Below are 270,736 nucleotides of genomic sequence, written 5' to 3' on the forward strand. Positions count from 1 at the left end.
TGTCTCTAGTTTTACTTTGTCAAGGTATGCTCCATACTAGGCCAGAGAGCTCTTTCTAACATCCAGATCTCATACCACACCCCTGCTTAAAAACTTTTTCATGGCTTTTCATGGGTTTATTCATGGCCTATAAAGATTTTTGTGACAGCTCTTTAGCCTGGCTATATGACATTCCATTGTATGAATGTACCATAATTTAATTAGCTTTCTAGTGACAGATGTTTGAGTTGTTTGTAAACTTTTGCTATCATAAATAATGCTACAGTTGAAATTTTTGTATATACTTTATTTGAATGTGTGCAAGTATACTGGATCAGAAATTATATTCATTTGTAATTCTGGCAAATATTGACAATTTACAGTTCTACCAGTAACACATAAGAGGGCCTGTTTCCCCATAACCACACCAAGGGCATATTGTCAAACATTTCGATTTTTTGCCAATCTGTAGGTGAAAAATGATATCTAAATGTAGTTTCAATTTTCCTGTGAGCCCAGTGGGAATTTTCTCATATGTCTAAGAGCCATTTATGTTTCTTTTTATGTTAACCACCCTATTTTGTTATTGGATTTTTGTTTTCATATTGATTTGAAGGGCTTTTGTATGTATTAAGCAAATTAGTCCCTTTGTCTATGATGTGAACTGCAAACATTTCCCCCAGTTTGGCATTTGTCTTTGTTTATGGTGTATTTTGCTCTGCAGAAATTATAGATTTTTTGTGTTAACAGAATTGTCTTTTTTATGCTTTGGGAAATTTTGTGCTGTTCTGAAAGACACTTTCTCTGCTATGACATATAAATTTATGGTTTTACTATTTTACATTTATTTAAACACAACTGATTCGTATGGATTTATTTTAGCATAAGGACTAGAGATACCACATTACTTTTTTTTTCAGGTTGGGTATACAGTTGTCTCAATACCACTTACTGCATAATCCACCTTCTCCCTAGAGACAGACAATGCCATCTTTATCATATACTAACATTTTCAATGTCTTGGGTCTATTCCTGGACTCCCTATTTTGTTCACTTGATCAAATTGCCTATGCATGTGCTAGTGTCCTCTGGATTTTACTATTTTAGCTATTGTAGCTTTAATGGTTTAATATGTTGTAGAGATACGCCTCTTTCATTACCTTCTTTTTCAGAATGTTCATGGTTATTTTTGATGCAAAAATTTCTGTATGAACTTTATATTCAGGTTATGTAGTCTGTTGGTATTTTTATTAGATTATGTTAAATTTATAGATTAACTTATGGAGATCTGACATCTTTATGATAGTGATATTTCTACTCAAAAATAGAATATGCCTTTCCATTTATTCATGTCTCCTTTTGTGTCCTTCGATTGCGTTTTAGTTTTGAATTTTGTGTCCTTTGATTGCGTTTAAGAATACATGTAGCACATTTATTCTTAAGATTACCCTTGGTTCATTTACCTTTTCGTTGCTATTGTAAATGATACATTTTAGTCCCTTATACTTTCTAATTGATTGTTGTTCATTGGCTTTTTGTTTATTAGTTTGTACCCACTTTGCTAAAATATCTTATTTCTATTAGTTTTTTAGTTGATATCCTTGGATTTTCCAGTTAGGGTATTACATCATAATTAAATAATGGTAATTTCACCTCTTATTTTACAGTTTTTATATCTCATTCCTTTCTCTGTAGTTAAGTAGGCTAGTACTTCCAAAGCAGTATTAAATAAAAATAGTCACAAGGGCTATCTTTGTGGACTACCTAACTTTAATGGGAATAATTTAGGTTTCCTCATTAAGTGTGATCTGGCCTTTGGACTGAGGTGTATACATTTTGTCATGTTAAATACGTTGGATATTTCATGAAGTTTGTCTGTGGTTCTTTTCCCTCAGGATTGATATTTCAGAGAGATTCAGTCTCTGTATGAGACTATTCTTTTGCAGATGGTTTCTCCTCCCTTAGAGGAAAAAAAAAGTGAACAGTTATCAAGTAGAGTATATGTTGACTGAAAATGCATTGTGAATCCAAAAGCAATTTTGTACTGGTCAACTTTATTAAACTTGACTTCCTAAGAAGGTATATTTAAGCCAACAGCAGAGAGATCCTGTGTCTTCTGACTGAATGCCAAGAAGGTAACAGCTTTAGGTAAGAGTGAAACTGGTCCTACTTCAGTGGACAGGAGTGGGGAGGGGCTGTGCTATCAAAGTCTGGGTCCTAGACTGACCACCTGGGCAACAGGTAGTTATAGCAAAATATATATCAAAGTCATTATTTCTGTCCATCTTCACTGCCCCCAGGACCCAGGTAAACCACCTGGGTTTGCTTCTCAACTTGTTTTGCTACAATAGTCTCTTATCTGATTGCCTCCCTGCAATCATTCTCCACGAGCAGACAAAGGGATCACTTAAAAAACTAAATCCTACCCACAGGATGGATGCTTTTCCCTGTCATCCTTTAAGGGCTTTCTAATGCATTAAGAATAAAGGCCAAACAAGTTTCTACTATAAAGCACAGAGAACTATATTCAGTATCTTGTAGTAAACTATAATGAAAAAGAATATGAAAAGGAATATATGTATATATGACTGAAACATTATGCTGTACACCAATGATGCAACATTGTAAACTGACTATACCTCAATTTTTTAAAATGTGCATTTGAAAAAAAAAAAAGGCCAAAACCCATACCATGAACTACAAGCGTTAATATGATCTGCCCTGATGACCTCTCTGTTCTTATCTCCCTCCCTCTTTTTTTTAATTGAAGTATAGTCAGTTACAATGTGTCGATTTCTGGTGTACAGCATAATGTTCCAGTCATGTATGTATGTGTGTATGTATATATATTTATTTTCATATTTTCCTTAAAGGTTATTACAAGATACAGAATATAGTTCCCTGTGCTATACAGAAGAAATTTGTTTATCTATTTTTATATCTAGTGGTTAACATTTGCAAATCTCAAACAAATTTATCCTTTCCCACCCCTTTCCCAGGGTAACCATAAGATCGTTTACTATATCTGTAACTCTCTTTCTGTTTTGTAAATGAGTTCATTAGTGTCCTCCCTCTTTTTCTAGATCATACCGCTCCAGCCACACTAAACTTCTTTCTGTTCCTCAAACTCACCAAATGCTTTTGTGCTTTGGAGCTATGCTGTCTCCTCTGAGTAGGTCATCTTACCTCAGCTCTTTGCCTACTGGTCCCTTATCAACTGTTAAATCTCAATTCAGTTGTCACCTCCTTAGAGACGTCCCTGTTAACTCTCATCTAGTACATCTACTACACTCCATCTAGTATAGTCCATCACACCGTGTATCAAAAAACAATCTTTCCGGGGAGATAAAATAGGTTAACATTCATTAAGCAAGATCACAAATGAAGAGGGGACTGTTGAAGCAGAGGGCTATTATACGCTGTCAGGGCCAGAAGGGCTAGCCTCCCATCTGACACTTTAATTCCCTGGCAATGTCCAGGTGACATGTACTTGACACTTCCACTGAGGGGACCACCCTAGCTGCTGGACAGCTTTGGAATTGTATCTTTCTTATTCTGAGCAGCAGTGTTTCTCTAGCGCTACTACATTTTTGTGCCCCTCCAAGCATAAAACAAATAGAAATCCTCTTTTAGAGGACAGTCTTTCTGGTTTCTCAAGGCAGTTCTCACAGCCCCAAACTCCCAACTTTTCCTGTAGGCTTGTCTTCCCATCCCAAGACTCTCTCTAGGGCACTCTCCTCTCAAGGTGCTTCTTTTGGTCATCTTACCGCACGGGGCCCACAACTGCCTCCAGCAATCCAGGTAGAGTCGGGCTGACGGAACCAACTGGGTTCCACCCCTTCTCCCAGGGCCTCTACCTTCTGGGACCGTGGTCCACGACCCTTCATCCATTCCTTAGACATCAACCTCCCTGCCCCTTCTATACGCCGCATCTCTCCGGCTGGAGGGAGCTCCTCAACAGCATCTCCCCATATTGTGCCTAGCACAGCACCTGCCACAAAGCAGTTTTTCTAAAACCGCTGGTGGACTCAAACAATCCATAATTGGTCCCGGGAAACTATTCACAGTCCCAGATCTCGCAGCAAGGCTGCAAGACTAGGAAGCCGAAATCTACTCTGCTGCCCCGCCCCAACCTCGGGCTCGTCACTCATAGCGTCTCACCTCATCCGACTCGGTCCTGCCCCTCGTTCTATCTCGCTTCAACTCTCGCCTTTTCCTATAATCACTTCCTACAACCGGGGAAGCTCACTGGGGCCTATAATCCCTGATGTCTCCCTATATGTTGTCACAATTACGAAAGCCTTTAATTTAGGTTTTTATCAAAATAGGGCCATAGCCACGCCCCCTTACTCAAGTTGCCGGGGCAAACCGGAAGGGGTTGCGCCTTGCCTAGTTCGTAGACCCGGAAGTAGACGGACCTCACGGAAGCCGGCTTTGGCCCTGCGGCTGCTACAGTCGCCGCGGAGAAATTGTTGGAGCTGGCAGCCTAGGAATGGTGAGACCTCGCGGTTCGCCTCTGAGGGTTCTGAGCAGACTTGGGGGTGAAATGGAGTTTCCCAGAGTGCCGCTGGGGGCGACCCCCAGGTTTGGGGCTCCGCCCAGGTAGCGCCCCGAAAATCTGCGCATGCGTTGGCCGGACCGGGCCAGAATCTGAGCCAAGAAGTTACGCATGCGCAAAGGTAGCATGCCGAAGGTGGGGTGATAATTGGCCTGGGAGTTGACTTCCCCCGCCACCGGCCGTTGGGGCTTAAACCGAGTCTGCGAGAGCATTGGGGTTCACTTGGTGCTTTGCTTTTGAGTTTCAGGGCTGACTTCATCACCATTCCTCTCCCGAGCCCCTGAAACAGACGTGAACCAATCCCCCACCTTGGGTGTGCACTTCGTGGGGGAGAACGAGGGGCGGAGGGCCTGCCTCAGTGTACCCGCGGAATTGGGCCCTTCACCCTATCCTCAGGTGGCAAGATTCCCAGCCGTATCCAGTGGAGCGGCGTGACAAGCGCACCTGGGGGCAGGGCCGGAACGCTCCTCGAAGAGCCGCCCTGGTTAGAAGGGTCAGGACCCACTAGCGGCACTCCCGGGAGAGTCCACAGTACCAGCGTTCTCCGGGGGTTAAGAGAGGGCCCCTAGGGCGGTTGATATTTGCTCAGTTCCCAAACCGCGTTTTTTTTCTTAGCTTCCACGAGGTAGCACCCATTAAATCTTCAGCCAGAGCTGCAAATGAAAAAAGTGAGATGAACTGGTTGGAGTTCTGTCTCCCTTACCTTTTCCCTTTTTTGGCCTGGGAGGGGAAGGTTGGTGCTGTTGAGCTGAGCGGTCAGCTGACAAAGAAAAAGTGAGCCAAGAATCCCTTGTTTCTTGCTAGTTTATAGTCAAGGTCCTTAACCTAGGGGCCATGAGTAGAATTAGAGGAGTTTCTGAACATCCTAAAATAAGTAAATTTTTCTAGGGTCCATAGCTTTTATCACTGAGAGATGTCAGTGACCTCTGAAAAGGCTACTGGTTTATCAGGGTCATATTGGCAGACTAGAGCTTTCTGTCACTTCTCCTGGTGTCTCCCCTAGCTTATGGGATCCTGGGGGACCTGTTTTAGTATAAGGAGATGAGGCTGGCCAGTTGGAACCCTGAGCCTCAGGGAGCCTCATTTCTCCTTTACAGAATCTCCTCTCAGCCTGTAAGCTCACCTGGTCAGAATCCTTGGATGAGCCTGTGGGACCCTTCCTCCTAGCCCTGTGGTTTGGAACCAGTGGCTTTTGGACTGTAAGAGGATGGATAAAGGTAGTATGAGGCTGGGCCAGCTCCCCAAATGCTCGGGTGCCAAGTATCTGCTGATTCCACCCTGTGCCTGGCACGTGTGTCTTTCGGTCCTGGCTGGGCATTGCCACCTCCCCCTGGGCCAGCACCACCCACGTACCTCTCAGCAGAAGCCACAATTGACTGACTTGCTGTTGAGCTGCCGCTCTTTGGCACGGCTGCATTTTGATGGCAGAGGGAGCACTTATGCCCAGAGCCCGGTGTGTCGGCATCACCAGTCTGACCTGAGCACCATGTGCTGCACGACATGACACGTGGCACCGGGAGAACTGCCCAGCGTGGAAGGTCTGGGCCCAGATGGGATCTGGATGGCCAAGGAACTCCCACCTTAATATCTCAAGTGTCAAGGAAGCAGGGGAGGGGCCAAGAGGGCTGGTAGGGGAAGAGGGACTTAGGAGGGGTCCCATGTGCAGAGGCTCAGGGCTCTGCTAGACACTTAGGAGGCCTGGGTTCACCACTTCTCTTTTTCTAGATTCTCAGGGGCTGCTAGATTCATCCCTGATGGCATCAGGCACTGCCAGCCGCTCAGAGGATGAGGAGTCGCTGGCAGGGCAGAAGCGGGCCTCCTCACAGGCCTTGGGCACCATCCCTAAACGGAGAAGCTCCTCCAGGTAATAAAGGTTTGGAGGGCCAGAGACTGAGCCTGCTGCATGCCTTCACCCCTGTGGGGAATGGCTCCCTGAGCCCCTCTGGGACTGTGATGTTGGCAGAGCCCTGTGCTTTTCCTGTCCCTCCTAAATCCCTCCCCATGGAACCAAGAGCAAGCGAGGGAGCTTTTAGGTCTTTGATGTGAATCTTTGTGGTGCAGTACCCTGTCATCTCAGAGGGGTGGAGCATAGTAGTTTCATGCCCATCCACTGAGCCAGAGCAGTTAGCACCCTGCCTGCTGGGAACCCGCTCTATTCTGGAGGCTGGGTGTGTGTGAGTGGGTACTGGGGATGGGGCACGGGGTGCTCACTGGGTAGGACTCTTCACAGGTTCATCAAGAGGAAGAAGTTTGATGATGAGCTGGTGGAGAGCAGCCTGGCTAAGTCCTCTACCCGGGCGAAGGGGGCCAGTGGGGTGGAACCAGGGCGCTGTTCGGGGAGTGAACCCTCCTCCAGTGAGAAGAAGAAGGTGAGGGATTGGAGGACGTGGGGACTGAGGGGGTAGGGGGCAGTGCCAGATTTCATGTTTCCCCACAACCTTTGCCAGCTGGCAAGAGCCCTGTAGGGGAGGCTTGTGAGAGGATCAGGCTGCCCCAGCCCCAACCTCAGATGCCTCCCTCCTGGGGGCCCATCTCTCACTACTCCGCCTTTCTTGCTGCACTCCCCACCACCACCTCCCTGTCAATGCATCCTGTATCACATTCTGTGTGGGAGGCATGGAGCATGCATCTATTCTGGGAGCAGACAGCCTGTTCCCAGCATTGCTGGGTGTAAAAATAACCCCCAGGTGGCATTGCTGTGGCCCCAGACACTGTACCAGCAAGAGTGTTTTCCTGGTATCTTCCCCATCCACCCTCCATTCTGGGGTTGGGGGCACCACCAGCAAAAAAAAGACCCCATAAGGTCAAGGACTACTTTGATGGGGGTGGGAAAGGAGAGGGGTGGTTATTAGTAAGCAGCTCTTTGCCTGTGTTGCTTATCATCAGCCGGGGCTGGGGCTGCCACACAGTGTGTAAAGCTCTAGGCCCAAAGTCCCAGCTGCCCTGATGTGGACTTTGAGCTCACTCTGCTCCTGCCCTCTGCCCAGGTGTCCAAGGCGCCTAGCACTCCTGTGCCGCCCAGCCCAGCCCCAGCCCCTGGACTCACCAAGCGTGTGAAGAAGAGCAAACAGCCACTCCAGGTGACCAAGGATCTGGGCCGCTGGAAGCCTGCAGACGACCTCCTGCTCATCAATGCTGTATTGCAGGTAGTGCCTCCCGCCATAGGGTTGTGTCCCCCCTCTCCCCACAGCCTCCAGTTCCCAGCCCCCAAACTGGCCCAGCAGTGTCCTGTGGGTGGAAGGGGAAGAGTTCCTCCCAGCTCTGAGGCTGGAGCAGACTTCTCTGGGGCCTTGCAGACCAATGACCTGACATCTGTCCACCTGGGCGTGAAGTTCAGCTGCCGCTTCACCCTTCGGGAAGTCCAGGAGCGCTGGTACGCCCTGCTGTACGATCCTGTCATCTCCAAGTGAGTGGGCTGGCTCCAGCAGTGGTATGGTACTGGGGACACCAGAATTTGGCCCCTGAACAGAAGAATTGTATAAGAGCCCAAGGGAGGGGCCTGGGTGGCAGGGCTCCTTGGGGCCTTGCATCCTCTGGGATGATACTGAGATCTGCCAGGCTTCAGAGGAAAGCTGCTTCTTGCTATCAACCCTGCTAATCCTGGCTGGATGCCAGAAGCAAGGATCTGGAAGCCAAGGAAGTAACATGAGAGAAAACACCAGAATGAGTGCCAGGAGTTCTGTTCTACCACCGTGTGCATTGTGGTTTGGGGCAGGTCACCTCCAAACCTTCCCACGCTGCCCTCCTACAGTTTCTTCCTCCATAAGAAGAAGTTGGAACAAAAGAACACCCCGGCCCTTCCAGCTCCAGCAGTCCGGGTTCCAGATGCAACTGTGCGCACACACTTCCTCCTCAGTCACTTCGTTTAACGTTGTCAGAGTTTGGTTTAATACTTCACACCTGTCTTCTGCTCCACAGCCCCTGGCACCACTTAAGCTGTAGCCACAGCCCTGATAGACCAGGAAGTGGGCAGGGCGCAGCTTGGAAAAGAGGAGGTGGCTAGTGGCTGGCAGCTTTGGCCAAGTGAGGAGGAAGGTCTTGGGGCGGGAGCAGCAGCTGGTCTCCCTCAGGATTGGCCTCTAGGCAGCTGTGCCTTTGAGTCTCTTCCTGGAGTTGAACACAGGATCCTCAGTTTTCTGAGTTGCCTGTTCATATTTTCGACAAACTGATGAGGCCACCAGTGCTGTCTTAAGCCTTGAGCTCTCCTTTTGAGAGTCAGGATCTTTGAGTTCTGGATCTCAGAGGCCTGCAGGCTTTGCGGAAGTAGGAACCTCAGATTGCTTGACACCCTCCCTTCAACCCTACCCTGCTCTCTGTCTCCTCAACCCAGGCTGGCCTGCCAGGCCATGAGACAGCTGCACCCAGAGGCCATTGCCGCCATCCAGAGCAAGGCCCTGTTTAGCAAGGCTGAGGAGCAGCTGCTGAGCAAAGTGGGATCGGTAAGGCTGAAGGCTGGGAAGGCTGAGGGGCGGGGTGGGGCTGGAGCCTGGGCAGGAGCTCGCCCACCTGGAAAACTGAGGGAGGCTCTACTGCCTGGAAACGCACCCTACAGATGCATGTACAACTGCAGGGCCTTTGTGGACGGGGTCCTGAAGGAGAGCCAAGCCTGGCTCCCTGGGCAGCCAAAGCTGTCGCTTCTCCCGGCTCCTACTGGGGGCTGGGGAGGGGCCACGGATGGTGGGGCAGAGGCATGAGCGAGGAAACCCAGACACCCAGAGCATGCTTCTTGCCCTCCAGACCAGCCAGCCCACCTTGGAGACCTTCCAGGACCTACTGCACAGACACCCCGATGCCTTCTACCTAGCCCGTACTGCCAAGGCTCTGCAGGCCCACTGGCAGCTCATGAAGCAGTATTACCTGCTGGAGGACCAGACAGGTAACTGGGCCCTGGAGCTGGCAGAGTTGGGGGGTGCATGTGTGAGTGTGAAGGCATCTGGGCACAGCTGCCCTCAGGTGTCCTGTAACACATCCCTCACTGGTCCCCAGTGTCTCATTCACTCTGCAGCAAAAGCCATTTCCTTCCAGAGGGAAGGAAAGTGGCTGGAACAGTCTTCAGCATCATGGTAGCCAAAATTGCCTAGAATCCTGAACAAAAAGTCTAAATGGCAGAGTTGTCTCCCAATTCTTGATTTCTTTTTTGTTTTTTTGATATGTTTTACCATTACATAAATAATACATTAATATATTCTTCATGAATAACATTCAAACGTGAGTAAAATGTGAAAGTCCTTTTCACTGCTTGCTCTTCCTTTCCCACTCTAGAGATAAGGACTACTTTCTCTAAGCCTTCCTGTCCCTTCCCTGTCTCCCTATCTCCCTGTCTCTGAGTCCCTTCTCACCAAGCAGTCTGCTGTGAGGCTGCCTTCAGGCCATTCAGAAATCCCCGCAGGGACTCTACACCCAGTCCACTTGTCTTTCTCCTTCCCCAGGGGCCAGAATGCTCTCTGCTGCCTCTCTCCCCTCACCATCAAAACTCTCACTCTCCTAATAACAGATACTAGGAAAGCAGTCTGATTAAACTGCAGGAAATTCTTCAGTTAGATTTGAGACTCAGGGTCAGACTTACATGGTACAAGCACACGTTAATCTTACTTCCTAAATACTGACTGTTGCCTACTGCATAGTTGTTTGCACTATTCTGAATTTGAAGCTTCAGTTCTGCCCTTTACCTTACTCCCTGGTCCTGCAGCTTCTGGTTAATAAACAATATTCCTACAGGAGGATTTTAGGAAATCTGGTCTGCAGAGGCCCCATCTTTCCTTCCTGAAGGTCTCTGGGTTTAGTGCCAGTGGGCAGCCCTCTTTATTCCTGCAGCTTCCAGATCTCTGCTACTTCCTCAGGCTCAGATATCACTGAACTCCTACAGAGAGAACAAACCCTGGAGAAAGGTGGTTTTTGCTGCTACAGCTAACTCCTCTGTCACTATTTTGAAAGTTATTTTGTGTAACTTTATTTGTTAACTTAAAGGTTTGATTTTTTTTCTCTGAGTGTTATCTTACGCGGGTGTTTGATTTCTCCTTGGCCGTTTCATGCTGGGAGTCCCTGGGACAGGGAGTACACACTGCTTACCTGGCAAGTCAGTTGACTGTTAGGTGATGGGATTCCAGACCCTGGTGGGGAGACTGCCGCAACCTCCGACTCCCACACGGTCGGACCTGAGCAGGCAGGGGTGGAGGTGGAGTGTTTGTGACTCTTGGGCAGCCCCCATGCTTCCCTGGCAGACAGTGATGACACCTTGGGTGGTGTCAGACTTCTCAGCCAGCAGTCCCACTCACTAATGGGAACTGCTCCTGAGAAGACACTGCAGTCCTGGGGACAGCTCACCTTAAGGCAGAAGTCCTCAGAGTTTGGGGACCCCAATCCCTTTTACATTTTGATTAGAAAATAATGGAGAAACTTTCATGAGACAATATTTATACTGAATGTATCTGATGGATTCTGATATTATTTATGTGTGTGTGTAGGAAAAAATGAATTTCATGACCCACCGTTTAAAAACACTGCCTGAGGCGGGACAGCTCCCTTCTGATGCATCCCAGGTGGGACTTGACCAGCATGTGCTCTCAGCCCCTCACCAGATATGGCAGAAAATGTCTGGGAGAGTATGATGTGGTAGAAAGAGCAGTTTGGATTTGGAATCAGGAAAGCAGGGCTTGATTCCTGGCTCTGCTCTAAACTAGAGTCACATAGCTTAACCCTCCCTCCTGTATCTGTTTCCTCATCTGTAGCACGCAGCTGATAGTAGTGCCTTCCCTACTTGGTTCAATGTTTTGTAAGTGAGAACTCTTCACACACTGAAAAGACCATGCAAAAGGTCAGCTTTAATTTCCTTCCCTTTCTAGAACCCCCTCTGCCCTGGGCTAACCTCAGGCATGCTTTTTGCCAAAGTGTTGTGCAGTCTGACCTGCAGGTACTCCGTTACCTGTGTCAGGTTAATCTTGTTGATTTCAGCACAAGACTCTTCTCACGGACTGTCTTTACAGTTTGTCCTCTTAGTTCAGTTGTCTGCTCAGCAGCTTGGGGTTGAGTGGGAACATTGGTGCTGATCCTCCCTCCATCCTTTGTTCAGTGCAGCCACTGCCCAAGGGGGACCAAGTGCTGAATTTCTCTGACGCAGAGGACTTGATTGATGACAGTAAGCTCAAGTGAGTGTCTGGGGCCACGGGTAGGGCACAGAGAGCTGAGTGTCTCCCAGGGACAGAGCTCCCCAGGCTGCCCAGCCCTACCTCTCTTGCTGCAGAGAATGGAGCCCAGCCTAGACTTGCCCTGGAGCCCCAGTTGGAGCCATTGCTGCCTGGTCTCCCTGCTCAGCGCCACCCACCCGCCCCATCATACTGTATCCCCCACCCCAACCCCAGGGAGGGAGGCTAAACTGAGGCCAGAGGAACAGCCCACAGGGCCACTGGGCTGAGGGGCTGAGGGGCTGAGGGGCCGAGGGATGCTCTAGTGAGCCAAGTGGCATCTAATGGTGATCACAGGTGACCTAGAAGTGGAGCCTGATTCATCCTTCTCTTCTTACCCCTCAGGGACATGCGAGATGAAGTCCTAGAACATGGTGAGTGTGCCCTGGTGGGGACAGTGAGGGGGTGGAAGCTCCTGCTGGAACAGAGAGGAATAGTACAAGGTGCTGGTGACCTCAAAGTGTCCCTCCTTACCACCCCACTTCACCCCAGAGCTGACAGTGGCTGACCGGCGCCAGAAACGAGAGATTCGGCAGCTGGAACAGGAACTGCACAAGTGGCAGGTGCTAGTAGATAGCATCACAGGTGAGGAGGTGAGGGGACCAGGAGGGTTGGGCTTCAACTCCCTTCACCCCACTCTGAGTCCCTGTGGTGGCTTGGCTAGGTTCACACTCATTTCCCAGACCCCTGGCTCTCTGCCTTCAATGCTGTGGCCCTCAGGAGTGGGCTCGTCCCTGACATGAACCGCTCTCCTCCAGGCATGAGCTCTCCGGACTTCGACAACCAGACCCTGGCAGTGCTGCGGGGCCGCATGGTGCGATACCTGATGCGCTCACGAGAGGTGAGGCCAGCCCAGCCTGCCCTATCCCTCCCCAACCCTCCCCATCCCTACCACCACCCCCTCCCTAGGGTCCCCTTCTCTGTTCATCTTCCCCTCACTGCCCTTTCTGTCTGGTCCCTGATTTCTCATCTTTTGCTGGCCTGTGTGGACCCCCCCCCCCATTCCTTAGCTCCCAGCCCTCACCTGCCCCATTTCCCTAGATCACCCTGGGCAGAGCAACCAAGGATAACCAGATTGATGTGGACCTGTCTCTGGAGGGGCCAGCCTGGAAGATCTCCCGGAAACAAGGTACCAGCGGGAAGCAGTGTGAGGATATCCCGCCCAGCCTCTCACTGCCCTCCAGCCCTGGGGCTCGGTCTTCATGGGAACCTCAGGTACCAGCTGGGGCTGAGGAGCTGGCATTTCAAAATCTCTAACTTGGGCTAGAAGGCACCCAGGACGCCTGTCTCCAGGAAGCAGAGGATATGTGTTTTCAGGTCCTCTTCTGGCCTTCCCCCATCCCATCATAGCCCCTTCCCTCTCCATTTCCATAGGTGTCATCAAACTGAAGAACAACGGTGATTTCTTTATTGCCAATGAGGGCCGGCGGCCCATCTACATCGACGGACGGCCCGTGCTGTGTGGCTCCAAATGGCGTCTCAGCAACAACTCCGTGGTGGAGGTGAGCTGGGAGGGAGGTAGAGAGGCCGGATGAGCCCAGGGTGGGCTGAGCCAGTGTGTGGATGGACCTCGCCCCTGGTCTCACCTCCGTCCTCAGCCACACTTCTCCCCCGCCCACAGATTGCCAGCCTGCGATTTGTCTTCCTCATCAACCAGGACCTCATTGCCCTTATTCGGGCCGAGGCTGCCAAGATCACACCACAGTGAGGAGTGGTGGCAGGACCCATGGGCTCTCTCTGGCCTGTTTTCCCTGCCATCCCAGCCCCTTGGAGCTGGGAACTCAGGTTCCTGGAAAAACCAGAGTGGGCGTTGGGGGACTCAGCTCCTGGCCCATTGTTCTGAGCCTCTGTGGGAGGGCAGGCCCGGCCCTCAGGAAGCCCCCTAGAGGCTGGGACCTTCCGGCTTCCTGAGTGCCAGAGCCCCTCCCCTTCTCACTCTGCCGACCACCCTCCCCGCTTCCCTCAGAGTCCCACCTTCACCCGGTGTCTCCAGCTGATTAGCTTCAGACTCTTTTATTTTTCTTTTGTAAATAAAAAGCACTGAGTTCCAAAGTAGTTTATTTTTTAATATAAAAAACGGGGGGACAGGTAAGGCAGGGGCACATGCAGGGGATGGCAGAACCCCCTCTTTGGCCTCAGGCCTCTGTCCCCCAGCCTGCAGAGGGAGATGAGGCAGTCAGAGGAGCAGACTGAGGTGAGGAAGGGCCCCAGGAGAAGGAACCCAAAGATTCCTAGCCTGGGGCCTGCCCCTGAAATTCCAGCCCACCCTCTGAGAGCCCAGCTTTGCTCTCGGGCTCCCTGCCCTGAGCCAGCGGGCAGCATGGAGTCCTGGAGGGTGGCTGCCACCTTTCCTCCACCCCGAGGTTGGGCAGAGCAGCAGATGGCAGCATGTCTGGCAACACTGAGTTCTGTAGCTGGAGGTCAGACTCCTGTGCCTTCTTCCTGGGTCCACTGGACTGTGCCAGAGCCGTGGCAGCCAATAAGCACCATCTCCAGGCTATGGGGTTCCCAGGGCAAGGCCAGGCCCCCTGACCCTGGCGGGGGCTCTCCAGTGCTGGCAGCCTCAGCCTGGTTCACAGGCTCTGGGGGCCCAGTCCTAGTCCCTTCCTCAGGAGGCAGCGAGCCAGGGGTGCTGGGTTCTGGGCATAGTTCTCCTGAGCCTGGGGGCTCTGAGTCAGAGGTGGAGGTCCAAAAACCTGTGGCTCGAGGCCAGGGGGAGCTCTGCGATGCTGGGGGGCCCCAGGGCCAGGGAGCCATAAGAGGAGGTGGCCCTGGACGAGGGTGGGGCCAGGTCCCACTCAAGACAGAGCCAGCTGGGGGCTGTAGGCAGTAGGACGATGTCCCAGTGTCCACACACAGAGGCTGCAGAAGCCCAGATGCACCAGCCGGGAAAGGCCCCTCTCCCGACGCCCGAGGACATGGGCCCTCCCCATGGGGCGCCAGGACCAGCTGCACTGCCTGGCGAAGGGACTGCAGCCCCTCCCGCATCTGCAGCACCTGCTCAGACAGCTCCGTCACCTGGGGGGAGGGAGAGAGCGGTCAGAGTGGAGTCAGGGCCTCACAACTGCAGGGCCCCCCACCCTGCCTCCACTTTGCCCCTCACCCACCGCCTGCCGAAGCTTGTCCAGCGTGTCTGTGTTCCTCACCTCTCTGGGCCCAAGGGGGACAGTGAGCAGGCTGTTCTCTGTAAAGTAGGATGGGGTTACCAGCTGGGGCTGGTAAATGAAGACAGCGTGGGGTCCAGGCCTCTGCCCAGTTAGCACAGACCAGAGCCACCTGGCAGAGCCTACTGCCAGGAACAGCCACTTACATCCTCACCTTGAGTTGCTGAATTCTGTACAAACCACCAGGGGGCCTCAGGCACACTGCCCCGTGCTTCCCCCTCAGGAGGCTGCTTTTGTGCCAGCCTCCTGCTCTGTCCTCCAGGCAAGTGGACACTTCTGGGAGTTCATTACCAGGTCCACTCCCAGGGCAGCCCAGCCTGCCCAGGGGCCACTTTGAATTCTGCGTCCCTAGCCCTGTATCCTCCTAGTGAGCCAGGCATTGTGCTAAGGGTCTTAGCAACATTATCTCATTTCACGCGCACAACCACCTTTTTACAACCGAGAAGCTGGGGTGAGAACCAAGGTCATGCAGCTAGAGAGCTGGAAGCGGAGAACCAAACTCCATTCCAGCTGACTTCCAACGCTAAGGTGCTAGTCTTAACCACGAAACTCCCCTGCCCAAACCATGCAGGTGGGTGAGGGCAAGAGGGCGTCCAAAGTCTGTACCCTGCTGGTTTCTCAGAGGCTCACAGGGCAAAGGGACTGCCTTGCTGACCTCCCCCCAGACCCGGGCCCCAGTACCTGGTCCAGGAGAGGGGCTGCTGCTACATTCTGGGCCAGACTGCCTCACACGGAAAGAGAACTTGGGTTGGTCGGAGCCACAGCCATCCTCAATGCCATCTACTACCCTGTGGATGCAGGCGGCAGGGCAACTAGTCAGTCGATAGATGACCACTGCAGTGTTTCACGGGACAAGATGCCCCACTGCCCACAGAAGCTGCAGGAGCCTGGAGCTGGGCCAGGGCTTAGGGCCCCAAGAGAGGTAACATGTGGTCCCTTCCGCAGGAGTTTCCAGTTTCACTAGGGATTGAAACTTGAGTGATGTGAAACAGCAAGAGCGTTCTCAGCAGGGCATGGTCATGCACTGAATGGAGTCGGGGCAGCAGGGAGGTGGAGGAGTCAAGGAAGGCTTCTTGGAAGAAGCTGGGAGGGGTTAGGATGGAAGGATGGGCATCTGGGGCAGGGGTGTGCCTGGCCAGAGCCCCAGCCCTCTCATCATATCTCTGCCAGAGTTGAGTGGCCCAGAGCTCACTCACCTGGGGCTCAGATCCGGGGGCACATTCCATGGCACATGGGGCAGCCGCAGCCCCTCTAAGCTCCGAGGGTGAGCAGAGGGGCCAGCCTCAGCCTGTGAAGCCCCTGCCCTGCCTGGCCGCCCTCTGCCACCGAGCCGGGGCCGGGGTGCGGTTCGACGCGGGGATAGCAGCTTGGCAGCTGAGGACGAGGAGGTGCAGCTGGGGGACAGTAGGGGGCTGGAGGGCTCATCAGCTGGGGCTGGTGAGGCTGTGGGGCCCTGCTCCCCATCTGTCTCCTTCTCCTCCAGTGTGGACATGAGGGTGTTGTCGCCACTCAGCGAGCTAGTGTCCACCTGGGGATAGTGGGGGACAGGCAACTGGGATGGATATCCCCTCTATGTCCTACTTACCTCCCCCCATGGTCTCATCACCCTAGAAAGGAGGAGCTGTTTTTGTTACACAGGATACCTGGTGTCTCCCACCTACAGAGGAAGAGACTCAGCAGGAGAGGGGAGTGATTTTCTGCTGCCACCATAAAGCCACAAAGCTTGGAGGCATTCGCCACCCCTCAAAATCCTAGCCAAGTGTGGACACACCAGCCCTCTTCTTGGTCCCTCAGGCTAACTGAACTATCCAAGAGGACTCAGTACTAAAACCTGGTTTGGAATAAGTGACATAAGGCAGGAAAATTCAAAAGCCTCTCAAAGCAGCCCTGTTCCACTGTGAAGCAGCAGGGGGCACTGCAGGGCTCTCTTCAGAGACAGCCTGGAGGTCTAGGGCACAGCGCTGCCTGGCCCCGACCCCTGGGAACCATCCCTCATCTGTGACCTTACAGCCTCCTTGTCTGGTACCAGTGGATTCGGCCAGTCTGTCTCAGATGGGCCGGGGAGAGCTAAGAATGGTGGCTGAGCTGAGCAGGGCTGGGCTCTGAGGGAGAGTGTGAGTGCTAAGGGGCAGGAGAGTATAGACCACCCGCCCCCCACCACATGTGGGAGTATTCACACTAGGCCATGTGCTCCCACAGCACCTCCACAAACCCCGCCTCTGCCCCCCTCACCAGGCTCCCTGGCACCCTAGCCCCCCTCCATGCACATACCCAGCACCCTCACCTCTGCGGGGCCTCCACCAGCACCCAGGTTGTAGCTGAGCTCCCCCCGGAGGCCCCTGCTGAAGCGCGGGGCAAACTCAGGGTACAGCGCGAGGCTCTCGTGCAATCCAGCCAGCTGCAGACACTGCAGGACACAGTATGTCAGCCCCTTCACATCGGCATTGGCCTTGACCACCTGCTCGCGCCGGGGCAGCTCACAGCCGATTAGATCGCCCTTCCCTGGGGAGAGGAAGCAGAGGTCAGCAAGCCCTGCCCCTCAGCCACCAGAGAGGGGTGTCGAGTGCAACCTTTCCAGCCAGGACAGAGAGGAGCAGAGGGGCCCGGGCCCTGGACCCCTGCTGCCTGCCTCACTGGCTCCTCAGATGCGCTTGGGGTGAAGAGCCCCATGACCCAGGTGCCCAGGCACATCTGGGACCAAAGCACTGCATTGAAACACATCAGAATATTAGGTCTGAGACACCCACTCTGGTGGCTCCCAGGTTGCCCATGGATCAGAAGCCCCTGGGAAAGTTAAACCAATCAGACTCCCAGGCCCCATCACCACCTAAAGAATCACAATCTCTACTGGAGACCCTACAGTTGTTTTTCAAGCCCCATGGGTGATTCAGGTGGAGCTTGTCCAGGGACCAGTATGTGGATCTAGCAGGTTAGCGCCACCTGTGGCACAGTGAAAATGGCAGGGGTCACGTTATTTCACTTCCCTGAGCCCTGGTGCCTCGTCTATACGAGAGATCCTATACTGAACTTTCTGTGGTGCTTTCTTGATCTCACTAGAAGGTGTCAATGGAGGGTTTTCCCACCACCAGGCTGAGACTGCCACCTGGCTGACAGCGATTGTAAAATGGCATCAATTAGAGTCCACATCCCAGCCTCAGAGATGTTAAATTGTGGGGAAAAAAATGTGTGACTTAGAATCAGTGAAAGAGGGTGTCTGCTCAGGGACACAGTGCGGATTAAATGAGTTAGTGTTGATAAAGTGCCTGACACACAGATGACCAATGAAAGTTCATGTCCTTGCCTCCCTGCCCAACAACTGTTCCTTACAGATCATTCCCAACAGGGATAGCACGCCTGGACTTGGGCGCAGCAATCTCAGCCCGCACAAGGCAGCTCAACCCACGGCCAGACATTTCACAAGATCAGACAGTGTTTCCTTATCCTTAAGGAAAAAGATGGCTCACTGCCACCCCCGCTGTGGGCTGCCTCACGCTGCCAGCAGAACGCACTGAGCTTAAAGGCCTCCTCTAAATGTTCATGAAAAAATAAAAAATAAAAAAATAAAAATAAATGTTCATGGACTTTTGCTCAAACTTAAGTGTAGAAAACATCGTTGTTAAATCTTGTTTTCTTGGTTTCTGGCCATCCTTCTGGTTCCTTTCGAGAGCTGTTGGGATCTCGATGTGATCATCTGATGAATGAGCTTTCTCTCCTCATGTGTGTCATCTGGAAGTAGAATAAGTATGTATTTCTTGTCTTCATCCAAGAAGAGACAAAAACAAGAAATAGGGCAGGACCAAGGACCGAGTTCCGTGCCACTGGTCTCAGGGACCAGAAACTGCCCTCCAGGCTGTATCTCAGCCAGAGCCTCCAGCCCAGCTTATCAAGCCCCAAAAGGTCCTCCCTGCACCGTTGTGCGGCTCACCTCTCTTCATCTTGCCTCCTTCCTCACCCACAATTGACTCTGCACACACTTAGCTGTTAGTTCACACACAGAGGTGGGGCCAGAACTGATTCTGCTAGATGTGCCATGAGTCTGAGCTGCCAGGAGCAGGCAGAAAGCACCTGGATGTTCAACTAAGGAGGCAGGTCGGGGTGGGGTGAAGGCAAAGCAGAAAACCAGGCCATGATGAGGGTTGGGGAACCAGGCATCCATTGGGGCATCCAGAGTGGCCAAGCCAACAGAGGAAACAGTTCATCTGGAACAGATGGGCAGGGACAGGATGGATCGAAGGTGGCGTAAGTCCCAGTGCTGGGGAATCCTGGAGGCAAAGGCCAGGGTCAGGCAGTGGCCATCCTTGAGGCTCTGTCTTAATACTGAGCATGGCTGTTCTGAGACCTGGTGCCTGGTATCAGTGAAGAGATATTCTTGCAGGACTCATGCCAGCTCCCAGCCACACTGCTTCCTAGGCTCCAAGCTGAAAACCATCTGTTTAATAATCCGCTTGACAATCTTGCTTTGGAGTGACTGGTCTGCAACTGTTGAAATCTGCCTTTTGCCCTTCTGAATCTCTCCAGTTCCCCCTAATTTCTCAAGGATTGCCAGCCATACGTGAGTGGACTTAACTCCATTTGCTCAGAGACCTGGCATCTAGGAACAGAAGCCAAACTCATGAACGATGCCTCTCTCAGCTCCCAGAGCTCCTTGGTGGTATTTCTTTTTCCTGTTCCCTGTTGGAAGACCATCCTTCTCAAAGGAGGGAGGACGGGCACACCATTGCTGCTGGGCATGTGGTCTTCCTAGTTCTCCAGGTTAGTGACAAACTTCAGCCCCTCCGGCGTCAGCTGCCCCCACAGAGAGTCTACAATACAGGCTGCCTGAGGATCCAGCTGTGGTTCGGGTGCCACCTCCCTCCCACCAGATGTGTGAGGCTCTCCATCACCCAAGCAGATCACAGACCCCACTCTGGGTTCCCTGCTGAGAGCCTCCCACAGCCCTGAGTTGCCCACTACCCTGACACCGCGCACTTTTTGCAGGATGAGTCTCCCCAGAGCCGAGTGCCTGAGAGCACAGTGTAAGAAGCCTGAGGTTTAGATTTGGCAGACTAGGTTCTAACACCTCAGTCTGCCCCTTCATTAACCTCTTGGAGCCTCAGGCTCCTTCTCTGCAAAACTGGAATAGCAGTAGTTCCTCCCTGCTGGGCTTTGTGAGGTTTGTGTGAGATGAAGCATGCGGGGCGGCCTGGACACGTGGCTGACCCCGCTGCTTCACCCCTGGGGCCACCAGCACTTTTATCTGGCTATTCCACAGCTGCAATCTCTTCTTCCTCGTCTAGAGAACTGACCCCTCATCTTCACCTCTCTTTCTTTTGCCAAGAAGCTAAGTGTATTTGGAGTCTGAGCTCTGCCGACACCCATAGTGCAGTGGCCCTGGGCTTGCTCTGTAACCTGCCCTAGGAAAGCAGCATCTCCTCCCCCCACCCCACCCCCAGGCCCGGCGGTGTGGGGGAGAGGGAACAAAGATGGCGGTCGTGCCTCCCTTTTTCCTGCCAGAACACTCTTTCCAGTCTCAGTGTTAGATTTTCCTCCTTGACAGAGTGCGGCTCTGTCCCCTCACATACCAAAGGCTGGTCCTTCACTCACTCTGGCCTCCAACACCCATGACATAGAGTCTACCTCCTTGTGTTGGCGGCTTGTGGCCACTGGGTCCGCTCTGATCTGTGCCCAGAGCTCCGTGGCTACTCCTGACTCCACCCCGGCTTTTCTCCCTGGTGGCCTTGCCTGCGTCGGCTCTCTGTGTTTTCTGCAGATGGGGCCATGGTCCCACCCACCTCCTGCAAGTCCCCGAGTCCTCTGTCCCACTCTCACAAACCTAGGATGGCGAGCACCGTGCCGCCCTTGAGCACCTCCATGGAGCCGGAGCAGACGAAGTAGAGGGCCTGGAGGGCGTCCCCTTGGTGGATGAGGTACTCGCCGGGCGTGCAGAAGGCAGGCCGCAGGGCCAGGGACAGCGCCCGCAGGCAGCCGCGGCTCGCCGCCTCGAACAGGGGCAGCTGCAGGACCTCCTTGTGTAGGTGCATGGCAATGTCTGCGCGGAGCTCGTCTGGGAGGCTCTGCAGCAGCTGCAGTGGGAGCAGGTGGGGAAGGTTAGGGTGGAGAAAGGGAGGGAACCGCGTGCTTCCCGTTCTCGCGAGAGACTCATCTGGGCGGCCCTACAGCAGCTACAGGTGGGAACAGGTGGGGAAGGTTAGGGTGGAGAAAGGGAGGCAGTCTCCCGCCAGGCTGGTACCTCGAGGCCCGGTGCACAGCATCCAGCTCCACACTTGGTCCAATCAGTGCGGGGGGCTGTCTCTGCCTCCCTCTCAATCACTTTACCACCCCCTTCCGCTGTGAGCAGCCCAGTTTTCCTCCTCTTGGAGGTCAGTGAACAGGGTCTCCAGACCTAACAAGGGTGGAGAGGGGCCTCCGAGCCGCCTTGGCTGCCCTCGGTTCCATGCTGCTGTCCCCCCAGCAGAGACGGAGGTAGGGAGGTCAGAATTCTGCATCCCTTGCCCTCCAGCCCACTCCTGGGAATGTTAGGCCGAGCACACATTCCTTGAAGGAGCAAAGGCCGGACGGGCCGGCCCTGGAGGCCTGCGCACCTCGGTGGTGTCGATACCGTTGTTCACAGCCCAGGTCGCCTGGAAGTACTCGAGCATGCGCTGCTTGAGGGGCTTGGGGATGCGGTGGATGCGGATGTAGTCGCGCAGGTCGCGGGTGCGGCTGTGGTACAGAAAGCGGCGGGCGTACATGCGCTGGATGATGGCCGTCACGTTCCCAAACACCACCGCGTGCATCAGGGCTGGGGAGGGTGGCGACAGGGGTCACCTCCAGGACCAGCCTGGCCCGGCCTGCCACAGTGAGGAACACATCTGTTCTCCCCACCCCCACCCTCCCACGCTAGGCCAGGCCCACGGCTCTGTGCGAGGTGGAGTCTGCGGCCAAGTGGGCTCTCCTGGCCCTGGCCTCGTGCTCCTTGGGCCCCCTGGCGAGGACCTCTGGACCCTGGGCGGGGGGAGGGAAGAGCCGCCCAGAGCCATCAGTCTGAGACTGCGCCCTGGACCGGGAGAGGGGCAGGCCTCACCGCCGATGAGCATGGTGCAGATGGAGAAGATCTTCTCCGTGTCCGTGTTGGCGGACACGTTGCCGAAGCCCACGCTGGTGAGGCTGCTGAGTGCGAAGTAGAGGGAGGTGATGTAGGCGCTGCGTAGTGAGGGGCCGCCCAGGAGCTCCGGCCCCGTCCTGTTGGCCTCGCTGCCGCTGCTGCTACAGTTGTCACTCTGGCCAGAGCTGTTCCCTACAGCCGGGCTGCGGGCCACCAAGTAGTAGGGGGTCTCCAGTCGGCGGGCCAGCTCCTGCAGCCAGCCTGGGGAGGGGGCAGGACAACACTGCTGCACTGCCGGGGCAGGGTGCCCGCTGGTCCCCCGGGGTGGGGGACATGTGGCTGCAAATCCACCCTCCATGGCTTCTGGCCACATCCCTCCTCTGCCAGCCCTGCCCACCCCCGTGCACCCCCTCAGTCCTCACTGAGACAAGCACATGAGGATGAGACTGTTATCTCCCCAGATGGTGCCTCTGGGTGCTGAGGATGGAATGAGGAGCACTGCACCCTCCTCCCCCGGCACTAATCCCAGGCAGGTGGCCCAGCTGGAGTGGGCAGAGGGACTGGAGGGCTCACTGTACCAGCCACAGCCTCGTCCCCAGGGCCAGCGCCTCCGCCCTGTCCACCCAGACTCGTCTTGCTCTTTCTCTGAGCTCCCCTGCTCCAGAAGGCCACCCCCCATTCAGCCTCGTCCCTCCCCACAACCACACACACCACGCAACCTCATGTCCGTGTCCTCAAGCACACTGATGTGCACACACGCATACACACCATTAAGGCTACAGACGTGCTCCACACAGTTGAGGATGAGGGCACACATGTGTGAGCACATTCTCAGGAGTACAGTTGTGGCCACTCACACAAAAAAATCCTGTGTACACTTGGGAGAGAGACAAGGGTGCACAGGTGCTTGGACGATGACACCCAGGTAGGAGAGGGATACACCTGCGTGGATGTGAGCACACAAAGGCCACAGACAGACCACCGTGCACACAGAGGCTCTTGAGCACACACGCAGACACAGGCCAGCCTGGGACACCACCAGGCAGAGGCTGAAGATCGCCCCAGTCTCCCCAGCAATCCCAGATTCTCAGGCCTGGCCTTGGAGGAGGTGGGGCTGTGTACTGGGGACTCTCAGGAGCCTATGGTTGCCTAAAGTCACTCAGCTGAGCTGGAGGGTTGTGGGGATTCTAGGGTGTTCGATGGGGGCTCCCAGGGTCCACAGAGGTACCAGGGGTCCTGGCAGAGCTGGGGGCCATGGGGAGCAAAGGAGGGAGGGCAGACCTAGAATGGAGGCCCAGAGGGTAAGGGCAGAGGGTGGGCTCAGGATCACAAGCTGCAGTGAGACCCACCTCTCCACATATGCACTGCCCCTCCCCCCTCCACAGGCCCCTACTTCACACTCACCCCAACACCACACACACGCTGCTCCCTGTGATTCCCACCCACCCATTCATTCAGCAACCTCATGCACGTGTGCCAGGAGCTGGGGCACCCCCAGAAGCTTACTGCAAGGCAGGAGTCTCAGAGGTACATAGCACCCCAGGATGGGGCTCAAACCTACATGCTATGGGCTACATCCAGATGGCTTCCTGGAAGAGGGGACGTGGGTGCTCAGTCTCAGAGGATGGGTAGATTATTGATACAAAGAAACTGAGAGGGGGCCGTTCCTGATCTCAAGAAAGGCATGGGCCACACCTAGGGCTGGAGACGAGTTCTGGTGAGGAGCTCAGCTTAGCCAGAATGTGGGGTCCACACTGGGGGATCAAACTCCAGGCTAAGGTATCAGGGGGAACACGTTAAGCCCTGAGCCAAGGTGAGGATTCACCCTCCTGTTGTTTGATGTATGCTGTGAGAATGCAAGGAAGTGCAAAAAATCTTTCATCATTTAGTTAGGCCCCTGAGGTGAAGCCAGTCGCCGAGTGGGGTGGGGCAGGGGTAGGAGGAGGACGAGGGGAAGGTGCAGAGGGGCCCCTCCTCACTCAGTCTTGGTAGTGGGGCGTCAGCAGCCCCTGGGGCTGGTGGTGGGACAGCACGTCTCATGGGGAGGGTCGGCAGCAGAGGCTGCTCTGGAGGCTGGTGGTATTCACACTGAGAAATGTGTTGGGTGACTTCCCTCAGTGTTTAGCACAATCTTTTGAAAACCTAACTCCTCTTCACTGGGCTAATGGGATTCTGGGGCAGGAATTCTATCTACACCAGGAGCAGTGAAGCAGCAGAACCAAGTCAAGGAAGCCATGGGAAGGCACCTCCCACCAGGGAGAGCTGGGCCAGCAAGGGGCACCCCTGTCCTCCACAGACATCCCTCCCAGGGCTGGACCTTGGGAGGTTGGGTGTGGCTCCAACTCAGTGGCGGGTAGTTTCCCTGGAGAAGGAAGTGGCAGACAATGATGTGAAGGACTTGGAAACTCCCCTAATGTGAACTAGTACTACCCCCAAATAGAAAACCCTTCTGGAACTTAGGGATCAAAGGTATGTGTCTGCAAATAGTCAGCCACCTTCATGCCTCACACTCTTCACAGTGGGGCTCAGAGCCCCTCTGGGAGCCAAAAGTGTTCTTCACTGCAGCTCAGCAGCCCCTGTGAAGTGGCCAGAACAGAGGGGCCACGTGGACACAAGACCCAGGGCATCTGGGTCCTGTTGGGGGTAGGGGGCTGACTTGGGGGTTTGGTGTCTCGCCCACTTTGGGGTCAGGGCTTTGCATCACCATTACCCATTGCCCAGTCCTCTGAGCGTCTTCACTGTGGGGCCGTCTGACTTCAGAGCCTCCACCACAGCCTCCCTCTGGGAAGGGCAGGTGCCAAGGGGCTGACACTACCGGGAACATCCGGGTTCCTGTGCTCGGCAACTGGAGCTTTGGGGACTATCCCCATGGGCCTCTGGGCAGCACACCGGTCTCCGCGGGCTTGGCAGGGGAGAGGATTCGCAGGCATCTGCTCGTCCCCAGGAACTGATCAGAGCACGTTTCTAAGGCCAACCTGGACTCCTGGTGACTCCACCAAGGAACAGGCAGTCACGAGGGGCCACCTGAACAGTTGGCCTGTTGCCCACTGACTGGAAACAGGGCACTAAAGCCAGTTACTGGGAAGTTGCCAGAGGGCCAGAGGGCACGGGGAGGAAGGAGGCATGTTCAGTTTGGGAGCTGCAGGATATGGACAGTTAGACACTGTTGGAAGAGAATCTTTTGGAGTCAGAGAGAGAGGACGGAGTTGAGATGTTCACACAGTGGTGCCAGTGGAACCGCCAAGGGAGAGCAAGGTGGGGGGAGAGGTCTGAGGAAAGCCGGGCTCTAGGAGGGGCTGGGGCAGAGAGGGGGTTGGCAGGGTCAGGTGCTACAGGGCCTTCAAGGGGATGAGGGTTTGACCTGCAGGGTGACATGCTGGGTGGAGAGGTGGGGGTGGAAGCCCTCCTGGCAGGATTAAGATGCGAGTGGGAGGTAAGCAGAGGGAGGAGCTGTGAAGTGGAGGTGAAATGAAGGAGAGTGAAGATACTGGTGGGACGCAGAGAAAGGCTGCATTTTAGGCTGGAGGAGAGCTGAAGCAACTGAGAAACATGCGGCCCAGAGGTGACAAGAGTGGGGAAGGGGCCTTAGGAACCAAGCTGGTGGGGGATGAGCTTCCAAAAGGATGCTGGGAAAGTGTCAGACATCAAAGGAACCCTGGAGAGGTCTCTTGAGAGGGGCGGGGTTCCCAGCTGGGCAGGGACTTGAAGAATGTGACAGAAGTTTGGCCACGAGGAGGCCATTATGGGTGACTAGACTCCTCCAGGCAGCCCATCAGGCTGTCTCCACAATGCCCAGCTGCTGGAGGGCAGGCCTGCCTTGAGGTGGTGGCGCTGTCACACTCCCACCTGCACACACACGCAACAGCCCCCACATTTTCCTCACAAACACATGCCTACTTGTACACACATCCCTGACATACACCTATGAGCATGTTCACATGCAGACTTGCACACATCTCTTTGACACCTCATATCAGCTCACAGACATACCCTGACAGACACACACTTGGACTCACATCTCCCTGACACATACACTCGAGTGGACTGATTCCTTAGGCACATATGCACACACCGTACACACATACACAGCCTGCAGTACCAATCTCAGGCAGCTCGGAGGCGCTGCTCTCAATCTCCCGCTGGCCGATGTAGAACCAGATGCAGGCCACCCAGTGGGCGAGCAGGGCGAACACGGCCATGAGCAGGGTCAGCACCACGGCACTGTACTGGGAGTAGCGGTCCAGCCGCGGGAGCAGGCGCAGCAGGCGCAGCAGGCGCACTGTCTTCAGCAGGTGCGCCCCGACATACTGAGGTGGGGGGAGGCAGGGAGGTCACCCCAGGGCCAGCCCCTCCTGTCTTACCCCAAAGCCACCCAGCCCGGCCACACTGACCACGTTGACCTTGAAGGCGTGGAGCAGGTCGAAGGGCAGTGCTGCAATGACATCCAGCAGGAACCAGGTGGTAACGTAGTGGAGGCAAATGGACTTTGGGGCAAACACCACCTGGCCTGACTTGGACACGAACGTGGTGCGGAAATTCAGCACAATGTCTGCAGGAAGTCAGGGCAGGAGTCAGCACGGGCTGGGGAGGAACCACACTTTACTGGGCACCTGCTCAGTAGGACACTGTCCTGGGCCCTTTACATGCACCATCTTAGTTTCCACAGTAACTCTAAAGGGTGGGCACTGTTGTACTTATTTGATGAAGGGAGAAACAGGCTTGGAGAGGCTACGACTGGCTTGGGGTCAAATAACCCATTTGTGGTAAAGACATTTTTGGAACTAAGGTCCCATTTCAAAGCCCACAGGTCATAAATAGGGAGGGCAAGGAGGACACTGGGGGCAGCAGAAGCCATCCAGACTACCCACAGGGGCCTTGGCCCAGGGTGGGGTGGGAGGCACAGAGCACACATACCAAGAATGAAGAGGACCTCCACGGCCAGGTCACAGACACTGGGGGGACTCCGGGCGGCGCTGGGTTCCCGGGCTGTGCTCACGCACACGCTGTAGGGCACGGTGACGGCCACATAGAGGGTGGCAAGCAGAATGAAGCCGTCCCAAGTGGCCCTCAGCGCCCCACAGTGCAGCAGGATGAAGGGTGACTTCCGGATGGCGGCTACTTTGTACTCTGGCAAATTTGGCTTTTCCCCAAACACCCCCTGAGTGAGAGGCAGGGCAGATCCAGGCAGAGGGGACAAGAAATTGGCACAGGCTGAGTGTGGATAGGGTCTGGGACAGGTATCCACCTCCTCTCTGGCCCTACATTCTCAAGACAACCTCTGACACAGGCATTAGAGTCCCCTGGTCATAGATCAGAAGACTGAGGATTGGGGAGATTAAGTGACTTAGCTGAGGTCACACAGCTGCTTAGGGGAGGAGCCAAGATTGAGCCAAGGCCCACCAGGCTCCAGGGCCCAAATTCTCCTCTATACCTTTGATAGATCAGGCACGTGACATTCTTGTCACATCCCCCAAAGTGCTGGTGGGACCTGGGTAGCCCCCTGGACAGTCTCTCTGTGGTGGGCTCAGTTCTTCTCCTCCATCTCCTCAGCCTGCCCCAACCCTGCCCCGCCCCCCAAACACACACCCTAGCACGCAATCCACCTTATTGAGCTTGTGCTTCCCCTTGGGCTGCTTCTGCAGGTGCCCAGACAGGTGGTAGAGCACAGCCCGACTCCGTCGTCGGTTGGCATTGAAGCCTTTGGCCCCTGCCCTGCCATATCGGCGCCGGCCACCACCTGCAAAAGAGCGGCCAGAGAGGGTGATTGGGGAGGCACTCACACACCCCAGCCCAGGGGCTTGGGGGTAGGACACCAGTTCCTGGCCCACAGACTGGCTGATTGACTAGCTCGTCTGTTTAGAGCTGGAACTCCAACGTTTCTCACTTCCTAGAGTCTCCTGCCAACCCCAGCAATGGGCAGTCCTGTGGATGCTTACAGACACTCCTCCCCAGTGCCTGCTTCTAGGAGAAGGAGGTTTGGACCAAGGCAAGTCAGGAGAGGATCTCCATAGGGAAGGGCCTGAGAGGGGAGAAGGGAGGTGGTTCTCAGGGGTGAGGAAGTGCAGAGGTAGTAGGAGGCCACTGGGCAGAGCTGTGAGAGCTTCGAGAAGGAGCCTAGCGCCCACGCAGGTGCAGTGGCCACTGAAGACGTACATTGTAGAGCAGCTGCCCCAGGGCTGGGGGTGGGGGATGGGGAATGGAGAGTACCCCCAGCATCCCCAAATAGCAAAGAGGCCTTGGAGCAGCTTTTGATGACAGTTTTGTGAGGTGTCCAAAGGTCTTCCCCAGCCCTAAGAGGATGTAAGAGGGGAAAGACCCCCAGGGACAAAGCCAGGGTTCTCCAGAAAGGTTTGTGTGAGGAAAAGGAATCAGGTGGGTCTGTGCTCAGCCTCACTAATTAGTGAGAAAATGGTACTTCATGGGCACTAGTGGAGTTTGCTGCCTTCGGTTTCTTAGTAAAGTTGACTTTAAAACTCCAACTTTGTCTCAATAAGCTTTCTGTACCTGGACATGTCAAGATGGGAGCGGCACAGGCTCTCGGCACTGACTCCCAGCAGAGCGGGAGTGGTGGGGGACCTCCAAGCCCATACTGGATGCCACAGCCCCACCCAGGCCCGAGGTACCCAACACCCCAGCCACAGCAAACAAATCAGCAGCTCTACGGCACCCACCTCTCTCCTTCCAGCTGTCAGGGCCCCCTCGGTTCTTGGTATCACTGATGTCCTTGTGAGAGACTAGGAAGAGGGCCACTTCCCCCTTCTCATTCTTTATGGGTATCACATCCAGGAGACACCAGAACGGGAGCCCTGGGCACAAGGACAGACTCAGCCCAGTTCCCATTCTCTGTCAGTGCCCAAGGGCCATTGACACCCCTGGTCAAGGCACAAGCCAGCTCCACTTAGGAAATTTAGGCTTGATCGAACAGGGTGAGGGAAAGCAAGGGAGAGCAGAGATGACAGACATGTGTTCATAGATCTGTCCTGCTAGGTCAGAAGGGGACATTTTTCTACTGGGGTGGAAAACCCAAGATGGGAAATTGAGTGCTGGCTGAGATTGGGGTGAGGACAGAAAAAAGGAGGGACCAGGAACAAGAAGAGACGAAGAGAAGAAGGGAAAGTGGGAAGATGGGATGAGATGGGGAGATGGAGAAGATGGGACTGGAGAGGAGGGACTGTAGATGGGGTGGGTACCAGGCTAGGTGAGACCCCAAAGGTAGGGCCAGCCGGCCAGGTGGCCCCTCACCGCTCTTCCGGTATAGGATCAGCTCAGCCTTGAACTCCTTGTGCTCATCCAGGGCCTTTCGGATCTGTTGGCGGACGAGCTCACTGGTGTCTGGCCCATAGAGGAAGGAGCAGGCACAGCCCCGCTGCATGACCTCAGCCCGGGAGAAACCCGTGAGGTCGCAGAAGCCATCAGAGCAGTAGACCACGGGGAAGAGCCCCGCCACCTGGGCGTTGCCCAGCACGAAGTTACTATCTGCAAGACAGCACCTCTCAGAGGAGGTGTGGGGTGAAAGGGCAAGGACTCTACCAACCCTCCTTTCCCAAATGCCTGCAACCAAAGGGTGGGTGTTACAAATCCCAGGAATGTTGTGTGTGAGTGCTTGGGGTGAAGTAGGGGAAGGGTTAGGACAGGAGCTGTTTATGAACAGGAATTAGCATGCCACCTGTGTGTCAGTGCCCTGTAAGGGCCCCTTCCTAGCATTGTGTGTACAGTACATTCAAAAATCAGCATGTGTGAACCCTGTGTGGGTGCTGTGCCCTCTGGAGTATGTCCTGAGCAGCTTCAGGTAAGGGGTGCGGTTGGGGAAGCCCCAAGGATGACTCTAGGCTAGCCTTAGTCCCACCCCAGCCTCTGCCAGGTTCACTCACCAGCTAGGTACCCAGGTTGGCTACCTGGCTCCTCCCACTGAGACACACCTGGACTGAGAGGCAGTCCAGGCCACCATCTCTTGTGCACTTTGTTTGAGCCCCAGTTACCTGATGTGGCTCAGGAATTAGTGAGTGTGATCCATACTGAGGGTGTAAGAATGGTAGCTGAGCACTGGCAGCCTGGAGCCAGGAATGTATTGGTTGGGGGGTGGGGGGGGGGCACGCTGAATCAGCAGGCTGCAGGAGCCAAGCGCAGGCAAAGCATATGGAGAAGCTTGAGGAGGTGGGGGCTCAGGGATGGGCTCCTGCCTTCCATCAGGAACCAGACTGGGAGGATGCTAGGCAGGCAGCTGGGAAGCCCCACTGGGGGTAAGGGAGGAGGATGAGGGAGGGGGCTTTCACGATTTTCCCAGTGCTCAGAGCCCTGGGAAACCAGGATTCATCAGCTCTGGTCGACTTCTCCAAACTTCCCCACTCTTGGTGGGAGTCCCCTAGTCTATCTTTTTAGAGTTGGACATGCTCTGTGGGTTTAGCCTGTGAGGTGAGCCTGGACTCCTGAGTCCCTCCTATTCTATCTCTGTTTGCAAACCTCTTCTCCAAATTTGTTTTTTGAGTTTCTGGTCTGTCCCTGAACACCGTTTCCCTGCCCCATGCCTTAAACCGCCAGATCGAGGGTAGTCCGTGGGACAGTTCCAGACACTGGTATGGGACGGGTTAGACTGACTAGATTGGGGTTCGCGCCCCCACGAACAGACATGCCCAGTCCCCAAACCCGAGAGTTCTAGCCATTTTTGCTCTGCCTGGGGCGGCGTGGACTCTGAATCTTTCGGGGAAACGGCGTCTGGAAGGAAATGGTGGTCCCAGCTAAAAGCGGGGAGCGGGGAAGGAAGGGAGTGAGAACAGGAGGTCGCCAGGCTGAGATGTCGGGGTGCAGGACTTGTGGGAACCCTGGCCTGGGGCAGCTGGTCCAGGAGCCAGTGGGGCGAGGGTCGGACTCACGCGTGCCGTCGAAGCGCGTGGCGATGGTGTCCAGGAAGGTGTTCTGAGGCGCCAGGAGTCCCCGCATGGCCGGCATCTTAGGCGGCCGTGACCGCCTGCCCCATCCCTCCGGGGCGCGGGGATTCAGCGCCGGGGGAGGGCGCCCAACTCGGCCGCCCCCCGCCGGGCCCCGCGCCCCCTAGTGCAGTCGTCGGGAGGCAATGCCCACCCCGGGCTCGCAGGTCCCGCCAGCGGCCCGCGCGCGAGAGGACGTCCCCGCCGTCGGGGCCCGGAGCATGGCGCGCGGCTCCTCGCGCCCTGGCCGCCCACGAATCCCGGGTTCCCGGCTCCGCTCCTGCTGTGCTCTCGGCACCTTCCGTTGGCGGCGGCGGCGGCGGCGGCGGCGGCGGCTCCCGTTTCGGCTGCAGGTCAGCTCCCGCTCGGGCTCCGCTCAGCACCGGATCCCCGCAGCTCCCTCCGTCTGTCGGGGAGAAGCCGCAGCCTCCCTCCCTTCCTCCGGCGCCCGCCGCCTGCACCGGAGTAACCATGGAGACGGGGCACACCCAGGCAGGGCCGCCTCCTTAAAGGGACAGGCCTCCTGCCGAGGGATTCCCCCTCCCCTTGGGACCTTGATGGGGCAAGGGAGGAGGCGCCCCGCTTCCCTCGCCCCGCAGGCCGCCCGAGCCGCCCCAAGCCGCCCCGCCCGCCCCTTGGAGAACTACGGGCGAGCGCCTGGTCCTGCTCGGGCTGACTCAGCCGCAGGGGCGAGGCGTCTTTCTCTGCAGCATTGGGGGTTCTCAGAGAGCCTGGCAGCCTCTCCTCCCCCGGAGGGACCTGAGGAGAGCTCAGGCGGGGGTTGAGCGGAGGGTGCGTGTTTTAGAAGAAGCTTTCCCCTAGGAAAAATGTAACGGGAAAGGGGGCTGGGCCACCAGGCGGAGGTGAAGGCCGGTGGTTTGTAGAGGTTGGGGAAGGGAAAGTCTAAAAGGAGATTTGGAAGAGGGAGTTTAAACACAGCTTCTGGGCATCCAAGTCTTTTTTAGCCTCAACTTGACCCTCCGAAAAATGGATCAAGCAATCACTAGGCGATGCCAGGGCAGGCTATAGCTGTCAGGAAATTGGAGAGGGGGTAGTCCTGGAAGTAAGGTTTAGACGCTCTCTGTGTGTGCCCAGCAGGTGGAAAAGAGGTGTGTGAATGAGGGGCACCCCAGATCCTTTGTCTTGCCCTTATATTTCTCTTTTTGTCATCCTTTGCAGCTCCCAGGCTGCGCTAGAGGTTAAGATTGCAAATACAGGGGACGGTAGACATCAGACGCTGGGGGAAACTTCCTAATTTTGTGTTTGTGGGTCCTTGCGAGCAGGTGTGAGAGGACCGAGTCTCCCCTGCCTCAGCCCCTTCAGTCATAGAGAACTAGGTTTTACGCTTAAGGGGGAGCGATGGCTGCAGGGACCTCCCCCCCCAACTCCGGCGAGGGGGTGGGGAGGAGGGGCCAGTGGGCGGTGTGGAGCCCGCCCGAGGCGGCAGTCTCTCTCTGGTCTCCCGCGCTGCGTCGGTCCCCCCCAGCCTCGCGCTGCCAGCGCCGCTCCTCCTCCCTCCCACGATTTGCCAGCGAGCGCGGCTACCGCCCGCGCCCAGAGGAACCGCCGGGGCCAAAAGAGCAATTTGTTTCCGAACGAGTGATGCGGGAGGCTCAGTACTCCCACCCCTCTAGGAGACACGTCCAGAGTCATCAGCATCGGAAAGAAAGGAGTGTCCCCCACTCCACCCACCCCTCATCTCCAACAGGGGCCAAAGCCCCAGGCACCTGTATTAAAATGAGCTAGTGCTTGGGGAGGAAAGGGAGGAAGCGTCCCCCTCTCCCTGTCCTCTGAATCTTGGAATCCTAGTCCCAGGAAGAATGACTCTAAGGATTCTGCAGATTGTGCGCCTTATCCCCCGCCCCCACCCTCTCACTAGTATCCAGGGCCGCGCAGTAACCCCTCACTCAAAGGCTCATTTTTGCCCCTCCAGGCAATGTTCAAGCATAATGCTAAGGAGAGGGTGCACGTTAGGAATGGGCTCACTTTGAGAGACAGGATGAGGCTATAGTTGAAAGCACCGAACTTAAGAACCAGGCTACCTAACTAGGTTTGAATATAGTTCTGCCACTTGCTGTTGTGATTCTCCTTCTGTGACTCAATTTTCTCCTCTGTGAAATGAAGACAATAATAACTACCTCAGAGGGTTGTTAGGAGGATTAAAAGAGTAAAGGATCTAGAACAGTGTGTAACATTTGCATCATGTAAATGTTTATTATCATCTGATTTTGAATTTTATAAGAGCCCTGTAAAATATGCAGGGTAGATGCTACTTGCACTCCATTTCACAAATGAGTACAGAGGCAGAGATAGAGAGACTTGCTCAAGGTAACCAAGTGATAAATGGCTAAGGTTCCAACCCTGACAATCTCCCAACTCTATGTCCAGAGTCCATCTCACTCCAGCATTGCTGTTTCCCACTCTGAGGACCCAGAAACAACCCCAGGTTAGCTGTGTGACACTCATGAAGACTGGTCATCTGGGTTGTATATCGGATCCAGATGGTCCTTGAGTTACCCTCGTAAGCTCAAACGGTTCAGACTTTCAGGCTTCCAGCTCATCAGCCCGGGCTAGTTTTGAACATCAAGCTAGACAAGACACCTTGGGTCAGGGTGGACAGGTGGTAGAGGAATGTGTGCAGTGCCCCAAATATTACAATGCTGACATTTATTGAGCATCAACTTTGTGCCAAAGCACTGTGTAAAGTGCTTTACTTGGATTATCCCATTATTCTTCATCATAACTCTATGAAGTAGTCATTGTTATAATCCCCAATTTACAGGTGAAAACATTGAGGCAGAGAGGTTAAATATCTTGTCTAAGATGCACTGCACCCTCCAGCAGCTTCAGAGACAGTGCCTGTGTCACTGTTTTGGTGTCCTGGTCCGCACTTCCAGAAGAAAATATGCTAACATTTATTGAATGTTATGATCCCTCTTCCTATCTCAGAATGAAACAGCAATGTTTTGGGCTTTAAACCCCTTTCCCTTTTGCTCTTCAAAGAATTTGTGTGAAAGTGTGTATGGGGTAGGAATGCAGCCACTGACCCTTTCCTTTAGTCTGGCCTGACTTAAGATGCCCTTTCCATCTAGATGAGTGTATCCAGGCATGGAATCTCAGCCCTCTCCTCCCTTTCACTTTACCTAGTCCCTCAGGTCTTCTGCCAGACCTGGCTTCTAGGTTCCCTCAGCTTGCAGCGATGAATTGATGAATTCCTTGCTTTCCACCCCGCATGCATGCAAACACACACACACACACACACACACACACACACACACACACACACACACACACAACACAGAAGGGGTCCATGTTCAGGAGACAGTACAGTGGAGGTTGGGAGGAGCTGAAAAGTGAACAGAGGGTCAGGGAGCACTGGTCTCATTACAATCTCCTCTTCTTTTCCTCTTTCCCCAGTTCTTGACTCAGTGGCCACAGTGAGAAGTCACAGGGAGGGGAAGGGTGAGGAGGAGCCCTGTTCAGAGATGATAGCTCAAAGCTATTGTCAACAAGAAGAAACTCAGGAGGCTGCATTTTGAAGCTGCCGTGGGAGGACTGTGGGAGTATTATCTACAAAAGGAACAAGGAGAGAGAAGGGAAGAGCAAAGCAACAAGAAAACTGCTTGAGACACAAAAGATGGAAAAAGCTCCCCCCTCTCCTGAGCGCAGGCGGAGTCAGTTGCTGTGTGCAGTGGGGGAGAACAGGTGGCTGTCGAGGAACAGACTCGAGGGGCCCTGCCCCTCCCCTCTTCTCACTCTCACCACCCTCATTTATGGAGGTCCCCAGGTCTATCTCTCCTTCTCAGGCCATGTTGTGTGGTGGGAAAATCTCAGGCTTTCAAGCCCAACTAGTCTGGGTTTGACTTCTAGCTCCATCGCTGATGGGCTAAATGACCTTGGGCCGGGACGGGGACAGGTGTTGCTCTTAAAGAGGATCAGTTCCTTCACTTGTGAGAATTGTTGAGAGAATAAGATGAGCTTAGTGAGTAGTTATGATTGTTACTGCAAGTCCCCCTGAGCCTTGCCCTGGCCCTGGGTGCTGGGACCACGGAAATGAGCTCAGCACAAAGCCTCACTGAAGGCTTGCCACCTCCACCAAAACAAACACTACGTTTTGGAATAATTTGAGGCCTCCAATATTTGGCCACCCCTCACTGCTGTCATTCTAGGCCATTTCTTTCTTTTTTTTTTTTTTAATTTATTTTTTATTGAGGGGGAAGGTAATTAGGTTTTTAAAAATTAATTTACTTGTTTATTTATATGGAGGTACTGGGGACTGAACCCAGACCTCCTGCATGCTAAGTACATCCTCTACCACTGAGCTATATCCTTCCCCCCCAGTTCTAGGCCATTTCTTCTAGTGGGGGATCCTAGCTAGTGTGAGAAAACCTCAATAAATTTTCAAACAAGGGAATTCTGCATAACCTGTGGTATGTCGCATGGCTAGTTAAGTGGAGGAACAGATCTGGACCAAGAGTTGACTAGATTGACAGCAGTTTGCTACCATGCCAAGCTGCTGAGGGGCCTCGTCTTGTTCCTTTGGTAAACAGCCTATTAAAAGGGGGCCATATGGTCATTTTGACGAATGCCCACTGGGAGCAGCATCATGGACTTCAGCTTGTGGGGAGATGCTGCAGTTGCACGCAGGCCCTGCCTACTGGGACGGCAGTTTACCACAGCCCTGCCTGGAGTCGGCAAGGGGGTGAGTCTGAGAGATCTTCTCAGTCTCTCAACCTGCGTGTTCTAGCAGCACCAGAAAATGGGTTCATCTGAAATATAGTTACAGAGAAAGCCAAACTGGGTTAACTTGAAGAGAGACATAAAAAGGCGACCTGACTTTTCCCTGAGGAATCAGAGTGGGTGGATTTGTTCCTGCTGTTTTGACGGTAGTGAAGGGGCGGGCGGGCTGGAGAACAGTTGTGCTGATGGTGGGTGAGGCTTCCTCACCCAGGCAAATCTTCAGATGGCATTTCCCCTTGGTAAGGAGTTGCAGAGTAGGTAACAAAACTCCCCCAGCACCTGTATGGAAATGACGTTCCCTGGCTCTCTCCTGGGAGACTTGCTCCTGCAGCTGCTGCGCTGGTGACTGTTTGCCCAGGTTGGTGCCATAAGCATCTGGCCTACGCCACCCAGAGAGTGCAGATGGGGGAGGGGGTGTGCTCTCCTGACAGCTGTCAGGACAGACAAGAGGGCACAGAGCTCACCACGCTGGGGGGAGATGCACGCAGAGAAGAAAAGCTACAGAAGGAACAGGATGGCTGAGTTATTGTTTTCTTGGTTAATTAGGTCTGTATGGCTGGAGACAGTGCAGGAGAGCCAGTAAAGCAAAGGAGTCAGGTGAGTGAACATTTAACTTGTCACAGGTTAGCTTGGACACCAGGGTATCGTTCTGCAGCACCTGGCTAGACAAACCCCGAACCCCTCCGTGAGGTAGTTATCCTTGTCTCCACTTAACCATTCAAGAAGAGGTTCAAAGGTGTTATGTTTTTTGCCCAAGGTTAGTTGGTCACGTAGCTGCCAAGTTGTGAAGCCAGAATTAAAATCCAAGTGTATGTCTCAAAAGTCCAGGGTCTTCCTGCTCTCCCACACAGCCTAGCCACAGACACCGCTTCCAGGAGTCTGAGGAAGAGCTATGAGCTTTATTTCCCTCACCCGCAAAGTGGCTGAGGAAAGAGAAGGAAGCATTTATCTTCGCCTCAGAACTCAGCACACTGCGCAGCACACAATAGGTACCTCCATGTTGGAAGGAAAGGCTGCTCAGGTGGCCAAAGCAACCAGAGGTCAAGCTTGACTGCTTGTACAGCAGGTTGTTCCGGCTACCAGCGATATGGTCTGGTACTCTGGACTAGTTAAAATAGTGACAACAGAGCTCCTTGTATCAGTAGGTGACCCGCAACCATGTATCATTTTGGTCACCTGTGTCTTCCATAAAGTGTGCTTCCATATGGATATAATCCTCTCCAGGTGGGACAAGGTGGGATGAATCATGTAGATCAGGCAAGACAGACTCTCGTTTTGTTAGGTCAAATGGCAGAATTTCCAGGGGCAACAAGTTCATTACTCTACTGACCTTCTCCAAAAGGCGAGGTTAGTTCACACACTGATAACCATGTGTCCTGGCTTTTCCAGGCCACCCCCAACCTAAAATATTTTATTCTGTTTGTCCCCACATACATTCATACTCACAAGACTGCACCCCGGTTTGGGATTCTGAAGTATGAGGTCCCTCTGTCTATGAGCCACTGAATGAATGCCTGGTCACTTCTTGGTGTAGTTCTGGTTCAAGCACAGGCCCCTGCCCTTCGGGCTGTGCTTCTCCATTTTACTCTCGGAAGACAGCATGGCTCCCTCATGCAACACTATTACCTTGTATTATGTTATTGGTGTGTGTCAGTTGCCTCCACGAGTTTGTCAGCCCCATAAAGGGCTATGTTTTAGTTATCTTTATCTCTCTTTAGCATCCATCTCAGCAACTGGACAAAGCACTCCCTAACACTGTTGGCAAGAATATAAATCCATGCACCTTTAAGAGTACTTTATCAATAACTATATGATCCAACAATTCCACTCCTAGAAATTTACCCTGAAGATAACACTCTCACAGGTGGAGTCATATATGTATTATGAGATGCTCATTTCAGCAATACTTGTGACAGCAAAAAACTGAAAATCATCAATAGGGACTGGTTAAACTAAGTACGATAAATTTATAGGGATACTATGCAGTCATAGAAAGAAGGTGTATTTATATAAACTGGCACAGAAGGAAGTCTAAGTGGTATATATTCTTCTGATATATGTGTACCAATATAGAGAATCTCCACAAGAAACTTAAGAGTGCTTGCCTCTAGGGGAGGGAATAGATAGTCCAGAGTGGGACGAAGGCTTATTTTTCATCATATATCCTGTGAACCGTTTAGGCTTTTTCTTCTTTTACCATTTACATATATTGATTTTTCTTAAAACCAAACAAAAACTAGTGATAAAAAGTGAGGACAAGTGAAAAAAGCACGCTGTTTAGGAACATGCGTAGTATGGTTCCCATTTATGTAAAAGAAAGAAAAAAATGTATTTGCATGTCTGGATTTAGAAATTTTGTGAAAAGATATACAAGAAACTTACCAGTGATTTCTTCTGGGGAGTGGGACAAGGTAGGAGAGTATTTTTTACTTTTACATCATGTATCCTTTCATACCTTCAAAAAATTAGTCTGTTACTACTTTTTTTTAAAAGTGAATTTAAAAAACTGCCATAAATAAGGGGCCTAGGAAATATTTGGGTGTTCCTAATGAAGCCGTGCTAACTTAGCTTTTCTCTCTCAAGTGGTCTATAACTGACAAAGCTCAACCTGAAGTCTCTAGGCTGGGAAAGGGCACGACGCTGATCTCTAAGAGGAAATGGAAAGAGAAGGAACATGATGATTGGGTGGGATCTCCCTCAACACACAGCGGAACTGCCCAGGGTACAGAGCCTCCCTTCTCTTGGGAAGCAGAGAGCTGTTATGGGGAGCAAGGAATGGGCCCCACAATTCAAACTTAAGATAAAGCTAACTTCTCTTCATGGAAGAAAGTCAAATTGGCAAATTTCAGAGCAGAATATCCACAACATGAGATCCTAAATGAATTATGGTTTAGATATATTGTCTAAAAAAAGAATCACAGAATGTATATAGTATGATCCCTTTTTTATAAAAAACAAAACCAAAATTAAAAGCCCATACATCTATGTGCATGTGAACATATACTCTTTGAAAAAGGTTTATAAGGATATATGCCAAATGATTAACTCATTACCCCTGAGGAACAGAATGGGAAGGTGGAAACTTTAACGTTTTCCTTTTACATTTCTGTATTATTTGATATTTTAAATACAACTTTTATAATTAAAAACAAAATGTAAAAAAAGTTTCATAATTTTCAAACTTTTTATGGTCACAGAAAAAAAATCCTCAAATATTTTTCTACAAAGAGATTTTAATTTCAACTTCAAGGCAGTTTTGACAAATATGTGGCTTCCCATCTGTTTAGATGGTTAAATACAGTCTTGCCTGGATACAGGGACAGACCTCATAATCCTTCAAGGTCACTTCAATCTCTGGATTTCCTATAAAGTACAGGTAAGCAATTAATCAGAAAAGCGGGGATTTTTCCTGATACCAGAAGGCTGATAGTGTTGTTGGATAAATTCCCCCAAATGAGGTGACCAGCCCCTTAGAAAATGGCTTCCTAGTACTCCTTGACTACTGTTCTCTTTACTGAAAGACACACACTCGCTCTCTTTCTCTCTCAGTCTGTGCAACCAACCTGAACCCTGGAAGCTCCGCTTCAGCCAAAGAGCCAGGGGAAGCCCTGAGGCAGCTAAGTTCTGCACCACTGCCACTCACAGTTGGGTTTCAGACTTGGGAGAAAAAAGCTGGGGAAGAAAATGCTCTGCTGTTATTAAATCATAGAGGCTGGGGTGAGTGTTGGGGGGGGGCTGGTACCAGTGCCACCTGCTACATGCTGGAACCCAATTACATTGTGACATCAACTACTCCTGTGAAGGGACGGGCAGTGGAGGTCAGGGGTGGGGACAGAACTTTTGGTTGCCTGGGGGAGCTGTTGGCAGCTGTAGTTTTTCTGAACTGGTAGGCTCTCTGGAAAGTCACCATTCCCTCTCCTACAGACCTGTTCCCGTGAGGAACAGCTGCATCTGCTCACCCTGGCTTTCACATTTAATTCGGTTCTGAAGCTAAGTGGGGGACAAGTGACTGAGGAATTGGACACCCTCAGTGAAGCCCCCGAACAAGCTGCAGAAGTGACTTCTACCCCATGAGGCCCAAAGAAAAACAGGTAATGAAATGAAGTCACTTCCTGCTGTGAAACAAACGTGGGAACATTTATGCAATTGTTTTTATTTATTCAACTCTAAAGATTGACTGCGGCAATTTTTTGATGGGTAACACCTTAGATTAACACTAATTATATTGCTGTAAATTTGGTTCAGGATCAGAACAGGAAATCAGGAAAGAGAGAACAATAGCAACAAAAATCTTCAAACATTGAAACAAAGAAATACTTTTTTTCCTTTAGTTAAATGCTACTTTCCCATAGACTTCCCTAGACTGGGTTGCAGTCTAAGGTAATAGGAAACAAGGCTTTGGGCATTTGGAAGAAACTGCAGGTTAAGCTATGGTGCTAAGCAAGAGACTGAACCCTGATCTGAGCGTCAATCTCAGGCACGTTCTGCGAGCAGAGGCAGATTCTCAAATGTTTCCTAGTGTTCTTTACTTTTCACTAATTAAATTTCCTCTTCTCTGGCTAATTCAGTGCAGTTCACCATCCCCTCACTGGTCACACTCTGTTCACAGGGAATCTGACAGGCCCATGTGGTTTCTGCTTAGCCTGGAAAGGCAGCAGGACCAGTTCTGATCCATCTCCCCCCAGAAGCCTGAACAGTAGGGGCTGCCGAGGAAGGCCTCTTCAGGCACCTGAAAGGCCGGGAGCACTGGGAAGAACACTGCTTACACTTGGGAAACTTGGCAACAGTCGCCTGTGACTCCTGGTGGAAATGACTAGTCAGAATCAATCCATATCACTGGAAAAGGTGAAGGGAAAACACAGTTTCCCCTCCAAAAATGGTAAAGAGGAAACGAGGAAAGAAGAAATCAAAGTATTTAGAATGGCATAAAAAGTGATATGCGTAAACTTCTTTTCGTTATTAAGTCTAACTATAAGTTTCCTAAAGTCCAGTTACCAAGTTGAACTGTGTGGGACAGAAGAGAGGTCAAGTGCAATTTCCCTCAAGAGTTCCCGGCTTCAGGCTGAGAGGTCCTGGGTTTGCGCTGGGGGAGCCCCCTTTTGAATGAGGGCTTGGGTGGGCTGGGCTCCATGCTGGCTCCAGTTCCACTGGTCCCTGCAGGATGAGCCTGGCCCTGTTCACTAGTGTTTCCTGGTGCCTGGGATGGAGCGCTCTGGTACCTGGAACCAGATGAATACCATGAGCTGTTTCTGTAACGACCCACACTGTCATGTTGCCCTTGGTTCATGGGGTCACTGGACTTTTGGCCTTGTGGCCTGTAGCTTTGTCCTCCTCGTCTGTTTCCCGGCAATACCTAAGGACAAAAGAACACAACGTTCAGAGCACTGTGGCATTATGGCCCCGCTTTGTTCTAGTTCAGTTTATAGAATTCTGAAAGCCTCATAGTAGTATCTCATGCTTGGGACTCGGTTCTCTCTCAAGACTCAGAATTTGCTCAGCCAATCCAACCTAGACACTATATCAGAACTAATAAATCTTCCACGATTTTTACCCCCACCTTTCACCCCTAGGCTCTTATCCACTGAAGAGGAGTTCACTTTTCGTTAGCTGGGCAGAAGAAGAAAGCTAACTCTGGGTTATTATAAGCCCCCAGCTGGGAAGTATCTTATCACATGTCTGACTTTTACAGATCATAAGCCATTTGTAAAAATAATGGACATTTGGAATAATACGATAAATGTCATTATGCTCTACTCTGCTATACATCATGAAGCGTAGATTGAGTCATGCTGCTGTGACATTTAACACATCTTTCACTTTACAACCCAGAAAGCTTATGACATAGGATTTTATTTTTGTCCTCTAATTCCAATGTAACACCAGTTCTGAAGAATTACTGACAGCACTGCCTTGGATTACTCTTGTGTATCTCCTTCACACCAGGGAAAAGAAACTATGGATTATGCTTCAACTTTCCTGTGTTTGCTGCCCACCCTAGCAAGTTCACGCTCTCTCGCTCTCCCTGATACGTTCTCCGTTGTGCTTCTAGGGAGCAGCTGCTGCAGATGCATTCTGGTGAGCCTGCCACTGTGGTGCTTGTCTACCTCGAGATGGGTGCACGACTCCCAATGTGACCAATTACCAGGCAATCCTACCTACAACAGCTGGGATCACTGCCAACACCAGGAAGTCAGCGGTCTTGGCAACAAGAAATCTACACTGGCTGGTGGTTTGGAACATACGTACCAAATGCTTTCTCTGGAACTAACTGAAGCAGGAGGGATTCAAAATAGGTACGGAATGGGCATAAAGAGAGGAAGGTAATGTACTGAACTGTCAGCATTTAAACTGTGACAACCTGGTAGCTTTTCTTCCTTAAGTTGCTCAGTGTGGAAGCTCGGTTACCTCTCGATGAGGCTGGTAGGTCCGGCCACTGGAGTTTGCTGTGGCTGCAGGAGCCTCTCTTGGTGCCGGGTTTTTCTTGTTAGCACTTGTAAGGCTGGGAGCAGAGGCACAAGTGGAAGAGGAAGCAGCAGAGGCATCACATGGGCTACTCAAAGACACTGATGTAACTGAGCTACATCGAGATCTGGTTGAATAGCTGTTCTTTGGATGTGACACTGAGAGAGAAATATGAGAAATATGCTGTCATATGACAGAAAAGCATGTTGGGTAACACTTTCCCTATTTCTCCATTTCACAATGAGCAACTTAAAGAACTGTCTACCTGAGTGATCATAAAGATAAGTTTATAAATGCGTAAGGAAGGAAAATCTGCCTTATGCCCTCTTCCTCCACTCCTGCCAAATCCTCACTGCTTGGTAAAGGAACTCTGAGACAGGAGAACCTTATACAATTGCAGCGGCCCATCCCCCCACCAACTGATGACTTCTGGGCGTTTCCTACCACCTAAACTCCTGGCGGTGGCTCTAGCCGCTGACTAAGCCTAGGAACAATAGTATGGGCCATATGTTTGATTTCCTATGCAAGAACACTCCAAAGTACAGACTTCGCAAAGAAAGAAAAAGTTAAAGAAAAAGCTAAATCCTTTTAAAAAGATTCGAATGATTCAAGATGAGTTAAATATGAACAGAACTAGTCTTTACAACAAACATGTATTTTCCCAAAGTTCCTACTGCAAAAATAACCCCAAATTCAAAATACCAAGTGAGCTGAAAAATATTAATATTTTCAGTTCAAATTTTGCCAGAATTCAATGGTTTAAAACTACTCCCTAGATTTTTTTTCTTGGCTTTAAGCTTGGACTCATGTTGAGTTCACAATCCCTGCCCTAAGTCCATTATTTCACTTTCACACTGAGCCAGAGAGAACAGAGGAGCTGAGCTCAGGGTTTGGATCTGACTGATGGGTCACTACAAGCTCTCACCTCAGAGGCACACCTCCTCCCACTGCCACACACACATCCTTTGTAACTATTAAGTACCTATTCTGTGTCAGGCAAAGCAAGCATTGTTATCTCCATTTTGCAGAGGAATAAACTGAGGGGCCAAGAGGTTAGGGTAGAGACAAGGATTCAAACTTGGTCTGACTCCAGGGCCACATGCTCTTTATGCTATATGCCGAACATGCCTCAACTCAGCAGAAAATGATGAAACAGTATGACTGCAAATTAAGGGAGCTGGAAAATACCCATCCTTGTGAGATCAAAGCATCTGCATCCATTGACTTGTTAAGTATCTCAGTTTTCTTTTCATAAAAACAAACCAACAAACCCAAACACAAGCAGCACTGAGAAGAATCAGTGGAGAAATCAACTGGCACTTGGGTCTCTAATGACTAGAGGGTGGTCTTCTCATCACCATCCCTGGAGCCCTGAATCCCTCATCATCTCACCTTGTCCGAACGAATCAATGTTGTTCTTGAGGGTCTCTACATCACAGGTGAACCGGGCTACTCGTCCCAGATCCTCGTCATATTTACGTTCACTAACAAAGTGCTGGAGAAAAGACAAAGAAAAGACTCCAAGTGAGACAAACAGTATCCATGGAATCTCCAGTTTGCTATAAACAGATGAAACAGTTACTTTCAACTGTCATATTTTTGTTTCTCTGAAGTTCACTAAATGGCCATGATATTACCAATGCTGTGCAACTGACAAAATTCAATCATTTTCTTTAAGAGCCCAAAGATAAGTCTATTTGGGAACTTTATTAAACGCTACATGGTGGTCGTTAGGTATAATCAGAAGCTATGGAGGATGGAGAAGGAATTCATGGTGGAGAGCCATCTTTCTTCCCCCTGTTGGCTACTCTCAACATTGTTCCATCTTACACAAAGGCAGAGGCAGCAAAAATGCTCATAAGTTACAATGATTCCATTTAAATAGATGGTTTGGTGTTCTTTAATAGGAACTTCCTTAGGAAACCCACTTCATCTCTTTATAAAGTAGGATTTGTTAGTTCTTGAAATAGGAACAATTTCTTGAGATGGAAAATCATTCATGCGAAAAGTCAACTTTGCAAATGAGAAGAGCATGCTGCAAGTAATTTAATCCTTTTAAGCAGACTGAGCTGAGAAGGATCCAACCCCTTGGGTCAAAACTAACTATTCTGTAGAAATAGTGAGACTAGAAACGTGTCAGGAATAAAGTGCTTTTGGGGGTCTATTTCAATAAACAATTTCCAAGGTCGCCTAGAATCATTTTTTTTTCAGATGAAAAGGAGAGAGAAAAAGAAAAGCTAAAGGCCTGGATATAATTTAAAAGAACTGAACTCCTCAGATCAGTCCTCTAACTAGGGGTGGCCTAATTCCACTTTGGATTTTCAAAAGGTAGAATCAAATACATCAAATCCTTGCGATGCATCTAGAGGCAGTAAATGGGAGAGGAGAAATAAAAATTACCTCTGGGCCTTGAAGCCTTAAAGCTTCAGGGTACACTGTGGCTTAGGAAAGCACATGAACGTCTGTAACAAAGCCTTCAGACATGTAAGATCAGTCTGAGATTAATTCTGAAACAAATTCTAGGGTTTGCTGAGCCAAAGACATAACAGCAATGACGGAAATAAAATGATCTGGAAATAAGACATTTAAATTGCACAGCACCCACTTCGGTACACTGAAGACGTGGAGAGAAACAGATCCTTAGTCAGCCTGCAGAAATATTTCTAGCAGCTTTTCAACCACGTGGGAAGGGGAACAGATGAGGCCTGTGAGAGCCAGAATTCTTATCTAATTCCAAAGGGGTTTCCGGCTTCTCCCTGATAGTTGAATGAGGATGACTGGCATCAATGCGAGGAAGACTTTCTATAAAGTTTAGTAATGTAGTCTTAGTTAATCAGAAAATGGTAATTTAAAATTTGCATTGTATATTTCACTAGTTCTCCTCAATAGAGTCTAAGGGCAAAGAGCAAGGGAATAATAACAAGGACATGTGGAAGGTCTTAGATGATCTTCCAACTATGTTTTTATTTTACAAAGGCTCTTATACAGCCTCCCCATTCGTCTTAAAAATGGCAATAAGTCTCACACATTCAGAAAGAGCACAGTAAGGGCTCTGGAGTAGAGAAGGCCAACTCCCGTGGTTCACAGAGCTCACGATTTAGAAACAAGGTTGACGTGTGCTGGGATTGGCAAAGGGAGATGGAAGGAACAGGACGTGTCTGTGGAAAGGAGAGCTGACGTGGCTGGAGTACAGAGAACGAGTCGGGTGGTGAGAAAAGGACGGCAGCAGGGCCAGGCCATGTGGAGACCTACAGGCCATCAAGGACTATAGTCTATCCGATGGCACTGGGACATTTGAAGCAGGTTACCGCAGCGTGAGGAACAGATCTGAAGGGGTGGCGAGAGTGGGGCAGTGGCCAGGTGAAGGGGTAGCATCAGTTAGGAGGATATTACGGAAGTCCAAACAAGAGTTCACAGTAGCTTGATAACGGTTGTGGTGAGTGAGAGAGAAAAGCTCAGACCTGAGATTTCGCAGAAGGTCAAATGGACAGGGTCTCCTGATAGATTTAATTGTGGGAAAAGGAGAAATTTCCTAAGGTTTCCAGCTTGGACACTGGATAGATGACAGTACCACCTACAGAAAAAGGGGACCTGGAAAAGGGCCAGGTTTGGGAAGAAAAGATCATGAGTTCAGTACATTAGAGATGGCCATGAATTACGGAGATTTGCTACTTTAGTCCCCAAGGGTAAGAAGAAAGGCAGAGAAGAGAAGGAAGTTTTACCTTGATATCTGCTCTGAGCTCAACCAACTGCTCCTCTGACATTCGAACAGCCACGTCAGTCATCTTCTTTAGAAGTTCGGCTTTCTTTTGACGGCTGAGCAAAATTTCCACTGCAGAGAAAAAGGGAGTATGACTCTCAGACTCTGCTAAATAGGACAAAGAACTGGAAATACAGGACTTGCAGTACGTATCTGGGCAGCCAAAGGCTTCGCTGCCCACCCATCCAGAAAATGAAAATACCAAAGGTCCAGCTTCCACTTTCCTGAGGAACTCTGAAGGCAGTTAAGTGCTAAACGCTTTTTATGAATCATAAAGACTTGTAAGTCACTTGCCATTTCTCCTTCTCCTCTTCCCAGTTAAAAAAAAAAATTTTTTTAATCAAGAAGCATTGAAATTAAAACAAAAAATGCTTATGGTGAAAAATTAATCTAAAATAAATGGGTATAAAATGAAAAGTAAAACTGTCTCTCTTACATCCGATTTTGTGGTCCCTTTCCCAGAGGAAACCACTGCTAACAATTTCTTAAGTATACTTCCAAATACATTCTCTGCATGTACAACATCTCTCTCTCTCTCTTCCCTTGTCACAAATGGGAGTACAGCACATACACGGTCCTTCCTTCACCTTAGCTATTTTCACTTAATATATCTTGAAGTTCATTCCTTACTAACACATTAGGTTCCCCTCAGTCTGTTTAATAGCCATCAAGTATTCTACTATATGGATATAACACAATTATTTACCAAGTTCCCTAATGATGGGTATTTAGACTTTTTACAGCCTTTTAGAAGCATCTTCTTTGGCATGCGCCCAGATGTGTAACTTAGATAAGTCCATGGAGGATTACAGACAATAAAGAAATCTCAGAGTAGAGAGCCAGGGGCTACAGAGGACAATGGGCAAAAGAAATTCTCATAGAAAGCAGAACTAGGGCAGATGAAGCAAGGAAATTTCTCCACCACTGAAGCAGGGACTCGACTACTGCTGTCCAGTAAGATTTGATTATTGCTTTTCCAAGTGGGAATTTTTACTGTAATTATCCTCTTCTTTCTCTACATAATACTGGAGGAAGGTATCTAACTTTTCTTTTAGTTGATGGAATCCCAGACCACAACGTGTCATATCCAGACCTGCTGGAAGATCTGAAATTACCCAGAAGTCCTGGATTTTCAGCTGAATATATGAACTAGAGACCATGGAGGTGCTGCCATTGGGGAGGTGTGTTTTCATTTCAGAAAAAAGAAGCATCTTGGGCAGCTGAAGGGTGGACTGTAGCAAAGACTGTTCATGACTGAATAGCCATTCTCCTCTATCAGAAGTCTAATGTTGTTGCGTACCAACTTGCTTAAGTAAAAATCTACATTTCCTAGCTTTGCTACAGATGAGAGTCATTTAATATAGTTTGGCAGATCTAAGCAGAACTCACAGGGTGAGGCTTATAGGAAAGCTCTCTAAAGGAGTCTTAGGTAGCGTGCAACATTTTGCCCCTCCTTGACTGGAGTCATAGGAGGTATCTTTTGACCATAAGCACACTGTAGGGATAGCTGTGGCTGGGGAGAAGGATAGAGAAGCCTGGGTCCCTCATGTCATGTTGGAGATGCCCTGCAGCCCTGGATTGCTTACCTGTGGACCTTTCATTTCCTGAGAGAAAAGCAAACTCACATTTACTTAGGCTATTCTGTAGTATGCAGTCAAACTCAATTCCTAATTGTTATACATAGAATCCTATAACATACCAAGAAATTAACCAAATTTGTTAGAAAAAACCCAGAATTTTCAAAGAGCTGTATCAGGTATTACAAAGAGCTGAATGTCTTTAGCAAGTTTACTTAATTCAATTGCCACACACATGCCACCATGGGCTGCCTACACCAGTGTCAGGTTAATCAATAAGGTCACACTTTCCCAATAAGCTAGGAACAGACACAAAGTTTCTCAACACAAAGGCCCAACAGCTACAAATGATCTGTTGTTCTGTCTCCCAGGATAAAACCTACTTGCCATTTGTATCAAATTCACTCTTCCTCAGCTCCAGCATTCTAGGACTCTAAGACAAAATTACAGATCTCAAGATGGAAAAAACATATCAAGTAAAGATTTCTATATGTATCAGATAACTGAGAGGATCTAATTTTGGACAAGTCACATTTCCCCCAAAGGAACTAGTTTGATTAATTGATTAATTAATTAATTAAAAACCCAACTCCTCCATAAGGCTGATGTTAAGATCATATATGAATGAATGTGAATAAAGTCTGAACTGTGAATATATAATTAATAAAACTACAATGTGTAAAAAAGAAAAATACCTTCTTGATATCATCGGTAAATGAGTAATTTCATTATTGTCATTGAAAACTTGGATTTTTATCATGGGAGAAAGGAGATACAGATATAAAATTGATGAATTTTATCTGAAGTTGATAATATAAGATTGGCCATGAACTGATAACTGGTTGAGGCTAGGTGACGGGGGCTAATTATATTAGCCTCTATTTGAAGTATGTTCAAAATTTTCTATAAACGATGTATTTTAAAAAACACCTTCTTCTCAACAGTAAGGACAATGCCTTCTTACCAGTTGTATTTTCTCTGAAACTTCACCTTCAAAAAGAGAACACACAGGCACAAGACTGGACTGAAACTGTCACATTTAGAAATTACAGGATATACCACTCCATTTTAATGAAATCTCACGTCTGAAAAACTGTGGATCACTTTCTACCATGTATTCAGCATTTCATGTTAAATGGATAGAAACTGATCTCAGCTCAGTGCTTCAAAGCTGCCTCCTCTGGCCCATGACCATAGACACAAATGATTTAACTGTAAGTCATCATCTCAGCCTATTTCCATTCTTACCAGTTTGAAAGCAGGCTAAAAGGAACAACCTTCCTAATTACAAATCTGGCATTCAATGCATGAAGATAAACTGCTGTTGAAAAGCCCCAAATCAATGTCATTGTACAAGGTGCAGTTGACGTTCCCTTCTTTTCATATAGCTGTCTATCTTTAACCTAACCCGTAAAAGAAATTACAAAAAAAACAGATACCTGGTTCTTTAGTATAAAACCACACAAATTATCCAAGTTAGACTCTATTCTTCCATAATCTATTTTAGTAAGTTTTCGAAGAACCCCAGTCATGGTATCCTGAACCCTCAATTAATCGACTTTTTTCCTACCCAATGATAACAGACACTGAGTGAAGTTTCTACAAACCAAGAAAACAAAGAAAGTTCTGAGCGTGGTAATGACAGGAATGTATACACTAATTATAGGCAACCTAGTAAAGTCACCTCTGATTATGCCAAAGGGTTTTTTTTTTCCCAAGTAGAAAGAAACCCAATGGAATTGTTCAATTACTGGAGGTGAAACAAAATGAAATAAAACCCAGGCATCTGGAAGATACTTTATTTTCCTAAGCTGGTGCTATGCTGGCAGATACCATGATATAGTCTCTTAAGACACTAAGCTCTACATTCAAAATATTAAAATTTGGAAATAGTAAAAAAAAAAAAAAACAGGCTCTTATAAAGTTGTTTCGCCTGAAAGGTTTCATATGACACTACAGTACAACCGCTCAAGACTGCATAACTAAATATATAAGCTCTTACTGTGGCATTTATATTGAGCTTTTGTTATGGGGGTTGAAATGCGGGTACGTATTAACTGGTAATAGCTTTAATAAAGATCAGACTTACTGGCTTCAGCTTTCACTTTGTCCATTTCAGCAAGTAATGCCACTTCTCGATCCATTAAACTACGAAGAGATGACAGGGAAAAAAGGTTTGATCAGAAACTCAAGCAGAAAAATGTCATATTGTAAATAGTGGAAAGAGGGTTATAAGTTTGTTCACTAAAAGCATCTACAAAGTAAATACTGTATGAATCACGTGAAAATTCTCTTTCACCCTTAGCAAAGACTATTCTAAGGATTCCAATTAAAAAACCTGGTTCCCTTTTATTTCTATGTATGTTACAGTAAACCAGTAGCTAGACATGTAAGAGTTGAGAACCAGTAGATGGCAGTAGTAAGCTACAAAACATTTCTTGGTAAGTTGTGCTTACCAAGAAAAAAGCAGAAGTCCCTGTGGAAATCATATATTTCTACATATGTGCTCACATATTTTTCATTTTATATTTTGGTCTATAAAATTGGACAGCTTCACTTCTAATGAATTTTTACCAGGCAATACCCCTGCCAGAGCACGAAAAATTTATCCATAATTAGGATATAGATCTTCAAAACTTAACCACAATTGCACCAAGTGCACTGGCACTTTCCCTTTAGAATGCAGAGTAATCAAAAGACATACATACATGTGCTGGTTTTGAGTAAACGTTTAACAGTAATCCATGAAATATGGAATCAAAGGTTTCTGGGAGGCTTTTTACAGAAAAAGAACATTAAACAGGCAATTAGAATTTTCTCCACTGCAAATGTAAATGGTTTCTAAGCATGAAAGCTTTTTCATGTCCTTATAAAAGAACCTACCACCTTTAATGAGTGTATAAAGAGATAGCAAGTTGCCCCAGTATTCAACCTCTGGAAGGAAATAATTTTCTTTACCATATCAGTTTGCTTAGTGGTGGCCAAAAAACCCCCCACAAAAACCAAAACATAAAGTTAAAATTTTAATACCTGCACAAACATGAAATGTTCCAACTCTCTTCAAATTTAAAAATCATCCTGATTTCTCCTTTTGAATGGGAATATAACTACAGAGTTAATAAAAGTTCTACTCTTGTTTCTGGCTGTAAAGCTAATCATATATATACATACAAATGCATGTCTGTGTATACTAATTCAACATAGCTCAGTATGTAGTTACGTTAGCACAAAGTGGTTAATATGGAGACTGTAGTGTGAGATATAAAAAATATATATAAGGCAGGGTCATTTTCTCAAGGAGCAAAATCTTTTAGAGTGAAATGCTGGAGAACACAGGTTTGATAATCATTATGCATGATGTTAATACACAGACTTGTTACCAAACAAATTTGGTTGGCTTATTAATCTCAAAGCACCAGACTAGAGAGAAGATACAACTACTGTGGGGTAGCAATACTTTGCTAAGAAAGCATTTCCCAAACCTTGGCAAATATTTTGCTCCAAGAACTCTAGCAGCATTTGGAATACCTAAAAGGCAAAACAAAAGCATATCTGAGACAGGAGCTGCCCAGCCTCGAGTTTAGCATTCTCTCTCTTCTGTTGCTGAATCACCTTAAGGTGCAGACACTGTGTCCACCAGATGACAAATCTGTCTCTGGCAAAGCTTGTAAAGTATTTATTAAAAGACCTCAGCAAACAAGTAAGCTTTTTGCAGCTTACAGTCTTTACCATGAAAAAGTAGAATGTCACATGACACTTTCAGCAAGGCCAAGAAGTTCTGCACCATCACAATCAGACTTTTCTGTGACAGTATGAGCTACCACATCATGATGGCACTTGTTTTTTTTTTTTTCCCCTGTAAGAATGACTAGCACCCATTTAAATAAACTTTGTTTCTTGAATAACTCATTGGTGATCATAAGAAATTCATAGGGCAGTGTATGGACAACCATATGACCACTCCAATAAAAAATTTTCATTGTCAAAAAACACTGAAAAGCAGTAAGCACTTCTATTTCTTTTGTGTGTTGTTTATCGTATTTCCATCTATTGGTAACACCTTTGGGAAGGGCCTGTGATGTCAGCCAAGCATTAAAGAGAGGAATCTATTGGCTAACATCTGGGATCTTTCTCAGAGAAAAGGGTGATAAATATCTGTAATTTTTCATTAATTTTTTTACAAGCCTTTAAAATAGAAAAATGAATAAATATTAAAACATATGTAGTATAAGTGCCCGACTATTAGCTTTTTTGATTATAATGTAAGTGCCTGACATACTTTTGGTTGCCGACATCCATTTCAAAGACATTCATCTCAAATAAGTAGACTGCCAGCTACAAGACTGATAAAGAGCCAGGCCACCCCACCCACAAGTTCCCCTTTTAGAAAGCCCTGGGTGACCTAGATAACTGGCCACTTGAGTGACCTTACTTTTCCCTCCCACGCTTTAATTCTTGCTCTTATTGTTTTTTTATTATGTGTTTTTTGGTTATTATTAATAATGGTGCTGGGGATTGAACCCAGGACCTTGTGCATGCTAAGCATGCGCTCTACCACTGAGCTATACTCTCTTCCCACCTATTATGTTTTAAATTCACTAATAAAGAATAAACCCACAAAATTCCAGGCATCCCACCTTTGACCCCAATAAAGGCATGATCCCAGGTCTGTGCTCTCCCTTTAAACACATTTTGCTGTGTGATTCCAGGAGTGCCATGTACCCTCTCAGACTTACAGAGTAATAAACCTTTTTTCAAAGTTTTTTTCGAAGTTGCTGAGGTGCATAATCATAAGAGCCACAAGGAACAGTCCAGCTAAAACACTGGCTTGTGGCGGGGGTGGAGGGCTTGCCACAAGCAGTACAGAGCCCAGGTGAGTGCCCCCAGGCATTCTTAGCTGATAGTGTCGCTAAAGGTAGGCTGAGACTGACACAAAGCAATATAAGAACCTTCTTTTTAAAAGTATATCACATAATGTACTACAGTTGTGTAGAAGAATGACTGTATTTTAGGTAAGTAATGCAAAAGCAGTTAGGGATGACGTCATGATGTCTGCAGCTTTCAAATGGTTCCACCAAAACACAAACACACACACAGAGTAAACAAACTGATCACTGTACTATCCCTTCAACTTTTTTGTATTTTGAAAGTTTTCACAATAAAAAGTTGCAGAAATATGTGCATCACGAAATAGAGAAGGCGAGAAGAGTTCAAAAGTGGAAAGTAGGCTAAGGATAAGGATAAATAACAGGCAAAAACAGTAATTTACTGTAACATAACTTCATGACAATGAAAAAAATAACACTAAAGTTTTTCATCTGTTCTTAAGCTGAACAGTGGTCCCAGTATAGATCTGTGGCCAAGAGATTCAAAAGTACCTGTGGTTTGACGAAATAGCTTTTAGATGCTGTCACTGCAAACAATGAGTCATCTCAGAGAGTGAGGAAAGGCTCATTCAGACTGCCTGACTTTTCTGTTACCTTGCTCACTCCAATACCTGAGGGTACTAAGCTTGCAACTGTTCCGTCAAGACTTTCCTGAATGGAAATACACCATGCTGAGCATCTGATACACTGGACTCTGAAACTGCTAATGAAATTCAGCTAAATATTGCTGGGACTCTGTTGAGAAAGACACTGGGTCTTATTAAGCGTGGGCCTTATACAGCGTAGAGAATTTCCATATCCTTTCGGTGAAAGATGGTTTTAGATGTCCTGTCACAGTTGTTAAGGAAAATGACTGGTCAGTGTCTGAATGTTCTGTATTTCCTTCCCTTCTTACCAAGACTTTTGACCATCTTCACATTTGCTCGACTTATTCTAAAGCTTTTGTGTAATTTAGTTGCTCAGACTAGTTGTTCCTGTAGCATCACCATTCATATATCTGAGACATACTGTGTCCATCATTTGAAGTAAGCCCTTTATTTAATATATTTAACATGTAGCTTACTGACTAGTTATTGCCTTCAGTAGTAATTCCTTGACACCAAAAAACTGTTAACTATCACTGTTTACTTATGGTTGTTGTGTTAGAAAATAATGTTATAAGGGAAATAAATCTGGTAATTTCTGAGCCAATGATTTCAAGGGTAATACCCTAAACTACTCAATAATGTTCTTAGAAAACATTTGTACTTTTATTTTATTAACTGAAAATCTAAAACCTATTTATTCTATTTCCATTAACCAATCAAAGCAGAAATCCAAGCCAAGCAAAGCCAGTGCAAACACATCTATTTCTCTGACGACACCTCCCCCTTCTCATATAAAACAATCAAAAAAGAGAATCATCAGTAGTTTTTGTTAGCAGAGAATTAATGATGCTTCCTGTGTTTTTTAAAAGTCTATACTCTCAGCCCTGGCCTTATGAGTACGGTCCACATATCTGGGCTCAAAATAAAAACAAAAAGCATCACTTAGGTAGCCAGGTCATCATACTGAGCTGAACAACTGGGGTAAAATGAATTCAAAGAACTAGTTTATTAAGTCAAATTTGGATCTTATGAAAATTTGGTTCCTCTTTGTTAGGAGTCCTTTACAAAACATGTAATGTGATTTTCATACTTTCAAGAGTCTCAAGTAGCTTTTAAGAAGTTAGAATATAAATATAAGCTGTTCTTGTGGGACAGGCCCTCAATGGATAATCTTTCTTTCTGTTCTCTTCCAGTGGTCAAAGGCATCTCAGTTTTAAAGTAATACTAGAGACTATGTAACTTGACGATATTTTACAATAAATTTCAGAAAAAAGATCCAGTAGCAATCCAGATTACCAAGGAATTTATTGTTCAAGTTTCTAGTTGGTAAGGAAAAATAGTTGGAGTGTTAAGCCACATAGCGAATAGCTGACTAGATCTTAATTTGAAACCGTGATTTGGTTTTTTGAATCTTTTTTCTGGAATTATGATGACAATGTCTAAAGGGAGACATGTGTGGACTAGGAAGGCAAAGACCAAAAAATAAAAGCAAAGAGAGACACCTGGTATGACCCAAAAAAGGAAATATAGTAGAAAAGTGTTACTTAATACCAAGTATGACTTCAGACAAATTATTTTTTTCTGTGCCCATCTTTTCTCATCTATAAAATGAGTATAATATTACAAATGAGATTATTACACAGATTAGAGATACTGTACATAAAAGCTTCTGACATACAACACCTCAATAAATGGCAGTAGCAATTGTTCCAATTTCTGTTCTTACTGTGATCTCTCAGTTTCAGCGGAATATCTGTTTAGTAAAAGGCCCTCATATTACTCTGGTAAATCTTATACATTCCAGATCCACTGTCTAGAAATTCTTAAACGCATACACATACTAACACAGTGTAGGCAGTTATACAGAGGTGAATCAAAGATAATTTTAAGTGAAAAGAATGCATTACAAAATTATAATCTCACGGGTGGGAGTATAGCTCAGTGGTAAAGTGCGTGCTTAGCATGTGCGAGGTCCTGGGCTCAATCTCCAGTATTTCCATTAAATAAAAAACTAAAAATTAGAAAAAATTATTATCTCAGTATGATTACAACTATTAAGATTATTCATATATACAGGTAAGGGACAAAAGGGAGCACAAAAAGATTTATGTGTTAGGGTGGTAGAGTTATATGACTTTAATTTCTATTTTTAAAAAACGATTTTTATAATTATGGGAAATATAGTAAAAGTAAGAGAGAATAATGGAAACTTAAAAAAAACGAAAAACAAAATTCAGACTCCTTCTACGCTGGTCTGTGACTTCATCCCTCACTATGTTCAACTAACTGCCCTTTAAGCTCCAGCTACACTGTGAAGTCTCCACATGTCCCTGCTATGCCTTTGCTTCTATCATCTCCCTTACTAAAGGATCCCCCCCCCCCTTTCTGCCAGGGTAAATTCCATGCTTCTTTCAAGGCTTGATAATGATTCATTTCTCCAAGAAATCTTTTCTAATTGACCCCACTCCACAGTAACCTTTCACTTAATCTTCTTGCCTTTCCCACAAAGAAGATCTGACCTGAAGAATACCTTAATCACAAGTCATTCCAAATTGTGACTTAAGAAGAGTGATCTAGGCCCTTCTGAATTACAAAATGAAAGGAATATTGAATACTCCTTCTTATAGTTTTATTCTTGGAGTTTTATTTTATTGAACTATAAGAAATACGTATAAAGGCTTTCACAGGCTCAGTCAAAATCTTGGTCCTCTTCATTCTAACCCTATTCCATAAAGACTGAATTCCCCAGCCCCTGAATTCTCCTATAGTGGGGATCTCTGTTACATAGCTTTTAAGCCGAGGAGGAAACAGTGTATGTGATATGCACCAAGAGTCTCCAGCCTTCTTCTCAAGCTTTAGTGGGGAAGTGAGCCATCAGTGATGGGTGGGATGAAGGTCATAGGTTACCGCAAGTCAGAATATAGAGATTCAAATGTTGAGCCTACAACTTATGATGTCATGTTAGGCAAATAGCTTAACCTAAGACTCAAATTTAATAATAAAGTAAAATTTAAAACTCCTAAAAAAAATTCCTACTTCACAGGACAGAAATCTGGATGAATAAATCAGATAATATGACTGAACATGTTTGGTACTGCAATCTTCATATGTTATTAGTTGTTTTCAGAGATGGTTAAAGAGTTAAAATTTTATTTTATTTTACTGAAGTATAGTTGATTTACAATGTGTTAGTTTCTGATGTACAGCAAAGTGACTCATACATATATATATTCTTTTTCATATTCTTTTCCATTATAGGTTATAATAAGATATTGAATATAGTTCCCTGTGCTACACAGTAGAACCTTGTTGTTTATCTATTTTATATATTTTTGTTTATATCTGCTAATCCCAAACTCCTAATTTATCCCTCCCCTACCCACTTTCCCCTTTGGTAATCATAAGTTTGTTTTCTGTGTCTGTGAGTCTGTTTCTGTTTTGTAAATAAGTTCACCTGTATCATATTTTAGACTCCACGTATAAGTGATATCATGGTATTTGTCTTTCTCTGTTTGACTTACTTTACTTAGTATAATAATCTCTAGATCCATCCATGTTGCTGCAAATGGCATTATTTCATTCTTTTTTTTATGGCTGAGTAGCATTTCACTGTATATATACACCACATCTTAGTTATCCATTCATCTGTCCATGGACATTTATGTTGGCTATTGTAAATAGTGCTGCTATTAACACTGGGGTGCATGTATCTTTCTGAATTAGAGTTTTCTCCAGATATATACCCAGAAGTGGGATTGCTGGATCATATGGCAACTGTATTTTTAGATTTTTAAGGAACCTCCATACTGTTTTCCATAGTGGTTGCACCAATTTACATTCCCACCAACAGTATAGGAGGATTCCCTTTTCTCTATACTCTTCCCAACATTTATTGTTTGTGGACTTTTTAATGATGGCCATTATGACTAGTGTAAAGTGACACCTCACTCTAGTTCTGATTTGCATCTCTCTGATAATTTGTGATGTTGAGCATCTTCTCATGTGCCTATTGGCCATCTGAGTGTCTTCTTTGGAGAAATGTATATTTACGTCTTCTGCCCATTTTTTGCTTGGGTTGTTTCTTTTATTGAGTTATATGAACTGTATGTATATTCTGGAAATTAAGCCCTTGTGGGTGGCATCATTCGCAAATGTTTTCTCCCAGTCTGTAGGTTGTCTTTCTGTTTTGTTTATGGTTTCCTTTGCTGTGCAAAAGTTTACAAGTTTGATTAGGTCCCATTTGTTTATTTTTGCTTTTATTTCTATTGCCTTGGGAGACTGACCTGAGAAGACATTGCTGCGATTTATGTTAGAGAATGTTTTGCCTATATTCTTGAGTTAAAATTTTAAATCAAGGAACATTGAGAATCATGGAGGTTAAGTATTGGTGGAAATAAGGTATCAGTGTACTAAATACACAAAAACTGAGGAATAATTTAAAAACAGTGTTATGTGTCTTCTTGATAACACACTGCAGTAGCCCATTCCTATTTCTATGCTTTTCAGACATTTTTGAAAGTGCTTTAGTTCATAAAATGATTTCTAAATTTTCAGCATTTCTATAGTAGATGGACTTCAAGGATCTAAAAGCCTTTGTTAAGACTACTGTGAGTTTAACAGAAGAAAAAAGAACCTCAAATTAAAGGTAGTAAATTTTCCAAGGTGAATGAGGAATCAGCCAGGAAAAATTTCAGTCTTCAGCACAGAGTTACATTAAATTTATGTGTTGCAGAATCTCAAATTTCTTACCCATTCTCTCCTTTTAATAAGTACCTTTTGATTTTCAATAAAATAGAAATTTTATTTAAAAGGTAGGCTGCGTGTGTATCCTGTTGGCATTTTTCACCAGCACATTATATGACAACCGTCCAAAGTAGACTATAGACTCTAGCTTCACGCTCCACTTCATTTCCTGCTCTTTAATAGCCTTAAGCTGAAGTTAACTAAGAGCTCCAACAATATGTCAGATAAATTTTATTAATTAACAAGAAAAGGAAACTCAGGTCTAGAGATAGTCATTACTGGATCACCAGTCAGAACAGATTTTACATATTATATCCTGGAAAGCCTCTGATTTCACCTTCCCACAGGTAAATGTCAGCTTTCATTTGACCTCAAAGTGAAAGCAGTTATCTGTATAATTCCCCTAGTGCCCCATCAGGTGTAATGTAATCTTATTGCTGCAAATTTGTTAGAACTCTTTTCTTTTTTTAATACTATAACCAACACAAAAAATGGCTTCCTAAGTGACATTAACTCCAAGCTCTGGTTCAGTGCCATATGGAGTTAGCTCACCTGCCAATTATGTCTTGAAGTAGCAACTACAAGGGGCATTGAAATAAGGCAGTTTAAAAACCCAATCAGCCAGAGAAAAGGACTTTACACCAGCAGGAAAGAGCAGGTAATCTCTTTCCTCAAGTTAAATTGACCTGGTTGCTACACCTGCTAATCAATCCTAAATACACAGTTTCAAGGCAGGAAACCATTTCACTTGCTATTTATTAAAGGAGGCTCCCCTTGGCTGGGTTCCAAGTGAACAAGAACTTACAAATTTCTCTCCCGGAACTGTGTTTCCTGGTTCAGGCTGGTTCTAAATAGAACCAGATTCTGTGGCTAAGTAATCAGCAAGCTAAACAATCATGGAGACTGGAGGCTTGTCAAGGCAAAGTTGTGATGCCCTACTCTTAGATCTTTATTCTTTTCCAAATGAGCCAACAATATCTGATATAATAATAATCCAAGGCAAAGGGCATGGCACTTCTTCCCAGAGAGTCAGAAAGAGGAGAGATCAGTTACCTAGAAAAATTACCAGGGGAAGTTAGAGTTTATTTAAGGTGAGTTTGGGAGAATTGGTTGGATTTAGAAAGGTATAAAAATATAGGAGAGCATTAGACTGGAAAAGTGTCATTAATTATTGTATGAAAGAGGAAATGTGAATATTATGTTTTGAGATGAGTAATCTGGCTGGAGCAAAAACATATATAAGAAAAACAGAAGTTAATGACATTAAATTTCTAGCTATAAAACCTGAAAGGGAAAATTCTAGATACAGAACAAAGCATCAGTAGACTTGTAGATGAACTATCTATCCTAAAAATACCTTTTGGTTATGATGACTCAATGGACCATTCTAATACTTTGCAAGTGATAAAAGTAGGGGTCAGCAACTTTTTGGAGGCTTTATTCTACATCTTCGTTAATTCATTCCCTCTTCAATTCTACGGAACAGGAGGACTGAGGCTACCCACACTCCCTCTATCTCTTGTCTGCCACGGCATGAAGTGACCAGACTAAGTTTGTGAACTGAGACAGGCCACAGACAAGTAAGAAAATGGATGGATGCTTGGGAGGCAGATTCTCTCTGTTCACGAAAACTTCCTCTCACATTTCAATCCATGTAAATCTCACAAATAAGCAGAATGGACAGTCTTAAATCCCCAAGTATCAACTTAGCTGCCCGTCTCCCTATCATTTTACTTAATATGGTCCTTAGGTCTTTTCCATTTTCAAAAAAGTCCCTTATAAAATGCAAATACCCCTAGAAAGCAGAAAGTATGGTTTAAAAATTAGTTACCACCTTAATATCTAATAGTTAAAACAGCTTCAGTGTTCTAGAAAAAAATTAGAATATATTTCTCCTCCCAAAGACTTTATAATCAAATACATTTGAGAAACAACAAAGTATGGCTCTGTCTTACAAATTCACAATGTACATTAGCATTAAAAAGGCATTAAGAAGTCTAGTAGTAAAAAAAAAAATTTTTAAGTATTTTCAAACCTATTTAACTACTAAGCTCTATTTCCAATACAGAACACATATTAATATATTTCAAGATATGAGCATTTTTAAGAACATTTTAAAAAACACAAAATTCAAATAAATGATTAATAATAGGGCACAGAAGAGACTATTAGGGTGGGGTGCATTAGGAAAGATAAAAGGAGGTAGGAAAACAAAGACATCTTTTCTACTTTATAACTTTGTTCAAAAACATGTCCTTGGTCACAGGTTCCTGGCTAAAAGACAGACACTAATGTAAGGATGCATGATCTATTCTGTAATTAGTTGTCCCTTTCCGAACAATATTAACCTTAGGCCCATTCCTAAAGCATTATGAGTTCTCTCTATCACTCATTCCCACACTGTGACCACAAAGGAGAACAAGGCAGAAAGCTAAATAGAGCATAGGATTTTTAAGCCTTTTCTCACTATGCAGCGTAGTTAAGAGTCAGGAATTAAAGAATTTTGTGAATGGCTGACCATCTTTATAAGTGATCATTTTTGTGCTCCTGATATCAAATGCAACTTACCAGCTCTGTAATTCAGCAAAAGCTTGTTTCATTTTCTTAATGGAAGCATCCATCTCTTCTTTAACTACAACTCGATACCGTGCAAGAGACACCGTGCAGCGCTGGAGGTCTTTCACAGATTTTTCAATGTTGGAACCTTGGGAAAAACCCCAGTTAAAAAAGGAGCATAGGTAACTTGAAAGTTGGATCTGCCTAAGCATGTAATGTAACAAATGTCACATGGACTAAGAATGTTTCCTAAATGGCTACGCTCCTCAACAAAAAACCAATGTTTCTATATATTAAAAAAAAAAAAGTATCCTGGCCAAGATGGAGTAAGAATTGGATTTACCTTCCTGTCTTAAAAAACTTAACACACACACACAAAATATACGAAACAATGGTATTCAGACAATGAACAACAGGCAGTATTCCCCACTACCACTCCACCCTAACCCTACTGAGAAAACAGAAACTGAAGAAGTAAGGCCTATGACTGCCCCAATTTACTGCCACAAGAGAGTTCCAGGAGGAGATGCATGAGGAAGAGAATCCTAAGCTGAGCCTGGAAGTCTCCCTAAATCAAGGGAATAGAGTTGAGAAATCAGGGAGGCCACGGTGGCTAGAATTCTCAGGGCACAATACTGGAGAGGAGAGAGCTACACAAAAAATGAAAAAGTTATACAAAGAGCTACAGAAGATTCTGAGTGTCTTGGTGTGCAGAAACTGTCTGAAAAAGGGAAACGAACCACTGGAAAGGAGAAGGTATATTTCATGCAAGGAACATTTCATGTTCACACCAGCCGGAGTGGGGCACCAGGTAGAATACTTAGAAGGGTATTGTCTCAGTAATTAGCTCTAGACTAAAGGCTACTCTATTTCCACCTAACAAAGCTTAAGAAAGCAAGTTTCAGATTGTTTCCAAATAACAGTCCCAGAGTAAATCACAAGTATATTTAAAGAAATACAAAAGTATCTACCAATCAACAAAGCAAAATTCATAAGGTCTGGCATCCAATAAAAAATTATTAGGTATATAAAGAGGCAGAAAACTATGACTGATCCATAATGAGGAGAAAAACCAATTAACAGAAACAGATGTAGAAATGACACAGACATAGAATCAAGTAGGCAAGGACATCAAAACAGCTAATATAATCAGACACCATAAATTCAAGAAGGCAGAGGAAAAGCATAAGCATGTTAAGGAGAGACATGAAAGATATTTAAAACACCCCAACTGAACCTCTAGAGATGAAAAAAAAATGTCTGAGATGAAAAATACACTGGATTGGATTAAGAGCATATTAAAAACTGTTAAAAAAAAGATGAGTAAATTTGAAGATGCAATTCTAGGAACTATCCAAAATGAAATGAAACATAGAAAAAGACAAAACAATTTTTGTAGGTACAAAATTTTCAAAACTCTCTACGCAACAGGATTTAGATGAATACAATTCACCATGTAGACATTACAAAATTGATATGGTTCTCTCTTGGTAGTACAGTTTGAAGCATTACATGTGGGTAGGCCAACTGCACAGATAAAGATGAAATACATTTACCTACCCAACACATTTTAACCAGTTCCCAAGAGTTCTTAAATTAACCTTTTTGTATTCACCAAAGTTATTACAACTGGTAGCTGGAAAACTGATCTAACAAATTTATAATGAGCCAGGATTCATATTTTCAATTTTTAATTAAATTCTTCCTCATATCAACTTGATTTATTTCAAAATTTGCCTAAAAGCTTTCAAGCCTTGTGCCTTTATTTTTGCTTGACTGAACAGTCTCAGATTTGCCTTTCTGCACCAAGTTGAGGGTTGTGTTAGAAAGATGAAAAAGGAGAGCTTCCTTTTTTTAGCTCTTATAGAATAAGTAATTCAATAAAGAGCTACAGGTTACAAGAGTCTTTTACGTTTCTCTGTTTCATTTGTTTAGCGAAGTGGATTGTCATGCTTCGTGTATGACAGTCAGAAGGGCTATTATCTCTATCTGTTTAATTACTGGCTGATTATTTAAATGACTATTATAGTTTCAAAAAAAAAAAAAAAAAGCAAAGGGCTATTACCATCAGTCAATGCTAAGTACCTAAGAGAACTTAATGACCTTGTTTAAAGCTATGTTCTGACAGGTATCAGTAAGAGCATGAAGTTGTGAAGGGAAATTAAAATATTTCTTTAAAATGTAGTGTCAGAGATGGCAAAGCTTTTTACTGTTCCAACAAAAATGAAGGAAACAGCACAAAAATATTGCAGTAAAGCAAATAATACAAACAGGTTAATGTTAGCAGAAAAGTCATCCTCGCAGTAGAGTTTGACCTTCATTCATGAAAAGGATCCCTATTATTGTAACAGGACTGCACAGCATCTAAACTACCATCAGACTCTGTGTACACAGAATTAGGCAAAGGCTGCCCAGAAAACAGAAAAATACTACCTGCTGCCCTTCTGAAACCTTATCTATGGGAACAGAGAAAATCTGTCCTCTTTAGCTAAAAACACAGATTTGTTTTTGTTTTTGTTTTCTCTCAAAGGTATGCCTCTGATTTACCTAGCTTTTTGTTGGTGGAAGAGAATGGGACATCTTCCTTGCCCAGATTTGAAAACTGAGGTCCTGTGGTAAATCTTGAGAGAGATTTGGCAGCATTCCTATTTTGTTGAGAATTCTGAGTAGAGTGCATAGTTGAAGACTTGGACTCAAAATCAGAGACACCATTCTCCAGCATGGATCCTGTCAAAGAAAGAGGCCAGTATTTCAGAACACAATAATACACAAAGAAAAAAGGTAAAAATGTTTGAGGCAAAATGATGCCTCTTAGAAGGCTGTGAACAAAATCAACTGACAAAATAGGACAAAGAGCAGAAACAGCAAGGCTATGAGTAGTGTCTGGCTTAGCCCTAACTGAGGAAGAAGAGGATCTGTGTTAATCCATCTCCAAATAGGTTAGCTCGTCCCCTGTACCTTGGTAACTTCTGCAGTTCTGGACACAAGGAAGTGAAGAGAGTCAACATCACCAGCTTCTGAAAGCTTCTGTAAGTTATGTTGAGGAAAAGAGTTTTACATTCTCCCAGGGAAAGTTTTAAAAGCTTTGGGGAATAGAAAGGGCCAAGAGTTAGGAAATGAAAGGAAAGTCAGCTTAGAAAAAAAATGGATGCCACTGACTATCTTTGGTTTGTTTGAGGTGCTATATCTTCTAAGTCTTTTTGTGGGGGGAAGAAAATCTTTCTATGTGTGTGCGCAAACTAATCAACAAAAGAACATCTGAAAAGTACAGCATAATTTTTAAATTGGCATTACATTTATAAGGCCAGTAGCAACAGAGCAAGGGGAACTGGATACACCAACAAGTAATTAAAAAGCTTATTTTTAAACAGATATTCCCAATATCTTCCCAGCACTGATCAAAATGGTTAATTAAACAAAAAAGTAAAAAAATGGACAAGATATTTGAATTTACAACTAACACTAATCTTAATTCTTGACTAGAAAACAAATGTGGGACTACACATATTCCACTTCTCATGAAAGCCATGTTACAGTGATGATTATATATTCTTTACTATGTTACATCTTAGAATAATAATATCAACATCAACTCATCATCATCATTTTCCTTAATAAGTGTGCATTAAAAAAAATTGTAAGGTCACCTTCTGTAATCTCTAAGCACTATGGAACTATTAACTTAGAAGATTTCCACAAGGCTGGTTTAGACCAAAATTAAAATATGAGACAATGGAACAAGAATTCTATTTTTCTAGGCCTTTGATAGTTACAAAATGTGAAACTTTCACAGAAGAGGAAACAAAGAATAGAAGCAAAAGACTAAACAGATTTAATTTATCGTTTTCTCAACTAGAAAGTCATCTGTATTTTTCAATAAAATCCAACTTTTCAAAGACCTGTTAATATACTCACCTGTTCTATCCAGCAGATCTGGTGTAGCAGACTCAGGATCCTCCAATTCTCTGGCATCTATTGAAAGTGTCTCCATACCTTCACTGAATGACTCCACAGACTCAGTATCATTGATGGCACCGTTATGGTAACCATTAATACCTCCTTTCTCTGAGGAAGGTGCAGACTGCTCCTCTTGAACGGAAACTGATTTATTGGAATCTGGGATACTGTTACTTGCTTCTGCTGCAGGTTTTGGTTTGTTCTTCTTCTTTTTGTTCTAATGGTTATTAAAGATTCGAAAAAAAGAAAAGAAAAAGTAGACCCCCACAACCCAGAGAGGTAACTCTAGGTAACCAAAGGCAACCAATGTTACCAATTTCTCATTTGCTCTTCCAGAAATTGAATATATTTGTGTATATATTGAACTACTGACTAAAATAACTATGTAGAATACTTCGGATAAACTCCAACACAAAATATGAAATATTAATGCATGGCAAAACCCACCGTAAGATCAAAAGATAAATTATAAAATATGAAAAAAAAGTGTAACTTATATACAAAGAGTTAAATACATAAACTGCACTATCAAAAAACAAAATAACGGCCCGAAAGAAAAAATGGCATAGGATATAAACATATAGAATGAAGTGCAATTTCAGTCTAATAAAGACATAAATCTGCACTGTAGAGAATTCTGCATCAGAAATCTGTCTCCCCACTTAGACAACAATTACACTGGCAGAATCTGTCTAACTATTTTGGAACTCTCGAGTCTTCTGATGGCATATAATTTCCAGAGGAAAGACTTAGATGGTAAATTGTGGTTAATTTCAGTCAATTTCAGTTCTGAGCACAGTAATAGCTACCCACTCCCCACCCCCAGCTAGGAAACAGGCGGCTGTGCACCTGTTCTTGGAGTAACTTGCACACAGCTTGCTGGAGCCAGGGTAGGCACAACTGTCCTCCAAATATCGGGGATCTATGCTGTGATCACGGATTGCTGCTGTTGATCACAAAACTATAGACAAAGAGGCAGGCGGCCACTGTTAACTGTACCTCCACCCACTGTTGCAAGCCCTGTTCCCTCTGGCTGAAGTTACTTTCAGAGGAAATTAAAGGGGTGGTACCACCCCTCCTCCAACTTTATTTTTCTTTACTCCCTTTTGGGAGCCGGACATCAAAGACTAGGACATTCAAAAACAATTGCATATATGGAAAAAAACTGAAAGTAACCATGCATGCCTGGGGAAAATCTTAGGAAAGACCTGAGAAGACCTTAGGTTTACACTTTAGGCTGACACTTGGTACAGAGACAGCTTACAACAATTTTAAAATGTAATAACAAAAAAACAGCAAACCCAGAGGAAGGGGGAGAATTTGATTTCCAGAGTTACTACATTATTAGATTCAAATATCTAGTTTTCAACAAAAACTCACAAGGGACACAAAGAAACAAGAAAGTACAGCCCATTCAAAGGAAAAATAAATCAACAGAAACTTTTTCTGAAAAAAAAACCTGCTGGTAGATATATTAAAGTCTTTAAAACAACTCAGTTCTCAAAGAACTAAAGGAAGATGTGGGGGAAAGTCAAGAAAACAAAGCGTGAACAAAATGGAAATATCAATAAAGGGAAAGAAAACCTAAAAAGAAATCAAAAAAGAAAATCTGGAGCTGAATAGTATGGTAACTAAAGTTTAATAAAAAACCAGTAAAGGGATTCAAAGGCACATTTGAGAAGGCAGAAGAATAAATCACTGAATTTAAGGACAGGAAAATGGAAAGTATTGAGTCTGAAGAAGAGAAAGAAAAAAAGACTGGAGAAAACTGAACAGTCTAAGGGACCTGTGGAGCCCCATCAAGCAAACCAATATATGCACCGTGGAAGTTCAAGAAGAAGAGAGAAAGGGAAGAGAGAATGTCTGAAGAAATAATGGCTGAAAACTTTCTGAATTTGGTGAAAGACATAAATATAAACATCCAAGAAGCTTAACAAATTTCAAGAGACAGTGAGATAGATTATAATTAAACCTTCAAAAGACAAAGAGAGAATTTTGAAAAAAGCAAGAGAAAAGTGACTTGTCATACATAAGGGATCGTCAATGAGAATCATGAGCAGATTTCTCATCAGAAACTTTGGAGGCTAAAAGGCAGTAGGCAGATATATTCAAAGTGCTAAAAGGAAAAAAAAGGAAAAAAGGAAAAAAGGAAAAAAAAAACCAAAACCTGCCAACCAAGAATCCTGTATCTGGCAAAACTGTCTTTCAAATTTGAGGGAGAAATTAAGGTATTCTCAGATAACAAAAGCTGATGGAGTTATGGCACCAGATCTGCTCTGCAAGAGATGTTCAACAAAGGGGGTTGTGTAATGTGAGACTGAAGAACACTAGATGGTAATTTGACAGGATGAAGCTGGAAATCAATAACCAAAGGAAAACTGGAAAATCCATGACATTATGGAAATTAAATAACTCATTTTCAAACAATGACTGGATCAAAGAAGAAATAACAAGGGCAACTAGAAAATACTCAAAAACAAATAAAAATGAAAATACAAAATCAAAACTTACAAGTGGTGCTAAGGAAGAAATTTATAAACACTTACATTAAAAAGCAAGAAAGATCTCAAATTAACAACCTAATTTTGTAACTTAAGCAGCTAGGGGAAAAAAAGAACAAACTAAACCCAAAGTTAGCAGAAGGAAGAAAATAATAAAGATTAGAGTAGAGATAAATTAAATAGAGAATAAAAAAGCAATAGAGAAAAATCAATGAAACCAAAAGCTGGTTCTTCAAAAAGATCAACAAAATTGACAAACCTTTAAGCTGGACAGGCTAAGAAAAAAAGAGAGAAGACTCAAATTATTAAAATAAGAAATAAAAATGGGGACACATTACTACCAATTCTACAGAAATAAAAAAGATTCAGAGAGTACTGTGAACAACTGTTCACCTAGATTAAATGGTCAAATTCCTAGAAACACAAAGCCTACCAAGACTAAATCATGAAGAAATAGAAAATCTGAATAGACCTAAAACTAGTAAGGAGATTAAATCAGTAATCAAAAATCTCCTGACAAAGAAAAGCCTTGGATCCAATGACTTCACTGGTGAATTCTACTGAACACTTACAGAAGAACTAGTATCAACTTTTCTCAAACTTTTCAAAAAAGCTGAAGAGCGAACACTATTTAATTCATTCTATGAGGCCAGCATTATTTCCTTGATACTTAGCCAGCCAGAGACATATATGAAAACCATAGAGCAATATCCCTTATTAACACTGATGCAAAAATCCTCAACAAAATAGTACCAAACCAAATTCAGCAGCATATTAAAAGGATTATACCTTGACCAAGTAGGATTTATTCCTTGGATGCAAGAATGGTTCAACTTAAGAAAATCAATCACTGTAATACAGCATGTTAACAGAATGAAGGGAAAAAACACAATCAGATCAATTGATGCAGAAAAAATATGACAAAATTCACCACTCTTTCATGATAAAAACACTATTAAAAACCAAAAAAAAAAAAAAAAAAAAAATTGGGAAGAGAAGGAAGCTACCTCAAGAAAATAAAAGCCATATATCAACAACCCACAGTGAACAATAGTCAAAGAATAAAGCTTTTCCTCAAAGATCAGGAACAAGGTAAGGATGCCCATTTTGGCCACTTCTATTCAACATAGTACTGAAAGTTCTAGCCAGGACAATTAGGAAAGAAAGAGAAATAAAAGGTATCCAAACTAGGAAGGAAAAAGGAAAATATCTCTGCAGATGGTAAGATCTTATATGTAGAAAACTCTAAATATTCCACAAAAAAAGTGTTAGAACTAACAAATAAATTCAGCAAACTAGCAGGATACAAAATCAACACACTGCATTTCGATACATGAACAATCTGAAAAGGAAATTATAAAACATTTTTCTTTCTCCAAATTTTAAGAAATTTATGTCTCCAACACATACTTTTTCAGCTTCATGCGTATCTTACATCATTAATAACATTATCTTGGGCCAATAAATTAATAAACTGGTGTCCTTCAGAACATACACAGCCACTCATGTTGGGTGAAAGCAATGGGAAGTTAAGCAAATATTCAGAGTTACAGGTATGGAGAACTTCAGGAGAATCTGTAGTTCTTCTTAGAAAAAAAATCGATATATGTACAAGGTTATTCATTGGAATATTGTTAATAACAGCAAAGGATTGCAAACAACTTTCTTCTTAGAAAAAATTCAAGGGTCACTGGTCAAAACTGGTTTGAACTCCTAATGAAGTGATTTATGGTCATCAAGAAAGCATTCCAGAACTCCAGTACTAAACTAATAAAGACCCCAAAGAGATTTCATAGAAATACTTGATTAAAGTCCATACTTCAAGTATTTCCTGAAGGAACTAGATTTACAGTAAAGAGCTATGGAAAGCATTTTGAGACTAGCTAGTATCCTTGGGGGAAAGTATTTTGGTTTTAAGCAGATAAGGAGAAGGAATGAGAACTAACATGTTAGACACTGCATTAGGTATTATGTTTGTTAATATTATTTTCCTATTTTAGAGATGAGCAAACTAATGCACACAAAGGTTAAACAACACTCCCAGGAAACAAAGCCAATAACTAGTGCAACAGGATATAAATACAGTTCTGATTGACTGCACAGCCCGAAGTGCCTTCTACCTCCCTGAACTGGAACATCAGTCCCCTCTGCATAGCTAACAGTAGGAAGCTCCTCTTTAGTCTTTAAAACAAAGCTCATTAATATCAGAGACTACAACACAAGTGGTCTGACCTAAAAATCCAAACTATTTAAACTGATCTATAAGATGAACAATGTTGAAAACCACTAGACTAGGTAACTTTCTCTAGAGGAGCTCTGCTTTCCTTGACATGTTCTCTTGTTTAATCCCTGCCTAGTATTAATATACCCTCAGTAAATGCACTGTGACAGTCATTCTGCTTCCTGTCTAAAATCACATGTAGGATACTCCATGGTACTCTACGTACACAGCTGTGTTTCAATGTCACAGAAGAAAACTTAAACCAGGTGAATTGAAGATGCACATGCATATCTTTCAAATATTTTTGCAGAACCTAAATTTTTATATAATACAAATACTGATTTCCTGCTTTTAAACTTAATTCATTTTTACCTTTTTCTTGCCTGTAACTGTCCATTCTTTGAGTACTTCACTGGCACTACCTGTAAAAGAAACAAATTACAGATGTTTTCTCCTACCACATGCATGCTCAAGCAGGAGTTAGTGTCCCTGAATTTCGTACTTGCTGGAGAATTTCCAAAGTTCTTAATAGGAAACGTTAAGGTTCAAGTCTCTGAGCTAATACAGTAAGATAATCATATCATGCTTATCTTTTGGAATACCTGCTCTTTTAGATCACCCTTCTCCATGTAATTTCCTCAGTAAGTTTTTCCAAGAAGAGACTAATGCAGACTAACCATTTTGAAGATTCTTTTATTCACATAGCTTTGACCAATACAAAGGTGGGCTGGTTTCAGCCCAAATATGCCATCCCCTCTTCTACAGAAGATTACACACCACCTTTGCTACGCTGTTTCAGAGAGAACTGTACACTACCCTAGGCCCAAATACTAACATTATAAAGAAAATAGATGATGATGAAGAAATACCTGACAGTATTTGGATCTTATTCTATACTGGCAAATTCAGAAAAATAGAAACAAGGAGACTTATTCTGATGCCACTATCACTGTTCAATGATGCAATAGCTTTAGGCAAAGCTTTCCCCAAACAAGTTATGTGGAAAGAAGTTTGTGAAACACTCCTCAACTCCATAAATCAGAAGGCTTGACTAACCCTACCATTCTTCTGTATATTAATTAGATAAGGAAACTAAAATCCATACATTTGAATCACTTGCTAGAGCCAAACTAAATGGTACTGAAGCCTGGAAAAGAATGCTGAGTCCCTGAATTCTCCATCTGTGGCTGAACCACTGGACTATGCTTTGTCATTGTTTCTTAAATTCTTATTCAATCCAACTCTGATCAAGCCCTTTATTCTACTGGCCACCTAATTTCTTCTTAAATATCATTAGAGAACATTTTGAATAATATCATGGAGTCTTCTCAGCTTCTCAGCTTCCAGATATCATATAGCTTATGAATGAATTACTTCTAGAGCTGAAAGAGGGAGCTTTAAGAGACAATCTTTTAAAAATGGCATGGTCTGCTCTATCACTTATGAAACACCAGGTTGTGGAAAGAATGTTACAGAAGTCTGAAGCAACTTCTATTTGAACAAATATGAACTTACTAAAAAAACTGAGTAAGGATTACCTTCCATGAATGCTTGTACTGTTTTGTCCACACAATTATCAAAGTGCTGCAAAACCAGGATAATTTCATTGTTGCTCTTATTGGGGACTATTGCACGCACTGCATTTATCTGGAAAAGAAGACAGGGTCATTTAATTCTAGTATCAGTAGGTCAGTTGGAAACTGAGGTCTACACAGAGAATAACAGAAAGAGTAACATCTCATTTTTAACAACATGTATCACTATTTAGTGTCAGTGAGAGTACACACAACCATCTCACTGGGAATGGTTAACAGATGAGTGATAATAGCACATGAAACATTAATTTCTAGAAATAGAAGAATATTTCTAGAAATAGAAGATTTGTGCTAGATTTTATTTCAAGAAAGGGTGGTTTAATTTAGGTATCAGGTATTAATTAAGCATCAACATTTCCTCATTTTTAGCAAACTGTAGAAAAAGGTGGAAAGTTTAATGAACCACCAACAATAACAACTTAGATTTTTGTATAGCACTTTTCAAAACATTTATTTCATACCATTTACTTGTATAATAATGTTATCAAAGATAATTTAAGTTATTATAAACGATTTCAGGCGTATAAAACATAATGAACACTCACTACATGACAGCCAGTTTAATAAAACAAAATAGATGCAGTTGAAATGCCCATGAAGTCTCTTATAAATTGCATTTCCCTCCTCTCCACAGAGATTTCTACCTTGAATTTTGTGTTATTTTCATACAAGTTTTTGTACTTTTATGAGGTATGTATGTATCCACAGGTAATACATACTACTGCTTTGCATTATATAAATATTATCATATTGTGCATGTCTATATTCAGTTTGCTTTTTTCATATTAACATTGTTTTCTAGATTTTTTTCATGTTGATAAATGTATCTCTTATTCATTTATTTTAACCACTACATAGCATTTCCATTGTATGAATATAGACAATTTATTTATTCTCCTGTTAATGGACATGTACATTTTTTCCAATGTTTGGCTATTATAAAAAATGCCTATGTATTAAACATTCCTGTGCTTGCTTGCTGCTGAATACTCAGTACCTGTAACAAATTGTAAAACAACAGAAACAACAAAAAAAATGGGTCTTCTGTGAACAGTGAGAGGCTGTCTCTATTGTATATAACCACCAGTAGAATTCCTGAACAGTAGGGCAGCTACAAATTCATTAGAAATGCCAAACTGCCCTTTAAAACAGATATACCAATTTTGTCAGCTATTTCTAAGGTTATTTTGTATGTTTTGAGAGTAAACATATATACTTTAAAATAATCGCATGTTGTTTTCATTTTTATAATCAATTGTGCACCTAGCAATTTTGATGACTTCATTATTCCTAATAATTTGTTGCTTCCTTGGTTATTCTATGTAGATAACTATATTGTCTATAAATAACAGGAGTTTTTGGGTTTTGTCCTTTCCAATCTTTATAATTTTGTTTCTTGTCTTACTGCACAATGTAAATTATTCTTCAAATAGACCTGATTCTTTTTGGTAGGAAGAGGTAATTAGAAATGAAGATCTAAGAGGTGTGTTTATTGTTACTGGGGAGCAATTATTTCTAGGTTCTTTCAGTGGATAGAACTAGGAAATTTTGTTTTTTACAATATAAGTTCATACTGAAAACTTTAGTTCAAATATAGTATTGAAAGGCTTTTTCTTAAATGGTTTTAAACATTGCATCTCCTTTCTCCAAACCAGAAGTTTTAATTCTTAAAAATATTAACTTACTTATTGATTTGCTTTATTCTGCAATATTCATAAAATAATATTACTAATAACAGTATAATATTACTACTAATGAAAAAATGTTGAATAAAACTTGATTTATTTTCAATTCTTAAATATATCCCTCTAAACATGTACAGTAGGAATACTATATTCAAAAGTCAGTGGGAAGATTTCTTCTAGTTTACCTTCCCATGAAGGTGAAATATTTTTAGGATCTCAACCTGACATAAGATCTCAGCTCCAATTCCTAACCCAGGACAAGCTTTGGGCTAAATTTCAGGCCTTGTGTGGTAAAACCCATTTGTTTCTGAGGCTGGCAAAAGACATCAGAGCTACCTGGCTCAGGCTTACCACTCAGGTTTTTAGTTCCTTCTATATTTTTGGCCCCTAGGGATTTCCTCTACTTCTTGTATTCAGCTATAAATTTAAAATGATGTATGTTATTTTTCACTTTGTATTTCTAGGTATTTTATATTAGGTTTGTTTTCATGGTATCCAGTCAGCCACACTGCTTGAAAGGAAGTCCTCTCTTAGATGAAGAAAAGTAAAGTATCTTTGTTCAAGTAATAAGCAATCCGTATGAGAACCTAAGTCTTATTTAGTATACTTGCTTTCATATCATTCTATGCTTTTTTTCTTTTGGGCTTAACTGAACAATGATAAGGTTTAAAACTATACAAAAGTGAGAAGGTACGCAAGCTATAATCCAAAGAGGGCTAATTTGGGGGGGAAAGTTATAGGTCAGTGGCAGAGTGCATGTACCTAGCATTCCTGGGTTCAATCCCCAGTATCTCCCTTAAATAAATAAGTAAATAAATAAAATCTAATTACCTCCCCTACCCCTGTCAAAAAAAAAGGGGGGGGCTGATTTGTAATATACACTTTTGAGGTGAGCAAAAATTTAGCACTGATCACTAGAAAATGGACTTAAGGCAAAACTTACTGATTCAGTGATAAAGGTAAGATTCTGATAACTTACAATGTGAGAGTGTTTATAATACTGAACCAACATATATCTATGACTCTGTAATCAACAATATACTTTAATAAGACAGAGAACACACATAAAGCTTTGTCTTATGTCTTTCTCAATACGGCTTATCAAGGGTTATATTACTAAAAACAACCTGGCTTTCTTCCAAAGGTATGTTATTTAGAAAATCTATTTCTCTTCTTGCTCTAAAGTCTCCCAGACTTAAAAATTCTCCTCAAGTGAATGGCAAGTTCCTACTCAGACGGCTCCTTAAAGAATGTTGCCAAATGAGATACACACTTAGGCACATAAATATTATTTGTTATAATATTAATTAACATTAAGATGTCTTCAAGAGAATTTAGAATGAATATACGTATATAGATATATGCAAAGAAAATTGTGTTTGCATTAGTAAGCTCTGATTCCTTAAAATTTTCATGATAGGTACTCTCTGATACACAGTGGCATTCATATAGTTTTATTCTCAAAATTTCACTTTCTTAATCAGTTTGTGTAGCCACTGATTGTATTTTACCATGACATTCAAGTTTCCTATCCATAGTATCTAGTCATACCTTCTCTTTCATGTTCTCAAAAGCTCCTCCCTGGGCCAGTACAGTATTAGACTGCAAATCAAAAATGAATCCTGATGAATCTGAAAGAATGAGAAGGAAAAAATATATTCAACATGGTCCAAAACTAACATGTAATCCATCCCCCAAAACGGAAGAAGGGCTTTCTTCCCATTAACAGTTAACAAGAACTTAGTTGCTATTTTGCAAGTTCTATTATGTAGAAAACTGAAAACTACATTTGTGTTAAAATTATAAATAGATTTGATAGAATTTTTAATAGAACTGTAACAGCTTGAGAAAAACACTGAATATATCAACTATATTACACCGTCTAGTAATCTTTGATACTTTGTTAACTATCCCATCTTAATTTTAAAGGCCCTCTAAAAATGCTGCAAGTAAACAGCTGCCCAAGGTAAAAGTTAATACTAACAAATATGAAAATGTGAGCGAGAATGAGAGCTTCTGAAACATTAATAACAACACATACAAGTACTTTCATCTTCTAGACTGCACCACACACTTCATGTTCTTAGATTATGACTCTATGAATACATTCGTGTTTGTGTCCCCACAGTGTTTGATGAAACACTGTAACTGCCTTTACATTAACCTGCACAATATGGGAAATCTTAGTTTGATGTAAGTGATTACAGAAAAGAGTATGGCTTCCCTGTACTTATAAAGAAAAGGTTGTTTGAAAATTTAGTCAGTTTCTTTACCTGTGACTATATGATCAACAAATTACTTCCTCTTTAACACTTGATAACTTTGTTTTAACCTAATGAGATGCAATCCTAGGACATCTCAAATTCTGATGCTTATACTTACCATGGGGAATCTCAGGTTAAAATGCAGGTTTTGATTCATTAGTCTGGCACAGGGCCTAAGATTTTTACTGAGTAATATCAACAGTGCAAATCCATACACCATACTTGGGAGTAACTCGGGGGTTAGAATTCTACCAAAGCAAGTAAAAGGGAGAATTTTGAGAAAAGGGGTTTTTGTGGTCTGAATGCTTGTGTCCTCCCTCAAATCCGTATGTTGAAATCCTAACGTGATGGCATTAGTAGGTGAGGCCTTTGGGAGAGTAAAGCCCTCAAGAATGGGATTAGTGCTCTCATAAAAGAGATTCCACAGAGCTCCCTAGCCCCTGCCACCACATGAGGACACAGTGTGAAGTCTGTGACCCAGAAGAGGGCTCTCACGGAACCACTCTGGCACCCTGATCTCAGACTTCCAGCCTCTAGAACTGTGAGAAGTAAATTTCTGTCGTTTATAAGTCACCAAGTCTGTGGCATTTTGTTATAGCAGTCTGAACAGAATAAGATGGGGGTATAAAAAATACAGTAATATTCTATTACACTTTTCAAATTCTTTTATTACTGTTATTACAGACATGTTTTAATTAAAGCCTCTTTTACAGCTCAGACCTTATCCTGTGTTTTCAAATACCTCCTAGTTGCTGTGGAAGATTGATAATTTGTAAGTTAGGATGATAACAATATTTTAGTACTAAAAGTGGAAAAGAGGATATAAATAAAGTCTATGTTATTCCAAGAGAAACTATGTTACCAATTACCAATGGGCTATAAATTAATCTAGATGTAACCTCTGTAATGCTGGCAGTTACAAGACTGTTACCCAAATGAAAGATTAGGTTGCACTTAACACAAACTCAGTATTTAAGCCTGAGTTTTCCAGATGACTACATGATATGGTTAACTCCCAATTATCTTTGACTGAAGAGACAGTACATACGATGAAAATTCTATATAGCCAAAATACTACCCAGTAACCTTTTCAGCATTGCTTTAGGATAGCTGGATAACTTGACTGTCATAAGCACAGTTGATCCATGAACAACACAGGTTTGAACCACCTGGGTCCACTTACACACGGATTTTTTTCAATAGCAAATACTACAGTACTACACAACCCATGGAATCCATGGATGCAGAATCTGTGGATACAGAGGGCCAATTATAAGGATTTTCCATTGTGCACGGGGGTCAGTGCCACTAACTCCCATGTTGTTCAAGGGGGAACTGTACTCTCTCCCAAAGACATGTTAACGAGCGGTGAGATGATACAAAGGACATCAGTAATCTTATCAAAAAATCAAACTTCCAAACTCTTTAAGGGGAAAAAAGGGGATACTTAAAGTAAAGCAGCATTTTGGCATCTATATTTAAATAAACCATTGGTATTACTAGCTTCTTACACATCATCTAACACCTTTTATTTCTTTCCTTTAAAGACACACTAGGTGGAAATGAAGTGTGAGGAAAACAAAGGGTAGCTCTGCAAACATCTTGTTATTGCCCCCTCCACATTATCATAAGAATTACTAGGGTTTATTTGGCATACCAATTGGGATAATGATTAAAAATACATAAAGCTGCTATTTCAGCCAGGATTCCAGCAGGAAACAAATGGCGCACTTAGATTGGGAAATCTGAAGAGTTCAATAAAGCAACTGTTTTTGAAGGAGCTAGTAGGGGATAGGGAAACCGCAAGATGGAGAAAGTCCTCTTGGCTAATAATAGCAACGTACTTTGCTACCAGAGATTTTAAAGAGGGGTAAGGAGGGAGTAATTACTGGAACCCAGAGAAAGAGGGCTCTTTAATTTTTGTTTTGTTTCATCTGGTGTGGAGACGGCCATAGGACAGTAGTCCTTTAGTAAAAGGCCACTGTAAGTCCACAGTGGCCCCTCAGGGAAAGATGAGGGGAATACACACTCCTACCTCGCTCTCCTCCCTGCCTCTGGTCTCCTGCCTATGCTGCCCAATGGCCAAAGCCAACCAGAAGCCCAAGGGCAAGAGAGCCACTGAGGCAGCCTGTACAGGTCAGCCACCCAGGGCACAAAAGCCCATTTTGTATTTATATTCTAAATCAAGAGCTCGCCAAAAAGGGAGAGCAATAATTTAACGTCTCAACTTGTCTATTTAGCAGCTAATGCTGCCTCTTTTTACTTAAACCATCAACTCAAGTAGATTCAAAACCTTGTTTCAATGAACTGGAGCTTAAGTGTCTCTCAACATTACAGGGAAAGTCATTTTTAATACCTACCAACAATATTCAGTGATTTAACAATTCTCTTATTGTTTTATGCAAAGAAAGTCTAAGATTTACTTCATTCCATTGGTAGGAAATAAGGTAGGATATCTCACCCTTTGATATCTACCATATAAAAGAAAAGCACATACACTCTATGAATGAATTTTTAAAGAAAAAAATGAAGTAAAGTACTCTTCTCAGGCAAGATTCATAAAGGATACCAGAAACCCTTGAGACTGAGCTTTCATATTATTATTTATTTCATTCTATCAGGAGCCATCTTACAAGTTTCTTGGAATTATTTCAAATAGCACACATTTAGGAACATTTTGGAAAAAGTATGTTATTTACAGTATCACTGACATATTTGTAAATACTGTAGGCTTTGTTATTGTTTTCCCTGGCTTCAAAAATCAGGCAAAAGTTGTTTTAGTCAATGAGGACAACATAGAAATATCTGAGACTGATTATCACATGTATCAAACCAAACTTGAATAAGTTTTTTTTAACTGAGGTGTAACTGACATACATATATATAACATTATATTACATAGTTTTAGGTGTACAACATAATGATTTGATATTTGTATATATTGTGAAACGATCACCACAATAAGTCTAGTTAGTTAACATCCATCACCACATATAGTTAGAAAATAAGAACTTTTGCGATCTATTCTCTTAGCAACTTTCAAATATGCAATACAGTATTAACTATAATCACCAAGCTATACATTATATTCACAGGGCTTATTTATTTTATAACTGGAACTTTGTACCTTTTGACCCCCTTTACTCCTTTGGCCCTCCAGCCATCCTCCACCTCTGTTAACCACCAATCTGTTCTTTGTATCTATGAGCTCGTTTTGGTTGTTTTTTTTAGATCCCACACATAAGTGAGAACATATGGTATTTGTTTTTCTCTGCCTGGCTTATTTCACTTAGCATAATGTCCTCAAGGTCCATCCACGTTGTCACAAATGGCAAGATTTCCTTCTTTTTTATGGCCGAATAATTTTCCATTGTATATATACACCACAGTTTCTTTATCCATTCATCCATCAATGAATACTTAGGTTGTTTCCATAACTTGGCTATTGTAAATCATGCTGCAATGAACACAGGGGTATATGTATCTTTTCGAGCTAGTATTTTCATTTTCTTTGGATAAATACCTAGAAGTGGAATTGCTGGATCATAGGGTAGTTCTATATTTAATATTTTGAGGAAACTCCATACTGTTTTCCATAGTGGCTATACCAATTTACATTCTTATCAACAGCTCCCCTTTCTCCACACCCTGGTCAACATTTATCATTTCTTATCTTTTTTATAATAACTATTCTAACTATAATAACTATTCTATTTTATAATAACTATTCTAACTATTATAATTTTTATAATAACTATTTATTTTATAATAAATATTCTAAAGTAATATTGTACTATGGTTTTGATTTGCATTTTCCTGATGATTAGTGATGTCAAGCACCTTTTCATGTGCCTACTGGCCATCTGTATGTCTTCTCTGTAACTGAACACATATCTCAACACACTTTGAAATACAATCTAATTCTGTTTTTAATTTATAATTTAACCTGAAGACCATATTGTACTGAATGTTTCATAAATTAGGTTAAATTTCTGATTATATTCACAACTCTCAGGATGGCCATTATTAAAAAAAAGAAAGAAAACAAGTTGGTGAGGATGTGGAGAAACTGGAACTCTCATACAATGCTGGTGGGAATGTAAAATGGTACAGTTGTTGTGGAAAGCTATATGGTGTTTCCTTAAATAATTAAACAGAATTATCATATGATACAGCAATTTCAGTTCTGGGTATACACACAAAAGAACTAAAAGCAGCAAATATAACAAATATTTGTATACCCATGTTCATACTAGCATTATTCACAATAGCTAAAATGTGTAACAAAATGCCCATCATCAGATGAATGAATAAATAAAATGTTGCATACATATATATACACACAATTGAATATTATTCAGCATTAAAAAGGATGGAAATTCTGACACATGCTACAACATGGATGAATCTTGAAGACATTATGCTAAGTTAAATAGGCCAGTCACGAAATGTCAAATGCTGTATGATTCCGCTTATTTGAGGTACCTAGAGTAGTCAAATTAGAAGAGAGAGAAAGTAGAAAGGTGGTTGGTATGGGCTGGAAAGGAAGGGAGAAAGCAAATTATTGTTTAATAGATACAGAATTTCAGTTTTGCAAGTTGAAAAACTTATGGAGATGCATAGAAGTGATAGTTGCAGAGCAATGTGAAAATAATAACTAAACTGTACAATTAAAAACGGTTAAAATGGTAAATTTTATGTTATGTAAATTTTATCACAACTTAAAAAAAATCTTTAAGTTCTAATTATAAAGAATGGTAAGAAACAGCATTTTTTCTAATATAAATTTTTAAATGTAAGGATCCCTTACTGAGATTCCAAATTAATTCCTGCAATAAATAGTTGGTAAACACCTACCATAAGTCAACCTAGGCAATAAGAATACATTTGTAAACACCTAAGGTTGCTGCCCTCAGAGTTTTACAGTCTATTGCAAGAGACTAGTAAGAATATATAAAAATAAAATAACTATTTAATCACTATTTTATAATATTTGATAAATAACTAATTTATCACTAATAGTGATAGCAACTATGTATTCGTTTATTAAATTGCACAGTACTAAACTGATATACTAGACCCCACATTAACACTACTATGAGGTGGAGATTATTAAAAGCTCTACTACTTAGATTTAGCAGAGTTAATATTATGAGGACACAGTAAGGCTCTTTAAAAGTACTGAAGTGAATTCAATCTGATTATCAATGAGAAGACACGTAGAAACAACATATGGCAAGCATAAACCAATCATACTGACAATTACTTTAAATGTGAGTGGACTAAACATATGGTGACTACAAAACATATTCCTTAGATTCCAAGACACAAATAGACTGAAAGTAAAAGGATAAAAAAAATATATTCCCTGCAAATCGTAACTGTAAGAAAGCTCAAACAAATGTATTACCATCAGAAAAACCAAAACTTAAAAGACAGGAAATATTACTAGAGATGAAGAAGAACATTTTATAATGATAGGAAAATCAATACATCAGCAGATATAGCAATTATAAACACATATACACTTAATAAGTCCTAAAATATGTGAATTAAAAACTGAAAGAATAGAAAGGAAAAATGTACAATTCAACAATTACAGCTGAAGATTTCAACAGGTTTCTCATAGTAAATGACAGAACAACTACACAGAACATTACTAAGGATACAGATGACTTGAAAATCATGATCCAGCTGAGCTCACTGACAGATAATAGAACACTCCACCTAACAACAGATCGATACACTTCCTTTTTAAGCACATATGGCATATTCTCCAGGACAAATCATCACAAAGACAAACTAAACACAAAGACTAGACAAACACATCACAAGAACAGAAAACTACAGACCACTATCTCTCAGGAATATAGGTGTAAAAATCTATAACAAAATATTAGCAAACAGAAGCCAGTAAAAGAAATATATACTATGACCAAATGAGACTTATACTACGAATGCAGAACTGGTTTAACGTATGAAAATTAATATAATGATCTATTTTAATAAAGGATAATACCACATGATCATATTAATAGATCAGAGTTTCTCAACTTCAGGAGTACTGACATTTTAAGGAAAGCAATTGTTTGTTGTGGAGGGCTGTCCTGTGCACTGTGGGGTATCTATAGCATCCTGAACCCAAACCCACTAGATGCCACCCTGGCCCCAAGCTTGTGACCACTAAAAATGTCTCCATACATTGCCAAATATCCCCTAGGGGGCAAAATCATCCCTGTTTGAGAACTGCTAAAATAGATGCAGAAAAAACACTTGACAAAATCCCAATATCAATTCATGTAAAAACTCAGCAAGGTAAGAAAAGACAGAAACTTCTTCAAACTGACAAAGGGCATCTAGGAAAAACCTACAGCTAACATCATACTTAATGGTAAAAGACTAAATGCTTCTTCCCAAGACTGAGAACAAGGCAAAGATGTCTGCTCTCATATTTCTTTGCAACAATGTTCCAGAAGTTCAAGCCCAAGCAAAAGGCAACAAAAAAGAAATTACAGACCCAGAATGGAAGACAGGAAGAAAACCAACTTTATTCATAGAGGACATGATCTTGTATACTGGAAATCTAAGTTATCTACTAAAAAAACTAATTGAGCTAATAAGTGAGTTTAACAACAACAAAAATCAGATGTCTCATCCACAACAGTATCAAAAAGAATAAATTACTTAGGAATAAACTTAACAAAGGAATTGCAAGAGCTGTGCACTTAAATCTGTAAAACACTGGTGAGAGAAAGTAAGATCTAAATAAATACAGAGATACACTACATTCATGGATTGAAAGACTTAATACTGTTTAGATGACAATTCTCTAACAAAATGTTCTATTGATTCAATGTAATCCCTATCAGATTCCAAACAGATATTTTTGTATGAATTGACAAACTGATTCTAAATTTTATAGGGAACTATAAAGGAACCAGGATAGACAAAAAAAGCTTTGGGGGGAAAAAAGTAGGAGGACTTAACCTACACCTTACTTATTATACTATACTTTAAGAAAAAATATACTGGGCTTCATCAAAATGAAAAACTTTCGCTTTTAAAAAGACACGATTAAGAAAATGAAAAGACAAGCCAGAGATTAGGAGAATATATCTGCAAATCATGTACCTGATAATGGATGTGAATTCAAAATTTAAACAATGCTTACAACTCAATAAGAAGACTGCTAACTCTTCATAATAACTGTAAATGGAGTACAACCTTTAAAAATTGTAGAATCACTATGTTGCACACCTGAAACATATATATTATCTTAAATCAACTATACCTCAATTAAATAAAACATTTTAGAGAAAAAGACCTATATCTCAATTTTTTTAAGTGAATAAAGAATTTAAATAGACATTTCATCAAAAAAGATACACAAATGGCTAATAATCACAAAGAAATAGTCAACATCATTAGCCATTAAGAAAGTACAAATCAAAACCACGAGGTACCATTACACACCTAGTAAAATAGCCATAATAAAAAGACACCATACTAAGTGTTGGCAGGGACATGAAACACCCAAAACCAACATTTGTTGCTGGTGGAATTATAAAACGGTCACTTTGGAAAACAGGTTTTGGCACCGCAGTTTCACTCCCAGGTATTTCCCCAAGAGAAATGTAAGCATATGTCTACATAAAGACTTGTAAGCAAATACTCATAATTTATAATTATTCAAAATAGCCAAAAGTGGAAATAATCCAAATGAATAATCAATTGGTAAATGGATAAACAAAACAAAATGTGATATAACCTATGATATTGTAATATAATAAGAAATACATATTTTGGTCTTCACCTCTGGCTCCTGGCTAGAGCACCTAAAACCTCTGTAATTTCCTAAGCAGTAAAGGTACTAGGAGCATCTTGTGTTCTAATCTTAGGTATCTGACTCCAGTTCCTAACTGAGACAGCAAATGCCTTGAAATTTCCTGGGTGATAGGAGCACCTTTTGTTTTAATCAAGCAACTTGAACTCCCAGATAGCTTTGGGGGCTGGTCACCAGAAAAATCAAGCCATGATTAGAGGCTTAGAGCTTTCAGCCCCACCCCCATCTGCCCATACAGAAGAGGAGAAGAGTTAAGAGATAAGTTAATACTCAATCACTCTGTGATAAAGTCTTAAAAAAAATCCCTAAAGTATGAGGTTCAGAGAGCTTCCAGCTTCCAGGTTGGTGAACCCATCCGTGTGCTGGGAGGGTAGTACATCTCACTTTATGGGGACAGAAGCTCCTGCACTGAGGACCCTTCCAGACCTCACCCTTCATCTGCCTGTTCATTTGCATTCTTTATCACATCTTCCATTATGTAATAAACCAGTAAAAGGAAATGTTTCCCTGAGTTCAGTGAGCATTATAGCATTACTTAACCTGAGGAGGAGGTCATGGAAACCACCCATATGTAGCCAAGCTGGACAGAAGGATGGATAACCTGGGGATCTACTATTTGTGATTGGCATCTGACGTGGGCGCAGTCTTGGGGGACTGAGCCCTTAACCTATGGGATCTAAAACTAACTGCAGGCAGACAGCATCAGAATTTAACTGAACTGTAGGACACTCAGCTAGTATTGGAGAATTGGTCGGTGTAAGAAAAACACCCACTCGTCTAGTCACAGAAGTGTTATGAGTAGTAGAGGGTAAAAGAAACAGGGTTTTGCCTTTTCAGAACCTTAATGCTACTCAGCAGTAAAAAGGAGCAAACTACTGATACATTCAGCAACACTGATGAATCTCAAAAACATTACACTAAGTGAAAAAAGCCAGACACAAAAACTTATTGTATTAATCTATTTATATAAAATCTCTAGAAAAGGAAAAACTAAAGAGACAAAGTAGATCAGTGTTTGCCTGGGGTTGGGAGCAGAAACTGATCATAAACAGGTAAGAGTGAAATTTCTGGGGTGAGAAGGATATTTTAAAATAGGATTGTGGTGATGGCTGTACAATTGCATACATTTACTAAAAATAATCAAATTGTGTATTTATAATGAATTAATTTTATAGTATTTATATCTCAATAAAACTGTTTTGAAAAGGGCTTGGATGTTATAGTACAATTAAATCACTACAGAAGAGTTTCTAAACACTCTTCATTTCTAAATATTTCTCTACTTCAGAGACAGGCACCAGTCCACTGATTACAGGTGGAGAAGCATTGATCTGACTTCTGCTAGGTGTTGCCTAAAAGGTTTGGAGCAATCAATATTTGTAATTGAAGTTGACCTCAATTAAATTTAAGCCATACAAGTTTAACTTCACTAAATATGTCTTTAAATAAGAAATTTACAAGTATTACTGACAAAGGAAAATATGGAAACATGGTCTATTGTGGAATAAAAACATAACATTACAAAATGACACTTAGTAAATGAGTGTCACTAGAGAACAAAAACTATCATAGTATCTACCTTTTTAATGTGTTATAACTAAGTTGATAAAGTCAGTATAATTATTTGGATTAATAAAACCCAAAACAATGAAATTTTAAATATATAAATGAATAAATGCGATAGAATTTTATAAGTATTTTATATTTTTTTTGTTCAAGTATCAGTTATATATATAGATTTACTTCAGAGAATGTCCTAATGACACATAAGCTTTCTTTTGTTTCCAACTAAGTGTAAATCCAGGCTATGTTCAATTGAAATGTATTAGCACTTAATGCCTATGATGTGATCTAAAATTTATATTCATTTTATAGTAACTGGATACCAATTACAGAAAGCAATGATACTTTTTTATAGCTCTGGCAAAACATAGGCATGAAATAAACACTCTAGTTTTTAAAAGATCAAAGCAATATGCTGAAGTTAACTTTTTTAGGAAAAATTAAATGCTAAACTTTTTAGATGAAATTACTTTACTTTAAAGTCCAGAATCCTATTTTTACTACAGCATTTCTCACTTGCAGGAGGAAAACAGATACTCAGTATTTCAAACCTAACTTGGAAAAAGCAAACTGAATTATAATGACTAAGAAGAAACAAACTTGGATTATAAAAACTTTTCAGTTGGTAAACCTCATTCTGTAGAAGAGTTCAGCTTCTTTAGTAATCTAACCATTCCTTAGAACTCAGATTTTCTTTATACAGATTTATTATACAGTGTTCAAAACCACATGCAGCTCTGGTATGGTATTTTCTTATAACGAAGTTTTTAAATTGCCAAGTCAAAATTAAATTTAAAATCATTTCCTTCATATATAGCACATGAGACCTAGATCTGTAGCTTTGTTTTGTATTAAAGAACATTAACGTTAAATTGAAAATTAAACTGTTATGAGGTGGAAAAAATCCAGGATATCTATGATCATTCTTTTAACAAACATATTCCAGTTATGTGTAATATTTCTAGTGCTTTTTGTCCCTTGAAATTTCCGCAGCTATTCTCAGAAAGTTGAAAAAGTGATTTCATTTTTCTTTGTTGTCCTTTCCTTCTTATAACTATTCTTGGTATGTCTTGACTCTTTGCAACTTATATTTTACTTTATACAAAAAGCTAGAGTCATAATCCCAGAAGGAAAGCTTAAGAAGGAATCGACAACTGGAAGCATTTACTCTTAATACATTTCCTGTCTACAAAGAAACATCAACTCACAGGATATAGAATATCCTGTAGTAAGTTATCTCCTACCACACTCCCTGTAACATATGTTCACTCTCCAAAAATGGAGACTCTTTCAAGATGCATTTGGCTTTCCTGAAAGTATATTACAATCTAGTAAGTTTATAAGAGTAGAAAAGCAATTGTTATATGAATTAACTCCCAAACTGGTAACACAAAAAGCTATAATCTAACATCCACAAATACGTAGGTAGTTAAAAGCACAACAAGATAAAGTTATGAATGTTCTGGACTCTTCTAAAATTAACTGCAGTCACGACAAAAAGATGTTTTAACTATCAGTACTGGGTGAGGGGAAGTATACCACCATTCAGAACACATTAAGAGAACATTTTTTAAAACTACCTATAGATAGAAATGGTGATCATAACCCCACAACTATGCTTTTAACAATTTATGCCCACATGTACTCTTACCCTTCTGGTTCTGTTTCCTAGACATTTCACAGTTTCTTTAATCCCAGAGAATACAGAAGAAAAGTATCTCCGCCTTGTTTGGGTTCTGATTGTAGTTATCTCTGATTTAAAAGTAGGCAACAGAAGTCTGCAGTTGGAGGTGATAAATGTAAAATCCTGGTTATTTGAAATTCTGCTCACTAGCTGTCGATCTCTTTTCCTTCTCTTGTATCAACTTCTTGTCAGGAAATATCACTGCAGACATTCATGTCTCTTTTTCCAGGGAGATTCTGGAGGGAAAACACACACACACATTCACCATTACAGTAACAGCTACATATAAGAAATTTCTAAGAAATACCCACAGGCTTTATTTTGCACTTTTTCCTAAATGAAACTAGTTATTAAAAGTACTCCAGAAAAAACACAGTTGTAAAAAGTAGTATTTTGCTTCCTAAGAAACTTAAGTCTTAGAATCAAAACATCTTCTTAGTTTAGAAAAGCATGATTTTTTATTCTTCTTGTATCCATCTCAAAAATCTTATCCCCATCTCTGCATCACAAACTAATTACCTCTTATCACTCTCTAAGATCTCTCTCTCCACCTGCTCTTCTTGTCTAAATCAAGGGTCTTTTCTCTTCCTCTACAATTTCCTAGATCTAAGCCCTCCTCAGGTTTCCGAGCTCAAACACGGTTGCAAGAAACTTGGGGGTGGGGTGAGTGAGGAGAGCATAAAGGAAATTTAATTAAGAAAAATTGAAACATCAAAATTTAGATTAGTCAATACTGAAAGAAACTTTCATAAATTGCAAAGATACAAATGTTTTTTTCCCCACATTACTAAACATTTAAAAAATACATGTTCAAGATTTCTGGGTAAAGAAAGCATGAGGAGGACCACAGAACTCTTATACCTGGACACATGATAGAAAAAACATTTTACAAAATGCAACCAAAGAAGGAAATGAGAGTAACCTTATATGAAATACTCTCCAATGTGGAAGAAGGAAAATGAAAGGGATGAGTAAATAGTCCTGGGTAAGTTTTGTTTTTTTTTTTTTAAACCATCAAAAGTAAGAGAATCTACAAACCACTATGGGACCACAGGAAAAGCATGCTGAGTCTCTGGGGCTTAACATCTTCCAGCGAATTGAGCCATATTGGGAGAATCAGCCAAAGTCTATGGAAAGACATGGAATTTACCACTGGATAGAATAAGCCTGATAGAAAACACTTTATGAGATTATAGAAAAAAGGTGGAATTCAGATCACTAGAAATTATTAAACTCTTCAGTGGAAAGCCTTTCTCTACCTTCATGCCCTCAGCTTAAAGAAAAGAGGAAGAAAGCAACCATAAAAAACTAACCATAGCTGATGAGCAGGATTGCATTGGGACAGGTCCCAAATAAGGTGAGAAACACCAAGGATATCATATCCATATTCTGTCAAACAAAAGATGTAAACAGAACTGTCCATATAAAACATAAAGAAGATTAATAAAAATGACATAGCAACTGTCAAATATCCTATAATAAAAGAGAGACGAGAGAAGAAATTACCATGTAGCAAGAAAGAACCCAACCTGGAAAACAATGTAACCCCCCAAAACCAAAAGCAGATTCTCCCTTGAAGATTGATTTGAATACTTTAAATAAGAATTTAGATTCAATTTAAAAAAGCTAGGAAATAAAGGACAGAATGAATAAGAATAAATAGAATGAAAAGATGACTGCAAAGCTAAAGAAAAACTGAAAAACAAAACACCATCACAGATTCAATAACATGTCAGAAATAGCAAGAAATGGAACAGATGAAAATAGAATGAACAGAGAAAGTCTTTCAGAATAAAAATAAAAGAGATTAAAGCAATCAGAAGACAATATTAGAATATAAAATGATCCAATCTAAGGATAATTAGAATCAATATAATAGACTCAAAAAATACAGGAGTCAATAAAAGGAACAAAAAAAGCATTCAGAGCTAATATAAAGGAAACTCCCCTTGAAATAAAGAGATCTGAATCTGCTCAGTCCCCACCTCCAATCCATCAGAAGAAATCCTATCTATACTACCTTTTACATACACCAGAACTGGACCACTTTTAACCATCTCCACTGCTAACACCCTTGTCTAAGCCACAATCATTTCTCACCTACATTGCTACAGCAAGACTGTAGTAGTCTCTTAATTGGCATCCTTCTATTCTGCCACTCTCTGGCTGCTTTTAAAATTGTAGACAAATTATGTCCCAATCATGCTGTTTAAAGCCCTCCAGCAGCTCCTTGCTTCATTCAAAGCTAAAGCCAAATCCTTTACAGTGGCCTAAAAGGTCTTAGCTGCTCTTACACCCTGTCCCCATCCTCCCTTTATCTCTCTGACCTCATTTTCTGCTAATCTTCCCCTTAGGTACTTCACATCAGCCACACTGGCCTCTTCACTGTCCCTTTTATAACCTAGATACATTCTCACCTTAAGGCCTGTAAGGTGTTGCCTCTGCCAGAGATGTTCTTCCCCTGGATATCTACATGGACTACCTCCTCACCTCCTTCAGGTCTCTTCTCAAATATTACTTTCTCTGTGGTTATTCATGAGAAACTACTGAACTTGGGGTAAGAACAGTGAGAGTCTGTGGCATTATTACCTAAAGCTACTACCATCACCCCAAGGTCAGTGCGAAAGGTAGTTCTAGGTGGGTGAAAGCCATGAAAAGGCAGTAGCTTTACTGACAAGAGAGGGCTGACTTGATTTACAGCAAAGCACAGAAAAACCTCATACCCATCAGCATTGTCAGTAACAGTCTGCATTCTTGGTGGCAAACAAACAAGCAAGACCAAGGGGCCAGCTAGCCTGGGGTTGCTGTCATAGTGCAAGCAATGGACAGAAATCTAAAAAATAAATCTGGAAACAAAACTATAAGGGACCTTGATAAATGCTCTACACATTCACACTGGAGAGACTGGAGAGAGCCAACCAGGAGCCTGCATACAGAGGCAGAAAAGATACAACAGGGCCCAGTGGAAGGTAAGAGTAAGGGCAGACTTTTAAACTGTCTGAACTTTGAAGGAGCTTCCCCAACACTCACAAAGATTAGCAGGGAGTGGAAGCCTTACTGGCTCAAGGTGTTTATCACTATCTTTGACCAATCAGTAACTGACCATTAAGCAATGCAGATACAGGTATGACTTCAGGAAGCCAGACTTAAAAATTAAACAAATTAAAAACAAAAACTGAGCAGATATTAGCAGCTACACTCCAAGGAGAAAGATTCCACAGATTTAGTCCAGGCAAGTTACCTATAAAACAACAATAACAAAGCAACAACGCTCAAAAGGGGGGAAAGCATCAGAATCCAAAACTGTTACATTATATTATGTAAAATGTCCACAGTTTCAACAAAAATTTATGAGATGTAAAGATGCAAGAAAATGTGACCCAAACTCAGAAAGGAAAAAAGATCCCATGTGATTGAAAATGTCCCTGAGTAGGCCCAAAGCCAGACTCAGCAAACACAGATTTCAAAAGTCTGTGTTTTGCTTTTGCTCAAAGGCCTATGGAACAGTGTCAAGTGTACTGATATACATGAATTAGGAGTTGCAGCAGAAGTGAAGACGAAGGACAGAAACCATGACCAAACTGATTTAAAAAAATTAATATAGAGATTAAGAAGCTCAAGAAACCACAACTACAATAAACACAGAGATCCATACCTAGACATACAGTAAAACTGATGAAAGTCCCAAACAGAAAACGTTGGGAGTAGTAAGAAAAAACAACTCATCATTTACAGGGAAGCAAAGATATGACTAGTGGCTAACTTCTCATCAGAAACAAAGGAGGCCAGAAGGCAGTGAGATGATATATTCAAAATGCTGAAAGAAAATATTGTCAAGCAAGAATTCTTTATCCAGATTTCTAAACTGTCTTTCAAAATGAAGGTGAAACAAAGACATTTCCAAAGACTTAGAAAATCCACTGACACCAGAGGGTAACCTGAATCTACACAAAGAAACGAAAAGCAATGGGAAAAATAAATACATGGGTAAAAAGAATGTATTTTTTAATTTTATTCTCTTAAATTATTTAAAAGATAAGACTGTATAAAATAGTAATAATAACACTGTATTGTTGGGTTTATAACAAATACAGATATAATACATACAATAAAAACTGCACAAAGTAGGGGGAAAGAAAAGCTATTTTACAGAATTAAACTAGTATTAATCTAAAGTAGACTGCAATAAAGAGGCATTTTGCTATGCCCAGAGCAAGCACTAAGAAAATAACTCACCACCTGAAAGCCTTTGTATTTTAAATTATCTGCTTCTTTTTAATTGACTAATTAATTATTTCCACCTTGCCACTTGGCAGGTAGGTGTCGATTCCTTTTTACAGCATTAATGAACCCATTTCCCTTTTCCTCCATGTAATTAAGACTACGAGTTACAGATCACATTCTTAAATTGGCTTAGTGTACCACCAACTTGGTCTTTATTAAACAAAATATATGACATCAGGTATTTCCCCCTGAAAACAATGTTGAGTTTCTACTGAGTTATCCTGCAGTTGCTGTTATGAGAAGGATAACTGTCCTTTTTATTTTTCAGAGAAGAATCACCAACACTTATGGTATTTCATTCTTAATCTACTTAAAGTTTGGAGACATAAAGGACAGATGATTAAGAAAATAACTCAACAGTAAAAACAGAAGACAACAGCAAGACAAAATAATTTAAATTATACATTAAAAAAATCTAACACAAAATAAGGTAATAAAGGAGGAAGAAGGAAACAGAAAATACATGAGGCATACAAAAAATGAATACCAAAGCGGCAGAATGAAATCTAAAGATATAAAAATTACATTAAATATGAATGGACTAAAGATTCCACTCAAAAAGACAGAAACTGTCAGACTGGATGGAAAAGCAAGATCCAACCATATACTGTCTACAAGAGACACACTACAGATTCAGGTATGAAGAGACTGAAAGTAAAAGGATGAAAAAAGATGTGTCATACAAATAGTAACACTAAGAGAGCTTACTATCAGACAAAATAAACTTTAAAAAATTACTAGAGACAAAAAGACATATTATTATGATAAAAGGGTCAGGACATCCCTTTTCTGGAGGGAGGAAGCATATATCTCTGAGAATGAACATGAAGGAAATTTCTGAGGTGGAAAATGTTCTATATCTTGATCTGGGGGGGTAGTTAGTGAGTGCATATATATGTTAAAATTCACTGAGCTGTACTCTTAAAGTTTGTTCATTTTACTGTACATAGAATATAAATTAAAAATCAAAAAATTTTTTCTGTAAAAACTAGGGGAAAAAAACTCAAAGAATACTCTTGACTAAGCCACTCATTTGTACACAAGAAACCAGTCAAGCATTTTTCCCAAATGGGGACAAAATGTATATAATACCTCATTGTATTGATTAAATTAAAGCCTCAATGTGGGAAAACTAGTAATCAATAATGGACAGATATATTGAAAAGCAAATTAAATGATTAAATCTGGATGTTTTCTATTAATCTGTTGCTCCTTACTGAACAGTAGAGCAAATTCAAAATGGTCAGTCTGGGATTAGTGACTTCAGTGAGCTAGAGCTCAGAGCTAAAAAAACCAATGAACCAGATTCCATCTTCAGTTAGTTTTGCTCTAAAGAAGTCCATGGTCACAGACCACACCTCCAGTACCTGCTATGGAAACACATGGTGCTAGTTCCTAGATGCCCTGAGCCTAAGGGTACAGCTCAGTGACTCTCAAGGTAGGGAAATGGGAAGAGGATGGGCACATACAGTTTTAAAATCTATTACTTTGAGTTACTGCTATATGTTGTATTTATTTTTCATTTCAAATCACAACAAAAGTGGACATAAAGTTTTTCTATTTATCAGAATGGGAACATGGGTTAAAAAGGAATGAGAAAAAGAGAAAGTAGAATAGAGGTTACAAGAAGCTAGGAGTAAGGAGGAAAAGAAGAGTTATTAATGGGTACAAAGTTTTTGTTGGGGATGATAAAAAACTTCAAGGATAGATCGTAGTAATGGTTACACAACACTGTGAATGTATTTAATGCCACTGACTTGTATATTTATGAATGGTTAAAATACTAAATATTATGCTATATATATATTAATTTCAACTAGACTCAAATAGACAAAACAATCTTGAAAAAGAACAAAGTTGGAGGCCTCACACTTGTCAACTTCAAAACAGATTACAAAGCTACAGTAATCAAAATAGTGCAGTAATGGCATAAAGACTAACATTTAGACCAATGGAATAAAACAGGGGGCTCAGAAATAAACTCTCACATATACAGCCAAATGATTTTTGACAAGGGCACCAGGACCACTCAATGGGAAAAGAAGAGTCTCTCCAACAAATGATGTTGGGAAAACTGGATATCCACATGTGAAAGAATGAAGTTGAACCCTTCACTTACACCATATACAAAAATCAACTCAAAATAGATAAAAGCCCTAAACATAAGATCTAAAACTCCTAGAAGAAAACACAGAGGAAAAGCTTCATGACATTGAATTTGGCAATGATTTCTTGGATAAGACACCAAAAACACAGCAAAAAAGGGCAAAAATAGACGAATAGGACTATGTGAAAATCAAAAACTTCTGTACATCAAAGAAAATAATCAACAGAGTGAAAAGGCAATCTATGGAATGGGAGAAAAATATCTGTAAGTCACATTATAGGATAAGGGGTTAACATCCAGAATATATAAAGAACCCCAACAAGTTAACAACAGAAAAATTAATGACCCAATTTAAAAATGGACAAAGAACTTGAATAGACATTTCTCCAAAAAAGATATGCAAATTGTCAACAAACACACAAAAAGATGCTTACCATCACTCACCATCAGAGAAACACAAATCAAAATCACAATGAGGTATCACCTCATACTCATTAGGATGGCTGCTACCAGACAAACAGACAAACAAAACACCAAAACAAACCAACCAACCCCAGAAAATGTACTGTCAAGGATGTGGAGAAACTGGAACTCTTGTGTACTGTTGATGGGATATAAAGTTGTGCAGCTGCTATGGAAAACATAAAGGTTCCTCAAAAAATTAAAAATTGAACTATTGTATGATCCAGAAATCCCACCTCTGGGTATATATCCAAAAGAACTGAAAGTAGGCTATTGAAAAGATATCTGTACACCCATATTCACTGTAGCACTATTTATAAAAGACAAGAGGTGGAGACAACGGATGACCAGATAAACAAACTGTGGCATATACATATAACAGAATATTATTTGGCCTTTAAAAAGAAGGAAATCTTGACAAATGCCACAACATGAATGAATTTGAGGACATTACGTCAAATGAAGTGTCAGTCATAAAAGACAAATATTGTATGACTCCACTTACATGAGAAACAGAAACAGAATGGTGCCTATCAGGGGAAAGAAGGACAGGGAAATGGGATATTGTGATTTAATAGGTACAAACATACTCAGAGACATTGCAGGTTCAGTGCCAGATCACTACAATAAAATAAACATTGCAACAAAGCAAGTCACAGGAATTTTTTGGCTTCCCAGTGCATATACAAGTTGTTTACACTACACTGTAGTCTACTAAGTGTGCAATAATAGCATTATCTCTTCAAAAAATGTACATACTTTAATTTAAAAATACTTCATTGTTAACCATGATCTGACAACGCAGGGTTACCACAAACCTTCAGTTTGTTAAAAAAGAACAAAAACAAAAAGAAAAACAGTATCTGTGAAGTGCAATAAAGTGAAGCACAATTAAACAAAGTATGCCTATAATTTCAATATTGTTCTCTTGGAATAGGGAAGCCTGAGGAGAGGGAGAGAGACAGGGGAACAGCCAGTTGTGGAGCAGTCAGAACATATAACAACATTCACCAATTAAGTTTGCTGTCTTGTGTGGGCATGGTTTGCGGCACCCCAAAACAACTAGAATAGTAACATCAAAGATCACCGATCAAAGACCACTGTAACAAATATAGTAATACTGAAACAGTTTGAAATACTGCAAGAAATATCAAAATGTGATAGAGACACAAAGTGAGCAATATGTTGGAAAAATGGCACCAACAGACTTGCTTGACACAAGGTTGCTACAAACATTCAATTTGTAAAAAAATGCAATATCCATGAAGTGCAATAAAGCAAATCTCAATAAAACAAAAGGATGTCTGTAGAAAGTTTCAATTTTACAAGATGGAAAATTTCCACAGATCTGTTACACAACTACATAAATATACTTGACTACTGACCCACACATTTATAAATGATTAAGATGGTAAATTTTACATTATGTATTTTTTATCACAATAAAAATTTTTAATTTTTTTAAAATTTTCAGGAATACACTGATTTGGAAAAAAAGAAAGAAAAAGGGATGAGAAATATTAAACATGGATGGATTGGCATAAATCCATCACTACTCATGGAAAACCAAAACAAAACACATGCTCTACTGAGGTTAAGTACATCACTAGTATAGATGCAATGTGGTGAGTGGATAAGTGAGGGCTTTAGAGCCAGACTGCCTGGGTATCCATCCCAGTTCCACCACCTCCTAGCTGAATGACCAGAAGCAAGCTACTTACCTTCTCTGTGTCTCTGCTTCTTCATCTGTAAAATGCAAATAATGCTAGCATCTTCCCCACAGGGCTGTTGTATGATATAAGTGAGTTCATACAGATGTAGCACTTAGAAGAATGTCTGGCATTTATTGACAACCACTGGTTGATAAACACTGGTTGATATTAACTGCAATGAAAGATGTGTCTCCTAAAACTAAAAGGTTCCAAGAATCATACATAAGTTACTTAACAAAAATGAATGGAAACTATACCAAGACTATGAGTTACTAGCAATAGGTGATAATTTCAGGTACTGTTAGAACTTTAAAACAGCAATCCCATCTAATTTACATGATGTGTAGTTACGAAATCAGAATGGTTCAAAGTACTCAAGATATAGAGGGTATGATTTCCAAATCTTGGGGTGCATAACTTTTCACATTGGCATGCATTATAAGAACCTGACACACTAACAAATAAAAGGTAAATTAGGCTGTACATAAACATATTTGCAGTTATTTTAAATTTAAAATACAGATTGTTACAGAATCTACCTATCAGTAGAACCAGGGAAAAAGGGAGGATGGGTGAAGAAGGAAAAAAACATAAGAAAATTAAATCCTCATCTTCCATAATAGGATTGCCCCTAAAAAGATTAAGAAGTCAGTATAGCCATGCTACTCAGAAATATGGAGGTTAATGCCAGAAGAAATGTTTGTAATTACCCATGGAAAACTAGAATAGGGAATAGTAGGGGAGAGGGGAGAAGAAGCAAAGGACTGATTTTTTTTTAATTATTATAAGCCTTGTAATACTCTCTGACTTCTTATACCACATGCAGTCAGTCCTCCATATCTGGTTTCTGCATTCTCAGATTCAATCAACCAAGAAACAAAAATATTCAGAAAAAAAAAATCCAGAAAGTTCCAAAAAGCAAAACTTGATTTTTGCCACACACCAGCAACTATTTACATACCATTTACATTGTATTAGGTATTATAAGTAATCTAGAGATGATTTAAAATATACAAGAGGATATTTGTAGGTTATATGCAAATACTACACCATCTCATATAAGGGACTTTAGCATCCACAGATTTTGGTATCTGTGGCAGGTCCTGGAACTAATTCTCAGCAAATACTAAGGGAGGACTATGTGTATACTTAGATTAAAAAATATTTTGGCCTATTTTATGCAAATTAAAACTACTAAGACACTGTTTTTTACCTTCAGATTGACAAATGTCCCAAAGGATTATACACACTGGTAGTAAGGCTGTGGAAAAACAGGTACCTGTCTAAGTGAGAATGTCAATTTGTACAATACCTATGGTAAACAACTAGATAGTAGTTACCAAAATTAAAAATGCATATACTGACCTGAACAAGCAGTTCTCCAAGGAAGACACACAAATGATCAATAAGCACATGAAAAAAATGCTCAATATCACTAATTATCAGAGAAATGCAAATCAAAACTACAAGGAGGTATCACCTCACACCAGTCAGAATGGCCATCATTCAAAAATCCACAAATGACAAATGCTGGAGAGGCTGTAGAGAAAGGGGAACCCTCCTACACTGCCGGTGGGAATGCAGTTTGGTGCAGCCACTGTGGAAAACAGTATGGAGATTCCTCAAAAGACTAGGAATAGACTTACCATATGACCCAGGAATTCTGCTCCTGGGCTTATATCCAGAAGGAACCCTACTTCAGGATGACACCTGCACCCCAATGTTCATAGCAGCACTATTTACAATAGCCAAGACATGGAAAACAGCCTAAATGTCCATCAACAGGTGACTGGATAAAGAAGATGTGGTATATTTATACAATGGAATACTACTCAGCCATAAAAACCAACAACATAACACCATTTGCAGCAACATGGATGCTCCTCGAGAATGTCATTCTAAGTGAAATAAGCCAGAAAGAGAAAGAAAAATACCATATGAGATCACTCACATGTGGAATCTAAAAAAAAAAAAAGCATAAATACAGAACAGAAATAGACTCATAGACATAGAATACAAACTTGTGGTTACCAAGGGGGTGGAGGGTGGGAAGGGATAGACGGGATTTTAAAATTGTAGAATAGATAAACAGGATTATACTGTAAAGCACAAGGAAATATACACAAGATCTTATGGTAGCTCACAGAGAAAAAAATGTGACAATGAATATATATACATGTTCATATATAACTGAAAAATTGTGCTCTACACTGGAATTTGACACAACATTGTAAAATGATTATAAATCAATAAAAAATGTTAAAAAAGAAAAAGGTAAAAAAAAAATGCATATACTGGGGGGAAGGGTATAGCTCAGTGATAGAGCCTGTGCTTAGCATGCAGGAAGGAGGTACTGAATTCAATCACCAGTACCTCCATCAAACAAATAAATAGACAAATCTAATTTCCCACCCCCTAAAAATTAAACAACAAAAATGCATATACTATTTGACCTAGCAAGGCAATTTCTAGGAATTTGCCCTACAAGCATATTTACAAATGTCTGCACAGGTATGTCCAAAGTTATCAAATGTAACATTATTTATTAGAGCAAAAGATTGGAAACAATCTAACTGTCCATCAACAGGACATTAGTTTAATAAATTATGGTTTATTCATACAATGAAATAGTATGCAAATATTTTTGAGAAGAGAGAAAGCTCTTTTACATATTGATATGTAAACAGGTAGCCTGTTTTTCCACAGCCTTACTACCACTGTAGTAAGAAAAATACCATATAATACCGTTTATATGTGGAATCTTTAAAAAAAGACACAAATGAATTTATTTACAAAGCAGAAACAGATTCACTGACATAGAAAACAAACTTATGGTTACTGGGAGGTGGGGAAGGAGGTGAGAAGGGATAAATTGGGAGCTCAAGATTTGCAGATACTAACTACTATATATAAAATAAACAACAAGTTTCTACTGCATAGCACAGGGAACTACTATATTCAATATCTTATAGAAACCTATAATGAAAAAGAATATGAAAAGGAATATATGTATGTATATGTATGACTGAAATATTATGCTGTACATAGAAATTGACACAATATTGTAAACTGACTTCAATAAAAAAAGACTTTTCAATCTACCTTTTTATACTTTGGCATTAGAACCATACAGACATCTAATCTGTTCAAAATACTTGTAATACTTTTTTTTAAAAAGATCACTTCCCAGTAGATTAAATCAAAGCTGAAAAACATCAGTTGAATCTAAATACCATTTGTTGCAACTCAGAAACCCAATCAACAGGATGAAGAAATGTCAGTAAGAACTTACAAACACTAACTCTCTAGACCTGCAGAATAACAATCAAAAATAAGAAAGTGGAGGTGTTCCAAATAAAAGCACTTTCCCCTGACTTATAAAAGGTTTTGGTTGTGAGAAAGTAAAGAAGAGTTCTTATTCCACAATAACTCGGTTTGACAATAAATATTCTCAGTAGCTTTATAAAGGAATATGAATAAGGAGAAAGACCCAAAGTAATGCATTCATACATTCTAAAAAATAATTAGGAAGAAAAGAGATGACTTCCATAGGTCAAAAAGGTGAATATGAGACATTTCCATAAGTATGTTTTCTCAACAAATGTCTTTATTCATTAGCACTAACTTTCCAATTCATATGCCTTCCTAACTGAAAAACTCCCATAATTCTAAGAAATGATCACTATAAATTTTATTTTTGAAAATGAAACTTTCATTTAGAAAAATCAATAAATTCCCTTTTAAAAATATAAACCTTGAGTTGGAACAACACAGAATTGGAAATTGGAACAAAATAGAATTTCTGGAAATTTAAAATACATTCTGGGGGGTGGAGGGTGGGAAGGGATAGACTGGGATTTCAAAATTGTAGAATAGACTACACTGTATAGCATAGGGAAATATACACAAAATGTTATGATAACTCACAGAGAAAAAAATGTGACAATGAGTGTGTATATGTCCATGAATAACTGAAAAATTGTGCTGAACACTGGAATTTGACACAACATTGTAAAATGATTATAAATCAATAAAAAATGTTAAAAAAAATACATTCTAAGCAGAAAAATCAGAAACCACGTGATACCACAACTGTTTGATACTATTAAAAGACACAGGACCCTCTAAATTGCTTAACGTTAGTCACCAGTGGCAGCTGTAAGTGTGGGAGCAGAGGGGGCTCAAAGGAGCAAAGCAGGAATACATATATGTTTGTCTTCCTATTTCACTGCCAGCTGGGTGATAAGAGTTGTCTGTACCCTCCCCTTCATGCAGGTGGCTGTAACCCAAGTCCAATCAAGCCAAATTATCCTCATCTATATAAATTCTTCAATAAGGTTTTGAACAATACTGATCATTTCACCCCTACCCCACTCCACACATACAAAAAGGCCATTCCTTCCATCTCCCTGAAGCACAGATGCACAAGCAGCACAAGGGAATGGAGGCAGCTATGAGGCAAAAACAAAACAAGGCAATTAAGAGCAACTTTATTCACTGATTGTAATCCATAAAGGGAAATCCTATGCATATAGAAAAAGTGATTTCTAATACACCTGCTAACTTAAAAAATATTAATTGATCAATTAATAAGTATTTAAGATGAATCACTATGTGCCAATACTCAACACAAGCTAAAACATGGATAAACCTTAAGGACATTATGCTAAGTGAAATAAACCAGTCACAAAATACTGTATAATTCTACTTATATGAGGTACTTAGAGTAGTCAAATTCATAGGGACAGCCACCTACATGTGGAATCTAAAATATGATACAAGTGAACTTACTTACAAAACAGAAACAGACTCACAGACATAGAAAACAAATTTATGGTTACCAAAGGGGAAAGTGGGTGGCAGACGGCTAAATTAGGAGTTTGAGATTAGCAGATACAAACTACTATATATAACACAGTTAAATAACAAGGTCCTACTGTATAGCACAGGGAACTATATTCAATATTCTGTAATAAATCATAATGGAAAAGAACATGAAAAAATATATGTATACACATATATATAAATGAATCACTTCACTGTACACCAGAAACTAAAGTAACATTGTAAATCAATTTTTAAAGCAAGAAAACGTAAATAGTCCTATACCTATAAAAGTAACTGAGGTCATATTTTTAAATTCTTTCATAATGATAAGGATCTCATCCCTGATCTACTGCTGGTAGGAGTATAAATTGGTACAACTTCTTTGGAATACAGATATTATTTTGTAAAGTAGAACATTTATCAATCCTATGACACAGAAATTACATTCAGTGCCAAGAGAAATTCTTACTCATGGTACACCAGAAAACGTAGAATTCTTAACAATGAGAAATGGAAACAACCCAAATATCAACAGGAAATGAATAAATTGTGATGTATTCACTAAATGAAATACTGTATGGCAGAGAAAATGTGTCAACTACAACTACATGCAATAATACAGAAGAATCTTAGCAATATGATGTTAAGCATAAAATGAAAGAAATTTACAGATTACATATACATGACGTTCTTGTTTAAAAAATTAAATACAAGTAACACTAGACAATATATTATTTAGATACACATATACATCTAATAAAACTATTTTTTGAAAAGGTAATGGAAAGAGTAAAAAAAAAAAGAAAACTTAGGATAGTATTTACCTTGAAAGGCAAGAGGACATTAGAGGGGAGAACATATAATACTGTCTATATTCAATATTAAAATTCTTAGGTTAAATGGTGGGTTCATGAATATTCTATATAATATTTCTAAAAACCAAATACACAACATAAACAAAATGACAAAACAAATACATAACGAAGTTTTTTTAAAGGGCTGTTGAAGGATGTGGAATAACTGATTTCTACACATTACTAGTGGGAGTGTAAAAACTATTCAGTAGAATCTACTAAAGCTGAACATAAGCATATCCTATAACCAGGTGTCTCACTCCTATGTATATGCTCAACAAAATGCATGTATATATGCATGTATGTGAGACATGTAAGACATGTATAAGAATGTTTACAGCAGAATTATTTGTAAGAGGCCAAAACTAGAAATAAACCTAAACATCAATCAGTGACAGAATGGATGCATAAACTGTGGTATATTCACAGAGTAGAATACAATACACTGCAGTGAAAAAGAGTGAGATACTGACATAACATGAATCTATTTCAAAACCACTGCTAAGCAAACAATGTCTGGTTTCTTATCAGATTTCTTTAAAAGCAGTGATTCAAAGCCTTAGTGAGCCTTCAGTGATAGTACTCTAAAGCTTCTAATTTCATTCATTATTCAAGTAATATTCATTGAATACCTACTACATTCTAAGCCTTGTGGGAGCTTGATTGGGAGGGTGCTGTTTCAGATTCAGGGGAGAATTACAATATGTCAGAATGCAGGGGTTTAATGTGAGAGTGGAGATGGAAAAGTGGCAGCCAAACCCCTTACCTATTCAGCTGAGAAGTCTAACAATAAGGGAATGAAAGAAACAGGATATTAGCCAGAGTTCCAGCAAGGCCAAGCAAAAGGGGTTTTCCCTTAGAGTTTCCCCTTTTAAAAAAGGAATGCTTTTTGAAAGAGGAGAAGGAAAGATCAAACATAGTACAGAGAAGGGTAATACTTATAAAAGTCTAAAATAACTTAGAGAGGCAATATCAAATATAAAATTAGCCTTACTTTCAGCTCCAATTAATCTTCTTTTAATGCCTACTATGTGCTAGAAATGTACTAAGCAATTTCATACACATTATCTTATTTAATCTTCACAACAACCCTGTGAGGTAAAAGAAACATACTTCTTAAACAAACAAACAAGACAGGAAGAAATATGGATATAGAAGAGGGAAGACAAGGGAGGTTATACCAAATGACCCCAACTGTCTGAGTAATGGAAACAAGAGGAGAGAAAGCAGGGAGGTTTGAGGGCCTGCGAGGAGTAAGAAAGAAAATACTTACGGCCCACCATGTGCTGTTACATCCCTTATAAACCAAGTTCATGTAATCCTGCTTAGTATTTGTTATCTATTTAACTGAAGAACTTGAGACTGTGAGACTTTCTCAAGTTCTAACAGCTGGTAAGTGGTGGGGTGGTGATTTAAACCCAGGGATATGAGACTACAAATTCTATTTCTTTCTAGTATACCAAAGCTGCGTCAAAATCAGGAAAGTGCAAGGGAATAAATATGAGAGAAATTAAAAAGGTCATGAAGCAGGAAAGGTCCAGTTAAAAGTAGACACCATGAAATATAGATGGAAAATATCTGGAGTTTGAGCCTGAGCCACTAGGTAGCTCTACAGCAGCGACATACATGGGATTGTCTCATCTGCAGACTGGCTTGAACTAAGTGAACGGTAAGATTCTTTCCAGGTACTGAAGCTCTGTGGTATTGTAAATAAATTATGGTCTCTGCCAGATTTCATGGCAATCTTATTATTTATTCCTTCATAATGTGCAAAAAGTAGGTTCATTGATTTAGTTGAATATCAGACACCAATTTTGTTCTTAAAATATAGTAACAGTATTTTTCGAGTGATATAGTTTAATATACTTAAATTAATTTTGTTATAGAATAGATATTTTAGAAGTTGCTGAAGTAGGTGATAACCCTGATTGAAGCCTGTAGATTCCCCAATCAATGTGAAATATATCAGAATTAGAATGGGATCATGGTAATACAAGAATTAGCTCTTAATAAAGTCATAAAATATTTTTCCTTCTCTCTTATTTGCTTTTCTTGTATATTGAAAATTGTTCATATTGGATTTAATTAAACCACAAACAAGTGCATCGAATTCTTACAATTCCAACTAAATGACTTTTTAGCACCTTTGTACAAATTAATGTAAAGACACTAATAATGGATATCCTTTGCTGAGATTCATAATTAAAGCTAACAGTTTTCTGTGGAAAGAGAAAAAAAAAAGTAGACATCATGAATTTGGAGCAGATAATGCCAACTCCATGCCCTCTCCCCCGCTGGGTTCAACTACCCAGATAAAAAGTATTTAACACTGGGAAGTTGCTAAAGTTGTAATAAATTAATACTTTTTTAATGAATTAAAATAGGGCAGGAGGGTTCTACCTTCCTTCAAATTATCACTATGTCTTTACTAATGGAGTATCTACAAAATATTAGGCATTGGTAGTCTTATGAAACTTGCTACCTAACTATTCAAAGCCACTGGCGGTTTAGGTAACTGCTAACAGTCCAAAATTCAACACTAATCTAAGTGTTCTAATGTCTATCAAGATACTAGAAAAATCCATCCATTAAGAATAACTTAATTTTCCTTCATTTTAAAAACTGACTTCATTTACAAGGAATGAAAGTGTCTAAGACTAACACACATAGAATTGTTGTCAAAAAACAGAATCCAGATCCATTTATTTTGTCCTTTTATGACAAACTGTGAAAGACTTTGAAATGGACCAAAAAGATCACCTGGCATCTTCAATGGTCAACTAGGCATTGTGTAATATGCACTTTCCTAGTTACCTGATTCTAAAAGGTTTGCATTCTTCATGATCTTTGAGCTGTTTTATAACTGTAAGTTGTAGATAAATGACAGTAATACAAGGCATTCTTGTCCATACACTTGCAAACAAATTCTGGCCAGTGAGGGAAGAATGATTTCCTCATGTCCCTGTGGAAAAAGCCAGTTTTGCATCCATTTGTAAATTCATTTCAGCATACTTGATCCTAGATATAGATACAGACATAGATAGTACTTTGAACTTTCCTTGGAATTACTTTTAACATCTTACTGGTTCTCCTGTTAATTAATGAGTTAAATAACATCTTTTACACTTTCTTATTTTATATTTCATGAAAATCATGGTTCTAACTTTTAATCCTTTAGCAATGAATTTCATATAACATGTAGTAGCTACCATGGAAAATGAAAAATGTAATGCAAAAGCTCAAGGGAAGGAAACATCATTTTCTACTCATATATATATATGAGTAGAATGCATAATGCATATGTATAAGATATATATATATATATATATAAAGAAAACCAGACAAAAATTAGGCCTTGACTCTTCCCAGTTCTGAAATTTTAAGACTCTAAGAAGCAGTCATTGTTGAAGTTGGTCATTCTTGAAAGAGCCCATAACTCACAAAAAAACTCTTTGGAGTGATATTTGCAGCTGCTTTTATCCCCCAGTGCAGTGTAAACAAAGCACTGTCTCAAGAACAGAAGCTTCATCATTTCAGAAATGCTTAGAATCTTTTCTCTGAACTACTTTTGTTAACTAGTCACTAAAAAATAGATGGTACATCTTCATATTGAACTAAAAATCTACATTTGACAAATGTTTTTTCGATCCAAAAGATTTTTCTGCCAGTCAACATCTGTATGATCATAAAAATATTAAATACATTTGCTGTTTTCAAAATAATAGTTGTCATCTATTGGTGTATGTCACATGAAAGGACAGAATAATTACGTATTTTTTAACAAAGTAACCTGAATCAAATATTTACAAACAGTTTAAAGAAGCCAAAGACAGAAATCAATATACAAACTAAATATCAAATCAACAATATATTTCAAATTTATTAATGCAGGAGATAAAGGTGTATCAATGGTCAAATCTTCTGGCTTCTAAGACCCAGATTAAAAATATCTCTAATACCACTTGTCTCTAAGGGATTACTGGTTTCACAAAGCAGCTTTATTCCTCACTCAAGATCAAACTAATCCCCTGACACTCTGAGGAAAGAAAGAGTAAAATCAAGTTTTACCAAAAATCTTTACACTCAGCATTCATTCAGATCCTTCCAAACCACTTTCATGGCTTGTAACATGCCAGAAAAATATTACTCTAGCAAGTAATTATTCTGTCCAAAAACGAACAGAGTAATTTAAATTGGAAATAATTTGCTGCCCATGTCATTCATAAATCCATGCTACTATATTATAATTCTTAAAATGAATGCATAATGCATGCAGCATATCATGCGTTAAATATTCTAAAAGGTAAGTTTTCATCTAGTTAAACTTAGTTAAGTAGATACTACCGGATTTAAAAGCATGACAAGTTAACCCTTCCTTCTCCCCTCCTCTACTCCCTCCAAATCAACAGGAACCTTTCAGGAGGTAATAATACTTGTCAATTAGTAGGAAAGAGGAGGCAAATGAATAAAACAACCAGGAAAGGTACAGAATGCTACTCTCCCAAAAAGATGTTACCTCTTCCAAATTGCAACTGAAGTTAAAGAACTAAAGTGAGAAGTCTTCAACATTTTCAGTAGTTCAAGGTAATATATTGTTCTTCTTTGGAGTGTAACCCATTTCAAAACTTTCTTTTCTGACTCTTCTCGAGGTTCTTAAACTTTGAGTACGTATTTCTAGGATTTTATTAAAGCTCTGTAAAAGTATTTTTCAAAGACCAAGTAGAAAAAAACAAAAACAGAATCATCTAAAATAAAAGCTAATGATTAAGTCAAGTAAGTCAGAGAAAGACAAATATATAGTATCACTTACATGTGGAATCTAAAAAATGAACTTATTCACAAAACAGAAACAGACTCAGACACAGAAAACAAATTTATGGTTACTAAAGGGTAAGGGGGAGGGATAAATTAGGAGTATGGGATTAACAAATACACACTACCAAATATAAAACAGTTAAACAACAAGGATTTACTGTATAGCACAGAGAACTACATTCAATATCTTGTAATAACCTATAATGTAAAAGAATCAAAAAAAGAAGAGACATATATATATATATATATATATATACACACACACACACACACGCATGTAATAATCATTTTGCTGTACACTTGAAACTAATACAATATTGTAAATCAACTATACTTCAATTAAAAAATAGAAAGAAATAAAAGTGCAAGATAATTAAATATCATTTTGGCTTTATTTTCATCGTACACTATTAAAACGTATTATTCAGGGGAAAGGTATAGCTCAAGTGGTAGACCGCATGCTTAGCACGCATGAGGTCCTGGGTTCAATCCCCAGTACCTCCTCTAAAAATAAATAAACCTAATTACTCCCCCTCAAAAACAAACAAACAAAAAAGTATTACTATCTGAAAAATAAATAACAGCTAGTAGGCTTTTCCCTCTACCCCCAATTCAACAATGTATAGATCTGGATATCAAGAAAAATAAAACAGGTAAATAATTAAATTCAGGCATTTCTTCTTCCCAGAGTAGGAAGAGCAATATGGCAGGCAGCTATTTCTTTAACAACTTTCTATTCACTAAGCAATTTTCTTTTTTTTTCAGGTCGTCAGACAATTTGGGTGAATCTCTCATGATATACAAATCCAAAGAGAAAGGTAAAGAAAGAAGCAACACTGGAAGAAAAAGAAAACAAAATGAGAACACAAAAATGCAATATTCACATTGCCTGTTTGACCCTAAACAAATAAAGCAAAATATACTCACTGACACCTTCTTTTCGTCTAGAGAAAAAAGGAAAAAAATAACACAAAAGCCTCTACAAACACATATCAAGAAATACTCCAACTTTTTCAAATATTTTAGCTCCAGAGCTAGGTCACTATAATAAGGTAAGCAAAGTCTTCTCAGGCAGTCAGGCAGTAGAGCGGTTCGAGACCATTCCCTAATGCTATCCAGAGTCTAGAGTAAAATCACTTCTATCACCCATGCCCTCTTCAAAATTTCCCTTAAAGGTATCCCTGCAGGCATTAAGAAAACTAGATATTCAATTTAAGAAAAAATCAATTCAAACCAGAATTTTTAATAGTTCGGCAGTTTTTTTCCTTTTTCTCTTTGTTCCTTTTGTTTCCTCTTTTAGGATGGAAGCACTATTACGCCTACACTCATACAAAAGAAAGAAGAGAGAGGAAAAGGAAGGCCAAGTCCAAAACTTCCAAGTCCTCTCTGCTGAAGAAAAGAGGTATTTCTTACCTTGAAGTCTCCTTCCAGGGCTCTTCACAAATTCATTGCTGAACATTAAATAAAGGGAGGATATCTCCTACCTCCACCACCCCATGAACAGGGAGTAGAAAGCCTGCCCTAACAAAGCATGACCCACCATACAGTCTAGCTTCTAAAAAATTCTGATAGGTGTATGTATGGGCCATTTTGTATTTTAAAACATCTCTGCAAATTTTTTGATCTTATTCCCATCAAAAGGTAGAGTCTAATTCTCCTCCCCATGAAGAGGATGAAGCGGAAGTGACACTCAGCAACTTCAAAAGTTAGGGCATAAAAGATGATAAAATTTCTGCCTGGTGCCTCCCAGTTCAGGCAAGCTTGGAGTCCTGAGTTACCATGTAAGACATCCAGCCACCCTAAAGCCCTCATGCTGGAGAGACTATGGGAGAAGGCCGCGGAGGGGTAGAGAAGTCTGAGTGTCAGCCGTTCTAGTCTTCCCAGCTCAACCACCAGACTTGTGAATGAGGAATCCCTGGAGATGACTCCAAGTCCAGCTACCATCTGCCTCTAACTGAGTAACAGACTTTGGCGAGGAAGACTTTTAAATGATTCCAGCCTCAGCTATGATCCAATCGCCTGCACATGGAAAACCATGAGAAAGAACTGCCTAGCTGAGCCCAAACATCAGAGCCATAAAAGATAAAAAGGAGTGCTGTTTTACAGCACTCAGTTTGGCATGGTGTATTACCTAGCACTAGGTAACCAAAACAGATTTTGGTAGAGGGAGTGGGTTGTTTCCATAACAAAAAGTTAAGCTGTCTGGCTTTGGGACTGGGTGGCAGGAGAAAGCAAGGGCCTTCAAAGTGTTAGTAAAGCCTGAAGGATCTTAAGGACACTGGTAGAAGCTGTCAATAAAGACTTAAAAAAGGGGTCAGCAAACTACAATCTACTGGCAAAATTCAGCCTGCTGCCTGTTTTTGTAAATAAAGTTTTACTGGAACACAGTCACACCCATGGGTTTACACAGTCTATGTCTATGGCTGTTTTCTCACTACAATAGCAGAGTTGAGTAGGTGTGCCAGAGATCATATGGCCCAAAAAGCCTAAAATATTATCTGGCTCTTGACAGAAAAAGGTTGTTTGCTGATCCTTGCCTTAAAAGAAAATGAAAAAACTATTACTGGAAGCTATAGGAAAGGAGAATCTTACTAGATTATGGTGGAAAGTTTAGCAAAGATGTCATCTACAGTAATGTGAAAAACAGAAAATATCTAATGAACTGATAAATGAACTGGTAAGGAGATTTCCAGGTAGAATGTCAAAAGAGTCAAGTGCTTTTTTTTTTAAGCTGTGTGCCACAAAGTACAGGTGGAGAAAGATGAGACAAAAAAGGAATTACATGATTTCCAGGCAGAATATAGAGGACATATAAAGGAGTCAGAACTTGCTAGGTCCAAAAATAAATGTTTCTTATACCCAGGCTCCCCATATAGCAAATGTTTTTCAAATTAAGAAATGCCCTGGGCAAAGATCAAACTAAGGCAGAGTCAGGGAAACATGGCCTCAAGATTAAACTTTTGTTTAGACCAAGAGTTGGCAAACTTTTCCTGTAAGGGGTCAGATAAATATTTTAGGCTTTGAGGGCCATATATAGTCTCCGTTCAACATTCTTCTTCTTTTTTTTTTTATAACCCTTAAAAATGTAAAAACAAATCTTAGCTCACTGGCCATGGTTTGCCTACCCCTAAGACTTCAAAGAGTTTAAGATGGAGCCTCAGAGATTCTGCCAAACCAAAGGCCTTCTAAGAATCTTAAAGGTGTTGTACCACAAAAGGCTTAAAGGGAGCTGACAGGGTTCAGGAAATGCCACCCCAAAATATGACACCCTGTTTTAAGATGAAGGATCTCGAGAAAATAGCAGAATGAGGAATGTCACTCTGACCTTCCCCTCAACCATTCTCCCGGAAGGAAAAAAAAAAAGCCCTGTAAGAGGCAACTCCCTACACTTGAAGAAAGGAGCATCCTTATCTCCAAAGACAAAGGGACACAGAAGAATCCCAACAAACAGACTTTGCTAAATTTCCCCCAGTTTACTACACTTACTTCATACTCTTTGATCCATCATATTTCTCCACTGTCCCCTCTTCATCAAACCTAGCATAAAAATACTCAGGTTTAGATTTACAAATGTTAGCCATTATATATAAAAATAGATTTTAAAAAACAGTTTCTTTTGTGTAGCATAGAGAACTATGTTCAATATCTTGTAAAAACCTTTAATGGAAAAAATATGAAAACGAATACATGTATGTATATGTATGACTGGGACATTGTGCTGTATACCAGAGATAGACACATTCTAATTGACTATACTTCAGTCAATCAATCAATCAATCAAATTATCCCTAGAAGGCTAAAAAAAAAAAAAAAAAAAAAGCTCAGGTTTAAATATTTAGGTCTTCATTTATGTCTCCCATTTCACATAAAACTTACAGTAAACAAATTTGTATACTTTTCTCCTCTTAATCAGTCTTTGTCAGTTTAATTTGCAAACTCAGCCAGCGACCCTAGAAGGGTTGAGGAAAACTATTTCTTTCTCTACAAAGCCTAAGGTAGAGAAGGGTTTATATCAATGTGTAAGTGTGGCTTTTTTGTCTAGGAGATTGAACTCCTCAATAAGATTCACAGGGAATTTTATGTTCGGCAGCATTGTCACCTTGGACTAAAAAGGACAGAAACAGTACAAAATGAAAAAAGGCTTTTGGGACCTGCATCCCACCCCGCCCAAACCTCTATGGGCAGGAAACAGGCTGAGAAAATTACTCACCTGCAAACACAGGATTCATTTTATGGGAAAGGGAGGATATTCAGAGGGAAAAACCAAGAGCTGAAGGGGATGGCTCCTAGGCAGCAGGGGCTGAACCCTAATCACAGAACTAGCAATATGTGCCTGGCTGGACTTCAGGTTTGGTATGGAGCAGTGACTATTCTGTTCCTTACATTTTTCTTTATTTTTGAACAGGAGCGTCTATAGCTGTTATCTTATGCCTGTCCATTGCGGCATATAGGGTAGGCTGGGCATAGGGGATGATAACATGACTCTTTAGTTTACAGGTCTTCAAAGTGAAAGTAGGGTAACTCAAGGACTAAATCTAAATAGCCTTAACTGCATCTGGATCTGATTTAAATGACATCTTGGATCTCAAGCCTCAGCCTGAAGCTATACTAGATAAGACTCTGGGGGCCTTGAGAAGGGGTAGTGTGTTTTGCATGTGAGAGGAATGTAAATAATTCATAGCCAGAGGGAAGAAAGACTAAGGTGGCTTTGAAATGGTCTGCACAATTTTGACACTCCTCCCAGCAAGAGGTGGAGTCTAGTTCTCTCCACCCCCCACCCTTGAATACAGGTCATTCTTAGTGACTTGCTTCTAATGAATAAAACGCAGTGGAAATGACAATGATTCTGAATTTAGGTCATAAAAGACAGTATCTTTCTGGCTCTCTTACTCAGAGTAAGTGCTGTTGGAGCCCTAAGCCTCCATGTAAGAAGTCTGGCTACCATGAAGCCCCGATGCTGGAAAGGATATACAGAAATAGAGAGAGAAAGAGATGTTCAAAGAGCCCCAACTATTTCAGCTTCTACTGATTTGCATTTCCCTGCTCAGGTGCCAGACATGTGAGTCTGGATGGAAGCCTCCAAGGTAACTCTAGGCCCATCTGACTACAAGTGCATAAAAGAACTCAGGCAAGAATCACTTGGCTGAGTCCAGTCAACACCCAGAACCATGAGAGCATTATGCCAAGTTTGGAGTGGTTTTGTGCCTTAGCAATAGATGACTGCAACAACATGCCTGGAGACAGACCCTAGCCTGAAATGGTGGGAGGTCCAACTTAGTGTGCCTTCCTTTATTAACAACCAAATAACATGAAACAACATCTTCATGTTCATCCACCTCCTCCTTCTTCTTCCCCCAGCTGAAATATTTGATCTGACCGTGGTGAAAAATATTTTATGACTGATTTAAATGCATACAATTATAACATGATAATTATTATCTTTCAAATTATGTATCTAACTGTTATTTGAAATCACCCATATTTACACACACACACACAGAGTCAATATTTTACTGCTTACTAGTATATCATTTCACTTACTTTACAAATTTTTTTTAATGATTAAGTAATTTGAGACTGGTAGTCATACTACCTCCTCTGCAACATAATACTAATTTGTAGTGTTTTAAAAGTGGTTATACCTGCAGCAGAACTAGAATAATCATCACTAATATATAAAAACCACTATTTCTAAGGTCTCTTCATTGTTAAATGCCATGATCTACATGCAGAGAAATAAATATTTTACATTGAAGATACAAAGTTCCAACATGTTTTAGATCACTGAAAGGAATTTAACATTCTAGCTCTTAGAAGAAATGGAATTTGATGTTCACAGATTATAAACATGGTTAAGCTCAGCTTCTTTTACAGAAACTCAAACAGCTGAGCCAAGAACTAATTGGCCCCAGCAGAATGGCAGAAGGTGCTCTGGAATAGGAACAGTAAGGAGGCCGGAGGTCAAAATAACTTACTCTGAAAATGTAATTACTTTCTCCATTGTATAAGCACTTCCAACCAGACATTTTAAGAAAAAAAGCCTTAATCCTCCATGCCATCAAATAACTAAAACATCCTAAATTATTTAGCAGCAGTTTAATTGACCTTTGTTCACTTTTTCCTAGACTGTCAAATGTCTGGGCTTTTTTAGGAAGCAACTGAGAAGAAAAAAATCAAACATAATCATAATCAGTTTGACAAGAAATTTAAAAGAATAAAATATGCATTCTGCTTCTGCTTTATGATTCTTTTGAGCACTGAATAATAAATATACTCCTAAGTGTACACATACCCAGTACATATCTCACATATTGCCGAGTTTGGGTAACTAAAAGGAAAGAGGTCAGTGTGCAAAAGTCTATTTAACCCGTAACACAGCTGATTTTAAATATCAGTTGGAATAGATAAAAAAAAATTTCTTCTGTATAGCACAGGTAACTATACTTATTATCTTGTAGTAACTTATGGGGAAAAAGAATATGAAAATGAATATATGTATGTTCCTATATGACTGAAGTATTGTGCTGTACACCAGAAATTGGTACAACATTGTAAACTGACTATACTTCAATTAAAAAATATATGTATTTTATATGTGTGTGTATGTATATGTATATATACATATACATATAAATGAAAGAGAGAAGAAAGGTTCTCTCTTACTCACTGGGCAGAAGTTTAGGCCCTGTAACAAATTTTGAAATAAATAAAGGTTACCTCCCTCAGACAGTCCACAACTACCTAATTCTTCCTTCCTCATTCAAAAGCCCCTCAATGAAATAGACCTGTCAGTTTAGTGTCAGAAAAACATTAAACTCATTGAACTAAGTCACATTAAAGAATGAATGTTTGAAAGCCTCTAACCTTCCCATGAGATAAAAGACTGTAAGCAGCATAATGCAACATAGTGGGAAAAATTCTGATTTCCAAAAAAAAATTCCCTTTATACTCTATATCAAAGAGATATGGCCATTATACTTACCATTGTACCCCCCAGCACCTGGGAAAGGGATAAGCATATAAGTGAGCACTGAAAACTTTGCCCAAATGAACAAATTCTTTGCTTTCACCCCCCATATAAGAAACTTGCATTCTAGTTCTGTTCTATCAGTAACAAGCTACATAACCTTGGACAAGGTATCTCATCTCTCAAGCTTTTGTTTCTATTACAACATAAAATGAGGTAAGGTGGGGACTGGGAATGAGGATTAGACAGTCTCATGAGGGCAATGACTCTTGTCTTATTCATCTGTAACCCAGTATTGAAAAGAGTGGCTAGAGTACATTCAAATATTTACTGGACAAAGTTTCTTCCAGCCCTGATTCTAGAATTCTTTACCATTTAAAAATTATATTTGTTTTTTAAGCATACATATTACAGTCCAATAAGCAAAAGATTTAAAATTCTTTCTCTAGGAGGGAGGGTATAGCTTAATGGTAGAGTACATGCTTAGCATGCACAAGGTCCTGGGTTCAATCCCCAGTACTTCTATTTAAAAAAAAAGATTCCTTCTCTACACTCAGCTCAGCTACCAGTAAAGGCCTTTTAAAACTAAAACACTTCTAGAATCCTCTCCACCTCTCCACACAGGTGTTTTGTGTGACTGATACTATTTATCCCCTGGATGCAGGTTTTAAAAAGGTAAGATTTGAACAAAGATAGGATGCCAGACGTAATACAATTTTTCAGATTCTAAGCTGTTTTTTTCCAATTTGATTTTATTATGCTAAAACACTATTAGAAGTATCTGGAATAACCAGGTTAATCCATTTGCAATCCAAAAACATATTCCAAAGTCAAATGCAAATTTTTTTATCATCATCATCATCATCTATTCCATATGACCTTCCTTTAGCATAAATGCCTGAGAGGAATATACATTTATGTACATTCATGTTTTTCACAGCATGCAGCCAACAACTACTACCTACTCATTACTTACAGTCCTTTCTGTAGCACTAGATTAAAAGGTAATATTTAAAAGGATCTTATGCCTTTGGAACACTATCACTCCAAATTAATTAGCCTTCAAAAGGTTGGCACATCTCTGCTATCAGGTAATAATGACTATAATAAATTCAAGAACTTCATTTAGAACAAATTATTATGGTTGACATATTCCCAAATTATCCTAATTATTAAAGTCTAATAACAACTTTTAAAATATTAACCCATATCTTCACTAACAATTTAGTCTGTGCCCTGCCAGTCAGCACTTCCTTTATGCTCATTCAATCACCTACCATGTACCAGACATTGTTCTAGCCCAGGGGTCAGCAAACTTTTTCTGTAAAGGGCCTGACAACAAATATTTTAGGCTTTACAGGCCATACAGTCTCTGTTGCAATACTCAACTCTGCTGTTGTGGTGTGAAAACAGCCACAGACAATACACTAATGAGTAAGTATGGCTGTGTGCTCATCAAACTTTATTTACAAAAACATGCAGCGGGCCGTTTTTGGCTTGCCAACACCTGCTCTATGCCTATGAGGAGAGAGCAGTGAAACAAATTTTTAAAAGCAGTTAATACACCTGAAACTAACATTGTAAATCAAGTACATTTCAATAAAAAACAAAATTAAAAAAAGTAAAGTTAGATTTTAATTAATTAATTAAAATACACATGCATACACACAGTCTGTCAGATGCTGATAAGTGCTATGGAGAAAAATAAAGCAGAATCAAAGGGATAAGGAGACCTAGAGCGGCACTGAAATGATGACATTTGAGCCTGACACCTAAAGAAAGAAAGAGGAAACGCCACACTACCTCCATAGGAAAAGCATCTCAGGGACAGGTAACAGCAAGGATCAAGGTTCTGAAGAAGGAATAACCTGGTGCCTGGAGAAAAACAGCAAGGATGTCACTATTGGGTAGAGGGACACGACCAGGGGAAACAGTCATAGGAAATTAGGCAAGAGAGGCAAACTGAGGCCAGGCTCTGTAAAATCTTTTAAGGCCACTTTCAGAACTTTGTCTTTTACAGGAGATGGAAAGCCCCGAGAGGGTTTTGAGCAAAGGAGTGACAACCTGATTTGACTTTTTAGAGGATCATTCTGGATGTCTGTTGAGAACAGACAGTACAGAGACAAGGGCAGAAGCAGAAAAATGAGTCGGATGGTTAACACAATAATCCAAGGAAGAGAGAATGGCAGTTTGAATCTTGGTGGTAGCAGCAGAGTGATCAGATTCAGTACATATTCTGAAGGTAAAACTAGAATAGATGTGAGATGTTACAGAGAGAGAGGCATCAGCTAGGTTTAAGGCTCAAGGAACCGGAAGGACATGATATGATGACTGTGGGAAGAATCTTGGGGGAAACATATTAAGTCTGACATGCATATTAGACATCCATCCACATAGAGATGTTAAGTGGGCAATGGGATATACAAGTTTGGAGTTAATATACTTTTGCATCATAATTGTTCCCAGTATGTTTGATCTCTCCAACTGGGAGATCTTAAATCCTTAAGAACAAAACCACCTCACCTTCACTTTACTCACAGGTTATTATCCCCAAGACTATATACTTACTTTATACACAGTTTTAATAAGATTAGATATCTAGTTTCTGAATCCATAAATGATAGGAACAGCAAATTTAAAATGAGGCAGGGGGAGACAGCAGCTGTAACTGACAACTGACAAAGGAATACACAGAAATTATAAAACACTGACAAAAACTAGAAATATCTAGCATTCTGAGATTACAGTTGTCCCTCAGTACCTATGGAGAATTGGCTTCAGGACCCCTGCAGATACCAAAATCCTTGGATGCTCAAGTCCTTCATACAAGATGTCACAGTATTTGCATATAACCTACACACATCCTCCTGGACACTTTAAGTCATCTCTAGATTACTTATAATACCTAATACAATGAAAATGCTATGTAGCTAGTTGTAAATACAATGTAAATGCTATATAGACAGTTGCCAGCCCATGGCAAATTCAAGTTATGCTTTTTGGAACTTTCTGGAATTTTTTAAAAAATATTTTCAATCTACAGTTGGTTGAATGCACCCATGCAGATACAGAGGGCCAACCACATTCACTATAAAAACAAAGAGCTGGACGTGTATGTCAGTAAGTAACTCCTCAAGGCATCTGTTATACCAAAAATATTTCTAATTATATTTAGTTACATTTAATATAAATAATTTTAAGTGACATTTTAAAAAATATTGCTAATAAAGGCTCATTCTGGATGGCTGTGGGGTCAAATACAGACCTAGTCGTGGCCCCCACCCCCATACAAATGGCCGGCCCTGCACTCATGAGAGCCTTGGCACCATCCTCTCCTTACTCACGACCACCAATAAATCCTATTTTCCTGTCAAAAAATATAGATATATTGCTAATAAAAATGGAAGAAATGGTATGTAAGAGAGTAAATAAATATCAATCATTTGAAAGTTCTATGTATGTGTTATTCTCACAGGATTAGGTACAAGGGAGCAAATGAAATTATACACATGAAAGTCATTTAATAAACATTTACTTTATCATATAATAACCTTCAATGAAAAAGAATATGAAGACAAATATATGTATGTATATGCCTGGCTGAGACATTGTGTTATACACATTGTAACTGTACTTCAATTTGACAAAAAAAAAAAAAAAAAAAAAAGAATGAATCAAAAAACAAACAACAACAAAAAAACATTTACTTGGGACTCAATCTGTGCTGGAAATGGTAGATAAAAGAAAAAGCAAGCCATCTTCAAGCTCAAGTCTCTTCTTGAGAGATGAAAATATAAACAACTAGTTATAATACAATGTGATCAGTGGAATGAAACCAGATTTGGGATTCAGACATCTGGGTTTGAATTTTGCCACCATTCTTGGCTTGCAGTTTGAGCCGCTAACTATACTTATCTTGCCGACCATTCAAAAACAGCAGCAGGCCAGACCTATGAGCTGCAGTTTGTCAACCTCCGGTGTACAGGAATATTGGGGATAAAGACAGCAATGAGAATAGATGATTCTGCTCCCTGTTCCCCTGGGTAAGATAAGGTTTGGATGTTGGAGAGCCAAAGACAGTCCAGCTGTGGCTGCTGGACATGTAACTTTCTCCCTATTCTCTTTGCCTGGCTAATTCCTGCTCTTTCTGGTCCCTGTTCAAATGTCACTAACGCCAGGATCTGCATTTTTTCCCTCCCTCCCCCAATCTGAGACTAATCCAATGCTTTTACTACAGGCTTCCCAAAAACCCTCACTACTTCTATCAGAGCTTTCACATTAAATTGTAATCTCTTATTTAATTGTCTTTGCTGCTAGACTGTAAATCCAGGTAAGCAAGAAGCTGTCTACTTGCTCCACCTGATCTCCCAACCACCTAGTCCAGTGTCTGGCATGTAGTAAGTACTAAGAAACATCCATTGAAATGAATGAATCTAGCAATAGTCCAGTCTGCCATCCAGCAACAGCTCTTTAAGGACTCTGTCAGGGCACAAATCCACAGGCAGGTTCTGTCCTTCCAAATAACACTTTCCTTTCCCCTCCCAGGACACAAGTCAAACTCTTTCCCTCTTCTAAGTCCTCTGTTTCTTGGCCAGATTTAAGGAATCAAAAGCTGATTCTGCCTGAAACCTCTTCCCTTCCTTCCCTTTCCAACTGTAAAGCTGAGCCTCCCCACTTCCTTATTGTAATCATGTTCCAGCAAGCTAATAACATCATTTGCCAGTTTCCAGGATATTTAAGAATAGGGTACTGAAAACATCCAAAGATTCTACTTTTCAGTAAGAAAGGGGAGAAAAATGGAAGCAGGGAAGGCAAAAACAACAGAAAACAGAAAAGGGAATTCTAGTTTGAAGAGCTGGATTAACAGCTTTTTTACTGCAGACCACTTTGGCCCCACGAGTAGAAAGCAAGTAACAGCTCCAACTCTCTGCCTTTCCCCCAGCCTCTCCACAGGCATCAGCAGTAATAAGACCGCTTTACTCTATTCCCACATCTCTATTCTGCACCTGCTTACACAACAATTTGCCTTGAAACACAGAGACTAATCTCATTATGATCACTGTCCCTCTTTATACCACTAGAACAAGAATCCCAGGACTCGAGTCTTTCCATATCCTCCAACTTTCAACCCCACATGGCTAAGTACAACCCCTTTCATGAACCACCTCTCTTCCCACTCCTCCCTCAATTTCTGAAATCTTTCCAATATCAGCAAAATCCCCTGTATCTTCAACCTCTTGTCTGAATGATCCCTTCACCTTTTTGCTCTTAGTTACCTGAAATCACAGTTTTGCTTTCAGTTATCTGCAATCTCACTGCTGAGGCCATTGCTCTCTCTACAGCCCTACCTATGGCTGTTTTCTGTCCCACACCCCTTATACTACTGGGCCTAGGGGTAGAAAAAGGAGGTATTCACCTTGTACCTTGTTTCCACTTCCAAATTAGTCCCCTTTCTTCCCTCTGAAAAAGGCCTCCAGACCATACCTCCACCTCCCCACCCCCTGCTACAATCATCTGGATAAGCTGGCTCTCTTCTGCTCAAGCCTCAAGCTTTTAGTGCCTATCTCACTGGCCTGTCATAATTCCAGATGATTTCAAATGTTCACCAAGATGACTGCTCTGATACTGTCCTCTCAGTTCCTTGACCTCCTCACATGCAACCATCTTGTCCTCTACCTTACTTTAGCCACTCGTTCCCTGAGTCAATATTCTAGAACTTGTCAATACGGTAACTATGGTCTCTCCACGATCTCTACTTCATCTGCACTCCGCTCTCCAATCACCACTTCCTATCTTTTCAGGTTGCTCCAACACCGCAACCCCAACAATACTTTGACCCAACCAGGACTTATAAGCCATTGATTCTGTTCCCCTCTCATGTCCTCATTTCCCACCTTAGATTAGAGCTCAAGGCCCATCATTACAATCACCCCCTTTCATGCACCTCAAGACTCCTGCCCCTTCCCTCACTTCATCGTACTTGCCTGGCAAAACACTTACCCTTGTTACACATAACTCCATGTCAAACAACTTACTTACTTAACTACTTACTTATTTTCTAATGAAAGTACTGGGAATGGAACCCAGGACTTTGTGCATGCTAAGCAGGCACTCTACCGCTGAGCTATAACCTGACCCCCATGTCATTTCCTTCTTCCTCGAGCCATCAACACCTCTTCATCTTCACTCCCAAATGCTGCCCTTCCTTCAATTATCCCAGTGAAATAGAAAGCAACTGCCACCACTACCAGCATTGGTTCCCATTTGCCGTGTCTTCTCTCCTGCTAATTACTGTGGATGAACAGACTGCTCCTGTCTATGGTCAACACCTCCACTTTCTTCCCTTTCTCTTTCAAAAATCACTCCAATAGGCTTTTGCTCCCTGATTATACCTCCAAAGCCTCTCCTGCTGTTAACTGCTAAATCCATTGATTAATGTTCAGTCCTCATCCAATTTACATACCTGCAACATCTGGCATGTCAAATATATTTTTATTTTGTCTAAACATTTCCCTCCCCAGAATGTAAGCTCAGTGAGAGTAGGGCTTTTTCTTTTGTTCACAGCTATATCTCTAGCACTGAGAAAGAACAGCGTCTGGCACATGGGACCATATTTCACTGATTCTAAGATGCCTTTTTTCCTTCATATTTTAACATCTCTGAAATCCAAACACAATTGATGACACCTTACAATTGTTATTTGTTTCTTTCAAGCACCTATGACACTACCAACCTGAAACAATTTATAATTAAAATCTCTGCTTGAGTTTTTGATACCATATAGGTAGTGTGAATTCAGACTGAGAACCAGTTCAAATTCCAAAGAAAGTTTTTACCTCTCCTACATAATAACGTCAGGATTGAGACATGCAAGTTGCCTTGCTGTCCCTTTCTGTGTGGTGGGTTTCTCATTTATGTTCTCATGTAGCTTCCCGGCTTTAAGCAGGGACTCTTACAGATCACCCAAGATGGAGCTAGTTCCCTTTTTCAGTAGTACATAAAATAATGGTGCATCTTACAACTGATGGTACCAAAACAGCAATACAAGTATATCATTTAGAGAAATGGATACCAGAAAGTGTTAACTGAAAAAGCTAAAAGTGCCTCTTTTAAGAAAGGGAAATAAAGGAGGAAAGGTGCTTTATTTTTTTTTAACAAACTTTACATAACTATTTGATCCTATAAAGTATGTATACATATAACTTTGACAAAAATGAATCCTAAAACCTAAATAAAAGAAAAAAATTAAATGATCTCTGAGAAAAACAGGAGAGGAAAATATATGCAGACATGGGAAAAATGCAGGGGTCAGAAGGCAGAAATCAATCCCTTGAGTCTATCTGGCAAGGGCAGACTAAAGAGGAAGGACAAAAACAAAGGGAAGAAAAATCTAGAACAGCTTTGCAGGGACTGGAGACAAAGCATGCCAAAACTGCCTAAGATAGAAACAGTTAAAATGTCAGGTTGTTTTAACTGAAATTACAGGGAATAGTACAGAAACAGACTTTCTCAACTGAGCTCTTTATTACCTATCTACATCTCCACCACCTGGATAGTCCGCAGGACACTCACACTAAACATGTCCTTGGTGTAAGAACTGCTTAACTCATATCATTTTCTGGAAAAACAAAAGGTGGGTGGGTTTTGTATACTTACATATAAAGGATTAAGTATGTGTGAGGGAAAAAAAAGAATATCCATAATCCAGCTAAATCAATAATCAATAAAATTATCCAAATTTCCCAAGTTAAAAAAATTAACATGTCTCAATTAAACCCATCCACTCCCATACCTGCCCTTCTTCTTAGAGTGCCTACTCTAGGTAATAGGCATTACTCAGTCTCCCAAATAAGAAACTCAGGAAGTGATGCTAGATTCTTCCCCTTCTTCTCCTACCTTAATCCAGTCACTATCTTAACCTAATATACTTCTAAATTTCCTTGAATTTACCTTCTCCATTCCAGCTACCTTATATCAGGGCTTAATCTCTTTCCTGAGGAACAGCCATAGCTTTATAGTGTTCCAACCATCCTCCAAATAACTGCTGAAAAGATCCTTCTATATTGAATATAAGCCTGCTCATGTAACTCCCCCACTTGAAACCCTCCAAGAAATCTAAATTTGAAGCTTCTCAGCACTGCAAATAAAATTCTTTATCAACTGACCCTACTCTGGCCTCCATCCTTATTTAAAACTACTTATCTCACTCACTGATTCATTTAGTCAGTCACCGAATATTTATTGAGCACCTAGAATATGCCAGATTCTGTACTAGGCATTGGGAAATACTCTGGTAAACAAAATAAAATGTCCTTACAGGCTAATGGAGGAAATTACTCAATGAATAGATTCATCCACTTAACAAATTTTGTTGCATGACTACTTGTACAAGCAGTGCTGGATATACGATGCTGAGCAAGAAGGTCCCTACCCTCAGATAGTTAGTATCTGAGAGAAACTAGAAATGCCTTGAAAATTAAGCTCAGGATGCTATGAGATACATAAGGACAGGGAAACCTGAACCATCTGAGGCATCAGGAAAGACTTCTGAGGAAGTGATATTTGAGATAAGACTGCAGAGATGAACAGGCAATGACAACAGAAGGTGGTGAAGAGCATTCCAGGCAGAGGGAACAGCCTTTGTAAAAGGCTCTGAGATGAGTGGGAGACCAGGACATTAGGGAAAATAAAAAGCCAGAGTAACTAGAGAGTAGCAACGGCCCAGAGGAAGCTGAAAACTTAGGCATTTATTAAATCAAATAAACAGTCACTGTGTTGGGAATAGATGATTAGGGGTAGAAGGGTGGAATCTGAGGAGCCCATTTAAAACCCACTGAAAAGGCTATTACAGTAGTCTAGAGCTGCATCCAACTGATAGACAGGAGCCAAAAGATAAGCATAATATGATACTGCTTTTATAAAGTTTAAAAATTAAAATGCTGTTTTCCTTCTAAGAAGCCATAAATAAGACACATTATTATCTAACAAGCCACTAAGAAAAAAACTCAGCCAATTAAACTCTAATTGATTATAAAACACATCACAAATTCAGAGATTAAAAGGGGGGATGTAGAACATGCATCTAGAACCAATAAAATACTCTTCTACATTACTTGTGTATATATATATATATACAAAGTGAAAAACTGTAAAGCATTCAGGGGATTAACAGTCTCTTAATATATTATAGTGGCTACCTCTGAAGGAAGGAGAGCAAAGTCACTGCCATGCTTTCTCTTTTTTTATATACATTTTATTGAAGTATAGCCAGTTTACAATGTTGTGTCAATTTCTGGTGTACAGCATAATGTTTCAGTCATACATGAACATACATATATTCATTTTCATATTTTTTCACAAGTTACTAAAAGATATTTAATATAGTTCCCTGTGCTATACAGTATGAACTTGTTTATCTATCTTATATATATTAGTTCATATCTGCAAATCTCGAACTCCCCAATTTATCCCTTCCCATCCCCCTGCCCCCACCAGTAACCCTAAGTTTGTTTTCTATGTCTGTGAGTCTGTTCCTGTTTTGTAAATAAGTTCATTTCTCTTTGTTTTAGATTCCACATATAAGTGATATCATACGGTATTTTTCTGGTTTGATCATTTTCTTCTGTATTAGCTTGGTTTCTTTTTGGTTTTTGTGACTCTACTGTATGCTTGTGATTTGTGGTTACCCTGCTTTTCAAGTATGTTAACTCTTTACTATATCTGTTTGCTTTAGACTAGTACTCATGTAGGCTTAAACACATCCTAAAAAGAATGAAAAAAAAAAAAAAAGGAGAGGAAAAAAATCTACATTTTCTTGCTCCCCTCTCCCACCTTTTATGATTTTGGTGTCCTTTTTTTTAATCTTCATGTTTATTCTCTTGCAACTCACTGTAGTTATTGCATTTCCAATTATGGTTTTCTCATTTCTGTAGTTCTCTGCTTCTTTTCTATTTAGAGTAGACCTTTCAATATTTCTTTTAGGATAGTTTTAGTATTGCTGAATTCTTTTAGTTTTTTTGCTTGTCTGTGAAATTCTTTATCTCTCCTTTTACTCTAAAGGATAGTCTTGCCAGATAGAGTATCCTAGGTTGCAGCCTTTTCTCATCCAGGACTTCGAATATATCTTGCTACTCCCTTCTAGCCAGCAGTGTTTATATAGGGAAATCAGCTGAAAGCCTTATGGGGGTTTCCTCCTGACCTGGCTTAAATTCCACAGTGTATTATCACAATCACTCCCTTACATATGTCCTCTATTGCCTTGACCCTCTCATGCTTTGTTTTACTATCAGGGTAAAACCTCTCTCTGGTTAAATCTACTCCAAACATACACCCCCTGCAGCTGAATGTGGCTGGAGGAAAAAAAAACCGTACTGACTAATCTCACTTTAAATCCATGACCACAAGCCTCAAGGGGCCCTTAATGCCACCTGGCAATCATACAGTATATCCCGGCTGCAGCCACTCTCTCACTCTCCTGAACAAGTTCACACCTTTTCTCTCCACAGACCTCCATCACCTCCTGCCCACCCTCACTCTCAACTGAGCACTTTGATTCCTTACTCACTGAGAAGATTATAACAACAGAAGAAAACTGTCACAAACTACTACTGCCAAAGCAATCCATCTACTCGATGGAGGGTTTGAGATATATTTTGAAGATGAAATCAACAAGAATAGGAGATGGATCTGATGTGAGTTGTGAGGAAGAGAAAGCAATCAGAGATGACTTTTAAGTATTTGCTCAAATATTATTTTCTCAGCAAAGTTTTCCCTTAACACCTTTCAGTCTCATCAGTTTCTCTCTCTCTCTCAGACACACACACAGAGTCACATGATCACAGTGTCCCTATCTCCTTTCCTGTTTTTGTTTTGGGGCTCTCCCCTCAATACCAGTTATCACCAACTGAAATATTAAACAGATGCTCCTTTGCTTAATATCTCCCTTCCCCTACAAGAATATAAACTGCATGCAGGCAAGGATTTTTCTGCTTAGTTCACTCATGCACAACAGAAAGACAGTAGGCACTCAAGAAAACTTTGTTAAAGAAATGAAATGTTCCCAGCAGGAGCAAATGGTTGGATGGTGGTGTCATTCACACAGAAAAAGTATACCTTAACAGTGGAAAGAATTTAAGTCTTTGTACAAAGGAGCTTATAATCTAGTGACAGAAAGACACTGAAACACGTATTTATAACATATTAAGACTCTGACTTCTTAAATTTATGATAAAAGCAAAATTGAAGAACTAATATTCCATGATCCCATTTTTATCAAAAATGTACACTTTCATATATGCATACACATGTGTACATACATACAACACATATAAACATACCTCTGCACCTATACAGAAAAAGTTCTGAAAGGAAAAATGACAAACTATTAGCCTGTGGGGTGAGAATAGTAGTAGGTATGCAGAATGAGACTGAAGAGGGGGTGGGGAGACTTTCACTTTTCACTTTATACATGTTTTACAATAACCACATTACTCTCATAATTTAAAAAAGAGAGAAGGAAAAATTTTCTTCCCAAAAAGGAAAAAAATTATAATTAACAGATTAACATCCAGGGTGTAAAAAACTATAAAACCAACAGAAAATCCAATTTAAAAATGGGCAAAACACATAAAAAGACAATTTACAAAGAAATATAGTCAATAAACATATAAAACACACTCAACTTCATGTTTAACCAAGAAAAATAAAACATTGTTTTAATTCATCAGGTAATAGCCAATGTTTTAAGTGTGTAAGTTTGTTATCCACAACTGCTGGTAGGAGTGCAAACTGGTATTTTTTTAAAGTAATTTAGTGAGCAAAGTAAATAATGTTATACTCCAAAGAATAATAAATGTCCATAATTCTATAATGTGTAAATAAATTATTAAATAAATGGGCGACAAAGCACAAGTCTCCTTAATTCTAATTAATAAATGTAGATGTAAAAGGGAAACAAACTAACCATTACGATACCACCGTAATAACTGCTGCAGGCAAGATCCACTGATGAATGCTAAAGTTAACAGGTGACCTTTTAAAGAAAAGCAGTGTATTTGCATAGCCTCAAACTATTGCCCTAAAATATCTACTGTGGAGGTTTAAACGTGTGTCCAAATTCTTTTAAGACTTCTCCCTCCAGAAGGTGGAACTTAATTCCCTTCCCCATAAGTGTGGGCTGGACTTAGTGACTCACCTTTAACAAACAGAGTACAGAAAGAGAAAAGCAGAAATTCTACAGTGATGAAACCCCGCAGATATCCCCTTAAGTAATCAAGGTTAACATCACCAGTACTAAGACATGTTGATGCCATCTACCCTGGATACAATGTGATGACAAGGGCCCATCACCTCTGTGGTATTCTTCCCCCCAAATCTATAACCTCTGTCTGATCACAAGAAAACATCAGACAAACCTATACCTGACCAGTACTCTTCGAAAGTGCCAAGACATTGAAAAAGACAAGGAAAAACTGAGAAACTATCACAGACTGGAGGACACTTGAGAAATGATGGCTAACTGCAATGTGGAATCCTGGACTAGATCCTAGAAACTTTTAGAACATATGTGGAAAAACTGGGGAAATCCAAATAAAGTCAAACTTAATACTGTTGTACCAATGTTAATTTCTCAGTTTTGATAAATATACTATGGTCATAGAAGACATTAACAGTAGCAGAAGGTAGGGAAAGGGTATATGGGAACTCTCTGTACTATCTTTACTCTTCTGTAAGGCTAAAATTACTTCAAAATAAAAAGTTGTTTCGAAAAAAGCTATTTGGCAAGGTTCACCAAAATTTTTAGAATAATATATCCTTTATACCCAGCAATTCACTTCTAGCAACCTACAGAAACACTCATATATATCCAAAAAGAAGCCTATAATAAAAGTATTCATTGAAGCATTGTTAGAAACTACAACAGAGAGATGGATATAGATATAGGTATAGATCTAGATATATCTTCACCAATTGGGAAATGATTAAAAAAATAGTGTATGCATAATATAGAATGAACACCTTGCAGAAATTAAGAGATTAAAACAGATCTGTACATACTGATGAGAAAAATCTCCAAAACATATTAAAAAGAGGAAGTTACAGAGTAATAAATGACCATACATTTACATATGTATATTAAAACATTTCTGTAAGTGGAACAATCTGAAAGGATACACACTAGGCTTATAACAGGATTACTTCCGGAGAGAGGAAATGTTACTGGGGAGGAGAGTTACTATAGGAAGGACAAGGGTTAAGGATCAAGGTAAAGGGAATCTTTCACTTTTCACTCTATATATTTCTATAATGCTTGAATTTTTTAATACTTATAAATTACTTTGCAATAAAAAATAAGGAAAAAATTAGTATTTCATACACTATAAAAATTATTTATCAGCAAAGAATAACCTGGAAGGACATACTTCCAGAAAGTATTACCAGTGACTGCCTTTGGGGAAGAGAACTGGAAAAATTATTTCCACCATTTACTTCCAGACTCTTCAAATGTTTACCATGCGCATGCACTAATTTTTAAAAATTTAACATGCATTTTTAGAAGTACACTATGATAATCTGCTATTATGAAAGTATGCTACATGTTTAAAAGCCCAAAAGGTAGTGTTTGGTCTGCCTGAGAGACTTTAGGAAGGCCAGAGTCCCCAACAGACCCAGAAGGCATTCCAGGCAGAGTTCACAAAGTGGGCAAAGGAACAGAGGCATCACAAAACATAGAAGGGTTCAGAGCTGAGGCATAAAGAATAAAGCTTGGGAGTGCAGGGGGAGAGGGCCTTCAGGAAGAATCTGAATAAACACCAGTTCCTGAAAGCACACTGCTTTTTGCTGCCTTTTTCAAGAAAATAATCAAATACAGATTTGCATACAGTATATTCTGTATGTTCTGCCTAAGCTACTGCCCTACTCCAAACCATGACATAGTGAAATGAGTATGCTTACCCATAAACCTGGCAGAATATTCATCAGTTCAAAATGGCACAATCCTGACTAAAGGGCAAGATTCTAAATTAATAATTACTTTGATCCCCTATTCTCATCTATCTTCTTTTGACCAGCCCATAAAGCCAAGCTGCAAAAAGCATAAAAACAATGATGATACATCAGCTGCATACCATTAAATATAAAAAGTAGGCTTCCCTGACCCAGTTTTCAAAAAATTTTGACTGTGGCATTTATAACAATGTCTCATAACAGGGTAGAACAAAGACAACCTAAATCTCAGCTATAACTAGATGGCACTACTGCTTTATAGTTCTTAGGAATAAACTAAACATTGATGAAATACTGATTTCTGCCAAAGATAAACTGTTTTTATGTGTTCCTAATTTCTTGATCGGCAGGCATCAATCAAAAGAAAATTATCAACACTGACATAGTCAAATCCTTATTGACAACAAATGATAGGTTTTGTTGCCTCTCCACTCCTATTTGGAAAAACTAGGCAAAGTTTCCTTTCAACTTAGGCCACATGTAGAAAAATAATTATAACTTAATGTTTACTGAGTGTGTACTACATGTCCTCACTGGTCTAAGTGCTTTATAACCATTAAAGGCAATGGTCATGCATACAAATAGCCAATAGGCACATGAAAAAATGCTCAATATCACTACTTATCAGAGAAATGCAAATCAAAACTACAACGAGGTATCACCTCACACCAGTCAGAATGACCATCATTCAAAAGTTCATGAACAATAAATGCTGGAGAGGCTGTGGAGAACGGGAACCCTCCTGTACCGTTGGTGGGAATGTAGTTTGGTGCAACCATTATGGAAAACAGTATGGAGGTTCCTCAAAAAACTAAAAATAGACTTACCATATGATCCAGCAATCTCACTTCTGAGCATATATCCAGAGGGAACACTATTTTGAAAAGATACACACACCCCAATACTCACAGTAGCACTATAAACAATAGCTAAGACATGGAAACAACCTAAATCTCCATCGACAGATGACTGGATAAAGAAGTTGTGGTATATACATATATACAATGGAATACTACTCAGCAACTAAAAGAATAAAATAATGTCATTTGCAGCAACATGGATAGAGCTAGATGATCATACTAAGTGAAGTAAGTTAGTCAGAGAAAGACAAACATCATATGATATCACTTATATGTGGAATCTTTAAAAATGACACAAAAGAACATATTTACAAAACAGAAAGAGACTCAAAGACAGAAAACAAACTATGGTTAGCAGTAGGGGAGGGGCAAGAGGGGATAAAATGGGAGTTTGGGATAGGCTTATACAAATTACCATATACAGAATAAACAACAAGGTCCTACTGTATAGCACAGAGAACTATACTGAATGGCTTGTAGTACTCTGTAATGAAAAAGAATATATATGTGTGTATATATATATGTGTAACTGAATCACTATGATGTACAACAGAAACTAGCACACATTGTAAATCAAAAATAAATAAATAAAACTGGAAAAAAAAAGGCAACGATCATAACTCAACAAAAAGATAATCTAATTTTAAAATGGGCAAAGGACTTAAATAGACATTTCTCCAAAGAAGATATACAAATGACCAATGAGTGCCTGAAAAGATGCTCAACATCACTAGTCACTAGTAAGGAAATGCAAATCAAATTCACAATACCATTTCACACCTACTAAGATGGCTACAATCAAAAAAGAAATAGGGAAAATAACAATTGCTGACAAAGATGTGGAGAAATTGGAACCCTCTTACATTGCTGGTAGGAATATAAACTGGTGCAGCTGCTGTGGAAAACAGTATGGCAGTTCCTCAAAAAGTTAACTATAGAAATACTACATGACCCAGCAATTCCATTTTTCAGGTAAAGACCGAAAGAACTGAATACAGGTATTCAAACAAACACCGGTATGTGAACGTTCAAAGCAGCATTATTCACAGCAGCCAAAAGGGAGAAATGATACAACTGCCCATCAACAGATAAATGGATAAACAAAATGTGATATATCCATACAACAGAATAGTATTCAGCTATAAAAAGAAATTAAGTGCTGATATATGCTACAACACGGACGAACATCAAAACCGTTATACTAAGTGAAAGAAGCCAGACACAAAAGGTCATATATTGTATGACTCCATTTACTGAAATATCCAGAAGAGGGAAACTCGCAGAAACAGAAAGCAGACTGGTGGTTACCAGAGACTAGGGGAGGGGAGACTGAGGAGAGACTGCTTGATGGGTATGCAGTATCCTTCAGGGTTGATGCAACACTTCTGGAACTAGATACAGTGATGACTATACAACACTGTGAATGTACTAAGTACCTCTGAACTGTATACTTTAAAAGGGTTAATTTTATGTTATGTGAATTTCATCACACACAAAAAAAAATCCAATAGTCATGACAACTCTGTAGCAGGGATTAACTGCTGTACCAATTGTGCAGCTTCAGAAACAGCTCAGAGAAATTAAATGACTTGACCAAATCCAGAGGGAGTAAGCAGAGAGACAGAGATTCAGAGCCAGATTTGTTCACCAGATTTGTGCTTTTTCTTCTTTATGTTCATAGAATGTAGGACCTTGATAGCCCCTCTTCCCAACAATTAAAATTTTATGCAGAGCTGTCCATAATCCAACTTATCAGCAACTCCTACCTGATACAACTAACACTTCTGTGCTCTTAACAAACATTATACAGCTTCCCTATTTTAACTATAAATTAGGAGAAAAAATCATAACATGGAAATATTATAAATATACCATCAGTATTGGCTTGATCGTAACTAATACCATTCAGTAGATCCACATTTCAGGCATCAAAAAGTCCAGCTGCCAAGAAGTTTAATAATATACTTGGGGCTATTTCACAATTGAAACGATTAGCCAGTAGAGTATGAAAGGATCATGTGTTCTCAGATTTACTGCCCAATCAAAAATGTAATCATGTAAAAATTGCATATAATTCTACTTAATCTTACTTAAATGTTAAGATTTCAGGTATCAAGTAACACGATGAAGGTGCCAAATATCCCTCCTTTTTCGGGAGCTTTTTCTACTTCATCAGGTTAGATGCCCTAACACGAATTTAGCCATCACTGCTGTTGTGTTGTTTCCTGTGCTCCCAAATTACAGTAACATCACATAACAATACATTGAAGTCTAACTTACTGGATCATAATAATATTATGGGCTGGCAGACAAATGACTAATGTCAAATAACTTTTAAAAGACTTCCATAAAATACAACCTTTGAATAGTGACAGAGGTAAAAAAGATTACCCAACTAAGCTCTGTTTAAAGTATTATCAACTTAATAAGAAATTAACCATCTCAAGAAACCTAGGGTGTACTGACTAGTAAGATACAATAAAACATCAGGTTTGTATCTAAGCTAAATGGCTGACTTAGTTTGTGGTAGTCTGTACCACCCATTAATCAGGTACAATACTCTGATTTTCTGTCATTCCATCTTAGTTATAGATGAGTTTCACTGTTTTCATCAAATGTGAGGGAGCTTCTAATGATGAGATTCTTGTACTGAGGACTCGTGTAGGATATGCAGGTAGGTTATGATGGCAATTTACTATAAAGATATGAAGATAACCAAAGTAAGCAGAAGAGTCACTTCTACCACACACTAGGGCACCCTTCATAAATGAAGATATCTTCATTTATCTAACATGACCCATCCACACCCATAGAACAGTCTCATCACAAACTTCCTTCTCCTCAGTCCCAATACTCTTTAGCCAATGCTAAAGAAGAACACACACATACTCCACAGCTAGTAATCATGTCTTTTACTAATTAAGTCATATAAAAATCCTTCTTACCAGCAATCCAACGTTGTCATTTAAGGTTTGAACTAGTAAGAATCCCTGTGTAAACCTCAACCACAAATTAGTCATAGGACAACAACTGCAGAAGTTGCCTTTTAGCTGATAGCGATGTCCTCAGACCCTGTAGAAAAGTTTTAAGGGCCTGGGGTTGCTGCAGAATCTGTGTGGAAGATGGATGTATATTTCAGGAACCCACCCTAAACAGCTGTCATAGTGGATTTGAACGTAAAGAGTAAATGCTGGCCTCTGGCCAATCCTTAATATCCAGCAACCTCAAGATAAGGTGTTTAGAAACCTTAAGTCTTTTTAAAATATTTCAGAATCAACAGACTACATCCAAAGTAAGTGTGGTCTCACTAAGACTCCTATGACGCTCTCAGAAGATGGCATGTGAGCCTGAAGTCCCTTTGTAAACCAATAATCTCAAGAAACAAGATGGAAGGATAATTAACCTCTTTGTGACATTTAGAAAAAATGAAATGGGAGGTTAGATCCATTCTAAGAGACAGTTCACTGGCAATCTGCAGCTACTTCAATCTGTTTGGTATTATGTGACATCTCTTTCTCTCTCTCCCTCTCTCAAATACATATAAAAGGAGAGAGAAAAAATGGAATCAAATAACACTTTCTGTATTACATTACCTTCTGGAAATATTTAAAGCATATAGCAGGGACTCAAACTTTTTTCAGTGAATAAAGAAGGGATACAGAAGGTAAGCAATACTCAGCAGCTCATACATGTAAAACATTTTTAAATGGAAAAAGTACCCTGAATCTCAAAGGTAGCAAAGTAAACTGAAGATGCTCTACACTATTTTTCCCCCTTAACTGAGGCACTGGGGATTGAACCCAGGACTTTGTGCATGCCAAGCATGCACTCTACCGCTGAGCTTTTCCCCCCACCACCTATACAATATTGACACATTTTTCAAATACACATACAGATAACCTTTTTAAGATAATCATCCACATTTATAGATACTTATCTTTCCACTGGAAAGATCTGTATATAACAAATGGTTCCTTCACACTGAATACATTTCATACTTAAGAACTTAAAATCCCATTTTCCTCATCAACTCAACAGTCTAATAAAAGATTTTCAAAAGTAGTTTCATTGCTGAGTTGAAGTATACTTTACTGTGCTTGCTAGATGTCTTGATACATAAATATAAGTAGGCAGAAGCTAAGAGAGAGCCATGAAAACTGAATAAATCATTTCCTTTTTAATGATTTCCAGTGTAAGTATCCTTCAAACAGTACAGAAAAAGTCAGAAGAGGAAACAGCAGCCCTCAAACATAAGGTGAAGTGCTCTTCAGGTGAACACATAATAAAACCACCATTTAAAAGTAACCAAACTACCACAAAAAACTAAACATAGGACTACCATATGATCCAAAAATCTCACTTCTGGTTATACACCCAGAAGAACTGAAAGCAAGGACTCGAACAGATATTTGTACACCAATGTTCACAGCAGCATTATTCACAACAGCCACAAGGTTGACATAACCCATGTCCATGACAGATGAATGGATAAACAAAATGTGGTATATGCATATAATAGGACATTATCATTCCTAGAAAGTAATAAAATTCTGACACAAGCTAAAACATTGACGAACCTTGAAGATACTGTGCTAAATGAAATAAGCCAGACACAAATGGACAAACACTATATGATTCCACTTACATGCAGTACCTAAAATAGTCATATTCCTAAAGACAGAAAATGGAATAGTGGCTGCCAGGGGCTGGGAGAAGACAGGAATGGCGAGTTATTGTTTAATAGGTACAGAATTTCAGTTTGGGAAGATGAAAATGTTCTGGAGATGGATGGTGGTAGTGGCTGCACAGCCATGTGACTGTACTTAATGCCACTGAACTGCAGATATAAAAAGTGATTTAAATGGTAAATTTTGTGTTATTTACAATTTTTTTTTTAAGTAACCAAGCAAGAATGATAGTCAAACCTTTATGGCAAAAACATACCAAGAAAAGTGGTAAGAGTCTACAATAGGCATGCTTCACTGTCACCCTCCAGAGCCTAGATGACTTACCTAAAAGTCAAGGCTTCGGAAAAGGAGGAACGGATATGCCACTTTCATGCTGCCACAGGTATATATCAATATTATATTATCAGTATATAATGTGAATATATTAGTAGGTGAATTATATTCTACAGTAGATCATTTGCTAAATAATGAATGGGCTCCCGTTCCCAACAATTAAATCAGAAACATATAAGCTTTACCTTCCAGTCTGCACTGTGAGCAGCAAGACTGCAATAATCAGCTTTACTTCTAACAAAGAAGCACAGTGGATCCTAAAGAGTGACTTTAAGTTTCCAGTTTTAATATGGTGGCTCTATAATAGAAACTGTAAGCAGCAAAATAATAATAATAAAATAATAATAATACATGCAAACTTCCTTCACCATCATTATGAAGTTTCTTAACCTTTCTGAGACATCTAAAATATGAGGATAATGCTTACAATTTCTTTATAAGGGTTGTTTGACGATCTAATAAAGTAGTACATATAAAACACAGAGTTCAGTCCCGAGAAAACACAAATACTTAACAAATAAAAATTTCCTCCCCTCCTGCCATTCACTAGTATCTACAGCCTTTGCTACTCCTGGATCCGCCTCCAGGGACTAGACTGATGTTTAGGCCAGTAACCTCTGGCTCCTCCCTGAGGCCCCAGCTGTTTCTCTCAGTTCTAGCTGTTTTACTCCTGGTTTCTAGGCGGATGCTGTCTATATTTAAAGACAATGCCAGTATCAACTGTGGACTCAACAGGTGCTTGGAGGGCACTTGGGCACTCAGGACTTCTCTATTGTTTTCCAGAGTTAATTGGTTTTGGCTCCACAACTGGCTGCCTTGACTTCTACAGGAAGAGTGCCACGTATGCATAGTACTTCAGCAGTACACTAGACTAAACAGAAAATTAAGCATGCTCACAGGACAAACCTTTAACAAGACGTTTTTGCCTATTATCTGGACCCCAGAAGATCTGTTAAATCACAGGAGCAATAAACCTTCAATAAACTCTACAGATGTAGCCCCAGTAAACCCAATCTTCATCTAAATGACTATATCAGACCCAAGTTTCAACCAATTCCTGCTGCTAGCACTACAACCAAGACTGGGAGGAAGAGAGCACAGGAACAACAATCAGGCAGAGAAGATTTAAAGAAGGCATCTAACAGAGCTGGATCTGAATTCAGCTTTATTTACTAGCTTTAGTAAGTTATTTAACCTCTTACTTTACCAAAAAGGAAGTAACTGTGAGGATTAAATTAACCAAGATAATACATGCAAAATAATCTTAGCACCTTGCCTAGCCTACTGTAAGACGTCAATAAACAGCCTCATTATTACTAATGAGGAAACTGCACTCACCTCCTGCTTTGTTCAGTTTTTTTAACATAGAAAAGTGACAATTTAGATCATCATTTTTGGACCTTTATTAAGTAGTCTAATGCTACTATCCAAGACATAGCTGAGAGATATAAACCTTCTGAAAAATTCCCAGAAATCTTAGATGAGTCAGCAAAACTTAGTGACCAATAAATAAAAAGCTTTAATATGGACTATTTATGAACACATGATAATGACAATTTCAAAATCAGCAATCTTGTATCTAAAACCACTCAGAATCTGGTCTGGAAATCCAAGTATCAAGGAAATGCAAAGATCATAACTCCAGAAATACTTTCTCACAATATTTTCAAATCACCTTAATTCCAACTGGAAGGTACAAAGCAGCCTGATAATTTGAAATCAGTATCAAGAATTTCTTGAGACAAAATCCAAACTCTCTCCCACAAGCATAAAACCAGTAACAGATGGTACATGATAATTTCTCAGTGAGAAACTGTAATTCTAACAAAGTACAGATAACTTAGATTTTTATCAAGGTTGTTCATCACCTTTTGGTCTAAATGAAAACAAAATCTTGGTTCTCCCCCAAACATCCTAAACTCTGCATTATCACTGACCTAACTCAAAGCAAGATGCCTACTTTTAGTGATCTGTCCTCTCCTGGTTCATTAACCACAGGTAAATTACATACAGAGGGGAAATAAATATTACAGGCAGGTTTTATCAATGAAATGGACTACAAGTGATAACCAAGTTATTAAAAGAGCGGCTTGCACTACTTGGCAGTGGGACATGCCAGAGAAAGATTCACCTTATAAAAGAACCCAGTCATCCTGGATGAATTAGGAGAAAGATGCCACTCCAATCAACCTACCCTATACTCTGTAACTGGATTTACCCTTCTGCTTTAATTCAAGCCCAAACCACGTCTGTTTTATTTCTCTGCCCCTCTCTGCTTTATTTTCCGTTTCCTGCTCCCCTCATTCCACGAATGTCCTTCTATCTCTTATTTTCAAATCCCACTTTGTCCCCAAATCCTAGGGACTTCGGACACCCACGCAGATGACCTTAACGCATCCGCGCACAATTCCCAATTCACTGTACTTCTCATACCAAATGATCCATTCTTTCATTCCTTTCGATCTCGTTGTTTCTTAAAATCCAGTACCCTACACACGCTCACACCAGAGTTCCCCCTCACTCCATTGTTTCCCCGGCCTATGCCTCAGGAAATCCCCCAACTCGGACCCGTGTGCTTCGGCCTGCCCCACTGACCCCAGAAACCTTTCACCATCTGGCACTCCAAGTCCCAAAGGGCTCACGTCCCCCTCCCCCTCGGTACCCCAACCCCCAACAACTGCCCCCTCCCCCTGTGCCCTCTCTCAGTCCCGCTCTCTGCACCTCAGTGATCCCCCTTCACCCCCTACAAACCCCTCCACTCAGCACCCTCAGCCTCACCTACCCCAGGCCCCCGCAGTCGCCGCGTCCCCCTAGTTCCGGCTCGGCGTCCGGGACGCTCCGGGGTCTGAGAAGAGGAAAGGAGCTCCTCTGCGTCTCCTCCTCCTCTTCTAGAGCCGCCGCCGTCGCGCTCCTCCCCCAGCTCTCCCGGAGCCGGACGCCGCCCCGCCCCCACCGCCCCCACCGCTCCTTTCCCTGCTTCCCCCTTCGGCCGGGCGGCGGACTGTGAATCGCAGCCGAGGCTGGGGGCCGGAGTGCCAACGGATCCACACCAGTCTCTCCGGTGCTAGAGCTCTTTGCCCCGCCCCGGAGCCCGCTCGGGCGCGTGCGCGCTGGCCAGCCAGCGCACAGGGCGCGTGCTCGCGCCGGCGCGAACCCGGCGCGCTGAGCTCGAAGCCGTTGTAGCCAACCCGCGCGCGAGCGCGGCCCAGGCGCGAGGCGGCCCGCGAGCCCGGGGCCTGCGTGCGGAGAGGCGCGGGGCGGGAGACAGCCACCAGTACGTAGGGTTACCGCCCCTCTCGTGACCGGATCTCGCGGTCTCACACCGCCTGGCGGGTCGTGGGCCTGAGTTTAGGGAGCTCGGCCGTAGCCGGGGATTGGGAAGAAACAGGAAGAGACGGGATTGGAAGAGTGGGTCGGGAACAAACTAGATAGGAGTGGGGACGAGTGGGAAACGAGGTCGCACGCACGTGCAGAACGGCTCGCGCCAAGAAAGAGCGGGGCGACGTGGGGGTGGGAGGATAGCGTGGACTGGGAATTGAGGGCCCGAGCTGGAACTGCCGGAAAGAGCCGAAACTCCCCCGGAGGTTGCCGAAGGCGGCCGCCTCGAGGGAAGCGTTGCATGGGGCTTTTCTCTCTAGGTCTAAGCCGGGACTCGGTCTCCCAGGCTGCTCGCCTTTTCAGCGCTACAACTCCGCCCCGACGTATTTCCAGCACTTTCCCCATTGCTTTCTTCCCGACCCAAGTTTTACTGCAAAAGGCCATTTCAGAGCCACCGGCTGAAGGAAACGTCCGGACTCCCCAGCCACTCAGCCTCCTGGGAATCCATCGGGGCTGGTGCGTGGTGTTGGGGGGAGGTTGCGCCTTCCGGACCTGGCGCAGGATAACCTCAGCAGTGAGTTGAGGATTCTCTGCCACGTCCGCTGGACATACTGCCCAAGTCCATTTCTGTGGCATCCATCTATGCTGCTGGCACAGATGGGGGTCAGGCACATTGCCTGTTTTATGTTTCTGTCAAATACTCTAATGTCTTCATGGTCAGATTCCCAAGCACCCCAGGATAAGAACGATCTCTAATATGTGTACATCTTTCTAGCAAGTGTCCTCCGTGTGTGAAGCACCCACCCCACGGCCAACCGATCAGCCATCTATTAGGAGCGACTAGAGGCTGGATGTTTAGACAATCAGCATTGGAAAGGTTAATCAGAATCTATCCCCACGTTCTTATTTTTTGAGGCCAAAGCATAAGGGGCACTGGACACCAACGACAAGCCCGAGAGTGTGTGTGAGTGTGTACAGACACCACAGGCACAATGTAGTTTGGTTTCCACATGTTTGTTATTGCCGTTGCAGTACATGTAGTGGGGTCCTGTAGTAGATCTCTACGAAGTCATTTGGTCCTTTGGTTTTTAAATTTGCAGAGGGTGGAAGGGTCAAAAATCCTCCGGAGCCCACTGGCCCCTGGTTAATAATTCCTAATCTGATCCAACCATATTTACAGATCTAAAGAAACAGAAGATGAGGTCATCCAACTAGTTAGGGCACTACACCATGTGTTGCTTATTATTGAATCTTCTTTCATTTACTAAATTGGCCACTCAGTGAGTGGTAGGCATTGTTCTAAGCATGGGTCACTTACAAAGAACAAAACTAGATCATTATCCTCCAGGAAAGTATCCAGTTGTACTGGAGGATAAAAGCTATTAAATAATTAACTATAACATGTGATAAGTGCTGGAACAGAAAACTGCAAAGTGGTATAGGAACAAAGAGGAATGAGTGACTAATTCTTCCACAATTCCCCTTTCTTCCCATACAGCATGGGATGGGATGATATGACCCTGGTTAGTAGGAAACGTCTTACTGAAGAATAGGACCTGAACCAACAGGATCCAAGATCTTGTTCTAGAAGGACTGATTTCACCTATCCATAGTCACTTGGGAAACACCTTCATTGTAGTACCTGATGCTGCTGCAAAACCAATGTATTTTCTTTGGGAGGAAAATTAAATCCTCACTCCTGGAAACCTTACAGCCTGTTAGGAAAGACATGATTCCTTTCCTAAGAGAGCCCCTGGTCTAATGAGAGTTTTTATAGGTGGGTATCGCACTCAAGGAGAAGGGAGATGGATTAAGGAACATGCCTAGGCCCAATCTATGACAGCTGTCGAAACATCACTGGAAATCGAATGAGAGGAAAAATATCTAGCTGATCTCCTCTAAGTGAGAGTCCTGAGTATGGTTGAGAATATTTTGCTAAGTCCCTGGGGTGACAGTAGGGGTAGACTCTTCACAGGGATTTTACTCAAAAAATAATGGCCCTCCAAGGAGGGCAGGTCATATAGAGTGTATGTTTTGTTGAGTGGGATTTCCAAGAGGGCTACTGCAGCTCATGACCCACCTTGGCCCTTTTCTCCATGCAGCACTCTCTTAAAGGACATTGAACAAATGTTTCAAAAGTACCTTTTGGACCTGGGTTATTAATTTTATCACTGTTCTTTATATTACATATACATTTTCCATTTTATATGCTGTACTTTACAATAAAAGAAAGTGATCATTGCCTGCTTTGAATTAGTGGCAAATTCTTTAAAATCTGCCTACAAATTATATTGGAGGAAAAGAAATCCTGTAATAAATTCAACATGTAATTCTTGTGGCCCACTCAGAAGAAAACACAAAAACAACCAAATTTCTGAAATGATTAGAGTAACTGCTAAGGACTACAACAGAAGATATTTAGAGATAACATCCATATGTCTCAGTTCAGCCTTAAGGGAATTTACCCCAGGTTACCTAATGAGTGAGGCAAAATTGGAATTAAAGATAAATCATGACAGGAAACTTCACCTTGGCAGATATATTCATGTTAATACATGACCTAATTTAATATATTTCCAAAGTAGATCCTTGAGATCAGAACTTTTCTCATATTTTTGTTTGAGTTGATATTTTGTATCCGAAATGATTGATTGCCAATTTCATGTTTTCCTTAGCAAAAAAAGACTGAAGTTAAGATCTCTTTTAACTAAAGCTGAAGTCACAACAGGAATGACGACCAGCAGAGAACATCACATAAGGGTGAACATTTACCTTTGCTTAGACTACCTCTGATACCTAAGGATATTCATGTTGGCAGTCCACACTGTTTGTCTTAGAAAATTAGTTTCATGGGATGCTGAATAGATGTTATCTGAAAAAAACTGCTCCAGGTCCAAGTAGTTTGAGAAATTCAGGTGAAATCAAGATAAATTGGTTTCTTTACTTCCCAGAGCATTTAATACGGTAATGTGCTTTGTTAATTGAAGGGAGATGCTAGGAAAACTGGACAGCAACATGTAAAAGAATGAAACTAGAACATTTTCTAATACCATATGCAAAAGCAAACTCGAATTAACGACCTAAATGTAACACTGGATACTATAAAACTCCTAGAGGAAAACATAGGCAGAACACCCTTTGACATAAATTGCAGCAATATTTTTTTTGGATCCATCTCCTAAAGCAAATGAAATAAAAGCAAAAATAAACAAATAGGACCTAATTAAACTTGAAAGCTTTTGCACAGCAAAGGAAACCATCAACAAAATGAAAAGAAAACCTACAAAATTGGAGAAAATACTTGCAAATGACATGACTGATAAGGGGTTAATATCCAACCTATATAAACAGCTCATACAACTCAATATCAAAAAAACAAACAACACAGTTTTGAAATGGGCAGAAGATGGGGTGTGCTCAGAGCAGGGGGCCTGAAGAAATGGATCCTCTGTTTACAACACAGCCAACAGGAATCCGGGTTCACTGTGACAACAGGCACAACACTTGGGGCCCTCCTATGAACACATACCCTACAGGTATTCCCCTGCACCTCCACATGGCTGCTGGGCAGGACCAGTGGGACAGGGCTCAATATTGGAAGAAAAGCCAAAGTATTTAGTAGGGGAATTTGCCACCTAGAGCCTGTCCAGTCCATGCATGGGTGAGCCATGAGTGGTCCTATAGACATGAAGGCTTTGAACCTCTTTTCAAGGAAAAAAAGAGATTCCATATGCCATTCTGGAGTAGAGGAGTTTTTAAGAGCAGTGAAAATACTTTGTATGACATTATAATGATGGAGATCTATACTTTTGTCCAAATAGGTGAACTGTGGACTTTGGTGATTATGGTATGTCAAAGTATGTTCATCCTTAGTTTAAAAAAATAAATATAAATAAAAATAATGACTGGTTAATAAAAATAATGGCTATGCGTATGTGTGGAGAGGGAGTATATTGGAACTTTCTGTACCTTTCTGTCAATTTTGTTGTAAACCTAAAACTGCTATTTAAAAAAATGGGCAGAAGAACTGAATAGATGTTTTTTGAAAAAGGAAATGCAGATGGCCAACAGGCACATAAAAAAGATGCTCAATATTGCTAATGTTCAGGAAAATGCTAATCAAAACCACAATAAGATATCACCTCACACCTGTGAGAGTGGCTATCACCAAAAAGACCACAAATAACAAATGCTGGAGAGGATGTGGAGAAAAGGGAATCCTCCTATACTGTTGGTAGGAATGTAAATTGGTGCAGCCACTGTGCAAAACAGTATGGAGGTTTCTCAAAAAACTAAAAATAGAGCTACCGTATGACCCAGTAATTCTACTCCTGGGACTATATCCAAAAACACTAATTCAAAAAGATATACACACCCCAATGTTCATTGCAGCATTAGCTACAATTGCCAAGATACAGAAGCAATGTAAGTGTCCATCAACAGATGAATGGATAAAGAAGATGTGGTAAACACACACACACACACAGGAATACTATTCAGCCATAAAAAAGAATTAAATTCTGCCATTTGCAGCAACATGGGTGGACTTTGAGGGTATTATGCTAAGTGAAATAAATCAGAGAAAGACAAATACTGTATAATATCACTTATATGTGGAATCTAAAAAATACAACAAACTAGTAAATGTAACAAAGAAGAAGCAGACGCACAGATATAGAGAACAAACTAGTGGTTACCAGTAGGGAGAGGGAAGAAGGGAGGGGCAATATCAGAGAAAGGGGGTTAAGAGATAAAAACTATAAGGTATAAAATAAGCTACAAGGATCAAGGATATATTGTACAACATGGGGAATATAGCCAATGTTTTATAATAACTATAAATGGAGTATAGCCTTTAAAAATTGGGAACCATTATATTTTACACCTGTAACTTATATAAGATTGTACAGCAACTATACTTCAATTAAAAAAATATTAGGGATAAATTTGGGAGTTTGAGATTTGTAAATGTTAGCCACTGTATATAAAAATAGATTCAAAAACATAAATTTCTTCTGTATAGCATAGGGAACTATATTCAATAAACTTTAATGAAAAAGAATATGAAAACAAATATATATGTATATGCATGACTGGGACATTGTGCTGTACACCAGAAAATTGACACATTATAACTGACTATACTTCAATTAAAAAAAAACTCTTCTTCTGAGTATAAAAATAATCCATGTCCATTATAAAATATTAGGGAAAATAAATGAATTTCACATTAAATAAAAAATCACAAATAAAAAAAATACTGAAGGGAATGCACTATATAGTATGCAGCTTTCCCCCAAGGAAACTTTTTTCTCCCAAGAGACTTCCTTGCAGGATTACTGTTTACGTGAACATCTACTCTATAAAGTCCTATTGAATGGGGTTTGATTAGGTTGGCATTTCTCACTTCACAGATAACAAAACTAAGTTCCAAAAACATGGGTAACATACCCAAATTCAGTTGTGTATCAGACGTTTGGAGCTGGAAAAAGCCTTAAATTATCAAAGGTTGAATTGTTACATCATAAAATTAGTGGCAATGTCAGAACCAAAATTGAGAAACACTCAGTTTGGTAAGAATGCCTTGCAGGTTCATTAAACTTGGAATTGATGGAATTGATTTTTAGTGAATTTGTTTCTTAGTGTAAGATATTTAACTAATACTGCTTTACTGTAAGTTCATTCATAGAATTTCAGCATACTCTTTCATTTATACAGCCTGTCACTATTTGTTAAAAAGTGATAATGCCACCCTCTGTAAAATGTTTTATGATTTATAAAGTGCTCTCAACACATTATCTCATTTAAATGTCTCAACATCCCTGTGACATCATTATCCCCATGTAACAAATGGGGAAACTGAGGCTCCAAATTGTTAAATAACAATTTAACATATTTAGCAAATGTCCTATTATTTGCACTGGGAGAAACGAAGACAGTCCTTGCTGTCCGGGGCTTTGGTATAGTTAAGGAGACAAAACTTAACAAACACGAGCTAGAGAATGATGTAAGAAAATGCTTGATAGAATGGTACAAACTAGACAAGAATGCTGAAGGAATTCAAGGAAGAATGATTACTAGAAATGGAATTAATCAGTGAAGGCATCATTTAGGGATAAACCTTAAGCTGGATCGTAAAAGAAGTGTAAACATTTGGATTAGCAGCAAGGAAAAAGAATTATAGGAAAGACTGACATCAGCAAAGGCATGAACATGAGAACAAGAAACACACTGATGGAAAAGAATTAGAGTTTGAAGGAAGATGGGTCTGAAATGATCAGTCTTTTGGCTGTGCAGGAAAAGTCAACTGCTAAGGGACAAAGAGTCCCCATCACTGAATATAAAATAATATGGTACCACTTGCCTGGATTGAACAAGTGCTTTCCCACCCAAGTTACACAGAGAAGCAGTGAGCTTACACTCTCTGTTGTGACCCCAGGACTGAAGAAGAGAAACTAGCAAGAGAAGCTAAGTCCAAACTGGTGGTTATAGGTAGGAAGGCATGGGGAGGGGGAGTAACATGAGCCTCACTGGCCCTCAGATATTGACTGAGAAATATATGAATAGAATACATTTATATTTCCTCTATACCCTTCGAATTTCTTTCCTGATACTAATTCATCTGAAAGGTGCCTGACCTACTGATGGTAGGAAAATGCCCTTTTAAGTGATGCTTGTGAAGCCAGACTCTCATGATAACTCAGTCACTGCCAAGCGAAGGATGTCCCCCACAACCATTCTTAGGCCCAGAAATGGAACTAAGGGCTGGCACAGAAGGGGTTAAAATCATTCCCCTCCAACTCTCCCACACAGGGCACTGCTCTCTTCTGTTGAAACTTATCAGTGAGGTTTAAATCTAGAAAATCCAAGGTCTTCCTGAAAGTTATAATAGTTTGCAAGTAAGCAGATGGATGAGAGGTGGGGAGAAGAAAGAGAATTGTGAAGAAAAGGAAAATGAAGAAAGCAACAAATTATTGAAATGAAACCTCACTTAGCTGGAATCCCAGATAAAGTTTTCTGCATTTGTTCTTCAAAACCCACCCTAGCAAAACAAACAAACAAACAAAACCGGTTCATTGAACAAGTTTCAAATCCTTGCCATTACTAAGAGAAGGAGACGGCAAAGAACATGAAGAGAAACAAAAAAAAATCAGCTTCTCAGGGTGTAAACTTCAAAAACCAAAGCAGTGGCATGAAATTTGTGTTTAAGCAAAGCTCTAATATGAGCTAGATTTCCCCAGAGTTTCTGAGGCGATCAAATAACCTCTAGAAAACATACTTCATTTGGAGTTTGCCCTGAATAACACCCAAATCCAACTTCACAGTTGCTCTCACCTTCCCAGCAAAAGGAGGGGATAAACTCTAGTAATGAATCTGCTACAGAGGTGCCACTACCAGATTCCAAAAAAATGAAGGGACATATTTTACCCTGTGACAGCCTTAAGGCGCCATCTGCAGTTCTTAGTTAAGACTGCAGTAAACCCAGACTTGCTGCTAGCTTATTAGGACCACCCACCATTAAAAACAAAACAAAACAAAGAAATACTAAATTCAGGCTAAGGAGTCCTCAAAAACCTCCTGGGTCCTAAAGTAGATGCAACAGCTTGAAGACACAGTGCCTAGAAAAAGACCTAAGGGCCTTAGTTGGCTATAAGCTCAATGAGCAACCAAAAAAAAAAAAAAAAAGCTAATAAATTCTTAGACTGCTTGATTTAAAGGATGATATACTGTCCAGACCTTGAGAACTTAATAGCTCCACAGTACCTTGTTCTGTCTGAACTCATCTGAGAATTGCATTTAGTTCTGGGCACCACAATTTAAGAGCAATATTGACAAGAGTCATAAAAATGTTCATAGCCTTTGACCCAATAATCCCACCCAGGGGAATTTATTCTGATATAATTCAAGAGAGCAGATGAATTAGAAGCATGAAAATATCGATGCAGCATTCTTTACAACAACAAATATACATATCTATTAATAGCTTAAATGTCTCCCGAGAAGGGAATATTACACAGCATTAAAATATAATTCCATGTTATTTGAAAAAATTAAAAATATATAATAATAATACAGGCTACAACATGGATAAATCCTGAAAACATTATGCTAAGTGAAAGAAGCCAGACACAAAAGGAGACATTGTCTGATTCCATTTATAGAAAATGTCCTAGATAGGTAAACCTATAAAGATAGAAAGTAGATTAGTAGTTACTGGGGGCTGGGGGGAGGGGAGAATGGAGAATGATTGCTAATAGGTAAGGGGTTTCTTTTTGGGGTGGTGAAAATATTCTGGAATTCGTATTTATGGTTGTACAACCTCATGAATATACTAAAAACCACTAACCTGTATTCTTTAAAAGGGGGAATTTTATGGTATGTGAATTATATCTGAGTAATTATATATATATAAAGTCTCAATGAGGGGAAAAAACTACAAAATTAGATCCCTGATATGATTCGATCATGTAAAGTTAATTATGTACATTTACGGATGAGGACTAGAAGAGAACATGAGTAAATGGAAATAGTTTGATACAGGTGAATTTCTGATTGGTCATTATATTGCCCTTTGAGCAATTAAACATTTTATTTTCTTCCCGACAGTGTCCACAAGAGGGCAGAGAAAAGATGACAAAACAAACCGTTTAACAGAAGCCTCAGCTGAAGTTAAAAGCCCAGAATCCAGTGTGGAAAGCAATCTTAAAGGTCATGTGAGTCCAACCTCTTCACCATACAAGGAAAAGACTGAGGCCCAGAGTGGCCTCATCCTAAGTCAGCAGGCTGGTCACGCAAAAGGCAGAAGCTGAACCTCATCTCCTCACTTCTCCATCCATCCTCTTTCTACCAAACTACGGTGCTTCCTTAAACAAGGTGATGTTTAATCTGGAAAAGGGAAGATTTAGAGGGATATGAGGTGAAGGGCAGGTTCTTTTCAAGAAAGGGTTTTTTGTTAGTTTTTGTTCTTTGTAGCAAGAGATGGCAGATCTAGGAATAAATTTCAGGGAAGAAAATTCCAGTCTAATAAGAGAATGACAATTAAGGATGTCCCAAAGGTGGGACAGGCAGGGGATTTCTAATTCAATCAAAAACCAGAAGGGTCATCTCTGAGCAAGCTATTCTCATGATCCTGCACTGAGGGGAAGGGTATAGTTCAGTGGTAGAGTATCTGCTTAGTGTGCACGAGGTCCTGAGTTCCATTCCGCATACCTCCATTAAAAAAAAAAAAGCAAAAAACCCATGAGAGTCTAGAGAAGGGAGGACCACTTGTAACCTACCCCCATCACAACACAATCCATCTTCCTATTTACTTCTTTCTAACCATCATTTGTAAGCATTCACACAGGAAAACAAGAGGAATTTTTTAAAATACAAAATACACTAATATACTCTAGGAAAATTTAGCCTTATAGATAGAAACTTCATTCTGTACCAGTGACTCACTAGACACTCAAGCCCTATTTCTTTACATAGGCTGAAAAGGGGAAAGGGAACTTCTAGTTACATTTGCTCACTCTACATATGCCAGCTTCTTTATCACAGCAACCCTTTAAAAGTACATACTATTATCCCAACTTTAGAGGAAACTAAGGCTCTAAGTGGCTAAAGAAACCCAAGATCACAGAGCTAGAAAATCATGGAACCAGATTCAAGCCCTAATCCTAATACTTCTGACTCTAGAACTCATGCTTAAAGTCAAAAGACAAGCCATAGACTGGGGGGAAATATCTACAACACATGTGGCAAACTGCTAAGGTTCCTAACAAGAAAGGATACCAAGAAAATAGATTTCACCAAGACAAGTAGGAACACGATGAAAAAAAAAATAGGTAGATGACATGATCAGACAATTCACTGAAGAGGAAATTCAAGTGCCCAATAAACATTTGAAAAGATGCTAACTTCACTAGGAGTCAGGGAAAGGCAAATTAAAGTCATCAGATAGTACTTCTTTTGTGTATGTGTGATTTAGTGTTTTTTTAAAATTTTATTTTACTGAGTTATAGTCAGTCTACAATGTGTCAATTTCCAGTGTAGAGCACAATTTTTCAGTCATACATGAATATACATATATTTATTGTCACATTCTTTTTCACCATGGGCTACCACAAGATCTTGTATATATTTCCCTGTGCTATACAGTATAAACTTGTTTATCTATTCTATATATACCTGTCAGTATTTACAGATTTCAAACTCCCAATCTGTCCATTCCCAGCCCCCTCCCCCGGGCAACCACAAGTTGGTATTCTGTGTCTATGAGTCATCAGATACTATTTCTTACCCATCACCGTGGGAAAAATTTAAAAGAGTGATAACAGTCTATACCAGTTACAAAGAAAGGGCCACTTGTACTGCTGGTGGAAGTGTAGGATGTTATAATCTTCTCAAAAAGTACCCTGATACAATATCAATAAAAATTTAAAACATACATTCTGTTTGAGCCGACATTATGATTTATTGGAATCCACGTCAAAAAAATTAAAAAACACCAGCACATATATTTAAAGATATTTATTGTAGCATGGCTCATGTTGGAAAAATAGAGACTGCTCATCAACAGTTCCCATTTGAACAAACTAAAATATTGCATATTTTGTACAAAAACTCCTAAGAAAATTTGAGAACAGTAAAATAATTTTCCAAATCAAGTAAAGCCCCAGTCACTTTTTGTCTCTTTTTCCTTATAGACTGTTATTTAATATATTTACATTTTGCAGATGTACTACTACATATCATATTAACAAATTATTAATAGCTATGAAAATGTCTCATTAAAATTCCACATTATAATCTGACAAATTATAAATGCTTTTCAAAGGCAATATATATCAATTTCTGTCAACTTTAAAAAGGTGAGAAAGTTAATTTGGTCTTGAAATCAAGGTACATAAATTCATTGACAATTTTTTTAATATATGGATGCAAAGAAAAAACATCTACAAATTTCATTCCTGTCAACTGATCAGACCATTTTTTTAATTAGTAGGGAACACTAGCCAAAATAATCCTACTTGTTAAATATATATATACTACTCAGAGTTAACTTCCAGAAAAAAGAAAAAAAAAAGTGTAAGGGACACACCCACAAATAAAAAAGAGGAAGAAAGCTGGAGTAAAGGTACATAATTTTAACATCATGTTCCTGGTCTCCAGTCTTCCTCTGCAAACTGAAGCATCCTGGGCTATTTCTTCCACACTTGGGAATTAAGTAAGGCCCCCTTGAGATATTCAAGCTATTGGTTCCCTAGGGTTTCCCCAAAGTCCTCATAAGGGCGTATGAGATATAAAATCATGAATTTTCCCATGAGTTCCTATAAAACAATGTCGTCTGTCTCTTCTGCAACATTCTAATGCATCCTAGTTACACCACTTAGAACGCAGTTCAAAACACTGAGTGAGGTGGACTTGGTACCTGTGTTCCCCCACTGGACTGTAAGCAAAGAGGGAGCAGGATGTGTAGCTCAGAATTAAATCCCAAGGTTTGGGAAGACCTGAGAATTCAGCCAGTCCAACACCCATGTAGGTTTTGAGGGCATTCCACAATACCCCACCACGCAGAAGAGTCTCTGATGAGGGGACTGTCGCTACCCCAGAGCAGCTTCTTTCTTCTTGGGAAAAGTGTAGCTCCTAGAAAGCTCTCCTAATAAATGGAATTAAAATATTTTTTCTGAAATTTTGAAATTTAACCCCAGTCTTACCCCTTGGTAGTCCAGAGAATAGATCAAATCCCTCTTGTCACAGGACAGCTTGTGAAATACTAGAATCTTATATTTCCGTTCAATCACCTAACTCAGTACGTGGCACATTAAAAAAAAATTTGATAAATAACCTTCCCCCATCACTCATCAATGGACCAGGGGTGAAATAATGTGGTATAGTCTCTAAAAGATATTTTGTTGGTTTTATAATACGTCTTTCATTTGACTATCTGGTTTTAAGAAAAAAATAATCAGGAATATAATAGTCAAGAATTCAGAAATTCAAAAACATAAATACGTTCTTTCATCACAATAGCTTTCTCACCTCTAAGGTTTTCTCATTTCTGCTGCAAATGGCAGTTTCTTTAACATTGTTAGGATGCCCCAAGTAGACAAAGCTGGGCTAGGACAAGCTCCCCAGCTCTGCCAGGAAGAGTCTATCCTCAAGGGGAAGTTTCTTCTCACCTTCAGGAACCCCTGGGCTTCCTGAGCTGATTCAGGGCTTCATACACAGCCTGGATCTCCAGGAAGTGCCTCTGAGCATCCTCTGTCTGGTGCCGGTTGTCGTCAGGGTGCCAGATCTTCACTAGCTCTCGGTATCTGCGATGTATTTGTTCATTTGTTGCCCCCTCTGAGACACCCAAAACCTTCAGGAAACAGAAACTAACAAATTAGAACCTCATGAGTTGTCAGGGCATCTGGGCCTCTCCCTGCTCCCTTCCTAAATCATGCTGGAATTGGCTTCCACTTACTGGTCAAAAATGCCCAGAGCCTCAGATTAGAATTCCAGCCTTTTGAAACACAGACACTCTCTGGATCGCATGGCAAGAACCAGGATTTGCCTTTAATCACAGATACCCATTTTCCAACCTGGAACTTGGCATCTCTGATAAGATGTCCTCCTCGCAAGAGAAATAAGCATATATGTTCACCAAAGACATGTACGAGAATGTTCGTAGCAGCTTTATTCAGAATAGCCCCAAACTGGGAACAACCCAAATGTTCACTAACAACAGAATAGATAGATACATTGTGGTATATTCTTACAATGGGAAACTACACAACAATGAAAACAAACCATTTATAATCCCGTGCAACAGTATGAATAAATCTCACAAACATAATATTCAATGAAAGAAGTCAGACACAAAAGAGTACACACTGAATGGTTCCATTTATACGAAGCCCAAGAATAGACAAAGCTAATCTATGGTGACAGAAGTCAGAAAAGAGGTACCCCTCCCAGGAGGGGATTGGAAAGGGGCATAAGTAAACCTTTTTTTTCTTTTAATGGAGGTACTGGGGATTGAACCCAAGACCTCCTGCATGCTAAGCATGCGCTCTACCATTGAGCTATATGCTCCCCCAAGAAACCTTCTTACTACTGGAAATATTCTATACCTTGATCTGAGTGGTAGTTACATAGGTGTATACAAAAAATTAGTGTACTTTATATATGTTGTACCTCGAGCAAAGGTAAATGATATAGACATACCTTTTTCTGCTCCCTATTAGAGCTCTGCACCTTCATTCATTGCACACAGAAGCCCAAACAGGCTAGAACATCCTTCTGGGGCCTGACCCAGCAGACATGAAAACAGTATTTCCACATAAGGGGCACCAGCTCCAATAAGGCTTAGCCTAACCCCCGGAGCCGACCCAGACAGGACTGAGAGAGGAGAAAACCTTACCTGGCGAGCCAGCTGATACTTCTCATCCTGAAAACTGTGAACAAACTCGTACAGCTTCTCCCACTCCAGGAAGTAGCTGCTGCTGAAGCCATAGCCTCCAGACTCGGTAAGGCAGAAGGAGGACAGACTCCATCAGGCGGCCAAAGAGGGGGAAGAAGCTGAACCAACTCAAGGAGCCTAGGGTCTCCGCCCCATAGCTGAGGGTGGCAGCTGTGCTGTAGAGGGCGCTGTACGCTAGCGGGCCTGTGAAAGCAAGGTAAGCCAAGCCCAGGCGGTAGAGCCGCACACTGAGCGTCTCTGACCCAAGTGAAGATTTGTATCGGCGATGCTTCTGGGCTGTGATGCTGGCAGCCAAGCTGATGGGCAGGATGGCTATGGGGCGGCCATAGAAGATAGGGGAAGTAAGAAATGCCACCCCTAGAGTGTTCTTAAAGTCTGAGGTCTGGTTGCCAACAGCAGCCACCAGCAGGACCCCTAAGCCAACTGCCAGTGGGAGGCCTACAATATAGAAGCTGGCCATGAAAGAAAGGCTAATGAGAGCCACAAGGCCAAAATAGATGCCCACTATCATCTGGGCAGCAAAGCGAATGGGACTCAGAGGGGGTGTCCCCCCTCCTGAGCTCTGCCTCTGCCCCTGGGCTCTGTTGGCCTGAGCAACAAAACTTGGGAGCTTCCAGAACTCCCAGAGCCAGCCTAGTCCCCCCCCCCCAGGGTAAGCATCCAGAGCAATGCATGGCTGTCCCGCCCCAGGTACAGGTGGTGGAGCCCAACAGGGCCCCCTACAGCCCAGAGGACATAGGTCATCAAGAGCCCCTTGGCCATCCTCTAGGGAAAGGGTCTCAGAACAAGTCCAGTGGCACCTGACATTACTCAGAATGCAGAAATCTGGGATCCTCTGTGAGAATCACGGCCCCAGAGTTATCCTTAGACCCTAAGACATGGAAAAAAGCAGTTGTAAGACTATATCCAGTTTCCCAGCACAGTAACCCTTTCTCCTTCCAATATTAATCAAGTCCAGATCTTCCTGAGTGTCTCTGAAATTCTGCTTCTCCCATACCCTTTGGTCTAGCACCTCATCTCTGTTTTTCACAACCACACTGACTCCAAATTTAGGGGAGAATGTTTTAAATGCTTTCAGTTGAGTAACTGAGAACCCAGCACACAGACAAAAAGGCAGAAGCTTAAATTTCAGACCTCCCCTCAGACCACCGACCTCCCGAATTAACTCATGCATTGGGGGTGGGGGGTGGGGTGGGGTGGAGTGAATCTGGATGGATACAATGCCCTTTTAAAGTTCCTACACGTTTTTAAAGTCCTCTGTCACACAGCACCCCTGCCCCCACCCCAATTCCCACTACTGCTGCCCTCAGACACTTGGCTGAGGTTTTATCCCTCTGCAGCCTCCCATCTCCCCAGATCAGGAAATCTTCCCACAAGTCAAACTTGAAAGAGGTCCTGAATTCCCTCCAGCTCTGGAAAACTACATTTTGACTTAGACCCTGGCACTTCACAATTCAACCACCAACTTTCGGCGCAGACTTGGAAATTCTCTCCAGAGCGGCCAGGTTAATTCCCAGAATATCAAACCAGATGCCAAAAAGTGCCTGCCAGTCTCTCCCCTCTACACAGAGTGCACCTCATGACCACCAGCTAGTACCTGCTAGTCCCAGGGTGAGCAGCCGTACCTGGGGACCTCGGCTCCCAGACCTCATCAGATCAGTCATTTTCTTTGACCACAGAGTCAAAATGGCCCCTCTCATTCCGCTCCCACTTCCATCCAAATGGACTTTGTCTTTCTGTGTTTGCTGTATCACGGAAGTCGGGCCGTCCTGGTCAGGCCCCTCCCCAAGGCCCTTCCTGGACCCTTAGGGATCATTTTTCAGGCTGGGGCTCCTCTCGCCAGCCCTCTCGGGTAAACTCGGTTTAAGGTTTTCCCGGCGTATTCAGTGTCCCCAGGTTCAACACGGCTGGCACAGCGCCCCACTCCAGGCCGAGAACGCCTGCACTGCGGCACCACGACCACCAGGTGGCGTTGCCGTTTACGGACGGGTGGTGCCGGGCGGGTCCCCTAGACTCACCTTGTCCAGACGGCCCCGCAAAAAGCAGCCCAGGGCGGTTCCCCATAAACGCAAAAAACCGCCCCTGATCGCCCCCTTTCCACTCCTACAAATGAGAATGTGTCTCCTTTCTCACCTCGGGCTGCACTCCTCTCTCCCTACTCCATTGCTCTTCAAGGCTGTCTTGGATGGGTCCACTTCCAGTTCCTCTAAGGCAGAGACACCGACAGACAGGCTGCAGAGAGGGTCTCTTTCCCCGAGTTTGCCTCACTGCCCTGCCTCCAGGCCTGCCAGTCAGGGGCACTACATCTAGATCCTAGATTTGAGCCTGAGACCTGAGGAGCCCCCTTATCCCTCAGGAACCCATGTCCGCTGTATCTCGCTGACTTTGGCGAGAGGGAGAACCAGAAGCAAAAGGGATGGGGGCGAGGGCTTCCCCAGCATGAGAATAGTCCACATCCTCCCGCCTCGATGCTGGGATGGACCTGGGATGCAAGATGCCTTCATTTCAATGTCGTGGGCTCCAATCTTGATTCTGTTACGTGACCTTGGCAAGTCTTGCCGCTTCTTGGGCCTGTTTCCTCCTCTGCAAAGGAAAATTTCGGATCTCTAAGGTCCCCCAGCCTTGATTTGGGGGTGGGCTGGGCCTGGAGGTTCTTCACCCAAGTCGCCTCCTAGCAGTCAGCAGAATGTTTCTGTTCCCTCCACATTCCCAGCCTCCTCAGTCCTTATCCTGGCCTGGGGAGGGAATGTGGCTCCCCATATTGCCCCCGGGGCACATTGTGGGGCTGGGGAAGGCCCCGAAGCAATGCTGGAGCCGCCAGCTGAGGGGCGGGGGCGGACCGGGGCGCTGAATAATGAATGAGACTTAATTGGGCCGGCACTGTGCGGCGGCGCGCTAAGCTCGGCAAACAGCTCCGGCGGCGGCGGCGGCCGCCGCTGGACAAACAAACTAGCTCCCCGCGCAGAGAGCCGGGTGGGGGAGGCAGCTGCGGGAGGGGGAGGGAAGCGGCAGGCCGCCCGGGCCCCGGGGCCTCCGCGCGCCGCTGGCTCTGAGGCCGGAGGAACCCCGGAGTGCCGGGCTGCGCCTGCCTCCCGGAGAGTGGGGGACAGGGAGGGGGCTCAGGGCTCCATCTCAGGAAGCTGGGACTAGGGAGGGAGAGAAGGCGATTTTGCGGTGGAGTCAGTGCCCCGAGGGCGATAAGCGCGACGAAAAGATGGAGAAACAAGTGGAGGGCGGAGGAGAGAGGGAGATCTGAGACAGGGAAAAGCTCTCCGGGGGAGGGGCTGTGGCGGGAAAAGAGCCGTTACTAAGAGGAAAGGGAAGAGCGATGGAGGAACAAGCGAAGGGAGGCGCGAGGAGACGGGGGAAGAAGAATTGGAGAAGAGTCAAGGAGAAGGATGGGAGATGACCGGAATGAGAACGAGAGGGCGGCGGGGCGGGCGGGAGGCGCCCCTGCCTCCGCCTCGCCCCGCCGCGCTCCCGCCCTAGCGCTCTCTCCAGCCGCCCGCACTCACTTTGTCACAATTACGGGGCCGTCACTCGGCCCGGATTGTTTTCCCCAAATTGTTGTTCTATAAACTGGCGTAGGGTGGGGAGTAGGGGGATCTGACAGGCTGAAGCAGGAGGGGAGGGTCTGAGCTGCGGTGGGGGCCTTGGTGTTGTATTTACCTTCAAGCGGGCCTGGGGCAAGCAGGTGAATCCTGAGACCCACGCAGGAATTATGGTTGCTGCCCTAGCCTCATCGTTGATAGCGCTTTTAACCTTCCTGGCCCTTCTCAGCCTCGGGTACCTCAGTTTCCCCAAAAGAGAACTGAGAGGCTTAGAAGGCAGGAGCAGCGAGGCAGCTGTAGGTGGGGCCCGAACTTGCCTGCTCGCCCCATTCTCTTTTGTTGTCTGCTACCCTGGTCACATGGAGAGGGGGTCTATCCAGCTCATTCTCCCCAGACCGCCCTCGGGTGCAGGCTCAACCCTGCTGGATGACCAGACTCCCACCCTCAACAGGTCTGGGCCGCCCCTTGCCCCGCCTGCGTCCTCCAGCCCAAGCTCCGCGCCGCCCGGTGCCCAAGCCACCTTGCTGTCCCTCAATTCCGCAAACATCTGTTGCGCGCCCACTGTGAGCCAGATCCGCGCCAGCCTCCCCCATCCACCCCCGCCTCTCCCCCGCCACCCTCCCCTTACCGGCCGGGCCGGCCTGTCGGCTTCGTGACAGCCGCCGCCGAAGCCCAGGCCCCGCGGGAGCGGCCGGAGAGGAGCCGCCGCATGGCTGGCTCCGACACCGGTCTCCCCGGCGGCTCCAGGGGCAACGGAGGGTGGCGGCCGCTGAAGCGAGACCGGAGCCGGCCCGCAGAGTTATCAGAGCTGGGCGGGGGAGAGAGGGGCCATGGGCAGGCTTGTCTCTGAATCTCTAAGGCCTGTCTGTCTCCTCATTCCATTGCCCTAGGGTTGGGCCGGGGCCGGGGCCAGGGCCGGGACCCCGCCTGGCTCTGCGCGCCTGGGACGCAGTTGGCTCCCGCGCCCCCTCCCCCAGTCCGGGTGATTTACACGCGGGCTCCGCGCAACGGCCGCTTCCCAATCAGGAATATCGACCCCGGGCGGGGCCTCTGGGCCGCATCGATCCCTCTAAGGCTCGGGATTTAAAAATGTCAAATTTGCCTTTTCCAGGCGGGTGGAGGGGGCGGGGGGTGGATTTGGAGGAGGGCCGCTTGGGGGTGGGGGGCAGACAGAGGGGCATCGACCAGGTGCCTGTGCCCTGAATGAGAAGCGACCCGGCCATGGCCGGGCCCTGACACTAGCTGCTTATCCTTAGGTTGCAGTCACCTCTGGATGAGGGTAGGAAGGAAGCCCTACTCCTCCTCCCCATCTCCATGGACCGCACTGTTGCGGTGGGGTATTCCCAGAAAGAGAAGCCCCAGAGGAACAAAGAAAGACCCCCTAAACGTAGGGAGACAAATTTGGAGGAGATTCCTAAATGTGGAGGCATACAGACACAATGAGGGGTGTAGAGACACAGATACAGAGGCTCCAGGAGATACCCTATGTATAAAGAAGAGTAAGGCACATGGAAGGGGCTGAAAGACACACCAAGTGAAGAGAGTTATTTAGGGAGAGGAATTAGAATGTAATTAGCATTATCTTCCCAAAGTGTCAACTAGCAACTGGACCTGAAATCCAAAAAGTAAGGGTCCCAGAAGCCACAAACCCAGCCCCAAAAGAGGTGGGCTCTCTTGGAGGTCTGATGGCCTTCCCCTCCCTTCTGGATATCCACCTCTTCCTTTCTGTCCACCACCAGCCTGGGAAGCCAGATGGGCTGGAGATCACATCTTATATTGGAGACTGTATATGTGATGGAGACTGCGTGAGTGTGTATATGTATGTGGACTGTAGAAAACTCTGGAAGTAACTGCTTCCTTCTCTAGAACTTAGCAGCTGGGTCTACAGACTTTGGAAAAAATCCACCACTCTCAGGAAGCTTGGGAAAGGGATGATGTTTGGGTTGGAGGTGGTGAAGGGAGCAATTGTCCAGACCAGCACCCTCACAGTTAACATCTATCCCCCACACCCCCAGCAGCACACCTCAGCTGTCACTGTGCACACTGCTGTTTCCTACAGAATTGGAGACAGAGAGCTGACAGCAAGTAGGGTGGGGTGGCACAGACATACAGGGAGAGGAGGCAGCTCATCCTCAGACACAAGCATCACACACCTCCACTGACAAAATCAGGCCGACACATCCCTACCACTGACAACACACAGTCACTGACCCCCACATGCGACCAACACGCATCAATCCCTGTCACATACACCACCTCTATGCGCACAGACACGCACAATTCCTCCTAGGTCAGGCCAAAGCGCCTAGTCTTAAAGCCTGTCTACACCCTTTCTTGACATCTTAGACGTTAAATCGCCTTATCTGAGCAGAGGGCTTAGGTCCCTGTCCCTGCTCCCCAAATTCTGCAACCAGGGCCAGCTCCAGCAACTAAAAGGCCAATCTCGAGGAAGTCAAGTACCAGGGTCGAGGCAAGGAACCGGGAGCTGACCGGGCAGTGGAGCTGTTATACGCCTCCCTTATTTCCCCTCCTGTCACTGTCTCTTTCCCGGCACGTCCACTCGCGGCCCGCCGCCCGCCTGTCAGTCGAGTAATGAATGCGCGCTCCGGGCCCCGGGCTCCCCTGGAATCGTTCATCACTGCCAGCACCGCCCACCTCTCTGCGCCTGCCGGGAGGGCTACGCGGCCCAGGCGGCGAGACCCCCTCTCCCTCCACCTCCACTACTAATTGTCAGATTGAGATGTTGATTTGTAAGCTAGGAGCTAGCGCCAAAGAATCCGCAGTAAAACCTGGGCTCCTTGAACTTCCTCTGCCTCCATTTGGGGTCGCCCAGCCTTGGAGCCTTTCTGGATTTGATGTGCATGGGTTGGATTTCACTTAAGAGACCGAGAATAGAAGCACAGTATCATTTTATTTCAATGGGAGGCGCACCAGTCTAGAGATCCTTAGAGGGCTTGTCCTGGGCTCTGTCCCACTTCTACAGACGGGACACTCTTGGGCTTCGTCCCTCAGACTCCCAGCAGGCGGCGCCTGGGCCACCAGTCTCCTCTCACTCACAGCTAGTCCCGGCTTCCGCACTGGAAGCCCCCAGGCAGCCGTCCCCAGTCCGCCTTCAGTGAACGATGGGGGCCATATACTGCCCTCTCTTTCCTCCCGTGACTCTGGCCTCCCGCACCTCCGGCCTTCCGCAGTCCTCCATTCTCCCGCAGGAGGCGCCCCTGTTGCAGGTCTGCCCTCGCCCTGCCCTAGGAGCCTAGGCTGCTGTCCCACCCCCACCCTCCCCCAGCCCGGGCCCCGGAGCTCCTCTGGCGGCAGGCTGAGTGACGGGCGGCCGGCGATTATGCGGAGAGGGAGCGGGGTGCGCCGCGGGCGGCAGCGCTGACCCTTCACATTTCCGATCCGCCGGGACCCTCATCCATCCGAAGCTGCTCTTTGTCTGGCCGCCTAATTGCCGGCGGACAGGATGGATGGCGGGACCGACAGCCGTGGAATCCCTAATAAAGGCCGCGGCCGCCGGGGAGGGAGCGCGGGAAGGAGGGGGAGAAAGAAGGAAGGGATGGAAAGAGGTAGGGGGAAGTAAGGGGCCGCGGCCGCCGGCTCAGAACCGCTGCACGAGGCGCACATGGGAGCCAGGCTGGCCTACGGTGCGGGACCAGGAGTCTAGGTCGGTCCCTGGGTCAGGTGGGTGTGGGGGTTCGTGAAGTCTCCCGCTTGCTGGAGAAGAAGAAAGAGCTAGGGGCAGAAAGCATCCTAGGGCCAACCTCGTTTAGCTGAGCCTTCGAAGATTACAGCCTCGCACTGCCTCTTGGGCTCCCGGCTTTCACAAGCCCAAGCCCCGCCCTCGGCTCCCCACCCCACCCCCCGCCTCCTCTGCTCACCTGTCGGTCTCAGCGCGGGATCCAATATCCCACCGGAGAAATGAGGGGTCTGACAGCTCTCTGTGCGGCCGCTCGCCACATTTCATTAACTGGAGGCTGGAGCTGGAGGACGATGGGGGCGAGGGGGAGGGAAAAGAGGGTGGAGAGAGGGGCTAGGGCGAGGAGCCGCACCTGGCCAGGGGTCAAGGGCTGCGGAAGTTAATCTGCGTGATCTGGCCTGACGTTGGAAGCAATCTCTACCCATTCTCTGTGGAGCCAGGAGCCTGTTCTCAGCCTTGTGAGCTCTGGTGGCTGCCCTTTGAACCTAAGTCTGCACGGAGCTGCGATGCCAGGGGATCCGTGCGGCGGATGAATGGAAGCCCTGGGCCGGGCGGCGGACTTGCCCTCTGGCGGGTCGCTGAGGCCTGTCGACCTTCTGAGAGAGAAGGCAAAGTGCGTGCGGGCTCTTGGGCCGTGACTGTTTTCCCCTCGGTGGTGGGAGGAGAGACGTCCTCGGCTTTCCTGCCTTTGGCATCTTGAGCACATTTTTTTTCTGCGATTCCCTCATTTCCTTCTCCCTCCCTTTTCTCTTTTCTCTCCTCTTCCGACTGAACTAAGTGACTTCTCCTCAGCTAACTTCGGCCAAACATCCAATATCCATTAGCCAACAACTGAGCACCTATTGGGTGTTAGGCTCCACAGCGCTGGAGGTGGGGGTTGGGGGACACGTTCAGTCAAGGTCCTGCCTGCCCTGTTGGCCTCACACGCATAGGTCTCCCCTGAGACCCATTCAGATCTCTCTTTCCCACTCCTGTCCTGCTTTTCGCACCCTTCCACTGCTTCCGGTGTCATTTCTCTTCTCTGGGCAGTGAGAAGGAAACCAGGAGATCAGAACTCTAGTTCTAGGGCTGCCATTTACAGGGTGATACAAGACAAGTCATTTTTCCTTTCTGGGTCCTCCTTCCCTCATCTGTAAAATGGAGACAATATATCCATCTCTCAGGAGTGTCTCCAGGATGCAATGAAAACTTGTTGGTAAAAGCTCTGGAGTGGGGGAGGGTATAGCTCAGTGGTAGAGCACGTGCTTAGCATGTAGGAGGTGCTAGGTTCAATTTCCAGTACCTCTGTAAACAAACAAACAAACAAACAAACCTAATTACTCCCCCGACCAAAAAACCCAAAACATAAAAGCTCTGAAATACTGTAAGCACATAATAATGTTATTTCCCTTTCCGTACTAGTCCCTGTGCTCTCAGGAGGGCAAATTTCCTTTCTCTTTAAATCAGAGGTCTGGTACCAGGCAACCCAGGTTGCATCCAGTTCTGTGTGATCTTACTTGTGGGAGCTGAAAGCCAGTGTGTAGGGGGGAGGAGGGAGGAGTGGAAAAGAACCACACTATAAATGGCCCTTAAAAGATGAGGAAGGAGAGATTGCAAGGGGAAAAAAAGACGTTTCTTTAGATCTTAATGTAACATAAGCCAGATGGTTCCTCTCCCCTTACAGATGAGGAAACTGAGGCCCGCGGAGGTTACACTGTAAGTGACAGGGGCAGATCACACTTCTGGGATCTTTCCTCCCGTGAGTCCTCTATTGTTTGTTTCCTCCGGCCCCCTTTCTTCCCATGAAGGGGTCCAGGTCAGTGACAAGGAGTGTGGGAGAAGGAACAAAAGAGAAAAACTTCAAGGAGCCAGGACCTTTCTGCTAGACTTCATAAAATTTTAACAAGAAAACTTCCTCAGAGTAGAAGGTACATATCATATGCAAATCATATGCTAATCACATGCTAATCTAAAGTCTGGTCCTCAGAACTCTGACACACACCTGGCTGTAAGCCCTGGGGGAAATTCTTGGGACACCCCTGTGTTCCAGGACAGGACAGGTAGGGGTGGGTTCCATTTAGAGTCAAGTTATGGAGTTAGGATTCATTTTAGGATTGGAGAGGAGTCAAGTGTATACTTTGGGATTAGGGTCAGGGCTACTGCAGAGTTAAGGGCCGAGTACAGTAAGGCAGGATTCAGACTGGGCTGTGCTTTTAAATCAGGGAGCCTAAGGGACTTAAAGGCTTTCTCTCTTCTCCCCTCCTCCCCATCAGCCTTGTCCCCACCTCCACTGCCCCTTCTGTGTCCTGCAGCACAGCTCTCAGTCTACTTCCCATTCCAAACCATACCATCCCTCTGAGGCCTCCCAGTTTGGCTGCCCAAGGAGCTCTGGGTAAATTGTCCCAGACCCCAGCCTGGGCCCCCGTATTTCCTCTTGAGCCCAGACCCTTGGCTTCTGGCCCCAGGAGCACTGGCTGGCCTTGACCCTGCCCAGGTCCCTCCTTGGCCGAATGTGACAGCTGCAGGGGAAGCAATAAGGACCTGGTGAGCTGGCAGCTTCATTCCGGAGTGTGGGGAAAGAGCAACAGAACATGAATAAATTCATGGAGCTGGCCCCTCAGCTCCCTGTGAGCCAAGCCCGCTTCCCCCACCACACACACCCGCTGCCGCCTGCAGCCCTGCTGGTCACTGAAACTCAGAGCCTGGGCTGGGGATGGGAGGAGAAGGGAAGCTCCAGAGAGAAGAGGGCTGGGACCTGGGTGAGTAGGAGAGGGGGTGGGGGGCCGGGCTGAGCAGAGAGGACCTTCAGTGTGTACATGGGGGGAGAGGGGGGAGGAGAGGGGTGGCAGGACCTGAGGTCGATGGGGCTTGGGGATCAGGCAGAGGAGGCCAGGGTGAACCCTGGCCTGCTCTCTGTCTCTGATCCATCCATCATCCAGCTGGGGGAGCAGATTCAGAATTAGACATGCATGGGGCCGACATGGCCCTCAGCCCCCCGAGGAAGACAAATGGCGACAAAGACCTTGAATAAAATTTGTATTTATGGTTGGAGGAGGCCCCTCCCCCACTGACTGCCAATCCTTTTTCTCCCAACCCTTTCAAGCATGTAGGGGCCTCCCTCCACACAGGCCCAGTCTCAGCAACCTGTTTTTTCCTGCACCATTATGGGCTGGGAGGTGCAGGGAAGGGAAACAGGAGATGAGGGAATCACCTTCCACCCAATAATTATGCCCTGATGTGCTCGGTGCTCTCCATTTTACACAATGTACTCTTACATATCACAGTACTGGCTTATCCTCGTCTCTAAGAGATCCTTTGCAGCTGTCCACCTCCAGGGTCTCCAAACAACCTACTTTTGCCTCTGGCCCTGGGGTTCCTGTGAGCAAGAAATTGCCCCCAGAGGGGTCAGACCCTGAGGAAGGATGAAGATCCCTCATAGAGAAGGATCTATCAAAGCTTGTGTTTCCTCTTGGTCACTCAAATGACAGACACAGTCACCTCTCACAGGAGGGTTCCGAGCACTTAATCTGCATTGTAGTTATGTTATTTGCATAAACAATTTCAAATCCCTCCCCCAAATATTTATTACGTGGGGTCCAATCTCTATGAGTTTCTCTCTAACCACAGACCTGTGAGGAAGAGTGAAGGGGCAGAGATCCTGGGGCTAGACAAGGTCTGGGACCAGGACAAGGGTGGCAGGGCAAGAACTGCCTTCTGACTTTCTCCCTAGTAGACTCTCCTCTTCAGTCCTGAGGTGGAAGAGATGACATTCGTGGGGTCCCACATTTAGGAACTAAGAAGAAGACAAATGCAAAACCTCCCTTTAAACAGCCCTCACACATACACACACAAAGACAACAGCACAGTCCACAATCCCACTCACCCAGGGACACACAAGGCCAGGGTCCCATGGACACGTCCACACTTGCCAGCACACTGTCACAATGCACAGGCCCAGAGCCTACCACACTGCTGGAAGAACCGCCCCGCCTCCGCGTCTTCCCCACAGTTGATATGTCACATTGAAGTCCGAACACGGACCTGGGTGTCTCTCTGCAGCGCGCCATTTACATTTCTCTCTCGATCTGTCAACCTGTCTTGGCTCCCGTCTCTCTCTCTCCGTCTCTGTCTCTCCCTCTCCCCCTCTGGGGCTGTCAGTTAGTCTCTTTTCCAAGCTTTATCTCTGTCTCTGCATCTCTATCTGGCTTTCGTCTCTGATTTCTCTGTAGCTCCTTCTCGGCTTTCCTGTCGGTTTCCTGCTCACTCCCCAGGCTGATCTGTTTTCTCACTCTCTAGCTCCCTCACTCTCTCGATTGCTCTGCGCCCCTCAACACTGGGGGTCGAGGGTAGGAGTGCCTGGAGATTTGCCTCTTCTAGTTCAAACCAACACATACCCGTTGAATCCTTTACCATACATTATTGGGTCATTGGCACTGAGGGACATGGGGTAGCAAATTTCTATTTTTTTTCTCGCCCTTCTTGTTTGTTTGTGAGGTTTTTTTTTTCTTTCTTCTTATTTATTTATTTATTTATTTATTTATTTATTTATTTATTTATTTATTTATTTATTTATTTATTTATTTATTTATTTATTTATTTATTTGGTGGGGGAGACAGGGAGGATTCTTTTTAGCTCAGGAATCCACCTGTTTTCTGTATGTATCTCAACCCCTTTTACCCCACCGCTGTTTCTGGCCTACTCTGGGCTCTGGGAATACCAAACTCAGGGAAGAGGGTGAAAGTAAGCATAGGGTGGGGGCAATGAATCCCTGCAGTATTGGTTTAGAGCTGGGAAGGAACAGAGAGTAGAGGGATGCGGGTGGGGGCCGCTGCCTGCCCCGCCTCCGCGCTTCCTTCTCTGGGCGCCAGGGGTCGCTCCGCCCCCGGCCGCTTATAGCGGCTCTCGCCGCGCGGCTGCTCACACCACCCGCACTGCCGCCCCGGGAGGGAGGGGAGGAAGGTTAGGGACGCAGAGAGGGAGAGCGCTGGCTGGAGAGAGACGTGGGGCCAGGGCACCAGCAGGGGCTGGGGCCGCGGCTGGGGTAGAAAGGTGGGTCAGTGCTCGCCAAGAGCCAGGGCGCAAACCTACCAGGAGGTCGTGTCCGGTGGGCGCCACTCGCAGCGCAGAGCCTGGGACGTCCAGAGCGCGGAGAGTAGTCCCAGCTCCGGCAGAGAGCGATCCGTCTGGGTAGCAGGGGACTTAGGCGCCGCCATCCTTGAGAAAGCAGCTGTCCGGAGAGCAGGCATCCTAGATCTGTAAGAAACCAGCCGTCCGAGAAGCTACCGATTTCAGGCGCACGAGAGTGTTAGACTGAACAGGAGGGTAACAGAGGACCACGGACTCTGAACCGTCGGGAGCTGCCCCTGGCTCAACTCACGCGGGGACCTCCGCCTTGACGGAAGGTTTGGGGAACCGCAGCACTGAGGCGGGAGCCCGCAGGGGCGGGGGTGCCGGGAGCAGCCGTCGGGGGGATCCCGATCCAGGCCCGAGCCCGGCCACCGCCTCCGGGGTCCGTGGAGAGCTCCGGGCCTCCGCCGCCATTGCGCCCAAGAGTGAGGAGGATTTGCTGGCCCTGGCCGCGTCGCGGCTGAGCCGCCGCAAGCGGGTGGCGGGCGCGGCCGTCGGGGTGGCCATGGTGCTGCTGCTGCTGGTGGCCATTCCGCTGCTAGTGCACAGCTCCCGCGGGCCGGCACACTACGAGATGCTGGGTCGCTGCCGCATGGTGTGCGACCCGCATGGGCCTCGGGGCACAGGATCCGACGGCGCGACCGCCTCCGTGACCCCCTTCCCTCCGGGAGCCAAGGGAGAGGTGGGCCGGCGGGGGAAGGCAGGTCTGCGAGGGCCCCCAGGACCGCCAGGCCCCAGAGGACCTCCAGGAGAGCCGGGCAGGCCAGGTCCCCCGGGCCCTCCCGGCCCAGGTCCCGGCGGGGTGGCGCCCCCTGCCGGCTACGTGCCTCGAATAGCTTTCTACGCTGGTCTGCGGCGGCCACACGAGGGTTACGAGGTGCTGCGTTTCGACGACGTGGTGACCAACGTGGGCAACGCTTACGAGGCGGCCAGTGGCAAGTTCACCTGCCCCATGCCAGGTGTCTACTTCTTCGCTTACCATGTGCTCATGCGCGGCGGTGACGGCACCAGCATGTGGGCTGACTTGATGAAGAATGGACAGGTGAGATGCCCCTCCCCCACCTAGCTCCAGACCTGGTAGCTTCCTAAATCTCTCTGCACTCATTACGCGACCCGAACCTCTTTCCCAAATAGGGTCACTAAGTCCAAGAAGGCCAGGTGGCCAAGAACTTAGAAATCACGTCATTTAGCTAAAGAGGAATTGGGGGCCAGAGAAAGGAAACGACCTGCCCAGGGTCTCACAGGGCATTAGGAATGGTACCTCAGAATAAGTACCTGAGGACTCAGAGCTTACTACTATCGCTGCAGCCGCTCCTTCACACTCCAACTGTAGACAACTGTACATCCAACCTCTTCGGTATTTCACGCTGCAGTTAGCTTCTTTTCTCGTCCTGTCTTGGGTAGGTCTTCTGACCTTCTGGTTTCCCAGCTGCTCTGTGGGTGACTGACTGGAATCTGGCTCCTTCAAAATAGAATGGAATCTGGGTTTAAGGCAGTGGCAGTAGGTAGCTGTTCCTGTGTGGGGCATTAAACTTGGCTTTTTGAGAAAAAGGTAAAAAAGAAAGAAAACATTCGCTCATTTTCCAAGCAGCTCTTATTGCTAGCTCCTGGGCTTGGGACCATTTCTATAGTGGGCCTTACCCTCAGCTAATACTGAGTCGGTAGGCAGAGGTGAAAAATGGTGTGGCAGCTTAGGGGTCAGCCAGGTGGCTTGCCGGAATGAATATGGGAAAAAGAAAGAGGCAAAGGACAGATAAAGCAGAAGCCTTGGACCCTGGCCTAGTCCCTGCCCCTGTGATCTGAGTCGGAGTCACTACTGTCTTGGCTTGGGAGAAAAGCCTCAAAGACTCAGTTCAAGGTCCACGACATGCATAGAGGAAGAGAGAGGCCACAGTGGTGGAGGTGGGGAAAGGTGCCTGGGCCCCTGTAAGCTGCAGGGTGTAAGGTTGGGGCTGAGCTGTGACCTCCTAAATGCCTGTGTGCGATGGGGTGGTTTGACCGTGTCGCATCCGGCCTGCTCATCCCAGCTGTCAGAACCCCAGGTCTTGCTGCAGCAGCCTCCCTCCAAGACCCGCGGACACTGCACTGGGGTCTCCTCCCAGCAGAGATGCCCCGGGAACCCAGGGAAAGGGATTGAGAGTGTATATGTGTCCATATATGGGAGTGAGATAGTGTATTGTGTACGAGAATTAGTGTTAGTGCGTGATGCAAGTGTGTCTGTGGGTGCGGGGTGCAAAGGTGTGCGAGTAAAGGGGTGTCTACCTGCATGTGGCACTGTGCAGGTGTGTGTGTGGTCCATGCCAGGTGTCTGTGAGGGGCAAGGTGGGTAGTCTGTATCTAGAATGTGTCGGTTTCCGAGGAGGCGGGGGCTGCGTGGCTCCCACTCTGTATTCCGTGGTGCGGGCGCTGCGGCCCTGGGGAAGGTAAATAGTGATTAGAATAATGATGAATAATTAATGAGTTAATAACCAACCCCCGCGGGACAGGAAAAGGGGGGCTGGAGAGGGGGCTGGTAGTGAGAGGCGAACAGCAGCAGAGGCCAAAGGGCAGGAGGGTCTACCTGTTGGGGCAGAAGGCGACCCCCACATCGGGGCGCCCACCGGCGCTAGGAGGGGAAATCTAGCAGGGGCAGGAATGCATCATCGCACCTTCCCAGGGCCCCCGCACTCTTGCGTACGCACAGACACGCCTGTGCTCTATCACTGGAGGAACGGAATGCAAATTTAGGAGATCAGAGAGGGTTCAGAATCTTGAAATTATCCTTTAGGCTAATTTTATTTTTTTAATGACAATAATAATAGCAAAACCTATACAGCTTTGTGCAAAGCACTGTTCTAACACACTTCACACTCACTTAATCCTATAACCTTATGAGGAAGGCTCTGTTCCTACCTTCCACCTTATAGCTCAAACAGGACCAGAGAAGGCATGAAACTTGCCCCAGTCACAGCACCTAGTGAATGGCAGTGCCTGCGAAGCACCTTGTCCTTCCCAATCCCTGCAGCCTTCTACCCTCACGTCTCCTTCACAGACCCAGCTGCACCTCCTCGGCCGACCCCTCGTCACCCCAACTTGGCACAGGGCGTGAGTGGGTTGTTCTGTTCTCCGTCACTAGGTCCGAGCCAGCGCCATTGCTCAGGATGCGGACCAGAACTACGACTACGCCAGCAACAGCGTCATCCTGCACTTGGATGTGGGAGATGAAGTCTTCATCAAGCTGGACGGCGGGAAGGTGCATGGCGGTAACACCAACAAGTACAGCACCTTCTCTGGCTTCATCATCTACCCGGACTGAGCCGGGCCTCATCCCCCACATCCCTGCTCGCCCTTCGCCTCCGCTCCTCTCCTCACCCACCTTCACCTGGCCCCACCCAAGGCGCCACCCCATCCTTCGAGAACCTGGCGGTGGAGCGGACCCTCCCCCTCTCGGAGGTGGCCTTAGTGGGCGGACTCTTGCTGCTCCAGGGTATAAGCGGCTGGGGAGCAGAGGAAGCGCAGAGCGGGAAGCATCCGTGTGCAGGCATGTGAAAGCCAGGACAGGGGCGGAGGTCATGCCCTCTCTTTTGCCGGGAGCTAGGGAACAGTTTCACTAGACGCAGCTCCGAGGTATGGAAAGCAGAAAACAGAAGGGAAACCCTGGCTTTTTCCGAGGGAGAAAACAGAAACAGAAGGAGCCCATCTAGGCAGGAGAAGAGACATTAGGATGGGGTAGGCGCTGGTCCTCTGTCCTGACTTCTCTAGCCATCCCCTCTTCCCCTCATCTCCATTTTCAGGCTCCAGGCTCTAGTCATGGCGGCCTTCCTGTGAACTGGAGGAACCAGTGAATTCTTTCCTAGCATTTAAAATTCATCCTGTACAGCCCCTACTTCACCCCGATCCAGGTTAGGCCCTGGGGCTACAGCTGCTGTTGCCTCTTCCAATAAAGTGAAGTTGGAGAATGTGAGTGCCTCTTAACTTGCTGCACGGAGAGGGAAAAAGTGGCTGACCCTGTCCTCACTCCTCTCAAGGATCCCCCACTCTGACTATCATTCTGCCAGAGGCAAAGGTTTATTCCTGGCAAGGCCTGTCTCTGGAGTAGGAGGGGAGTAGCCCAGGGTTTCCACTCTGATATGGGGAAGGAAGGGTACCAGCTTCAGGAGAGCTTTGAGGACTCACACTGTAGGGAGACACCAACCAGAGTGGCACTAACAAGGGAGGATTCCAAAGATCTGGGTCTCGTGCTTTTGCTTTCAGCCCAATGCAGGGAGAGAATTCTAAGGAGCTCTAGGCGATGAGCGAACTGTTGATGGCTCCTGGAAGGGCCATGATCTCAGGGAGCAAGGAGAAGAGCAGTCCCCAAAGGCCCACTCCCGCTTCCCCAACACACTCAACTCAGAGCTTGCCGGGTGGGTGGGGTGGGCAGGAGTGGGATGCTAGGACAGCTCCTAGGTAAGGGAGCTTGGGGGATCCTGAGAACCCAGGGCTGACATTTAAGCTGGGGGACACTGCCACCTTGTGGGCAATTGGAGAGCAACAGCAGTAGTTGGCCTAGGGCCAGAGGAAAACAGACATTTGGACACTTTAGAAACTTTATTGAAGGACAAAAGGGTGTTGGCTCCCAATCCATGGAGCAGAAAATAAATAAGCGTTAAAAGGAAGGAGCAAGGCAGCACAGGAATGGGTAGAGGCGGATGCCTCATGACGGAGAGTCCTGTGGGGCAGGAGAACCGACTGGAATAAAACTCTGAAGAGAGAGAAGAGCTTGTTACAGCCCGGCCATCTTTGCACCGCAGCCAACTCTTCCTATTGACCTCCGTAAAGGAGCCGAGGCTGGCCGCCTCCCCACCTCCTACTTCCCACAGGCCTGCTGTGCAGGCATAGCTGGCTGCAGCCTGGAGGCTCACCAGGGCGTCCTGCCATTCCAGCAGCGTGGCTACAGGGTTGGTGCAGACCCGGGTGAGGCCTGAGGGAGGCGCTCGGCTGGTGTAGAAGGCACACTCATCATCCAGGCGGGCCTCGTGGAAGCAGTGGATGGCGGTCAGACATGATTTGAGGCGCTGCCTCAGGGCCAGGGTTCGAGGCGCCAGACTGCTGAGGTCTGAGGGCCAGGGGCCATGGAGAGTTCAGGGAGGACTCTGGACTCCTAGACTCCCAACCATATACTGCTCTGTCCCACTCCCCAACCAAAGGCCAAGCCAATTAGGAACACAGGGCTGAAAGCACAGCTCCCCCTTTCTTCCTGAGGGAGAGACGGGCTGGAGCAAGGCAGGTAGGGGAAAGAAAGCATGGGATCACCTGGTGTGGGGCAGGCCCCGCTCCAGCCAGATGAGCACCTTCTTTGTTCACAACCCCTTCAACCAGCTCCTTACCTGCCTGGCCTGGTGGGGGCCTCAGAGACTGGAGTGAGTGGATAGGGGGGCTGGCGCAAAGTGGGTGTTGAGAGGAGAAGGTCAGGGTGGTGGTCGCTGGAGCCCACTGACTGCAGCAGGGGTGTCGGCTGGACTCTGGACTTCTGGGTTCTGGGGAGCAGGCCTCTGATACCCCAGGCTCTATCCTAGGGGAGGGCTCTGGGAGTCCTGTCTGCCCCTGGGGGCAGGCCTGAAGGGGTCCAGGCTCTCCCGGAGGGCAGGGCTCCGGCATCTCAGGCTGTTCCGGGGTGGAGGGCTCTGGTGTCTCAGGCTCCCTCCTCTGGTGGGACTCTCTGGTCCCTGGCTCTGCTGGAGGGCAGGGCTGAGCCACCTCAGGCTCTGCTCCAGGGCAGGGCTCCAGTTCCCCACACTCCTCTGGAAGGTGGGGCTCTGGCTGCCCAGAGTGTTGTAACAGTCCAGGAAGGTGGATAGACCCAGGATTATGCTCTGGGGCATTCAGTGTTCTAGAAATTTCAGCCAGCAGGGGCTGAAGTTCAACCATATCCAGAGAGGAGCCCCCACTAAGGGAGGCACATTTGCCCTCTGCCAGCCCCTCTACCTCCTGTCGCAAAAGCTGTTGCAGGATACTGATGCGCTGTGGGTGGGAGAGAGTACCCCAACGTGATGTCAAGATGTGGGTGCAAGTCTCGTATGCACACTGTCCTATTCCCATACCCGCCCCCCTCCTGTCTGTCTTGCCTCCAGCCCTGTCACTGCCCATCGGCATCAAAGCTGTTGCCCACACAGGCCCACCTGCATCTTCAGCTCCTGGAGGTTGGGGGTTCTATTGGGGTGGGGTCCATGAGTTGCCATGGGTGGCTTCCCAGACCCCTCCGGCAACCTTATACAACTCTCCTGGTCAAATAACCGGACTGCAATCTGTTCCTGCCACATAGGAGGAGAGGGGCCATGTGAGGAAGCCAGGCTGGGGTAGGAAGAAGACTAGTGTCTTCTTCTAGGAGTCCCACCCTCATGAGGAAGGGATTAGGTCCTTAATTGAGAGGCCCTAGACTTGGATTAGGAGGGGCAGCAGAGAAGTAGGGAGAGTTGGGTAGCTTTTTCAGAGAGCCACCTGCCTCAAAACTGCTGGGCCTCAGGCCCGCAGGACAGAGCGAGGAATCTGAGCATGGGAAGGTTGCAGGTACTTACCCAAGGCAGGGCAGGCTCTTCAGGGCAAGGCTGAGGGGAGAGGCCACTCAACCATCGGGCCTGGGACAGAAGTGAGATGCCATAACTCTCCCTGTAACCATGCATTCCCTTCCTCCTGGAGCCCTGGCCTATGACAGCTACCCACCCTGCCGTCTCTTACCTGTGGAACTCTGGGGGCCGATGGGAGGGGTGTGAACTGAGTTTTGGGGCGGAATGCGAGACGCCGCAACACTGAATATGAGGTCTGGGGAGAGATGGGGGTGGCTGAGCCGGAACAAAACCTGGACCCAGCAGGGATCCCAGCCAGACTGTTCTGCCCTTGCCCAGCCCCCAGGAATTGTGGATACAAACTGGAGCTGAGGGGCCAGGGGAGGGTACACGCTGAGCCCGTCCAAAGGGTGATGGTCGGGTGACAGAAGGTGGCACTACTCGGCCAGGGGAGGGCATCAGGCAAGAGCCGCAGCCATCCTGTGGAGAAGGACGAGGTGGAAGAGTGATCCCTCCTACTTTGCACTGCTGTGTTGTTCTTACTTCAGCAGCCAGTGGGATTTTTGTAAGATCTATCAAATCATGGCCCTCCCTTGTTCCTCCCTGCTCCCCACTGCTTTCCACTCACCCCAAGTAAAAGCCAAGGTCTCACACTGGTTTACAAACCCCTACCCAACCTGATCCTATCACCACTCTAACCTCACTTCCTGTCTTTACTCTGCTTCAGCCTTGCCTTTTTGCTGATCCTTAAACACAATGGGCACATCCCCTCTTTTCATCAGTAGTTCTCGTGGCCTGGAACAGTCTTCCCCCAGATATCTGCATGGCTCACTCCCTCAGCTCTTTCTGCTCTTCACTTAGCCACCCCTTCTCCATGGGAGTCCCCTGACCAATCTATTTCAAACTGCAATACCCAGTCCCCTTCCACTTCTCCTTCCCCTTCAGTGCCTTATTTTTTTCTTTTACAGATTACTTATCACTATATGACAAACTATATAACTTATGTATGTGTTTATTTTTGCTCCCCCTTCTAGAATGTGAACTTATTTACTACTGTATACCCAGAACATTGCTTGGCACACGGTAGCTGGTCAATAAACACTTGTGGAGTGAACGCACAAATGTTTTTGGCTGACAAGTGTCAGATCTGTCTCACTCTTGGAACTGATCTGATGTTGATACAAATATATACCAGACTGTGGCCTCTCACTTCCAGGCCTCAGATACATGGTAAACAGAGGCCGGTCCCACTTGGGAGAGGGCCTGGACCCATCTGGGGTAAATCAGGACCCAGTTAACATCCAGAGGCCCAGGCCAGGACTGCCTGGCTCCACCCACAGTCCTCAGTGCCAACTGCTGCTGGGGAATTGCCCCATGCATCTCCCCAACTCCCCTCCCCCATCTCAAGAGGGTCCCATCTCACCCTGCTGTGGGTTGTCTCTCGGGTTTCTTTTAACAGTACCCGCTTGGCCAGACCAAGGGGGCCCCCTCCTCCTTCATCTGAGTGAATGACAACTTCATGTTCTCCTTCAGGGAGAGAGGAAGCTAGAAGACAGACATTTTCTGTAGTGTCTGGAACACACATCAAAGGTTGGTACAGGGCTTTGCAACCTCTGAGGAGGGTATGCCAGTTTGACAGCCCCCAGTGCACTAGCAGGGGCAGGGACCCCATCCAGCATCCCTTTGAAGCCTAGCACAATCTCAGTAACCACTCATTAATCTGAACACCCTGAGTGGGTGGGGGTGTGGTGATAGCTCTTAGGGGTTGAGGAGTGAACAACGAGTGGAAGGTAAACCTTGCAGAAAGTGGCAGAGAGAAGGTAGAAATGGGGACCACATCCTTCGACACCAGTGCAACTGGGCCAACCTCCGGACTATCAAGAAGGTCCCTTCCCCTCTGGCTCCTTCTGACTTGGCCTGCCCCCTGAGCCTGCTGAGCTTTCATGTCTTGCTCCCTGCTCCAAGCAGACCCCTGCTCCTCTCTCCCCGGCCAGACACACTCACCGGGCTGGACAGGGATCTCCCGAAGTAATCCTGAGGCCTGGCTCACTGAAGTCCTGATGACAATAAGGACAGCAGCTTGCTAGTCACTGAGTACCAAGTAAGAGCTGGGCACTGTGCTAAGTGCTTTACAAACATCATCTCATTTAATTCTCACAACAATCTCAAATGCTGATACAAACATTATCTTCATTTGACAGATTAAAGAAACTGAACCTCGGAGGTTAGGGCAAGCTTGCACAGCCTTTAAGTGCCCAGAGTCAAGAACCTAACGCAAACCCCATTTATTGCCACAGTCTATGCTCTGGCCACTAAACAAAAGAGATGGCACCTCTCATTTCTTTCCCCTTCCTTCCCCCATAACCTGAAGAAATGGATGTTATACCGAGGACTGGTGATGAAGGCCTGAACCCCATTCCAAGGGCTCACCCTGGGCAGTCACAGGTTCCCTGCCCGGGTTGGTGGGAAGTCCTAAAGCTACTGGAAGGCCCCTGTTCTGAGGGACCCCTGTATGAGACACTGGATCATTCTTTTTCAAATGACCCTCTTCTCCTTACCTGCTGCTGCCACCTGTCTCTTTTCTTAGCTCCTGGAAATGAGGACGAGCAGAAGGGTGAGAAGAAGGTCCTGAAGGAGGAATCTGATCCATAGGAGCAAGGGAAAAGGCAGAGTCAGAGGCAGGGCCCAAATCTTCAGGCCCCATCACCAATCCCACATGCCTTGACACCACCCCTTTGGCTCATCACAAGGTACCTTCTCTTCCAAGGCCCAGCTTTGTCCTTGGAAGGAGGTCCCAGAAGCACCGAGTATCAGCCCATCAAGGACACTCACCAGAGCTTCTAGCCTCTGGGGACAAAAGGTCCGGCTGCGAGGTCCTGGTCCCTCTAGCCTTGAGAAGCAGGAAGCCCTGGCAGGGTCCAGTCGGTGGGTGGGGGTTCTGGGGGCCAAATATGCAGAGGCCCGGGCATGCTAGGACCCCAAAAGAGGTTATCAGCACAGGCTCAGGAATCCCTCCCCAGTCCATCCCAGCCTGATCTCTTCCTATCCTGGCTCATTACCTGGCCCCTCCGGGCGGTGCCTCCCTGGCTTCCTCGAATCAGTACTCTCTGAGCCAAACTGGGCTGGCGCCCAAGGCGACAGCTCTTCACCCCCTCACCTGACAGGATGGTGGCCAGGGCTGCAGGGTCAGCCACAAACTCTATGGTCCCTGGAGCCTCTGCAAGGGAAGAGGAGAAGAAAAGGTGAAAAGGAACAGGAAGTGGGGAGGCTGAGGGGCCAGGGAGCCTAGCAGTCACCTTGAGGTGCAAGAGGGAGCCAAAGAGATTCATGTAATTGAACTCAACTCACCATTCACAGAACTTTACTCTGTGTAAAACACTACTCTAGGCACTGGCGCCAAGAGATGAGTAAGACAAAGCCCCATCCTCAATCAGCTATTATCAAACTATAGAGAGGTAACAGACTCAAGCAAAGCATAGACATGTTATAAAAGAAGTACAGCAAAATACTAGAACACAGAGCAATTGACGGGGGATGCTGCAAAAGACTTTAGAAGAGATGACATTCTGCTGAAGGAAGAAAAGGGCTTCTAAGAGCAAAGAGGTTTCCAGGAACAGGTATTAGGACTTATAGTAAACAGGGGTGGGGGGTGCAAAGCTCCCAAACTCCACTGCACCCAACCCATTTTCCAACTTAGCCAAGGAGACTGTTTTCAATCCTTCAACAAGTACCTGTCTGGGGAGGGAGCCTAGGCCCCACATTTTGTCCCCCAGGGCTAGGCCTGAGCTCCTCCAAGGGATTCCGGAGCTGAGTGCTCCCCACCGATTTCTCTGATTGGTCTGTTTGAAGTGTGGCTTTCGGCCTGGGGCCTGCTGAGTCAGCGAGGGGAGGCTGAATACTGAGCTTCTGCACCAATCTCTGGGGAAGAGAACAAAAAGCTGGGGCTTAGCGTTTGGGTGCATTGCTGGTGTGTGCTGCCTCCTTGTAGCTACTGTCTTCACCCCTCAGGCCCCTCTTACCCTTGGATCTTGGTTCTCCTGGTCCAGGGCGCAGAGTTTGGCCGTGGGGAGAGGAGGACGTCTCTGAGAGCGAACGGGAATCTTGCTAGGGGTGGGAGATACACTCCGGAGGAGAGGATCCTTCGTGGTTTGGAGGGTGGTCATGACGGCTACAACTAAGACGGAGAAGAAGGCAGGGTCGGGGATCAAAGGTCAGCCAGTTCGAGGCTTCGGTCCTGACTTCCCTGATACTCCCACCTCCGCTCAAATCCATGCGCCCATAAGATCCGGTGCCTACAAGGTCGCTTTTCTAGGCGTCACCTCCTGACACCCGGAGCCTATTCTTTCGCCCCAGGACCCCGAGCTGCCTCTCCTCCCTATGAGCCCCCGCAGCCCTCATTCCCTCCAGGATTTCCATGCCGCACCTCCCCTGGAACCCCTCAGAGTCGCCCCCAATGCTTTCGCTATTTCCCCGGACTCTGTCGGCTCCTGCTGCAGATACTTCCCCAGTTTGTAAAATACACCAAGCTCCTGATTGGCTCGTCTACGCTCCCGCGGAGGCGCATGACGCATGACTCAGCTGTCCAATCCACAGGCTTCGGAGGCGGGCGCAAAAGAAGGACTAGTGGTCGAGCCGCTTTCTGGCCAGGAAAAACCTGACCCGACTCAATCAGCCAATCCGAGAGCGGAGCGCGGGGTGGAAGGCGGGGAAAGAAGAAGGAGCAGACCGTTCTGAGGCTAGGGAAGGCGTGGCGCTCCAAGTCCGGGCGACAACGGGCGCCGTCTACTCTCGCGAGGTCTCGGGACCGGTGCGGAATGAATCAGTCTCGCGGCACTGTGGGGAGGGCTGACCTCCTGCAGGAGGCTACCTAACGGTGTCGGAGGCTGGCCGGAGCCCCTGGCCGGACTCTGACCAGAGTAGGGCGGCAAACTTTGGGGCCGCCGTTCCAGACACATTATACGAATTGTCTGCACGTTGTCTCTGGGACGAGGAACTGCCTCCAAACAGGCGGAGAGGGCTGGAAAAAAGTGAACAGCCAAACAATGACAAAAATGAAAAGATACAATCATTTTTAAACTGGAGCCTCACGACTGGTGAGGTGTGGTCTCCATTTTAAAGATAAGAAACAAGACTCAAAAACTGTGTCATTGAAACTCCTTCAACACAACAGGCCTGGAGGACTGGGGAGAGGTGTGTCACCTGCCTGTTGCTGGCAGGCAGGAGTGTGACAATGAGGGAACTTAGAATACCCCGGTTAGAATGGAAGGGGTTAAACTCAAATGGAAGACGGGAAATGGGCGATGGTTTCAAGTGTATAGGATTCTGGTAGGTTCTTCCCCTGACTCCAGTGGTTCCTGTTACTGAAGCCAGAAGCCTAGGAGTTATTCTTGAATTCCTCTTTCCCTTCCCTTAAAACTCTCCCTCACTCTTATTAATTTTACCTTTTAATTATCTTTGGAATTCATTTACTTTCTTCCTTTTCATTACCTCTACCCTGATTTCACCTAGAGGATTGCAAAAGCCTGCCACCCTCCATTCTCTCTTGCTCTCCACGTTAATACAGTCACCATAGAGCAGCTACAATAATCTTTTCAAAATGCAGATCTGATCATGCCACAGTGCCTTGACCTCTCCTCACTCGAATTCCCCATTTTGTACCACTTACCTCCTTGTTCTCTGCTTTCCAACTCCATTGCCTCCTCCAGTTCCTCAAATTTGTCATATTCCTTCTAGCCTCTCTGTTTGGAATACCTTTTTTGCTTCCACTTTGCCTATTCATGCCTCCAAATTGATGTTCACTGTTACTTCCTTATAGAGGCCTTCTTTGAACCCCTCTACTCACAACTCACCCTATTCTAGAAAAAAGATTCCTTAGTTATGTGCTCTCAAAGAACAGTGTTTCCTCAGAGCATGTATCTCAGTTCATCAATGTGAACATAATGTATCATGTTTATTAAACTTGATCTCTCCTGCTAGACCTCTATGAAGGTGGTGACCTTTTATTTTTGGCTCACATATTTTCAATGCCTTGCATTTGTGCCTAGCTGTAAAGGTGCTCAGTATTTGTTGAATGAGTCCATAGATGAATGAATAATTGATCAAATGAATGCATGGAGTGATAGGGAAGACCTCCAAGAAGAAGTAATATTTGAAACTCCTCTTTAAAAGAGAAATCTATTCTAGTCACTTGTAACAGTGCTTGCAAAGGCAAGGAAGCAGGAAAAGAATATGGAGTGTTTATAGTATAGTAAAGTAAGTCCTTAGGGGTAGATGGAACGTAGGACAGTAGGGAATAAAACTAGAAAGATGATCTGATTTGAGGGAAGGGGAGGGTCAGTCACCTCATTTCACTAATAGGTACTATGAACGTGCCAGGTCCTAACTACTAGATCAGCAAGGATGGCTGACAAACACTGTGTGCCTACTGTGTGTAAGGCCCTTTACCAGACATTTGGGATATGGGGAGGAATAAGGCTGAAGGTGAAGGGTGAGGAGGCACCAGGATGGAGGTTGGCTGCACAATAGCTTTATATGATATTAGGGTTGTCAGCACAGAGGGTGAGGATATAGCTCAAGTAGCAGAGCACATGCTTAGCATGCACAAGGTTCTGGGTTCAATCCCCAGTACCTCCTCTAAAGATAAATAAACCTAATTACCTACCCCCTAGAAAAATCTAAATTAAAAAAAAAAAGGTGGTCAGCACAGTGCAGGTCCAAGTTCACACCCCCCAGACTTGAGTTTGTTAGGCTACCCAGAGTAGATCTTACACACACACTGATCAAATTTGTAAGCAAAACTGAGTGATACACCTTTCGGTGAGCAAAATATTTATGCCTGCCCCTCAGGGCACTGCCTTCACAGAGTCAAGGTACAAACGAGACTGATTTTATACTGTAAAAGTCTTTAAAAGAGCCAATGTTCAGAATATCTGCCACACCTATCAGAGCATTCAACCTGTTTTCTACACAGCAGTCAGAGTGACCTGCTTCTGTTTGTCTTTGCTGGACCTTGCATATGGGGAGGTGCAGGCCACGTCTCTTGTTTTATCCTGTCACCCCTCTTCATTCCCTATCTGATCTCCTACTCCTCTCCCTCAGAGACACCACTCTCACGTGACTGATGTAAGTTCTTAACTACACGTGTGCTTATAAATGTGTAGGGTTGTATATTTGTTTCCTATTGCTGCTGTAACAGATTGCTACCAATTTAGTGGCTTAAAACTGTACAAGTTTATTCTTTTACAGGACTGAGGGTCAGAAGTCTAAAATCAAGATTTGGCCTGGCTCCATTCCTTCTGGAGGCTTCAGAGGAGGGTCTGTTTGCTTGCCTTTTTCACCTTCTAAGAGGCTGCCAGCATTTCTTAGCCTGTGGCCCCTTCTTCCATCACTCTGTCCACTTCCTTCTGCTATCACATCTACTATACACTGATTCCCTGCCTCCCTTTTATGAATACCCTTGTGATTACATTGGGCCTTCCCATATGATACAGGATAAATCTCAAGTCCTTAAACACATCTGCAAAGTCTCTTTTGCCATGTAAGGTAACATTCATAGCTTCAGGGAATTAAGATATGGACATCTTTGTGGGGGCATTATTCAACCTACTGCAGGTTATTTAGTGTATGTGTTTTTAATTTGCGTAAATGGCATTGTCACATATTTTATTTTTACTTTTTTTAGTCAACTCTGTTTTGAGGATCCATCATTATTGCTATATATAATCTAGTTCACGCTTTTAACAACTGCACAGGATTCCATGATAGGCATCCATCATACTTTGCTTATCCATTCCCCACTTCCAAAAATTATCTTGTGTTGCCCACTGCGAACCTGTTCAAGAATTTCCCTGGGACATACATCCAGGAATGGAATTTCCAAATCATGAATTTTACACAAACTTAATTTCACTAAGCACCTCCAGGTTATTTTTCAGAAAGTCTGTAGTTGTTTATACTCTTAACATTGTTATTTGAAAGTTACTACCTCTGTCCTCTCAACATTTGATATTACACAAGTTCTAATGGGTATTCAGTGGACTGTTGGTTATTTTAAATTGCATTTCTCTGATTAGTAGTGAGTTTGAATTTTTTTTTCCATTCTTTATTTTTTAATGGAGATACTGGGGTTTGAACCCAAGACTTGTGCATGCTAGGCAAGTGCTCTTTCACTGAGCAATCCCCTCCCTCTGTGAGTCTCAATGTTACTTCATATTCTTATTAGCCCATAGAGCTCTCCTTCTGTGAAATGCCTATTCATACACTCTGTGCACTTTTTTCCTATTGGTTTTCCTGTCTTTATTTCTTTAACTTATACAATTCCACTGTATATTCTACATATTAATCCCATGTCCACTTTAGACACTGCAAATATTTCCTTTACATTTGTAGTGAAATATAATTGATTTTCTATCTGGCAACCTTAATGAACTCTTGGCTTTCGTAGTTTCTCTATTGATTCTGTTGGGTTTTCTATAGACATAATTATGTCTTCTGCAAATAAAAACAATTTTATATATTCCTTTTCAGTCGTTTGTACCTTGTTGAGTTTTTTGTTGTTTTGTTTGACATTGTTGAGTTTCTTCTTACATCATTGTATAGAACTTCCAATATGATATTAAACAGTTACAGTGCCAGGGCAAACTTGAGTTGTGGGAAACCATCTAAAGTTTCTCCAAAGAGTAGCCTTTCATTTCTTTTTTTTCCCACCTTTTTTGGTGGAAAAAATCTCAAACTTACAGAAAAGTTGCATGAGTAGTACACAAAATCTTTTTTTTTCTCAACCATTTGAGAGTAAGTTGCCAATGTTGCCTTATTTCTCCCCAATATTTTAGTGCATATTTCCTGCTAACAAGGACATTCTCCTTCAATAACCACAGTGCAACCATCCAAATCAGGAAAAGAACACTGATACAGTCCATCCATCCAACCGTCAGACCCTACTCAAGTTCTTCCAGTTTTCTAAGTGATCTTCATAGCAAAAGGATCCAGTCCAAAATCATGTGTTGCATTTAGTTGTCATATCTATTTAGTCTCCTTCAATCTGGAACAGTTCTTCATTCTTGACTTTCATGACCTTGACACTTCTGAGGATTACAGGCCAGTTATTTGCAGAATGTCCTTCAATTTGTGTTTGTTCTGATGTTTCCTCGTGATTAGACCCAGAGAACGTGTCTCTGGCCGGACTACCACAGAAATGATGCTATTTTCTGTCTACTGCATCCTATTCAAGTGGTGCCTGTTTCCAACTTTCCTGTGATGGGAATACTTTGATTACTTCATTAAAGTGGTATCTGCCAGGTTTCTTCACTGTAAATTACTCTTTCCCCTTTGTAATTAATATTTTTTGTAGGGGGGGTACTTTGAGATTATGTAAATATTCCATTCCTCGTCAAACTTTCCCTTTATTTACTTAATTATATCACCATGGATTCATAAATTCCCTTCTATTCAGTGGATTATTATCCAATTATGATATTACTTATTTTGTTACTCAAGTTGTCTCTGATTTGGTCAGTGGGAGCCCTTTCAAGTTATCTCCTGTATCCTTTCAGTATGTCTGTATCCTTTAGCATTCATCATTTTTTAGCATTTTTTTTTCTTTCTGGCATAGAAACATGTTTCAGGCTCAATATATACTTCCCCTGCACTGACTCTGGAATCAGCCATTTCTCCAAGGAGCTCTGCTTCCTTTTAGAGGAGAATGTTATTTCAAAACCAGGAGCTGGACACTAGCTGTGCTCATTGCTATATTGTTTTTGTTTTTATCTAGAAAATATTTTGATTTTAAAATAATTATTATTTATTTAGATTTAATAAGTTTATTACTTTTTCTTTTTATTACCTTCGCTTTTCATATGCCACTACTTTATTCCAAAACTACTTTCTCTTAGGTTCACTTTTTAAAACTTCCTATTTGGAGTATCTCCTTTAAAGATTCTTTCTGAAAAAAAATCTGTGGGTGATAAAGTTCTGAATTCCATATGTCTGAAGATTTCATAATTGTATGTTATTTTGGCTGAGTATAGAATTCTGGGTTTGAAGTTATCTTCTCGGCACTTTCACAGTATAGCTCCATTGACTTCTTATATTCCATGTTTCTGATGAGAAGTCTGTTGTCGATATGATCTCATTGATTTGTAGTAGTCTTGTTTTTTAATTCTCAGGGAGCTTTTAGAAATCTTTCTCTTTTTTTAACATTTTTTTTATTGATTTAAAATCATTTTACAATGTTGTGTCAAATTCCAGTGTAGAGCACAATTTTTCAGTTATACATGAACATATTTATATTCATTGTCACATTTTTTTCTCTGTGAGCTACCATAAGATCTTGTGTATATTTCCCTGTGCTTTACAGTATAATCTTGTTTATCTATTCTACACTTTTGAAATCCCGTCTATCCTTTCCCACCCCCCGCCCCCTTGGCAACCACAAGTTTGTATTCTATGTCTATGAGTCTGTTTCTGTTTTGTATTTATGCTTTGTTTGTTTGTTTTTTTAGATTTCACATATGAGCGATCTCATATGGTATTTTTCTTTCTCTATCTGGCTTACTTCACTTAGAATGACATTCTCCAGGAGCATCCATGTTGCTGCAAATGGCGTTATGTTGTCAGTTTTTATGGCTGAGTAGTATTCCATTGTATAAATATACCACATCTTCTTTATCCAGTCATCTGTTGATGGACATTTAGGCTGTTTCCATGTCTTGGCTATTGTAAATAGTGCTTCTATGAACATTGGGGTTCAGGTGTCATTCTGAAGTAGGGTTCCTTCTGGATATATGCCCAGGAGCAGGATTCCTGGGTAGAAATCTTTCTTTACCTTTGATGTCCTGAAATTTAAAATGCAGATCCTGATTCAGTGAGTCTGGAAGGTCTGAGAGTCCTGAAATCTAATTCTAACATGTCCTGCTGTGTGTTTTGATTTATCCAAATGAGCACCTGAAGGCCCTTTGAACCTGAGAACTTACACCTGTCTTCTGCTCTGAAGAATTTTTATTAAAGTTTGGTTCATAAATCACTGCCCACTCAGACCTACTCAGAATCAGAATCTGAATTTTAATAAGATCCTCACATAACTTGTATACATGCTAAAATTTGGGAAGTACTAGTTTATTCTCTCCACTGAAATGCCTGTTGGACAGATTTAGGGCTTTCTGCATCTATTATCCATGTTTTAAACTTTCCTTTCATACTTTCTATCTCTTTTTCCCGTTGTAAATTCTGAAATAATGCAGCCCTAATTTAATCTGCAATAGGAGCATTCTGGAATTCTTCAGATGCTCTTTGTATTACATATAAATATATATAGACACATATACATAATTTTCTATAATTATGATGTTTTGACAGCTTTAAAAGAAATTGGAGAGAGACTGCCCCTCTCCAGGGCTACCTGATTCTTAGGGATAGCAAAGGGCTCAGCCTGGAGCATTCTTTTGAAATGCAGATTAATCAATCCAGAGCCTACCTCCTCTAACTGGCCCCTATACTCCAAGAAGTAGAACTCCTCTGCCTTGATCATCCCAGGACCAGCTATCAGGAAACGAAGAACCACAGCTACAATTTAGAGCCTGCTGAAATTATTCAAACTAGCCAATCCCAAACTGTTCAGCCTGCCCTGCCTTTCCTTTCCTACAAAAACTCCAATAAATGCCGTGGCCTAAGCTCTCCCCTGACTCCTGTCTTCTGTTAGTTGACCAAAACCCAGAGATTCCCCTGTAACCCTGCATGGCATGTAATGGTCCCCTCTCTAGGACCCATGAGTATAATAAACTTTGTTTTCTTGTACCTCTTCTGTGTGTCTCCTCTTGTAGCCACACCTGACCATCACATGAAAGAACACAAAACAAGCTGAATTTTACATTTCAACAATTGTAATTTTTATTTCCAAGATGCCTAACTGTTCTTTTTCATAATTACCTATTCTTTTTATGGAGATTATATTATTCCTTATCTCTAACAATGTTAATTATATTCATTTGAAATATTGTTTCTACTTGATCATAGCTATGAACTTTTTCTAGTTTTGGGTTTTTTTTTTTTAATGGAAGTAGTGGGAATTGAACCCAGGACCTCGTGCATGCTAAGCACGCACGTTACCACTGAGCTATTTCCCTCCCTGTCCAGTTTTTTAAAAATTGCTTTAAGTGATTTTTTTTCTTTTTGGGGGGAAGTTTGTTTGTATGTATGTATGTATGTATGTATGTATGTATGTATGTATGTACATATCTATCTATCTATCTATCTATCTATCTATCTATCTATCTATCTATCTATCTTAATGGAGGTACTGGGGATTGAACCTTGTGCATGCTAAGCAGGCACTCTACCACTGAGCTATAACCTCCCTCCTGTGATTTTTAATTGAGGTAAAAATCACTTAAAGCAAACAATTTAGTGGCATTTAGTGTACCACTTCAATCTGGTTCCAAAACATTTTCATTATCTCAAAAGGAAGCCTCACACCCATTAAGCAGCTACTCCTCATTCTCCTCTCTTCCCCAACCCCAGCAACCACCAATTTGATTTTTGTGTCCCTATTCCAGATATTTCATATAAATGAAACCATATAATATGTAGCCTATTGTGTCTGGCTTCTTCCATCTAACATTATGTTTTCAAGGTTCATCTATTTTGCAGCAGATACTTCATTCCTTTTTATAGCTGAATACTACTCCACTGTATGGATATGTCACATTTTGTTTTTCCACTCATTCACTGAAGGAGATTTGGGTTGTTTCCACCTTTTCACTATTGTGGATGGTGCTTCTATGAGCATGCATGTACATGTATTTGCTTGAGCACCTGTTTTTTAATTCTTTTGGTTGTATAAATGGGAGTGCAACTGCTGGGTTATAAAGTACTTCTATGTTTAACTATTTGAGGAACTGCTAAACTGTTTTCTACCGCAGCCGACTGATTATTTTACATTCCCACCAGCAATGCATGGGAGTACCAGTTTCTCCACATCCTTGCCAACACTTGTTACTTAATTTTTTTTTCTCCTTTTCTTTTTAATAGCCATCCTAGCAGGTGTGAAGTGATATTTGGTGATTTTGATTTGCACTTCTCTGATGATTAATAATGTTGGGCATATTTTCATGTGCTTTTTGGCCATTTATATATCTTACTTGGAGAAATATCTATTAAGTTCTTTGACCATTTTGTAATTGCATTATTTATCTTTTTATTGTTGAGTTTTTGGTGTTCTTTATATTTTCTGGATATTAAGCTCTTATCAGATTAATGATTTGGAAATAGTTTACCCCATTCCCATGAAAGTAGCTCATCTTTTCACTTTCTTGATAATGTCCAATGATGTACAAAATTTTTTAAAATTTTGAAGTCCAGTTTATTGTTTTTTTCTTTCAGTGTCTTACCTAAGAATCCATTATCAAACCCAGGGTTATGAAGATTTACTCCTGTTTCCTTCTAAGAGTTTTAACTCTTATGTTTAGGTTGTTTTGCATTTTTTTAACATTTTTTATTGATTCATAATCATTTTACAATGTTGTGTCAAATTCCAGTTTTCAGCACAATTTTTCAGTTATTCATGGACATATACACACTCTTTGTCACATTTTTTTCTCTGTGAGTTATCATAACATTTTATGTATATTTCCCTGTGCTATACAGTGTAGTCTATTCTACAATTTTGAAATCCCAGTCTATCCCTTCCCACCCTCCACCCCCCTGGTAACCACAAGTCTGTATTCTCTGTCTGTGAGTCTATTTCTGTCCTTTATTTACGCTTTGTTTTTGTTTGTTTGTTTGTTTTTGTTTTTTAGATTCCACATATGAGCGATCTCATATGGTATTTTTCTTTCTCTTTCTGGCTTACTTCACTTAGAATGACATTCTCCAGGAGCATCCATGTTGCTGCAAATGGCATTATGTTGTCGGTTTTTATGGCTGAGTAGTATTCCATTGTATAAATATACCACATCTTCTTTATCCAGTCACCTGTTGATGGACATTTAGGCTGTTTCCATGTTTTGGCTATTGTAAATAGTGCTGCTATGAACATTGGGGTGCAAGTGTCATCCTGAAGTAGATTTCCTTCTGGATACAAGCCCAGGAGTGGGATTCCTGGGTGTTTTGCATTTTGAGTTAATTTTTGGATGTAGCGTGAGGTAAGGGTCCACATTTTTTTTTTTCTTTTTGCATGTGGAAATCAGTTATCCCAGCATCATTTGTTGAAGAGACTATTCTTTCCCTATTGAATGGATCTGGCACCTTTGTCAAAAATTAATTGACCATAGATGTATGGATTTATTTCTGGACTCTATTCTATTGTGTATGTCTATCCTATGCCAGTACCACACTATTCTGATTACTTTAATTATAGTAAGTTTTAAAATCTGGAAGTGTGAGTCCTCCAACTTTGTTCCTCTTTTTTCAAGATTGTTTTGGAAATTCAGGGCCCTCTGCAATTCCATATAAAGTTGAGGATCAGCTTTTCCATTTCTGCAAAAAAGACTCACACATGTAATCACACATGCTAGGCATGCACTCTACCACTGAGCTATACCCTCCCCCCAAAAAAGACTTACTTTTAAAGTCAAATTTATCTTCTCTCTTTCTAGACTTGGCTTTCTTGAAATATGCGGTGATTCTTAATTGTGTGCTCAGCTTTGTCAGTGTTATTACTGGTTAGACTGTCTTCCATTTCTCTTAAGGAGCCACATGGGGGTGAGGAGGGTGCTGCTTCACGTGTTACTGTTCACTGCTAGCCTGTTTGCAGTTAAAGCAGGGAAAGAGTAGGACATGACTCCCATCACTGCTGCTTGGCCAAGGGGGAAAGGGGCTGTGCAGGGGCCAGACCGATGGATTGTCGCCGCTTTGATACTTCAATCTAATCTTGTTAGTGCTCCTGGTCTGCTGCTTCTAGCCTGCACCCTTTTGGGTATGGAATACCCTTTGTGCTATTCCTCACCTCCACAGCAGAACTCCTCATAGAAGAGTAGTTTACCTTCACTGTAGTCTACCTTTTCATCTAATCACTGCCTGTGGGAGAAAGCCTCTAAGAAAGGCAACAATTATCCCTGCCAGCTGGTGGACATGCCCTTGTGTAATCCCTTCCCCTAGAGGGTGGCTTGAATATGGAAAATGACAGAAGTGATGGGACTTCCAAGACTAGGTTATAAAGACGATTGTTCTGCCTAGGGTGCTGTCTTGTGAATAACTCACTCTTAGGGGAAAACCGGCTCCCAAGACAGGAGGCCTCCCTGTAGGGAGGCCCATGTCAAGGATCAAATTCTGCAAAGAACATGAGTGAGCTCAGAAACAAGTACCCTCCCCCGGCCCCGCCCCGACACACACCCAACCCAACCAAATGGAGCCTTCAGATGAGCCTGTAGCCCTGGCTGAATGCTCAATAGTATTCTAATAAAAGCTGAAGCGGAGGCACCCAGCTAGGCTGTGCTGATTTCTGATCCACAGAAACTAAAAGATAGTAAATTTTTCTGGTTTGTTTGTTTTAATTTTGAGGGGAGGTAATTAGGTTTATTTATTTATTTTTAATGAAGGTACTGGGGATTGAACCTAGGACCTCATGCATGCTAAGAATGCATTCTACCACTGAGATATACCGTCCCCCCATAAAAGTAGTTAAGGTTTTGGGCAATTGGTTATGCAGCAATAGATGACTTTCAAGCATTATGTTGGGAGAGGTTCTGAGAGGCAAGGTTGGTTGAGGCAGCCAGGATGTGGGAAGGTGAGAGACTGGGAGAGGGCAGCACAGGCATCAGGAGCTGCAGCCTGGAGTAGGATGCCTTGCCTCTGGACCCCATGCCATGAAGACCCAGTAGACACAGGGTTCACCTTTTCTAACTGGGCCTACAATCTGGAGCCATCCCTTGGCTTGAGGCAGATTCAGCTGCGTCACTTTATCCTGGAGCTGGGAGGAGTACCAGGGTGTCATTTCCTGGATTGCAGGGGATTTGTCATCAAGGACCCTGATGAGGTGGCTTGGCTCAGGGGCATCCTCCAGTACAAGTACCATATGGGTTCTGACCAGCTTAGTTGGGCCCTGCGCTATTATTACAACAAAGACATTCTGCACAACAGCAGCAGGGAATGGTTCACCTACAAGTTCAACTTCAGCAAACTGTTCCTGGTTAATTACCCTCTCATCACGGGGTTGGCTGGGGCTGTGATACCTTGGAGCAGCTGCGCAGCCCTTTCCACTTCCTTCCCTCGAGGACTCCCCCCCACCCCTTCCCCAAGTGCTGTCGCCCACTCACCTCCGGCCTGCTCTACCTCCTCTTCTCCTTCTCGGCTTTGGTGACCTTGACCACTAAGGCTCAGGCAGTGACTGTAGCAAAGGCCTTGCTGGCCCTGAGCCCCTTGGCCCCATCCCTGTGTGGCCTCTGGCAGCGTCTGGCTCCCCGCCATCCCCTCAGCTCTCAGCGGCTCTGCCAGAGCCCTGACGCCTGCTCACCTGACACACCCTCGCCCACCTGAGCCCTGTGCACCCCCGTGACTCCAGGAGACTCCTGCTTCTCCTTCAGCCCTGAGGGCATGAAACCTCGGGACAGACTCACACCCAAACCGTCTACAAGCACCCCAGGGGCCCTGCGCCCTCCTGCACTACCCTGGCGGGTGGTTCCCCAGCCCAGAGCCCTGACAAGTACCTGCTGCCGCCATGACACCCGGGAATCCCGCCGTCCCCTCCTCGGCCTCGTTCTCGTCCTCGTCCTCGACCTTGACCTTTCCTTCCTCCCCACTGACCTTGAAGCTCCAGCCGGGCTGGGCCGCGGGCACCCGGGAGCTGGGGAGAAGTCGGGAGCAGAGGCGCAGGGCTCGGTGGAGGCGGCGCGGGCCAGCGGGCTCAGGAGGAGGGGGCTGGTCCTCCCGCCCCGCAGCCGCAGGTCAGGGTGGAGCCTGTCTCTGAAGGCAAGTCGGAGGAGGTAGGGGGATGCAGAGGCGTTCAGGACGCCCCCTGCTCTACCTGCGCCCCCTAGGCCCGAGCTGGGCAGCCTGGGCCGCCCAGCGCATGGCCCTGAAGCTGCGCTTTAATGGGCGCTGGAGTGAAGGCAGGCCTGGACGATGTGGGACCCCCGCTGGGGGCCTCAAGGATGAGGGTGAGGACAAGAGGGAAAGACAAGAGGAGGCTAGGGGACCCCTCACTCTGAAGGTCCCAGCTCCCTCTGGAACATGCAGCCTCCAGGCTCCTTCTGATGCCTTAGCCTCCTCCCCTCCCCCATTCCCTGAAGGTGAGGGCAGCTCTCTAGTCTCTTCCCTGCCTCCTCTTTTCCCCTCCCCAAATTCAATATAAAACTTTCATTTGTTTATTTTTAATGGTGATGGTGGTAGGTGCCCAGGGCTGGAGCTGCCCCCCACCCCCCAGGGTATCTAAGCTCAGGACAAAGTGGTGATTGGGGGAGGTCAGGAGGCCACATCCATTCTGGGAAGTTTATCTTTGAATTGACCCTTTGGCTTCAACACCTAGGAACTTTTAAATTACAATTGCTTAGGAAGTAAAATCCTGTCTCCCTCTCAGCTCTCTGCCTCTTGTACCTTGTCCCCTCCACCACCAGCCACCCACAACCCTACTCCTGCCTTCCCCACCCCTTCAGGGGCCATGAGTGCCTGGGTTTCTCTACAAGGCTGTAGGAGGGGAAGGTGGGGGGACAATTTTATGATGAACCAAAAATTCCATCGGGGTGGGAGTTGGAGGAGGGTGAGGTGTGCCACTTGTGGGCCACAAGTCTCTCAAAGTGCCCACAATCCCTCTCTCACTCCCCAACCCAACTCTGACCCAACCCTTTCACCCCCAGCTGCTCGTAGGACAGGCCCATGGGCAGGCAGATGGGAAGGGGGTCCCTGAAACCTCTCTGGAAGCCACCTCTGCATCTTAGTGGGGGAGATGGGGCTGTGGTCAAGGCTTATTCTGTACTGGAGACCTGAAGTTGGGAGTGGGGGATAGCGGGGGTTGCTGGACTGTATTTAAAACAATAAAACTTTGGACCTTTGAGGGGGAAAAATAATTATCTTGATTCTGGCCCACTAAGAAGTCCTTTTCTTGTTTTACAGGGTGGCTACATATTTGTTAATTTGTTGATAGATGTTTTCTATCATTTGTAAGTGATTTGGATATTTGATGGTCAGTTCTATGTGTCAGCTTAAATAGGCTCAGTCCCCAATCAAACATGAAGGTAGGTGTTGCTATGAAGGTACTTTGTAGATGCGACCACAATCAGTTAACTTTAAGTAAGGGATATTATCCTAGAAAATCTGAGTAGGCCTGGTTCAATCAGTTGAAAGGCCTTTAGCACAGAGCTGAGGATTCCTTGAGGAAGAAATTCTGCCTGTGGACAGCAACTTCAGTCTGTGCCCAAGTGTTCCAGCCTGCCCTTCTTGATGGCCTTCCCTGTGGATTTTTTTTTTTAATGGAGGTACTGGGGACTGAACCCAGGACCTCACACATGCTAAGCATGTGGTCTACCACTGAGCTATACCCTCCCCCTGGCCTATGGATTTTGAACCACAGGCCCCCACAATTGCATAATCCAATCCCTTGCAATATCTCTTAAATATATATCTCCTACTGGTTCTGTTTCTTTGGTTGAACCCTGACTAATGCAGATTTTGATGCCTGGAAATGTGTGGTGTTGTAAGAAATACCTCCAAATGTGGAAGTGGCTTTGGAATTTTGTAATGGATAGTGTCTGGAAGAACTTTGAGGTGCATAATAGAAAAAAACCTAGCTTGCCTTGAACAGACTGTTAGTAGAAATATGAATGTTAACTCTGCTGGTGAGGGCTCAGAAGGAAGCGAGGAGCGCGGCAGGGGACACCTATGGCATCTTAGAGAAGCCGTATGGCATCACAGACAGGCTGTTGGTGGAAATGTGGATGTTATGGGTGCTGCTGGTACTGAGGGCTCAGAAGGAAATGAGAAGCGTGTTATTGGAAAATGAAAGAGTGGATTTTTTTTTATACAGTGGGAGAACTGAGACAGTTATGTGAAAAGCAGAATTTGTAATGATCAACTTGGGTATTTAGCTTTGTTGCCAAGTGTTGAAGGTGTGGTCTGGTTTCTTGCTGCCTACAGTAGAAGCTGAAAGGAAAGAGATTTAGACTTCTAACCTCCAGCACCATAAGATAATACATTTGTTATTTTAAGCCACTAAGTTTGTGGTAATTTGTTACAACAGCAATAAGAAATTAATACAGTATGAAAAAAAAGCCTGCAATGCATACTCAAGCTGTCCCCTTAAAACAGAAAAAAACCTTTGGTTTTTTACAGAGCTGAAAAAGAACTAGAACTGTGATCTCTAATTTGCCTTTTATAACGGGTCCCCCACTACCCTGCAGGGGGCCTTATTCCATACCATGTCACCTCATTCTCCTGCCTGTAGGATCTCCAAGTCCACTCAACTCTACACAAATCACCTCATTTAATCTTCACAACAGTCCTAGGAAGTATGGTCATCTCCATTATACAGATGAAGAAACGGAAGCAAAGAGAGGCGAAGTACCTTTTCCAAGGCCATGCATCTAATAAGAAGAAGATCCAAGATTTAAATGCAGGTTCTTAACCACTGTGCCATCTGTTAAATACAAATTGTTCTCTTCACACGCTTTCTTTAGTTTAAAAAATATTTGCTTGAACTATGGGATTCTGTAACAAGAATACATGTCAAAGGTTTAGGAACAAATACAACCAATATTTGTTATGCATTGAGCAACATTTGTTAACTGTGGGAGCGGACGTGCTCGGGGACGAGAGCAGCCCGTCAGCCTTGGGGTATCTGTCAGTGTGTCTCGCAGAGGGAGTGGAGGGCGTCAGGGAATCTATCAGGCTAGTAAGGAGGGCATCTTCTATGATAGGAAGTGAGAATGGAACCAAAGAAAGCCCCAAACGTCAGCATGCAATTGCTATCAGGCCACGGAAGCCATAGGACAGGTGAAGCTACCAGTTAGGAAGAAACCATGAGTCAGCGAGAGCCAGGGTAAGGGTGAGGTCATTTGCTCGTTGTGACAGGAGCAATAGAAGCAGTAGCCTTGTGCTTTCTGTCACCTGTCATGCTCGGTGAGGCCTGATGGGGCCCATGTCACACAAGTTTCTGGGTTCCTGTGAAGTAACTCTCTCCACTCGGAGCAGCTGGAATTCTTGTCCCCCTTATTTCTATGTGTAACCTCACAGTTAACTCCCCCTTGCCGGAGATACTTGGTTAGTCTCTGTTCTTTACAATTCAGATAACTGAACGTCTTTTTCCATCCACGACAGGTGACCCCTGAAGAATTATCACGCTACAGCAGTCGGCACCTCCCTGGGGTCCAGGACACACGTGCCCACCACAGCCCAGTTCCCTCTAGGAACTGCCAAGTAAATGTGGCCACGTGTCCACTTTTGAGGTGACCTTCATAGAGATGACATGAAAATTACCTCCCTTCTTCCAACAAGCAGAGTACAATAAAATCAATGTGGTATAAGCTTTCTTAATTACAATCAAATCCCAGCCCTGTCTTCTTGAGGTTAACATCAGATCTCTTGATTAGAATTGGATTTTGAGTTTTCCTAAAACTCTTCAATCACAGCCAAGTCTGAGATTGTGTCATTTCAGTAGGTGGCTGGGCCCACCCATGACAAATTGATTTTTTTCTAATTCTCCCCAGCATTTAAACTTGTTGAAGTCTCATCTTTTTCCATTTTTCTCACCACAACCCAAGATTTTAAAATGTATTTAACATGACAACTCAGTATACACCTATATAAAAATACATTGAAAATAAAAGTTTCACCAGACCCTAAAGTTTTCTATTCTTTTCCTTTAAAATTTTTGATCTTGTAAAATTAATAATAAAACTTTAAAACACACACACAAATGTTGGTCTTGACCCAATAATTTATATTATGATGTTTCATGACCCATAGTTTGAAAACTATTGGCCTGGCTTCTCCTTTCTTCAAAATGTCATTTCTTTACTCTGGTTCTTTCTTTTAACAGTCAAACAGTCTGCTCTCCACTTCCTCATCTCTCATTCACTCTTCAGTTGGCCACGTTTGGTCTCTGACCCTACCCTGCCCTGCAGCTGCCCTCACTGAGGGCTCTGACACCTTCTTATTGATAAACCCCCCATTTCCCAGGGCTTCTCTAACCTGGGTCCCCAGCATCCTCAAACCCAGCTGGCCACGCCCTCCTGGAAGCGCCGCCTTGCCCTGCCTTCCGGAGGCCTCTTGCATCCCTGCCAGTTAGTTCTCGAGATTCTCTTCCTCTCTCCTCTACGAGTCTCCCCAAGGCACTTCTCTTTTCTCACTTTATACCCTGTTCTTGGGTGGTCTCACTACTTCTCATGTGGGACACCTCAGCTGTCCCTGGCCCTTCTCTTCAGCTCAGTCTCTCTTCCTGAATCTGGTACAAATCATAGGCCACAGACTCTGATGTGAAAGTTTCCAAACTGGAAATTTTGCTCACTTGAAAACCCAAACATTTGAAACTCTGAAGCTTTTGTCTCCTTTTCTGCAGTGATATTTCTCGTCTGAAGTAATACATACCACTGAATGAAAGGGAGCGAGGGCAAAGGATTTAAAGACTGTGTGTATATGTATGCCCATGTGTGGAGGGTGACAGTGGTGGGGAGCTTGAGTAATATTTGCAATGGACATTGTGGTTGATCCCCAGCATCCATTCCATACCGGATGATTAGCCCACGTTAGTGAGCAGCTTTTCCCTGATGACTGTTACTGCCCCAGGAGTGGACACACCAGTGACATTTGCCAGACAGCCTAAAGGAAAGGACTTATATCTCACACTTGGGTGGGGGAGGGCTTTCTCTTTCCTCTACCGGATGCGAAGAGAGAAGCATCCCCCAGTAGCTGCTGCCCCCATCTTTATACCATGAGGAAAACCATCCCAAGGACGAAACTCCACTCCAAGGAGGAAGGCTGAGCAGAACCATGGACAGAGCCTGGGTCCTTGTTGACATTATTGAGCTGCTGAATCAACCAACCTCAGAGCCCACCTACCTCAGGTTCTTTGTTACATTTCTTTACTTTCTTTTTCTTAAAAAATGAGGTTATATGTTACTTGTAGAAGCAAGTATCCCGATAGATTCAGTATCTCAAAATGTCACATCACACCTGAAGTCCAGACCCTGGACCCAGCTGCCAGCCAGGCCTTCCTCTTGGCTGTTCCATAGCATTTCACAATCAATAAGTCTAAAACTGACTTGGATTTCTTGGGCCCCCACTTCCCCCTACTCCAATTTTCCCTGTTTCTGTGAATGGTCCCACCATCCTCCTAGTTGTGACTCCAAACCTTGGGTCATCTTTGCTATTTCCCTTTCCCTCACACTGACAATTCCTCCTTAGGAACTATAGATTCTACCCGCCTCAGTAGTTCTCACATCCATCCACTTCTTCACCCACCACCATCTCTCACATGTTTCACTGCAACAGTCTCTGAACTGGTCCTCCATCTTCTTCCAATTTTCTTTGCACAGCACAGCCAGAGTGATCTTTCTAAAATGCAGATCTGAATATCTCACCCTCCTGATTAAATCCTTTTCTTTCCCTTCTTCGAATAAATTCTGAATGCCTTCATATGGCATATAGGGCCCTCCATGACCTGGTCCTCATTTCATCTTTCCAACCTCAACACCATTGCTTCCTTTCTATCCTTCATCCCAGCATCATAGAACTACTTTCACTTTCCAAACTTACTCTCTCTTATCTCCAGGTTGACTCTTCTGCCTGGAAAGTCTTCTTCCTCTCCCTGATTCACCTGAATAACTCTTGCTCGTTCTCCAGTGCTCAGTGTGATAGTGCCTCCTTGGGGAAGCCACCCCTGCCCCAAAGCTGGGTTAGGTGCTCTTCTTCAAGTTTCCACAACACCATCTCCTTATCCCAGTCATAACACTCATCACGAGGTTGGAATTGTATGCTTGCCTGTCTCCCCCATCCCAGACCATGAGCTCTTTGAGTGCAGGGACTCTGGCTTACTCCCTGCACCTAGCACCACAATTGAGTGATAAAGATCATTCTAAATTCAGAAGTGGCTTTTAACTTGAAGGCAATGGTAGGATGGAGTAGAGTTGGAGGGCAGCATGGAAATAGCTATTTTTAAGCAGGGGTAAGGGTGGTGGTGGCAGAATCGGATCTGCTGGTTAAGTGTGTTGAATAGGTTTAGGTGGGTGGCAGGGCTAGGCCAGGGGAAGGTGACCACTGAGGCAGACAGTGTAACCCAGGTAAGAGATGACAGTGGCCCAGACTAGGGTGGTGGCAGTGGGGACAGGGAGAACCAGACAGACTTGAAAGAGTTATAAAGTAGAATTAACAGAATTGGGGGGTAGGCAAAGAAAAGAAAGGGGTATAAGATGAAGTGCGTTCTAATTTAGGCAACAGAGGTCCTGGTGGTGTTTTCCTCTAGGGTGGGGAATCCAGAAGGAAGAACATGATTCAGACAGTGGAGAGTGAGATGAGGGACTCTGCTTTGGACATTCAGAGCTGCAAATGGGGACCAGAAGTTGTGAAGGGATGGACAGAAAGGTGGGAGAAAACCAGAAGGGTAGACAGAAGTCATAGATGCTGAGATAGTGGGAGTCAGAAAAAAAGGGACTTGAGACAAGGCGAAAATACTGCTGAGCCTCCTTTGCACAGGCGCTTCCACAGACACAGACATAAGTGCACTGGAGAGGGTCTTCTCTCTCTTTTTACTATTCCATGATTGTAAAAATTGAAGTATAATTGAATTACAATATTATATTAGTTTCAAGTGTACAACATAGTGATTCCATATTTTTATACATTACAAAATGATCACCGCTGGAGAGGGTTCTCTTGATAGCAGTTTTATTTAATTTAAAAGTGAAATTCAGACCCTGGCCCACTCACTAATCATGGGATCATGGCAGGAGTGAACTTGTCTTGGGGATCATCAGCCTCTTACCAGGACAAGACATGGGGAACATATAGACTCTTACCAGGACAAGAAGTAGGGAGCATACGAATCATGTTTATGTGGGCATGGAGAAGCAGGGATACGCCCAGCTATAGTGCTGGGTAGGGCCTGGCCACAACCAGGGAAGGGGTGACTGGTGCCATCCCCTAGACACATGCAGAGAAGGAGGAGACTCATTCAGGACTGGTATTAGGGTTTGGGTTTAGAGGCCTAGGGCAGGGTCAGGGAGCTCTGGAACAATGAGATCAGTAGCTGTGAGTAGAAGATTTGTCCAGCTCACTGCGCTGCTCCTTCTGGGACTCTGTCACCACCTGCTGGGGGTGAGGCATGTGAAGGGTACAGACCATTCAGCACGCCCTCCTTCCAGCTCCTTGGCTGCATGGTGTCCCCTCTCCCTGGCATAACCAACTGAGGCTTCAGTCTATCCATTCACCTTATCCATCTCCCTGTTTCCCTCCCACTCCAAGAACCACTAACCAACAATACCATAAGATCAGCTGCAGCGAGGCTGGGGCTCAGAAATACTATGGGAAATGAGGAGGTCCTAGACTCAAGTGACCCATCTCACCTCCCCATCCTGGGTCTCAATGGTTTTGATCAGAACCATCTTCCGGCTGTGGCTCTCCTGGGGAGGCTCCACCTCAGGCACTAGAAAAATAAAAAGCAGCATGAGGGGTGTATGGGAGGAAGCTTGGGATTTCTCTTAAAGCCCTCATTCTCTCTGGGAGGGGACGGGAGAAGAGGGGCAGGGCCTGAGGAAGGGGGCGAGTGTAGACCAGGACTCTGTAGTTCACAGAGAGAACGTATCCCTGAGCAGAGCCATACCAAGAGTCCAGTCAGGGCAGAAATCAACAAGGGAACAGACAGGTTGGAAGCCAGACTTGGGAGACTCACCAGTCGTCTTTACACTTAAGGATGCAAAGGAATGGACTGGCACGGAGATCCTGGGGGTGAAGCATGTGGTCAGCTACTCCTCCAGGCCCCTGGCCTCTACCCCTCCTCCTCCGCCTCACATCCAGTCCAGACAACGCCCTGCCCCGCCCCGCCCCGCCCCTCACCGGCTCTCCTCGCCCTCCAGCAGCTTCCGGTAGGTGGCGATCTCGATGTCCAGGGCCATCTTGACGTTAAGGAGCTCCTGGTACTCTCGCAGGTGTCGCGCCATCTCCTCCTTTAGCTGTCGCAGCTCTTCCTCGAGCCGCGCGGCGCCCGCCTGGTACCCACCGGCCTCCAGGGCAAACTGCTCTTCCAGCTCTCGCAGCTGTCTGAGCAGCGCCTCGTTCTGGGGGTTGTGGGGGAAGTGGGGGTCAATGGGGGAGCAGCCTTCAACCTCCACCCCCCTGGGCCGGGGCGCACAGCCTGGTGCTCACTGTGCCGCGAAGCCCGTCCACTTCGCACGTCAGACTCTGGATCTGGCGTCGGGACTCATTCATCTCCTGCTTGGCCTGGCGCAGGGCCTCATGGTTCCGGTTGGCGGCGTACGACAGGTCCGCGTACTAGGGCGTGGGGGGCAACCCGGGAGTGAGCGGACCAGATGCACTCTCCCTCCAGCGCCCTACCCTTCCAGGCCCTCCCAAAACCCTCCCGTGATCTTGTACCTTGGACTTGTACCATTCTTCTGCCTCCTGCAGGTTCTTCGCCGCGATGCTCTCGTACTGGGCACGGATGTCCCTCAGCGCTGCCGTCAGCTCGGGCTTCACGGTCGCCTCCACCTCGACCTGCTGCACCTGCTGGCTCTCCACGCTCACCTGCAGGTCTCTTAGCTCCTGCCGCCCAGGGCAAAGAGATGTCCAGTTCACCACACATATCCCACGCGGGCGGCGCAGTTGGTGCACGAAAAAGAAGAAACGCTTAAATGAACAGAAGGGGGCGCCAGAGAGTGCGGCGCCCGGAGGCCTGCGAGGCCTCTGCCCCGCCGCCTCTAAGCCCCCGGCCAGATTACAGGGATGCAGCTCTGCTGCTCGCCACCAGGTGGCGCAGGGGTGGAAGTCAAACCACCTGTAGAGGGGGTTTCTCACTAATATTCCTCAGCTATTCCTCGGCTCCACTTGCCAGTCTTCCCAGAGATTGTCTCCTAGCTCCGAGACCACCCCCAACGTCCAAAGCTTCCCCTGACACCCGGGTCCACCCACCTCCTCGTGCAGCTTCTTGAGAAACTCAATCTCATCCATCAAAGACTCAATCTTGCGCTCCAGCTCCAGGCGGGACAGGGTGGCATCGTCCACGTCCTTCGTGGGGTGGCAGTAGGGGTTGAGAGCAGGGAGGGGCTGCTTAGGCCGAGGAAGAGCCTGGCCCTCCCTGTCTGCCTTTGGAGGCATCTGGTCGCCTCCCTGCGCCTACAAAGGCCTCCATGGGTACACAGTCCCGGGTAGGGGTGAGGAGATGGAGCTCGACGTGGGGCCCCAGCTCACCTTGCGGAAGAGCACGAGGTTGTGCTCCGCGTCCTCCCGCTTGCGCGTCTCCTCCTCCAGCCTGGTGGGAAGAGTGAGCAGAAGCTGAACTGCAGGGTCGCTGCCCAGTCTTCGGATCGCTACCCCCACGATCTGGGCTAGAGGCTGCTACTGCCCAGGACTCTGGGGAGGGGTCTTCAGGCTGCCAAATGGGCTTACCCAGTTTTCTCTTCAGTCGGCTGGGAGCTGAGATGGGGCAACTTTATACCCAGGGGAGACATAGTAACCCCTCCTCCCTTACCTCCCCAGAGACTCAGTTAAGTGCTACAGGGAGGGCAGGGGGTGGACTGAAGCCCACGGGAGAGGATGCTGCCTGCACACGCCCTAGGAGCCACTCCCTCCGGCGGCTGGTGGGGAGGGGAGAGGAGCGCAGAGCAGCCGCCTTGACGGCCACCGCCCAGCCCTGGTCCTGCCCCCTGACCTCTGCTTGAGTGCTGCCAGGTCCTCCGCCAGCCCGTCGCGCTCCACCTGCACCCGGTCGCGCTCGCGGCCCAGCAGCTCTAGCTCCCTCCGCAGCTCCCGCAGCTCCTGCTGGCACAGCTGGTCGGCGCGCGCCGGCTCCTGGCCTCGGGCCTGGCTCAGCTCCCCGCGCAAGGCCGCGTTCTGCTGCTCCAGGAAGCGCACCTTTTCAATAAAGTTGGCGAAGCGGTCGTTGAGCTCCTGCAGCTCCTGCTTCTCGTTGCTGCGTGTGGCCAGGAACTCCTGGTTGAGGGCCTCGGCCATGGAGAAGTCGAGGCGCTCCGAGGGCAGGCGCAGGAGGGCGCCCGCACCCGCCCGGGTACCGCGGAAGCTGCCCAGGCGCACGGAGGAGCCAGGGGACGCCGAGCCCAGCAGGCGGCTGCTGGAGAAGCGGGAGCTGGATAAGTAGGAGAAAGCCCCAGGGGACAGTGAGGGCTGTGGCCCAAAGGTGCGGCGGTAGGAGGTGGAAGTGATGCTGGACCGGAGGCCCGACGGGTGGCTCATGGCGGCTAGGATGGGCAGTGACCGTTGGCAGACCTGGTCCGGGCGCTGGGAAGGAGCCGGGGACCGCTGCGAGGCGGCTTTATAGCCCTGCGGGCTCAGCGGGGGCATGGGCAGCTCCTCCCACTGGCCTGACAGTGGGGCTATGTGGGGAGGGGGACGCCCCACCCCTGCGGAGCAGCAGGAGCGACACACCCTCCCTCCCTGTTTGCTGGCACCCTGCCCACTTGATTCCCCCTGTTGCTGGCAGGGAAGGAAGCAGGGATGGAGACCACAGGCCACAGGCAGGCCGGGGTTTGGGGGTCAGCAGCAAGCATCCAAATTTGGAGCCTAGGGCGGGAGGGCCTGACTTGAGCTGGAGTCCCTGCCTGAAAGAGCTGGTAAAAATTGGGGGGTAGGAAGACTGGAGGTTAAAGGACAGCCTTCTGGCACGAATCTGGAGGAGGTGGCCCAGGTGGATGGAGAATTGTTCTGGCTTAGGCCAGAGAGCCTGTGCCTCCATGTGTCCCCTGAAGGCTAGGCTCTGCTTTTCAACTGCTGTCAGCTACCCTGTCACCACACCCAGAGAGATTTGGGGGCCAGGAAGGCAGAGGCAGCTGAGGTGGGTGAGGAATGGCTGATCTCTCTGGAATCCCCAGGGCTCTGTGAAGGGTTGCTGCCTGGCGCCAGCTCTGCTGCTAATGGACTGGCTTCTTCCCTTCCCCCTCCCCTGGACACTTGGCCAGGGGGTTGCCTGCTGATGTCTCAGCCTTAAAGACACAGATTTCAAATGTACCCTCAGGCCCCAACAAAGTGGGTGGACACATCAGATGGGGCTGAGGGGGACTGGGCCCAGCTCTGGGTCCCACTTGTATCCGTGCCTTGCCAGGGGGAGGATGAGCGAGTGAGCTAGTGTGTACTGTCTGCCTTTACTGGAGTCTCCCTTCCCCCAACCAACCGCTACTCAGTCACCGACCTTATGGGAACCAGGGCAATTCCTGAGGTAGGAAGGGGAGGGGGCTGAGGGGCGGCAGCTGCTGCCAAGGCTGAGAGATGGATGCACTGGCAGGAACCGGTTTCCAGTACTGAGGAGTTGCAGGTACCCAGGGGTGGGCGGGGCTGGATGGGAAGAGAAGGGGAAAGAGAAGGTACCCATCCCCAATAGTTCAGGGACCGAAAGAGAAGAAAGGAGGCCCAGAAAATCCACAAGCCTGTGTACACAAGCAGATGCATATGCGTAACAGCACTGTATGCCTGTGTGTGCACACATTAGACACACAAACAACCACACATCCCTCTGTACCCTCTCCCCCACCCCCACCCCCACCCATTTAGCAGGGAGGCTGAGATCTGGCCTTTGCATGTCAAATGGCTTCCAGAATGCAGGCACAGGCTGCCCAGGAGAAGAGAGAGACAGCTTGGATGGTCTGCAGGATCCGGGGTGCTGAGGCCTGTTGGGCTTGCCAGGGACTCTTGGGCTCTCCGGTAAGGACAGGTCCACCTCGGACTGGCCCTGAGGATGAGAGCTGGGCATCTGGGGAAACAGGATGGGGACTCCAGGCTGGATCTCTGGCTGAGGGGGTGAGGAGGGCAGCTCCCTGGCTGGCCATCTCCCCAGCATTGCAGGGCAGGGGAGCCTCCCCACTCTTTGTGTGTCCTCTGAGATGGGCCAACGCCCTCCTGCTCACATCCCTACCGCCTTCCTCTCCTCTCCAGGCCCCTCCTTCCTTCCGGGCTATTAGTCTCTCCCTGCACAGCTGCCAGGTCCCTCTCCTTGATGAGTCTGGTTTGGTTGCCAGGGGAATGGGAAGAAGGAGGATGGGAGAGAGGGGATGGGATGGATAAACCAGGGCCTGTCCCCACTAACTCTTGGAAGTGGGGAGAGGTAGGGCTCTGCCTGGCCTGGGGTCTGGGGGCTTGATAGGTATGAGGAGGGGGCCAGGGAGCCCTGGTACTTTCTGCTGCAGCCCTGAGCTCTGAGCTCCAGCTGCCATTGGCCTGGAGCCCCATCAACTCCAGCCTAGGCCCTGCCCTGCCCTTGCCTGTTATCCTCTGGGAACAAGCTGGGAGTATGAGCTGGTACTGTTTGAAGAGGGGCAGTCAAAGCCTTGGGAGGACCAGCTCAGGTTTATCTTTATAGGGAGCTGCTGGTAGACCTGGAGCTTTCACAATATAGGCCCCTCGGGCTAGTCTGGGGAGTTACCAGTAGGGTTTCTGTCCCCTCTCCTGCTTAAGCTCCAAGCTCACCACCCAGTGATATTGTCAGCCCTCAAGGGCAGAGAGGATCTGGACTATTGTTCCCTCTAAGAGCAGGGCTGGACCAGGGTGGCAGGAGCCCAGTACTTCCTGGCTAATGGAGGGAGAGGGGGTGGCTTCACCCTTCCACAATGCAATGGCAAACAGTATACTGATAAAGACACGGACTCTGGACAGATTGCCTAGGTTTGATCACAGCTCCTCAACTTAATTAGCTGAATGCTTTGAGTTTGGTTGAATGATTTAACCTCTATTCACCTCATTTTCTTTATCCACCAGTGGGGATGATAACAACAGGACCTACCCCATAGTACTGGAGGAGTAAATGAGTTCCAATATGGGAAGCACTTAGGGCTTGGCACATAACATGTGCTATATAGGTATTAGCCAGTGTTATTATTCCCCCTCCTCCATCTGCTGCCCTTGGCTGCTCTGGTGAAGGCTCAGAGAGTTATGACAATTGGATGCATACAGAGGTTTGCAAGGCAGGTGAGCAGCGAAGTTTAGGTTACTGGCAAGAGAGCTGCGAAATGACAGGTCATGGACTCAAAGTTGAATGAGGAGGGATGTGTAGGCAAAAGAGGGTGGGATATTGGGATACTGAGAGAGTAAAGAGGTCTATAGCTGGACGTCCAGGCAAGGCCAAAGAACAATCACAGTACAAAGGAATTACAAGAGGCACTGAGAGGGTAGGAAGTTGTTTTCAGAGAGCAGGGTGTACGAACTCGTGATTCTGGAGCTGGGGTATTCAAAGATGATGATTTTCAGAGTGTTTCTAAGGGAGTGGGCAGCTGAGGCTGAGGTGGAAGGATGGAAAAGGTCATGGGAGAAGAGATCAAGCCACCAGACTGGGCACCTACTAGCTGTGTGACCCTGGGCCACTTACTTGTCCTCTCTGAGCTTCACTTTCTTCATCTGTAAGAGAAGATGACACCTTCCTCCCAGAGATGTGGTGAGATCTAAATGAGATAATGTACACAAAGCAATAAGCAGGTTGTGAGGCTCATAGTAGGTATTCAACACTGCTGATTTCCTTCTTCCCCTCCCATGTGACAGAGAGGAAACAGACACGGAGGAGCAATGATAAAACCTTATTACTTGTAACAATCTGTCAGCTGGGGCCTCCTGCCTCTTGAGATCTAGGAGTGGCTCAACCTCCATTCTGCATCCTGGGGAAAGCCCAAAGTCCTCCCCCAAGACTTTATGTTGCTTCTTCTTTACATCCCTAGCTCCAAGTCCCTGCTGTCTCTGAATTGACTGACTTTACAGTGACTCTCCAGTGTCCTGGATGTGGAACTCAGCACTGTCCCTTGGTTCCTGTGGTCCCCTTTCCATCACTAAGCAGGGTCTGAGGCTCGGGTTGTGCAGTGAGCAAATTTCGACTCCCTCTCCAAGAAGACGTGGCCCAGCTGGTCAGTCCCTGCTGATGTTCTGGGCTCTGGGCATGCAAGAGCTAAGATGAGCCCAAGCCAGAAGGAGTCCAGCTCCATTCAAGGTGGGCTCTCCCAGGCTGGTCTGGCTGCAGGGTCCCCTCTGAAAGAGTGGCTCCACCAGAGTAGAATACTTTCCCCATTATCTCCATTTTGGGGATCTACTCCTCCCAGATAGGGAGAACCATGGGTATCTTTTCCATCTCATCACTTCTCTCACTGTATCCTACAGTAATAGCTAACATGTCCTATGTGCCAAACACTATGCTAAGAATTTTACATGTATTATCACTTTTAACCCTCACAATAACCCTATGAAATAGGTACTACTAATATACCCATTTTACAGTTGAAGAAATTGAGGCACAGAGAGGTTAAGCAACTTGCCCAAGGTCACACAGCTAGTAAACTAGTAATCTGTTTATATGTCTGATTCTCCTGCTCCCTGACAATATACTCTTTGAGGGCAGCGGTCAAGTCTAATTCCCCTTTGTGTTTGTGGTGTCCATCACAGGACCTCAGTCAAATAAGTGTTGGTTAAACTGGAATGAACCCAGAGGCACCTGAAAACAAATCTTTCCCATGGGTGTCAGGTCTGGAAAATAGAGGTGTGTTGCTGCCACCTTCTGGTCAGAATCTAGAATGACAAATCTGCAGTCTGAATCCATCCATGTTTATTGGGTTTAAGACTCAAAGCTCAGGAACATTGTAATTTGGGGGATGCTCCAAAATTTATAATGACCTCCTTTTTAAAGATGAGGAGAATTATCCAAGGGTGTGTAAAATAGATTAGCAGTACTTGTATTAGGAGGTCTGAGCCCTGATTTCTTTCTTCCCCTGGGCCCTTGGAGCCTCCTCTGCACCCCAGAAGCCAAAAGCCAGGGAAGTAGGCAAATTCTGTCCTCAACTTCCCCCCACACCCTCTACTCCATCCACAGTCTCAAGTCCCACCCTCACTGTAAAACTGCATCTCCATCTGCCTGCCAGGCTTTCCAACCAGCTACCCACCTCAACTGGAGAACAGGAGAGGAGTTTATGGCTACAGAATGCTAAGGGAAGCTTCTTTCTCATGGGGTGGCCTAGCGACCTGACTCAGAATCACCTGGGGGCTTATTAAAAGGCAGATTCTAATGCTCCTACCAGATCTTCTGAATCTCTAGAATTCTGCATTTTAACACACTTCTGACATGATTTTTAATGTACATGAAAATTTGAGCATACCTGGATTAAGATTTTTTTCTTTAAATTGTCCATCTTTCCCGCATTTTTTTTTGATTTTCAAACCCAGAGAATACTTGAAAAATGCTGCTATGGGCACAATATACCCTTCAATATACCCTTCTCCTGGGATATAACAATGATCAATTGATAATATTTTGCCACAATTCCTTTGAAAGTAAGTTCCAGACATCATGATATTTCACCCCTAAGCACTTCAGCATGCATTTTCTAGGAACAAGAACATTTTCCTACATAACCACAGTACTGTTAATCCACCCAGGAAATTTAACATTGATACAAAAATATTATCCAATATATAATCTGTGTTCAAATCCTCCCCACTATGGTCCCAATGTCTTTCATAATTATTTCCCCCTAATCCAGGATTCAAAGATGAAGAATTGTATTTGGTTGTCACCTGGGCAGGGGTAAGGCTGGGATGAGGTTGGCATGTTTGAGGAACTGGAAAAAGCTGAGGCTGGAGTGAGGCAGGTGAGGAGGAGAGAAGGAAAGATGAGGTTAGAGGAGAGGGAAGGAGTTGGGCATCGGGCATTGTAAACCAGAGGAAAGACTTATTTCAAACGCAATGAAAAGCCATCGGAGGGTTTTAATCAGGGGAATGACTTGATCTAGTTTATAACTTTATAACTTTTAAAAGTTCAATCTGAAGGCACTTTCATATTTGGGACATTCTATAAGACAATTCCTAGACTCTTTAAGAAGTTGGAGCCATTTTTTAAAAAGTGGACTTATTAGTTTCCAAGGGAATGTCATAAGACATTACCACAAACTTGGTGGCTTAAAACAACAGAAATTTATTCTTTCATAGTTCTGGAGGCTGAAAGTCCAGAATCAAGATGTTGGCAGGGCACACTCCCAAATGCTTTAGGGGAGACTCATTCCTTGCCTCTTCCAGATTCTGGTGGCTCCAGGCACCCCTTGGCTATGTAACTCTAATCTCTGCCTTTGCCTTCACACAGCCTTCTCCTCTCCTGTCTGTCTCCTCTTTCCTTCCTATAAAGACACTTGTCATTGGATTGAGGGGCCCAGGTAACGCAGGGTGATCTCAAGGTCCTTAATCACATCCTGCAAAGACCCTTTTCCAAATAAGATCACATACACTGGTTCTGGGATGTGGACATATGTTTTGGGGGCCACCATTCAATGCACTGCAGTGGGAGACTGTTCTAGACAAGAGACTAAGAGATATAACAACTAAACTCAATGTTCAAACTTAAATTGGATCCTGGATTTGAAGGAGAAAAAGGCTACTGGAGAAATTTGTGTATTCTATGCTATGGAATGATTATTCTTGTTCTGAGGTGTAAAGATGGGAAAGTGGTTGCGTAAGAGAATGTTCTTGTTCTTAGGAGGGCCTGCGGGAGCATTTGCGGGCGAAGTGTCATGATGTCCATGACCTTCTTTCTAGTGAGTCAGTCCCATCGTCCTTGATGTCGTTATGGTGTGAGGCAGTGGCTCTGGCTGCTGGGTCAGTGCGACCGAGAAGGAGCATTTGCGGAGTTAGTCACACCACTTATCAGAATAGAGCCCAGGCTTCTTATCCTGGTCTTCACTTGACTCTGCAGGTCTCTCTTAAGAGACTGTGCCTGATACGAGTTTGTCCCCCAAACCCCATGTTGTTAGCGGATATGCTCAGCCCTGCTCCTGGGGGGTTGCACAGTTGGAGACCTGGAGCCAGAACTTCCCTTCCCCTCAGCCTGTGGTCTGGCATGGAGTTGGCTTTGCCCATCAAACATGAGTACATATGGTCTCCTGACTGACCAATCTCATTTCCTAGCAGCTCCCCTTTGGGCTCTATGCCTTTCAGAGATGGAGTTTACTATTGGCTGGTCACTCACTGGCCAGTAGGTCCCTGCCTGGTGGGGAGGCAGGGCCATCCCAGGTGAAAGGATGAGGGAGGGGCATGGCAGAGGACTCTTCTCCCTGGCCAGCTGGTAATGAGCCCTGTAGTCTTGAGCAAGTCCCCTCTTTGGTCTGAGGGTGCAGTCAGTATGAACATTCTGTGCCAAGTTTCTAAGACCTTGAGGGATGGCTGGGGTTTGGATGGCTGAACTCCAGGGGGCACGATGGAGACAAGGGAGCCCTAGTCAGGGCCTGACGGGGGCCCAAGAGGCCTGTGGGGAACTGTGGGAATATTAAGTTGGTGGGACTGGTGTATGGAGGAGGGGTGGCAAAGCCAGGCAGAGGGGATTACACTTGAGATGTTGCAAGGAAAGGGCAGCTAACTACAAACCAAGAAAACTGGCCTGAGGTTTGGGCCAGTCTCTGGGCTTTGCTTTCCTCATTGGTAAAATAAAGGCGTTGGGTGAAATGATCTCTCATGTTCTTTCCAGGCATGTAGGTTGTTGAGTAGGGGGCTCAGGTAATAAAAAACACCTGTGATCTCATTCCCTGATGAAGGATCCATTTTCAGCATGGACGACGGTCAGAGGGTCCGAGGAGGGCTGTGATATTCTCCCTCACCCCCAGCTCTCTGTTTACTGGTATTACCCAGGAGGAGGTACAGACCTTATGCTGACCCTCCTGGCAGACTACCTCCCTCCACATAACGTCTGTAAGCCTCTCAGCTTGGAACCCCAGAAGGTTAGACCAGGTGGGAAACTCTGGGATCACTCAGGTACCACCCCACAACCTCTGCATTTTCCTGATGGAGATGCTGAGATGGGAGGTGGTAGTTACAATTCTGTGGGCTGTGAAGACACAGGCCCCTGCTCTCGGCCCCAGCAGGAGCCTGGTCAACCCCTCCCTACCCAGGTAGGGGCTTGAGCACATGCGTATGCCTGAGCTGAGACAGGACAGCTGCCAGGAGGCTCTTTTCTGCAATCATGACACTCTGCCATCCATCTGACCCCACCTCCTGCAGGGAGAAGCTGGGAGGCAGTTGAACAGACAAGTTCAAAGAATCTGATGCCCTACAAACTGCCCTGCCTACCCTCTGCCTGCAGGCTGCACAGCTGCTGATCTGACAGCTGGGCCCAGATGGGTCATAGCTTTCGGGGCCTGCGGTTCTCCCAGCCTTCAAGGGCCAATTACCAGCATCTGTTAAACGCTGTCTCGCTCTCCAGGTGATTTCTCTCAGCAGCACGCTGCTGTGCTGGCACCTGGCTGGAGAGAAGGGAAGATGGGGAAGGGGGAGATGAGTGGGAGAGAGAGGGAAAGGAGAAGTGGAAATGGAGGGAGGGGAAGAGGAGGGCAGGGTAGAGAGGGGAGCAGAGGGGAAGAGTAGAAGAAACCAAATGGGCCAGAGAAAAGCCCCTCAGGCTTTTTCTTCTCAAGGACCCAAGGCCGCCCCACCACACAGGGGAACAACCAGTCAAATGACCTCCTATTCACACGTTGGATCCCCCAGAATCTGGTCTGGTTCTTGTCCCAAAAGTCCCCCAGAACCACCCACTTGTCTACAAGGGCAGCTTAAAGCTCCTTAGGCCTTGGAAGATTTGGAATGGCCTGGGGTCGGGCTCCTGGCTGGGCTTCCTGGGAGATGATTCTTCCAGAGTGGGCCTCCTTGCTCCTCTCTGTCAGAAGATACCTGTGTCTTCTGATCTGCAGATCAGACTACAGCTCCATTCTCTGCCGCATGTAAAAGGGAAGAAGTTACATTTTTCCAGCCTACAGATGTTCTCTGTGTACTTTCAATTTTGGGGTTAAGTTCAGCCAAGACTCCTGGAAAGACTGAAAGGAAGCAGCAGATCAGTTTTGTTGACCAGGCACTGCAGACAGAGGAAGGTCAAAACCCAAGAAAAGGAAGGGGGGCGTGGAATCTTCACTCCCCCAGGACAGTGTACTGGGAAGGGGACGATACAATTTTAGAAGGGTCTTAATATTTTTATTATTAATTATTTTTCTAAATTCTATGAACTATTGCATAAGCTTTTATATTAAAATGCTTTTGCCAGGAAAAAATAGAAAACCCAACCCAAAATGACCTAAACAATAAAAGGAATATAACTTCACATAATGAAAAACCCAGAGGCAGAGAAGTTTCAGGACTAATTCATTCGGGGGCTCAACATCCTATCAAGGACCAGGTTCTTTGCATCTTTCTGCTCTGTCAGGCTTGGAGTGCTAGCTTTTGTCATCATGTGTGCTCCCTCTTGGTAATAAGATGACTGCTGCAACTTCAGATATCATGTGCTCACAAAATGTCAAAAGTTGCAAAAGAGAAAATCCTTTCCCTGTGTTCCCTTTTAAAAGCAAGGAAATTCTTCCAAGAACACGTTCCCCCACCAACCACCATCCAGCAGATATCACCTCACCTCTCATTTCCATAACTGAATCACATGCTGGTTCCTTAACCACTCCTGGCAAGAGAAGTGGAATTACCTTGATCAGTTTAGACTAAGATTCACCCTGGAGGCGGAGAGACCCAACCTCCCCTGATGCACATAGGTGTCCAACACCAGAGCAGAAGTGGGTTGCGTTGGTAGAAAAAACCATCAGCTGGGAATGGCTTTGGGGTAAATATGTATTAGTGGCTACCACACATGCCCGCCTCTTCTGACATGTGGCATATACTGCCTTGAATTAGGACTGTGCTTATGTGATCTGTCTCTACGATCAAAGAGGGACAAAAAAAGCTAACTGTATTCTCTGGAGAACTCAAAACAGTGACTTGCACCAAAATATATTCTCTAAAAATAATTAAATTTAAAAACTGTAATAACTGTTATAATGTATAATTGGACATGACCTACCATGCCCACGTCAAGGGGCATTTCAGCATTAGTTTGCTGTTGGGCTAGACATCTCCTGTGAGTCAAATGAGATATTTGATAAGAACAGAGTGGGGGAGTGGTGAAGGGTGACAGCAGTGAGATTGTATTTATACCCACCTCCCCAATGAATTAACTTGTGAATGTAAACAAAACTCCTGTGTAATTAGAAGTGCTTTATATTCCGTTCTTGTTTTTAAAAGAGAGAGAAAAAGAAATCTTTTGGTGGTGAGACAAGTGTTTAAAAGCATTTTCTGTATTATGACTAAAGGAGACATGTCTCTAGTTCTGTGAGGTTCATTGCTGCTGAGTAGTTCTCTCCGGCCGCAGAATCAGAGGGAGCGTTACAGGAGGAGGAGGAAATACTGTTTTTCCAGAGCCTGCTCAGGGCTGACAAACTCAGGGACACCAGGCTCTTAGAATGAATGGGGCAGTGACAGGCTAATGAGATGTCTGCAAAAGGGACTTTCTCCACCCTAACTCACTGGGCGTTTTTCCTTCACTTTCTGCTGGCCTGTGTCTCTTAGACGGACGCCCTGGCATTGGGCTCCAGGAGCCATCTGCCTGGGTCATCTCTGCCAGCTTCACCTCGTGGCCTTAGCTGACAGAAGCTGACCATCCTGGCCCCAGTGCTTAGGGAAGCAACGCTCCAGGTGCGAGCTGTCCTGTCTGCCCAGAGGCTGCTGTCTTGTCAGCAAGAGCCCAGGTAGGTGGTAGCAGCTACCCTCCAAGGACAGACACCGTATCTCTATGATCTGAGAATTGATTCACTGAGTTCAGAGGGGGGCCTGAACAAAAAAGCCCCCTCTCACTAGGGAAGCTACAGCCTGGATAGTGGGGACCAGCTGGCTTTGCCCATCTGGATCAGTGTGCTGCCACCTTGTCCCAGGAACGGGGCTCCTGGGAGGTGATCTGGCAATAGCACGAGATCTCCTTTCTCTGATGGTGGCTCCACCCAGTGCTCTAAGCAAAGGCTGGCCTCTATGGCCCTTCACCCCAAGGACTGGAAAGGCAGCTACAACTTCCTCTGGAGCTGCTTGGAGGCTGCTCAGCAGAGTGGAGTGCCAGCTTTGGAGTCAGAGTTCTGGGGTCAAATTTCAGTTGGGCCACTTGTTCTGTAGCCTTAGGCCAGATGCTTAATCTTGCCAACCTTTGATTTCCTCAGCTGTGGAAACGGGTGTGACAAGATCACCTCACGCGTGTTGTGAAGATCATCAAACACCCAAGATGTGAAAGGGCGTTCCTCCCCTTCCCCCCACAACCCCACTCAGGGCTCCCACACACCTTCCAGAAGTCAGAGGCCTGAAGGTAGGCTCCCTCCAAGCTCAACCTCACCTGGGCCACCCCTGGCCTGACAGTGGGCTGTTCAGCAGACTTTCACTGGAGCAGAGGCATCTCCCAGCTGCTTCCCAAACACTTAGGACGACAGGTAGACCTCACAGCCATTCTCTCTCACCTCAACTCAAAGCAGCTCTGCTGGGGTGCTCGCTGGACTCTCCTACTGGCCAGCAGCCTCCGTGGGGTGGAAGCAGACTGTTCTACCCGTCAGGTCAGGTGAGGGCAGCCTATAAGCTGCACAGCCAGAATCTGGGGCTCCAGCCAATCCTGACAGTGCACCCTCCTAGGCTTTCTTTCTCCATTTATCCCCATCAAGCCTCAGCAGCATCAGCAATGGCTGCAGTTCTGAGCCCAGATTTTCCATTTGCGCTCAAGGGCAGATCAGATGATTGTCAGCCACAAAGCAATGACCTAGACCTTGGGGTATATTTGTTCTTGCTGCAGGCTAACTTCTATTCCCTCTCTCGCCAGCACAGGAGGGGGAAGTCATCACTGCAAGGACAGATCCCTCCCCAACCTCTGGCACTTTGCTTTTCCAATTCCCCAGGCTCTGTACCACAGGAATACTTTTTCTCAGCTAAACTCTTCTCTCACCTTTTCACCCCCACACCTTTGCAGCTGCTTAAATGTTTCCAACCCTTTCACATCTTGGCACATGAAGATAATTCACCTGTGTAAGACTAACTGAGTTAATTGGAGGGGCTTGTGCCTGGGCAGGGATGGCTGGCCTTGGGGATGGAGACTCTCCAGGTTCCACAAGGCTGTTCTGAAAATTGAGGGATTATAATCGGCAAGCCCTGAATTCTATTTTCAGGGCACCCCGCTTGGGACCTGCTGCCTCAGAAAATGGACCTTTCAGGTACTGTCAGGCATTATGCTCAGCTGAAGCTGGATGATTCTCGTCCGTTCCTTCTCATATACAAATGTCCCGTTTCCTCCAGTGCTTGCACTGCGGCAATCACCAGATAGCCCAGGTTGGGAAGGTCTCTGAGTACAGCTCAGGTGGCCAGCCTTTCCAAGGTTCATTTTCACCCCAGACCTCTGCATGCTCAGGCTGAGAAGGAACATGGCCCATCATTCTGAGTAGCAATAGCTGGTTTTGCACTCAAGGATGAGGCTGGGCCTTGCTCTGAAGGGCGTAAGACTATGGATGCTCTCACAATGAATGCTGCAAGACCCTTCCAAGCAAAGTCAAAGCAGCTCAGGTTGGAAGCTATGCTGTGCTCCAAGACAGAATGTGCATTTTAAAAATTATCTCCCTGAAGATTAAGGGAGTGGAGGTGAGCAATGGGTAAGGGGTGAAAACACCATTGGGAAAAGAGATGGTAACTGAGCACCATCGGGTAAGCTCAGCCATGGAGCAAAGGTGAGTAGGCCTGCAGCTCTGCACCCACCACCTCCTGCCACGTGTTTGGCCTTCCCACCCAGACCGGCCCTCAGGCACAACTCACTCCTCCCTTCTGCATGACCTGGCCCTCTGATCATCGATGTCCTTTTCCATTATTCAGTTCAACTCTATACGGCCACACCACTGTACCTGCACACCAATCACCAAGCTCTCCAGCCACCCACATTCATGTGCATTCTTCCCCCATCCTCATCTTCTCAGAGTTGCCCCCTGCCCCCTCAAGAACCACACTCCACGCTGCTTCCCGTAGGTGCTCGGAAGAGGGTCCCAATCAGGGAACTCTCCTCTCTTCAATCTTTCCACACATATACTCCAATTTTCCTTATTAATCCCCTACTTCAAAGATTCTTCATAACATACAGGGGTCAAGCTCTGACACCCTAACAACCCAAGGCTACTGTGATTTTGCATCTCTGCCAACTCCACTTTCTCCAAGCAGTTAACTTTTTAAAGTACAATCTTATTTGTTATCGTAGGTTTTGACTAAGTATGGAAGAAATCAGAATTCCAAGCCCTTCCCAAATGACTCTAATATTTTATTAAATACTGATGCAATTGTCCTGGCCGTCTGGCTGCTGACTTGTATTTTGGCTCTACCATTTACTAGCTATATTCCCTATCTCCTTGCTACTCCTTGTGTGGTCATAGCACACCAAGACCACCACCTGGGAGCTTAAAAAAAAAAAAAAGCAGTATCCAAAGCTCCACCTCAGACTGACAGACTCGGACCTGCATTTTAACATCTACAGGAGATTCATATCCACACTGAAGTTTTAAAAGCACTGGCCCAATTTATCTGAGCTGGTTGCCTCACTTCTGAAATGATTCTACCACCATTCATCAATTCAAGTCTAAGTGAAACAGACAGACCACTTAGCACAGTACACAGCCCCCAGAAGCCACCTGAAAGGTTGATCAAATAATCAGGTGGAAACTGCCAGTCTTCTCCATCCCAAACTGGCCTTGAATAAGTGGGTCAAGTAATTACTGTGATACTGCTTGACATTGAAAATAGAAACATGGCTTTTATTGACAAGGTAGGGCCACAATGGGTAGCTCCACAAAACACAAATAAGACAGTCCCAAGATAAGAGTGCAAAATTGCAGCAGACAGGTTAATACTCTTCACCCTCATCCTCTCCCTCAGCACTATCCGCTCCAACCTCCTCATAATCCTTCTCAAGGGCAGCCATGTCCTCACGGGCCTCAGAAAACTCTCCTTCCTCCATGCCCTCACCCACATACCAGTGAACAAAGGCACGCTTGGCATACATCAGGTCAAACTTGTGGTCCAGGCGAGCCCAGGCCTCAGCAATGGCTGTGGTGTTGCTCAGCATGCACACAGCTCGCTGTACTTTGGCCAGGTCTCCACCAGGTACCACCGTGGGAGGCTGGTAATTAATGCCAACTTTGAAGCCAGTGGGGCACCAGTCCACAAACTGGATGCTGCGCTTGGTCTTGATGGTGGCAATGGCAGCATTGACATCTTTGGGGACCACGTCACCACGGTACAACAGGCAGCAAGCCATGTATTTACCATGGCGAGGGTCACATTTCACCATCTGGTTGGCTGGCTCAAAGCAAGCGTTGGTGATCTCTGCTACAGTAAGCTGTTCATGGTAGGCTTTCTCAGCAGAGATGACAGGGGCATATGTGGCCAGAGGGAAGTGGATGCGAGGATAGGGCACCAGGTTGGTCTGGAATTCTGTCAGATCGACATTCAGGGCTCCATCAAACCTCAGGGAAGCAGTGATGGAGGACACAATCTGGCTAATAAGGCGGTTAAGATTAGTGTAGGTTGGGCGCTCAATATCGAGGTTTCTACGACAGATGTCATAGATGGCCTCGTTGTCTACCATGAAGGCACAGTCAGAGTGCTCCAGGGTGGTGTGGGTGGTGAGGATGGAGTTGTAGGGCTCAACTACAGCTGTGGAAACCTGGGGGGCTGGGTAAATGGAGAACTCCAGCTTAGACTTCTTGCCATAATCGACAGAGAGACGTTCCATCAGCAGGGAGGTAAACCCAGAACCAGTTCCCCCGCCGAAGCTGTGGAAAACCAAGAAGCCCTGAAGACCTGTGCACTGGTCAGCCTGAAAAAGAAAAGAGTTTTAATTTTAGCCTTGGTGAAAGCTTCAGTGACTTCTTTGAATCCATAATTACATTGATCGAGATCTTAAAAAAATCTTCTGGACAATATTTGCTAAGAAAGCAGTTGTAAAGAGCTTCTAAGTGCTAAATGATTCAGAGAAACTTTTTGCAATCAACTCTTGGGGCTGGAGGGAGGGGGTCCATCGAAAGGCTATTTAAAAATGAACTATGCTCAGGGGAAGGGTATAGCTCAGTGGTAGAGCACGTGCTTAGCATGCACAAGGTCCTGGGTTCAATCCCCAGTGCCTCCATTAAAAAATAGTAATAAATAAATAAGCCTAATTACCTCCCCACAAAAGAAAATAAGAAAAAAAAGAACTAGTTTTCATTTCCCAGGCAGAGGAATCACAAGGTCTTCAGTGGATGCAAGGCCCAAGTTTTGGTGACTGGAGAGCAACCTCTGGTGGCCTTGCTGTGACCACAGAACAAAGGCAACTGCTTATCAGTTGGAGAGCTACCAAGGGCAGGCCTGGGACCACCAGGCCTATACAGTGAATCTATTACAAACACGTTGGCAGCTGCTTTCTGAGCTGGGTTACAACAGAACAGCCAAATTCCAATGCCCTGGTGCTAGAGTAAGGCTGGATCTAGATCTGGCTCTACCAGTTCCTTGCTGTGTGACTTTGACCAAATTCATTTCTCAGTCTCAGTTTTCTCATTTACTCAATGTGGAGAATCATCATCTACCTCAGGTTGTTGAGAATTAAATGAGTATCCAGAACAGTGCTTGGCACAGTTAGCACTGGTTACCAGAAAGCCTATTCATTCTGGGAAAGGTGATTTACGGTCACAATTCATGAGGCCTCAAGTTACTGGGGCTATCCACTACAAACTGAGCTATTTTGGCAACAAACTGCTGTCCTACCTTTCAAAGTATCCTGTTGGCAACCTTCGCTTCTCAAGGTGCTCAGAGATTTGTGGACATTCTCTATTGAGCCCTACTTCACTTCTCCTGTGGGTCCATACTCTGAACAAGATCAGTGTAAGGGGCAGACCCTAGTCTACCAATTTCATTCATTAAGCTTCATGTGGACACAGGAATAATACCAAGGACAAATGCAATTGTTTTTCAGTAGTTAATGAACTTCACTCCAGAACCCTCATTGGCCTTTGCTAGGTTTATTTGTCCCTAAAGGCAGGTCTTGATTTCCAAGTCAGTGCCTGTAGCTGACGCTTGATTTACAAATATAGGAACCATTAGCCCAGTTTTGTTGGGAAGACTATGATAAACATCTGAAAAAGTATGAAGCCATGAATGATGTAAGGCCAGTCTTTTTAGAATAGACCAATTGTTGCTGGGCTTAGCATAATGTGATTTTCCTGACAAGCCATTCTACCCAGGCCTTCATTCTCGATTTTTGGTTAATTACTTACAAGCTGCCCACATGCCTAAAGAGCAGAGTCATCTGATTGCCAGACTGTTAATTAAAATGATCCAAACAGAACACTTAACCTTACCAATGTGAATACAGTTGCTTAAGACTTTTCTGCCACAGGGCCAGTCCACACTGCCCTGAGTTCTAGAATAAAAGTAAGGATACTGCTCTTTTGTCATTATATCTTAATATCTTCAAAGTTCCAATATTTGATTCTGTAAAAAGGGAGATCCTTTGACTCCACATTCATTGTTGTTGGAAGTTTCCAAAGTCAGCTACTTCTAGTCAGTGTTACATTGGCTTTTTTACTATGAACTTTCTGAAATAACATAAGGCATCAGTCCAGATTTTTATGAGTTTGATCAGTCAGTTAGATGTCAGAGTCAGCCACCTACTCGTCAGTGTGACTAAGATGACTAAAAAGGGATGCCTCAGCTTGAAGCAGGGAAGCTGACTGATTAATATGAATAAGGATATTTAATCATCTTACATGTCAGCAAAACTGTTAAGGCTTCCTGGTACTCACCTTGACTTCAGGTAAACTGCCCTCACCAAATGAGCTATTGCCCAAATCTGCCTTGTAAGACATAGAAGTAGGCAAAAGAGCACTTACCCTTGCCCCAAATAGTTGTCCCATAACCTGGCACTGTCTGGTTTATAAATCCAATTATTCAGAGAGCAGTCTAAAGCTCAGTTTAGTGTGCAAAGAATGATTCTTGTAGTTTGGTCTTAAAACTATAAGAGAAAATTCTTATCCCACTTTAAACAAAGTACTGTGTTTACCAGTTTCCGAATTCGGTCCAAGACGAGGTCAATGATCTCCTTGCCAATGGTGTAGTGACCGCGGGCATAGTTATTGGCAGCATCTTCTTTGCCTGTGATGAGCTGCTCAGGGTGGAAGAGCTGGCGGTAGGTGCCAGTGCGAACTTCATCTGGAAATGACAAAGCAGCCACTCATCACTAACAACCTGCACAAGTCTGCTCAACCCCAGGGCATCAGTGGAGCCCCCCAGGACACCTCTTGCGCCAGACCCTGGGATCTCACTTGGGTTACTGAGGTCAACTCACCAATGACTGTAGGTTCCAGGTCTACGAACACTGCCCTGGGCACATGCTTGCCAGCGCCTGTCTCACTGAAGAAGGTGTTGAAGGAGTCGTCTCCTCCCCCAATGGTCTTGTCACTTGGCATCTGGCCATCAGGCTGGATGCCATGTTCCAGGCAGTAGAGCTCCCAGCAGGCATTGCCGATCTGGACACCAGCCTGGCCAACGTGGATGGAGATGCACTCACGCTGGTGGGAAAAAGAAAGGAAATGTCAGAATATGACACATCAGATGGGACACTTAAGAATGATTCACAAATAAATGACTATTAACCTTCAGAACAGATCACCACCTTCCTGGAGACCACTCCTACCCAGGGATTATTTCACAAGAAAATCTAATGCAGAGAAAATGCTTTGGAAAAAATCAAAGGTATGTTAATGAACTACTAGGCAAGACCAGAGACTAGATCCCCACTTTGTAGCCACATTAGATATTCAAGGTCAGGTTCCTACCTTGAGAATGACATAAACTGCTCTATAGCAATAGATTTTCCCTAACTCCTGGGAAATGTGCCTGCTGATTCCTCAAAGGTATGCAAAATTCCTCCTTCTAGCTCTGATTCATTCTGTGTGATTGTGTAACTAGAGCTCATTCCCTCTTTAATCCCATTCTTTGAAGATAGGAGCTTCTACCTCTCCCTTTAAAACCAGCTCAAACCAGCAAATTACAGCCATATGACTCACGAAGAAAACACCAGATAAGCAGCAGTTAGCTGTATTTTAAAAACTGTGGTCAGAAGCAGCCTTTTAACCCTGTGGAAGAATTTAATCTTAAGGGAAAAACATTTTCCTTCACTATCAACACATCTTGGGGGAATAGCTGGGATGGAGACACATGGTAATAAAACCTAGAAGTGTCACCAAGACTTTACTAATAGTTTAAGACATTAGCTGTTTCCTAGTAAAATGCACATTTACCTCTGGAAATGTGGGGGGGAAAAGTCTATGATTTCAAAAATTTAACAATATTAGGAAAATATTTTCCTTTACTTGCTGAACAAGGTCATTTGTAAGTCACTAAACTCTTTCCTGCTTAGTAAAATGAGGCAGTGAACATAGAATCTATATCCATAGACTTAGAAGAAAAACAAAAAAGGAGTTTTATTGTATTTCATCATAAATCAGATTAGCTACTTTGGAGACTAGCAGAGGACTTTCAAACATTGACACCAAATACCTTCCATTACATTTTCCTCAAATAAGAGGGTTTCAAGTTTTTAAAAGCTGCTAATAGGAAACCAGTTAAAGAAAATTCAGTACCAACTAAGGTCTCAAAGGGCCTGGTTTCATAACCCAAGATAAAACCCCCAATCACTCACTACCTTTGACTTACAGTCCCCTCCTTCTCACCTACATTCCCCATAAAACAGCTATGGTCTGCTGACCTCATCAGCAAGCTATTACCTGCATCTACTTGTCCAGCTCTAGGGCTGTGGGAGAAAGGGGAATTTTTTGTTCTAATGAACCCATGACTATTTACCACTGCTTCATGTTTAACTGGACTTTGGACATTCCACAGCCCTAGAGAGCAGGGGAGAAACAGAGACCTGTCTACGACAGCCCCAGGGCCCAAGAAGATAACGTATCTGAGAAGATCCTCTCATTCTAATGAAGCACTTCTTGTACTGAAGCTTTTGGAGTTCAAAAACTTTCATTATGCAACAGTATAAACTGCACTCTCATTTAGACTGTGGCCACTGCTTGCCTTCCACTCTCCCCTGGCCACCCCGGAGATGAACTGAGACCAGAGTGATGCAGTCACTTAGTTTAGCCTTAACTGGATAAGCAGCCCTTGTCTCAGGTTAAAAACTATCCATCTAACCAGTGTTTGCCTGAATAGGTCTGCTGCTACTGCTGCTCTCCTGCCCTTTAAACAGTCCCATTTCTTTCTGAATCACACTTTTACCAGTATCTTTTTGGTTTTGCTTGATGAAAAGCACTCAAGCAAGTTGTTACAGTTAGACATATTTTTGTTAACTGTGGCAGTCCCTGAAGAGGATAGCTATTCACTGTATTCCTTTAAAAAAAAAGATTTTGAAACATTTGAAACACAAATACATTTTAAAAGCATGGCCTAGTTTAGGTAGACCTCCAACAGACGTTCCCCAAAATACTGGTTTCCAATACCTCTGGAAGATACATAGAAAATACTCAAGTTGTGTATAATTTCATGTTTCTTTAAAACTAAGAAAGAATACATTGTCAGTACTAGTTTATTCTATGATTTTATAAGAAAATATACTTTTATGCACTTGTTATTCTAAAACCTGGCTGAAGTAGGAAGCTTCAGCTATAAAACCACACTAAATTAACCCTAGAAATGCAGGATTAAACAACGTGACAGTAATTCTCTTCAAAGGAGGAGCCTGCCTACATCCTTCAGCTGGATAGGTGCAACTGGAAGCGCTCTCCAGAGCCCGGCCACAGGTGAGGCTTGGTGCGAACGGAAGCTCTCCCTAGAGCCCAGCCACAGGTGAGAATGGAGCAATTGGAAGCTCTCTCCAGAGTCTGGCCACAGATGACTCAGCAGCGAGTCACAGGGCTCTGGAGAAGGGGGCGCCAGGAAATACTTGCACCTTCCGTGCGGGAGCACACAGGATGCTAGGAGTACGATGCGTAAAAAAATGGGAAAGTGAACTCATGTGGGGAAATGGGAGGAAGTTTTAGTTTTCACAAGTCCTTAGGGTCCAGTGTGAAGGCTCCCTGTGCTTCCCTGGGTGGCAGCGGGCCATGGGGTGATGGGTACCCTCTCTCTAAGATAAGGTGGGCTTCCCAATTCCACCGAGGGGCAGTGCTCGGGCCGCGTCTTCGAGGCGGAAGAGCAGTCTGCCAGTTGAACTCGGCTCTCCCAATCTAGCCACCAGAAGCTAATTTGCCTGGAGGCGTCTGGGACATGACCCCACGTGCACTGGGGTCCCGACCCCCTTCGGACTCCTTACACTCCCCGCTCCCCACGCCACTGCCTGGGGACCTTTACTCACCATGACTGAGATTTGTAGAGGTCCGCGGGGTTGGAGGAGGCGAAGGGGTGGTCACAAGGATCTCCCACTGACAGACTACCAAGGAGTCCGGGGGAGAAGTAATGAGAGGCCCAGCAGCCCCCAGGGATCTTATATACCCCTTCCTGGCCACGTGTCAGGTGGGCGGGCACCGGACCCCGCCCCGGCCTCTGCGGCCCCGCCTCCGAGCCCCGCAAGCTCTGGCTGGGCGCCCGGTCGGACCCCGCCTACGGAGAGAGGAGGGGCTCGCGGCGCTGATTGGTGGGTTCAAAAGTTCAAACCAAACTCTTAGGAAGAAGCCAGAAGAACCAGGAAGGGGAGGAGACACCCTGGGGCCTGTGAATGGGCCAGTCGGGTGGGGAAGAGGATGGATGCAGCGACTCGCAAGGGAAGGAAGGCGAAGCGTCTGGAAGTCCTCAGTGGGTGCGGGGGTTGGGGGGCGTCAGGTGGGCAAGACCTAAGCGAGGAAAGGCGCCAGGTAAAGGGAGCCACGGCCCGAGCCCGAGGAGCGTAGCCCCTCCTGCTGCCCGCCCCGCCCCCTGGCCCCGGACCCGGGACCCTCGAGGGGCAGTCCTTGTGGCCTCCAGCCAGTCGGCGCCGCGCAGCTCCCTACCCAGCCTGGCCTGTGCGGCCTGGCCGCTCCTCTAGCATCAGAGGGACTTCCAAGTGAAAAGGTCTAGTTCGCCATTCCAGGTCTTAATTACCGCGAATCGGCCTGAAGCCCTTATTCTTACTTGTTGCTTTACTTAACTCGTTTTTTCACCTCCTTTTAAACGAACATTTTGGTTCCTAACAACAGTCTCCTTCCAGTTGGTGCAAAAGTAGTTTTTTCCAGTTCCTTATAATAACAGTTTCATTTTTTTATTGCTTACTATGCGGAGTTGTTTCTTTTTCAGGCTGTATTAATCACATTTCTTCCATTCGATAAGTCCTGTAAGTTATGCCCACTTTACAGATGAGGAAAATAGGGCTGAGGAACTAAACTAGTTGAAGGTCACATAGCTGGAGTGGTGGAGCTGCCCTTAAGCCTTGGCTACCTCCTACTGCCTCATCCCAAATATACCACTCTAGTTATGGAACCCAAGTTCCTGTGCCCGAGGCACCCTGAGGCCAAACAAACTGGAACATGGGAGTTCCAGTCAGAGAAAGAGAAAAGGTCAAGAACCAGCAGCTTGTTCTCAAAAGACCCCAACTATCCCATTGATTTCAGTCAAGGGTGTTTAAAGAGTTTTAGGCAAAAGTGTCATAGGATGCTTGATCAGCTCCTGTACTTCCTTCTGATTGGTTAGTAGTGTGGGTGATGGTTCCAGAATCTCAGCCTTCTGGTTCCATCCAACCAGTTTGGGGTCTATGTTCTTGCGGTCAGCATGTAGCTCCATCCTCCACCTGTTAGGGGTCTTAGTTTCTGTATAACAACTCAAAGGTATGCATCACATTGTTATCTATATTTTTTCTGGAGGAACTAGGTGTCCTGTGACTCTATTGTCCTAATCTTTAATTTGTCCAGCCTGCCCTTTGGAACTCAGGGAAGGCCTAGGAGACTAAAGCCCTTTTTTCTTTTTTCTACAAATAACAAACGGGACACAGAGAAGCTTTTGTACCTGGAAGGGCCCTGCAGAGTCCTGCTCAGATTCACTCTAACCATCTCTGCAACAGTTTATTCCTCAGAAGCATCATTTCATTTTTTTTTCCTCTGCAGCTTCATCGTGTTATCCTAGTTCTTAAATTCCTTAGCCATCTCTGAGTGATAGAGTTTGTGGAAATACTCAGAGAACAAAACTGACTGAATAAAAGAATATAAGTTACAGGGCTTTTTCCTGAAGTAGGAAAAGGCAAAATGAGTTTTAGATATCGAATAGGCAGAACTCAAGATTCACTCCAATTCATACACACAAAGTGGATGCTATGAAAATATGTGCAGAGATTTCTTTTCAAATTACAGTACATTGTTCCTTCATTCATCAAATGCTTATTGAGCACCTACTGTGTGGCAGGATATTCTGAAATTTGGAATAACTAGCATCTTAGTCTGTTACTATTTTAGTCTTAGTAGCACTTCCCAATTTTTTAATTCATTCCACAAATATATATTTAGCACAGTTTCTAGGTGCTCAGAAATAAGTATGTGAACAAAACTGACAGATCTCTGCCTCATGGAGTGAATGTTCTAGAGGGAGATAAGGAAGAAAGACAAACAATGAACACAGTAAGTAAACTACATAATTTGTTAGAAAGTGAAGAGTGCTATAGCAAAATAGCAAAGTAAAGTGGAATGTTGGAGCCACTGATGCCCTTCAAGTCCAACAACCCCCATTTCTGGGCTCTCAGATGTCTGCCTGTGATCCCACCACAGATAAAGTACATTCTTTACTGGACATGTTTCCCCTAACAAACTAATAGCCCTAGGTAATGTTCAGGCTGGCTTGTTTTAGCTCACCTTATCAGAGTAAAACCCCACCACCCTTCATAGACCCTAAACCTCTTACCTCACCTACAGCCAATCAGAGACTGTGCACAAGTCAATCGGGGACCTTGTGAAACACCCCAATAACTGGCCCTTGGTGCTCACACAGGCACTCCTTGCCTGTGTAGCCCGCTGTTGTCTATGGCAGCATAACTATTAAACTTTTCCCTTGTTCTTGGCCCTGGCGCTCACACAGACACCTCTCGTCTGTGTGGTCCACTGCTGTCTATGACAGTGTATCCTAATAAACTCCTTTTCAATTTTTATACTTAATCTCCGGTAAATTCTTTTACCAACCTGTGTGTCACTGGCTCACCCACCACCCCACTGTGCACACAACATGGAATGAGAGTGCTGGGAGGGGAGAATGTAGGGGGAAAATTGTAATATAAACAAGAGGGTCAAGGTTAGCCTTAATGATAAAGCGAGATTTGAACAAAGACTTGAAGGTCCTAAGGGGCTAGCCAAAGTGGCTGCCAGGGAGCAACTGGAGCAAAAGCCCCCAGGCAAGAGTGAGTCTTTAGTGTTCCTGGAAAAACAGGGAGGCCAGCTTGACTGGAGAAGATGTATAGTAGGAGGTGAGGGTTGGAGAAAATGGGAGCCAGGTCTTGTAGATTCTTGTAAGCCAATGCAAAGTCCTGTGGCTTTTACCCTGACATGGGGAGCCATCGTAGGGTTCAAAACAGCAATGATGGGGGAAGGATATAGCTCAGTAGTAGAGCGAGTGCTTAGCAAGCACAAGATACTGGGTTCAATCTCCTGAACCTCCAGCAAATAAATAAACCTAATTACCTCCCTCCTCAAAAACAAAAGCAAAAACAAACAAACAAACAAAACGCAGCATCGACATGACCTGACTACCTTTTTTCAAAGATTCCTCTGGTGTTGTATTGAGAATAGATTATAGGAGGGAACAGATAGAAGCAGGATGATAACTCACTGCAATAATCCTTTTGAGAGATGGTGGAGACCAGGGTGGTCACAAAGGAAGTAGCAAAAAGTAGTTAGAGGTGGCTACGTTCTGAAGGTAGGGCCAAAATGATTCCCTAAAGGCTCACATATGGGGGAAAGAGAAGCCAAGGATTACACCAGGATTTTTAGCCCAAATGAGTAAGAGATGGATTTGCCATCAACAGAAGCAAAAGGTTGAGAAGGGAGCAGACTTGGAGGGGGATGATATCAGGGGTTTGTCTTTGGTCACATTAAGTCCAGATGTTGATGTCCCTATGGAGGTGGAGATGCCCAGGACACAGCCAGATATAAGAGTCTGCATCTCAAGTGAGAGATCTGGGGAGAGATATACATCTAAATGCCCTCCTAAAGTCATGGCATTGGGTGAGATCACTAAGGGAATGAATATAGAAATAGGAGAGAAGACAAAGGATTGAGCTCTGGAAGAGGAGGCAGAACCCGCAAAAGACACTGCAAAGGAAGAGCCAGTGAGTTAGGAGGAAATCTGAGTGTGAGGTCCTGGAAGCTAAGGAAGGAGTGACCAGCGGTGTCAAATTCTTCCAATAGGCCAAGCAAGAAGAGAACTCAAAAATGACCACTGGATTTAGCCACATAGAAGTCACTGGTAACATTTATGGGAATAGTTCAATGTGGTGATTTAAAAATAATAAGCATTTTCTTTTTAGAGTATGTTTTCATATGATTCATTAACAAAATACCTTTATTTTTCTTCCTCTCACTCCCTACTTCCTCATATTCAAGTGGATTGCCCCTGAGGAACCACACTATGTTCAAGGGCTTTGTCTTGATTACCTTGGTTTGGATTCTGGCTTTTTGTTTTGTTTTGTTTTCTGGCTGTGGGTCCTTGAGCAAATTTGTTTCTCTGTCTAAATCTCTCCCCTTGTAAAATGGGGATAATATATAACTCATAGGTGGATACACTGTTGTAAGGACTAAATGAGATACATAATGTATAGTACATACACATTGTATAAGCACCGAGTGGTACTAAGGTCTTGGTGGCAGTAGACAAAATTAGGGATGAAGATGCATCCCATTGCATTTCAAAATCATTTTAAGCATTGAGATCCATATTTAAGTTTGCTGCCCGCTGCTGGATTTTTTTGAGGGGGAAATTTTTTTTTCCTGGGTGGACAGTTAAAAATAAACCTGTATGCAAATAGGTCTTTATGGGTCTAAAAACTACTAAGTGAGGAGAGGCTTACTTTCTAGTTGAAATTTTTCAGAATTCGCCACAAACATGTTGAGTTGAGTCTCCTCTACTCCTCTCATTCCTGCCCTGGGAAGTGAACCTACAACCTCTTGCCTGCTAGCCCTGTTCGCCCTGCTCTCTACCCCTGACCTATAGTCTCACTCTAGCTACCTGAGTTCCCCCACACTCACCTTTATCTCCTGTACTGAGGGACTGTGCTGACTCCCTGGTTCCTCACGCTGGGTTGTAGCCTAGAAACTGTAGCAAAAGAACCATTCTTCCATGCCAGGGCTCTGCCACTTTTGGCCATGTAACTTTGGACAGGCATGTCTCCTTCTTGGACCCCAGGTTTTGAGTGTACAATATGCAGGGACTGGACAAGATCATCTCTAAGGGGTCTTCCAGCCCTAATATTCTGTAATACCGTGACTTCAGACTTCTGCCGTACATGTGAGCTGTACAAAAATGAGCAAAGTTTGAACACATGCTTCATTCAGTCAGGGTCTTCTAAGAATCACCAGTGCATTAGTTAAATACCTACACATGGGGCTTTTGTTGGAGTCTTACAATGCTTTAGGGAAAGAAGTGTTGCATATCCATTCTGGCTCAGGTGAGCTTGGGCTTTAAATCACTGCATGTAGCATATCCACAACATTAGTAAAGAGAAAATTATTCAGTTACAGCCAAACCTTAAGTTTTTTTCAGACTAACACCTGTTTTCTATGCTAGGATATCAGTAATACTGAGGAATTTATTTGTGTCCAGTTACAAGTTACATGTTACAAGTAACCACAGCATAGGGATATGTTGTGCTCATATAGCTGTTTAGAACAAAGTATTTTCTCTTCCAATAGTGCCTTGGAGGAGTTTTCAAAAATAAGTTTTTAACAAGGGTATTTATTTGGAACTGTGGGAAATAAGGTCATGATACTTGAAATAATTTACCCTTAACCATAAGAGGCAAGACCCAGAACAAATGCCTAAAATGACAGTTGCCTCTTTTACTTTTTGGCCCTAGATTAGCCTGGTACTGGTTCTAGTATACAGAGGAAGTATGTACTAGAAAAGCCACTTGTTGAATTTGTTGTCTTAAGGCAAGGCTACTACTAATATAACAAGAAAAAAAGAGAATTTGTCTTATTTTCAAGACCTCCAAAGGACAGGTAGGACTCCTTACAGTTATGTTCAACTATCTTCTTTATGATAAACATTTTTTAAATCTACGTATTTTGAGGCAGTTTGTCTTTCTTCTTTTTACCCCTTGTCAATACAGAAGAGCAATATTATCTTCTAGGTGATATGTTATTTTCTTTTACGGGAAAAATAATCCTTAGATCCTTTCACTTTTACTTATTGCTCTTTTTTCTGCAGATATTTACAACTTTTATAACTTTCTCACACATTCCTTCAAAGTTCTCCTGATTAGAGCAAGTGTTCTGAACTTCTCATTCATCAGGACACTTTATGTGAAATGCTCTCCATTCTGGGAGATTACCAGACAAGATTGGCTTTCATCTCTGAAATTTCACATTTTATTTATTTCCACTGAGACGTCACTTGGCTTGTTCTAATCTGCTTTATAGTTCCTAAAAATATAATCCTTCGGGATTGCTTCCCTACAGTGACCAAATAAAGCAACCGAGTAGGTTGTTTCCCCTGGATTCCCACTCTATATTCTATAGCCAAGCCTTCTTACCCTAAGCTCTTTTTAATCTTTCCTGTAATTAATATCCATTTCCTTGATTCCCCTCCCATTTAGGATAGACAGGTAAAATTCTCTTGCAGAAAATTTAAAAGAACTACTTATATTCTTCAGTTATCTACATTATTATTCCAGTAAGTTGACCATATCCTGGAGTCTGGAAATCTTTTCTATTTATAGCAATGTTTATTTAATAATTTTATTTATTGATGTACCTAAAAAGCACCCAGGCAGCCCAAAGTGGAAGGCCCCTGAGGGCTTTCTTTCCTTGTGACTATAGTTTCTTGCCAGCAGCTGAGATGGTGGGGGGCTTACTTAGAGACTGTGAATCTCAGGATAATCTTTCCCCTTTCACTTTTTTAGGTATCTCTCTACCTCTCCCCTCCCCCTGCTCCCAGGATACAGAGCCAACCATTTTCAAGTACACTATATATTAGTTTTTTCCTGCCTAATTAGTACAACAATGCCTCAGTATGAAGGGAATATCACTGCACAAATTATGCACACAGTTAGGAAATTTAGAGGTGAAACAGTCTCGTGTTACTCAGATAGTTCAATTTGGCTGAAAGCATTTGGCCTTTTCCAATGCCTGTCTGCTTCTTCCATTTGTCAGTGGGTTTCTCCCTAATCTGAACCCCTTGTGATTCTTTTGCACTAATCTCCCTACTCACTGGTGTGTTAGAGCCTGCTACAGCCAATTGTTAGCTTTTCAGGAATTTTGTGAGCCAGTTGGATATCACATTGATAGCTTGAAATCAGCAATGGAGGATGTATTTATACCAGGGAAATTGGTGAATCCTACAAATTAGGCTCTCACCTCCACTCTCAGCTGGTTGTTAAACATTTACCAGCACACCACTGCCCCTGCTTCCACCCTAGCCCAAGTCAGGCCATTTTTCTTAGTTCTTTAGTTCTGGCATAAAAAGGCTTTTTTTTGAGTCTCAGAGCTTGATTCATTCCCTGGCTTCTGGATGAATCTTCTCTTCACGGCTAACCAAAGGCCAAAAGCCCAGTCTGGCTTCTCTTCCCAATTCAGGTTTTCAGGGCTATGAAAGAGTTATCTCCTAGCCCCTCCAATCCTTTTCCAGCCCTTTTGTTTCGTGGATTATAAAAGCCCCCAACTCCTTTACTACTCCCCCCTGCCCCATACCCCAGCATCCTGCCTCTAGTACCAGTGTCACCACTCTGGGCTTTCTTCCCCAGACTGAAGAGTTTACATGCTTTAACTTTTTTTGCCCTTCATAATAACCCTGTGGAGGTAGTAACTATTGTTACCTCCATTCTACAGAAGAGGAAACTGAGGCTCGTGGGGCTAAGTAACTTTTCTAAAGGCACAGGCTGGCCCATGCTGCCCTCAGTCCAGCCTTACTCTCTGGGACCCTCACCCCTTTCCTCAGGAGGTTGGTTTTAAGATCCTCAGTTCCCAATCACTATCTTCTCTCCAAAAACTTTAATATGAAGCCACTTTTATATCTACAACTTCAATTACATGTTTATTTCCCCAAATCATCCAAACCTGGAATGATCCCCTTCAGTTACAAGACACAGTGAAGGAAACAGGCTGGTACAGAGTCCTCACAGGTGTGGCCGGACGCCTAGGACTCTGTTCTTACAGCACTTCAATATTTGGATCCTCTAGTCTTTGTTCTTTTTTCCTTACCCTCCAGCATATTTTGTTCCAAAACAGTCAGAAATATAAACCATTTAGAAACCCTGGAAGGTCTTTCCTTGTTTCTGATCGATCAAGAGTTCCTTATTCTAAATTACATACTTCTTTGTTTTGTTAAGCTGTGGTCCCTGCTGACCTTGTAAACGGGTTGTGTGGAACAGCCTGTTACCACACAAATCAGCTTGCTTACCCTGTTTTCTTAGCAGCTCCGTTTATTTGTACTGAACCCAAGGGACAGGGCCTGGTTCACATACTGTGGAAAAAAGAAAAAGAGAAGGAGGGAGTTCTTTATGTTCAAAACAAAGAAACAAATTTTACATTCAGGCTGCTCTTCCCCTTTATTGTGCCTTAAATGACTGACAGTAAACCAAAGTTGTTTCAAAGAGAAAAAAACAAAAAACAAAAAACTGGAGTGTATGTCACCTAACAAGCTATGAAACCTGTGTTGATGTGGGACCACAGATTGTGCTCCTGTACAAACTGGAACTGGAGACTGTGAGCCCCTTGGCGCCTAGCCACCAGGGGTGTTTGAGAATTTGACCTGGGAGGGCTAGTTCCCTCTATGATGGAGTTAGAACACAACAAATCTGCCTCATTCCTCTGCACCCCAATTTGGAATATGTAGACCTAAGATTTTGGCTAGTTTTCAAGCAATCCTAATAGGAGGGTCAAACTTTGAGAGGTGTTTACAGTGTAGAAATCTGTAGAAACTGGTGTCTAATTGGATGGGAGAGTGAGGTCCACAAAAGGCTCTGAATTTTCTGCCTCTAGAGCCAGGGCTGGTAATTATGATGGGAAATATCAGAGGAGTTGGGGGGGGCATTACTTCTGTTTATTTTTTTGATGTGAGGCTGAAGTGAGATTGCTTTTGGCCTTCCAGTAGAGAGTTTTAGACATCATCAGAACACACAAGGAGCAGGGTCTTCTTAGTAAGGGGATTGGATCTGGATCTGGAGCTCAAGAAGAATTTAAAGCATCATTGTTGTGGTGCTTAGCATGGCAAACATGAGCAAAATTTCTACGTGATCAATCCTGTAACCTCTGTAAATTATATAAATTAACATATATAGGTAGCTCATCTTGGTTTCCACATTTACAGAGAGACACAGGAAGTTAAGCGAATCTCTTCTCTGCCTCAAAGACTTGAACTTCTCACATTTTCTCCATCCCACACTGTGTGACTCTTTTATTCATCTTTTGCTCATTTCCCAAGGAATAACAGCTACTTCCAGTTGCTTCTATATCCTTCAAGCTCCTGATCTACATTTACCTGTTCACTCCTAGCAGATAACCTAGATTCCTAATTTAGTGATAGGATTAAGGGATTTAACCTGAGCTCCAACAGCTTTCATCCTATCCTCAACAGTGTCTCTGTCTTGTTTCTGATGTACTTTTTTTTTTTGGTGTGTGTGTGGGGGTAATTAGATTTATTTATTTAATCTTTTTTTTTTTTAAGTGGAGGTACTGGGGATTGAACCCAGGACCTCATACATGCTAGGCATGCACTCTACCACTGAGCTATATCCTCCCCCGCTGTTTCTTGTTTCTCAATTATCCTCTTTTATCTCATTAGGGTCCCCTCCAATTTTATTCATACTAATCCTATCCACTTTTGCCCTAGTTTTTATTTCTGCTCACAGACTCTGAGAACTTGCTTCATTAATTAACCCCTTTTCTTGATCCTTGACTCTCTTTATTCCTGCTCACAGTCTCTGAGAATTTGCTTTATTAATTAACCTTCTCTCTTGACCCTTAATTCTTTTTGTCTACACAAATTATGACTAAACCACCATAGTGTCATTTCTTGCTTCAGTTACTATCCTATATTTCTTCTCTTTTGTTCACACTTGTGGCTTTTCTTCCCATCTTCCCATTTACTTCTTTTTTTCCTCTGCTAGACCCTGTCAGAAATTTTGTTTTAAAATTTATTATATATATATATATATACACACATATATATACATATACACACGCACACATACATATTGAAGTATAGTCAGCTTACAACCACTTACTTCTTAGCTCTAATAAGTATTCCCACCCCATGGTGGTGCCTCATCATTTCAATTATTCAAGTTTAAGCATCCCGCTATCCAACCATTACCTCTACCCTTCCAGCAAGAGAAAACCAATCCCAACAACCCTTCTGCTTAACGAGACTGACAAGCCGTTGATTCTACCACCTTTTTACTGTCCTTTACCCCCTTATGTCCTTACCTCTCTCCTTGCATAGTCCATCACCATAATTATGCTCTTGCTTACACCTGCAACTCCCTAGTTCTATTTTCTTTGTTGTGCTCGCTTAGCAAGACCTCAAACGTGATTAAATCTAACCCTCCCTACCCCATGCCTGCAGGCACGGCTGTGGCACGCTGACAGACCCATTTAAAATTCATGACCACTAACCTCCAGTGGGCCTTCTGTTGCTCAGCATTAATACTGTATTCCCCTTAATCTCTTCACTTTCCCAGTCTCCTAAACGTTTTTAATATTTTCTTCACAACTCTTAAACCCCCTAAATTTTCTCTGCATTCTCTCAGTTCATTAGTTTTTATCCTTATTCACTGAGAAAATAGAAGCAATTAGAAGAGACTGTCCATAAGCCCCCAATACTATGCTGACCTTATTAAAATATAATTTTCAAAAAGTTAAAATCATGACTCATATAAATATAGAATAAAAATTTGTTCAAGATTTATTAACTAACTGAGGAACCAATAAAATGATAAAGCTGATGCAAAGAACATTTGAGGAACAGGAATTGATATATTTAATCAGAAAAGGTGCTTTAAAAGTATTATAATAAAGAAGGAACCCTACTTCAAAAAGACACCTGCACCCCAATGTTCATAGCAGCACTATTTGCAATAGCCAAGACATGGAAACAGCCTAAATGTCCATCAACAGATGACTGGATAAAGAAGATGTGGTATATTTATACAATGGAATACTACTCAGCCACAAAAACCGACAACATAATGCCATTTGCAGCAACATGGATGTTCCTGGAAAATGTCATTCTAAGTGAAGTAAGCCAGAAAGAGAAAGAAAAACAGCATATGAGATTGCTCATATGTGGAATCTAAAAGAAAGGAAAGAAAACATAAATACAAAACAGAAACAGACTCATAGACATAGAATACAAACTTGTGGTTGCCAAGAGGGTGGGGGGTGGGAAGGGACAGACTGGGATTTCAAAATTTGTAGATACTGACAGGCATATGTAGAATAGATAAACAAGATTATACTGTATAGCACAGGGAAATATATACAAGATCTTGTGGTAGCTCACAGCAAAAAAAAAAAAAAGTGACAATGAATATATATATGTATGTTCATGTATAACTGAAAAATTGTGCCCTACACACAATTTGACACAACACTGAATGACTATAACTCAATAAAAAAAAGTATTATGATAAGATTGCTAGGTAGAAACAAAACTAGTTAATGCCCTACAAGGCAAAAAAAAAATCATAACCAATGAGGTTATCTTTTCGATAGGACAGAAATCATCTGTATTTCTCTCAGGCAAGAACTATTTGCATTGCTGTAAGTTTTCTATAAGAAACAGGGTGGTTAAATATCCTAATCAATAATACATAGAAAGTTACAGAGCTACCTCCCCTTAAAACATGAGGTAACCCCCAGAGGGCCTGCTGACAGAGCACAGCTCTTCACTAAAAATATACCCAGTACTTCTGTTAGCCTATTTCCAAATGCGGGATGACTTTTCTTAACAATCTACCTGTTTACGACTGTGCCCATGCATTCTTGCCTGTCTTCTGGCTACTAACGATAACTCTCTATGCTCTTATTCAAGGCCAGCCATTCCACCTGTATATCATATCCCATCCACTTTGCCTACTCAAGGATATTACACTAGTAATTCTCTTTTTTGTCTCCTGCATCAATTTCCCCTCTTTGTTCTATGTTTTCTTTTAGCAGTAAGACATGCTCTTCCATCTCCAAAACAACCTCTCTTGATTTCACTTCTACCTGTGGCTACTATTCCATTTCTCACTTTATCTTTATAGCAAAGAATTAATTATCTACAACCATTACCTCTAGTTTATCTCCCCCTAGTCCATGAACCCACTGGACTCAGACTTTAAGTCTCACCACTTGCCTTATACAATTTCATATTTTTTAAAGAAGATTCTTAAAGAAACAAGAAAATATGTATTTATGTAGTCTTTTATATCAATCCATTTCCAGTGCTCTTCATTTCCTCCTGTGGACTTACCATCTGATGTCCTTTCCTTTCAGCCCAAAGGACTCCCTTTGGCATTTCTTATAGGGCAGGTCTACTAGCAACAAACTCCCTCAAATTTGTTTATCTGGGAATGTCTTAATTTATCTTTCATTTTTGAAGGATACTTTTCTGGAATATAAAATTGTTGGTTGATTCTTTTTTTTTCATATCACACTTTGAATATTCCATTCCACTGCCTTCCAGCCTCCATTGTTTCACGTGAGAAACCTCCATTGTTTCAGATGAGAAATTAGTCGTTAATCACATTGATGCGCCATTATACATGATGGTAGTTTTTCTCTTGATGCTTTAAGGACTTTCTTTTTGTTGTTGGTTTTCAACAGTTTATATCTTGTGTTTAGGTGTGGATCTCTTTGTAATTATCCTAGTTAGGCTGGGTGAGCTACTTGAATATGTAAATTAATGATTTTAATCAAATTTGCTATGTTTTTGGACATCATTTTTTCAGATATTTTTTTCTGACATTTTTCTTCCCTCACCCATTACACGTACATTGGTATGCTGTTCCACAAGTTTCTGAGGCTCTGTTCACTTTTCTTCAATTTCCATTCTTTTCATTCTTCAGTAGATAATTTCTGTTTGTATCTCTTTAAGTTCACTGATTCTTTTTTTCTACTATCTTGAATCTGCTTTTCAGCCCCTCTAGTGAATTTTTCATTTCAATTATTGCTTATTTCTACTTCTAGAAATTACATTTTAAATTCTAAAAAAAATTTGTTGCCTTATTGAGTATCTTTATTTGTTGATTTATTACTGTCCTCCTTTATTTCGATTCTTTAAACATTATTTCTTTTAGTTCCTTCATATTTATAATAACTCCTTTGATGTCTTTGCCTGCTAAATCCAATTTCTGGGGACACTGAGATACATCTTACTGACTTCTGCTTTTCCTAAAAATGAGTCATACTTTCCTGTCTCTTTGCATATTTTATTGAAAACTGGATTTTTAAATACTATATTGTAGCAACTCGGGATTCTGATTTTCTCCCTCAAGGCTGTCTTTTGTGTTTGTGTGTTTAGAAACTTGCTTTGGTTAAATCTATGAAATCTGTGTCAAGTGTGTGGCTGCTGGTGTCCCTGCTCAGTTTATTTTGTTGTTGTTGTTTGTTTTTATTTTTAAGTCTGGCTTCCTAGGAGTCACTCTTGTATCTGAGTAGCCTAATGGTCACCCAATGTTGGGATAGAAATTGACTTCTGTCCTCTGATAATTGATTTGTGTGTGTGAGACAGGAGGGAAGGGGGCAAGGCACAGCCATTCAAGGAATGACAGCAGTTAACACAAAAATGGTGTAAGATTCAACCCCCAGTAGCCCTTGAGGCTCAAGATGGCAGGAGATTTGACTTCTAGTAGACCTTGGGCTTATTATATGCTCATTGTAATATTAACTAACAAGGTAAATGGCACTCACACGGGTGTCATGACAGCTCCAAGGCTAATCATAAAAGGTCAAAGAGTGGGCAATGGCCAAATTTCTGGGAATCCCAGCCCCTTCTTCAGGGTAGTTAGAATGGTCCTTCCACTTGTCAGCATGTGAAGCTACTGAGCCCATAAAAACTGGCAACACAGAGCCCCATGGCCGCCTTTCTCGCTCCCTCATCTTTGGAGATGGCTCACACTCTGTCTGTGGAGTGTGTATCTATTTTTACTTTAACCTGAGCACCACACATCACAGCCTTTCTCTTGCCTTCTGAAACAGCCTACACTCTATGCAGTATTTATCTCTCTAAATAAATCTACCTTTACTCAACTGTGGCTCGCTCTTGAATTCTTTACTGCGCAAAGCTAAGGACCCACACTTGGCAGGGCATGTCCTAGGGACTCAGCCGAGACCTGGGACACGACCCCTCCTCACACCCTACATTCATTTTTCCTGTATCATGTGGCCAGGGGAACATATTTAAAGTTCAGGCTGTTTCCAATTCTATTTGGGCTTTTACTTTTACTTTCCATTGAGCCTTTTCATAGCTCCTCCATGCATGAATTCTCAAGGTCAGCCAGGAGTATGTGGTTATCTTAGGCCCTCTGTTCTCAGCTGCAACTGCGCACACCCTCAGCTGGGAATACTCTCCTCCCAACCACAACCTCAGGTTAGCAGAATCATAAGTCCTCTTCTGCACCAAATCAAGTGAGCCCTCTTTGACTGTGGCAGCCAACCTGCTGGTCCTCACAGCATCCCCCAACCCTGGCAAAATCTCCATGCTGACTGGGCTCGGGGGAGGGCTGGAAAATGGGAGCATCCCAAGAAGGGATGCCACAGAGTCCCACAATTATTATTGAATTTCAGCAGTTGTTCAAGCACAAACACTTATCTGATTATTCTATGCCTTTGGCCGGTTTCCAGGTGCTAAAAATGATTGTTCTCATTGATTTTTTCCAGTTTTGTAGTTGCTTTTGGGGGGAGATCATTTACCCACCTCCTCTGCCACACCTGCAAGTCCCACCCACCTCAACAAAAATTTGATGAAAAATAAGTGACTAAGCCCTGTGTTATCTGTCTTCTACCTCTATCACACTACTGAAACTGTGCCATCAAAATATTATCAGCTGCCTCCCAGGCACTAAAACAGGCTTTGAGTAAAACAGACTTGGGTTGAATTCCAGCTCTGCTACTTAGTAATTGTGTACTTGGATACTTATCTTCTCCAAGTCTTGGTTTTTTTTCTTTTGTTAAATGGCCAAAACAATGCCTATGGTGTCATTGTGAGGAGGGTGGGGTCTGAGTAAGCATCTGGGTGGGACACTTCAGGGTTCTTTTCCAACACAGTGTTTGTCAGAAGGCCTGAGCTTCTGTTCAGACTGAGTCTGGAATGCCTCTTGACCTCTTTTTATCACCTTTACACTCAGTGGAGACAACTGGTGGGAATGCAAGGATAAGATCATGAAAATTCTTTGAAGGTGGATTGATTACACACAACTATAAAGTATTATTATGCCTTATTATGATGTTCTTTGGGAACTTGAAAAAATCCCTTTCTGGGAAATTCTGATCATAGCAGAATTATTTAAAAAAGGGAAGCTACTGAAAATTATTCCCCTAACTTACTTTTCCCCTGGATGTTTTAACCATTATGTTAATATTTTCTCAATGATCAGGAGCACAGGTAAATCCTTCTTAATTACAAATTCTCATGTTTTTATTTTATTTTTGACTTTTTTTTTAAACTCACATTTTCAAGTATTTCTTGTAAGAACTGAAGGGCATGGTCCCCCAAATCGGAAATAAAACATCAATTTGGTGATTAAAGATGGAGAAAAAGAAACATGACCAAACAGAATGCTTGGAATATGAAATAAAAATAGGGTGGCAACACCATCACTATTTAGGGCCTTACTGAAAATTCAGCTCTTTCTGCGGGAAATGCATGTTTAAAAACAGAATAAGAAACAATTGCTCTTCCATATTCTTTTAAATTTCTTCCTTTTTGTCCTCTCTTTAGTCAGCCAAGAACTATTTATCATTCACTATTGTTACTTGCTTTTTCATGTGTCAGCCAGGCTGCCAGCTCTCTGAAGGCAGGTGCTACCCCTCTGTAGCCACCCTGATGCCTGGCACTGTCCTTGCTATCACCTGCATTCAGCAGTTATGCTCTTTTTCACTCGCTTACTCAGAAAGCTTCAGTAACTCTCCACTGTCCCTAAAAGTGGTCCTCAGATTTTTTGGGTGTGTATGTGTGCCTATCAGGAAACTCATGTTTGCACACCCTCTCTCTAATAAACACACATGTAATTTATTTTTCAATTATTTATACACTATTCTAATTTTTTTGTATAAATTATAAACATCTACCAATATAGGAAGTTTAAGAGGATGACATTTAAAAAGTATAAACAGAATTTGTAATATTTTCTCTCTGTACCTCTTGCATACTTCACTCTGGAGACCACTGTTCTGCAGGATAAAATCCAAGTTTTTAAAAACCATAGTCCTCAAACTGGGACCCAGGTAACTTGAGAGCACAGAGCATAGACAGCAGTAAGGGGCTCAGTTTCCAGATTCTAAACAACCACTCCTGGATGTGATCTTCCATGGGAATGGCTGACACTGAGGTGATTACTCTTTTCCAGCCTCCCCTTCCCAACAGCTCTGACCCTTCACAACAGAAAGGCATTCCTTAGTCATCCTGAACTGTTGAGAATGCATCACACCTGAGGGAGAATCTCTTGGGAGCCAAGTAAGAAACTGACAGTGCAGCACCTTATTTCATCCCCTCAACAAATTCCAGCCAGCTTCTGTGCCTTGGGCAGTGGATATCCTAGGATCAGTAGTCACAAGGGAAGTGGTGGAAGTCCTTGAAGTAACATAGTGTTTTCAATTAAAAACGAAGCTAAGCTTTTCCCGAGAGAAAAGTAGTCTATTTAACTGCCTAGTTTAGCCATTGTAGACCAGTTCTGCCAAGTGATCTTTCCATAAGTGAAATGAGCTAGATCTGGGACTCCATGTTTTTGATGAGTCTATATGCAAAGCACTTATCCGATACATAATACACCAGACAGAAATGCCATCATCTGCAACTATTTCAACTTTTTTTAAAAACATGGAACACTTCATGAATTTGCATATCATCCTTGCACAGGGGCCATGCTAATTTTCCCTGTATCGTTCCAGTTTTAGCGCATGTGCTGTATACTCTCAAGGGAGCACTCTTTCAACTTTCGATGGCCACCGCCTTACACTAACATTCACAATGTTCACAACCAGCCCAGACACTTTTCCAGCTTATCCCCTGCCAGTCCCTCCCAGGCCTCGGCCAAGCCACACTCATACTCCTAGGCACTCCTTCAGATCTGCACCTGTGTGTATGCTCATGCCGGTTCCTCCATCAGAAACACCTTTTCCTCCCATATCTGTATGTGGAATTCCTACCTAACATCTTCTTGGTCTGAAGCACTAATTAGGCATTGAGGATGCAAAATGAACACAACAATAGCCTCGGCCCTGTTTTCACAGGATTTAAGAGTCTAGTATGCGAGACAGACAGAAAAGCAGTGACAATATGGTATCACAGAGCTATAATGGGAACCATGAGGTGGTGGGAACCAGCAGGAGCACCCTCCCTTCACCTGGGGAGGTCAAGGAAATCTTGGAGGAAGTGGCCAGAAAGCCAGGACCCACCAATGAGCAGGCATTAACTTGACATTTTGCAGGGAGGGAAGGAGAGGACTGATCGTAGCTGAGAGAACAAAAGTGAGCTGAATTGACATTGTTAAGGCAAGTCCTTTGTGAAAAAGAAAAAAAAAAAGAGGTAAGTCCTCTGTGAAGTCAGGATTTGACCATGAGAGACACACTTACCTAACTCTAGGATCCAGACAGAAATTTTTCCCAAGTTCAATCTGTTTCATGTTTTTGAAAGCATGGTCATATTCTCTCAAAAGCCCGATTTAGAACAGGCTAAAAGTCAAGGGAGAGGTCATCTCTAGAAAAATTTTCCCTTGCTTTTTGCCAAATACAAAATATTTGAACCCCAAGCTCAACTGTGGAGGGAATGGGTAGACTTTTTATGTTGGGTTCGCCAGAAATAGTGCTCAATGAATACTCTTAAGACATCTGTGAAGAAAGTCACAGGTAGGTGGTACATGTGGTTCTGTTCTGAGGGTGGAGGAACCCTCTAAAGAAACAAGTTAATGAAATAAGAAAAGCCTCAGAAGAGAAAAACTCAGTTTCCAGGGCCAAATGAAAGGAAGAGAGTATGAGGGCTCAAGGTATCTGGCTCTCACTCCTCACTTCTGAGCCCACCCTGTACTGTCCCAAGCCAGAGGCCCTGAAAGCACCTTCATCGAGGGATGCTCAATTCTCCACTGTGTCACCACCCACACTGATCTGTTATCAAGCTATTTATTTCTGTGAAAGAGTTTCCTCTACAAATACATTAGTAGAAGAGAGGTATGACAGATGTGACATCAGCCATCCAATATTTCCTATACTGGTCACAATTTGGTACCCATTAACCCTTTGTTCATTCAAAACAGAAAAACAATCAATCTTCGAGTTCTCTGATACAGTCCTTCCATGCATCATTACAATGGATTTTTATCTTATATCTCATCCTATTTTCTTAGTTGTTTATCTTCTTCAAGCACCTATATGGAGGGTTAACACTTTCTCTATGAAACTATTCACAATGGCAGTAGACTCAGGTCTCATCCATGAGGGCTTCGTTATTGAAGCATCAAAGGATGTCCTTAAAAAACACTGACTGCATATGGAAGTCACATGACATGGACCCCAAGAACTACATAACCATTTAGGTTCCAGTAGGTTAATTATATTGTTGGTAAAGCTACTTCATCTCTTTCTGGAAAACCATTATAAGCTCATCCCAGAACACAAAAACTCATTTCCGTTAGAATGTTATTATCAAGCCCTAAAGGGTCAGAACTATTATAACATTTCTCCATTACAAATGTTTCCTATCAGTGATACCATATTTTTCCAGATGGGTGGGGCAACTGTAATTCTGCTCTAAACTTCTGCTTCCTTCCAGTTCCCCAAGCGGTTTCTGATTATGGTTTTTAACAAAGTTTCCAACAATGGTGAATTGAGGTTTGTATTGAAGTATGTATATAAATGTGTTTGCAAATGGGTTTAGACCCTTTTGTAAAAAGGGCCTGAAGTCTCCTAAATAGAAAAATCATCAAGTAAATCAGAACTGACTTAAGAGTTTGGAAAATGGTAGTAGAGCTTACTGACCTTATATCAAAGCATGGCCAAGGCCACATTTTAACACCTCCTGACTCCCATATTAATTTCATTTCTGTCATCCTCTTCATCCTTTAAAATTCCTTCCACTCAGCAGTATCAGTTCCATTCAGGAGAACAAATATATTGTGACTTCTGTTTCTGATACTTCCCTGTGTTCAGTGATGGAAAACAGTTTCAGTTTTCAGTCTTGCACCTGAGAACCGTGCAGGTGTAATGAAATGACTTAAGCCTCATCTTCTCCTGAAGCCTCAGGTTTTCCTAAGAGAAAACACATATAGCACATGCCAGTTCATTTAGTCCGGAGGGCTGCTCAAAACGGAGTCCATTTTCTTGTAGGGGGTCAGTTTAGTCTCTTTTTAGGTAAGCTGACTGCACATGAATACTACCTTGGTGGCAGAGCTTTCCCTGGGCAAAAGGTCGGCCTGTACCTGTAACCCAACCTCTCCTTCCCGGACAAAGTCTTGCAGCGTCGTGGCGCTTCCAGCAGATGGCGCCGCAGCTGAATTTTCGCGACCTGCTCTCTAAACCTAAAGAAGAGTCTGGAATAAACAGGAAGAATTTTTTTTTTAGCATTCCAGTTTTCAACATATATTGCCTTCTGTGTCGGGCCAGAAGCTCTTTTTTCCTACTTGACTGAGTTGAAATGCATTTGAGATGTTTAATCAGTAATTACGCAATATCAAACTTTTTTTTTTTAAGGATTTCCACTCTTTCAAAGGACTCAAGAATCAAGTTTTCGAGTAGCATAAACCGTCACAAGGGAACAGTGGTTCAGAAACGTTAATAGTCAGCAGTACGAGAAGAAACGCTGCCTCAAAAAAGACAAGCAAGGCGTGGCAGAGAATAACCTCGCGGGGCCGCAGCGGAAGTGACCTTGCCGGGCGGGGCAGCGGCCGCGGGCGCTCTGAAAATAGCGCCGCCTGCTGGTGAAAAGGGAGAAAGCTCAGATCTCGCCAGAGGCTGCGGCGTCGCTCCCTGAGCCACTTAGTTCCGACAGACATTCCAAACACGTTTGCACTCAAGATGCTACACGCTATGCCCCCTACTCAACAAAACTGAAAGTAATGAGCAGAACCAGAGCAGCCTTTCTGTCGAAAAGAGAAATCTTAGGGGCCTGTTGTGGTGGTTTTGAGATATGAATGTTTCAAATGCTTGACTGTTGTTAATACTTCCTAAAGCTAAAGAGTGGATTTGATTTTAATGGTATAATTGTTATTTAAAGCAATCATAAAGGAGAGTGAAAAATAGAACCTGATTGGGGCTCTCTTTCACTTATCCCATCTTGCTTCAAGTTATTTACAAAATAGTAAAAAGGTTATCAGAAGCAAATTGACAAAAAGGGCAGAGGGTTGAATTTCAAGGTGGTTGTGCTTATCACTTTTTATTGTGGCCTCTCATTTTTATTCCAGGATCGTTGCAGTGCCACTTCTAGAGTCCCTCCTCCTCTCCCCACTTCCTTTTCCTCCTCACTCATTTGACAGGAGCCTCCGCAATCATCTGCTTAGAATACGTCATCGTCATCTACTGGGAGAGAATTGTGGTACCACCTTTCTCCCCCTATGGCTGAAGCCCACAGAAAGAAGATGACGATTGCCCTTCAGCTTTCGAGCCAGCGCGATTGCCAGGAATTGTAACCTGCAAGATGATGAGAAAGTGCAGTTTCCCCCTTCTTACGCTGCATACAGCTTTATGTTGCCCTTTATTAAGCTGATGCTTTCTCCTGCAGAGCCCTGTACTTCACATTGCCCAAATGGTGCCCTAATAACCTCTTCGTCCCTTCCACTTGCAAAAATTCAGCGCATGAAATGTAAGGAATTATACATCCCCATTTTTCTTTTAGTAAGGGAGTGAAGGCCCATAGGTGGACAATTTCATTTGAACTAGTCATGCTGTTTATCAGGTCCCTGTTCTCTGACATGAAAATTCCTATTTCCCATCAAGGCATAGCTGTAGGCGTTAATTATAGGATCTGGTTCAAAGCAGATGCGCAGTAGCACCAGAAATTAGGAATCCAACTGGAACAGAAGCTTCTTGAGGGTCCTGGAGCAGAAAAGTTGGGCCCTCAAGTCCTGTACAGTCTGAATCCAACAAGATGAGCACTGAGAGCTCAGTGCGTGGAGGACAAAGAAGAATAATGGATATATAGTAACTTAGTCAATCAGGGAAAGGATCCAAGACATGCCTGACTTTTGTTTATCAGCTGAGAAACAGAAGGAAATGAGGGGAATGTCTCCCTAAGTGTTACTGTGTTACAAAAGTGTCCTTTGGGGAGAGGACACAAGAACAGGGCTGCTGATAACATTAATAATGTGCAGGCAGACACACATCTCCCCACATGTCCAAAACTGCTGAACCCAGTGTGACTAAACTAATCATCAGGGACACAGCACTGAGCCTCTCCTGCTGCAGTCCTCGGTGGGGATCGGCTGAGACAAAGCAAAGTGGCTTCTCTGAGGGGGAGGGGTGCCTGCTTTCTCTTTGTTCTTCCTTGGAAAATGGGCTCTCTCTCAAGTCTTATACACCAGTGGCTTTCACCTCCTGAAGAAGGGCAAAATAAGTTAGTTGTGTCCTAATAATGCTTTGGGCAGCATATTTTTGGAGCCTGGAACTCACTGTGAAATGTAAGATCAAACTTCTTTTAAAGTTCTAACACGTACGTTTCATTCTGGGTTTCTAGTCAGCAATTTCAGAAAGGTGCCTCTCTTTATCAAATACAAATTTTCTCCTTCTGAAAGCGGTATTGGAGGAGAGTGCTCTGAATCAACTTAACCTAATAATTACATGTCCTGCACCTTACTGTTAAGAATCTCTTCTCACAGGGGTATGATTTAATGAGCAAATTCCTTTGTCTGCTAAGAAATCCTTTTGGTAGTAATAGGGGTCTCTGAGAAGTCACACCTTTTTGCACTGTAAGTGATTTTTTTTTGTTTCTCATAAGAATGATTTAACACAGCTCCTTTAAAAGTAAAAAGATTTAGTATTGTCTATCCCTGACTTAAGTGAGGAACTAAGACAAAGGGTGTTTGTCCCTGTACCAGGAATAGGCCTGCCACTCCCCAAGCCCTCAGAGCATCTGCTCCCTGGACTGATGCTTAAACCAAAAGCCACACATGGCTTCTGTGCTTGACAGCTGAGGCCTTTTATATCTAGTTGGAATTTTAGTTTGGGTCAGCTGGAATAGGTCTGTACACATAACAGAAAATGGGCTCTGTTGATCAGAGAAAGCTCTGGGCTGATAAAGATGAGGCTGACATTTTGGAAATACATTTTGTTTCATTTCCTGGGAATTTACCCCCCCAAATAAGATAACGTTAATCCTTTCACATGACATCCTCAGGCCCTTTAAGACAATTCCTACTCTTTTGGTATTTTATCTGCCTACTAAATACCAGTTATTTTGTCTGGAGTAACAGAATATCTGCATATTTCTGCTCAGCCAAGACTTGGGCCCTGTGGGAGCAGCTCTTTTCTCCCAGCTCCTGGGGACCTCATTCTTCTCAGCACTTTAAAGAGGAAGTGAGAGCAACCCTCAGCCAGGAAACCAACCCAGCATCAGGGTGTGATCTGATGGCTCAGGTTCCATAGGTGAGGCCCAGGCGAGCTTCTAAAATAATTCTGAAGCTAGACAAGGAACGAATAAGCAGGTGTTAAAGGATTAGACTTATACCTTTGTAATCAACAGAAAATTTTGATAAAATAGCACTGGGCATGTATATCCACAATACTACCCTGTGTTTATGTTATTATCTGTTACCCAGAGAGCCTATTACAGAATGTCTTTCTTCTGACAGGTACAAAGTTCTTTCCAGGGTTAACCTCATACATTCAGGCACTTTAATTTAACAACTAATAAGCACTTTGAGGGCAAGAGCCCCATCTTGCACTTCCTTTATATTTCAAACAGTACCCAGCAGGTTATTAGACATGCAGTAGGCATTCAGGAAATACTTGCTTTTATATATATATAGAGAGAGAGAGAGAGAGAGGGAGAGAGAGAGAGACTAAAAGAACAATGACTGTGCTTTAATCCCGAGATGAGACCTGCTTTTATTGTCACATCTGAAGAAAACGGATAGTGACACTCTGTAGACAGAAAATGGAAGTGGGGATATTGCAACTTCTCTGACTGATAATGATGACAGCAGCTGACTTTCCTATATACCAGAAACTGTATAAGGACTTTGCATACATTATCTCATTTAAACCTCACCACAGCCCCACAGGCTAAGTTTACTATTATTATTACCCTTATTTTACAGATGATAAAACATTACTGAAGCCACACAACAACTAACAAATAGCCACATCAGGACTTGAATCCAGAGATAAGTCTGCAAAGTGTCTGCTTTTAGGCACGTTCCTGTTCCAGAATATCTAATAACGACATTGTTCCATTTACTAACTACCCTTCTTTGAGGGACTGTCTCACAACATAATATCTGACGTGGGAGGGAGAGAGGGAAGATGGTGAGCAAACACAATGCATAATGAGTATGTCTCAGTCTGCAGGGTTTTGACATTCTTTCCTATGCATTATCTCATTTAATCCTGACAGCACCTTATCAAGTATGTTACTATTATCTCTTATATAAAAGGAATGTATTTCTGGAAAACAGGCAGTTTTGGTTTTTTTTTAAGTAAATGCTAAAATTCAGAAGCCAAGAGGCAGCAAATAATCTGTTAACACTGTGCCCACCCTAGGCCTCTCATCCCAGCTCGGAGTGTTGGTGTGAGTGCTTCCTACATTTCTTTCCTTTCTTACTTATTAACACTCCAAAGAGCCATAAAGGTTATGCTTGACTCTACCTGCCCCAATAACACAAATATGATCAAATGTTGACTTGCCATGCCACTAAGCCATTTCAAAAGCAGAGGCAAAGTAGAGAGGAAACAATAAAAGGGAGAGTGCACGGAGTACTATGTAATGTAACAATTACAAAGAATGATTTAAAAATGTATCATGAAAGGATCTCCATAAGACATAGTAAGTTAAAAAAAGAAAAGAAAAGAAAAACAAGTTGAGGGATTAAAAAGTACATCACAGTGTTATTTATGTTTTAGAAAGATACAAAACAGTATAATACAGATACACACACATAGAAAGCAGTTGGTTATATTTCAGATTGATAACTGTTTTCTCTGGGGAGAGGACTGGGGCCAAGGTGAGGTGAATAGTATTGGCAGACTTTTTCTTTCTCTTTTTACAAGATAATTTATTCCAATAATGTGTATGTAACAGAAAAAAAGAAAGAAAGGACAGAAAAGAAACACGTGATGTGTTAGAAAATAAAAGGCTAGCAACATGCAGTAAAGTAAGTGGTACAAATACAGGAACTAAAGTCCACTGCCTCATTTAGGTCCATAAGAGACCAACAGAGTCGAAGAGAGCTCTCATGTTAGCATTATTTTATGAATTGGATGATTTTTAAGAACGTATTGTCTCCTGACTCTACCAGAAATACAGTGCTGAGAAGTACACTAGGCTTGGAGCCAGACGACCCGGGTTCCAGGCCTGACTCTGCATTTCTCTGTAACCCTGGACTAACTTCTCAGGGCCTTAGTTTCTTTATCTGTTAAGATAACAGTAACATACTTAACAGTGTTTCAAGGATTAAATACAGTAATGTACAGGAAAGAACAGCAAAATCGTGGAGACTGAGACTTATAAATTGCATTTGTGTTTACTCTCTTCCCATTCTCTCTCTCCTATTTCAGAGAATTTTTTTATACGCCTTTAAGATGTATGAATGTCCCACAATGAGACAGAGTTAACAAACCATTAGTCTTCAGTATAATATTTGCTGATAACAGGGCTCTGTTATTTGAAGCTTTAGGTTATGCAAATGCATAGTTTTTAAGCTTCAATAACCAGTATTCATGTATTTATTTTAAGGAATATAGTTACTTGATTCCATCTGTAAAATATACTCTTTTCTTGTAAAACCTACTTTTGATACAAGAACTAAAATATCCAAATCAGAGAGGCCATTTAAAGTATAAGCCAAAAATGCATTACATTTTTTTGCATTTTAAAATTGCTTATTCATGGTGCTACTAAAATTTCAGGCTATCCTGAAATTTTGAGAATCCAGTTATAATTCTTACTACAAAAAGGGTTGCAGAAATAATAAGAGGAACACTAATATTGCAATATAATTAAACACAAAAGAGAAACATGAATAAATTAATAAGTATCAGTTGCCTACATACAGCACCATATCCACACCGCATGATATAACTATTTTCAATTACAGCCTCACCTTTGAAACAGAGCCAGGTTCTCATCTGTTTTTGCTGGATGTGTCTGTGTTAAAAGGCGCAGGGACCTGAAGGTTTCTGGTGAAGTAAATAAGGATCCAGCTTAAGTTGTTTTGCAGTTTGAGTTCAGAAAGGATCCATTTAAAGGAACCAATTCCAAGCACACAAAGCCCACATCCCTCCCAAGCTCCTCCACCCCATTAAACCGGGCTGTCATTTTAGAGCTGGGCGCCCATTGTTCACGTTCTTCTACTCTAATTAGACTTGACAGATTGCTCTTTCTAGCTAGACTGGCTATTGCCAAGAACAGAGAGAAGAGATGAGGCTGACCTTGTCTTTATGCCCTTGGGATCAGTGCCCCACCCCCCATCCTAGTCCACAGACACAGAAAAGCATCCCCAGCAGTTCAAATCTGCTCCCCTTCTCCTGCAGCCTCCTTCTTACAGCCCCCCGGGCAGTCTCAGCACCACTGACTTTTCTTACTTTCAGTACTGTGAGATTCAAACCCTCGGAGGCTGTGCAAGTGGAATAAGGGTGCACTAATATCTTTCATACTCCAACCCTTGGTTCTTCCCTGCAGGCCTGAGGGGAAAACAGTTCAGCTTTTCTAAAGGGAAAGATACTGCGGTTCCACCCGGGAGCAGGAACTATTGATCGCTGAATAAAACAGAGCTCAGGAAGGATTCAGGCCCTGGTGCTGCCTCCACATGTCTGAAGCAAATCTCTTACCCTGCCGACCTCAGTTTCTGTAGCTGTAAAATGCCATCAATAATTCTTGAACTTTTATCATATCAAAAAAATGTTATACTGGTATTATAGAAAAATTAGATAATAAAATTATGGAGCTGGAAATGATCTTAGAGATCATCTAGTCCAATATCTTTGTTTGGAAGATTAAAAAACACAGGCCAAAAGATGGAGGTGACGTGCACAGTGTCGTGAAATTAGTTCATAGATTTTAAACACCTGGTGCTGAACAAGTCTTCTAATTAGCTTTGTTACTGACCTGCCTTTTCCCAGTTTATGCTATGCTTGATAATAAACCTTATTGGCCAGGAAAGCAATTTTCTCCAAGGAAGGAATTCCCCCCACCCAATGACTACGTTTTCAGAAATGTTCCCTTTACTGAGAATCCAGTGGTTTTGTAATAGAACCTGAATCACTCAATGCCACATGCCTCTCATAGCAACACAGGATGAAACACAGCAGGCTGGAGGTCTGGGGCCCTGTCCTCAAATAGAAGCGGCCCTGCCTTTTACCTAAGCCTGGATGTGCCCATAGCCTCAAGAGCTGTGAGCAGGAGAGATTGCTAGGAATTTCTTCCTGGAAAAAATCTAGTGTTTCCCAGGTTGTAATGTCAACCCATTCATTTATCATTCATTCACCTACTCACAAGCATGTATTAAAAGCCCATTTTTTGCTAAGCCCATTTTTATAAGCCCATGGGGGCTGGTAAGACTACTATGAGTAGGACCCAGTCTCAAGGAGCCTCAGAAGGAGCCAGCAGTGTAGACACTTATGTGCAGGAGAGCACATAGGGACTAGGATGGAAGGAGGAGATGGTCAGTTTGCTTTGGTTGAGGTTTAAAGAGCCAGAAAAATGTCATAGAGGATAATTGACCTGAGCTTTTGGGAAATGAAGGTTATTTTCCAGGTGGAAGTGAGGCAAGTACATGGCATTCAGACAGAGAGTGAGCCTGGTATTTAGGGGAAGAAAAAGAAGATTTTGGTCTGCACAGTATGGGGAAGCATCAACCAAAAATGAGATTGGAAATTTAGGTAGAGATCAGTGAAAACATTGTATGACATAGGAAGTTTAGATTTTACTGTGGCAGTTCATGGGAATGTTTGAAGACTTTCAAGCAGGGAAGTAATGTGATCCAAACTGCATTTTAAAAGATGGCTCTGATGGCCTCCAGTGTGGAGGACAGAAAGGGGAAGTGGTGGGAAGGAGCAAGTCTCAAGGCAAAGAGACTTTAGGAAACAACTATGAAAGTTTAGGAAAGACAAGACAGCTGACTCAGTCTCTTCAAAAAGTCAATGAGAAGAACGAAACGGAGGGAACTGTTTTACTTTCCAAGAGGCTTCAACTACATGCAGTGTGTGGACCTTGTTTGCATCCTGATTCAAACAGATCAGCTGTAAAGAAAAAATTTGGAAGACAGAGTATTAGATAAAATTAAGCATTCTTGTTAATTTTATTAAGTATGATAATGCCACTGTGGTAATGTAATATAACAGCCTACTGAAGTGTTTGAGGGTGAGATGTCACAATGTCTGGATTTGCTCTAAAATGTAGAAATAACAGCTGAAGTAGCTATGGCAAAAAGTTAATAATTACTAAATCCAGATGATGGGTATGTAGGAGTTTGTTACACCTATGTATATTTAAAAGTCTTCAAAATAAAAAGCTAACATTTTAGGCAAAGGATAATGAGACACTAAATTAAAGAAGTTAGAATAAAAATGGGGAGGAGAAGAGGGCTATGAGAGATAGTAAAAAGACAGAATTAACAACACTCAGTAACTGCTTGTAAGTGGTTGTTAAAAAATCAAAGAGTTGAAGTGACTTCCAGGCTTTCATTTGGGTGCCTGGGTAGATGGGAGACAGTTCACTCTTTCAGGCATGTGGAATTGAACTTTGAGGGAAACACTGAGTTAGCAGGCAATTAGATGTGTAGATTTAAAGGTCAGAAGAGAGCCTGGGGCTGGTGGTGTGGATTTGTGAGCTGTCAGCTCACAAACACTTGGCTGGTGATTCAAACCACTGGAAGAGCATGGCAGATGAGAAGGGGAGATGGCTGAGGAAGAAGCCCAAGGCACACCTGCATGTAAGAAGAGGGAATAGGAAGAACTTGCAAAAGAGACAGAAGAATGGCCAGAGAGGTATGAGGAGAAATAGGAAAAAAATCATTTCTGGAGAATCTGTCAAGAAACAATGGGTCAAAAGAATCAAATGCCCCAAATTAAAATATGAAACCCACTGGATTTAGCATCTAAATGACAATTGCCGAAGAACTTTCAGGAGAGTATAATGTGAAGAGGAGAGAGTAAGTGAAGCCTGGAAGATAAGGGAGGTCCTCACAGGAGGAGGGAGTTGGCAGGAAGGTGGCTAGAAATGGTTTGCCAATAAGCAACCTCTGGTCCAGTGGGGCGATCAAGCATCTCTGCTCAATTTAAAATACAAAACAAAAACCTCTGTTCAAAGGAGCTCAGTAGAAGTGAATTCCCAACAGAAAAAACCCTCCAAATTTTAGTTAAGGCAAGGAGGAGGAGGGTATGCTCTTCAGTGGTCTTTCAAATACAGTTCTCTCCACTAGTGGCCATCTTCCAGGTATCATAGCTGGAAAATGTTTACAAAGTATGACCGTGGTCCTGTCAAACCCCTGCCCTAAAACTTTCATTAGCTCCCAATACCTACTGAATTAGGTATAACACAGATATTGAAAGCCTTTCCATAATCTGATCCCAACTTGCTTTTTTCAGTCTGATCTTTTTGGATCTGTTTGCTTGTTTTTGCTTGTCTTGCTTTATTTTATTTTCCTTTTCATGAACTTTCCTTTCAGGATGCCAGGCTATTTGTATTAATTATATGAATTATACTACATGACATATTAATTATTACATACAATTCTATGAAATATTTAAGGAAAAGGGCTGAGAAGTATCTAGCATATAGTAGCATTCAACAGATAGTTTTTGAATACTGAACTATGTCATATTCCCCCCAACCATTTCATTCAGTTCTCTTTACTCTAAAGTATCTTTCCAAATTTCTTCATTTCATACATGCATACGAATCATGTATGATTCAGCTCAGGTGTCATCTATTTTAGGAAGCGTTTCCTGTATTCTCCAGCGGGGCTGTGGGTGCCCTTGTCTGGGCTTCTGCATCAACCCCACCTTTCTTGATGCTCAGCCTACTAGATATGCTTATATGTCTGTTTCTTTCATTAAAGTATACATTTCCTGAAGATCAAGGCTGATTTTTTTTTTACATATTTATAGCATCAGTACCTAGTGCAGCACATGGCAGTATATATGCTTTAAAAAAAGATGTATTGAACAGACCTTCACTCCCTTTCCTCTTTTCTTTAACTTCATTTTTATATATGTGATACGGTTTCTTATATGATATCCCTGCTCTACTCCTGAATGGAAGTGAACGTTATTTTTGTCACCACAGTGTCCCTTCCTGTTCTTCTGGCAACAGGTCTGATTTCTGTTGTGAGTTCTCTGCTCTTGCTCTTTGTGATCTGGATGGGGCTTCCCCAACTCCTGGCCCAAGGGTGGAGGACAAGACACAGGCCTAAGTCAGCCTAAACTGGCCAGTTATTGTCCCATTTCCTGTGGTCTCACTGGTTTGGATGAGCCTGTGCTCTAAACCTTTCCAATCCCAGTAAATCTCAGGACTTTCTTCAGAATTATTGAAAGAGGGATTCTTCCCTTTCTTTCCTTCTTTCTCTCTCTCTCTCGTTCTCTTTTTCTGCTGGACATGGAGTCAATAGGGTGCAGGGCTGCTGTAGTCATTTTCATAACACAAGGGTAAAAACCTGTTTGAAAAGGAAGGCAATGCTTGAAGGGAACACCACCAAGAGAAAGTAAGAGGAAGAAACAGAGTCCTGGTGATGGAAACAGAGCTGAATTCAGCCATTCTTGGAAAGAAAACTATTGCTTGTCAGTTTGTGTTGGGTCTTCTGTCATTTGCAACAAAACCATCCTAACAAATATATCATTTGTGCATAAAAAGTACATTGCTTGACACATGAGATTATTCAATAAATATGTGATTTAATAGATAAATAAGTTGTGGGGAACAGCAATTATATACTTCTACAGAGCAATTTGGCAATATGTATCTACAGCCTTAAAAAAGATTATCCTTCTGGAGATGGATGCTGGCGATGTTTGCACAACACTGTGCACATCCTTAATGTCACTGAACTGTACACTTAAAGATGGTTAAAATGGTATACTTTATGCTATATATTTTATCATAATAAAAAAATAAAAGAAAGAAAAAGATCATCGTTAGACCATAAATAAAGGTTTATAGCTCAGTTAACATATGAAAACATAGGGACAAGAAAGCTTACTGCACTGTACCTACCACTAATACTAGTAATCATGCTTTACTTTTATAAATGTATCATAAGGAAATAATTAGGTAAGTATAGAAAGTATGTTTATTTGAACATTATCTATAATATCAATAGGGACTGGCTAATAAAATTATAACATATTCAAGTAATGGAATATTACATAGTCATTAAAATAAGGTAGATTTACATGCAACTTCTTATAAATATATATGTCAGAGTGCTATAAATATTAGAATTATATTAATATCAAATGGTTTCACAAAAATAAGGCAAGACTTTTATAAGATATATGAATTAGAACCAAATGGTGGGAGGGAAGAACATCATTCAGTGGCTGGTAGGAGACAAAAAAGCTCACTCAGAAAAAAACTGACCATATTTCATTGAATTTCAGAAACCACTGGCTGTAGGATGCTTCCTAATTTCAGAGATGTTAAAAGTGAAAAATTATATATCTTAGAATTAACCACATAGAATATGTTTACGGGGAGAAAATTATGCATGCACATAAATGGGATGAAGAGAAATAGGACAAAAATTTAAACTAAAGTAAACCAAAAAGGGAAACCTTTTTATGGCTTATAGAATAAAATTATTTTATACCTAGTGAAAAGAAGTTAATGAAAGGCTTTGAGGAGGGGTATAAGATGGCCATGAAAATCTTCCCTGAATGTTAGTTTTGTAACTAAACTAAAGGAAGCAAGCAACTCTTCCTGCTAATTTGGACACTGCATATTAGGTAACAGTCGGTGTTAATCCATTTACATTTTGAGATTTCTTTCTCTATGTTTTCTTAAGTTGAGGCTAGGCTTGTAATTTTAGCTTCCCCTTCTGTTTTAAGAAGGGGCTTGGCAGCTGAAGAGAGGTAAAAAGTTATGGGAGCAACAAATTGCTATTCAAGGAGAAGGTCAAATGTCTACATTTTTCATGTAAACAAATTTAGGGAACTCAGGACTTCCCCTAAAGAGTGTTCTGTGTCTCTTCCCATCTTGTTCAAAGTGGCCTCACAAGTTAGGAATTTGACCAGCTGTCTATGGGGAAATCGGCTTTAAAAATGTCAAGCATTCTCTCTCTCTCTCTCTCTCTCTCTCTCTCTCACACACACACACTCTCTCACAGATTTCAGTGCTTACGATACACCATACGTATGCTATTTACTCACGTAACTTGTTCCTTATTTTCAGTTATTTCTGTCCTCTGTAAAGTGGGAAGCATTCGGGAAGGCAACTGCTTTTAGTTATTACTATGACTCACAGTGAGTTCAAGTCAGGTGCCCAGGACCACTGCCACCAGCAACTGCCGTATCCAGAACATCATCCTAAGGGCCTCCCATTTGACATAATTACTGACCACAGACAGAGGGACCTGACCAAAAGCCACAGGTGTGGCTCTAGGCAAAATGCATTGGAAAATAAATTTACTTCATAGGATATCAGATCTAGAAGGAAACGTAAAGAACATGTAAGCCCTGAACTCCTTAACCTTTGGTAAGCAACAAACTAGCCTTTGGAGATTTTGAAACATCTTGGGGTGAGGTCCCAGGATTATATATTTTTCAAAAGACTTCACAGGCAATCCTGCTGTAAATTAAAGGCTGAGAATCACTGTTTTAATCCCATTCCTCTTATTTTACAGATGGTGACCTGAGGCCTGGAATGGTGCTTGCTTGCCCAAGATCACACACCTGGTTGAAAGCAGAATCAAGACTAGAATTCAGGGGGGAGGGTATCGCTCAGTGGTAGAGCACTGTGTTTAGCATGCACAAGGTCCTGGGTTCAATCCCCAATACCTCCATCCATCCATCAATCAATCAATCAGTCACCTCCTCTCCCCCCAAAAAGCTTTTATTTAAAAAAAAACAAACCTAGATTTTAAATCTGGTGATTCCTGGCCCACGGTCTTTATTCTTATACTACCATCCTGCCCCACTGACTGTTTTCCAAATATTTATTATTATTTGTTCCTAATACATTTGAAAATGTGTAGTTTAACCATTGGTTATCTAATTACAAATCATAGAATTGCAAAATCCAATATTTATGAAAGAAGCCAGTCACAAAAGACCACGTATTATCTGATTCCATTCATATGAAGTGCCCAGAATAGGCAACTTCATAGTGATAGAAGTAGATGAGTAAATTACCAGGAGCTGGTGGGGAAGGGTGGAAACAGGGACCGCTTTCTTTTGGGGGTGATGAAAATGTTCTAAAATTAATTGCAGTAAGAGTTGCACAACTCCGTGAATATACTAAAAACCACTGAATTATACTCTTTCAAAAGGTGAGTTGTATGGCACATGAATTATATTCCACTAAGATTGTTTTAAAAATCTAGCACTAACTTACTGGATTCTGAAAGATAATTAAACATTTTTAGTTGCTCCATTCTTCAACATTTCTCTAAAATAATAATCTGCCAATGGGTATTATCCTTAAATCTAGTTTATCCCTACTTACATGCATTTCCCAGTGCCCTTTACTCCCCAAAACAGATTAATCTTCCCAGAGTTCAGTCTGGCATCTAGGATCCTTAACCTTCATGCCACCAGACCCTGTGCCTTGGCTAAGAATGTGCCTTCTACTGACAAGACCAAATTGTACGTTCAAGGCCTCACTCATAGTCACCTCTTCAAGGGCCTTTCGTCTCCCCTACACTCGAGGTGGTCTGCCTTCCAGGGTGTAAGAGGTGACATTTTGACTAAATATTTTGATATCACATAACAAGGTCATCAGACTTCCAGCCTGAAATCTTTGGGCCTTTAGAACCCACCAGTGACCTCTTTCACTAAGTTAATGCCACATTTAATTTTTCTTATTGCATCACCCCAGGTCTAGCACCAAATTCTGTATCTGTTACTTTGTTTCTTGCTTTCTTCTGCCCATGATGCTATCCTTCCCTTCCCTTTGTTCTCATCTTCTCTGTTTATATCTGGCTAACTCTTGCTAAATATTCAGAACTCTGGAAAAATGTCACCTCTTCCAGGAAGGCTTCTCTGACACCTCTCTGCACCCTTAGGATGGTAGCCAAACTACAGTAATGGCAAGAAAGTATGGAGAAATGGACAAATTTGGAAAATACTAAGGAAGCAGAATTGATAGAACTTGCTAATGTGAGATAAAGGTAAAAATAAATCATAAAGATAATACAGAATAAACGGTGAATTTGAAAATAGGAATTGGTACAATTTAGTGTAATTTCACATATGTTTTTCCAAGCTTTATGTTATCTACAATTTTAATAAGGTGGATCTTTTATACCTTGCCAAGCACATATCCCTTAAACAACCCTTTTCTAATGTTGCTTTATTAACCTAAGGCCTTTAATGACTCTCTCCTTGCTGATGCACCAAGCCTACACTCAGCTTTGCTTTAAAGGTCTTTATAGCTAGTCCAGCCCTTCCCCAACAGCTCCACCCAGCTTTGGTCAGGCTGAGACAAGAAAGAAGGGGGCAGATCACAGCCATTTGAGGAATAACACAGCAATTAACACCAAAATGGTGGAAGATTCAACTCCCAGTAAGCCTTGAGGCTCAAGATGGCGGGAGATTTGACTTCTAGTAGACCTGGAGCTTCATTATATGCTCATTGTAATATTAACATGGTAAATGACACTCCCACAGGCACCATGACAGCTTCGAGGCTGACCATACAAGGTCAAAGAGTGGGCGGTGGCCCAATTCCTGGGAATCCTAGCCCCTTCCCCAGGGTGGTTGGAATGGTCCTCCCACTTGTTGGCACGTGAAGATACTGAGCCCATAAAAACTGGCAACACAGAGACCCATGGCCACCTTTCTCGCTCCGTTGTCTTTGGAGATGGCCCACATTCTGTCTATGGAGTGTGTATCTACTTTTACTTTAACCTGAGCACCCAATCCCCATACCTCATGGCCTTTCTCTTGTCTTCTGAAACAGCCTACACTCTGTGTAGTATGTATCTCTCTAAATAAATCTACCTTTACTCAACTGTGGCTCGCTCTTGAATTCTTTACTGCACGAAGCCAAGGACCCACACTTGGCAGGGCACATCCCAGGGACTCAACCGAGACCTGAGAGATGGCCAGCCTCTCGTCCCACATTCATTTTTTTTCCTATATCAAGGCTGGCTGCTTCTCCTCCTGCACAAGTCTTGCTCATTCCTGCTTCTAGCACTTTTGTCACCTTTTTGTCTGGGTCAGGCTTTTCCCTACCCACATCTCAAGGGCCATTCAGGGCTCAGCTTCAAGAAAACCTGCCTGGCTGGTCATGTCTCCCTGTGCCCCTTGAACTCCTGAAGCATTCATAGTTGATAGCATCCAATTTAGCACTTAATTATATATGTGCATCTAACATATTGTTTTAATATGTGTTATTCATGTTCCCTCCAACTAGATTATAATTTACTGAGGGTAGACCATGATGTATATTTTAAGATCATAAGTTCTGAAATCATACTATGCTCAAATCCTGGCTCTCCTACTTGCCAGCTAATGTCATTGGGCAAATGGCTGTCTTCTCTGTGCCTTACTTCCTCATACTTAAGATAGAGATAATAAAAGTACCCGTCTATAGGAGGGGCTATAGGTCCAAATGAGGCAAATGCCTGGCAGGTTGTAAGAACTCAACATGAGCTATTACTATTATCCTCCACATTGCTTAGTATATCACTGACACTGAGTAGATGCCTAAAAATTAATTTTTGCTGATTTAGTAGGTTGCATGTAAGTTTCTTTTAGATGCTTAAAAGAATCAGAAACTCTTGTGCTGAGGCAAAAAGGGTGTATTTGTACAGACAATAACTATTTTTTAAACATTTATCAGGACAATTTTACTTCCCAAGTTTTGAGGAGCATCTCACCATTGCCCCCATGTATTCCCTCACCTGGGTCCTGGAGCCCAGGTGAAGAAATCAAGAGGATTATCTCCCTCATTTCATAAGAAAACAGAGAATAAGCATTAGATGACAAGATAAAACTCAGATGCCTGGAGTATTCTGAGTGCCATGTACCAGCCATCTGCTAAGAATCCATAAAGAGTCCCCATATGTGTGGTTTTTTGGTTTTGATTGTGTGTACCCAAAAGAAACAAACAAATTACTGAATTGGCCTATTGGTAGTTGAGGCGACAGTATGTCTAGCAGGATGCAAGACAACAATAAAGATGAGAAGAAGGTAATTAAAGACCCAAGGCTGAGCTCTACACACACACTATCATTATATTTTATATTATACCAATTACCATGCATGCCCCTCCCCTCAATTCTCTACAAACTAAATGGCTTCAATCAGCTTATCTGGAAGAGCCCTTAAGTCTCATGTGGTCCCTGGACTGCAACCGGGCAAAATCCTTGAGACTCAGGTCACTACAGAGAAAAAAATTGTTGGGGAGGAGGGGACATGAGACTGCAGCAGATGATACTACATAGACAGTCATGGGATGTGTGGAATCCATACCATCATAAAAGAGCATAGAATGTGAACTTTTACATTTAAGTGTCATATTTTCCAAGTGAAAGATTAAAAAATAAGAGCTGTTTGAAAAACAGAATTTATTTATTTATTTTAGGATGTGATGATACAAGACAGAGGCTAGAAGGCAACTGCACTGTCACAATCCCACCTGACTCTTTCCTTGTCCAAATCCTCTTAAAGTGATGGATGAGGGGCCAGAGCTGTCAGGGCCAGTGGGAATCAAATGCAGATGTGATAGGAGGTCAGGGTGTCACGAGAAGAGTGAGCACACCTGGCTTCCAGCCCAGTTGTACCACCACCTAGCTCTGTCTCTTCGGACAGGTCACTGCACTTTTCTGGTCACTCCACTTTTCCTGGTCAGTAAGATGACCAGTGAGGGACAGGAAAATCATCTCTAAAGCTCTTTCCAGCCCTGACATTTTATGATTCTGTTGAGTCTAAGAAAATCTATGCAATATCCTGCATTGTAAATTACATTGTAGATTAGGTAAATAGATTACTATTTACCTAAAAAGTCAATCCCTCTCTCCCCTCCTCCTCTCTCTCGCTTCCTCCCAAAACTCCCCAGCGTACATACACACTGAACCTTTCTCCCTCTGACTTTCACTTCAGAATCTGAAAACTATGCCTAAGCCTAAAAATATTGTTACAACAGTGTTTTCCCCAGAGGTATCTAGGAGGCATTCGCTGAAATCTTGAATTTAAATTTGTAGTTTCAAAGGAACGGGAAGAATGATGATGATACTGAATGTCTGGCTATGTAGAGCTGTCTCAAAGCAGTTTCCCTACATGAGTTAAACAGTAGTTCCACATAAAGCTAATGATTACACTACTTCTCTATTTCCCTTCAAATGGTTCCTTAGAATTAGGATTGCTCTAAAGTCTCCATAATTGTTTTAAATCACTGGGTCTTTCAATACTGTTCTCTGATATAATTTCTGAGTAGGCAGTCAGCATAAAAAAGGACTAGGTCAGCTCTCTTTGTGTGTCAGTGCTTGGCAGCACAGCTCCTCTGGGATGTGTCTCCTGGCATCCGCCCAGCCTAGCTATCAACAATAAAAGCTTCTCTTTGTGCTTCCAGTAAGTCATAAATAAATCTCCTCAATCCCATCTCTTTTCTGAGAAGAGCTATAACCATGTCCTTTACCTTGGGTTAAAAAAAGAGAGACGTGATTGTTGCTTTAGGAAAATAGGTTTTAAATGTCCACTAAGCAGTTGTTCCTTTTCATTGTTCCCTATTCTCAACATTTAGATGTGTAATTTGAGTTGCAGTCCCTTTGGTTGCCAAGTTTCTGAGACTGGACTGCTTTCCCACTTTATGTTCCTTGCCTTTGTGAAGCTGCTCAGCCCTAAGCAATCCTCCTGGGTATGAGAAGTGTTCGTTGTGGAAGAAGGGCTCATTGCCTGAGCAGCAGGGAAGGTATGCCCTGTAGCAGGGCAACACCATGCAAGGGGCAAGGTCAGTGACCCACCTGGCTATGGCTTCAGGAACCCTAAAAATCACCCCCAAGAGGTGAGAGGGCCAGGACTGTTGGCCTCCGATGAGTACTAGGCACCCAGGCTGGTACTAAAGGAAGAACAAATAGAATTCCTATTTAGCTAAACTAGAAAACAGTCAATCTCAGTCGCAGCCCAAACAGGTTGGATTTCTTAAACACTACTCATCGAAAACCTCTTCTGAAACATTCAGCTTCATATTACTGTTCTGAGGTAAACATTAATCCTATTTTCTGGCTAGATGTAGAATGAGGTCAAGCACATTATTTCCTACTGCAGTCAATGTTGGAATTAAAGAAATCTTCTGAGTCTCTTCTAAAAACTGCATAAATGAGTCGTTTCAGCTGATTCATCATTGAGTCCATATGAGCAACATGTTTCCTGAAGCATTAAAAAGCATTAAAAATAGAAGTAGGGATTTTCCCCCACTGTCATGTTCCACTGGCCATGAAAGAAACCCAGAACGACCAGAAGTGAGTATTGCTAGAGAAAGTCTCCTATCTAAGGGAAATGGATTTCTGTGCTTGCCCACACTTCCTTCTCTTGGAATGCCAAACTCTGCAAAAATGCATTGCATATGTTCCTACAGTTCAGATGTGTCCAAGTTTCCCCTTTTCATAAGAACAGTAGTGGATTAGGGCCCACCCTAATGACCTTGATTACCTCCTTAGGGAACCTATCTGTAAATATGCTCACCTTCTGAGGTACTGGAGGTTAAGGACTTCAACATATGAATTTTAGAAGTGAACACAATTCAACCCATTAGACTGTCACAAATAGGATTCCCAGGGAGGCAGACTCTGAGGTGGAATTTAGCATGCACAATTGTTATTAAGGCTTGTCCTTGGGATCAACATCTGGGGAAGTAGGGGAAAGGAAGCAGGCAGGATTAGGCAGAGGGATGTCAAGTTGTCATGTAGGCCCAACTGCCTTAGCCAAGAATGGCCCTTCAGAGTTGTACCAAGTTAGCTTCATACTGCCACCTCAGTCAGGCACTGGACCCAGCCACCTCAGGAAGCGGCATGACCTTGGGCAAGGCAGCCTTCGGCAGCCTTCTACAGAGGTTGTCTCTGAAGGGGTTGACAGCTGAGGGCATCTGCCAATGGCACTCCCAGCAGCCAGGGCAACAGGCCCTCAGTAAAGGGAGAGCTGGGGGCCCACCACACTGGCTACAAAAATCGGAATATGGTGTATATGTCTTCTGCAACCTGCTTTTCAAAAACTTTAATGAGTATTTTCAAACATAATCCAAAGTAGAGAGAATAATATAATTAACTGCTATATGTCCATCATCCAGATACTTCAGTTATCAAGATTTTGCAACACTTGCTTCATCTATCCCTCTTTCTTTGATTTATTATTTGAAAGCAGGCTTCATGTCATTTCACCCCTGCATACTTCAACATCCATCTCTAACAAATATGAACATTTTCTTGTATAACCTCAATGCCATTATCATACTGAATAAATAACAATTTGTTGTTCCATATCCAGATTGCTCTGATTATCTAAAAAAATTTATTTTTATCATCAGTTTGTTTTAACTGGATTCTAAACAAGGGGAACACATTATTTTGGTTATGTCTCTTATCTTTTTTAATCTAAAGCCATTCCTTTTTCCTTTTATCTCCATGCCATTTTCTGATTGAATAATTAAAACAATGTGGGCCATTCTTGTTTATTTGCTTCTTAATGGTTTATTTAACTTGTTCCTCTATCTCTGTATTTCGTGTAAATCGTTAAGTTAGCTCTAATGCTTGATTACGTCCAGGTTCAAGGATCATAGGTAGCACTGTGCTCTTCATAATGCATCACGCCAGAAGGCACACAATTTCTGGTTATTCAGCTGTTAGTGATGCCTCATCAGCAGGTTCAGGCTGTGACCACATAAGCCCTCCATGTAAAATTCTCCATCAACATTTCTTGTAATTGTATCATCTTTTGATGATCTTTGCCTGAATCGATGATTCAACATTAATAGTTGCAAAGGGGTGATTTTTCTAATCTGGTACTTTTTCCTACATTTATTAGCTACAATTATTTTGTGAAGAAGTGCTATTTGGTTGCCTGAAACATAGTTCATATGGAAAAGATAAGATTAAGCTTAATTCTTTTCCTTTAATTTGCCAATTTTCAGAATATAGTGATGAATATTTTTCATTTTCTCTCTGTAAAATCTCTTTATGAAATCATAATTTAAAAAATATGATGAGTATATTTCCATCAATTGCAGCAATTGTTCTTTTGAATGCTTATGATGTCCCATTTTTTTAACAAGAAGAGCCTCTTCGTGTTAGCTCTTGTGTCCTTCTGACACAATCCCACTAATTTTTTGAGAACTTACTTCCTTTCTGGAATAACAAGATGTCTCAGATTCATATTGTACATTTTCTGCCCCAGATCAGGAATTAGCCATTTCTCCAAAGAGCTCTGATTCCTCTTAGTAAGAAATTGTTTTTTAAAATAAACTTTTTGTTGTAGAATAGTCTTAGATTACAGAAAAATTGTGAAGATAGTACAGAGAAAAATCTTACACATATTAGTTTCCCCTATTATTAGCATCTTACGTTAGTATGGTATATTTGTCACAATTAATGAACCAATATTGCTACATTATTATTAACTGAAGTCCATACTTTACTCAGATTTCCTTAGCTTTTATGTAATGTCTTTTTCTGTTCCAGGATCCTATCCGTGATAACACATTACATTGAGTCATCATGTCTCCTCAGGCTTTTCTTGGCTACGACAGTTTCTCAGACTTTCTTTGTGATGACATTGACAGTTTCGAGGAGTCCTGGTCAGATATTTTGTAGACTGTCCATCAATGCATATTTGTCTGATGATGTTTTTCTCATGATTGCCTTGAGGATTGTGCGGTTTAGGGAGAAAGACCACAGAGGTAAGATGCAGTTCTCATCACATTGTATCAGAGGTTCATGCTGTCAACAAGACTTATCACCGAAGACATTAATTTTGGTCTCCAGGCTGAGGCAATGTTTGTCAGGTTTTTCCACTGTAAAGTTACTCCTCCCCTCCCTCTTCATACTGTACTCATCAGAAGAAAGTTATTATGCACAACCCACAGTTAAGGAGTGGTAAGGTATGCTCAATCTCCTTAAGTGGGGAGTATCTACATAAATTACTTGGAATTCTTCTGCATGGGAGGTTTGTCTGTTCTCCTTCATTTATTTATTTATTCATTTATTCAACTGTTTATTTACATTAATATTTACTCATAGATACTGATTTTGTATCTTAGGTTTTAATCCAATATTACTTTATTTATTTGTGCTCTAATTGCTCCAGCTTTGGCCATTGGGCTCTTTCAGTTGGCTCCTGTGTCCCTTTGACATAACCCCATCATTATGAGGTTTTTTGAGCACTTCATTACTTTCTAATACTACAAGATGCTCCAGGATCATCTTGTATATTTCTTGCTCTAGTCTTAGAATCAGCTATTTCTCCAAGGAGCTTTGTTTCCTTTTACTGGAGAATGTTATTAGAAATACCAGGATAGGTGTGCTTGTTGCTATTAGGGTGTGTTACTGCTTCTAGGCACTCTCAGCTGACAGAGAAAATATATGTATGTATACTACTCTGTATATAGACACACATATTTATTAATATTTTTATATGTAACCATTGTATCTATAGCAAGCTAAAAATGAGTTCACACTAATGTCTCCAACTCTAATCCATTATCACATGGATCATTTCTCTTCTTGCTTGACTGTAGACTCTAACTCCAACACTGTGAAAGAAATCTGGCTCTCACCATCTGCTATCCATTCATTTGATTGTTCAATTCCAGTATGAATGTGTATTGGCTTCAGAATTGTTAACCTGTACCTTTGCGGGGGAAAACTTTACTGACTTATTACGCACGGTCTCTTTCACCTTTAGCCTTATAGACTCCACTCATTTCTAAAGTTACTTAAATCAACATCTTTTCTTCCTATCTTTTTCAGAGCGGTTGGTTCATACATTTGTCATACAGCTAGATTATTTTTTCACATTCTATTCTAGGATTCTCTGACCTAAATGATTTGGGAATACTTTTTAAAACTTACAATCTTAGTGCTAAGGGAGCTCTTCACTACTGGTATGTAATTATTTATAGACCTATTCAGTGAACAGAACCAGGAAATATTTTTTTCATAGCTATAATCTGTTTTTAAAAGCTTTATTTAGGTATAATTAACTCAATCAATGATATCTAACCCATAAAATTCACCGCTTAAAGTACACAATTTAATAGTTTAACGTATAATCAGAGTTGTGCAAACCCTGCCATATCACTTTTAGATTATTTTCATCACCCCACAAAGAAATTCTGTATCCATTAGAAGTCAATCTCCATTTCCCCTTTCCCATACCTGCTCTCCCTACCAGCCCCAGACAACCACTAGTCTACTTTTCATCTCTATGGATTTATCTATTCTAGACAATTTATATAAATGAAATAATACAATATGTGGCCCTTTATATCTGGCTTCTTTCACTTAGCATAATGTTTTCAAAGTTCATCGATGTTGTAGCATATATGCCTCCCTTCTTGTTTCACCCATTTGGATTTAGCAATTCAGCTTTAGAATGAGGTAATCTTACAGGAAAGCTCTACTTGCCTGGAAACTTGATGGGCCACTGCATCTGGCTATTGCTCCATGACTCCATATCCTATGTCTTACTTCTTTGCCCAGCCTGGACACTTGTAACATTACTAGTTTGTATCATCTGGGGAGGGACACTAGATACCCAAGTCCTATCAGTTAGCAAATTCTGAAAATCTGCCTTTAAATCTCTCACATTGGATTCTTCCTTTCCATTTTCACTGCCATCAGCCGAGCTTAGATTTCATTACCTCTTGGATCTTTTAAAATTGTATATCCATCTTCAAATGACTTTGCTACTAGATCATAGGGTAACTGGAAAGGAAATAAGAGTACTGTAAATTCTGTTGTAAAATAAAATACCAGTAGTAAATTAAGCCATGGCATGGAGCCACATATACAAAAATCTAGTGTAGTGAATTTCAAACAGTAGGTTTACTATTTATTAGTAGGTCAAGAAATCAACTTAGTGAAATGTGACAGCATTTAAAAAGTGAAATAGAATAGAATTTTAGGTAGAAAATACCAGATGATATTATGCATAGTAAGAGTATTATTTCATTTTGGATTATATAATATGAATGCAAAATGTATTTTTTACAATTCGTCAATGGTCAAAAGGTTGAAAACACTGAATTAGTGGTTCTATGTGTCTTGTTAAACCTAAATGTTAATCTTGACCTATGTTTAACATTAAAAAATATACCAGAAAACCTATAAAAAATTAGAACTCAGACTTCTTGGGTTTGAACTCTGGCTCTAATATTTACTTAGTGACTTTCAGTAACTTATTTAAACATTTTGTGCCTCAACTTTGTCATCTGTAAAATGGGGATACTTATAGTACCTATCTCTGAGAGTTATAATGAGGAATAAATGAGTTAATACAAATAAAGTGCCTAGAATAGAGCCTGGCACATAGTAAAAAATTAAGAAATGTTAGCTATTATTATAAACTTTCTAAAATAATTTAGCAATAGAAATCAGGATCTTTAAATTCCATTTTTCTAACAATTACTATTCTAAATCAAGTCATAGGCTTCTCACACATAAGCCTGTCATCTATAGACTAGGCCTATCATCTATAAATTTCAGTAAAGACTCTTTGGGTGATCATCTAAGAATCTAAAAGCTACCTACAGATGTGGTTATGAGAAAATTATGCTGTCCCTGCAACCTGCTTTATACTGACACTGTCAGATATACTCAGTTTTTTTGGAAGATGTGGATTGTACCATAGCCTGTCCTGTGTCAAGTGGTTAACATAATTTCTACCAAGAATTGTGCCTGAGGGTACATGCTGTAAGTTCTCATTTAATAACAATTGCACTGGTACACATCACTGAGCAGATGACTTCCTTCATTTATACTATATATGAGAAGTCCAATAACATAATGCCCAGTAACATGAGATTGACTATGTTTCACTGAAGTTAAACAGCTGATGCACTGCTCTTTGAGCACTCCTCTCCTAGTGGTTTTTTAGTAAGTGTTTAACAATTGGCTTTCAGAGAGAGGGGGAAAAATCCCTGATTTTGTAGCACTGGCCAATTTCCATGGTATAACTGTTCTGCTCATGACCAGTTTCAACCTATCAATGTGCTGTCACTGAATACAGAGCTGGGAAGAGATGCAGACAACCAATTCTCATGAGCCCTTACAAGCAGACCGCAGCACACTATTGCATGTAACTATTTCATGTTTTCTGCCCAGTGTATATGGAAGAATGAAAGATTTTTAAATATTTTAATTATCAAATGTTTCTTTGTTTTGAAATAGCAATTCAGTGAATTTTTTAGTTATGCAAAGGAGATGGAAAGATTTTATTCTGGAATGAAGATTTGAGACAATGTGGCTCTAAGGCACTGAACTACCCTTTGGATAATGTAAAATGTTACAGCTCTCCAGATTGTTCTTTTAAAAAGGCATCCTTTTCTAAATTAGAATTCAGACCAAACAGCCCCTAAAAATGACCCCCTGCTCTGATTAGATAAGGAAATGAGAAGAACAGATCAGACGAATGCAGGAAGACTCTAGGTGCAAGTATGTCTCACATTGAAAAAGAACTGCCAGCTTGACTGGACTAGGATTGCAGAGCCCAGCCTGGACCATCCAAGTAGAGACCCCACTGCCTGTTATTACATATTGAATGACCTAGATTTGGGGAAATGCAAGGACGAGGAATGGCAGGGTTCCAGAGCGCTGTCCCGGCAGGCCATTAAGGCAAAGCCAGCCACAGAGGTGGCGGACCTTCGGAGTCTCAGCCACCCTGCCTAGAGACAGAGGAGCTCCAGAGCCAGTGCTCTTTACCTCGACATACTGATGTACCACACAATTTACTCCCACATGAAAGTCATTCTCTATTAAATGGAATACGTGTACTACATACATACACAGTTTAGGGTCAAACACTGGAGCCAGATAGGGCCAGGCCTGAATTTTCATTTTGCCACTTATTAGCTGTGAGAAACTCTGGGCATGTTATTTAACTTCTCTGAACCTCAGTTTCTTCAGCCAAGGAGAAAAGTGAATATAATTTTACTTATCTCCTAGAATTATTTTGAGGATTAAGTTAGATAATACACATAAAGTACTTAAAAATTAGAAATAATGACAATAGTAAATCTCCCTTCAGTCCCACTTTTGGAGGCTAGATGCCTGATGTTAAGTTGATATTATGTCATCTTAATATCAATCTTTTCTAAATCTCACCCCAGACTTGTAATTTTTTCCAGGTAAATTCAGAGTTAAAACTGTCTATGACTGGGCAGGAGTTGCACAGGAAACAAAATTTAAAGGCTGCATTTATATAGGATGGTTTGAGTAAGTGGCTGTATAGATTGTGAGGTTCATCTAAGATCTGATGTTTAATTTCAAGAGACAATGTCAGTTATTTCTGGGGATGATGCTAACATGGATATTTATCAGAATCTTCTGGACTCTTATTGAAATGGTGCCATCATTTGCACCAGCTTCTGTGGTCACTAACATGATCTCAAGCTGTCAGCAAACATTAAGGGGACCATCCTACCTCAGAAGAGGAAGTCATCTAAATCTAACGAAATCTTTCTTGTCTGTGTTCTTTGTTTCAGACTCTTTATTGTGCATTTAGTTAAAGCTGGTGACACCAGAATATAAATCTTATTTTAATTAAACCATCCCCCAGTATCCTCTTCTTAGTGCTCCACACGGAGAGAACTGGCATTCATGAAGAGGAAGCTGGGGATGAACTCTTTGTGTGAAGTCTCCATTTTACACTGATTTTTACTGAACACAAGATAGACTGTTTGCAGCAGGACCACTGGGAAAACAGGCGCTAGATTTTGTGCAACGATGTCTATCTCTGGTGTTTCTGGCATTGATTAAGGTTTCAGGCAAACAGAGGCACTGAGGACCTAGCAACAATTGCTAGGGTGCTTCCTGGTTACCAGCAACAGTAAATACCACAGAGACACGAAGACTCAACCTTTCACACGAGCACAATGAAACCTAGAGCCTGGTTTCTTGTTTCAGATACAACAGTCCTCTAGGTAGAGCACAGCAGTTCCTTCTTTCCTCCTTTTATATTAGATTTGTTAAATTTTGTACAGAAATACATACTGCCCAGGAGCCTATATGATCATCTTGCTTCTAAGTTGGTCCAACCTCCCTCTTAGTACTGTCCTTTTTTAACTATTTTGAAGGAGAAATGAAAGGAAATCATGTTGTATATCTGACTATGGAATTTTAAATAATGTATAGCTTGTTTAATGTGTTTGTAATTGCCAGTCTTCTGTAAGAGTTACAACCGATTCCCACCCTTCTGAAAATATTCAGGAATATTATCTGAAAGATCTTCTTCTCCAAGTTTACTGTCTAATTTGTTTTTAGAAAAGATAGTAGCATACAGAATATGAAATAGAGCACTAGCAATTTAAGGTTTTTTCATGACTCACTCAAGGAAATTGCATAATAGCTTTCCTCTGCCAACCTCACACACTCTTCTTAAATACTTTGCTATTTTCCTTACTCTATTCCCTCATCCTTGTCATTTTCCATCCTTTCTATGTGCCATTAATTTTTCTCTCTTTTCTTTAAAGCTGTAAAACTCTCTAGGGTATAGTCACGTGGTATGCAAGGTGATAAGGGAAAACTGAACTACCCGCAAGCTTGCTAGTCTGTCTCCTAGCAACTGTATGATACGTTGCTTAGTAACATGAAGGGTGAGAATGAAGTCTCTCCTGCATATCCAAAAATACTGAAATCATTGAAAAATATTAATACTGGGCTTCTTTATTAAAATATACTAAATCCAGAGATAATCTTACCATAGGGGGAACTTATTTCAGGCCATGCTGTCTTGAGTAAACCTAGTATAATCTGTATACTAGAATAACAGATTGCTATTCTTATAAGCAGTTGAAGAAAAAAACCTGCATCCTTTTATAATCCTTTCTCTTCAACACATGCATAATCAATGTTTAAAGGGAATGGAGAAATGACCTTTTGGGCAGGGCAGATGAAGAAAAACCCAGCCTTTCCTCTCTTCGGCAAAAGCATAATTGATTTTTTAACCTGAAGAAAGATGGAGACATGTTTCCTAAAACACCCGTTTAGGCTGGTCATCATTGGAAGTTGTGTCTTTCAGGATTACAACTGTCTGGAGAGTAATTATCTGCCAATTTATCCAGAGGTTATCAGAATTTAGAAATAAATGAACTATGCCACCCCAAAGCACTAAAGCTCGTTGGCTCTAAATTGCTAATTCTAAGAGAATGCTATTTACTGAATTAGACCTACTGAATCAGACTCTTCAGTGCAGGAACTAGAAATCGATACTTTTAACTAGCACTTTAGTTACTTCAGCACATTTAGGAAACACTGATGTAGAGGACGATTCCAATATGTTACAAAGGGTTATCCTCTACTATTTTGGCTCTTGGATTTATGTATGTAATGCTTAAAGAGGAAGTTTCAAAGACCAAGTCCTAAATGTTCTGCAACATTCTCTCCTTGAACTAGGTCCTTTGGCTAATTAAAACTGGTCAAGCTTTAGATTAGTCATTTGTTCATTCTGCAAATATTTATTAAGACAGTTGTGAAATGTAATTATAGAATTTAGTGATTGGGATTAACTTAAATCAGTGAATACTATACATAAAGCACTAAGAATAGTGCCTGGTACACAGTATGTATTATATGAGGTTATTATTATTTTAATCCAACTTGGTAGACTAGAAAGATGGTGAGTATAAATTGATATGGAGAATATAGAATAATTGAAAGTATAGAATACTGAGGACAGTAGTGGAGAAAAACTAATTTCATTTAGATAAATTGAATTTGAGATGCCTGTAGGTCATCCAGGGGTATAAAACCCAGTAATAAATACAAGTCTCAAAGATGGGGGCATGTTGTATAAGATGCTTAAAAATTAGATTATTTCTTTTTGTGTGGCTAGCTCTACATAAAAATGGACTAGTTATAATGCATCAGTATTTCATTTCTAACATTATCAGTGCACCTATAAACACTTTTGGAGGCAGTAAAAATTTTTTTTTCCACTAGTAAATCAATCTCAACCTGTTTTATCTTTAACGTGGAATTAATTAAGACAAGGACTTGAGAAAAAAAAGAGAAACACACATTTGGATGGTTGGGGGAAGGGATTCTGGAGCTTCTTTTGATTGCTATTAAATCCCTGTAGCCAGTGCACCATGGCAACCTTCCCAGTTTGCCACCTAATTTCCATCTGCTTTGCGGAGAAGGAGTGGCAGGACTGAAGCAGTTCAATGTGCATTCTTGTGAATGTGTGTAATCTGGGTTAATGAAATACGACCAAATTATAAATTGTGTTTCATGGAAAAATGAAATTATCTACTGTCTTTTCCACTTCCTTCTCTTTCTTCTCTTCTCAGGATGCCTTTGAACCTCTTTAAGTTTTGTCCCCTTTTTCCAAATGTCAGATTTCATTAATAGACTTGGGTAAACTGCCTCCCCAGTGTACCAGAGCAAAATTACAAATTAAAATGTGTATCTCAGTACATAAATATTTTGTTAAAAAGAGTAGTTTGGTAAATGAACATTAATGAGTGACCTCAAAGCATTGCATTACAATACCAGAGATAGATTTTTAGTATTACAGAGTACAGGTGTTTATTGCATTCTTTTATAACTCTTACCTCTGAAACAGAAATTCATTAATATTTATCTCTGCTATACACATAAGTCCTTCCCAAAATAGAGGAAACTCAGTTACCAGAATCACCACAGGTTCTTACCATCATTATCCACAAAAAACTTTATTTAGTAATAGCACATTTGTTGACCAGAGGTTGAAAAATTTAATATTAAGTTTCATATAAATTCTGAATGCATATATGGGGTTATATTCTTATCTAAACTGTTATCATTGGAATTTAGCCAAGGGAAATGCAGCAGATAGTCTTTAAAGGCCATACTCAGTGAGAGCCAATTCACTCAATACATTGATCAGTACTGAACCTAAAATGAAGATAAATGTAAATTCAGCATGTCAGCATAATCATGTTCATCTCCTTGTTTAAATTTAGAATTTGTGGTGTGTTTTTATTATAGAATTTAAGGGAAACTTGTTTGAATTTATCCTTTTACAATCAAACCTGCACAAGGGAAGGCAGCATGAAGTGGACTTATATGATCATTTCACACAGGACGCAGAAGCAGTGATGTGGTGTGAGACAGTGTACACCACAGTGGGATGAAATTAGGAAGTGTTATGCAGTTCCTAGTGTCTGAAAGTTCTTGCATCGACCTCTCTCTCACAGCACTCAACACAATTTCCATCCTTCCCCAGACCTTGAACTTCTCTGGGCCAGAAAACATGTGTTGTGTCTTTTGTGCCAAGCCCTTGTTGTGTACTTATTTCCTTGTAGCTAAATCTAATGAACACTCTTTTGCAACACCTCTACAGTATTTGATACTACTACTCAGCACTCTGTCCTGACACTGTCCTTCCTTTGTGTCTGTAACATCAATCAATGTCTTCTGCTTTTTCTCTTCCTTTTTGGCCAGTGCTCTGGTTTCCTTTTTTGACATCTATATTTCTTGCAGTCCTTTAGTCTTTTTAATTTGTTGTCTGTTCCTAAATCTGATAAGTCAACCTCTAAATATCCCCCAAATCCATCTCTTTCCATCTAATCTATCTCTTTCCTTCTCTCCCCGTGGCTTTCATCATAAAGCTTGGATGACTGCAATAGCCTCCTAACTAGTCTTTGTCTTCCATCTCAAAGCCTTCCAGTCCATTCTTTAAATCTATAATGGGCTTTCTAATACGGTCTAAATTGTGATAAAAAAGAGAACTGAGCCCAAGCCTGCCTGGCTCTGGAGCCAGTACCCCATCCTTCATTCCTTGCTGCTCCTCATTCCTACACATCATCAGCTCCTCTAGATTCAATCTTCCATGTATTTCCCAAACATATCTACTTCTTTCCATTGCCACTACCACTTCCTTATCGGTGTTATCACTGAGTAATCAGCCATCTTCTAACCAGTCTCTCTGCCTCATGTTCCCCCATCCCCAACTCTGTTTTATCTATTCTCTCTGCACACAGCACTCAGAATGATCTTCCTGAAATGCAAAGTTCATTATTCCTCTTTCCTTTAATGGCTCTTATTGAGTTTGGAATAAGGTCCTTTCGTAATCAATTCTTTGCATAATCCTTCAGTCTCAACACTCCCCAATCCCTTTTCCTTATATTTTATGTAACAAACTATAACAAATCACTTCCAGTTTCTGAAACTCACCTAGTTGTTTGTGTATTTGCATGTGGACTCTATTCCCCATTTGCACCTACTACTCCTATTCATTTTTCAAGACAGTCTCAAGTATCACCTCTTGCAGGAAGCCTTCCTGCATCCTCTATACCACACCCCTGACCAAAGACCTGGAGGTTATAGGTAACATATATCTCTTTGCACAGGATCATGTCATGCCTCTTCCTTGGATTTATCAGAATGTATTATGTCCAATTAAATCTTAGACAAACAAACACCTATTAATACCCTAGACTATGCCTGGCCCAATATATGCACCTTAGGAGGCAATCAGTATGTGTTTCTAAAAAGAAGACACAAATGAATAAATGTCTGAAGCATATAGGATTGCTCATCCATATGAGTTTCACTTGGGTTAAAAAAGATTTAATCATTTAGAAAATAATTAAGTTGAAACCTATATCAGCTAGAAAGAGAGGAGGCTTCCTATATATACATATATATGTATATATAATCAAGTTTCCAAAAGTGTCACTGCAGTCCAGTGGAGAAAGGATGGTCTTCTAAATAAATAGTGTTTGGTCAACTGGATAACCATGTGGAGAAAAAAATAAATCTTAATCCCTACATCACACCAAACATACAGAAAAGTGCATTCAATGGTATGGGTAAATTTCACAAAGATTGAAAGAAGAAACCCACATATAAAAGAGTATATTCCACTTATTCAAACTTCAAAAACAGGCAAAATGAATCTATTGTGCTAGAAGTCAGGGGAGATGACCTTTGACAGCAGATAGTGACAGAGTAGGGGAACAAGAGGGAGGCCTCTCAGATAGTGATAATGTTTCGTTTCTTGAACTGCATGCTGTTCACACTAGTAACAATAAGTTTGAAAAATTCATCAAATTGTACGTTTATGATTGGTGAAAATTTATGTATGTATGTTATTTTTCAATAAAGATTTTTCAAAATAAAGAATACAAAAAAAAAAAAAGAAAGGCTTTTCACTTGGTGAACACAACTGCACCTGAATCGTGTTGCCCATTCAGCAGCATAACTTGAAATTCTGGGTTACACTTGGAGAATTGTATTCTTATACAATACCACTGGCATATAATGCTGCTGTCATTAGGTTTCAAATATACACTGCCACCCCTCAAATCCTGACCTTTCTCTGAGCAGTGCCAATCAGATTCCCAGTGGCTTTCAAGACTTTGCCACTCATTCCTCTATCACTTTAAATACTGAAACATTCAACTTGTAAGATCACACTGACTGATGGGTACTGCCCTCAACACCCTCCCCACAACACATATACAAATTTCCTGTTCAGATATGTATCCCTTCTCAACTTCCCTATTTCTGTAAAGAGCACTACTACCATTTCATTCTCTTAGTTCTCCAAGTTCAAACCTTAATGATTAATTTTGACCCTTTCCTTTTTACCTTGTGTCCCACCAATCATTACAGGAATTCTTCCTTTGGACGATCTCTTCTATTATCCCTTTCCATCTATTCCCACTGTAATTACAGTGGTTTGACACCTTCTGCTTAGATTATTACCATAACCTCCTTATTGGTCCACTTACCTCCAGTCTCTTTCCCTACTCCACTTACCTGTCAGGTAACTTTACAAAAATGCTGTTCCTTTCCCAACATTCTTTTCTATAAGAATATAAAGGCTTCACACGGTCTTTGTGTGAGAACTCAGCCCAAATTCCTTCTTCAGAATGGAGTTCAAAATGCTTCATTAACTAGCTCCACTCTCCCCACATGACACATCACCCACAATTCTGTTGCATGCCCTAAAATCAATTTCTTTGCCTTCCCTTATATAGGCACCAGGTCATCATCATACTATGTCTTTGCTAGTATTATTTTCCCTAGTTAAAGTATTCACTCTACTCTCTTCCCATTCAGTTAAAAGTCACTATTCCCAATAAAGGTTTTCATGATAAACCGTAGACCATAATATAAGGACTTTTTCCTTCCTTTGAAATTTCTATAACTTTCCATTCAAGGCAGTACAGAATAAATTGTGAAGTAGATGAAATTTGTCTTCAGCATCCACAATTTCCTCTTTTTTATATCCTTTAAAATTTAATTAAAACATTTTCAAACATACTTAAAATGGAGGAAAAAGTATAATGAACTCCATATACCCATTATTAAAATTCAGCAAGATTTTTGCCCCAATCTTTTATCTGTCATTCCCTACCTTTTAAAAAATTTACTTTTTATATTTGGGGGGAGTTAATTAGGTTCATTTATTTATTTATTTTAATGGAAGTACTGGGGATTGAACCCAGGGCCTTGTGCATGCTAAGCAGGTGCTCTATCCCTGAGCTATAATCTCCCTTTCTCCCTCTTTTTTCTTTGCTGAAGTATTTTAAAACAAACCTTAGACTTTATTTCACTTAACTTGCCGTACTTCTGCATGCATCTCTAAAAATTATGTAAATTTTCTTATATAACCACACTACCGTTATCATACCTAATTAAATTAGCGGTAATTTGTTGTATTATATAATTGACTAGTCCATAGTCAAATTTCCCTGGTTATCTCCAAAATGTTTTAGATTTAGTTTGTTCAAATCAGGATCAAAACAAGACCTCTTATTATATTTAGTAGTTAGTCTCCAAAGTCTCTTCTAATCTAGATCTGTCCCCCTTTCCCACCTTTTCCACCCCATTCTACCACTGACTTATGCAGAAACAAGGTAATTTGTCCTGTAGAATGTCCCACACTCTGCAGTTGTGTTTTCCTCCTTATGATGTCATCTGATTTGTTTCCCTATCTACTAATTTTCCTATAAGTGGAAGTTGGCTCTAAAGGCTTAATTAGATTCAGCATAATTGTTTCTGCTAGATCACTTCATTGGTGATGCTGTGTACTTCCTATTGGATTACATCTTAGGTTCATAAGGTATAACTGTCCCACTTTTAGTGATGCTATGATTGATTAGTGAGTTCAAACAGTAATAGATTAATCCTTCATCAAAACATTCCCCATCAGGATTTCATCTGAGCTTTCATCCACTGATGATCTTTGCCTGAATAAATTATTTCATTAGAGGATGTAAAGGGTGATTTTTCTAATTCTACTATTACTTCCACATATACAAGCTGGCATTGCTCTATAAAATAATGATTTTCTCTAATTAATAAGGGTCATTTGGTTAGATTGAAATACAGTTTGTACAGGAAATGCAGGACAAATGCTCAATTCCTTATTTGATTATCTGATTGCCAATGTATAGAGTATGGAGTTGGTGCCCTAGTTATTTCCAATGGTGCAACGTTATCACATGATTATTTTTAATTCACTTATTTTCTTTTTAAAATTTTGCTTTTGCTTTGTGGTGATGTTTTTATGAACTCATGGATTTATATTGTTAAAATTGGCATATTATAAGTGTATGATGTGACATGATCTGTGATATGCATTATAATAAGATCACTCTGGCTGTTGTATGGCAGGGGTAGGAGTGAGTAAATGTAGAGGAAACCTAGAAGGGCACTGAGGTTGTCCAGGCAAAAGATGATGCACTCATCAGAGTGGAGGCAGTAGAGATGGAGAGAAAAGAATAATATTTGAGAGATATTTAAGAGGTAGACTTGACAGGACTTTGTCACTGATTCTATGGTGTTTAGAAAAGGAAAGGAAAATGTCAAGAGTAATTTTCATTTCTGATTTGAGAAATCAGATGTGTGCTGCTCTATTTATTGAGCAAGAGAAACTTGTAGGAGGTGCATGTGTGTGGGATGATAACTAGTTCAACTTGGGATACACGTGAGAAACTCAGCCAGAGATTGGAAGTTTACTATAAGATCTGGATCTAACAAGAGATGTCAAGAAGTCATTGGCATATAGAAAGGATCTGCAGCCTTGGGAATGAATGTATTTGCCATGTACCAGGAGTGGGTGAGATCACATAGAATAAAATGAGGAAAAAATCTAGGATTGAACCTTGAGGAACTCCAACATTCGAAGATTAGGAGAACAGGAAGAACCAGCAGAGACTGAGAAGAAACAAAATATGTAGGAGAGAAACCCAGAAGATACATAGTTATTAAGGCCAAGGGAAGAAAGTGTCTCGAGAAAGAGGTAACAGGTAACTGTGACAAAGCTTATCACAGGTCAACAAGAACCAAAAACTGTCCAGTGGATTTAGCAACAAACATGGAGGGCATTCGGTTTCAAGGAGTTGTAGGTACAAGCAGAATACACAGTGAAATGTATTTAGGATAAATAGGAGGTGAAGAAGTAGGAAAAAATGTGTTAGATAACTCTCTTGTTTTCTATATAAGTTATGAAACATGGGGTCATGCAATGTATTCTACAAGTCTCCTCCCCATACACACACACAAACACGTGCCATTCTTAAACCTACATACAGGTACTTGTTTCATTTCTTCAATTGGACTGGAAGATTATAGAGAAAAGAGACCATGCTACTACTTCTGAATCTTCCACACTAAGTCAAGGGCTTATTGTAGACATCAAGAAAATGCTTATTGAATAAATAAGGTAAAATATGTCATTAAATACCTTTAAATTACTAACCATGATAATAGTTAATGAAAATATGCACGGAGAGAGGTTGTTCATATATGTTATCTACCATATGCTAGGCAATTTGCCACGGACTAGGATTCACATTTTAATGGAGGAGAGATGTAAACACACAAATAATTTAAATTCCACAAATATTATGAAAGAAAAAGTGTTATATGCTAATTTTACTGTGGACAGGAAATAATATATTAGTAGAATATTTGTACATGTATACTGCTGTTAAAGAAGTTGGCAGTAAATATAAGAAGTGATCTAGTAAAAAAAATTTTGCTTCCCATAGTTTGCATGCAGATAATGAGGAATAAAAAGAACAGATTAGTTATTTTCCCTGCTATCTCATTTATACATTTAAGATTATCAGTGCTCAAATAGTCTATTTCTGACCTAGATCTTATTGTTACTTATGCCCAAGGGGAGAAGAAAAATCCTCATTTACATGAGAGGCTCTGAGATAGAATTACAAAGAATCAATTGCATGAACCCTCCTGTCTTTTATTTAATCCACTGTAAATTGCATAAAGAACTGAGACTATTGGGGAAATGACATATTTCTTTTATACTGTTAAGAAAGTAAAATCTAAGACCATGACCCTCTCATTCCAAAAAGGTTTGTACACTTAACCATAGTCCAGCCGTGTCTGATTTATTTCATTATTAAAATTTTGAAAGAAGTAATTTCAGTAAGCTACCTATTAATCCTTATACTTCCCTATGCCATTTAATTCTTATTTTGGTTAACTGTATTTCTGGGTTCAGAGAAAAGCATTCAAATCATCCTTAATTCTCCCTGTCTACTGAAATACACTTATATTTGCTAAAGGGATAGAGATAAGATGATGAAGATTATTCTTCCTATAAAATATGCAAGAACCAGATAAAATTATTTGTGTATTAGGTTTCATTTTTTTCCCTTTGGGAAGACTACTGCAGCAAATTTGAACAAGTAAAGCAGAGCTGAAGCTAGCAGGCTAGAAAAATTCATGGCCGCCACTGTCACACTACAACCTGCAGCAGCTGTCTCAAGTCCCTCCCTCCCACGCCCAGCTCTGCCTGCCAGCCCAGCAAGAATGAATGGGCTCTGCAGAGCACTATAAATGGTGCTGCAGACCCTGAAAATCTGTCACTGAAAACCGAAAGGAAAAATTATTCACCAAAATACAAATTTTCAACTTCAGTGGCCACAACAAACATCTTTACCTCTGAAATTTCATTAGCAATGTCAAGTGGTACCCAGTTCAGAGTCATATGCTGCATAACCCATCCTGACTGATAATGGAACTTTTCTAAATAGCAAAAGAATGTTACTGCAATCCATTTCCTAGGGGTGAAAGCAAAGCCTTTTGTCCCAAGAGGCAAATGAGCAACCACCAGAGTCTCTAGCTGAATAGCAACGGTATGAAGCTGGCTACAATTCCCACAGTTAGAAGCCCTATCCTGAGAAGGGGAATTTACCGAACTCTCACAAGAACTACACAAAAAAGAAAAATGCAGTTATTGAGCTGACAACTACACAGCTGTCTGTGGAAGGAGACACCATCACAAATAGTCTTCTTTTTTACATACACAGTTCTCCTCCTTTTTAATTAGGTGTCTCAGTTATTTTTCTTTTCCAGAAGAGAGAACAATGCAGAATATAACTCCATGCACAGGTAGTACTAGCTTCTGAACGCAATTCTTTCTTCTTGTATTTTCTCAATTCTTTATCAGGAAAGATGATTCATTTTAAGGAACAATATACTACATAACTCATATTACATAGACTTCTGGTAAAGGATTATTTCTAGTAGATCAAATATAGCATGTTCATTAGATCTTAATTATATCATGTTAGAACTACTCGTGTGCTTCCATATCTAGGATAGTTATTCTTTCCATCTTCTGTTTTTGTTTAGCTGTTTGGGGGAGGGGTGCAAAAGAAGGACTGAAAATAAATTACTTGAACCTCAGAAACCATTTTGGATGGCCCCATTAGTGAATCTTTTTTAAATTAAAAAAAATAGCATTTACCCATGCTATTTTAAGCATCATCCCCATTCTCTCCTATTTTATTTTTAAAGCAATTAGAGATGTTGAGTCTTCACCGAATACAGTCGAGTTTAATGTAATTTGAGGGAAGGGCTGGGAGTAAATTTCCATTAAA

At 43.0% G+C, this 270,736-nt stretch overlaps 9 protein-coding genes, 1 non-coding gene and 1 pseudogene across 24 annotated transcripts; 3 read left to right on the forward strand and 8 right to left on the reverse strand.

The window, feature by feature from the left end:
• The first annotated feature begins 4,356 nt into the window (after positions 1-4,356).
• MCRS1 (microspherule protein 1) lies at positions 4,357-13,770 on the forward strand. 3 transcript variants are annotated; one of them, XM_074374910.1, is made up of 15 exons: positions 4,357-4,474; positions 5,635-5,754; positions 6,263-6,401; positions 6,768-6,906; positions 7,525-7,683; positions 7,834-7,943; positions 8,868-8,976; positions 9,275-9,413; positions 11,607-11,682; positions 12,064-12,092; positions 12,211-12,303; positions 12,477-12,559; positions 12,760-12,847; positions 13,093-13,220; positions 13,340-13,770. In XM_074374910.1, exons 2-15 carry the CDS (start codon positions 5,745-5,747, stop codon positions 13,424-13,426), a joined length of 1,389 nt encoding a protein of 462 aa, XP_074231011.1. In that variant the 5' UTR covers positions 4,357-4,474; positions 5,635-5,744; the 3' UTR covers positions 13,427-13,770. The 3 variants fall into 3 exon arrangements, with proteins under 3 accessions (XP_074231011.1, XP_074231012.1, XP_074231013.1); XM_074374911.1 differs by lacking the exon at positions 5,635-5,754 and having other exon boundaries at positions 4,375-4,474; XM_074374912.1 differs by lacking the exons at positions 4,357-4,474; positions 5,635-5,754 and adding an exon at positions 5,783-6,075.
• Positions 13,760-31,361, reverse strand: KCNH3 (potassium voltage-gated channel subfamily H member 3). 2 transcript variants are annotated; one of them, XM_074374904.1, is made up of 15 exons: positions 30,837-31,358; positions 29,209-29,442; positions 28,638-28,772; positions 27,570-27,703; positions 26,881-27,124; positions 26,358-26,515; positions 26,066-26,273; positions 21,946-22,227; positions 21,464-21,663; positions 20,695-20,944; positions 17,167-17,384; positions 16,079-16,410; positions 15,564-15,670; positions 14,826-14,902; positions 13,760-14,736 (listed from the first exon to the last, which is right to left on the reverse strand). In XM_074374904.1, the coding sequence occupies exons 1-15, from the start codon at positions 30,910-30,912 to the stop codon at positions 14,140-14,142; spliced, it is 3,252 nt and encodes a 1,083-aa protein (XP_074231005.1). In that variant the 5' UTR covers positions 30,913-31,358; the 3' UTR covers positions 13,760-14,139. The 2 variants fall into 2 exon arrangements, 1 of the variants encoding a protein (XP_074231005.1); XR_012510605.1 differs by lacking the exons at positions 13,760-14,736; positions 16,079-16,410 and having other exon boundaries at positions 30,837-31,361.
• Positions 31,362-38,843: 7,482 nt separating this feature from the next.
• On the reverse strand, positions 38,844-134,392 carry SPATS2 (spermatogenesis associated serine rich 2). Of its 3 annotated transcripts, XM_074374914.1 has the most exons (14): positions 134,210-134,392; positions 94,089-94,278; positions 85,482-85,750; positions 73,712-73,791; positions 70,419-70,527; positions 69,253-69,302; positions 64,117-64,375; positions 62,749-62,928; positions 60,214-60,349; positions 49,519-49,577; positions 45,815-45,924; positions 43,485-43,587; positions 42,036-42,250; positions 38,844-40,983 (listed from the first exon to the last, which is right to left on the reverse strand). In XM_074374914.1, exons 3-14 carry the CDS (start codon positions 85,504-85,506, stop codon positions 40,672-40,674), a joined length of 1,638 nt encoding a protein of 545 aa, XP_074231015.1. In that variant the 5' UTR covers positions 85,507-85,750; positions 94,089-94,278; positions 134,210-134,392; the 3' UTR covers positions 38,844-40,671. The 3 variants fall into 3 exon arrangements, with proteins under 3 accessions (XP_074231015.1, XP_074231014.1, XP_074231016.1); XM_074374913.1 differs by lacking the exon at positions 94,089-94,278; XM_074374915.1 differs by lacking the exon at positions 94,089-94,278 and having other exon boundaries at positions 134,206-134,392.
• Positions 134,393-138,153: 3,761 nt separating this feature from the next.
• Positions 138,154-138,283, forward strand: LOC123619537 (small nucleolar RNA SNORA11). The gene has a single exon (XR_006728189.1). It is a non-coding gene; the product is annotated as a small nucleolar RNA SNORA11 (small nucleolar RNA).
• A 6,962-nt stretch (positions 138,284-145,245) lies between these two features.
• DNAJC22 (DnaJ heat shock protein family (Hsp40) member C22) lies at positions 145,246-150,116 on the reverse strand. The gene is given in 5 exon segments (XM_074374918.1): positions 145,246-146,389; positions 146,913-147,094; positions 148,139-148,229; positions 148,231-148,849; positions 148,852-150,116. Coding segments are annotated over 4 exon segments (999 nt in total). The 5' UTR covers positions 148,961-150,116; the 3' UTR covers positions 145,246-146,389; positions 146,913-146,914.
• Positions 150,117-150,376: 260 nt separating this feature from the next.
• Positions 150,377-161,084, reverse strand: LOC123619524 (uncharacterized). 5 transcript variants are annotated; one of them, XM_074374920.1, is made up of 4 exons: positions 160,804-161,084; positions 160,515-160,679; positions 155,628-155,729; positions 150,377-150,781 (listed from the first exon to the last, which is right to left on the reverse strand). In XM_074374920.1, exons 1-4 carry the CDS (start codon positions 161,082-161,084, stop codon positions 150,544-150,546), a joined length of 786 nt encoding a protein of 261 aa, XP_074231021.1. In that variant the 3' UTR covers positions 150,377-150,543. The 5 variants fall into 5 exon arrangements, 3 of the variants coding, with proteins under 3 accessions (XP_074231021.1, XP_074231020.1, XP_074231022.1); XR_012510609.1 differs by having other exon boundaries at positions 150,746-150,781; positions 155,628-159,218; XM_074374919.1 differs by lacking the exon at positions 150,377-150,781 and adding an exon at positions 154,642-155,243.
• Positions 161,059-164,965, forward strand: C1QL4 (complement C1q like 4). The gene is made up of 2 exons (XM_010964249.3): positions 161,059-161,595; positions 163,669-164,965. Exons 1-2 carry the CDS (start codon positions 161,059-161,061, stop codon positions 163,846-163,848), a joined length of 717 nt encoding a protein of 238 aa, XP_010962551.2. The 3' UTR covers positions 163,849-164,965.
• Positions 164,966-165,103: 138 nt separating this feature from the next.
• TROAP (trophinin associated protein) lies at positions 165,104-171,648 on the reverse strand. Of its 5 annotated transcripts, none has more exons than XM_010964247.3 (15): positions 171,501-171,648; positions 171,097-171,251; positions 170,809-170,995; positions 170,137-170,294; positions 169,910-170,047; positions 169,636-169,718; positions 169,082-169,134; positions 168,501-168,622; positions 167,441-167,557; positions 167,250-167,333; positions 167,090-167,149; positions 166,694-166,825; positions 165,902-166,535; positions 165,437-165,630; positions 165,104-165,276 (listed from the first exon to the last, which is right to left on the reverse strand). In XM_010964247.3, the coding sequence occupies exons 1-15, from the start codon at positions 171,646-171,648 to the stop codon at positions 165,229-165,231; spliced, it is 2,313 nt and encodes a 770-aa protein (XP_010962549.2). In that variant the 3' UTR covers positions 165,104-165,228. The 5 variants fall into 5 exon arrangements, 3 of the variants coding, with proteins under 3 accessions (XP_010962549.2, XP_074231017.1, XP_074231018.1); XM_074374916.1 differs by having other exon boundaries at positions 168,501-168,649; XM_074374917.1 differs by lacking the exon at positions 166,694-166,825 and having other exon boundaries at positions 168,501-168,649.
• A 19,116-nt stretch (positions 171,649-190,764) lies between these two features.
• PRPH (peripherin) lies at positions 190,765-194,578 on the reverse strand. Of its 2 annotated transcripts, none has more exons than XM_010964246.3 (9): positions 193,857-194,578; positions 193,397-193,457; positions 193,118-193,213; positions 192,584-192,751; positions 192,356-192,481; positions 192,047-192,267; positions 191,883-191,932; positions 191,557-191,636; positions 190,765-191,302 (listed from the first exon to the last, which is right to left on the reverse strand). In XM_010964246.3, exons 1-9 carry the CDS (start codon positions 194,504-194,506, stop codon positions 191,234-191,236), a joined length of 1,521 nt encoding a protein of 506 aa, XP_010962548.2. In that variant the 5' UTR covers positions 194,507-194,578; the 3' UTR covers positions 190,765-191,233. The 2 variants fall into 2 exon arrangements, with proteins under 2 accessions (XP_010962548.2, XP_010962547.1); XM_010964245.3 differs by having other exon boundaries at positions 190,767-191,299; positions 193,857-194,567.
• A 13,181-nt stretch (positions 194,579-207,759) lies between these two features.
• Positions 207,760-214,510, reverse strand: TUBA1C (tubulin alpha 1c). Its single transcript, XM_010964244.3, has 4 exons — positions 214,371-214,510; positions 211,353-211,575; positions 211,068-211,216; positions 207,760-208,850 (listed from the first exon to the last, which is right to left on the reverse strand). The coding sequence occupies exons 1-4, from the start codon at positions 214,371-214,373 to the stop codon at positions 207,876-207,878; spliced, it is 1,350 nt and encodes a 449-aa protein (XP_010962546.2). The 5' UTR covers positions 214,374-214,510; the 3' UTR covers positions 207,760-207,875.
• A 16,683-nt stretch (positions 214,511-231,193) lies between these two features.
• On the reverse strand, positions 231,194-231,306 carry LOC123619532 (U6 spliceosomal RNA; annotated as a pseudogene).
• Between the last annotated feature and the right edge of the window lie 39,430 nt (positions 231,307-270,736).

The sequence above is a fragment of the Camelus bactrianus genome, chromosome 12 (assembly GCF_048773025.1).
Source record: "Camelus bactrianus isolate YW-2024 breed Bactrian camel chromosome 12, ASM4877302v1, whole genome shotgun sequence".
NCBI lineage: Eukaryota > Metazoa > Chordata > Mammalia > Artiodactyla > Camelidae > Camelus > Camelus bactrianus.

Coding starts and splice junctions, on each gene's coding strand:
- LOC123619524 (XM_074374919.1), bottom strand. CDS start 161,084: ATGGCCACCAGCAGCAGCAGCACCATGGCCACCCCGACGGCCGCGCCC. Junction 160,680..160,803: donor GTCAAGGCGGAGGTCCCCGC/GTGAGTTGAGCC, acceptor GGTTTCTTACAG/ATCTAGGATGCCTGCTCTCC. Junction 155,244..155,627: donor TCCCGCGCTGAGACCGACAG/GTGAGCAGAGGA, acceptor GGCCTTTATTAG/GGATTCCACGGCTGTCGGTC.
- C1QL4 (XM_010964249.3), top strand. CDS start 161,059: ATGGTGCTGCTGCTGCTGGTGGCCATTCCGCTGCTAGTGCACAGCTCC. Junction 161,596..163,668: donor ACTTGATGAAGAATGGACAG/GTGAGATGCCCC, acceptor CTCCGTCACTAG/GTCCGAGCCAGCGCCATTGC.
- PRPH (XM_010964246.3), bottom strand. CDS start 194,506: ATGCCCCCGCTGAGCCCGCAGGGCTATAAAGCCGCCTCGCAGCGGTCC. Junction 193,214..193,396: donor ACCTCGTGCTCTTCCGCAAG/GTGAGCTGGGGC, acceptor CACCCCACGAAG/GACGTGGACGATGCCACCCT. Junction 192,752..193,117: donor TCAAGAAGCTGCACGAGGAG/GTGGGTGGACCC, acceptor CCTGGGCGGCAG/GAGCTAAGAGACCTGCAGGT.
- MCRS1 (XM_074374910.1), top strand. Junction 7,684..7,833: donor TCATCAATGCTGTATTGCAG/GTAGTGCCTCCC, acceptor GGGGCCTTGCAG/ACCAATGACCTGACATCTGT. Junction 12,093..12,210: donor AGATGAAGTCCTAGAACATG/GTGAGTGTGCCC, acceptor ACTTCACCCCAG/AGCTGACAGTGGCTGACCGG.
- KCNH3 (XM_074374904.1), bottom strand. CDS start 30,912: ATGCCGGCCATGCGGGGACTCCTGGCGCCTCAGAACACCTTCCTGGAC. Junction 27,125..27,569: donor GGAAGCACAAGCTCAATAAG/GTGGATTGCGTG, acceptor CCTCTCACTCAG/GGGGTGTTTGGGGAAAAGCC. Junction 17,385..20,694: donor CACGGTGCTCGCCATCCTAG/GTTTGTGAGAGT, acceptor TCCTCTCCCCAG/GGAAGGGCGATCTAATCGGC.
- TUBA1C (XM_010964244.3), bottom strand. Junction 211,217..211,352: donor CCTGGAACCTACAGTCATTG/GTGAGTTGACCT, acceptor TGTCATTTCCAG/ATGAAGTTCGCACTGGCACC. Junction 208,851..211,067: donor TGGACCGAATTCGGAAACTG/GTAAACACAGTA, acceptor TTTCTTTTTCAG/GCTGACCAGTGCACAGGTCT.
- SPATS2 (XM_074374913.1), bottom strand. CDS start 85,506: ATGTCTAGGAAACAGAACCAGAAGG. Junction 70,528..73,711: donor TTGAGAACATGAAAGAGAAG/GTATGACTAGAT, acceptor CTTCTTTTCCAG/ATAAATGCAGTGCGTGCAAT. Junction 69,303..70,418: donor AGTACAAGCATTCATGGAAG/GTAATCCTTACT, acceptor TTTCTTTTACAG/GTAGTGCCAGTGAAGTACTC.
- TROAP (XM_074374916.1), bottom strand. CDS start 171,648: ATGCGTCATGCGCCTCCGCGGGAGCGTAGACGAGCCAATCAGGAGCTT. Junction 167,334..167,440: donor CCCCTGGCCCCTCAGCTCCA/GTTTGTATCCAC, acceptor ATCTCTCCCCAG/ACCTCATATTCAGTGTTGCG. Junction 166,536..166,693: donor TCCAGGAGCTGAAGATGCAG/GTGGGCCTGTGT, acceptor TCCCACCCACAG/CGCATCAGTATCCTGCAACA.